Genomic DNA, 288,358 nt, shown 5'->3' with positions numbered 1-288,358 from the left:
TTGTCATCACTTGTGGTTTCCAGTCGTCTTCTGGTCCCCACTCTACCTGGAAACATGGAGACTAAAGTTGGGAGAAAACAGCAGAGTCCTGTCTGGGATTAGTTTGAATATGACGGCGAGGAAGATAAAAGATACGAAAAAACTAAAACTAACACTAAAACTAAGCATTTAGACCAAAACGAAAACTTAGAAAAACTAGTGAACCTGCTCTAAAAACTAATTAAAACTAACTGACTTAGAGAAAAAAAAGTCAAAACTAAATAAAACTAAACTATAATGAAAAATCCAAAACTATTAGAAACTCGGTGTGATATTTGTATTTCAGGCCAGTATTTCTAAGACAGAACAAGTACAGAAGTGCAAGAGTGTATTACTGTATTTTAACTCCCCAACCTCTGAAAACACCTTGGGGTAGATATTCTACAGCCCAAAAACAGAGCCCAGAGGAGGTGCAGAAGTCTGGTTTCCTCTCAGACACTGAATTACAATATGCAGGAAGGTATTTACGGAATGTTGAGCCAGAAACGATTAACCACTGAAGCTTTAATGTTTCCTAAAAGCAACAAATACTGTGTTAAAATGAAGAAAATCTAAGTTTATTTTGAAATTCAGCAGGTGCAGATACTGGGTGGACCTCATATTCATATCCACTGTTTGTCAAATTGTACTTTTTCTGTAGTATTTTGTCTCACCTGTACCTGAAGACACTCTGCTGTGTGTTGTTTCCACACACAGATGATTCCCGTCTGGATGCCCACTAATGCCCACTCGGAGCACAGTGTGTGTGCGTTCAGTTGCCTCTTTAATGAAGAGGGTTCAGTTGCGTGCTGAGGACTCTGTGATTAGCTGTAGACATTAAGGGGGGGAGGGGGGTTAATGAAGGGGGGGTGACTGTCTGGTTTGGGTTTTGCTCAAGTTTACCCTCGACCTCTGCGCTACAGCCATCTGTTGACAGAGTGTGGAGACCGACAACTTGTGTGTGTGTGAGTGTGTGCACAGCAGGGGTGGATTGGCAAGATTAGGGGGGTTGGCTACCACACCCCACACCCTCCTTGTCCATCCCCAACGCACCTCCGGCCGGCTCTTCTTTTACTTAGGGCCACGACCCTGAAGCATGCCACGCATCCACGGCTGTCACAATCACACACACACAAAGAGAGGGAGAACGAAAGAGCGAGAGAGGATCATGGTTGGGTCTAACCTGCCTAATTCTCCCTAATGGCTCTTCTATTCAGGGATTAACTCTAAATCCACACACACACACATTCAGAGGTTCATCACACACTTGCCAGTGTAACCGTCATTTGGTCTCACATACACACATTTTAACACACACACACAAAGGAAAAGGACAATAGCTGATCTCTTCGCAGTAATTTTGGCGAGGCATCAAATGGCCTGTGGGCTGCAATTAAAATGTTTAGGACCTGGGGGAGAACCGGGGGGGTCAAGTGAGGATTGAGGAGGGTCGAGGGGGAGGGGGTCACAGGAGAGGATGGAAAATAGAATGATAGGAAGCGAGGAGGAAAAGAGAAAGCAAAAGAGTTTAAGACTCAGGAACTAACCCTAACCCTGGAATTCCATCAGTAAATGGATCAGTCCTGGTCTCATCTACAGCCTGTCTGTCCATGGGAGCGGATCTGTCCTTCACTGTGGTTCTGCCCAAGGTTTCTCTGTTTCCCACTGGGGTTTTTGGAGTTTTTCCTTGCTGAGAAGGAGGACATTGATCCATTTGCTTCTCCTCCTGTTTACTAACTGATTACATAACTGTTTGTTCATTTTTATTGTGTTTTTTTTATTTTTTTTATCAATTCAACAATTTCTGTAAAGACCTGTGAGGCGACTTTGTTGTGATATTGGGATCTGTAAATAAAACTGAATTGAACTTTATCAGGATGAATTCTTGAGACATAAGTGTCAAGCACACAATCATACAGAAATTCACATCCTGGATTTTTAATAATGCTAGTAATTATCTGTTATCCCCAAAGACCTAGAGACACCAAAAGGGACCAAAAGCATCTACTAATCTACTGTTAATGACTTTTGAGCAGCTAATTCTGTCAATACATTTAAATAATTCAGATAAAATGCAGTTTCTCAGCTTTTCATTATCCCTCAGATATGACCCGTTTGGACGTTCAGAAGCTCCATAGTGAACAAGGAAACACTGTGTGGCAGTCACCCCTGCCACTAATTATACACCATACACCACACACTCACTATGTCCACATGGCAAACAATAGCCAGGTAGCATTATTACTGATAGCTTGGTGGGTGCACACACTGGGTTACATTTAAACACCTAAGTTAGTCTCCTGTGCTGGTTTTTCCATGAAATCATCCAAAAACACACACAAACACAAATAAGTTTTGAATTAGGTCTTTAATTATGTTATGTTCTAGATTGTGAAATTTTGTTCATAATTATATGTTCTTCTTTACTTACATAGTGCTTCCTGGTTCTGGGCAGTGGAAAAGGACCCGAGGGGAGCATCAGGCTGCCTTTTATAATGCCTGAGTTTAATGAGGAAACTAGGCTCAGCTTGTCACACTGCACCATACCAGGTTTTCTGAGTGTTAAAGAGTATGTAAATGCTAAACTTATAAGATGACTCTTTTGATGTGAGTTTAAAAGACATAAACTGTTCTGTGATTTAACTATGGGAAATAACGTATGTAGTTTGATGAAATGTTTAAATTGGTACCAATTACAAATGGTATGGTCCAGTGGGAGGGGCCTAGCCTTTAAATGGAGGGGGTCTGACATTGCTTGGGCAGTTAGAGAAGGGCTGTGGTGCTGTGCAGACCTGTGTTATTTTTTGTTGTTATTATCATTTTGTGCTTAATTCTTGTGATACATTTAAGGGCAATAAAGCTCTTCACCTTTTTTTTCAAATCAAATGGACTTTCTCTTGTTGTTTTTGATTTAGTTTCAGACCAAATTAGACTGTTTTCTAGATAGCCTTTTGGCAACCTACCCTCACTTCAGGTCGAAGTGTGACATTTGGTGGCAGCGGTGGGATGGCAACCCGAAAGATCCCCAGGGGGGGGCAAAGGAAAATCCAAACCAGAAGTGTGACCGCCAAACTAGAGACTGATCCTGATCCAGAAGGTCCTGAATGGGAAACTGAGGAGGAAGAGGGGGGTCCCACAGCCCAGCCTCCCTATGCAGAATCGTCATCGCAGGAGATGGTCGCTATGCTACGCCAGTTTATGGGTGCTCAGAGGGACAGAGAAGAAGCGCTCATAGGGGAAATCCGAGACCTACGGACAGCTATCCAAGCTTCCAGTCAACCACCGACACCAAGACCCCGTGGCAATTCCAGAGCAGGGAGCGCTGCCTCTCTGGTAGAACTCCCCACTCCGCAGCCACCAGTTCCAACTCCACGGAAGGACCCCAAGTTGCTTCCCTTCCAGTTTGGTGAGGACATTGAAAATTTCCTCCTCCGCTTTGAGCGGATTGGCAAGACCTGGGGGTGGCCAGAGACTGAGTGGGCCTACAGACTTGTGCCTTTACTGACGGGAAAGGCATTGGAGGCCTATTCAGCCATGGATGAAGAGCAGTCTGACTCCTACCCAGACCTTAAACAAGCCCTGCTCGCCAAGTTTGACATTTCTGCAGAGACCTATCGCCAGCGCTTCAGGGACCTAGCTGTACCCCAGGGGGAGGCGCCAACCGAGACCTACCAACGCTTGAAAGGCCTGTATCGTCGTTGGATCAAGCCAGACCAGTGCAGCGTGGAGGACATCGGGGAAACCATCGTGCTGGAGCAGCTGCTGAGAGTGTTTCCACCTGACATCCGCACATGGGTCAAGGAGCGAGAGCCCACCACCGGTTTAGAAGCAGCCAAGCTGGCCACACAGTACATCAACGCCAGAAGGCCTGGACGGACTCCATGGCGCCAGCCCAATAAAGGACAAGGGGACAATAGACAAGAAGGCCAGAAGGGTAACTATGTGACGCAGGGGATTGTGGGGGTCAGTAGAGGAGGTGGGCAGCAGGCTAGTAAGGGGGCTGGGGGCACCAGTAGATATGGGCAGCAGGCTAGCAGCAGTCGTGGGGAGATAATTTGTTTCTATTGCCAGCAGCCTGGCCATAAGGCCTCAGATTGTCCTCTTAAAAAGCCTAAACTGTCTGGTTACTGCTATGTTCCCTGTAGGGAGTTGTCTAGAGAACCAGTTACCAGGTGTTCCGAAGAGGACTCCTTTCATCCAGTTACTGTTAATGGGGTAAAGGTGTTGGCTTTGTTAGACAATGGGAGTTCCATGTCACTGATTAAGAGGTGCTATTTGACAGACAGTGGTATTGACTATGGAAACAAAGCTAATATTGAATGTGTTCATGGGGACCAGAAATCCTACCCCACTTCTGAGGTTACCATTAGTGTGGATGGACAGGCATTTTTGCTACAGGTGGGGGTTATTGACCATTTATCTGTTGATTGTATCTTGGGGAGGGATTTGCCAATTTTGCAAGATATAATTGCTGAAAAACAAAAGAAAGCTGAACTGTGTGCTATGGTAACAAGGTCCCAGGTTAAAGCTGGCCTGGAGCCCCTCCCAGGTCTTGATGCTGATCTGTGCGAGGGTGGTTCCAAAGGCCCCAGAAAACCCAGGCGCCAACGTCGCATGGAAAAAATGCAAGGCTCTCCCACCAAGATAGACACTTATCCTGAGCCCATGAGTGTGAACTGGGACATACCACATGACATAAGACATTTGCAAATGTCTGATCCTACTCTATCTTTCTTGTACAAGCAGGTAGAGGATGGGGAGGGGAATGAAGGCTCTGATCCAAGGTTTATGGTTGAAAATGACATTCTGTACGCAGTGGGTGATGTAGGTAAACGCTTAGTGGTACCAACCAGTTGTAGGCCTCTTGTCTTACACCTGGCACATACAGTACCCTGGGCAGGACACCTAGGGCTGCAGAAAACATACATGAGGTTGGGGTCACGTTTTTTTTGGCCAACAATGTTTAATGATGTTAAACAGTTCTGCACCACATGCCCAGAGTGTCAGGTCACTACACATAGTAAATCCAAGCAGGCTCCATTACACCCATTACCTATCATCAGTACCCCTTTCCGCCGCGTAGCCATGGATGTGGTTGGTCCTCTGGAGAAGAGCAGTTCTGGTTACCAATATATACTGGTGATCTGTGACTATGCCACTCGGTTTCCAGAAGCTTTTCCTCTCAGAAGCATAAAGACACCCAGGATAATTAATGCACTTGTCCAGCTTTTCTCCCGTGTAGGAGTGCCAGATGAGATCATCACTGACCAGGCTACTAACTTCACCTCTGGTACAATGAAACAACTGCAGAAGGAGCTGGGCATCAAAGGCATTCGGACGACTCCATACCATCCACAGACTGATGGCTTGGTTGAGCGATTCAACCAAACGCTAAAGCAGATGCTACGTAAGTTTGTTTCTGATACTGGCCGTGACTGGGACAAGTGGCTACCATTTGTCTTGTTTGCCTACAGGGAGGTGCCCCAAGCATCAACTGATTTCTCTCCATTCGAGCTCCTTTATGGATGGCCCGTACAGGGGCCTCTGGATCTTCTGAGGAAGGAGTGGGAGGCAAGCAAGGAACCAGCACCAGAGGGAATCGTGTCCTACGTACTCCAGATGCGGGAACGCCTTGAGAAGTACCATGAAGAGGCCCGGATTAACCTGGAGAGGGCGCAGCAGGACCAGAAGTGTTGGTATGACAAGAGGGCTCGACAGAGGGAGCTGACACCTGGTCAAAAAGTCCTCATCTTACTCCCTACCAGCAAAAACAAACTGTTGGCCAAATGGCAGGGGCCTTATAAGGTGCTGAGGAGGATGGGACCAGTGACATATGAGGTGGCCCACCCAGACAAGGGGAAGGCATCCCAGGTCTACCATATCAACCTGCTGAAAGAGTGGAAGGAACGTGAGAGTCCACCTTCCAGAGTGTTGCTAGTGCATCAGGTCAAAGCGGGGGATGGTGAGTATGACTCTAACCTGCACCAACTCCTCCAGCCAAAAAACCCACACTTGGAGCATCTACCCTCACAACACCAACAGGAGTTGCAGAAGCTGTTCCAGGGGATGCCTGGGTTATTCCGAGAGGGTCCAGGGCGGACATCAGTGATCCAACACACCATCCGTCTTCAAAAAGCAGACACCCCTCCCATTCGTCAGAGGCCGTACCGCATTCCAGAACGATTGGTAGGATCTCTGAAAGATGAGGTCCAGAAGATGCTTGAACACGGGGTGATCGAGCCATCTAAGAGTGAGTGGTCCAGTCCCATGGTGATGGTGCCTAAGAAGGATGGCTCTCAACGACCCTGTATCGATTTTAGGAAGGTTAATGCAGTATCCTGCTTTGACGCTTACCCCATGCCTCGCATAGATGACCTGGTGGAGCGTGTGGGGACTGCCAAGTACATAACCACGCTGGACCTTTGTAAAGGCTATTGGCAGATTCCACTGGAGGAGAGCTCAAAGCAGTATACCGCCTTCCGCACACCATCAGGACTGTATCAGTTTACAGTGATGCCATTTGGACTGCATGGAGCGCCTGCAACGTTTCAAAGGCTGATGGATGCTGTCCTCAGAGGCCTTGAATCCTTCAGCGCTGCTTACCTTGATGACGTCGTCATCTTCAGTCATACCTGGGAGGACCATCTCCAACACCTGAGCCAAGTCCTAACCTGCATCGAGAAGGCCGGTTTGACCCTCAATGCTCAAAAGTGTGAGTGGGCCAAGGGTGAAGTCCAATATCTGGGGTTCCAGCTTGGAGATGGTCACATCCGCCCTCTGGTGGACAAAGTCGAAGCCATCCGTAATGCCCAGCGCCCACGCACCAAGAAACAGGTGAGGTCGTTTGTAGGCCTTGTAGGGTGGTATTCTAACTTTATTCCCCACTATTCCACTCTGGCTACCCCTCTAACTAACCTGACTCGGAAAGGTGAACCCAACCCTGTAAGGTGGTCCCCAGAATGTGAGCAGTCTTTTACGGCTCTCAAGAATGCTATGTGTTCTTCACCTGTCCTCTGCAGTCCTGATTTTCAGAAACGCTTTGTGGTACAGACAGATGCTTCAGATGTTGGCATTGGAGCGGTGTTGGCACAAGGCGATGAGGGAGAGGAGAGACCAGTGTTGTATCTCAGCCGTAAGTTGGAGCCCCGAGAGACGAGGTACTCAACGGTCGAGAAGGAGGGCCTAGCCATTAAGTGGGCATTGGAAAGTCTGCGTTACTATCTTCTTGGAAGAGAATTTGACTTGGAAACTGACCACAGGGCTCTGTCTTGGATCAACACAATGAAGGATCGCAACGCCCGGATCACACGATGGTATCTTGACCTACAACCCTTCCGTTTCAGAATTAGGCACAAATCCGGCAAGACCAACTTGCTGGCGGATTACCTGTCTCGGCTGACCACCACAAAAGAGCCAGGATAGGGGGGAGGTAATGTGGCAGTCACCCCTGCCACTAATTATACACCATACACCACACACTCACTATGTCCACATGGCAAACAATAGCCAGGTAGCATTATTACTGATAGCTTGGTGGGTGCACACACTGGGTTACATTTAAACACCTAAGTTAGTCTCCTGTGCTGGTTTTTCCATGAAATCATCCAAAAACACACACAAACACAAATAAGTTTTGAATTAGGTCTTTAATTATGTTATGTTCTAGATTGTGAAATTTTGTTCATAATTATATGTTCTTCTTTACTTACATAGTGCTTCCTGGTTCTGGGCAGTGGAAAAGGACCCGAGGGGAGCATCAGGCTGCCTTTTATAATGCCTGAGTTTAATGAGGAAACTAGGCTCAGCTTGTCACACTGCACCATACCAGGTTTTCTGAGTGTTAAAGAGTATGTAAATGCTAAACTTATAAGATGACTCTTTTGATGTGAGTTTAAAAGACATAAACTGTTCTGTGATTTAACTATGGGAAATAACGTATGTAGTTTGATGAAATGTTTAAATTGGTACCAATTACAAATGGTATGGTCCAGTGGGAGGGGCCTAGCCTTTAAATGGAGGGGGTCTGACATTGCTTGGGCAGTTAGAGAAGGGCTGTGGTGCTGTGCAGACCTGTGTTATTTTTTGTTGTTATTATCATTTTGTGCTTAATTCTTGTGATACATTTAAGGGCAATAAAGCTCTTCACCTTTTTTTTCAAATCAAATGGACTTTCTCTTGTTGTTTTTGATTTAGTTTCAGACCAAATTAGACTGTTTTCTAGATAGCCTTTTGGCAACCTACCCTCACTTCAGGTCGAAGTGTGACAACTGTCATGTTCTGCAACATTAATACATCAATAAAATCTGTCTAGATTGAGAAATGTCAGTGGTTAATGCTTGTTTTATGTTCAGTTAATGAGATATTTTGTTGAGAGAGTTGCTTTTCCCTTGTTTTTTTGTGTTCTGATATAATAACCTTTGAATTTACTCTGAGTTTTAATGAACATCTACATGATCAGGAAATTAAATACAGGAAAATACCAGATTTTCACTGAAAAAATACAAAAATCAGAGGACAATATGATAATAAATGGTGCTAAATCACTTAAAGGTTAGATTCTGTTACTTTTGGATTATTTCAATTAAAAAAAAATGCAAATAAGACATATGAAATATCACTAATATTTAATTGTATTTTGTGACAGAAAAAGGGAAATATATGCTTATTTTTTTTTAGCATTAACAGTGCCCTACCCCAGTGTCTGACATGCACATCTTTAAAGTCTGCCTTCATCTGTGTCTGCATGGTTTTATGAAGTTCTAAGGAGGCTAAGGACATGATGAGGAGCTGAATGTGCAGGTGTGGATGTGAGACACCAGAGAATCACAGACACCTCTGCACAACCACATCAGCATCTGAAAACATCAGTGTGAATTTTTGGACCAAAAACATCAACATCATGCAGGTTTTCTCACCAAACATTCTTTCCTATAGGACCAGACCACATGGAGTGGTCTACAAACAAAATGACAACATCAGCAACTCTGCTCCTGTCTCCATCCTCCAGCCTGTTTGTGTTATTGTGTAACTTCGATGTTGTAACACATTAATTGTTGAGTAACAGATCCATTCTATTGGGAATTTGTTGGTTCTGAATAGAGTGATATAAGAGCTTCAGGTCAGATTCCAGCTGAAGGACAGGTCGGCCACACAGCTCAGGTTCAGGGTCTACATCAGCATCAGCATCACGCTTTTCACTTGTAAAATGCATATTTCAGTTTTTGTGTGTATTATCACTATGAAGTCGTATAATTCCATTTACAGCTGGAATATATTGAGCATTACATTGCGCATGGTTGTATGCAACACTGTACATCTCTAGTAAAGTGTGTTTTTAGTCTAATGTTTTATATTCCTTAATATTATTCCTTCCTTTGCAATGCACATGTTTGTATTAATAAGCATAATTCTATTAAACATTTGTTATCCATACTTCACGTTCTTCTTCCAGTTTAGGGCTGGTGTTTCTATTTTATTTTTTATTTCTATTTCAGCATTATAATCCTGCTAATAATCCACATTTGTATTAAATGTAATAGTAATTTTCCTCACATGTAACTTTAACTTTAACAGACTAAAGCCATCGCATGCTTTTTAAGTCTATTTGTGTTTACATGTGCTTCTGTTTTACAGTCTTCTCTAAACCATCTGTGCACATGTCGTAGTGGCCAAATCATCCTCCTGAATCCACAAAATTCTGTGCTTTCCTTCAAAATTTCTCTCTAGAAATGAAGAATGCACATTTCCATTCAAGAAGAAGAAGAACAACATTTGGAGTTGTGTCTGTCATGTTATGTTAAACTCCTGCAGACTTTTTTTTTTTTTGACCTGAAAAGTGACACAGCATAAAAGATTTCCTTCGTCCAACATTTAGCTATAACACAAGAAATAACTGTAATGAGCAGCATTGAATAATTAAATGTACTGCACTTGAAGTAATGATGACAATAACAGTAATACAAATTTTAACAAACAAACTTCACACTATTTTTCAGTGTCATAACCTGTCAGTTCTAGTAACATCATTATGTATTATATGTAGTGGCATAGTTTTATGTAATTACACCCTGATGCAACACATTGACCTACCTTCTGCAACTTCCCCTGAAAATTAGTTACCAACATAGTTCAAAGCAGCAGACCGGCTTGTATCTCTTGGCCTCTGTTCACATGAGAGCTGCAGCATCCTTAACACGGTGTCACCTGAGTGCACAAATCTTTGTGTGTGTCTTGTTTTTTTTAATATGTTATCTAAGCAGGTCGTCGCTCCAAGGTCCAGATCTGTTTCCCAGGAGAGAAGCGAGAACAAAAACAGGGCTGTGAAAAGCCTCGATGCAGGTCAGTGTTCTGTTCCAGCAGCGTACGGGGACACGAAATACATGATGTAAACAGTGATAAAAACATGCACAGCACAAGAGGTAAAGCTGGTCTTAAATCCCTGAATGACACATCAGTGGCCTTAGAAACTCAAATAACGATAGTCGCAAAATGTCATTGCTGTTTGGATTATGTTCAGTTTCAGATTGTTTTTACAGCCTGGTTCTTATGCTGCATAGAAGTCAAAAACCTCTTTACCACAAAATGTTCAATGCTCTGTTTCATATAAAAGGTACAAACACTGGATGGAGGGGGCATAATTATCCTGCCCTTGGGCTGGTAGTGGAGATAGTAGCGGAGATAGTCACCACACAGACCCAAGCTGGCATCGTGGGAGAGAGGTGTGACCTTTTGTTGACAGGCCCTGTGTGAGTTCACCATGTCTGAATGCACAGTCAGCAGTAAACCTGGATATACTGACCTGAATTTGTAAGACAGCGAGATCCGGAAGCTCGTGTGCAACTTATGCAACAGCACAGCATATGCCACAACATTTATTTTTGTTCAGGGTTCTATTCATTTTTCGCCAAGATCTTGTATTGACGATGGAGAGTCAGATCACTGTGTAAAATGTTCTCTATCACATCCCAAAGATTTTCAATGGGGTTCAGGTCTGGACTCTGCACAGTAAAAAATGCAGTGTCAATACGTCAGAGTCAAGCTATTTGAACCCAGATAGAGTATTTATAGCTCTAAGGAGAGTAAACCAATAGAGTTAAAAGTCAGTGTAAGGTTCTGCACAGATGCAGTGTAAAATTCAACTCCACAGAGTCATAATTAGTGCCAGTCTGCCGCATTGCATTGTGGGTACTAGACATTTTACTCATTGTGTTCTATTTTGTGTGCAGGGGTTCAAAGGGGGGATGTGTTAATGTTTATTTAGGTAAATATGTCTGTTTTACAATGTTTATTGGCAATTTTATGTTTATTTTTTTATTAATGTGACACCATTAGTCATACCTGCAGAACAATGCCTTACATCAGGGTGTCACACTTATTTTGATTCAGGGGCCACATTCAGCTAAATTTGATCTGAAGTGGGCAGAACCAGTAAAATAATAACAACATAGTTGTATATAAATATTGTGAACAAAACGTGAACAAACTGAAAAAAATAAGTGTAATTTTAACAATATTCTACCTCAGTTTATAATTTACACATGTACATTATAACTTACAGATCACAGTGGATCTGCAAACACACAAAACATTTAATAACAGGCTGAATATTGTTAAAATTGTACTTACTTCTCTTTAGACATTTCAGGTGGTTCATATTTGTTCAGGTTATTTACATTTTTTGTGAAATTATACTTTGTTTTAGTGTAAATACATGAAAATATTTACATTTACAAGGAGAAAAATTTGGAGTTGTCATTATTTATATGTTATTATGATAGTATTTGACTGGTCCTGCCCACTGGAGATTGAATTGTTCTGAATGTGGAACCTGAACTAAAAGGATTGCTAATATCTTAGTGTAATTTTTACATTTCACAAATTCATCCCAAGGGCCGGATTTGGCCCCCGGGCCGCATGTTTGACACCTGTGCCTTATGTGATTGTCACTGAAGAGAACTCAATGTATTTCAGGCGGGGAGCTCTTTGCTCTTTCATGGGAAACTATTGCCCTTCATGACCCCCACCTAAGAGACCCCTTCAATTCTACAATGTTTCAATATTAGCATAAAGTCCAAACTGAGGTTGAAAATAACACAGCAAAGAAATAAAAATTGAAAAATTATAGTAATTTTTAAACTAAAATTGGAGGAAAATAGCTCTTTAAAGTGTAATCATATTATTCTTAACAGTGTAAAAACACCACAGTGTTTAATATTTTTACACATTTCATTGTTAATTTTGACACTGAATTGAGTAGAATTAACTCTGACACTGGCCATAGAGTAAATTTTACTCTAATTTTGAGTGGGACCAAATGTTATCTGAAACAGAGTTAAATTCAACTCTATAAGAGTTAAACTGACACTCTGTTTTCTACTGTGTGTGGAGGCCAGTCCACATGTTAAAGTGATGTTGACACAGAGTTTGGATTTGATATTGTCCAGTTTTTATTTTCTCTTTAAAACTGATGGTTGTTTAAAGAATGAGACGCTCCTCACTGCATCAGTGAAGCTTAAAGAACTCATTGCAGCTCAAACATATTCATCACTGCAGTAATTCTCCAATGGAAGGGTCTGAACTATGTCCTTAGTTAAATCCAGGTGGGGGTTTCTTTGGCGTGCCTGTGTATATTGTAGTTACGGTGTCCTTTTAAGACTTGGTATTGTTTAAGAGTTACCTCCTCTCACCTGACCTCCCCCATACCTCATTTACCCATCCCCCCTCTTTCTCCTCCTCTCATCTTTTCATGTGTTTTTACCTCTAATCCTTCTGACTAAGGTAACCACAGGCTTCATTCTACCAGTCAAATGTGTCAGGACTTTTTATCAGTTGTTTAAAAAAAAGAAGAAAAAACGGTGTCTGTTGTTTTTTTATCACATGACTTTAATTACTTAATGAACTAGACGTGCACTGCAGGAGCTCATACCTCCACCAAACCCTCAGCATCCACAGTTTTTAACAATACAATAAGAAATACAACGGATATAGGTCCACCTCATACCTTTTCACTGAGTTCTGTTTAAATCAGTGCTGTACTTCCAATATAATCCCACTAACTGGGGGAGACAATGAGGCTTTGTGAAGAAATAAGTGAACATTTGCATGTTGTATTCTAATCTTTCATGGTAAAGACGTTGGCAGGATGAGGGAGGCTCAGACTTAAAGGCACTTGTAGCAGCACTCATGTGGCTACAACTCTCAAGTGGACTGGAAAGTTTATGCAGGAGGAAAGTGTGTGTCTGTGCTTGGTTGTGTATCTGTGTGTGATAGAGGCCCTCTGTTAAACTAACAGAGACCCAGGAGGTCTGTGGGACCTCCTTTGTCTGTCCGCTGTCTCCTGCAGGCATGCATGGAGGACCGCTGCAGAAACAAAAAGACACTTTTCAGTGTGACTTCAGAGCTGAGGGAGGGTAAAACTACATAACATATATTTTATATATACAGTATATAAATATATTTGGGTGCTTCTATGAAAGTGGTCCCTAAAAACAGGACAGAGGGGCTAAAAATTCAAACCAGATGTAGACTAATGTTATGAAGCAAGTTTGGAAGCCCTTTGGGTCTATTTTAAAAATAATATTTACTGAGATAAAATAGAAACAATTTTTCAGATAAAAACACATTTTTATATTATTATTTTATACAAAAATCCACATCTAACAGTAAAAAAAAAGACAAGAAGATTACGTGCAACTATTTTTAAAATATCTTTTAATTCTCTTGCAGGTACATTTTGGGAATCAAACTAATTATGCAAGGTAGAATGTTCACAAAAATGACAGCTGTTGCAAAATCACTCATGATTAATTGTGTTTAAATGGGCAGGTTCCGCATGTAACGACACGATAGGTGACAAACAAAACCTGGAATGAAACTGAGATTCATGAAAAACCTGTGTGTCTGGATTAGAAAAACCACTAGGATCATCAAATTTAACACAGTGTCTTTATTTAGAGCGTATATAAGACCATTTCAAGCCATGTTTTCCAGATCAAATGCACTGACACCTAGGTAGCTTTTCCTGTCCCAATTTTGGCCCTATTTTTGGTCCAAATATTTTATAAAAAATTCATTAATTTTGGGATGGCTCAGAGCGAAAGTATAATTTTTTTTGCATTTATCTGAGGTCATCTTTGGGTACATCCTGGGCAGAACTATGCCAAAATTTCTCTTTTATTATTGAGTCTGAAAAAGCTGGCCAAGTGCCAGATACAAAAATAAACCAAGTTTCATAGAAGCACCCATAGCTCTGCTTCAAAAGGCTTTTTCTGACTCAGGATGCCAAACATTTCTGGTTTGAAGTGATACTTTCTGATGTACAGATTCTTTAACATCAATGTTCTTCAGTTCATCAGGAGGAGGGAGTGTGTTTGTTTTGACTCAGTCTGTGCATCTGATGGACAATGAAGCTTATTGTCCTGTTAAAGAATTCTAGACACCGTGAACATGATGGGACGCTGATTATTACCCTCAGTATTTCCTGCATTGAAACACATGGTGTAATTTAATCTCTAAACATGCTCACTGACAACTAAACTGTTCACACTTTCAGCTTTTTCACGTTATTCACACATTTGTACATACTCTTATGAAGTTCACAGAGCAAAGCATGACTTGTCCGTCACTCCTTCTACTGCAACACATTTATTTGTCTGAAAGATGCAGATTAATTATATGAGAATGCTAAAAAATAATGTTTCATTTAAACAGTAAAATGCTGAACTTTCCCCTTGACTATCACTTGTTAAATTAGCATTTAGAGCTACAAGAGGAGAGAAAAGAGGAGGAAAAAAATGCTGTCATCAACATCAAACGACTCCTGCATTGGCATATTTTACCTCAGTCTTCGATATATATCAGATATATCAACAGTTTTACTATAAACTTTCTTGACTTGTAAAATTACCTTTTTAACCCTTTATACATCACTCATAGAAATACTCTGAAAATCTAAATTTCAACCTTAGTGTGTTATTGGAGGATGTAACAAGACTTTATTACTTTTGTGAAATTTTTAAAATTGTTTTACTGTCGTCTATTTATTTATTTATTTATTTATTTATTTATTTAGGATCCCCATTAGCTTTACTATAGCTACAGCTATTCTTCCTGGGGTCATGTAGAAAATCAAGGTCAGTGAAGTTACCATATTTAGTTCCTTGCTCATAAGTGGCAAAAAAAAAAAAAAAAAAAATCCAAGAAGCTAACATTAAAAAATACAAGAAAAACACTTGTAATGTGAAAGAAACATGTATTTTAGAACACTAAAACATCTCTTTTATAACATTAAAACATCAGTGCTGATCCAGACCCCTGTCCACATCCACATTCTCCCTTTGAACATCATTCCTTACATTAGTACCATTACTTCATGGTACCGAACAAAGCAGGTACACTCACGGTTCATGCAGAGGTGAACCTTGCAGACCCTATAGACCACATTGGACCTGAGATTGTTGACTCACTGTCCTCACTGGAACTGCTGTCACTGTCTTGTAATGTGTGTGGAAATTGCCAAAAATAGTCACTTGCCCAAAAAAGGGTTAAACTGACAAACAACTTCTGTGTAAATAAAGCATAATTCAAACCCAATCATAGAATTATTAGTTTCTAGCCATTGACAGTAATACATTTCTTTTTCCTTTTTTTCTCTCCAAAATAAGGTTCTATGGGATGTAGCTGGATGGGGTGGGTTTCAGTACTCCTTATATTAATTCTAACAGGACTTTTTCTCAAATCTTGCAGCCCTAAAGTAAATTCTCAAATTTTCCTGAATCCTGTCAGCTGTTAAATGATGTTAGCATATCTTTGCACAGTCCTCAGTGTCCTCATCATTTGATGCATGGAATCTAAAGGAACACTCCGCCTAAAATCTATCCAGATTCAGTCTTGAGGCGACACTGACTGTTTGTCATTTTCTTTGTGCCGCAGCTTGGATTCATAATCCAGGTCTGTAGATATTTAGACTGGACTTCCTCATCTCTCTGTCACTCTTCTCTCTGCTTGTTTGGCAGCAGAGGGAGGAATCGCTTGGTTGCAAACCATGGACATGTCGGACAGCTGTGGGACAGATCTGCAGCTGTGTGTGTGTATGTGTATGTGTGTGTGTGTGTGTGTGTGTGTGTCGGGGTCGTCCGTTGGCAGGAAGCAGTAGGCAGCGAGTGATGTGGTCAGACCCTCTGTCACCAGAGAGAGAGCGAGGGAGGTCCTGTGTGTCTCCTTCTTCTTCTCTCCTTCCTGTTGCTTGTTTTCTTTTCCTGATCATCGTTCTTCATTACAGAAAGAGAAAAAAAACACAAACACACTGAGGCTCATTTAGGTTTCTGGAGCCTTGTGCAGATGACTGTTGGATGGATGCTGATATCATTCCCTAACAGCAAAAATGGACAGGAAATCAGTGATCTGCAGCTTTTCTCACAGATTTTGGTTTCATTTTGTGAGTTCATAGGATGCTGGAGCACATAAAGAGATATAGATCAGGTACCTTTTGGAGGACTACATCTTTAAAGTTTTAATATATTCAGAAAACTACGAGTTGGACAGAGTTTCAACAAGAAACATCCTTAAAATACAGATGATAAATAACAGAGAGTAATTTAGGCACAAAAATCACTTGTCCCAAATTTTAGTTCTTTATTTATGGATTTATTTCTTTTTCTGCCACTTGAATTTATTCTCTTGTGTTCAGTTGTGATGTAATTTATTCAGAGAATTTTCTTTAAGATTAGAAATCATGAGGAAACTAGCAAACTTAAACAGAAAATCTTGAGATAGCAGCAGAAAATCTGCAGAAATGCTAAACTAATATTTTTTTTTACCCATTTTTCTTCCCTTTTCTTCAAATATAAGGAATAAATTAAAAAAACAAAATACATAAAGAACTAAAGGAAAAATATAAAGAATTAAAGCATAAAATGAATGAAATATTGCTTGAGAAGTAGAAAATCTGCAGAGGTGAAAAAAGATGGTAGTTTCCTCTCTTTTCCACATCTTTCTTACATTTTTTTTTCTCTTGACATGTTCAGAATCTTTTCAAACTGATGTAATTTCTTCATTCAGTATTCTTAAAAACAAAAAATGTTAAGAAAAACAAGAAAATGCTGAGAAACAAAAAGGAAAAACTACAGAAACACAAACATATTCATGATTTGTTCCCACGTTTCTGTTGCTTTCTTGGATTTATTCCATTCAGATGTTTGTTTTCTTATCAAAGCGATGCAGTTTTTTTATGTAATATTCTTTAAAATGTAAAGAAAAACGCGAAAATTATACTTTAACGAGCTGAAAGAGGGGCATAAATGAGCAGAAACCCCAAACTGATCACTTCTAAATTGATTTATCTTGTTGAAAATGCATCACAAGTGGAAAACGTGGGGGAGAAAAAGGGATGGAAAAAGTAGCGAGAAAGCGGTCAGTGTGGAAAATGATTTTTGTAAATACAGTGTGGAAATCAAAGGGAAGCAGGAGAGGGGGAGGCCAGTGAGTAGGAGGTAAATTGAGGGAGTCGGGGGGACAATTAGATGGGAATTTCCAGTGTTAGTGAGCGGGGGTAAGCTTTAGTTATGACACAGAAAACGAGACAAGAGCTGCATGATTTTATGGCCTCGGGCTGATTTAACTGATGTCTGGACATTTTATTAAAAAATTAGATTTTGACAAGAAGTCTGATGTATGACCTGATTAGACAGAGATGTTTATGCAGGAGGAAACAAGTGTAAAAGAGGGGAGACAGACATGCAGGAAGGGGAAAACAGAGAATCCCTTCATGTGTTTATGGTCATTAATATTTCAGTTATTTTCAACTCTACTTGCACTTTTTGGTAATTTACTGGGGTATTTCCATTTTTCTGCATCTTTTCATTTGGCATCTACTTCTTCCTCCACTCCATTTGTCTGATAGCTTAACTTTCTTCTCTGGTTTCAGTTTTTCATCTGTTTCCTGTCAAGTGAAAACAATTAAGCAAATGTACTGAGTTATCTGAGGTCAATGTAAGCCCAAATCTATATATTCTACATATTCTCTTTCTTTAAACTAAAAAAATACTGCAGTCTGACCCAAATGTACAAAAGTAAATCCATCTACAGTACTACAACAGGTAACTATTAGCAGTATATGAAGTAGGTTCATTACATATGAACAGAATAAGATTAAAACATTAAATTACGTCACTACTGTAAAACATGTTCAGCCATAACATGTAATATACACATTAAATCAGTGTTTTTTGGAGATATATATAGATTATACACACATGTATATACAATGTAGTGTATCTTTTCTATCTGAAGATTAGATAATAGGTTTGTTGCTTCAAATACTAATAAAAAAAATGTAAAAAGTCTCCAAATTTTAGTGATTTCAAGTAAAACCGCTCGAATTCTATTAGGTTTGTGTGTAGATGTTTTGCTTTTCATGTCGAAACTGAAACAAAACTGAAAGTTTAAGGGTTTTGACTGGAAGCTGATGAAAATAAGGTATGTAAATACACGTTTAAGGTGTGGGGGATTAGTAAAAGGAGTTTCCAATGATCATATGAACATCCCAAGCAATACAATACAATGCACTGTATTGCTAATGCAAATGCAACAGTAACATTAGTCCAAAACATGAAAAATAAGAGTCAGGCACAGACAGATACTGAATCTATATACTTTAACTACATTTGGCTGATGATACTTTTACTCATGGAAGGTTTTAAATGCATAACTGTAAAATATTTTCACATTTTAGGACAAAAACTCATATATGTCCAGAAAATATCCCAAAAAATATATATTTTCATTTTAAAAATGTAAAAATGACACAACTTTCATGACAGATTATAGTTTTTATTGTTTTTCAGGGCTCCTGTGAGTATGTTTTGAAAAATTTGGGGGGTTTTGACAAAAGCCATGTTAATACCAGATATGGAAATACATACTTCTGAGCTGTGGGGGGATTAGAGCCAGGACTTTCCACTACTTTAAGTCACCTGCTGTTCATTTGTTCATAAGTGTGAACAGTGACTGTAAAACACTGACAGACACCATTTTACTTTGATTTTTTTTTTTTTTTTTTGCTTTGACGGCATTTGGCTGATGATACTTTTACTTATGGAAGGTTTTAAATACATAATTTTGGATTATTTTCTTATTTTTTTCTCATTTTAGGACAAATAACTCCTGTAGATCTAGGCAATCTCTAGACATTAGATGATAGATTGAGTAGTTGATGTAAATCACAAAGTGCAGCAAATGTCACGACAGATCTTTCTGGTGTTTTTTCAAGCAAAACACATTCAAATGTTGCAGTCTGTCTGAGAGAAACCTGAATATGTTTCAGGTTTGGACTAAAACATTGCAAACTCCAGGTCTGTAAATACACATATTTGAAGTGTGATCTAGAAAATCTCTAGAAATACAATAAGTTGAGTAGTTGGTGTAAAAAGGCAGCAAATTTCATGACTCATCTACAGTTTTGGGAGATTTTTCAAGCAAAAACACTCAAATTTGGAGAATTCTAAATATTTTTGTTGAGTTTTGACTAAAGACATGTGAATATCAGATTTGTAAATACATATATTTGAGGTGTGGAGGGGTTAGAAATTGGAGTTTCTACTACTACTAACATGACCAGACAGCAGGGGTGTCAAACTCATTTTAGTTCAGGGGCCACATTCAGCTAAAGTTGATCTGAAGTGGGTTGAACCAGTGAAATAATAACATAATAATATAGAAATAATGTCAACTCCAAACTTTCCTCTATGTTTTAGAGTGAAAAACGTTAATTTACATTATGAACACGTTTATATGTACAAACTATCCTTTCAAAAGATGTGAATAACATGAACAAACTGAAAAAATAAGTGTAATTTTAACAATATTATGTCTCAGTTTATCATTTACACATGTACATTATAACTTACAGATCACAGTGGATCTACAAACACACAAAACATTTACTAACAGGCAGAATATTGTTAAAATTGTGCTTGCTTCTCTTAAGACATTTCAGGTTATTCTCACTTTTTGCAAAATGATACTTTGTTTTAGTGCAAATACATGAAAATATTCACATTTACAAAGAGAAACATTTGGAGTTGTCATTATTTATGTTATTTTGATAGTATTTTACTGAATCCTGCCCACTTTAGATTGAATTGGCCTGAATGTGGAACCTGAACTAAAAGGATTGTTAATATCTTAGTGTAATTTTTGCATTTCAGAAATTCATCCCAAGGGCCCACTGAAATTCATCCCAAGGGCCCACTGAACCCTTTGGTGGGCCGGATTTGGCCCCCAGGCCACATGTTTGACACCACAGCAAAAAAATGCAACATATGCATAAATGCAGCAGTAAAATGAATCCAAAACATCAGATATCAGCATAAAAACTTTAATATTTCACATTTTGCCGATAACCTTCTGAACTGCGAACTTCAGTATGAACTTTTACTTGTGTTTTACGTGCTTTTCCTGAAGTTATTTGTGATGCTTCATTATCAGATCTGTAACAAGGTTCTAATAGTTTTGGATTTTTCATTATAGTTTAGTTTTATTTAGTTTTGACTTTTTTTCTCTAATTCACTTAGTTTTAATTAGTTTTTAGAGCAAGTTTTCTAGTTTTTATTAGTTTTCCTTTTTTTTCTAAATGCTTAGTTTTAGTTTAGTTTTAGTTTCTTTATATCTTTTCTCTTCTTCTCTGTCGTGTTCAAATAAATCCCAGACAGGACTCTGCTGCTTTCTCCCAACTTTAGTCTCCATGTTTCCAGGTAGAGTGGGGACCAGAAGACGACTCTAAACCACAAGTGACAAAAAGTGACGGATCGTTAAATATCATATGGTGCCAGGAGCTAAAATTGCTTGAGGAAAATAAATCAATTTCATATCAATCTGACATTGACAAAAACAAAGGGAATTTTATCCGTAATTTTTATACGTTTTAGTTAGTTTTATAAGCACTCAATACAGATTCAGCTAGTTATCATTTTTTTCTTTTAACCCTTTCATGTATGAATTATGATTAAAATTATGATTAAATAAGATTTTTTTCTTGAATGTTTTTATTCCTCTTTAGGCATGAAAAAAACAATGTGATTGAAATTTTTTTTTATGAACCTATTTTTCATGGAGTTACAAAAATGTGCCCTCAGCTGGACACCATACATTTCATTTCTGAAGCAAAGAAACATGTATTTACTGACATACTGTGTGAAAACTATGAAATAAAATCATTTTTTTTATGCTGTGAATCTGTTTCCTCACATTTTGACATACTAAAACACAAGTAATTACTCACTCAGATAATATACAACGAAAAAAAACCTTTTTGTTTTAAAAGAAATTGAAATTACTGTCTAATAACAATTAGCAGTTGATTTAAACTCAAATATGTTACTGCAGATCAGGTTTAGCAAGAACAGGAACAGTAATGGTATGAAATGTAATGTATAGGGTGTTGCATAAGCGTCCTCTGTGTTGGTTGATATGCAAGTAAAACAATAAAACTCATGTATATACAAGAGAACCGCTGTAGAATAACTGTCCACTGTAGTGACCACTGTGCATGAAAGGGTTAATTATAGTTTTTATTTATTTTGAAAATGTTTTTACAGTTCTAGTTTTCATCATTTCGTTAGTTTTCGTTAAGGATAATAACCTTGATCTGTAATAAGGTCTTGGGAGACAGACTGGGATTAAAAAGAGAGAGGGAAAGAGTCACTTGTGAGAGCTCCTGAATGAAAGCAGCAGAAACAGAGCAGCTCTGCCCCCTACAGGCCAAAGGGGGGGTTGTTCTCCTCTGAGGACGTGAAGCTGCTCACACCAAATGCAGCCAATGCACTGGAGTGTCAATCAGTAAATTAGAGGGTGTGTGAGAGTGTGTTTTCCTGGGGAAGAGGGGGACATCCTGTGACAGAGACTCACCCCCCCCCCCTTACACACACACACATCACAAACACACACATATACACACACACACACATGTTGTTTACCATTGGAAGCTGTATACACACACACAATCATCATTATCAACATTAAAAGAAAACTTAATTCTCATGCAGAAGTTTTCAGTTTGCAGCTCATGGCCTCAGGTGAAAGCTCCTGCTGTTCAGTAGATGTGTGTGTTTTCTGATTGTGTGTGATTGTGACGAGCTGAGGTGGGGAGTGAGTGGGCGGGGTCAAAGGGAGGGGTTAGGAGTGGGCGTGGCCTGAGATCACACAGAGACGGCCCTCTTCCCAAACATAGTGGGAGATGTAGATAGTGTCGGGCATTCGATCGGCGAGTCAGGACGCGGAGTGGATCTCACACACACACACACTCACGCGCATTTACGCACACACACACACGCAGAGTGAAGTGGAGTGGAGTGGAGTATCAGCGCTCGGAGCGGGACAGACGGACGGAGGGGGGAGACCTGCACCTGTCCCACACTACACTACGACTTTTTCCACGCACACAGTTCCACAGAGGATCAGACCGGTCGTCCCTATGTGTGGATGGGACCAAAGTTACACGGTGAGGACGCACAAAAAAAAAGACGCACTAAAACTTTAACTTTTTCACAAATGTTGCACTTTCTTAATCAACTTTGCGCATTTCTTGTTGCTTTTTTTTTTTTTAACTTTCTGTGTCTAACATATCTAAATTATGCGCAATATCAACTTTTTTCTGGCTTTTTACAACTCTTTCCAACATGTAGTGACTTTTAAACTTGTTCCAAATCAAATGTTTGTTCTTTTTCTGACTGGAAATTACAAACATTTATTTTTAATCAGTTAAGACTAATTGCATTTACTTATTTAAATGCACCTTCTAGTGTTTTGTTTTGTTTTGTTTTTTTGCTGTTTGTAGGAGGTTAGTTTCTGAGTGTTTGAGTTTTTGATGATTTTCTGACATGTGAGAGGAGTTTGTAAGTGGTTTCTTGAATTTTGTGTGTTTATCTCTGAATGAGTGGTTTTTGAGTGTTTTCTTAAATTTGAAGTGCTTTTCTGGCTTTGTTGAAAACTAGTTTGCAAGAGTTTTCTTCAATCTTGAGTGCTTTTTCTGGTGTTTTTAAGTAGTTTGTAAGTGTTTTTGTTAAATTAGAGTTTTCCTGACATGGAAGAATAATTTGCAAGTGTTTTCTGGAATTCTGGCTTTTTTTCTTACCTCTCCTTATGACTTTTTAAGCCAGATTTAAAGACTTTACATGTGCTTCATTGAAAAAAATAAACACAGATTTTCCTCCTACTTGTATTAAAATAAGACACATCTTTTTTTTCTTTAACTGGTCAAGAGTTTCATGTTAAAGTCTTCATTTAAATGTGCAATCCTGCGGCCTGTGTGCAAACTCAGCGTCTTTATTTTCAGTTGAGAGCTCAATTGTGTCTTGGTTCTTGGTTTCACTATTAGTTTTCGATGCTGCAGCTGTTATGCAAAAACAGGGCTGTGAGTTCTGCGAAGAGCTGAAATATTGGGAAATATTGTCATATTTCACTAGTTTCATTGGGCTTCATTTAAATGGAGATAAATGCAGAAACTGTTGGAGAACATTCACATGAGGTCTTTAAAGAATTATAATTTCTAGATGGAAATTTCTGAGTTTTCCAAATCAAATGAGGGAGTTTTGTGGCTTTGGGTTTGAATGTGATTTTACTGATTTGATTAGAAGATGCTTGATGGGGTTTTACTTTGAGATACAGAACTTTTTATGCATAATTTTTTGGCATTTTATGATTGTAAGTGTTAATTTTTTTTTATTTTTTTTTTACCATTCTCTTATTTGTCATTGTGAGGAAACAATATCAAATGCTTCCATCATTAGACACATGGGAGGTTTTTCTATTAAACTGCCTGGTTAATTTTTTAAGAACATCTCTCAGACGTGGCTTCGTGATCCTCTTTGTGTCACATCTCGTTGCTGCTGGAGGAAAACTTATTCACTGTGACTGGAGCCAGTTAGATGTGAAATAATTTTCTTTCTTGCGGCTTCAGAAGAATCCAATGTGGTCAGTGAAGATTTGCAGCTTTCCGTTCGTCTGCGTGGGACGAGCAGCGAGTTTGTCCCTGTTTGGGATGGATATCTACCCTCTGTGTGTGTGTGTGTGTGTGTGTGTGGGATTGTCTTGGGTGGGATTGCGTTTGAAGTTTTGTTTGTGCTGCTGTGGCCCTCCAAATGGAAAAGTTTTGGCGCTCCCTTCCTCATCTACTCCCCCCTCTCTCTTCCCTTCACTTCCACCACCAACACACACTTCATTCTGGGATGATTTGCCGGTTGCACTGCTGTGCCACTCTGCTTCCAATTTTAGCTTCATTCAGACACAGACAGCATTTCCTTCCTCTATCTTCAACCCCAGGGAGAGAAAAGAGGGGGGGGGGGGACAGATCGGGAAGTTTAGATCTGTATAATGTGAGTAAATCTGCCACTTTGTAGAGTAAAGCTGAGGGAAATCCCAAAGTGCAAAGTAAAAAAAAAATAAAAATGGGTGTGATTTTGATTAAAAATGTGCAGAAAATGTGGACGTGATGGGGGATATTGAGTCAAAACCTGCCAGCTGGAACATGTTTAGCTCATAAGACATGTTCATCTGAATTATTTACATAACAGGAAGTGAGTATTGTTGCATATCATTGCTTTCAATGCAACACTATTTAATCAAAGTGTCCTTATCTCAGAATGACTAAGGCTATACTTCCCAATCAGAGGTTTCATCACTGATAAAAGATAAATGAAGGATCAATGAGTTCATTGGATTTTGGAGCTGCCTGGAAAGAAAGATGTGAGGAGGAGTCATATGATTTGAGGCTGTTTAATTTGTCTGAGCTGGAAAATAAGTGTGACATGTGGTGCTGATGGTAGTAGATGAGTGAGTGAATGGATGAATGGATGGATAGATGTAGTTGTTCTTCCCTGTTTCCCATTTTAGTCGGTGTTTTCTGTAAATAGCTGACAGAACGGCTTCCTGTCTGTTTCTGCAGTGTGTGTTTGTGTGTGACTGCAGCATTAGTCAGACCCCCTTCGTCCTGAATCACCACACATAATAACCATCGCTCCTCCTCCTCCTCTTTCACTCCATCTTCATCCTTTCATCTCTTCGTCTGCTTTAAATCCCATCTTATTCTTCCTTATCTTCTTCCTCCCCCGACTCTCCCATCGTTATTCACATACTTTTCTGTTCTCCAGCCTGAACAACACATGTTTAGTTTTTCTTGTTTTTCAATTTCAGCTTAATTTTTTTTTCTTTTTTTCGGAATTGGTTGGTTTGTTTTTTCATTTGTGAGAAAGTACTGCAAGGACAGGTGATGTGCTGCCACCTACTGGTTTAAAGGTGGTACGTAAAAAAGACGTATGACCGCTAGGCGTCACTGAACGACAAAATGTAACTATAGGTCGCAATAAGCAAGGTGTTTTTTCATTCTTTTTCTTTACCTTAACTTTATGTTTTTCCTCTTTTCTTGGATTTCCTCTGTCTTTTACTTTTTGATTTCTTCCTCATTGCCACATAACTTTTCATTGTCTTTTTTTTTTTTTTACAACTTTTTCATTTTCTGTTTTCACTCAACACTTTCCACTTTTTTACGTGTTTTTTCCTCTTGTTCCATCTTTACTTTTTACATCATACCCTCTTTCTTTTTCTCCATTTTTTTATTCTTCTGCAATCTTCCACTTCTCTCCTCTTTTTCTTTTACTTTTTACTTCATCTTCTTCTCTTTCTTTCATTTTTTTCTTGTGTTTTATGTTTCTTTTCATCCTCATTTTATGCATCCGTCTCACACCTTTCTTTCTTTATGTTTTTTTCTTGTTTTCGTTATCAAACAGTTGGTATAAACTCTTTTTTTCTGCCTGTTTCTCCTCTTGATTCCCCCCTTCCAGGCGACCTCTCATAGCTCGGCCATGTTGACCAGTGAGGGGGCGCACACAATGGACCAGGACGACACACATCATGGACCCAAGATGGCCTCCACCGCCACCACCAACGACAACGGCAGCAGCTCGAGCTCCGACCGAAGCGAGCCCGTGACGGACACCGAGGTGGACATGGAGATGGACGTAGAAGAGGCCGACATGACGCGTTGGACGGAGGCGGAGTTCGAGGAGAAGTGCACATACATCGTCAAGGATACAGCGTGGGAGGCGGGGCCAGACGGTGACATCACAACCAGAGCTGAGGCGTCGCTTCCACGAAATCTGGCGTTCAAACACCCGGCCGACAGCAAAGAGGTCCGACTCACAAACACTCACAACTTTCTCTTTAGTCATGATTTTATATACGTACACACACTCATATGAGTCAGATGCGGGTCATGTAATGAAGAGGGGGTCGTGTCTCGTCGTAAAACCTCACATACACATTACAGAGTGGAATTCGAGTGTGAGTGGGTGTGCGAACGCCTCCAGCTGAATCCTCACACACATATATAATCACACACAGAGTAAAGTCTGTGTGTTTTAACAGTGATTTCATCAGCTCTCATCCGTCCATGAAAACCCATTAATCATCAGAGAAAATGATCCAGTCTGTTTCTTTGACGATAAACCAGCTGCAGTACCTACATCTACTGACAGAGGGCGCAGTTTAGCATTCAAAGGAGCATAGCAAACTCCTGAAGTGACAATAAAATGGGTTTCATGTGAACTTTGACCCCACCGACACTTTAATGTCCCTCAGCAAACAAATCAGCAACTGTATGACCTGTTGACGAACCTGAATGGATTAAGTTTTGGACATTTTTACCCCCAGTTCAATTGTATCGAAGGTTGAAACAAAGGTCGGATAGAAGTGACATGTAGATCTGTGACACATAGAACCAAACGTACTGTTTCACTTCTGTTTTGGGTGTTAGGACTGACCAATCACTTGAAATATTAAAATTATTATATTGCAAAGAGGAAAACCCATAACAAGGGAGATGGTTTTTTTTGTTTGTTTGTTTTTTTATGAAGGCTGCAAACATCACACCATCATAATCATTAGAATTTTTACAGTGAATATTCCAATGAAAATATTATCATTACTTCTAAAACTATTTTTTTTTCCCATCATAACTGCATGTTCTTGAAACATCTTCCCATTAAATGAGATTAATACAGGACTGATAAGTGTTCCTTTGTGCTCATTAAATCATTTTAGACAATTTATCATAGATTTCATTAATATAATACATAATCATTTTGCAGATGTTTGTCTGTGTTCAAGATAAGTTTCACTCTTTGCATGGCAATTCTTGTCTTTTAGTCGTCTTTGTACGTCTTTGGTTATTAATTGACATTATTACGAGACTGATAAGTGTTAAATTACTCTTAACAAGTTAAATAATTGAACAAAACTGCAGAGAAACATTTGAAATTACATGTTATGTCAATTTAGGTGAGTTATATTGATTTACAAATTTCTGGTTCATAATTAAATTCAGTTTTGTTTTGTTTTGTTTTTTTAATGAATGATGGGTGTGTGCTTGGAGTTATTTAGAAATCAGTTTTACCCTTAGCATGAAAACTTTGTTCAGTTTTTAATGTTATTTCTGTTTTACGCACTATTATTAAACTGATAATATTTATTAATGCATGAACAAGAGTAAAAAAAAAAAGACTTTCTGTCCCTTTAGATGATTAAAATAGATCACAGATTGAATCTTGGATCTTGAGGATGTAATCAGGTTTTAAGTAAGATAATCATAGGTCAAATAAAGTCCCATTTAGCTGATTTAACTTTATCTCTACTGTCGTTTCATGAATAACCACAGATCTTTCAGTGATGGATCTATGCTCTGTGTTTCTAAGCTGCAAGGAAGTTAAAAAGTGCACGAGTATAGGTCAAAAGTTGACCGTTTTGACACTTTGAGTCGCTCAGCAAACTTCCAGCAGGGTGATTACATAGATTTTCTCATCACAGAGCTGCAGAGCTTATCAGGAGGAAACTGAGGAAAGAGCAAAAAAGGAGTGAAAAAAGGTTATGATATGCTATCAGCTAATATTTATCTGCACTGACTGAGAGAGAGAAAGAGAGAGAGGACAACTGGAAAAGGCTGAAGTTGTCGCTGTGATCAAAGAAGATTTAGGTTAAAGAGAAAGAGAGGAGCATTGTAAAATCCTGTTAATAAGTCTTCCTGTTGCACACACTCACTTGTGTCTGGCGTTAAAGAGGGGAGAGGGGATTTCCCATGTCACCAGGGAACAAGGGCTTTGGGAGAGACGTCTGTTTGCGTGGGTTTTGCATGAAGAAAATGTGTCTGTGAGCTTCCACGACCGGAGCCTGACATAATCCCACCCCTCTTCATCTTCCTCTTCTTCCATTTTTTTGGCCTTTAATCGAATCAAAAGCAAAATGTGAGAGAGAGAGAGAGAGAGAGAGAGAGAGAGAAAAAAAAGAGGAAAAACAAAAGAATCTTTTTGTCTTTTGAGGATGTTTCCCCTCCACCCGAGGCGTCTGAAGTCGCAGCGGTTTTGGTTTGATGTGGCGACAAGTGGAGGTGTGCGAACGCGAGACAAAAGGAAAGGCAGGGAGATGTTAGAGATGAGAAATTTGCTCTTTTTCTTCAGACGTACACAAACGGGCTTCTTTTAATGAACTGAGGCGTGAAGTCGGTTCATAAATCATCTCCTGCGTTGACAGCCGACTCGCACATGTGTCTGTTTGTTCATACAATAACACTTAATTACACATTATTCCACATATTGAGCATAAAAACACAGATGAGACAGTTGGTCCATTTTGCAAATAAAAATCAGACATATTTGTGAAATTCTTCTAAAATTGCTTCATAAATCATCAAACATCTTGTCTATTTGTTCATATGAGACTAAAAAACATAAAAACACACAGATGTCTCATCTGCGTCAAGACACTTTTCATAAAACATCCTGTTTTTCATGTTATTGCATAATATTTTTTTCCATTCTAGCAGGTAAAGATTGTTTTCTTAAACATTTAATCAGTCAGATCAGTGTTCTACTTACATTTCTGTGATCCGTTAGCCTGTTAAAACCTGAATAATTCAGTTTCAACCTTTTATTACACCTAATACAGTGTGTTTCAATGAAAAAGACTCATGAATATATTGTTGTACGGAGTTGAACCACTGTTAAACACAACAAAAAGGCAGAAATCCCCTCCAGACATTTGTCAAAAGTAGTTTCTTCTGGTAATAAACATGTTTGGATGTTACAAATACGCTTTTTCTGTTTTTAATGGAAGGTTTTTTTCACATTAAGTTTTTTTTACTTTAATTACTTTTTAGAGGTTTCATTATTTTATTTTCATCATTTATTTAGTTTTAATGTTAATTTATTTTTCCAGATATTATGATTAAAATCTTGACTTATAGAAGGTGAATAAATCATTTTATTGTTATATTTGGATTTTTTTTTTTTTTTTTCTTTTGCATAAAAAGCTGTATTTCTTTAAAGTTTCATTGTTCGTTGGTTTTCAGTACTGGTGGAGTACTTGGGGACTTCAAATAAACATGTAGGGACAACGATTGTTAGACTTCAAAGATAACTTCTTCCTTTTTTTTGGTCTGACCCATGTGTGTTGGTGTGTGTTGTCGTGCAGGTGGTTGGCGTGTGCAGCAGGGAGTACATCCCCAAAGGAACTCGCTTCGGGCCCCTGGTGGGTGAGATCTACACAGCTGACAGCGTGCCCAAAGATGCCAACCGGAAGTATTTCTGGAGGGTAGGCACTGAAACAAACAAAAACACACACTTGCACAGACACACACACTTCCTCAGAAGCCGGAGGGACCCCTTCCTGTGACGTCACGGTCGTCTAAAGTCAGTCAGTGGAACAGGAAACTGGGCTCACTGCTGTTTTTCAGTGTGAATGAAAAAGAGAGACGGGGATGTGATGTCAGCTTTACATAAATAACATGTCGAGAGTGTGGTTCCTGTAAGTCCACACACACACATGAACACACAGTTCGGCTGAACACACCCCATCACTACCAGTAACTGACAGTGAGACGCTCACTAACCACCTACCTGACCACCGCCTTCGCCCCGAGAAAACACTCCACCACAAGCAGAAAATCAGAAAGGTGTCCCGCTCACTTTCACACCCACTGTGAAACGAGAGATCGACTTAAAGACAAAGTGAAAAACACACACTCACACACAGAGAGAAAGAAAGAGAAAGAGAGAGATTCTCTTATTCTATATAAACCGTGTTCTCCTTGGACAGTTTCTTTTTGGGTTCAGACTTTTTAATCGTCTACAGGAGATGAAGCTGATGAGATGGTGAGGTTTTTATACCTAAAGACGCGGAATTTATTAACTTAACATTAACAAGGCACTTCTTATAAACTTATTGCTGCTTTTTGATCCATTTGTTAGTTTTTTCCCCGATGAGTAAAATAACTAAAATAATAGGTGACTTAAAGTGTCAATTATCTAATATTTTTTTCAACATTATTTTATTTATTCTTCAGTTATTTTTACTAATTAGTTAATTTCTTATTAGTAAGGGTTTTCTAATTTGGATTTAACTGCATAAAAATGTATTATATAATAAGTATGGTGAAATATTCTAATAATAACCAGCTTTAGTCAAGGTTTTTGTTCTAAAATGTCTTTATTTTCACACATATTTCTGCTTTTTGCTATTAATTGTTTTCCTACTTTTTTTTTACTTTAATGTTATACCACATTACAAATTTATTATTATATGAATATTTACTGTCTTTGTTTTTTGATTGACTTTTCTGATTTAAACCCATCTATCTATCCATCTATCCATCTATCTATCTATCTATCTATCTATCTATCTATCTATCTATCTATCTATCTATCTATCTATCTATCTATCTATCTTTTTTTTTTTTTGACAGTTTTTCCATTTAAATATAGGAGAAACCTGTTTTTAATCCTGTTAATACAGCATTACATATTTATTTCATTGCATTTGTCACAAATTAATAAGGTGTGTAAAAATAAAACATCTACATAATGCAGAAAACTGTGACCTATTATAGTCAAATTTGGTTAAACTGTTATCTTATAATTTTGATCATGTTTTTAGATGTAAAGCACTTTGGTTTTCTTTGTGTCTTTGTAAAGTGCTATATAAATAAACTTTGATTGATAGTAAAAGTTCTTAATTATTTACATGGATTTCTGATATTAATATTTCGTCCTTTTCTTTTGCTCAGATTTATGAAGACGGGGAGTTCCATCACTTTGTGGACGGTCTGGATGAGACTCGCTCTAACTGGATGCGGTACGTGAACCCGGCCCACTCGGCGGCTGACCAGAACCTGGCGGCGTGTCAGAACGGCATGGAGATTTACTTCTACACGGTGAAACCCGTCCCGGCCGGCGCCGAGCTGCTCGTGTGGTACTGCCATGACTTCGCCAGACGCCTCCACTACCCGCCATCCGGAGAACTGATGATGCAGAAGCTCAGTAAGTGTCAACGAAAACAAAAACCCATAAGAAATCTGCGAAATAATTAGAAAACAGAACAGAATATGGTGTTTTTGGATGCTTTTATTTTGAAAGGGCGTCCTGTTTTTTGTTATTAAAGCTCCATGTTGGGCTGATGTAGGCGTGTGTGCGGCAGTGTCTTGTGTCTTGAGTGTGTCCTGTCGCCGCTCTTAAAGCCTAACAATGTTTTTTAGTGTAGCTGTGTCTCCTTCCTCTCTGAACGTTACTCTGTCATTATCTCAAACACACACACATACACACACACACACATGCATACAACACACACAACCCGACAACCTTTCATCTCTGTCAGTGCCATCGCTGTATTAGTGTGTGTGTGTCAGTGACAGTGTAATTACACAGACAGGGGGATATGGCCCCTAATGCCACAGTCTTACACACTTAAAGACCCGCTTTTAACATGAAAGCGCACACACACACATATACACACACACACATAGACACACAACCCTGTTCAACCTCAATAAAAGACCAGAGACAGTGTGTGTTTCAATAGTGTGTGTCTGCAAAAACGGCAAAAAGCAGCTCCAAGGTAAACATAGTCATACTAATGAACTATAGAGGTACTTTTACACACATATCCATACTCTCCTTGACATCTATTGAAGTACATCAGTATTTCTAGACTTATATTTGATGCATAATGAAGTACAAAGGGAACATATGAAGTATACAAGAACATTTTATTAATAATTATTGCAGTCGATCAAAGCATAGAAGTACTTTTGCAAACATAATTGTGTACTTTTACACACAATTTCTTATTGAGGTCTAATGAAGTATAGACGTACTTCTGCTCACATACATTTTAACATTTACTGAAAAATATCAGTACTTTTGGGAATCTTTATCAAATGTATTTTTATGAGCCTTTGACATTTAAAGAAACAGAGTTACTTTTATATAGATATTGACATGAGATGACATAATTAAGCTTTTTTGCACACATTTTGAAGACTGATTAAATATTTATGGATTTTTCCAAGTGTCTAATGATGTACATTTGTACCTTTATTCACATATTGACATATTTTATTATATTATGACAAATACTGGTACTTTTATAAGTGTTTATTTAGTCAAATGAAGTATTGATGTATTTTTATGAACCTTTATTTAATTTAAAGAAGCACAGTTACTTTTTTATAGATATTAGTGTTTTTAGTATTGAGTATTCACTCATTTTGAAAGCCAATGAAGTATTTATGTACTTTTCCGATCATTTAGCAATGTATATGAGTACTTTTATGCATATTTTAATGTCTGACTAAGGCTATAAGGTACTTTTATGAATCTTTATTGGCATCTAATGACATATAGAGCACATATTTTAATACCTCATGCATATATATCGGTGCATTCATGATCTTCCGTTGTCACCAGATGAAATATATAGATACTTTTACACACATGTCGACGCCTAATGGTGCATTTGAGGCACTTTTGTCAACATTTATTAAGAATGGAGACAAATCCTACCAAAAATGACTGGGAATTGATGTGTGGATCCTGAAATCCTCCAGGCTTTATTTGACTTGATCAAAGACAGAGTGAGGTAAAGAAGCAAACAAAGCCTGAGAGAGTAGGAGCTCAGTGGTTTCCAGGTGTGACTGCAGGCTAATAGCAGTGTTACGGAGGCAGCGGACCCAGCAGACCCCAGCCTGGGTGACTCCACTACCCAGGGAAGAATGCGCATGACCTGGGGGACGTGGAGGCTCAACCCCCATCCCTCCTCCAAAGCCAGCGTATACAGTATTTGTGTTGTCTTTAATCAGCTTCATCTGTTATTTAACCCCGTAGGCTGCTGTTGACCTGCCTCTGACCTGAATATGTACCTGCAGCAGGAACACTCACCTGTACTTTACCACTGCCACGTTGTTCTCACCTCTTTTTTTTTTTTTTGATTTTGAGTTTCTACCATCTTTCTTTTTCTTTCCACGTGTCTGATAAGGTTCCTAAAATGACTATATCAGCGTTTGACTGTTGGAGTTTTAGCCCTACAGAAATAATCTCACCAGCTGAGTAAAACCAAGAAAACCGCAATGTTTCTGAGTAAGTAACGTTAAACTGAAACCCTGTTAAAAGGGCAAAAGGTAAACGAAGAGGAAGTAACTGTGATTAAATGTAGGGGCCACACTATCATCTGCCCATATGTGCTAACAGTCGCAAGAGTTTAGACAAAATTAATTAATATCAAAATCTTTAAATTAAAAAAAAAAAAGCCTGTTATCTTGGATTATTATCTTGGACACATGGACAGATTATAGGATGAAGCCGATTTGAATCATACTATATCTGACTTGCAGCAGATAACATGATTTCTTCCTCATGAGCTTCTATATTGTTAAAGGAAAGTATGAATCACATAAAAAAAGTAGCTGAAGAAATCACTACAATTTAGCTGATGAATGTAAAAAGTTGGATGATGTTTGAAATACTCAGATTGCTCAGACATTAAAAGAGGAAATACATTTTCTAAGTTACTTTCCTGTGTGTCTTAGGCCAAGAAAATCATAACGTGCAACTTTTAAATCATTTAAAATGTAAAAGTTATGCATAAAATGTAAATTTGTACAGTTAACATGGTATTTATCTGAAACAGGATACATTTTTTTGCAGAGTTTGTGGTCAGTATCCGGTAAGAATTTGATGTTAATGCCTGAAAATAAGCAGAATTCATCTATATATTCTGGATATTAAAACTACTGCTAGGTTCGACTCAAACAATAAGATAATACGATTATTTCTGAAAAACCTTATCTGACTCCACAGTTTTGCATTTGTTGAAGTTCGAGCAGGTTACTTTCAGGTTGATTAATTCGATGAATAACACCATATTGACACTTTTATTCAGACACTTATGAAACTTTTATTTTCTGGTTGACCTTCACATGATCCTGTGGCGCCTTAAAGAAGACACCCGTGTGTAACCGTCGTCTTCATCATTTTTCCTTGCAGTTTTTTGGTCTTAGTCGAAGCGATCGCCCGGTTTCCAGCGCAGTCATAGTAAAACCAGACGTGTGTGTTCTTGTCTCTGTGTGGGTTCAAGTGACTGTCTGACTCCCTCACTTTCTCCTCTCTTCTCCTTCTTCTTCTTCATGCGTCTCTTGTATTTGTCGCTGTCGTTTAGCATTCTTCAAGTGTTAGCACATACCAGCACCTGTCAGCCATCTGTGTGTGTGTCACGTTCAAAGACCCGCCGCTCGGCCGACAAAACACTCTCTCCTCTCACACACGCACTCATAAGCGTGACACGCCGACACGTTCACACCCACTCTTTTCATCTCAGACAAATGCTAGCTCACACACAACACACACATGCATGCATGTGTGTGTTGTGTGTGTGTGTGCTGGCTTTTCTGGGTCTGTTTTAAGTGGCAAATATATCAGTGAGCGATGCAGGGAGTTGTGGAGGTAGAGTTTTGGGACCGACTCCCTCCCCCTTTGTTGACTACTTGAACTTCCTGGCAGAAGGGCCGTGTTGACAGATTGATATCTCCAAGATGGCCGCCCTGTTTGTTTTCCAGAAGAACTAGAAGAGGAGGAGGAGGAGGAGGAGGAGGAGGAGGAAGAGGAGGAAGGCTAATTGATAACCTCTATGTTTACACTGTGCTGTTATACTACTGACGCAAGGGTCACTGCCTGTGCAATCATGTTTTTGAGGGAACCTTTAGGGGTAGATCTTATACTTCCTTGGGTATTTTATTTTATACTTCCACTGTGCAAAATCTCAGAGTCAAATTTTGGACTTTTTTTCTCCACTGCTTTAGTCTGACAGCATGAACAATTTCTAAATATGAGAGAAAATTATTTACCTTGACATTTGGTTCAGTTGTTATTTGTACTTTGCTGGAAAAAAACAACGTAATTGCGTCATTTTCTTCATAACTGAGAAGATATTTAAGAATTTTTACCAACCAAAAAACTAGTTCATAGAGAAAATAAGCAACTCCTCATTACACAGTTGCACAATACTCCAGCATATGTAAAATCTCATTTAACATTAATACACTACATTACAACACATCATAATAATGTATCTAATGATACTCCACGGGTTCTAGATGTGTTTGTTTTTAGGCTGTTGTGTATTTATTTGTGCATGTTGTACCACATTTGTCCAGCAGTCACCGCCAAAGCATTCTAGGCATAGCAACATTATTGTAAGGCTATTGTATTCCAAAATTACTAATATCTTCCAAAATATTGTTCCTATCAACTTGCCATTTTCCCTACTGTCTTCCTTGACTAAAAATACATAAGTATGCCAAACTGCAGCATCAGCTCTTTCCGGATTTTGTGTGATTCCGAGACCACACACACATGCATGCACGCACACTTGGCTTTTAATATATAATTATATAAAGCAATAACGTACTTGACGAGGAGCAACAACTTAACATACTTAAAGTCCATTTCAGTGATGGTTCTTCCATACTTTACTTGTACCGGAGTATTTTCTCAAGGATCTGAGTACTTCCTCCACCATGGATTACCTGTGACAACCTCCATCTCTCTCCGCATACTTAAGACACACACTCCCTCTATGCGAACCTCTCTGTAAAAGTCGACGCTGTGCAGTAAATGAGCTTACAGATAATAGACGGCGGTGTTTTTAGGGTCTGGCTGCAGCCATTTAACAGCCGAGATGTGCCGCTAGCTGACATCTCTGGGCTTTTAGGGAGTGTGTGTGTGAGCTCGCCTCCTAATCCACTCTTTCATCATGCGGAGGAGACAGTAGGTGTGAGTGACTGAGGAGGAAGCTCTCTCGTTTCACCTCTGACCTGGAAACAATAGCAAATGGCCAGGAAAATGAGGATCCAAAGTGTGTGTGTGTGTGTGTGCGTGTGTGTGTGTGTGTGTGTGTGTGTGTGTGGTGTGTGTGTTCGGCAAAAGTGGGAGAGTCAACAAATCAGACAGAGGTCTTTGTGTGGAGGCGCCTCACTGTGTCATATGGTGTGTGTTTGTGGAGGGCAGGTAAAGGCCGCACTTTTCTTTTCTTGTCCATTTTTTTTTTTTTATCTTTAACAGGAAACCTTCCATCAGCCCCATCTGTCTGTCCGTCTGTCGGACCACCATTTTGATTTTATCTTGATTTTTATAGACACACAAAGACACACTGTGCCCAAAGGCAGCTGTCACGCCTCACTTCCTGTCTTTCGCCCTCCCTCCTTGCGCTCGTTCGTCAAATCTGTCTCCTTAATTGGACCACTGAGTTACTTATGGTGTTCTTTAACCCTGGGACACACAGTCATGCCTCTGCAGCAGAGAGAACCTACTGACCTGCACAAGTTTGTCTCTGCAGGTTTAGTTTTACAGCACATCGATTAAAAAAAACTTGAGATCTGTACACTTAACAAAAGGCGAGGATTTTTTTTTTACGTGTTGAATAAGATTTTACTGAATAAACACAGGCCTTTTTCTGAATGTAGTAACTGCACATCATAATTGTTATAGCTTGTAATACTTGAATGTTTTTAAATCTAAAATATAGTTTGATTAATACACTAAACTCACCATTTGGAACACCGAAGCCACAAAATAAAAACTTTGACAAGCAAGAAAACAAAAGACAGTTCATTTGTATAACAGGGATAATAGTCATTAATCACTAGAGATATAAACAACTGAACCTGAAGTGGCCATTGTGATGAATTTTCTAACGTTTCCGATAAGACATCTAGTAGAGAAAATGATATAATAAAGTGGACAAAAAGAGAAACTGCATCAAATACAAATCACGTTTTTTTTTTTTTTTTTGTAGTATGAATGGTTTTGTTCCCACACTGACCTCCCTGTTCTTGTTTCCTACAGAAACAGTCTCTCTTGGAGGTAAAGCAGCAGCAGGTGAGCAGTGAGGAGCGCTTTGGTCGACGCCTCCAGACCCGTCCCCGTTGCAGTGACCCCCACCCCACCCAAGAGGGAACACAGCGTCCTCTCCATCCTCCGGGGCACCAACAGCACCTCGTCCTCCTCATCATTCACAAAAAGAGAGCCAAGCCGGCCGCTGCCCACTCGCCCGCGCTGCGCCGATAGCCCCGAGCGCCCCCTGTACCCACGCGCTCTCTACCCGGCTCTCAGGCCCCATATCCCAGAAGACTTCCTCAAACCTGGATACCCTGTGACCCACTCCCCTGGCAACCAGTCATCTGCAACACCCAGCCCATCAGCCAGGAGCAGTCCAGACAGTAGCCCACATGGGAGCCCCTCAGGTCCATCCCCGGCCTCCTTCTACCCCACTGGACTGGGTTCCTACCCAGGTTACTCCCCACCAGCTGCCCCTCTGTCCTCACCTTTCTACCCTCCAGGAACCCCATATTCACGGTACATCCTGCCTCACCACTACTCGCTGCCTGGAGGGGGTGTCCCAGCAGTCGGGGGCATCTTCCCAAGAATGTACCCCCTCTACAGCAGCCTCCTGCCCCCTCACGTCCCCATCCTGCCCTCTGATGGACCATCAAGGCGGTTCCTGATGCCCGAGCCCATCCACCCATCATCCATCTCTGCCCACAGAGACTTCCTCCTACCAGCACCCACCAGTGCCTTCTCAGCCGCCACCTCGCTTAAGGACAAAGCTGGGCCTCACCACCCATACCCAGGACACCCCCACCCCCACAGGCCGGCCCCTTCCAGCGGCTCTCCTACAGCGGGTACATCACCTCCCAGCGAACGCCTGCCCACCAAGCCTACCTCAGCGCTGCTCGGGAGTCCCACTGAGCACCTGGCTGACGAGGAGGCCATCAACCTGAGCAAAGTGAAGCGTGGCGCCGGATCAGCGGGACACAGGACGCTGCCGTACCCACTGAAGAAACAGAACGGCAAAATCAAGTACGAGTGCAACGTATGCAGCAAAACATTTGGACAGTTGTCAAACCTGAAGGTGAGGCTCGAGAAGAAGTTTTAATTTTGTCTTTACTTTGAGGTTTTTACTAGTTTTAGTTGTAGCTTGAGATGTTTAAAAAAGAGAGCAAGAAAAATACATGGCTTTCAGCACCATGTCTGCTTGATTTATGGTGTCATTACCATTCCATTCCTATGTACCTGAGAGATGACAGTGTAATTATTAGGCCGCAGAGCAGGTTGAATGTTCTCGAAAGAGGAAGATGTGTTACAAAATACTTCACGGAAAACATGACTCAGACAAAACCAAACAGTAACAGTGAAAACATGATGGAGACAAAGCTTAAGGTTTCAGCAAAACATGTAACAGAAAGCAAAAGTTAGACATTTTTCAAGATGAAATGCACATGTCTTCAGTAGTGTTTTCTTTTGTGCTGCTGCAGGTTCATCTTCGTGTTCACAGCGGAGAGAGACCCTTCAAATGTCAAACCTGCAACAAAGGCTTCACCCAGCTCGCTCACCTGCAGAAACACTACCTGGTCCACACAGGAGAAAAGCCTCATGAATGCCAGGTGAGACAACGTTAAATACACACTCATGTCTGCGCTGGGAGCTGGTCATTTGTTGACTTTAGCTATTGACTTTCTCAGTTAATGACAGCCATTAATTGCTATCTAGAGTTCACAGGTTGGATAGTGTTGTAAAGGAGTACCATATTTGCCAATGACATGTAGTGGAAGTACATTCCATCACTGAAAATGTGCACTCATGTTCTTCCTGAGTACTGATGTTTGTTTTTTCCTCGTGCAGGTTTGCCACAAGCGCTTCAGCAGCACCAGCAACCTGAAAACTCACCTGCGCCTTCACTCAGGAGAGAAGCCGTACCACTGCAAGCTCTGCCCAGCGAAGTTCACCCAGTTCGTCCACCTCAAACTGCACAAGCGCCTGCACTCCCGTGAGCGTCCACACAAATGCCCGCACTGCCACCGCCACTACATCCACTTGTGCAGCTTGCGGCTCCACCTGAAGGGCTACTGCATGGCGGCGAACTCAGGCGGCCAGGCCAGCCTGGAGGAGCTGCACCGCGCCAACGAGGAGATTGAGCGCTTCGATGTGAGCGAGCACGCCGAGCGGCTGGAGCAGCTGCAGGGAGGCGTGGAAGTGGAGACCATGCTGGAGAAGAAGGTCCTGGGGCTGCTGTGGAGGGAGAGCGATCTCAAGTTCCACCCCCACCACAAAGGGAACACTGCTGACCTCCTGTCCGCCAGTTACGGTGCATTTGAGTCGCCGAACGAGACATCGGTCATCAAGGTGCGACGAAGCAGCCCCGTCCCGCCTCTTCCTGCTAATGTCACCGTGAAGCAGGAGTCTGAGGAGCACGCTTGAGCAATCTTTGACCTCAGTGGACATTAAAACAGACTTAAGGTGGACTGAGTTGCCGGGAGCAACAGCTGTAAATAAATATCTCATCAGCAGTGACATCTTGACCATTGCCGGGTTTTCGACCCATCAGGGACTTGTATACTCAGGGCAACAAGAGACACTGTCCTATGACTACTTAGCGTTGTTTATTATACTTAGAGACAATCATTTACCCAGGATTTAACTTTATTGTAATTAATATAATGTTATTATTATTGCTGTTGTATTATTTGGTCTTTGTTTTCAAATGTTTTGATCAATTACTTGTTATATAATCCCCTTAATTTATTTTACTCTTTTTTTCCAAAGCAATAAGTGGAAGGGATGGTTACACTGACGGGATGAAACCAGCTTACAAGACTGTACATTTTACTTTTTTTTTCGGCTTTTTCTGTGGCCGTTTCTCTGTAGATAGTCACTAGCTGTGTTTCCATGCAACTGGCAAGCAAACGTGAAATGTCACGAAAGAAAGTGCGAATTAACTAATTAACTGGCTGGGGATTTCCATCAACCTTATAATGCGATACTTGGAAACATGGCTACTTTTCTATGCCTGTATCCATCCCACGACCTCTGATCTACAGCACCAGGGGCGTCCACTTCAGGGTTTTATCTATTTAAATTTGTAAAACAATACAGCAGGTTAAAAAGGGTTAAAACTTGCCAAAGTCAGGCACATAATTTGTTGAGTTGAGTTTAGCAATTTTATTTTGACATTCAACCCTGCTTGATCGCTTCCCTTATGTATGTCTGTGTCCTTTTCAGATGCCTACTTAATTTAAATGAAACGAAAAAGGGCATTTTTTGTATATTTTCACAACGGTTACCTCAGTGTGCATGTGAAGTATGATTGTGTGTGTGTTTAAAGGGACAGCTGAAGGTGGGAGCTTTCTATTTATTTGCATTTTGCTACTTGAAAAAGAAGAAGAAGGAGAAGAAGTAGAAGAAACCAAACTGAACTGGAGTGCAGCTCTTCATTTGGTCCAAACTTGTAGCACATAACGGACTGGGAGTCCCTCCTCTTGTTTTATTTGTTTTTGACAACACTGTCGCACCCAAACAGGGAAGCAAACATCCTCTGACTTAGGGATCCACACTTGACGCTAGTAACCAAAGTTCACCTGGCTTTAATTTAACCAAAAACCATGAAAAAAAAAAAAGAAAAAAGAAAATCGAAACAAGGGAAGAAGGACTTGAGGACTTGGAAGCCTCAGGCAGGAAGGGAAGATGAACTGTGTGTATATGATGAAGTGTTTGCTCTTTGGCTCTCTTGTTTTTGTAAATGTTTTGTTGTTATTCTTGTTTGTTAATATTTGGCTCCTTTCTTCAGACCCGCCGTCCGCCATTTTGTTTGTGAACTGGCATACCAAAGCACCTCGGCCTTCTTTAATGCACTGGCCCCCCCCTCGTCCCACTTTATACTTCAGTGCCGATGCTAGCACCATTTACACTGTGTACAATATCACTGAACCCGGTCCTAACAGCATTAAGACTCGACTTAATGTTACTACATCGACTGCGATTTTCTGCAGTCATGCATCACAAACCTGTAGCTTCATTTTTTTTCTCCTCTGTCTCATTATCTCTTATTCGACCAAAGCGTCTTTTCTTTTTCTCTGATTGGAGCTTTAACTTCAGAGGAGAATCTCCTAAAGGACTGTTTCTGTTTACACTCTGGTTTACATAGTTATTTATGTGCAAAAATGTCAAAGTGTAAATTATGATATAAATGTTCCCTGTTCTGATCCGACTGTGGCTCTGTGTGTTTTATTCTAAAAAAACAATACAAGTATGTGCAGATGTGGAACGGTTACACTTGTATCAATAGCATTATTAGCTTAATAATCATAACAGTAATGATTTTTATTTAGATAGTATTAGAAACATCATGAATCATCAAGCTTTATGGAAAAACAACTGATAAAACACTGAAATGACAACAAGCTAAACAAAAACTATCTACAGATCTAAAATGTGTAATAACTGTCAAACCACTAATCCCATCAATACATGTAAATAATATAGGTCAAATGCAGTTTCTCAGCTTGTCAGCATTATCAGATATGACACATTTGGATGCTAAGAGGTTCCACAGTGAATGATGAAACACCGTCATCTTCTACGAACATTGATTCATTAACAAAAGTCAATGTACTTTGATAAATGTCATTGTATGTGCTGACAGATAATGTTGATGATGACATACTTTGCTGAAAACGTCACTCAAACTTCACTTTTCTCTGTTTTTATTCATTAACCATTGGATTTACACTGAGATTTTATAGAATCATTCAATTAAATAAAGGAAGATACCTGATTTTCACTGAAAAATTCAAACTGCAAATGATTATATTACAATAAATGGGGATAAATAATTTATGAAAGGATAAATGGAGAGAAATTCTTGGTCTTTGATGGTTAAAGCCCAATGACAAGAGGTTACTATGTTAAAGAAAATTAATTCTCCAGTAAAAACTGATGTGTCAACTTTGTTAACACCGACTGGGTCATTTCATGTCTGTAAACTTGGTTTGGATGAAACTAGAAAGTCCAAAATATATGGGTACGTGTGAAAGGAGCATAAAAAGGCTGCTGTATTAGTGTAGGTGTGAATCTATATTTGCGTAAATGAAAACATACCATATTTTTGAGATGATGCACGCATGACTCTGACTGATGCAGCATCTCATTTTTCTTGACTCCATGGGTTTTAAATATTTTTAAAAAAAAAAAAGTTTTTCATTTATTTCATCAGTTGCATCATATTTTCAGTTTGCAGAATGAAACCATATGGGAAATGTTTAAAGTATAAAAACTTAGAATTATTTTGAGGAAAATTATTGTCTGCACGCCATGAATACATAGGCGTCAATGTGTCATTTCAAAAAACACAAATGACTTTTTGTCACCGCCTACATCTGCAAATCTAGCCGCATTATTAAACGAAAACTGCCAACACAATTCCACAAAGGGCTTGTCTTTCAGGCCTCAAATAAAAAAAAATCTCCCCACACTGAAAACAAAAGAAGATCCATTCAATAAACTAAAGACTACACCAGTATCTACATGAAAATTAAATAAAATAAACACAGATGTAGGATCCATGTTTTACCGTCCTGTTGAGAAATGAATTAGTATGACACAGCTCTGAGTGTTTACATGCCGTTAAAATCACACACAAATACAATAATTACCTTAAATCTGCATACCAGCTTAAAAAACTAAAAAACACAAGACAAACTGTCACAATATTTGTGGTTTTGGCGGTTAGCATTTCAATCTAAAATATTTAGCTCAAAACCCTACAAGACCCTGTAGGAAACAAGAAACTGTACAATGGGCATCTGTGAAGTTTTTAAGTGGTTTATACACGACTACCATCCTACTGACCTGAATGAGTCAAAACACTGAGCTCAGCTACAATCATAAGTAACTGACATAAAATAGTGACTAAACCCACTACTTAATTAATACCGTTTTGTTTCTATTAATACAAAAGGCCATGACAAGTAGGAAAAAACAAGTATATGGAGAATCAAGTCATAATATTAGGAGAATTAGGTTGTCAGTTTATCTGCATGAAATAAATCAAGTAAAATTAATAAATAAGTTACTAAGACACTCCATCTTCATCAGTACAGTGGTCATGGGTACCGAGAGTATATGTGATTTATAAAACTAAAGGAAAGTCACAGGGCATGGAGAGAACAGGTAAGCTCTGATCTGACTGAGAATCAAACCTACAACCTTTTAGCTGTGAGGCAGAAATGCTACTGAAGCACTAGTGGAGAAACTACCCTGGTGGTGCATGGTAGTTGTTGTTTTTCATGTAATATGACATTACTGCTTGTTTTTTATGATAATTTAGTGAATGTTTCTTTTTTGTTTTTGTTTTTTTCACCATTATTTTACCGGGAAGTCCTTTGAGATTGGATCTTTTTTTCTCATTTATTCAATATCATGATGTTTTTCGATTTTCTGTCTCTACCCAGGTTTATTAACACACACACACACATAAAATAATGTTGAATTTTAAAGGCCCAAACATCCACCATTGAACAAAATTGTCTACTGATATATGTTTGCTACCTATTGATCCACTAACACTATCAATCCATGTAAATAAAAGGTGTAAAATACAGTTTGTCATCTTTTCATGGTCATCAGATATGACCCATTTGGACACTCAGAGGCTCCATAGTTACCGTGGAAACACCGTCATCTTTTACAACACTGATTCACTGGTAAAACCTATGGCATTTGATCAATGACAGAGGATTGACACACTTGGTTTTACATTCAGGTAATGACGTATTTTGATGAAAAAGTCAGTTTTTCTCTGTTTTTGATATAATAACCCTCAACTTTACTCTAAGCTTTTATGAACATCTGATCAGTTAATTAAAAATAGGGGTAAAAAACATGATTTATCAAAAAAAAAAAAAAAGCAAAATACAAAAGATAATATTATAATAAATGATGGTAAATCACTTCAGAAAAGTAAAACAGAGAGAAAAATTCATTTGGGAACTGCCATAAAAGTAGTACTGGGTCTTTATGGGTTAATGTAAATTGAACCACACATTCATTCATGACCCACATCTCAGATGAAATAAATGAAGATGATAATGATCTCAACTTCTTCCAACTCTCAATTGCAATATTAATTCTATATCCTGTATATAAATGTATGCTCTGAAAGTTAGTTACAGCTATAATCTAAATATTCATGGCAATTTAATAAGAAATATAATGGCAGATATAACATCATTGTGTTATTTTAAATCCATAAAGGCCCAGTGCTACATTTGTGGCAGTCCCCAAATGAATTTTTCTTTATCTTAAACCATTTTTTAAGTGATTTATCACCATTTGTGATAATATTATCCTCTGTGTTTTGCATTTTTTGTGTAGATCATGTATTTTCCTATATTCCATATTCCTATATTCCACTGATCATGTACATGTTCAAAACTCAGAGTAAATTCAAAGGGTATTACATCAAAATAGAGAAAAATTGAAGAAGATGAGACTTTTTCAACAAAATATATCATTAACTGAATGTAAAAACAAAAGTCTCCATCCACTGGCATTGATCCAACCCCATGGGTTTTATTGGTGAATCAATGTTGTTGAAGATGACGGCGTTTCCACAGTAACTACAGAGCCTCTGAATGTCCAAATGGGTCATATCAGATGACCAAAAAAAAGAGGACAACCTGCATTTTACGCCAATTATTTACATGTATTAATAGGTTTACTGGTTCAGAAGTTATTAAACAGTTTAGATCGGCTGAGTGTTTGAATGTTTGGGTCTTTATGGGTTAAATTTATTCTTGCCCTTGTGATTTCCATGATTTAACTCAGGTTTTTGTATAAGTGTCTGATTGGATTATTGGTTGATAGTATTCCTGTCATTGTTTTTATTGGTTCATGACTTTTTTTTTTTGTATGACTCCCATGGCAGCTCCAACTACAACCTAAAGAGAGAACACAATCATCCAGAAAAACTAAAAAAAGGACTGCATATTTTCACTCACATCATGTGTTCAGACAAAACATCCATTTCTCTGTTTTCTGCTGTTAAATAAGGTTTGTGATAATTAATTATGACAAAGCCTTTGAGAAGAACAACAGTGGCACGAAGGAGCAAAAATATGAAAAACAAAACAATCGTTCAACACTTTTATGATAAGTAGAAATGCACAAACCAAAAGTAAACACTGACTTGCAGGATTCAAGTATAATCTCCATTTTCCACTTGAACCGCAGCTCTGTAGTAAACCCAGATCTCTGGTGGAGAGTCGTGAATCTTTATGTCTGTTTCTGTGCCATTTCCGAGCTTTAAGATGGGAGCAGGAAATGGGAACATAGCTCGTGCCCTATGGGCTGCAGTAACTGTGCTCTGTCTTTTATCTTGTTTGCAGGAGACATGCAGACAACATGAGTCATTTCAGACAGAAAGCCTACAGTCTCGGTAAAGTGTTTGGATATGTAGCATTTATATCTGTATCCCATACAGTCGCACTCCTCTAGTCTAAGATATGAAATATTAGACGGGTCTAGTATGACTATGTATGTATGGAACAAAGATTAAATGAGTAATTATAAGAAGAAAACCACTGTCTGGGGAGGAATATTTTGGTGACTAATACGCATAAAGAAAGAACAAAAATAGTAAAGGAAGCTGGAGATGAGACTGGTGAGATTTTACGTCGTCTAACAAGAAATTATTTTCCATTCTCTGCTTCAAGATCATTTGTAAGTCTTGTAGAAATAAGAAAATAAATTAATCAACAGGCCACAAGTATGTTTTCATTTTAAATCCAGCCTCAGTTATTTCCTAAAGCTGCTGTTGCTTTAGTTTGACAGTGCATTTGACAGATAATGTAAAGCAGCAGCATAGGAAAATAGCAATGTTTTGTACTTAACAGGTTTAGTATATTAATAACCCAATAATATCCAGCGGTGACACAAACCATGTACTGATAGAACTGTTGAATACCTGTTGATCCACTAATCCTATCAATACATGTCAATAATTGGTGTAAAACAGTTTGTCATCTTTTCATGGTCATCAGATTTGGCCCATTTGGACATACAGAGGCTCCGTAGTTACCATGGAAACACCGTCATCCTCTACATCATTGATTCACCAGTAAAACCCATGGAGTTAGATCAATCACAGTGGATGGAGACACTTAGTTTATGTTCAGTTAATGATAGACTGGACTGAAAAAGACAGTTTCTGTTTTGATATAATTAACTTTGAATTTACATTAAGTTTTTATGAACATCCACATAATCTGTGAATTAAATATGGGAAAATAAATGATTTACACCAAAAATGCAAAATACAGAGGATAATATCATAAAACTAAATTGGTGAGAAATCCGTTAAGTAAGGTAGAAATAGAGACAAATTCATTTGAGAACAACCACAAAAGTAGCACTGGGTCTTTATTGGGTTGATGTTATCTGTCCTTTAGATTTAAAAAATATTTTCTATGTTAAAACTGGGTATTTTGGCTCAAAATATGCAAGTTAGTGAGACTTGCTCCAGTAGAAAATATCAGTTGCTTTAGTTTCCAACAACCCAAACCCTAGACAGATACTAAACTGATATTTATCTCCTCCATTGTTTCTGATGGACTGCACATTAGACACTGTGGATAAGTGTTGATGTTTGTATGTCATGCTATTACAAAAGAATTTCCCAAGTTTGGGATGAATAAAGTACATCTAAATGTTGTTAATAAAGTTTTTTTTGTTTTGTTTTGTCTTTTGTTTTGTTGTTGTTTTGTTTTGTTTTTTTTAAAAAAGACACAAATCGGGAAAGGTCCGCAAATCGGTTTTGTCCAAACTGAATTGCTGTAGTTTTATGGCCATAATGGCTGACCGTATTGGACATGTGCAAAGCAAATCGGGTAGGTGCGTAGATCGGGTAGCCACAAGTTGGTTAGCATTTAGTTAGCATTTAGTTTAGTTAGCGCACCCATAATTCCTAGCAGATGCCTCTGATCATTCATGCTCCTGGTCTTCACCTCTTTTAAAACAATCAAATATGGTCCAAATATGGCCACTTCAAGGTACAAAACCCAACATGATGATCTATGGGCTTCAGAACAGCAGTCCAGAAACCAAAGGGTGACATCACAGTCCCTTTGTCCACTAATTATATACAGTCTATGATCTGGCCTCATTGCTTTGGTCTGAACCGGGCTGAAAATAGACCCACAACACAGAAGACATGCTCAGGACGGCACATCAGATGCACACAATGACCACGACTAGACCATGCTGTAAAGGTCTTAGATGTGCTATGGTGATCCAGAGGGAGGATGAGGATGGTGAGGGTCACTGGGTGTGCACGTCCATTCAGCACACAGATGCTTTGGACCAGGTGTTGGACCAGGGCCAGTTCCGTTAAAAAGGACCACAGTCGCCCTTGACTCCAACTGCCTGCATTCCACTGGACTTGTTAACCCTGACTCAGACTACGGGAGCATTAAAGTTCTAACTATTTCTGAAATCAGGTTGCATCACACTCCGGAGAACACACCAGACCTCGTGATTTCAAGTCATGTGACCCAATAATGAAACAGGTAGTGCAACAATTTGCTGTTGTGATGTTTTGCAGTGAAGAAAATAACAAAATCAGACAAGTATAAGTGAGAAAACAATGAAAAAACATCATTGACCCATAACCACCATAGTTTAATTGATCGTATATCTTTTTGCAATATTTTGAGGGTTTTTTTCTATTTTAATTTGGATGAAGCAAAAATAAACCAGTATGTGTTCAAGGTAATGATAGAACATGTTGAGTAGCGTTGATAATTTATATTTTTTGTTGATTTTGATACAGAAATGAAGAACCAATAAACACATACAAACAGAAATATATTTTTAAAATACTAATTACCACTGAATATATAGAAAACTTTATTGTCCATTACCATTGCATGAAAATGGAGATTTGTCTTGGCTGTCTGGCATAAATATGCAATAAATAATACAAACATATACAGTGCATAATATATATAAGCAAACATAAAAACAGCCTTTAAATGCAACATTAAAAGTCAACCGTGATCATATGCTGTGTAACTATGTTAAGATTAGTCCCTGTTTGAATTTAACCACCAGAGGCTATATTCACATCGGAAAAGTTTAGTTTCATTCTGCTTTAAAGCTGCAAAGACTAATCAAACAGTTTCAAACCAATATATGAATGATTTAAGAAAGAAAAAGGTCAGCTCTTACTTATTCCAGCTTCTTAAATTTGAGTAATTTCTGGTTTCTTTCTTTTTCTATGACAGAAAACGGAGCATTTTTGGTTTGTGATTAAACAAGACATTTTAGGACATCATCTTTTATTCTGAAACCCTCAAAGTTATCTCCAATTTATGACAATTCATCACCTGAACAAGTAACTGATTAATCTGATACTAAACTGATCAATGAAATAGCTGACAGATTAATCAACAAACAGTGAAAATAATCACACCAATCAAGTTCTATGTAAGGAGTCTAATAAACACAAAATACAACAAACTGAAGAGATGAGAAAATTGCTATTTATCTTTCTTCTTTTCACTTTAATGAAATCATTTAACCCTTTATTGGGCAAGTGACTATTTTTGGCAATTTCCACACACATTACAAGACAGTGACAGCAGTTACAGTGAGGACAGTGATTCAACATTCTCAGGTCCAATGTGGTCTACAGGGTCTGTAAGGTCCACCTCTGCATGAACAGTGAGTGTACCTGCTTTGTTTGGTACCATGATGAAATGGTACTAATGTAAGGAATGATGTTCAAAGGGAGAATGTGGATGTGGACAGAGGTCTGGATCAGCACTGATGTTGGTCTGATGTTCTGAAAGTCATGCTCAAATGTTCTAAAATACATGTTCTTTTCACCTTACATATGTTTTTCTTGTTTGTTTGTTTTTGGGGGGGGGCGGGGGGACTTACAGGTAAGGAACTAAATATGGTAGCTTCAATGACCTTGATTTTCTACATGACAGTAAAAAAATCTTTAAATTTCACAAAAGTAATAATGTTTTGTCATGTTCTTTTCACCTTACATGTGTTTTTCTTGTTTTGGTTTTTTTTGTTTTTTTGGCCACTTAAGGGTAAGGAACCAAATATGGTACCTTCATTGACCTTGATTTTCTACAAAACAATAAAAAGTTTTGAAAATTTTCACAGAAGAAATTAAGTCTTGTTATGTCCTCCAATAACACACTATGGTTGGATTTTTGACTTTCACAGTATTTCTATGAGTGAACGATAAAGGGTTTAAAATAGATTGAGCTGAAGGCCTCATTTTAATGTCACCAAATCCATTTGATCTCTTCATTTTGTTACTATTATCTTCTTGTCAGTTCTTTTACCTTACTTATACTATTGTCAAGTTGTGTAACAGCTTTATCCTGCATGTTTTATGGTGTTTTTTATACAGCTTGACTCCACTGAAAATGAGGTTTCTCCTTAAATGTTTTTAGATTTATACATATATAAATGTTGAGGAAAAAAAGACAGAACTTTAAGAACTTAAATACTCACTGTTGGTGGAACCTTAACTCAGGTTTATGGTTCTAACATAAAACATATAAGGCTAAAATTCATACAAAAGGGAGCATCAAGTTTGCATGTTTAGCATTTGATTAAAAATAGAACCGACATTAACTAGTGCTCTGATGTAAACCATAAACTCTAAAAGGTACATTTTCAGTGATTTGATGATAGACGAAAAGGTCAAAATGGAAAAAGATGTAAAAAAAAAAAAAAAAAAAAAAAAAAACTGAATGAGCTTAAAGTCCGTATTCACTTTCTTTACTGAAGCAGTTGTACAACTGACATTTGGTACAAAGGAAGTGATAAACAAAACACATTCCACCTCCTTGTTTTTAAAGATCCCACAGTGAGAAAGTAGTCGCTGTATGACAAAGCAGCATCAACCCGTTACCTCATCACCCGACTAAAAACACTTGGCGCGCCCCCACCCTTTGACTAAGCATCTTTCACTTTTGCACACTGCTTTGGCTCTTTCCTGTTTGTTCAATCTTATTATTACTATCAGGGAAACTTCTCAGTCACCCGGTGACAAAGCGGGTTCCACTACCTCAGACACCAGGGTTTCACAGCACTTTTCTGACCGGGGGAGGACGCCTCCTTCCATAGCCGGAGGAGGGGGGAGATCCCACTCAGCTCCGAAACGTCATGATCGCTGTCGAGGCCGAGCTGAACTGAGCTGAGGTTTATCTGCCATCCGATTCAAAGTTTCAAACTTTATCTCATCTAGCGCAGGCCTCCCTGTCACAGCCATGGATTGTAAGAAAAGGGACGCCCACGATTAGAAGAAACAGAGTCCTGCAGCGTGTTGAGGGGGAAGGAAAATTCTGGTAAAACTAAAAGTCTATTTGTGTTTTCGTATGAGGTGGAAACAAATAAGTGTCTGTACAGCTTTTATTCAAATGCTCACGTATACCGTCCACTGTCAACAAATACACTTTAACAGTCGATAATAGATACTAGAAGATGATGCCGATGACATGACATAGACCTCTTTAATCGAGGAGACATTTCATTATCATTAGAATAAAGGTATCTACCTAGCTTAATTTATTTATTTATTTTATTTACTTGGTTTATTTGATAGGGACAGATACAAAAGACATAGACCAGGGGTGTCAAACTCATTTTAGTTCAGGGGCCACATTCACTCCAATATGATCTCAAGCGGGCCGGATCAGTAAAATAATAAAAATTGGAATGGAAAAAAGTAAAATTATATTATGATCATGTTTACATCTACAAAGTTCCCTTACAAATCTGAAAAACATCAACAACTTGAAATGTCTGAAAAAAAAACAAGTGCAATTTTAATAATATTCTGCAGCAGTTTGTCATTTACACATGTGCGTTACAACTTACATTACACTTACAAATACGAAAAATATTTATTACGAAGAAGAATATTGGTAAAATTGCATTTACTTCTCTTAAGACATTTCAGGTTCATATTTGTTCAGGTTATTCACATTTTTTGTGAAAGGATAGTTTGTTAATGTAAACATTTTTTTGTGTAATTTTACTTCTTTTTTACACTGAAACAAAGATAAAATCTGCAGTTGTCATTATTTAAAGGTTATTATGACAGTATTTTACTGGTCTGACCTAATTGAGATCTAATTGGTCTGTATGTGGAACCTGAATTAAAAGGATTTTTTTCACCATTGATTGTTAATATCTTCAGTGTAATTTTGGCATTTCACAAAATCATCCCATGTGCCGGATTGGACCCTTTGGTGGGCCGGATTTGGCCCCCGGGCCGCATGTTTGACACCTGTGACATAGACCAACTGTAACTCAGCAGTCCCATGCATGCATTATAGTGCTTACAGCAGAAGCTAATTTGCAGCACCGGTCCCTACATGGGCTTTTATGAAAAGTTAAAATACAAAGAGGAATGGGGAGACAATGACCTTTAACATACAAAACTGTGGTATAGGAAAGAAACTAATCAGGTTAAAGCAAAAAAAAACAGATAAACATTATACAAGCAATTAAACATGAGTACACTGCTGTTTCTGGCACATCCATTTTTTGTAAGTTTTTTGAATGAACCTAAGCTTGTCAAAGATTTTATTTATTAGCTTTATTTAATCTTTTTTATGTATTAGTTTATTTAGTAGAGAAAATACACATTAGTGAACATCTGTATTGAATGACATCACGTGTAAATATGACAGATTACAGCAAAAATGCTAATTAGCATCCATAGCCCATAGGCAGGTAACATGAATGAATGAATGAATTTTGGTTTGTACATTAATCATTGCACCCAGTACATCAATCATAGCAAACATAAAAACCAAAAAAGGAGTAGGCTAGAAGCAAAAGCTTATCTTTTTTGCCTATCCTTCTCACCTGATACACCACTTACAGTACAGGCCAAAAGTTTGGACACACCTTCTCATTCTTTGCATTTTCTTTATTTTCATGACTATTTACATTGTAGATTCTCACTGAAGGCATCAAAACTATGAATGAACACATGTGGAATTATGTACTTAACAAAAAAGTGTGAAATAACTGAAAACATCTCTTATATTCTAGTTTCTTCAAAGTAGCCACCCTTAGCTCTGATGACTGCTTTGCACACTCTTGGCATTCTCTTGATGAGCTTCAAGAGGTAGTCACCTGAAATGGTTTCCTAACAGTCTTGAAGAAGTTCCCAGAGATGCTTAGCACTTGTTGGCCCTTTTGCCTTCACTCTGCGGTCCAGCTCACCCCAAACAATCTCGATTGGGTTCAGGTCCGGTGACTGTGGAGGCCAGGTCATCTGGCGCAGCACTCCATCACTCTCCTTCTTGGTCAAATATCCCTCACACAGCCTGGAGGTGTGTTTGGGGTCATTGTCCTGTTGAAACATAAATGATGGTCCAACTAAACGCAAACCGGATGGAATGGCATGTCACTTCAGGATGCTGTGGTAGCCATGCTGATTCAGGTTGCCTTCAATCTTGAATAAATCCCCAACAGCGTCACCAGCAAAGCACCCCCACACCATCACACCTCCCCCTCCATGCTTCACGGTGGGAACCAGGCATGTAGCATCCATCCGTTCACCTTTTCTTTCTGCGTCAACAAAGACACGGCGGTTGGATCCCAAAGATCTCAAATTTGGACTCATCAGACCAAAGCACAGATTTCCACTGGTCTAATGTCCATGATCCTTGGGTTTCTTGCCCAAATAAATCTCTTCTGTTTGTTGCCTCTCCTGAGCAGTGGTTTTCCTAGCAGCTATTTGACCATGAAGGCCTGATTCACGCAGTCTCCTCTTAACAGTTGTTGTAGAGATGTGTCTGCTGCTAGAGCTCTGTGTGGTATTCATCTGGTCTCTAATCTGAGCTGCTGTTAATTTTGCGATTTCTGAGGCTGGTGACTCAGATGAACTTATCTTCAGCATCAGAGGTGACTCTTGGTCTTCCTTTCCTGGGGCGGGTCCTCATGTGAGCCAGTTTCGGTTGGGCGCTTGATGGTTTTTGCGACTGCACTTGGGGACACATTCAAAGTTTTTGAAATTTTCTAGACGACTGACCTTCATTCTTAAAGTAATGATGGCCACTCGTTTGTCTTTACTTAGCTGATTGGTTCTCACCATAATATGCATTCTAACAGTTGTCCAATAGGGCTGTCAGCTGTGCATCAACCTGACTTCTGAACAACATAACTGATGGTCCCAACCCCATCAATAAGGCAAGAAATTCCACTAAGTAACCCTGACAAGGCACAGCTATGAAGTGAAAAACATTTCAGGTGACTACCTCTGGAAGCTCATCAAGAGAATGCCAAGGGTGTGCAAGGCAGTCATCAGAGCAAAGGGTGGCTACTTTGAAGAAACTAGAATATAAGAGATGTTTTCAGTTATTTCACACTTTTCTGTTAAGTACATAATTCCACATGTGTTCATTCATAGTTTTGATGCCTTCAGTGAGAATCTACAATGTAAATAGTCATGAAAATAAAGAAAATGCAAAGAATGAGAAGGTGTGTCCAAACTTTTGGCCTGTACTGTATATCAACTAAAATGTGTACAGCATCAAGCACTCACACCATTAAAAAAAAAAAAAAAATCAGCAACAACCAAAACATACCTACCATCTCAATTCAATATTCCTAAATCATTTTAAACTTAAGGTACTATTTTTTTTAAACACAATAAAACACTATTAAACACACACACACACACACACACACACACATAAAACACTATTTCAAACATACAAATAGAACAATAAAAGTACCACACATTGAAAATACAACACATTAAAAGGTTAAAAGTTAAAAAATAATCACAGGGCTGTTTTGCTTTTAGCCACTGTTTGCGTTGAGTTTTAAAGGTGGGATATGTGGAGCATGCTCTTATTGTGAGTAGTACACTGTTCCAGTATTTAGGTCCCTTCATGGAAAGTGTATTTTGTCCAAGTGTATGATGCTTAAAAGTGTCTTTTCTTATAAAGACCCAAACATCCACCATCAACCAAAACCACTGCCTGATCTAAACTGTTTAATACCTGTTGATCCATTAATTCTGTCAATCCATGTTAATAATTGGTGTAAAATACAGTTTGTCATCTTTTCATGGTCATCAGATATGACCTGTTTGGACATTCAGAGGCTCCGTAGTGAACATAGAAACACCATCATCTTCTACAACACTGATTCACCAGTAAAACCCATTGAGTTGGATCAACGACAGTGGATGGAGACTTTTGTTTTTATGTTTAGTTACTGATATTTTTGCTGAAAAATTCTCTTTTCCCTAATTTTTTTCAGATTTCATCTAATATCCTTTGAATTTACTCTGAGCTTTAATGAACATCTACACAATCAGTGAATTAAATATAGGAAAATACATGATTTATATTGAAAAAGCTTAAAATGAAAAGGATAATATTACAATAAATGTGATAAATCACTTAAGAAAGGTTAAATCATTTGGGAACTGCCACAAAAGTCATACTGGGTCTTTGTGAGTTAAAAGCCATCAGGCCAGGATGTTCTTTGCTCCTTGTATTTCTGCTAAATTCCATGGATCATTTTTCTTTCTCTCTCTTACAGAGCCTGTTCTGGCCTCTCTGGGGCCCAGACCATAATATCATATGAACCTTAGCTGCATCAGTATAACAAGGCTAAACAGAAAACTCAGTTATGTAAATATTTAGATATGTGTGTATTATTGCAAGGAAAATCAACATGTTAAAGTCTATGTTTAATCATAGTCAGTCCATCTCTTTCCATCTTCTGCCAGCCAAGACATGTGTAAGGCTCAGAAGTTAAAATAATTTATGTTGAAGAAATGCAAGGTTTAACAGTGGAATAAATTACAGGGAAATAAGTTAATTCATGTATTTGTTAAAAATATATTGACAGTGTTTACCCAAATAACTATTTACATTTACGTTTGCAGAATTATTATTTACACATCTACACATTTCATTATTTTCATTTGTAGTGTACAAGTAGCTAAAATAACCTGTTGAATGTGCCTTTCTAAATCACTTACATTTACCGATCTAAGTACTGTTAGCTCCTGATTGGTTTGTTCGGTCATGTGAGATGATGTTTCAGGAAGTGTTGTGGCAGTAGTTAAAGTATGTGAAAAGTAAAGCACTGTTTAAGAAGAAATCCGTCTCTGTCCTGCTGTCTCATTTTATAAAGAATGAACTATGAACCACCAACAAACCATACCATACCATACCATACCATACAATACCATGCCATACCATACCATACCATACCATACCTTCATGTTACACATGTAACTACACCCTGACCCAGTATATAGATAACCATCGGAACCATGATCCTCACTTAAGAAAATGCTTATCAAGATTTCCCTACATTTAGACCCTTAGACCCAAAACTGGTCACTGAGTCTTAAAAATTCATATTGATTATAAAGTTGAATTCTATATTTTCAGTTCCAGATGCCTGATACTAAATACTTTGTGCATTTGTAGATCCACTGTGATCTGAAAGTTGTAATGTACATGTGTAAATGATAAACTGAGGCATAATATTGTTGAGATTCATATTTTTCTTAAGAAATTTCAGTTGTTCACAGATGTTCGGGTTATTCATATTTTTTGTCATTATTTAAATATGGTTGATGCCCTCCAAATGTATTTCACATTAATATGGCTTAAAGCCTGTACCTGTTCGGCAAGAAGAGACAAATATGTTCATTTTCTCAAGTGGGGAACAGAGGTGTGATCAGAATGTCATGTAGGTGGGCATTTTGCTAGTTTAGGGGGCAGGAAAAAATGCATTAGTGGGGTGTGTCTGTGATAGTTGGACGGGGGGGTGGGGGGTTGCATCTTTCATTGTCAGACGATGGAGGGGGGGGTTATCAGAGAGGGAGCATCTGTGACTATCAAACGGGGTCTGTTCCGGCCTTTTGTGAAACAGGAGTCGGCGTCAGGAGCCATTTTCACCCACAAATATGGCTTTATTTCCCCCTTTAAGTATAAATGTGTCAATAGCCACTTTTACTCAGAGATCCCGGAAAAAGACAAGATGGTGATCCCACCCTTTTTTCCACATTGACCAATTCACACCGCCAAGCCAAAGGAGTAACAGAGGTGGACTTCTACCTGCGTTCAGGAATCAAAGGGGCAGTGACAGAGCGCTCATTCTTAAATCCCCCCGGCATGAGAGAGGCAGCGGGTGCATATACAGGCACTGGCGTGGAATTCTGCGGCAGTCGCCCTGTAGTCACTTTTCCATTGACCCCCAAACTGCACAAATATAACTTGCGCATAAAAATTTACCTAATGGAAAAACAAATATTTCGCCAAAAATATCATTTTTCGATGAAAAGTTTTTGTGCTGCCAAGAGGTGGTTTTTCGCGCATAGCACAAATGGAATATCATGCAAAACTGCAATGGAAAGACCTTTTTTCACAACTAGAGTCAGGTGAATTAAAAAAACGGATGTTGATGGACATTACAACAAGAAAAGAAGAAGAGGAAACATGATGCGTTATGTGTGAACACACCAGGAAGCCCAATCATTTTTTAATTTAGTACGAGATAGAGGGGTAATATATAATAATAATGAATATATCTGTAAATCAACACCAGATTTATGTTCATCGTCATGTTTATGGAATGACTTCTTGTGTCATCTTGTGATAATAAATAAAGAAATCATCACATTTGTGATTTAATGGAAAAACTGACATTATGCACTTCTGGTTTTTCGACATTTAGTAAATATCAGTAAAGTTTTGTGCAGATGTCCAGTGGAAAAGCGACTTGTGCCACCGCAGCCAGAACCGTCGGGATGACGTAGGCAAGGTAGGCAGCTGCCTAGGGCCCCCTCGCTGAAGAGGGCCCCGATGGCCGCATGGTCATTTATCTGTACAACTTATTAAAAACCATCCATTGTAAACACACCACCACAGTGAGGCAGCGCTAACCCTCTCCTGTACTGTTTTGTGACTGGGGCCCCCCAAACTAGAGGGATTCCCCCTATGCAATGACAAACACTATGAGGGTCATGTAGAAGTGACATCCGCCCTCGCGCACCCCCCATCACACCCATCACACCCCCCACTCTGTGTCAGTGGAACTAAAGGTCTGTCCACACTAAGCACGGCGGCGCGAGCATTTAAAAAGAACATCAATGATGAAGAGCTCCTACCCTTCAGGGTTTGAAAAAGACAAAAAAGAAAGAAGAAGAGGAAAAACGCCAACAACACAGTATTAAGTATTAAGTAGACTATTGTTTTCTCCAAAATAGGCTACAACTGTGTGATATGTTTGAAAGTGTGCGAACAAAAGCCCTCACATCAGTGACCAAACACACAGATAGATGTTAGCATGAGAGGGAGGATTCAGTACAAGAACTAATCATATACACACAACACAACTGTGTTCTGTTGGAAGAATTTAAGGAGAGAAGAAACACAACTTCTCCATCACCCTTTTCTACTGTTGTACAGCGTTCCAAAACTTCTTTGGAGCTAAATAATTTGGATGTGGAGGACCGAAGTACGACAGCATTAACAGTATTTTGTCCTGAAAAGCCAAAGCTAAGCCTACTGAAGTGTTTTCACTTACTCTGGACGGTTGTCTGCCTCCTGCTGCGGTCACCCACACAACTGTATTCCAAACAAAATCGTCTGCTCCTATGAATCCCATCCAGTTTGGACAAATAATCCATCCAGTTCCGTGGACATTTTCGGTTAGCTAGCAATTTCCGTTGGTGATCTGTCCATCCCATTAGAAGAAAAATGTCCCTTTTCCATTGCGTTTGTCCGTCTCATCAATACGTACGTTCCTTGTGTGTCAGCTGGTTTAGGCACAGAAGAGGACTAGAGTAGGACTGCAGCAAAAGTTTGGATTTTCAGTCCAACATTTGTTCAGTCCCTCACATCAGCTCTGTGCCCTCACTGCAGAACTGAGTTCTGTTCACGTTCAAGGAGGCACACGTCAACAATACATGAGGCGTTCAGGAACAATTAGAATAATTAGGAAATTACAACACTTTTCAAAATCGTCAAATATTCAGAATATTCAAATACAACATCAAAAAAATGAATGGCGGTGTCTGTGAATCATGTAATCACAATCCTACATTTTAAACTCTGTAATTATCTATATTTCCCACACTTGCCCATCAACACATCACAACACTTCGCACCATGTGCTCAGGTAGTTTTGCCGATGAGGTCTGACGTCACATTTTGGTGCATTATTGGAAGTGAAGTTCTTCTCCTGCAAAGTTACTATCAAATCTTCCGCACTTTAATCATATACTTCTAGAATAAGGACAAAAGTAAGCCTACTCACCAAATGCCTTTTTTTTTCTTTTTTTTAGGTGCTTTGCTTAAATTTCTGTCAGCGCCAATTGATAGTGACAATTTGTGTCATTCCCATCAACAATGCCTAATTGAAGACATTGTGTCCTTTACTACACTCTAGTGGATACTCTGTGTTGCGTAATACAGAGTAATTCATGGCTCATTAAATGCACCAGAAAACAGGAAATCGCAATGGATTTTATTTTTCTTCTTCGGTGATTTGACCACCACATCTTTGCGTATTAGGGGCCTCACTTTACTTTCTTGCCCAGGGGCCCCCAGATATCTTGAAACAGCCCTGACTGCAGCTTTATGTCACAGGTGACAATGGCATGTAGCAGTGCACCAGTGGCGGCAGAATCATGCCAGTGCTTCCATATGCACCCACTGTCTCTTCCAAACCGGGGGTCACCGCCATCAAAACGTCACACCTTGGTTGCGGAATGAGAGGTGTTCCTTTTACATAGCGTTCCACAGTCATGATTCCACCTTTATCACAGCTCTTTTTCTATCTCCAGAGGCATTACAGAGCCACTATAAAAGTGGGACCAAATGATCCCACCATTGCGTTTACACAAACATCATTCCAGAATAAAGACGAAATATTCCCGCAACAGAAGTGCTGTGTAAAAGGGGCTACTGTGTTTCATCACAGGGCAGTGTCGAACTGTTTAACCCTTTATGGGACACTCATAGAAATACTCTGAAATTCCAATTTTCAACCTGAGTGTGTTATTGCAGGACATAAGAAGACTTTATTCCTTTAGTGAAATTTGTCAAAGAAAAGTTGTATTGTTATGTAGAAAATCAAGGTCAATGAAGTTACTATATTTGGTTCCTTACCCGTACGTGGCAAAAAAAAAAAAAAAAATCCAAGTAAATATAAAAAATACATGTAATGTGAAATGAACATGTATTTTAGAACATGAGGACATGAAATGTATAACATTAGACCAACATAAGTGCTGATCCCTTTGAACACCATTCCTTACATTAGTACCATTACTTCATGGTACCTGACAAAGCAGGTACACTCACTGTTCATGCAGAGGTGGACCTTACAGACCCTGTAGACCACATTGAACCTGAGACTGTTGACTCACTGTTCTCACTGTAACTGTTGATGTCACTGTCTTGTAATGTCTGCGGAAATTACCAAAAATAATCACTTGCTCGATAAAGGGTTAACTGTGAAGTACCTCTTTAACTTGCTGAAACAAGCAGAGGCCCTGGTTCAATTTGATGTGCATGTATTAATAGTCCCTAAATCATCGTCATTTGTTGATGTTCCACTGTTTCGTCTTGCATTATTAGGTCACTGTTTCCCCTTAATGAAGACTCCATGACAGCTGTTGTCTTCAGACTGCAAGGCTGCAGAGAAACGACAGTAAACAGCAACAGCACCACTGGCGTCGTTTCAGAGAAGACGCTTATGATTTACATGCACACACGCCCACGCCCACACACATTCTCACTCACACAAACCCACACACTTATTAGGAAATTCATAAACACATGCATGAAAAGACACATGCAATTACAGTACGACTGCACACAAAAACACATGTAGAGGCACATGTTCGTCCAAACAGACGCACACCAAACATCCGGGTCCTTTCATGTTTCTATTTACAGATTAATCTTTTGCTTCTTAGGAGATCTTAACAGTTGCCTCTGAAATGTTGTGATTAGTTTCTGTCATAACGAAACCACAAACTAAACAAACCCTTCAACACACACACACGTTGACACAAATGTATCCTCCATCTCCTCCATGTTGTGTTCTTCAGTGACGCCATATATGAGGACGTTTTCGGAAACCGAGCAACGTCCCCAGCGTCTTTTTTCCCGTAAACACAGCGCAGCACATCATGAAGTCACGCCGATGCAGCTGAGGAGGGTCACTGGTCAGAAGCGGTGACTCAAACTTGTCCCCCACCCCCGTTGTCAAACGACTTCCCCGAAAATCACTTTTCCCTCCCAAAATGAGGTTACAGGAAGTTTTGGCCTTTTCTGGTGTTTGACAAAGTAGAGGGGACATGTTAAAGAACACAAAAGAGAAGTTTTCTGCAAATGAAGACCACATTTCCCATAAATCCTGATGCTGACAGCCTCCATCTTGAAGACAACATTTTTTTTTTTTTTTTTCATCTGCAGCCCCCGCAAATTTCAGATCTCAGCAGTTATCTGAGCTACGAGAGGCACACGAGACAACATTTACGATTCGGTATTGACTCATAGATCTTAAGGAATTTGCTATATAGTTTTATAATGAGGACGCTTTATGTACAGTTTATGTTTCTTTTTCCGATAGATGAACTTTTGGAGGTTCTCTTCATCTTGGATCACCATTAAACTCCAAATGTTGTAGACCAAAATATTTCATCATATTTGTCACTGTTGTTTCTTACTTGAATCACAGTTTTACACTCCCCAACTAGAACTGTAGCCAACTTTGTGCACTTAAAAGTTTATTTGGACCATTTCCATGACTCCTTGTTGTTGACAGTTGAAGTATAAGGTTGATGCCATTGTTTTGAAATGTGAAGAGATCAAAAAAATAAATTAATAACTGACACTAATTATAGGAACCGATCAGCTCAGAGGCATGTGATTCACCACTTCAGAGTAACAGCCACCTGGAAAACAAGTCTTTCTACTGCAACTGCACAGGTATTTAACCAAGTTTATTTAACTAAAATGGAAGATGGATATCAATTTTGGATTCATAAACTGACAGAGAGTCTGAGTGAAGTGACTTTCAAAACATATTATCCTTTGTATTTTGCATTTATCAGTAAAAATCTGATATTTTACTTTACAAAATTTTTTTCTTAAAATGGATTTTTAAGCAAAATATATCATTAAGTGAACATAAAAACACTTGTCACACCACATGGGTTTTACTATTGAAATGGTGTTGACAGGAAATTACATTTCACATTCAGTATGGAGCCTCTGAGCGTCCAAACAATCTGATGATGCTGAAAGCTGAGAAACTACATTTAACCAAATTATTTCAATATATTGATTGGATAATTGGTTCAAAACTTATTAAACATTAAAGATCAGTAGATGCTTTTGGTCTGTGACTGGTCTTTGAAGGTTAACCAACCAACTATTAGCAAGCTAATGTTAGCTGATCAGCTTTACCTTTAACATTGAATGTGTTTCCATAAATGTTCAAGTCATAAAAATGAAAATACATTTCCATAAACTTGTTTGGAATATATAATTTAGTCTGTGTTATGTCACCAACAGGTGGAGCTGTTGGGGATATAGGGCTCAATTAAACAGAAGAAGACACAGCATGTTCCATTATTGTTTTCCACCTAAATTCATTGTGGATGTGTTTGTTTCATGAACAAGAAAGAAGAAGAGTTTATTCCTGTCATGACATGTTTTCACACTTCATTGGAATACCTGGTAAGATGCAGCAAACAACTGAACAGTCAGCTGACCAATTGTGTGACTTCTATTTTCTATATCTGATGTTATTTGAAAAAGGTGTTTGCATTTAGTCTTCAAAATAAAATGTTAAAAAAAAAAAAAATACAAGTACAAATTTAAAAAAAAATACCTCAAGAGAGCAAAAACAGGTTTGTAACATGGGTACATTTTTTGTTTTTTGGTTTTTTTTTTCAAATTTTGCAATTTTTATGAATATTTTCCAAAGCAAAAAATCTAAATGTGAATTACACACTTTTATCAAAATGGACAAAATTAAGAATTTCTTGCCATTCACCATCAAGTAGCGCAGTCGTAACCCATCCAGATATAAATCTTCCCCACATATGTAACATAATGTAGTTATGAATGCAAAAGTGGACTATCCAATTGTATGGTATGATCCTTTTAAATGATGTATAATTTCTATATATTGTATTTTTATGCATGTTATGATCATTTTAAATTATGTATATTTTATACTTGTACTGCAATATTGTGGAGGAGCCCAACTGGGGACTGGAGTTGAGAATTAGCACTAGCTATAAACTCTATATGCATCACATCAGCTGCAAACTTGTAACTATGTTTGACTGCATTGTCCCTGTCAAATAAATAAATAAATAAATAAAATTGGGCGGCACCATAGTGCAGTGGTTGGTACCGTTGCCTCAGTAAGACAGTCCTGGGCCCCCTCTGTGTGGGGTTTGCACGTTCTACTAGTATCTGTGTGGTTTCTCCAGCTTCCTCTTGCAATCCAAAGACATATCTTAATAGGTTAACTGGTCAATGAATGTAGGGTGAATGTAGAATACATGTAGAATGTGCCAGGTTTTCTTGCTGTTTAAAGCTCAGTAATGAACCAGCACGTACCCTGCCTTCATTTGATGCATGTTGGGATAAGCTCCAGACCACATCCCCCAATGCATGTGAAGAGATTTACACAGTGATAGAAAATGAATGAATGTAAACATCCAGCTCTGACAGACTGATTTTACTAAAATACTAAATACAGTGGTGAGAGCTGTAAATGGATCAAAAGCGTCTGAAACTTGAAGCGGTCGAAGTATTTGGGACTTGAGACAGATGTTAAATTCACATATCTGCATTATATCAAATGTTGGAGGTTCCATGACGTGTGTTTTTGCTTCCAGGGCCAAAGCAACATCACATGACTTGAGAATTTTGCACTATGAGGAAAATCCCCCCAAAGAAAACGGACAGTGTGACTGAATCTAAACTGAAGTGATCCAATCAGGGAAAAGAACTTAATTCAGAAGGCTTATAAATATTCCTGTCATCTTTTCAGTTATGATAAACTAACCTGTTTTAGCAGTTAGAGACCTTGAGGAAAGACTTCTGTGCAACACAAAATCAGACATCATTCTTCATTTCCTCACATAATTTCTTAGACTTTTGAAAATCCCCAGAGAATGAACTGTTTTTGTTTTTCAGCTTTTATGTCAGAAAAGAGCAAATTATGTCTGGGATTGGTTCAAAATAGAGACAATGGGAAACAGAGAGAGAAAATGGTAAAAAAAAAAAAAAATCATCAATCTTCTGTAACATAACTATTCAAAGTTAAGGTTTTTTTTTCATCCATCAAACCATGAGTGAAAATAAATCTAGATGTAAAATGAATTCAAACCAGAGACAGTTTTATTTTCACTCTGTTATAGACATTTTGGAGTCATGAAACCTTCACTAGTGAAAACAGAGAATAGGGTGGTGTAACTGTTTTTTCTCAGTTAAAACCACATAAGCTCAGATAAATCCAGGTCTAGATCAAAACATCAGAGATTTAACCTGTCAAATCTGAACTACAGACTAAATTGAACCCTGTTTGATGTGTCAGCCTGTTATTCTGTTTGTGGAAACTGATTTCACAGATGCAAACTGCAGCTCTGTCGTCATGCTCTTCAGATTTGTCAGTCTCAGAAAACATGCCCACACTTCCTTGTTAATGATCTGTCGCACATGTGCAGAGGACGACTGAGGTGACTCAGCAGAAAACGTACGTCGGCGGCCATCTTGATGTCCCCCGCTGACCCCTCCCCCCTTCGTCGCACATGTGGAGCCCCATTCTTCTTCTCTTCATCTTCAAACCGCAGCTTGTCCTCAGATCGTCCATATGTCTTACACATCAACAACACGTCTGACCCGGTCACCGAGGAAGTGTTTTACTGGAATAGACTGTGTGTGTTTGAGGGGATCGGCACATTTTCATAATTACTGTTGATGCGACAGATACACTTTGTCATCTGCAACAGATATTTAACTGGAGCCGCAAATTCAACTGTAGTGACATGAACTATAGAGACATCTAGTGGGGACGTTCCAGATCGCAGCCAATTGAAAACCTCATCCTCCCCTACAGTCAGGGGGGGCCACCAGGGATTTAAAGGGCTCATATTTTGCTAAACCCACTCTTATTGGTCTTTGGTTCATTTATTTATGTATTTCAATCAATCAATCAATCAACCTTTATTTATAAAGCGCTTTTCATGCACAGATGCAACACAAAGTGCTTTACAGAATTAAAAACAATTACGCAATAAAAACAGAAAAACATTTACAAAGAAAACCCCTCCCTCCCACCCTCCATACTAGACACGCACACACACACACACGCCAACACACTTACACACGCACACACACGCACACAACAGGGAGACATGGCATGGCACTGAGGATCAAGGAAACGCCACCTTTGGGGCCGTCCACACTGGGAGGAGCCGCAGGCCGTGCCATTGGGGGGACCGGCACCCAGGCCCCCCGACTCCGACAGACAGGTGGACCCCCACATCGAAGGGAGGACCCCCAGCCAGCCGGGCCAAAGGGACCCAAGGACAGTACCCCCACTAGCAGATCAGACACAGCTCCCAGTGTGGAGGACCCCCCTGGATATTTGGACCCTAATAGTTCATAAAGTTTGAATTTGAACCCTCCAGGTGCTGCAAAGCTATCTTTATATTCATTCAGGCAAAAATCAAGTGGCTTTCTACAACCTGTTTTAATTCCTGCTTAATTTGTCACATCTATAACTAGTTACATCACAACATTTGCACATATAAGGTCAAGACTTCCGACGAACATTTCTCCGAGTACGCCATAATTGTTTGTCAGCAGCAGCGGTTGTAGTCCATACTGGAAATATGTCCAAACTTCGAGCTAATTACTTAAAATGTTCAGTTGTTGGTTGAATGGGTCAGAGCAGCACGGTCAATTACCTGAAGGGGGTGGGGCCTGAAGTGGCTCATTTGCATTTAAAGGGCCAACGCTCAAAACGACCTTTCTGGTGTCATTACTCAGAAATAGTGTTGAAGATGGACCTGTGGAGTTTAATCAGGGGCGCCGATTGTGGGCCCCGTGAAAGGTAAATGTTGTAGACCCTTTTATCAAATTCAGTATCTAGCCGTGGGGGGGGGGGGGGGGGGTTGCAGTCCATAGATAACATCTCTTTCGCTAGTGTGAAAATGACACTGCAACTTTACATACTTTCAACGTCCAACTCCCAACTTCTATGCTTCTATTATACAGTGGATCTTAAACACAATTTACACAGCTTCTAACCTGTATCCACTGGACCCCCTCCACTGCTCTATGGGCGCCCCACAAATGCTGGGCCCCATTAATTTGTCATGTTTACCCCCCTTATCGGCGCCCCTGAATTTAATTAATGAAGAATTCAGATCCAAGCAGAGCATTTACAGTTTATGTAGACCACAGGGAAATGTTTAAATGCATAATTCTTTTTTTTTTTTAAAGAAAAGCAAAGTAACACTCCTTTAAGGCCCCATGAAAAAATATCACTTTGGGCCCCGACACTTCAAACAAACCATACAAACCTTAAAAATATAACCGTGCAGGCATGGATCCTAGTCTCTTTACAATAGATTTGTGCCAACATTATTTTTTTAATGATAACTGTATTTTTCCCATTGGTATAAAAATACAAATGAAATATTGTTTTACTTAATGAATGGAAGTATATTTACTAGCATCAGCTGGATCAAACCATATGATGAAATAAGGGGGTGGGGGGGCAGAGGTCGACTGGATTTTATTCTTTTTTAATATGAATTGAACTGTTCATTTTGTTGTAATTTCAGGGAATTAAATTGTTTTCACTGGTAGATTTAGTCTTCATCTGCTTGTTAACCTTAGTGCTGGTAATGAACGTTGACAGTAGATGCTACTGATGGAAAAAACAAGATGAAGAGGAAGTCGACTGTGGATGATCTTTATAAATGGATCATTTAAAGGAATAAAACACAGTTGTTATTTTCAGATGATTATACATGAATGAAAACACACAGGAACATTATATTCCATTTCCATGAATTAGATTCTTCTCAATCCCACTGGAGCTGTAATGTGTTGAAAAGCTGCTGAATATGAACAATAATGGGCGCTGAAAACAATCAGCCACAGACCTCTAACTCAGCATGTGTGTGATGCACTGAAACAATGAAATATTTTACGAGACTCATTGTATTTGTGTGTAGGTGTTGTGTGTTTTTAATGAAATTCATCCTGCACGGTTATGTCGACACATGACTGATGTATTGAGTTATCAGTTTGGGTTTTTTTTCAATGAGCCACATGTTTCAGATCAGTGTAAAGTCCAATCTATTGAAGACAGAACGTATTTCCTGCGTCGTACTGTAAAGACACGCCCCTTTTCCATGTCCAGCCGCCTCCTACAGAGCACATGTTTCAGTCATCACACACATATACGACATATGTGTGGTTTGTGTGTCAGCGTTAACCCCACATATTATTGAAAACACTCACTGTTAAACCCAAACACATAGAGTCATCTATGATATTTCTCATTACGTTCACAGAAAGACATGTTTGTCCAAAGTGACAGAAGGTAAGAACATGTAAACCACATGGGGGAAAAAAATCCACGGTTACTGAAATAATCCAAGTTTTTACATTATGTGTTGTATTAAAGCAGAGATCAAAGTTCTGTTAATTCCTTTTTGTCATCATTAAATATTGTGTAGATGCTGCAGTGCTCTTCACTCATTAGAGTCTATGTAAATAAAATTTTAGAAATATACAGACATCAGTTTTGACAAATTAAATATAATGAGGTTTCTGTCAGATTAAAATGGGTCAAATCTACTTTAAAATTATAGTCTGGTGGATCAAATATTTTGTCTTTATTTTTTCATTCACTTTAATTTGCCTTTTTGTGCATCACATGTATATTTTAAGAATACTATCCAAGCTAATATACTGTAGACATTTTACAAAACATATTTTTATACATATATTTTTTTCTACATTTGGGCCTCTTGTCCAGAAGTTCAACAGTATTGTAGAATTTTTACTGGGCTTTACAAAGTGTATATTTTTACAAGTGCTGTCAAACGATTAAAAATTTTAATCAGATTAATCACAGAGTTGCTGTGGATTCATTTTGATTAATCATGATTAAATATCATTAATTAATAATCTATATTAATCGCGTTTCATTTTGCATGAGGAAACAGACTCAAGAAAGAAGGGAATATACAGTATATATGCACTTAATGTGTTTGTCTCAAGCTGGACGACAAACAGTGTTGGAGGAATCCTCAACTAACGTATGCTTCGTGTTAATGTGGTATTTTAAGCTGGAAGTGCTTCAGTGAAAAGAAAAGTCCTTCCTACAGAGTGTGCATAATACTTTATGTTGGTCATCTTGGTCTTTTTTTTTTTTTTTTTTTTTGTTCTCAAATTTCCATCCAGAGGGCAAACGTGCTGTTTAGTGTCTTCCATTTACACCAGTTGGTTCTGCTGCCTGTCACTACTGGATCAACTGCCCATTTTTTCATGTGTGACGGTCCTTCTGTGTTGCAGAAGGGTTAGCTGTGTTAAAATGTTTAATCAGATTAATCATGATGATGGATTAATTGTGTTAAAAGGATCATTTTGACAGCCCTATTTTTACACTATTGCCCATAAAACTGGAATCATTTTGTTTTCAGACACATTCGTCTTTTTTTTCTATTTATACACATCAGTAATCACCTTTGAACTGCATAAGTGTGGATGGAATCAAACTAAATTCGAAGATTGTGCAGGGAAACGGTTTGTCCTGGTGCAGGTGTGGTGGGTGGAGTCTCATCAGTCTGATTAAGGGTCTGATAACCCACTGGACCACAAGCCTCTGTTGGACAGTAGTTTGTTGCTTGTTTCCACTTTATTTTGAGCTTCATTTCCTCTCTATTCCCCTTTTGATACATTTTCACCTTATCAGGTTGCATAACTTTGGCTACACTCTATATTTGCCAACTATTATATATATATTATATACTACTTTATAGCATATTCTACACAAACCATATTATTTAAATCGGCCTTTTCCTAAATTTAGGGTCAGGGGCCAAAAAGGGACCCTTGGAACTTTTTTTTTTTTAAACTTAGTCACCCATTTGTTTATTATTTATTTTTAATTTTATCTATTTGATTAATTATTTTGTGAAACTGATAATTGATTCTCTTGATTATATAGGTACATTTTGGTCATTTTCTTTACATTTATATTGGTAATGTTTGTTCTTTTGGTTCATTTTTAGCTTATTTTCTTTATTATTTAGGTATTTCCTCAATTTACAGCCATTTCATTTCCTTGATTTTTTAGAATCTTTTTTGTTTTTTGATATTGTGACTTACTTTGTTCAATTTATGTTCAATTAGTTTTAGTTCACACAGTTAATTTTGCTGATTTAATGCTTATTTTGTCATTTTGACTGAATGTTGTGAAAGACGGCATAGTCCCAGTGAACAAAATATGTTCAGTCTCAATTTATCTTTCACATTTAAACAATTATGATGCTATTTTTTTTTTGTAGAGAAAAATGGATGCTATGGAATGGAAGAGGATTAGGGCCACTGGAAAAAAAAAAAAAGGTCCAATATTTTTTTATTATTATTATCTGACTTTTTCTCAGAATAATAATAAAAATATATATAATAATATAATATATGTAATATATACAGGGTGGGGAAGCAAAATTTACAATGAACATTTAGTTGTTTTTTCTCAGCAAGCACTACGTCAATTGTTTTGAAACCAAACATATATTGATGTCATAATCATACCTAACACTATTATCCATACCTTTTCAGAAACTTTTGCCCATATGAGTAATCAGGAAAGCAAACGTCAAAGAGTGTGTGATTTGCTGAATGCACTCATCACACCAAAGGAGATTTCAAAAATAGTTGGAGTGTCCATAAAGACTGTTTATAATGGAAAGAAGAGAATGACTATGAGCAAAACTATTACGAAAAAGTCTGGAAGTGGAGGAAGCAACAAAAAACATACCAAAGCTTTTATTAAAGCTCTCAAATCCAAAATCCTAAAGGATCCAACCAAATCCATGAGAAAAATGGCAACTGAACTTGAGGTAGACAACAAGACCGTTAGAAATGCAGTAAAATATGATTTGAAGATTTAAATTCTCATGACTTCCAATAAACTAATTGGTCATACACTGTCTTTCAATCCCTGCCTCAAAATATTGTGAATTTTGCTTCCCCACCCTGTATAATAATATATTGGACCGTTTTTTTTTTGTTGTTGTTGTTCGTTTGTTTGTTTTTCAGTGGCCCTAATCCTCTTCCATAGGCTATGGCAGGTTATGATGAATTCTTTTTTGAGTCTTTAGCTAAAAACTTTTTGGAACCAGTGATTTTCCAAATGAAAATGCTTATCATGGTTTCAGTTTGGCAGTTTCATCACATAGCTGCAGTGTCCTCTGGGGCTTTCCACTAAGAAAACCTTTTCACTATTTGAAAACCATAATTGGTTTAGTCATTGTTTTTGTGATTTAATCAACTGGGATCTGTGATGTTGATGTTCATGGGCTCAAATAATAACTTGTTTATATCTTTTCAATCCCTCTTGGACCCTTGAAAATGAACCTGTTAAATGAAATGGAATGGAATGTTTAGTGTGTTTTGTTGCTTTTAAGACAAATTTACAGCACAAGATGTCAAATGTAAGGCATTTTATTAACAGACGTAGTCGCTGGGACAGTAACGCTGTATTTACATGTGTTTACACTTCCTGTAAACAAAGCCGTCTAGACGAGGATGTGTTTAAGAGTCATCATTAACACTAAACTGTCTGGATTTACTCTTTCTCATATTAATTCTGTCTCTTTCATCTTGAGCATGAAAACCTGGTTCTGCTTGTCATTGTTTTTATTTATTTACTGCTTGTTTCCTGGTTTGTTAAACTCTGCAGAAACGCACACGAATGCTGCTACGTGGATTATTTCACTCAAATGTTCACTGTCCCTGTTTGTGCATTTGTGTGTCATGACTTCCTCTTCATCACTAATCACTCTCATCTGCTGATCTTCTTGATCTCTGATACACTGCAGCCCCCAGAGACACTTGAAAGCAGCAGGAGTGTGTGCATATGAAGTGTGTGGGTGCACGTCGGAGTGTGGTTTCGGAATCAGCTGGGACACTAGGGGACTGAGAAGGGTTGGGGGGCATAGTTTGTGGTCTGTGCTGCTGGTAAAAGTGTGTTTTTTCGCCTTTTTTTATGTGTGTGGTTTCGGGGAATCTGGTGGAAATGGTCTGTCCGGTAAAAGTTTTTTCAGCTATTATTGGAACAGACTATTGAGTGTTTGGAGTTGGTATGGAGACATAAACACACTGATGAGAACTTCTCTTGATACAAATCACTGATGCGTTAGAGTGAGATGCATAAAAGGGAAATGGAACTCTATCTTTATTTGTATAATCGCATAATGACACAAAATGTCCAATATTCACTGCATGTTTCACATCAGGATGATTAAAACGTCTCCTCACTGCTCGTCACTGTTGAAGAGCAGCCATAAAGCTGTGATTCAGAGAATGTTCAGTAAGGTCAAACACTCACAGATAAAAACTCTGGCAGTGGACTGGCTCTTCATTGTGTCAAAATGTGCAGCTCCATACTTTTGTCTAACGCCTTAAAATCCACAATAATACGGGGATTTTTCTGAACATATTTCCACCACGCACTTTACACATAAGGGTCAAAACACAGTAATGTCCCGTCAGAGGGTGAAATTTAATTGATTGCCATTCCAACGTTTATTTCAATATAAAGTAGCTCCTTGTTTTGGAGAATCCCTTATGGTCCAACTAAAGTAAAAATGGATTTAAAAGTAAAAATGTGGGTCATTTAGCAACACTAATCTGTCAAATTGTCTCTAAAATGTTCTGTCAGAGAGATTTCCAATACCATGTTTTGACCCATAAACATATTTCCCTTTTGCACATTAACATATTTCCACTACGCACTTCACGGTCCGTAGTACTGAAAATTTTCATTTTACTTTGCACTCTACAGTTTATTGTTGCACTTTACTGTTTTACTGCTGGAATTTTCAACCATTTCTGTTTTTATTATACTTCTAATTTATTACATATAATGTGTTTGCTCTTGTTATTGTTAATCTTATATTCTGTTTTTATTGTATCTATCTATCTATCTATCTATCTATCTATCTTTCTTTCTTTCTTTCTTTCTTTCTTTCTTTCTTTCTTTCTTTCTTCCTTTATTTCTTCCTTTCATTTTTCCGCTCCATCAAAACCAGTCTGTTCACACAATCTTCATTTTACAAAATATCTTCATCTACTAGAATGCAAAATAACTAGAAGCACTCGGAGAGCGCAGACCTCCACCAAGGCTGATCAGTGCCCCCCCCCCCCCCCCCCCCCCCCCCCCCCCCCCCCCCCCCCCCCCATGGGCCCCCCCACCCAGGGTTTGTTTGTCTGTCTGTCTGTTTGTTTGTTTGCCTGTCCGTTAGTGTGCAACATAACTCAAAAAGTTACTGACAGATTTGGATGAAATTTTCAGGGTTTGTTGGAAATGGGATAAGGAAGAAATGATTAAATTTTGGTGGTGATCGGGGGTGGGGGGGCCCACGGGGGGGGCCACTGATCAGCCTTGGCGGAGGTCTGCACTCTCCGAGTGCTTCGCAGACCTCCGCCAAATTTCATCCAAATCTGTCAGTAACTTTTTGAGTTATGTTGCACACTAACGGACAGACAAACAAACAAACAAACAGACAAACAAACAAACAAACCCTGGCAAAAACATAACCTCCTTGGCGGAGGTAACTATGTACCTCGATATAGAACATTATCTGAATAAATGAATATCTAGTTATAATATAGAAGAATGCATAAAAATGTGACGTTATTGTGTGTTGCCTATTTGTAATTAATTAATATAGACTATCATGATAATAAGATATAAAACAAGAAGATAACAGCCTCCAGTTGAACTCCAGCAAAACAGAGACCCTTATTATTGCCGCAGACACTGCTATCCCAGGGATTAAACAGCACCTCGGTGACCTGAGCTCTTCGGTGAAGACCAAACTGAGGAATCTGGGTCTCATCTTTGACCAGGCCATGTCTTTAGACCACCACTCCAAACACCTGGTGAAGAACTGTTTCTTCCAACTCCGCAACATCTCCAAACTCAGATCCATGGTGTCCATCAATGAGCTTGAGATGATCATCCACGCATCTTAAAAACTCACTTTTATAAACAAGCATTTCATTAAATCTCTTCTGTTTATGCCCCAGTGAATTCATGTTACTGACTTGACTTCTTCCCTGGAGTCTCTGTGCTTTATCGCCTCACAGGTTTTCCCAGGATCATCACAGGTTTTCCCAGGATCATCACAGGTTTTCCCTGGATCATCACAGGTTTTCCTAAGATCATCTCTGACCTGCTGCTGTGGTCCTGCCACTCTCCACCTTCATCGTCATCGCTTACTTAGCCATATAGTTACGATAGTGTTTATTATACTGTTCTATAGATGTTCTAGTTCAGTTACCTGTGCATGCGTCTCCCCCTACCTCCCCCCTCTCCCACTCTCCACCAGTCTCTCTATCTCTATCGCTCTCTCTCTTCTCCTCCTTTACTCTCTCTCTTTAACCCCAACTGGCCAAGGCAGACGGCCATCCTTCAGGAGTCTGGGTCTGCTCGAGGTTTCTGCCTGTTATAGGTAGTTTTTCCTCGCCACTGTCACCAGTCATAAGTGTTTGCTCCTGGAGGATTCTGTTGGGTTTCTGTAAATTGGCTTAAAATTTGATTTGATTTGATTTGATTTGATCTGTCTCTCCTTTATGTGAAGCACTTTGTCACATGTTGTTTTAAAAAGTGCTATATAAATAAAGCTTTACTTACTTACTTACATATGTGTCCACTCACTTAGACTACCCAAACAGCCTGTTCACATGCTTAAGCAAAAGAAGGAGCTGGCCCGTCTACAGTTTGTCCAGAACTCTGCTGCGAGGCTTCTGACCCGCACAAACAGGAGAGCCCACATCACTCCCATTCTTAAATCACTCCATTAGCTCCCTGTTCTATATCATTTTCATTTTAAAATGCTGGTGCTAACTTTCCGGGCTCTACATGGCCAGGCCCCTGCATACATTGCTGCCCTGTTTCAGCCCTACAGCTCGACTCGTAGCCTGAGGTCTTCAGGGCAGCACCTGCTGATGGTTCCCTGCACCTGTTTTAGCACACGTGGTGACAGGTCTTTTAAAGCTGTAGCACCACGTCTTTGGAATGATCTGCCTCTACACCTACAGCCCATGGACTCTGTAGAGAGTTTTAAAAAAACACTTCAAAACACTCCTGTTTCAAGCAGGCTTTTTAATTTCCCAACTGACTCAGGACTGGTACAGACTGATTGCACTTTATGTATTTATCATATTTTATTTGTATTTTATTTGTATTTTATTGTGTTTTAATGGCATTTTAATTGTATTTCATTTGTACTGTTTATTTGTACTTTGCACTATAAAGCACTTTGTGACTGTCTGTGAAAAGTGTTCAATAAATAAAATTTACTTACTTACGTATCACATTTATTAATGATTGTATTTGTAGTAAATATTTAAAGTGCATATAAATATTATAGTTTATATTAAAAAAAAGGTTGATTATGCAAGTCTGATTGTGTATGTGGTGACTGAAAAAGTGTATGTGAATGGTTTGTATGGATGCTTTGTGTTATTGTAAAAATATATAGAAAAAAAAGTGTGTTAGCAAAGCAGAGGAAGCAGAATTCATTTAATTATTAGTTTGTAAAAAGGGGATGGGAGTCTGTAAGTTATACTTCTTCCCACTCCTTTTCAAGTGCCAAAAAATTTTGTTTGACCATGTTGTATGGTTCTTTGTTATCTGATGATTCTGTGTGCTCAAAGTAAAACTAACTGTACAGTTGGTGTTTGACTTGTAACTGTGGCGCCTGTAGACCATCAGATAATACTGGATGCAAATTTAATCCCCAGTCTTAGTCTAACTCCACCTACTATATGATTGTGAAAATTGCTTAAAACCAGAAAAAGGATGGAGGACAGACAATCTCAATACACTTATGGGGCAATGAAAGGATTACTTCGAGTTTTTGTTACAGTTTTAGTCCTTTCACATGTGTTCTATAATGAGTTTTGCTGCTTTTTTTCCACTGTCATACTGTCCTGAAGCTCTGAAATACACTTAAACCTACCAGCACCCCCTGACATAAACAACGATTCTGCTGTTTAATTATGTGCTGTTGTATAACGGTGGTGTTTCAATGTTATTTCCAATTCCAACTGGCAAACAAATGAACCAGTTGAGGCGACTGTTCAGTGTTCAGTCCAGTGTTCCCAAATAAACAGAAAAAACGGTTTCAATCTGATCTGTTATAAGAAACTGAAGAGGTTCAGCAAAATCCAAGTGAAAGACAAGTGGACTGAAGACATCTGATAAGAGGCGGTGACACTGATTGATTTTTATTTTTATTTTTTTTTAATTTTTTTTCTGTTAGTGCCAAGTTCATGACTTAGAAACAGGTGAGAAGAGCTAGAAAAATGTTCAAAGTGATAAATTGAACTGTTTTCACCTATAATATGCAGATTATTTTTCACATTTATCCATTTTTATATGTGCATTATCACCAGCATTGATTTCAATAGAACTGACTCAGATGATTCTCTACAGTTAAAAAAAATGTGTAAATTTTGTGATAGTTTGTGATAGTGATAGTTCAGGTGCTAACCCTTTCTTGGGCATGTGACTATTTTTGGTAATTTCCGCAAACAATAAAAATGGGCCAATCCCGTGCCTCAGTAAGGTCAAGAAGCATGTTGGGTTTTTTAACACTATACAGTGATTCGGAAAGATTTCATTGAAATTTTGAAGCTGTAAACAGTGAATATGGGTGATTTTTAGTCACTTTATGACCATATAACAGTAGTTTTATTGCATGTGTTTAGTTTTTAGCAAGTGCTGCTCATATGTTTTATGGCAAGAGGAGAGAAATTGTTGTCATGCCAACCAACAAGGAGGTAGATGACGATGTCCAATTACACACTAAGGTTGAAATTCGGAATTTCAGAGTATTTCAGTGAGTGCCCTATAAAGGCTTATGGCCGAAACAAACAGACTAAAAAACAGGTTCTATCCCTGTGGATGATATCCTAATTTATTTTTTTTAAAACCCTGTAGATTCAGTTGTACACTTTACACAAATTCTGGAAAGATTTGGTCTATACTCCGGCTACAAAGTAAATATACTTAAAAACTCAGATCCTCATGTTTAATTGCTCACCAACTCAAGAATTAAGGGAATGGCAGATAAAATGGGAGGCAAAATCAATCAATATAAATCAATCAATAAATATTCTGATACCAACACAGGCTGTTCTTTTCACTTGTTTTTCTGTTCTTCTATTCTTTTTCTGCTCCTCAATTTGAGGAGGTTGTATTGTACTGATAAAAATGAGAAATAAAAATTATTAAAAAAAAAAAAAAAAAAAAACAAGTTCTGTCCCAAAGCCATCACAACTCTTAATGCAAACATGAGTTGATTTTACTCATTACATGCAGACTTCTATTTATTACTGTTTATTCACCAACATGCACTTGCACTGTCACTTTACTCAAATTGTCTATTGTTACTGTTATTGTTTTATGTGGTGGCATTTGAATTGTCCATGGTTACTTTTATTGTTTCATGTGGTTGCACTTTAAGGTTAGCTTTTAATCTCATTGTACTGCTGTGCAATGACAAATAAATAAATTCTGATTCTGATTCTCTTAACCATTATTTATGTTATATCTAGGGATGTCCGATATTGGCTTTTTTGCCAAAAACCGATATGCCGATATTGCCCAACGCTTAATTTCCGATTTCGATATCTACCGATACCGCTGCCGATATATGTGGGATATTAAACTAATTTTAGGTAACACCACATATCTCCTGTCATGGAATTAACACATCATGCCTAATTTTATTGTGATGCCCCATTGGATGCATTCTCAAATGCAACAAGGCTTTCACAATGTAAACACTGCCTGTGCAAAGAATACATACTTCAACTTAAGTTGTGGAAAAAATGCCATATTTATTTATTTTCTCTCCCTCCCTCCATGAGTCTATTACAGTGTGGCAACTCTACTGTACAATTTTGAAAACTGCACATTTCTTTCAGCTACAAACAATGCTTCATTTACGCGTCGGTAAACGCCGATGAAATCAAGGCATTATTTTATTGGTTTTAATGATAGGCAAAAAAAACGATAACAATATTCACCGATATTACATTTTTATGCCAATATCGGGCCGATAATATCGGTGGGCCGATATTATCGGACATCCCTAGTTATATCAATTTCACCACAACACTGATAGACTGATAGATCTTTAGATGCATCTGTCTTGAGTGACTGAACAGCGAAGTCAGTGTGTTGAGTTTGAAAACTATTGCTCTTTTCTTTAGGCCGTGGTCAGTTTACTGATTATTGTACGTTTACTAGATGTAATATCAGTTTTTAATTGTATTTATTTATTTTTCTATAGATTTTTCCATAGATTTCTCTTATTTTTTTAATCAAATCTCCACAGATCTATACTTTGTTGCCCCACTGATGGAAGTCTTTGCATTATATCATCAGCTCTTCAAGAAAACTGCTACCCACTTGATCTGAACGCTCAAAATATTCTGGTTTTATTCATGGTTCTGCAGATGGATGGTGATGTGAGATTTTCACAGGACAGTAACTGTTGCTTTTTATGAGGCTCAAGCATTATGTGCAGGGGTGACGGGGATAAAACTACACACATGGTTTCAATAGCAGGTGTTGATTTTTCTCCCCATCAGAGCAGCGCTTTAGCCGGTTTACTGTCTGCTTCGTCACATTTGGATCGAGCCACTCTGTCTGCTGCCAGAATAAAAAAAAAAAAAAAAAAGAAAAAGAAAAACAGCATCTGGTTTTTGTTTCATTTGAAGAATTCAGATAATGACACAGCAGGCACATTTAGTGTTATGTCTGCAGGCTGGAAGTGGGGGGTGGGGGGGGTAGAGGGGGGGCAGTGGTAGGTGTCAGGGTAGTTAAACATGTCCTGTATACAATGTCCAAGTCCAACAACAAGATGAACATCTGATCATATGTTACTGTCACATTTAATCATTTCACTGACATGAATTCAAATAAAGCTGGTTTTATTCTGTCTGAGATTATTAATACGAATAATAATTACACAGTGAGGTTTATTTATTTATCTGACTACATTGTGCTGCTGTAGGAAATACTCGTGCACCAGCGGCAAATGTGGATGAATCTGCTGCTGAAATATGTCGCCAAAGCAGTCACTATATCCTAAGTCCTCCTAAATGTTTAGCTAAAGAAAATGAATAGAATTTATTAATTAATTTATTTATTTCATTCATGGTTGTGCCTTTCATCAGTAACATTCAATAATCATCAAGTAAACAAACATGTACACACCCATGCTCGAAAAAGAGCAGGATGAAGGAAATCTTATATTTCCTGCCCCCTTCTAAATAATAATAGCCTTAATGGTTAGCCGTACACAACTAGCTATAAAATCATACTGTATAAAGTCAGACAAACCAACTAAATACATCCAAAGATAGTACAAAATGAATACAAAACCAAGTGCAAAACTACATATGCAGAAAGTACAAAACACAGGTAAATATAAACCTGATGAAATGATGCAAAAACATTTTACCAGTCCAAAGCAAGTAAATAAATATGTCACAAAATACAAAACAAATACGAAGCCGAATGTAAAACTTATAACTGTTCATATAATCTCATTGTTCTTTCTTTATACACTTTTTTCAGTTGGAATATGTTTTTACAGTCCTTCAACTCATTATAAAGAATAGAATAGAATAGAATAGAATAGAATAGAATAGAATAGAATAGAATAGAATAGAATAGAATAGAATAGAATAGAATAGAATTTTATTGTCTCTGTTATAGGAACAATGAAAATCAGTTTAGCAGTTCTGTTCTGATTTTGCAACAAAAACCCTTAGTGCAAAAAAAGACTCTATAAAAATATTACACAAACACTTAAAATGTTGTCAATATGCAAAAAGCTACAGGATAAAATATTAAATATACGTGTGCTACTAGAGTACTACTGAAAACTACTGAAATATACAAAAGCTAACTCCATACTACTAATGAGAAATATGTATGTATGAATCCATATATATAAGAATTTAAAGATTTACATTGTGGGTCATTGTTACTATTTATAGATACGACAAAAGGTGCAATAAAACAAGTTGAGTTGGAGTATAAATCAACACTATGTATAATACCTACAGACTGTATCACTCACTGAATAAAGTATAAAGCTCATTGTTTACACACATCTCTATTCTGGTATCATCAAGTTTTCATCTTCAAACTAAAACTCATAGCACCTTATTTCAGCAGTTAGTAATAATAACACTGTGCTTTATAATGTTCACGTGCTACATTAGCTGATAGTTTACATCAGGGGTCACCAATCCTGGTCCTCAAGGGCTGGTATCTTGCATGTTTTAGATATTTCCCTCTTCCTGTACGCCTGACAGTCGTTATCAGGCTTCTGCAGAGCTTGATGGTAGGGTTATGGTTTCAATCAGGTGTATTGGAAGAGGAATACATCTAAAACAAGCAGGATACCGGCCCTCGAGGACCAGGATTGGTGACCCCTGGTTTACATTATAGCACTGTTAGCTTAGCTTTGTTTTTAGACAGAAAACAGCCACACTAAAACCACAAATCACTGCTATTTTCTGTACCGTTTGTATTGTCAGTAGCTGAACTAAAGATGTGTTTGGAACAAGGTTATAATAGTTTTGGATTTTTAATTATAGTTTAGTTTTAATTAGTTTTGACTTTTTTTTCTCTTATTCAGTTAGTTTTAATTGGTTTTTAGAGCAGGTGTGTTAGTTTTTATTAGTTATCGTTTTTTTCTGAATGCTTAGTTTTAGTTTAGTTTAGTTTTAGTATTAGTTTTAGTTATTTCATATATTTTATCTTCCTCATCATCCTGTTCAAAGAAATTAGTGAGGTGCGGATATGGGTTACCCTGGACACTTTATTTGGGGGTCGGGTTAGGGCGGCTCATGGACTGAGCAGAGACACAATGTACCGTACAATGTATAAATTCCCTATAGCAGGTTGAGGTGGGGTGCAATCCATACACAACGTCACTTACGTGAAACAATGCGAAGATGTGCAAAGCATGAGAGGAGATGCACAAAGCAGCCAGCAGTTAAAGCAGATAGAAACATGTATAAACCAGCTAACCAGCAGTTAAAGCAGATAGGAACATATATAAACCAGCTAACCAGCAGTTAAAGCAGATAGGAACATATTATAAACCAGCTAACCAGCAGTTAAAGCAGATAGAAACATATATAAACCAGCTAACCAGCAGTTAAAGCAGATAGAAACATATATAAACCAGCTAACCAGCAGTTAAAGCAGATAGAAACATATATAAACCAGCTAACCAGCAGTTAAAGCAGATAGGAACATATTATAAACCAGCTAACCAGCAGTTAAAGCAGATAGAAACATATATAAACCAGCTAACCAGCAGTTAAAGCAGATAGAAACATATATAAACCAGCTAACCAGCAATTAAAGCAGATAGAAACATATATAAACCAGCTAACCAGCAGTTAAAGCAGATAGAAACATATATAAACCAGCTAACCAGCGGTTAAAGCAGATAGAAACATATATAAACCAGCTAACCAGCAGTTAAAGCAGATAGAAACATATATAAACCAGCTAACCAGCAGTTAAAGCAGACAGAAACATATATAAACCACTTATAAACATATATAACCCAGTCCATCATCAGTAAACCACACCTTAGCAGATCTCTCATCTCTTAATCATCTCCAGTTCCATTATTAGCTAACTTTGCTTCAGTTCAGTTCAGCTAGCTGTAGCTAGTAACATCAAACGTTTTTTAACATTCTAACAGGTTCCGTACCTCTGTAATTGGATTAGTTTTCATCCTCCTCTTTTCTCCTCCTCTAAACTGTGCAGTTCAGGGCTTGGAAGGCCTTTTCATGGTGATAAACTCTCCAGTTTTAACCTGGATGCTAGTCCTGTTTGACTCTGTCCTTTAGCTCTGGTCTGTCTCTGTCACTCACGCGCACACACACGGAACGCCCCCCCTCAAAAAAAAAAAAAAAACCGACCCAGGTATCACAACAGTAAACCCCAGACAGGACTGTGCTGCTTTGTCCCAGCTTTAGTCTGTATGTTCCAGGTAGAGTGGGGACCAGAAGACGACTGGAAACCACCAGTGACCACACATGACAGACCGTGAAGTGTTGTATGGTGTCACCAGCTCAAACTGCTGGAGCAGAATAAATTAATTTCATATCAATCAACAAAGACGACAAAGACGAAAACGAAGGGAATTGTATCCATAATTTTTATACGTTTTAGTTAGTTTTGTAAACTCACAATACAGTTTCAGTTAGTTATCGTTTTTTTCTTTTAATTAGAGTTTTTATTTATTTCAGTTAACGAAAATGTTATTTCAATTTTAGTTTTCGTCATTTCGTTCGTTTTCGTTAACGATAATAACCTTGGTTTGGAATCGTCCAAAAAAGGTCAGAACTGTCACAGTGTAGTCTGAACCATGGATCAACAAATGGAAACTTAGAAAAGATGATAACATCCTATAATAACTTTATACCTTCATAAGCCTCTTAATCAAACTCACCCAAATTCCATTATTTTCATTTATATCAGTGTCCAGTTGTGAAAACAACAACAGTGCTTCTAGTTTTTGTTACTTTGACACTTTCTTTGACTCTAAAGGTTGTTTCTTAATAGTTCTCATCCCATCTGGTCACTTTCTGATGCTTTGGTCAAAGGCCTGTGGTGTTAGTTTTCCTCGCCATGGGAGGGGACCAGCAGAGTGACTCACTACACTCTCTAGTGGTCGCAAATACAGAAAAAATTATATTAGAAAAAATTATTAGACCACCCTTATTTTCTTCAATTTCTTGTTCATTTTAATGCCTGGGTACATTTAGGTACATTTGTTTGGATAAATAGAATGAGAACAACAAAAATAGCTCATAAAAGTTTAATTTCAGAGCTGATATCTATCCATTTTCCATGTTTTCTTGATAATAACCAAAATCACTTCAGTTCTTACATCAGTAGCTATGGCATTGTACTGACAAAAACAGTGCTTTTAGGCATTCCATGTTTTCTTTTCTGTCTGTTTTAGTCACATGATACACACAGGAGTTAGCACTTGATTGCATAACCATTGTTTTTGACGACTTTTGATGGTCTAATAATTTTTTCCTTGACTGTACCTCTACAATCCAATACATTTACTTCAGATCTCTGTATTCTTAACACACTAATGATACTTTTACATCATCTTTTTAATATTTGAAAGTAGAAATACGACAGCACCAAAGTACATTCTCTGACATGTTGGTCCCATATGAACAATCTCGGACCCTGAGAACTTCAGGAACTGGTCTTTTGCTGGTGCCCAGAGTCAGGACTAAACACGGTGAAGCTGCATTTCAGTTCTATGCAGCTATACTCTGGAACAACCCAGTCTCATATCAAAATGTGAAATAGCTACGTTTATCCACAGTGCAAAATGTATCAGTTTCACAATTAGGGCCTGAAAATTGTAAAATGTTCACATTTTTTTAGCCCATTCTTTTCCATTGGCCTGCAGACGGCTAGGCTAGGCTTCTCAAAATGAAAACATGGCGGTCACTCCTTTCATTCTCAGTGGAAAATGTAGTATTTCAAGATAGTTTGGACATAAAAAAGCATTTTGGTGATATTTCTAGCAAGAAATATACATTGAAATTTCACAATATTTGTTCAGTTCTTGTATATGATCTTTGGTTTGTTTGTTATTCTGTCTGTTTGTCTGTTATCAAGATAACTCCAAAAGTTATGGACGGATTTGGATGAAATTTTCAGAAAATGTTGATACTGGCACAAGGAACAAATGATAGAATTTTGGGGGGAGGGGATTTTTTTTGTTTGTTTGTTTGTTAGCAAGATAACTCAAAAAGTTATGGATGGATTTTGATGAAATTTTCAGGAAATGTTGATACTGGCACAAGGAAGAAATTATTAAATTTAGGTGGTGATTGAGGGGGGGGAGGGGTTGATCTGCCTTGGTGGAAGTCTGTGCTCTCCGAGTGCTTTTCTGGTTATTTATGTTTTATTGATTATGTTTTAATTGCAATTGTGTGTTTTTAACCTGTTTCTTTTCCATTTTTGTAAAGCACTGTGAATTACCCTGTGTATAACTTGCGCTATATCAGTAAATTTGCCTTGGATACATTCAGCCCCTTTATGTAAAATGTTACTTTACAACTGCCAAAACAGTGAAAGTGTGATCAGTGTTAAGATGAACGTTGACAGGATACAGTCACCTTCTTGGCCCTCTGGTGTTTTACCTTCACTTGATCTGCCTCATGAATAACCCCTCTCTCTCTCTCTGTGTTTTACTGCTGACTCGTTCTGCCTCTCTGTCTTCATGTGTTCTGGTGAACAGTCTGTTGGCATTCCTCTGTCTGCTAATGAGACCACTAAACTGTCCTGTCAGACTGTCAGACAGGCCTCGGGCTCATCTCACTGACTGCGAACATCTCGTCTCAGTTCAACTGTATAACGTGAGTGTGTGTGTACAGTGTGTGTACAGTGTGTGCATATGTACATAATTACAGACATCATTTATAACCCCCTGCAGGTGTTTGTGTGTCTAAATACCGCTTCTTCTCACACACATACTCACACTAATCTGTTGTCACTGTGCCAGTCTACTAATTTAAAGTGTGTGTTGGTTGTATGTGAATGATGTCACACACATCATGTCATCACATCATGCTTCCTCATCGCTGCTGCCGCCGCCAAACGTGATGGGTCGGCGGGTTTATGGTGTTGAGTCAAACCAGGGGCTCGGCGTGGGGTTGATATGTGTGTGTGTGTGTTTTGTATACTCTGCAGCTCTAGACGCAGTGATGAGGAGTCGTCTCACCACGCTGACACACTCGGTTTTATGGGATTTCCCGATCTGCCATGTGACCCCCATACTGTACAGAAAGGGAGAGAGATATAGGAGATTAAAGGGGAGAGAGAGAGGAGGGGGAGAAGGATGCTCTTTGAGGTGTTTGGATGGAATGAGTCGAAAGTAAATTGTTTGCAGCGGCTCGATCTGGGTCAGAGCTGCAGTTCCCATCCATGGAAGAAGTATTTGGATTCCTACATAAACGAAACAACACAAAATACCTCTAGTCGTCATTTAACCCATAAAGACCCAGTGTTACTTTTGTGTCAATCCCAAATGAATTTTTCTCTCTATTTAATCTTTTTTAGGTGATTTATCACCATTTATTATAATACTATCCTCTGTATTTTGCATTTTTCACTGTAAATCATGTATTTTCCTACATTAACCCTTTCATGCACACTGGTCACTACAGTGGACAGCCATTCTACAGCTGTTCTCCTGTATATTCATGGATTTTTTTTTTTTTTTTTTTACACATATGTTTATCAAAGTTTTAAGACACTACATATCTTTTCTGACATGAATCAGTAACATTATGTAGATCTCTACTGACCATAAACCCCCAGAATCACAAGCCCTCCCCAAAGTTTTCTCACAATTTATCAGTAAATGCATGTTTCTGTGTGTCAAAAATTAAATGTGTGGTGTCCAGCTGAGTGGACATTTTTGCAACTTCATGAAAAATAGGTTCATAAGATTATTTTTTCATAATTTTTTTTAATGTATATTTTTTTAAATTTTTAAAAATCATTTTTACTTTTTTTTTTTTTTTTTTTTTTTTTTTTTTTCAGAAGAAAATTTTCAATCAAATTTTTTTTTTCATGCCTAAAGAGGAATAAAAACACTCAGGAAAAAAATTTGATTAAGGTTCTCATGATTCGTGCATGAAAGGGTTAAATTTCATATATTTACTTTAGATATTTATGAAAACTCACAGTTAATTAAAAGATTATTATATCAAAACAAAAAATAACTGAAGTAAAAGCGACTTTTTCAGCAAATCTATCATTAACTGAACATAAACCCAGTGTGTCCATCCACTGTCATTGATCCAACTCTATGGGTTTTACTGGTGAATCAATGTTGTAGAAGATGACGGTGTTTTCACGGCAACTATGGAGCCTCTGAATGTCCAAATGGGTTATATCTGATGACCATGAAAAGATGACAAACTGCATTTTACACCAATTATTTACATGGATTGATAGGGTTAGTGGATCAACAGGGATTAAACAGTTTAGATCCGTAGATGGTTTTGGTCGACGGTGGATGTTTGGGTCTTTATGGGTTAACAAAACACATAGGTTTTATCTTCTGTTATTTTTAGCCAATTACGCAAAAGCTTCAGGTGATGATACAGCTCTGGAAAAACCTTTAGTGAAGCCTACCCTGTTTGGTTTGGACTATTTAATTTTTGAGTTTGACTAAAACCTAATGTGCAGGTGTGAAACCTCCTTCGGACCAATATGCGGACCAGACAGTTGTTGTGGTCCAAGTTAACGCTGATCCACCAAACAAAAAGAGCATGATCAGGATCCACCATGAGTCACAATTTTCTCACCTCTTAAAAAATATATGAGTTACAACCAAACTATGAAGAACTTTCCTTTAGTTTCCTCGTTTCTGTAGATTTTTATTGTGTTTGTGATGTACGAATAACTGGTTTTGCATTATTTGAGACTGACGTATTATAAAATGCAAAAACTGCTTTTGAAATATGTTTAATTTAAGCCTGTGTCGTTGTATTTTTGCCTTGTGTGCCTGATGTGTTGATACTGTCTAAATTCTATACTGTCTTTATTTATGGGATTACCATAGGTTGTTTTAGAGCAAGGGTTAGGTTTTAGCTTAGGTCGAAACAGAGATTGTTTTCATAATCAATTGTACTGTTTGCTTAATGTTTTGGGCCCCCGTTTATAAGCTATGGATAGCTTCTGGGGTTACCCTTTTTACAAAATCATATCTTGCTGTAAATTATGAATACAAGTTGCATATGTATTTTAAATGATTTGTAAATAACGTGAACTGAAGTGAAAGTAAACACTGGTTGAAATTTTCCTACATATAGCTGCTTTGGTTTATAGACTCATTTGTCCCACTGTAGTTTTAATATTTTTTTTATTTTTACACTTGATCTTAACTGTAAAGGATCATTGCTAACAGACTCCATCTCAGACTACAGAGCCAGACCATTTCATCATTCAGTCATTCTTCACTATATGAAGTCATCATCATTTCATGTCATTTTTAAACAGAACACTTATATTGATGGCCAAAAAACAAAACCTATCTGCAATTTTTCAGATTTTGAGTTTTCACATTAAATGGTGAGAACAAGGATGACTCCACATTTTCAGTCTATCTGCAAGACAATCCCGCCCTTTCTTATGACATGAAGGTCACCTAACAACAACGACTATAATATGATAAAACTAAACTATCAATCAATCGAATTTTATTTATATAGCGCCAAATCATAACAAAAGTTATCTCATGACACTTTATATATAGAGTTGGTCAAAACCAGACTCTAAGCCAATTTACAGAAACCCAACAGAATCCTCCAGGATCCTTTTTTTTTTTTTTTTGTTTCCTGAAAAAAGTGATTTTTTCCAGATAGAAGGTTTTGTATTTGGCCATCAATATGCAAGTATTACTGTATATGGACTGAAATAAACTTACTAATCTACTGACAAGAAGTTACAAACAGAAGGTAAAAATTAGGCCAATTAACAAGTCGACATCAGGCACAAATATGCCTATAAAATGAGGCAGATTTGACGCAGATAACACCTGGATGGATAATTACTACTAAAACTGCTGTGTTAAAGACATCAAAACTAACCTCAAGACTAAAAGAATGCTGGTCCGAAGTTCCAGGTGTGAAAATACCTAATTCTTATTCAGCCTGTATCATTGAGTTAAGAATAAATTACCTCAGACTGACCTGGAACCAGTCAAACCCACTGGTAAATAAAACATGACTTGCTGCTCAGTTAAGGTTTTACATGCATATATATTTGTTAACTGGGCGGCATGGTGGTGCAGTGGATAGCACTGTCACTTCACAGCAAGAAGGTCCTGGGTTCAATTCTGATGTCAGGGACCTTTCTGTGTGGAGTTTTCATGTTCTCCCTGGGTACTCTGGCTTCCTCCCAAAGACATGCACTAATAGGTCAGTTGGTTAAGGTAAAATTGCCCGGTGTGAAAATGAGAGTGATTGGTTGTTTGTCTCCATATGTCAGTCCTGTGATGAACAGGTGACATGTCCAGGGTGTACCCCGCCTTCACTCATAGGTAGCTGGGATAGGCTCCAGTACCCCCATGACCCTCTTGAGGCTAAAGTGGTTCAGAGGATAACTGACTGATTGTTAATTATTTTAATGAATACTGGGACTGCATCAGGCTTAAGTTGTTGGATTTGGCTTCAATAAAAAAACTTAAACCTTTTTACATTTATTTTTTATTTCCTGGCAAACAGAAACCCTATTTGCATGGGCTTCAGTGATGAGTTTACCCAAATTAAATGCAACAGCAGCATAAGGACATATTCTTAATCATTTCGTATCCTAATATAGACTATATGGTGTACGTGGCCGCTGAAGTGGTCTATTCCTGACCAATTAATTAAGATCTGTAATGAGGCCTTACAATCTGGCATTCCAATATGTATGAAGAGATAAGACAGAATGTCTCAGAACATGAGGGTTAGAAGTTACATATGCGTCCTTCACATAGACATCAGTGTGTGTGTTGTTCAGTTATAGAAAAATGCTAACACTGGAGCTATAGATGAAGCTTGGAAGTTTGTGGCCGTGCACCAAGGTTCTGTGGAATGAGTTCAGGCAACAACCTCCAGCCACAGCATCTTCTCAACCTTGCAGATTAAGAAACTGAAGACAATGGACCACAAATGAAGCTAAAGAAGCTAAAATACCAAGTGAAATTTTGTTATGTTCGTAAGAAAGTTGAATTTTTATTGAGTGGAAATGAAAGAAAAATGAAAACACACTGGAGTTACATTGGTTTAATTAATAATATTTTAGTGCTAGTTTAGTAACGTACCAGACAATGACACTAAATATTTGGCTGTTTGTTAAATAAATTCTCTGATATCTCAAAGGTAAAGACAGTCAGGGACCAGACAAACCAGCCTCACCAGTTTGTTGATCAGTTTCACTGGTCTGTCCCCTTTATATTCCAACTCATTTGTTAAACGAAGCCAACGCAAAAGTAAATCAAGTTGAGTTTTTGGAGATTACAAGCGCTTGTCCGGGTTCGGAGTGATGATATAAGGATGAAAAGCATCGACGTGTAAACTAAGGCAACTTCAGCAGGACTGCCCCAAAAGGACGAAGATGGATCCATCTCCTCCCATGAACAGGTTTGTCTGTTCAGAGAGGCAGAGGTGAAAACGTGAGACAGAAGAGGGAAAAAAATGCCCCTTCACCAGTAGAAATGTCTTTTATTTTTGGGCCAAAGGAGAAACGAAAACCGATCATTTCATCGCCTCCTAAAAACAAGTCTTTGTTCGTCTCCTTGTTAAAGAGTCCGTTGCTCAGTTTCCATCTTTAGTGCTACCATGTCTGAGGAAAACCAGCCGGCTGGCACGCTCACTGGTCTGCGGGTTAGATGGCCGTCACGGTGACGGCGCAGGCGGGTGGGCGTGGCCTCAGTCGGTGGGGGTGGGGATGACGCAGATGTGCAAGAAGTTGTCTGGGTGGCTGAGGTGTTCGCTGAGCCACTGCAGAGGAGTCTCCAGCAGCGGCTCGATGCCGTGGATCACCACCTGGTAACGCTTCTGCTCACCTGGACACAGAAAGAGAAAGGAACACAATTTAACAATCAACTGACACTAACACGGAGCTATCTATCTAATAAACAGAATGTCTATCTAATAACTACTGTACTCACTTTTCACCATCCTATGCACACATCTAAGTATGTATGTGTGAATGTCTGACTTGATTGAAAATGGGGAGGGGCAGGGGTGTGTGTTTTTATACTTTTTTTTTTTCCCTATTCATTCTACCGTCACAGAAAAAATGACTAGACCAACCCTTGTTTTCTTCAATTTCTTGTTCATTTTAATACCTTGTACAACTAAAGGTACATTTGTTTGGACAAATATAATGATAATAACAAAAATAGCACATAAAAGTTAAATTTAAGAGCTGATATCTATCCATTTTTCATGGTTTTCTTGATAATAACCAAAATCACTTAAGTTCTTCCATCAATGTTTATGGCATTGTACTGACAAAAACAGTGCTTTTAGGTATTCTCTGTTTTCTTTTCTGTCTATTTTAGTCAGATAATACACACAGGAGTTAGTACTTGATTGCATAACCATTGTTTTTGGTGACTTGATGGTCTAATAATTTTTTCCACGACTGTAGCTCTTTTAAAATTAATAAAATTAAATATTTTGTATTTTATATTGTGTATTTTTTTACTCAGGAACCATCTCCGTAAGTGCACCTGAATTTCGTTGTGTATGCTCTGTGTACACAATGACAATAAAGGAATCTTGCAGACACTAATGATCAAAATCTGGATTTTTTCATTATTTTGCAACATTTTCTTTAAAATAACTATTTGACTGGTAGTTGACTTTTTTATTACTCAGAAGGGAGGAAAAAGTCTGTAATGTCTAATTGATTTGTAAAAAGATCTTGTGTAAATGATCAGCCTAAAATCAGAAACAAATTTGCCTAGGTCATAAAAATGTGATGTAAAATAAGGATAGAAGAGAAAGGTACTGATACAACACAAATAGAAGATTAGAAATCTTGAGTGAAGGACAAGAAAGGAAAGAGGAAGTGAAAGAGGCAGATTGAAAAAGAGAAAAGGAAAGGAGAAGGCAACAGTATTAAGAGAAAAAAGGAAAGGAAAAAATAGTAAAGAATGAGAAAAGACAAGAAGAGTCTTAACTGAGAAAAAAGATGTGGGAGAAAATGAAATTTAATGAAAAGATAAAGAGGTGATAATAAAAAGATGAAAATGATAAGAAAGATTAAGAAATGAGTCAAAATTAAGAAAAAGTGTAGTGAAGAAAAGGGGATAAAGAAAGGAAATAGTGGTAAAGATAAGGAGGCAAAGAAGTAACAGACAGCTTGATGTGATGAAAGAAAAGCCAAAGTAGAAAACAGGAAGAAAGTCAGTGTCGAAGACGACACCACAATATATACACAAGAAACACCACCGATGTTTAGTCAAGACACGTAAAGAGAAAGCAGAGAAAGTTTTCATGCGTAAAACAGTTGAAACCGACTGCGAATGTGACAGTTGATTGTTTATGAGATCACCAAATTTTTAACTTTCACTCTGACAGGTTGGACTTTCATTGTGTTGTGGCCTCCTGCTGCTAAACCCCGCCTTCGCTGAAACGCTGCAACCACAAACGATCTGTTCAGAGCAGTGAGTTTCTGAACGTCCTGAACTTTCCCATCTTATACAGTCATCAGGAGGAGATTTCTGAAATATACAAACTATGGTAAAGCGTGAGTGTATGAGCGACTCTGACAGATTTACTGGTCAAAACACTGCTCTGTTATTACAAATGAGCGACAAATTATAGACCCAGAGTGTAAGATTTAGGAGAACTGAAGAAATGGATTTTTTTTTTTTAACATAACAACACAACATGGAAAATGAACAGCATGGGACAGGAGGGGTCATCTATTATTTATAATTCCCACAGATTGGGTGTCAGTTTCGATATTTATTTTATGATTGGGATAAAACAGGAAATTCAGTCATCTGTAAAAAAAATCATAATAGCAATAGAGCTGTTTCTATAAATATGCGCCTTTAATATGAGAAGTAAATAATGAATAATTTTAAATGAAATGAGGAAAAAACACTTCCAGCCAAAAAAAACCCAAAACAATACTATGGTGCTTCAACTAAAACCATCTTAAAAATTAAAACACATGGGATGGGGTAGGAGTCATTCTCTTGGACTGGAATGAAATGGGACTGGATCTGAACCAAAGACCAGGAAGAAGTGGTCTTAGTCTGGATCAAACTAAACACAGTTCTGTTCATGTACGGTGTGGACAGTTACTGGACGGTTCTGCGACATCTGTGACATGTTGGTCCCATATGAACCATCTCGGACCCTGAGAACCTCAGGAACTGGTCTTCTGCTGGCGCCCAGAGTCAGGACTAAACAGGGTGAAGCTGCGTTTCAGTTCTATGCAGCTGAACTCTCAGTCTTCCTGATGATGTGAGACAGGCCTCTACTGTGACAATGTTTAAGTCCAGGCTGAAAACACCTCTGTTCAACTGTGCATAGAACAAGTGAAAGGGTTCTATCTGCACTTTCCTCTTTTACTTTGTTTTAATTGATTATTATTTATGTTTTATTGATTATGTTTTAATTGTAATTATGTGTTTTTAACCTGTCTCTTTTCCATTTTTGTAAAACACTGCGAATTGCCCTGTGTAAGAATTGTGCTATACAAATAAATCTGCCTTGCCTTCTGAGTTCAGGTCCAATCACAGGACGTTGGATGAGGGTATTGTTGCCGAAAAACAGAAGGTGGAAAAACAAATGATGTCAGAGACAACAGTCTATAAAAGGAGATGAAGCCAATGTTTGACCGGCCAATGTTAGACTAGGAAAGTAAAATGAACCAAATGTATATGATGTAAGGAAAAAGTTTTACATGTGAAAATGAGTTAGTTAATCCACTTTAACCTGCAGCACTTTGTGCAAAGTGTTCTGTCACTTCTGTAGAAACAAAATCATGATTGAAAATGGGTTCAGATCATCTTCATTATCAAATCTGCAGAATTTTTTTGTTTCATTTTATTCATTTATTATTTTTTGGATGCAGTGTTTCGGTAAAAACAAGTCATATTGTGAATTGTCATTGTGAGGTTGATGACTCCACAGCATCATTGTATAAATGTGTTGGTTTTCTTTGGCCACCGGTTAGTCGTTAGCAGCATTAGCTGCTCACCAGATCACCACGAGACCACATGCTGCATATGCTTCACAGCCTCAGACACCGATTAGTCATTTCTGTATTATATCTGTAGACAGTAAGCAGCCTGCATACACACATGCACATTCACGCACATACCTTCAGTATGTTTAGTGTTTAATGCCAGTGTTTTGTGATGCTAAGATTGTACAGACTGACAGATTTGATTCATTGCACACTTGTTATTTGTGACATCAGTTCACTTTGTTTTTTGGATCTGCTGCTAAACAAGTAGTGTTTAACTGGCTATTTAGGATATTTAAAGACATTGAAATCACAATAACGGGTCAAAAAAGGAATTTATGTCTTGTGTGCAAATGTCATCCTATAGTTTCTTCTAAGTTTTAAATGTTTTCATTTCAAGTCATTTGTTGTTTTCATCAAATGAATGTTAGATGTGTAGGTGAAGTCGGGTTCTGTTAACATTTCACTGGAAACTCACACTTGTCAGATACAAATACGACAATTAATTCACTGCCCACTGAGAATGAATCACATGAGGATCAGAGCAGGTGAGAGACTCCACTTGGTTGAAGATGAAACCTGAGAGAATTAACAGTTGATGTGGGGCTCCTTTCAGTTTTAATGTTAAATGAACAAAAAAAACCTCGTCATTTGAGTTGTACAGATTTTTTCTTTCTCTTTCTTTCACCATTCAAAGACATGCACTGATAGGTTAATCTAAATTACCCATAGGTGTGAATGTGAGAGTGATTGTTTGTCTCTGTATGTCAGCCCTGTGATGAACTGGTGACATGTCCTGGGTGTACTCCGCCTTCACCCATAAGTAGCTGGGATAGGCTCCAGCGACCCTCGTGACCCTAGTGAAAATAAAGTGGGTTCAGATAATGAATGAATGCGGTTTTTATTTTTTGTTTTTTTTTAAGACCTGGACACACTATTATTGTCATGTGGTTCTGTTAGACATTTTTTTCAGTGAATCTGCTGGTAGTCATGTAGTGATTATACACATTTTGACATCTCTCAAATATAAGTAAAGATGTTGGACGTCGACATCAGATCATAAACTACACAAAGTCGAAATTAAAGACCTGTATATGCACAGGAAAACATTCAAATGCAAGTCAGACCATCTACAAACTGACATATGCACAAAACTACATCACATTTAGAGTAAAAAAATCTGAGCTGGTGAGAATATCTGTAGCTATTTTAATAATAACTTCACTGAATTATGAAGACATTTTTTTCTTTTGAAGGACCTGAGCATACTGATACTTGTTATGTTTTCTGCAATATATTAGCATTTTTTCAGAAAATTTACTGTTAATCATGTATTGATTACATGCATTTCGACATGTCTCTGACTGTACAGGGTGAGTCAGAAAAAAACGCTCTTTTCATTTAAAGAAATTGTACCACTGAAATGGAAATGCTTATTTTTCTTTTGATCATACAGTCATATTGATGTGGTTATTGAGCATGTCTGGCGATTGAATCATTGATTTATGGCATAGCATAACAGAGGGAATGTCCATTGTTTATTGTGCACCGAAATATCTGCCAACACAGTTTATGCCACCGTGAATGAAATTGAAATTGTCAACCATTACAGCATGTTTACTCGCCATCAAAATGTTTTGTCTCAACGAAGTCGTCCGGCACGACCTTCAACCTGGCTACCATTCAGATTGATGCAAATCTGTGCTCGTTGTCGCATCTCTAACACAGTTCTTCTCGCCATTCGTGTTCGTCGTAGGGCTTGGATTTCAGCCGTGATGCGATTTCGGAGTTCCTGAAGAGTTTGTGGAACAGTCTGATACACACGGTTTTTAAGATACCCCCACAAGAAAAAATCAAGGGGGGTCAAGTCTGGGGATCTAGGTGGCCACTCTCTCTCCTGACCCAAACAGACAACTCAATGAGGAAATAATACCTGCAATCGCTGTGGTCTTGCCATGATGAAAACTCCCTGGGCACTGTCATGTAGGCCTATGTCCTGAGTGTGAAAGCAAAGCCCCGACTCCTGTAATTGTTGTCAATTTCAAGTTTGTTCACTGTGGCATACATTGTGTTGGCAGGTATTTCAGTGCCCAATAAACAATGGACCTTCTCTCTCTTATGCAATGCAATAAATCTATGACTACATCACCAGACATGTTCAATAACCACATCAATATGACTGTATGGTCAAAAGAAAAATCAGTGTTTCCGTTTTAGCAGTACAATTTCTTTAAATGGAAAGAGCGTTTTTTCTGACTCACCCTGTAGAAAAGATTTCAGGCCTTGAAACCTGCGCAAATGTGACAGAAATTAAAATTAAAGTCTTATACAGTCGCAGAAAAAAATTATTAGACCATCAAAAGTCACCAAAAACCATGGTTATGCAATCAAGTACTGACTCCTGTGTGTATCATGTGACTAAAACAGACAGAAAAGAAAACATGGAATGCCTAAAAGCACTGTTTTTGTCAGTACAATGCCATAGATATTGATGTAAGAACTGAAGTGATTTAGGTTATTATCAAGAAAACATGGAAAATGGATAGATATCAGCTCTGAAATGAAACTCTTCTGGGCTATTTTTGTTGTCATTATTATATTTGTCCAAACAAATGTACCTTTAGTTGTACCAGGCATTAAAATGAACAAGAAATTGAAGAAAACATGGGTGGTCTAATAATTTTTTCCGCGACTGTATATGCACAGGATCTTAGAAACCCACAAAACAAGTCAAGTACTAATATGGCAAATGTAATATTACATATGATCAAAACTAAATAAAATTTTAGTCTAAAATCTGAGAAGACGAAGAACTCGGCAGCTGTTTTAACATGTAATCTGAGAATATAAGCATTAAACCTGCACCTGCATGTTTCTTTAGTACTAAACAAGCTAAATCAGGATAACATTTAATTGTGCCCACTCTCACATGGTCAGGATGTCCTGTCTCTGTATGTGACAGACTTTTGCTGTTCATCACTTTTCTTCTCACACGCATCTTCATTCGCCCACCGGTTAAATGACATTTTAGTTCCACGTAATATCAGGAGGACGGTTGAGGCAGAGTGGTAACCGTCGGTCTGAAAAGCGGCTCCACCCGACACCTGCTCGTCGACTGGCAAACTAGCAAACTAATGTCAGGAACACAACGAATAATCTGCAAAGCAAACACTTCTTCAGAAATTCACAGATGTGTAAATTCCAGGCCTAAGGTGTGCAATTTAGAGACGAGACCCGCCTCTGCTGGACACTGAAAATTATGGCACTGAATAAACTGATGTGAACTCAGTCTATTTGTACAAAAACTTAATTTTTGTAGTCCATAAAGAGATAAATGCTGCACAGGAGCAGGTGCAGATTTAAGGTCAATAGGTGACGCATGGGTCGGTCTCAAAGGGATTCAGAAGGAAACCAGTTGCAGTTGTTATGCGTGTATATACTGAATGCGTGTATATACTGAACCCAAAAACAAATTTCAAAACCATTCTTGCATGCAACTCTCCTCTCCAATGATCCTTCTGTTGTCTGTAGAGGCTCCACACGATATCTGAAGCAGTGTTAAGATTAGTGAAGTCATTACTCAAGGAGTGTTTTGAGTGGGAGGTGGCTGTTCTGAAACCTAACAAACAAAAACACTTAAAATGAAACAGGAGCACATTTTGAATATTTTTGCATTGCCGTTCTAAGATCTTTTTGATTTGTAAAAAGGCCAAAGAATTGGTTTCCTTGTAAATGCTAAACTCTATACATTAAACAAAGTAGATACTAAAGTGAAGGCAATAATTTCAACAAAACTGAGTAAAAGAAACATCCTAATTTCAGGCGACAGACATAATAAGAAGCAATTTAACATATAAAATAATAATAAAATAGATAAGATCAAAATTAATCATCTAAAACTTACAGTGTTAGGGGTAAAATGTGATAAAAAAACTTTGTATTTCAATGCCTTAAAAATAAAAATGAAGTCCCTTTAAGATCTTCTTCAGGTTGCAGATGCACAACTTCCACTTTTTTTCCCAATATCGGTCAAATCATCCAACAAAGGAAACATTAAACTATAATTTGTTTGATAAGAGTTCACATTAAAAGACAAATGTGAAGTCGTATGAAACACAAAAAACAAGTAACATCTTTTAAAAGTAGAATTGGTGTCCCATGTTTGTGTGAAGATTCTTAAGGAATTTAATAAAAGACTTCAGTGTATTTTTTTCTCTTCATTTTATCCTATTACACAATTGTGTGAAATCTGTCTTTCTAGATAGCAATGTTACCATTCCAACATAATTTTGTCTTATAGCCGAGACAAAAGAGGAATTTCTGTTTTTACTTGGAACAAACAATAGTCTTATCTATAATTAAACTGTTATCAGACTTACATTACTGTGGCACCACTGAGATAAAATCAGTACACTGAGTCCAAGTGAGTGTTAAGTTGTTCCTGAGAATCAGGCGGATGTACAGGCAAACTGAAAATGTAACGCCTCCAGCCCGAAAAAAATACTATGACGATCAAACTGGCAATGTACAAGTGATAAGAAATGATCAAATATCAAAACTCAGATTAGTTTTACTGCAGGTGTTACTCAAGTTTAGTTGGGTATGGCCAAGTATGACTAAAACTAGTACCAGAAATGAATAAATAAACTTTAAAAATGAGGAGTAAAGTCTTATTCATTAGATTTTTTTCCTTTTTTTTTTCAGTTAGCATCTTTGTTTTATGATCCCACATTTACAGTATGCAGATTCAGTTGTTAATTACACCACACATAAAAAATAAAATAAAACAAAACTAATTATTTATTTATTCATTTATTTTAAATATATATCAAACTTACTACAATCTGAAATATTATTCTGGAAATTGATGTAAAGATGTAAATTGTGCTTAATACATTTCATGTTCTTCTTTTTAATATCTTCTTTTCTTTTACTTATGTGGCAACAGTTTGTACCAGTTCAGGAAATAGATGATGATGCGCAGATGATGAAGACTGGACTGCTTTCTATTCATGAATTAAATATATACAAAAAAAAAAAAAAAAGAAGAAGAAAAAACGGACAAAACACAAGCAGAGTGAGGTTCACCACCTTCACCCACTTGCAGGCTGCTGATTCACAAGAAAATAAATAATATTGTGCAATTCTGCCGCTAAACTAATGTTCTATTCATCCTTAAGGGGAAGTCCAGGACATTAAGTGCTACAGTGAGAAATTATTTTTAAATCTGTCAATAACCAACAGATACGAAATCTACTTTTTTCAACGTACCACCGCACCAGATTTTTAAGAGTTAAATACTGTGTGTTCATGTCTTTCTGCATCTAAAACCACTGAGCCACAGTATTTCCTTTCTGGGTTTTTGCAGCCACATGATGCTATCTGATGCAATACTGTTAAAAATGTCAGCTGCTTCTAAACATATTCATCTCCGTTTCAGACAGTAACACATTTTAATGTTTTAAAACACTGAATCATATTGAACGTGATGGGAAAATAAATTAAAACTAGCTATTCCCTTTTAACATCAGCTGTGAAAAATAATAAATCGGGCTGATTCATGGGTCATAAATGTTGGTAATTTCACATGAAAAAGAGCGTCTGGTTCATGGTGAGGACAGAGTGAGCAACTTGAGAAAAATGATCAGTTTAGTTGAGTGGGACAGAAAGTAAAAGGTGTCATATTTGCCTGGGGTATCAATACTGAAAACACACTTTCTCTAGTGCATATTCTCACACACACACACACACACACACACATTAACCCCCTCCTCCCCTTAGTCCTGGTGTAGCTGCCAACAGACGGGCAGATGTGGGTGGAATGGGTGTTGTTCTTACAGTCTCATTATGAGAAATGGGGGAAATTTACAACAGGCCACGCCCCCAATCACCAACACATACAGACCCACACATTGTTCTTGCATGATAATCACTGTGAGATGCAGTTTGTGTTTTTAATCACTGAAGCGATGCGATGACCTTTTGATATTTTGTCTGATCCTTATTTTCAGAGACTTTCAGCGTCGCAAATCAGCTCAAATCGGCTACACTTGTCATGGCATTTTTTTGTGTTTTGAATGAATGAATGAATGAATGTTTTTTTTTTTTTTGGTTTGCACAGTAATCACCACACACAGTACAACAACTACAATAAACACAAAAAATAAAAAAAAAGGAATAGGCCAGAAGCAGAAGCTTATTTTTTGCCTGTCCTTTTCACCTGACACACCACTTACATTAATCTAAATGTGTACATCAGTGAGCACTGTCAATACAACAAAAGTATCAGTAACAAAACAAAAACACACCTACCATCTCCACTTAATATTCCTGAATGATCTTATACTTAAAGCATTTTTTAAACTTTATTAGAGAAGTAACCAACTTAAATTCATCATCAAGTCCGTTCCATAATTTCACACCCACAACCGAAATACATCTGGACTTCGCATTTGTCCTCACTTTCATACACTCAAAAATATAAAGACCTCTTAATTTATAGTTACTCTTTCTTAATTTAAAGAACTCTTGAATGGTATTTGGAACAATATTATTTTTTACTTTATAAATCATCTCTAATATTTTAATATATACAATATCCGGCAATTTTAAGGCATTAAGCTTTATATAAAAAATAAATAAATAAATAAAATGTCCACTACAAAGGACATTTTATTAAACAAAAATTTCAAATATGCATCTGAAAAACTGTGGCATCATATGGTTTCCAATCAAGGCATTACTTAATATATTAAAAAAAAAAAAAAAAAAATTACTGGGTCTCAGGAGAAAGATATTGGCCAAACACTGGTATATCTGCTGATATTGGCCAACATCAGTATCAACATATCCTATGTCATTTCAGTGATGGCAGTGACAAATATTTATCTGCTATGTTCTGTTAAAGTTTGTTTTTATAAATATGTAAGATTAAATTCAGGCTCATTCAAAGAAAATGTACATAAAATAGACAGATTTTTAAACAGTTATGATGACCTATCATAATATATAATTCTCCTGGTACAAAAGAGGGTATAAATAACAATAAAACCTAACTATACAAAAATAAAATATAATTCATCCAACTATCAGTCAGTTTCATCAATAAGTGATGTACTTTGCTCCCTCACTTCTTCGTATTTGTTGTGTTGATGGACACCAATAATTAGAAAGCTACATCCAAGGTGTATATCTACACAGAACACACCTATAAGTGTGTTTTATATAGCTGTCAGTCAACAGTTTATTTGTCACAATGAAGGGAGTAATGCACTGCTCTATGATTTCAAACAGTAAACCCCCTCATATTAATCTATTACAAGAAAAACACTGATTACAGTAAGCCCGGAGGAATCGATTCCCCTGAAACCAAACCCGTTAGAGTTCAGGTGCAGCAGAGTTATCGCATGTGGAAAGATAGACACTACAGCAGGAATGTCGTAGAGGAATAGAAATATAAAGAGGTGTTTTCCCTCTGACTAACACTCAGATCTGTGATTCATTATGTTGTTACCGTGTTGACCATCAGCAGGAAAATGTGCAACTGAGGTCAACAAATCGCATTCATTTCTGAGACATCAGGCAAATAGATTCTGAAGAAAAAAAAATTCTATATGTTTTAAAAAATCAGCGTATTTTAGTTTTGTTTTTTATTCGTGTCATCTCAAAATATGTTCCAATTCTCTAGTTTCTGTCAAGATACTATTTCAGTACATTGCTGACTGTAATTTCAAGTTTTGTTTTTCACCTTGATATATCAAAACTGCTTGGTTTTATGTTGACTTTTTACTTTGACAAGGTCTGCCGTGTATCTTATCTTTTATTTGATTTAAATAAATTAATTTAGACCCTTTTGAACCCTGATTGGTGCTTCATTTAAGAAAGAAGTTTATAGTAAATGAACATACAGGCTCTGCTGGTAACTGACTGATGTGGACCTGGAAATGAGTTTTATGGTACTATGATGTCAAACCTGATAGGGTGTTTGAAGAAAAGGGGAGACGGAGGAGGAAGAGGAGGAGGAGAAGATGAGGGAGAAGACAAAGAAGGAGAAAAAGAAGATGAAGGAGGAGGAGGATAAGATGAGGGAAGAGGAGAAGAAGAAGAAGAAGAAGAAGAAGAAGAAGAAGGAGAAGGAGAAGAAGATTCATAATCATCTTACCTATGGGGGTTAAGTGCCTTGCTCAAGGGCACATCAACCAGCAAGGGGAATCGAACCAGCAAACCTTTGGTCACAAGCTGCTTGTCAGGACAGCAAGTGTATTGTTTTGGCTGAATTAAAGATAAATTCCATCTTTATTCTCCAAGTTACAGTCCAATTATGTCTGTCTTAAAGTAGCCTGTTTGTTTTAGTTCTGGGACATAAATCTCATTCTATTCATGGAAGGACACTTCCACCACAGTAGCAGCAGACAGAAGACTTTTAGGTGTTTAGGAAAATGCCTCATGTCAGCACAAAACACCACACTTATCAAATATACTTCCTCCCAACCCCAAAAAATTATTAAGCACTTGTGTGGACTGTGGAGTAGCAGTGGTTGCTTGGATAAAACCGGACTAACACACACACGAACACACCCTGTGGTTGAGCGGTACATGACCGTTGGCCAAAACGTCATGTTTCATCAGCCGAGCGAAGCCAACCACCATTTAAGAAGACCGCAACGGCGCTGTGTTCTCAGCCAAACACAGTGAGACTGCACGACTGGCAGTCGGTCACAGAGCACTGACTGGCTGAGTAAACGCCGATGAAATGTTTTTATACCACCAAACTGCTTCCGCAAAGTCACTATCTTTACAAACATAATCCCTGCTTGGATGACATTCACTGGAAAAGGGTTTGTGAGGCCTCCAAAACACCAGACACAGGCCTGTAAGTTCAGACCATTAATCGCCCTGTTCTTTTTAACATTCATTTTGTTGATTTAATGGGTATTATGTTCATTTCGACTTAATGTTATGAAAGACAGTGTGTAGTGCAATACGGTACAGGCTGCCTACGACCGCATCCAATATTTGCAAAATAAAAATTCAACCACAAATTACATGCCATATTTAACCCAACACAGATAAGAATAACACTGGTCAACAACAAATTTATTGTTTAAGTTTTTTGAGCTGATTTAGGATAATTTTGGTGTGCTGAATCCAAAAATCACATTAATTTTGCTCAATCAGGTCAACTTTCTGAACTATGCTACATATTGGCTTTTTAACATTTTTGCTTACATTTATGGGCATTTTCACATCATATGATACAAAATTCTTTCATATTTCTTGCAATAAACGAGTTCTGAAGATTTTACTTTCGCCAGTTTATGATTAATGTTTTTTTAATATTACAGGTGAATGAAATGGCTTCGACTAGAAGATCTTGCAAAAATAAGCCTGACGTATTCTGCTACATCTGCGGTGAATACACCATTGTACCTAACAGGAATCAAGTCACAAGTTTCATAAAGTGTGCTTACCAGTCTTATTTTGGTATTAATTATTGTATTTTGTGATCAAATTTTTCAAAATCAAATTAGCAAAAAACCCTGACCTGATTGAGAACAACAGAAGTCATTTTTGGATTTAGCGGTGCAAAATGGTCCTAATTCAGTTGAAAAAACCTAGACAACTTGCAAAAAACATTGTTTTGTCACCCAGTGTAATCTATATCATAATACTGGTGTGTGTGTGTGTGTGTGTGTGTGTGTGTGTGTGTGTGTGTGTGTGTATCTGCACAGTTCTGAGAAATTGAGACCTTTTAACTGGCCAATTTGGCACCTACAGTTGAGGAATAGCCCCATCGCCACATTAAATATCTCAGCAAGTTGATAGGACCAATATTTTGGGAGATATTCATCATTTTGGAATACAACAGTCTTACAATCACGTTGCATTGCCCATGACGGATGCTGGGAAGTGTAGTAACATAAAATGAAGCTAGAAACAGGAACGAAGCATTTACTAACTTCAGTCCTCAGATATCGGTATTAATATGACCTGTAGTTCCCCACAGGTCAACGCGCTAGTGTGATAATATTAGCCCTATATTAACTGGAATGTCACTGCTATGGAGGGATTTGCAAGGCTACGTTTATTCTTCCTCTTTTTCTGTCAAAAACAATGAAATATGATCTGTCTCAATGATAAAAAATTAAAGTTCTGATCGGAATTTGCAGGACTTGCATGTCACTATATTCACAGAAGGAGCAACCTCAAGTCCCAGATGATCTGAATCTGTATTTTTAGGGCAGGAATGTGTAAAAGTTGAAAGAAATGTCTTTTTACCAACTTGATTTCCCTGTAAAGGAGCTATATTTTATTTCTATATGTACTGCTTCATATATAATCTGTTTATTTTTCTATGTCTGCATCCCTTGCCTATTATTTAGCATATTGGTTAAATAATAGTCAAGTAAAAAACCCTTTAAAGTTAAGATACAGTTTTCCTACTTGTACTTCAAATTGATCAAACTCTGCACTAGTTTTTACCTGAAGATCCTCAGTAGTGTTTACTTTATTCATTTAGTATTGGCGATAACAGCAAATATGCATAAACATTTTAATTTCATGTTGTTTAATGTTGTCTATAACTGTATTAAATGTAGTCTAGATGCTTTTGAAGACTGAAACAGCAACAGAGATGAGACTAAGTAGTACTATTCTCCAACTCATCACAATTATATTATAATTACAGAGGAAACATTGTGAAATGTTTGCCAAAACAGCTCCAAAGCTGTGAAAAACTCACACTGGCTTTACAGTAAAACTGCGCAGTGAGGATTAGAAAGCAAAAGAAGTGTGCTGACCACAGTTTAATCAACAATAAGCCGAGTCATCGAGCAGCTTTCGAGCCATTCTGAATTCCCCTCTCATCTCACACGCCCGCGCACATGAACCATAACCCACTATCTGCTGTATCAAAACAGCCACTGAAACCTGCACCCCCCACCCCAGAGCTTCTGAGGTGAAGAGATCCGTATGACGGGCAGAGCTCATGCCAGTCTGGCTCCTGGTGCTGCCTGCATGAGGAAGCCTGCCAGCAGTGAGTGGGCGGGACCACAGATGTGACAGACAGGCGACGTGGGAAGAGGACGACTGGAGTATCACGGTGTGAATTTGTCGATCAGAAAAGAAGGAAGGGTCGGGTGGAGTTGTGTGTGGGCTTGTGTAGGGGGGTTTAAGATGGGGTGGGGGTTTTCCTCTGATTATTCACAGACAAAAATCAGTGTGGGTTTTTTTTTTTTTTTTTTTTTACCTCTGATAAAACCTGAGAAGCAAAAACAAAAATCTACAGCTTTGCTTACGAGAAGCGCCTGTCAGCACACGTGTGTCATGTGTGGGCAGTGTCACGCTACAGGCTGTGATTTAGGCTAAATTGGTGCCAAAAACACTTGCTCAACAACACACCTGGGTCCAAAAAATCTTCCACAGACGTCACCACTGACCGCTGGTTACAGTAACATGACAGTTTGTTTGTTGTTTTCCACTTTGTGGGGGAACAAGCTGGCCCACAGCTATGCCGAGTTTACTGGTTCGGAATCCCTTTTTTTCCGCTTAATTCAAGCCAAAAAACTTTTATTTGCTGCAAATGGTTTGTGGATGCCTTAGGGGAATGTAACTGAGTACTTTTACTTAAATACTAATGGGAGGTATTGTACTTACCCAAGTATTTAATATTTTTGAAGTACATCACAATAAACATTGGACTTTTTCATTAACAGCTTCATTTCCTTTTATAGTTTTTCTTCTGTGAAAAACAGTGCATCTCCCTTAAAATAATATTCAACCAGAACCATATAGACAGAGTGACTGCTGTTTGAATATTATTTTACTATTTTTTAACTGCTTTCTGCTGATCATAATAATATTTCAGTCTTTGTGATGCTAGGCAACGTTATGCCTCAGAGATGTTTGACTTGAACCAAAGGGCGACGGTCATAAACCCATAGTGCTGCGGACTACGGCTGGTTTACAATAACTCTGTTTTATTGGCAGTCAATCACGGATTATAACCAAAGTGAAAACACAAAGTGAAAGTGCATATTCATCTCCCTATGATTAAGAATATGATTTCTCAAGAATGGCCTCACAGAATGTCTTAAAATGTTAGAACTTGTTCATTTGCATTCAAATCAACTGAAAATATTGTGGTCTAGTGACACAACTCATTTAACTTATGGTTTTTGTTTCTCCTGCACGAACGTTCAGCGGGGGTGTGCACACTTTCAGAATTTCTAAAATAAATTTCCATGCTGATTTATTTTTGGACAAAATCCGTGATTGGTATGAAACTGTCTTTTAAGCCATCTAAGTACATTAGGTATTCTTTCATCACAAAGCTGAATACAAACCTGTTTATTAGCACATCAAAAGTCAATTTTTAGACACATTGTGGTTCTCACAGCCCAGTGTCATGACAAACCTATGTTGATCCTTTAGAATACAATGTGCTGCTGTAGATTTAACGACCAACAGTTTATAAAATAGTTAAAATGAGGTCAACCTCAAACATGTACAGCAGTAAAATGAATCAAAAACTTCCTATATAATAGTAAAACACTGACAGGGACCATTAGACTACACAAAGAACACTTTGGATTTTCACTTTCCCAAACTTAGGGTCAGGATCTAAAATGGTTGTGACGTTGTCTTTACTGGGTCACATTTACCAAAGGAAAATACATAGCAATAATATAATATGTGAATTTATTTTCATATTTTAAATAGAAGATGAGTTTACCAGCAAGGACATGACAGACAACACAAATGATACAATGAATTGAAAGTAATGTAAAAGGTAAAATAAAATAAAAACACCATAAAAAAAGAAAGATGGAAAATATGTGAAAGATGCAACAAAGCAAAAATTAAACAAAAGACACAGAATAAAATTAAGTAAAATGCAACTTTTGAACTTTTGAACTTTTGAAGAGTGTGTTGTTGCCTGGAAAAAACTTAGATTTACAAAAACTATGCCATAAAATTCAATATCTATATTTTTATTGAGTCCCGAGAAACATGAATTAAATCTAAAAAAGTTTTAAAACCTTTACATTTAATACATTAAGCTAATAATGCTTATATATTTATACTTTAGTAAGGTCTAGAATTGAACTTTTACATGTAGTTGAGTATTTTCTGTATGTTTTACTTAGATATATAAATACTTCTAGCTCCGTGTGTCAGACATAACAGAGAGGGAGTTTGTTTGAGAGACGTGTTATTTGATGTTGGAGAGATCACAGACAAGGGGAGCCCCCCGATTTTCCTTTTCTTATATGTTCGGGCTAAAAAGAAAAGTCCTCTGAACTCTTGAACAATACTACCAGCAACAACCTCCCCCGTTTTCCTCTAAACACCCCCAGCACCCCGCCCAGTCCCAGAACACACGACCTGGACTCTGTAATCCAAACATGCCGCCATAATCCCCCTACTATCACCAGACTCATCTACCAGCCGAGGAAGAGGTGGAAACCAAACAAACGACAAGAGACAAAAGAGCCACTTTCACCTTGATCAGCCGGGGCAGGCTGGCAGACGACTGTGGGAGGGAGGAGTGAGGAGAAAAGCAGAGGTTTAGCATCAAAGACATGAAAGACGTCTGAGGGAAGATGGAGAAGACTACACCTGAGAGAGGAGATAGAGGATCAAAGAGGGAGGAGATCAGGGAAACTAAAGAGACAGAAAAGAAACAGGAAAGGGGATCTCTCAGGCCGTCTGACTGTCAAGCACATTTCAAGCTAATTAGTTTCATTTGCAGGGTTCTGAGGAATTAACGTCAGAAAAAGCATCCATGAGAAAGTGAAAAGAGTAACAGCTTTAATAACAAGTTCGTTTAAAAAGCAGCTGTTATTGTTCAGAGATGATTTACTTCATGTTGTGTGAAGGCAAAACCAAAGAAATGTAACTGGCAGAATTTTGATGTGGCAGCTTAAACACTGACTGTCACGGTCAACCAGTCTACAATTAAACCCACAGAGAGCTTCACTTACTTTTTGGAGAAGAACAAACACTGTACCATCGTTACCTTATTTTATAGAAATAAAACCCTGGTACCTGTTTGTAACAAGTAACTCACTTTCCTTTTATGTAAGAGTTTTTATTGTGTAGTATTCTACTTTCTAAAATATGACAATGACATTTAAATGAGCATGCAAATGGGCAAGTAAATCAGTACAGGGTAAAAGACACAGCCTGGCCAGAAAAAAAAGAAGGAAAAAATACCCACGTACCATATTTCATTGGACTGACTTCAGTTTTGATTCCAGGACTCATTCACTGTGGCATAAACAATGCAGCAAAATACTTGCGCAAAGTCACATTTCTTTCCATCTACAGATGCATTAATTTGTCACCAAGATCTTGTATTGATGATGAGTGTTGGACCGCTACATAAAGTTTTCTCCATCACTTCCCAAAGATTCTCACTGATTCACTGGTTCAGGTCTGGACTCAAGGACATACTCGTGTTGTGTCATGCTTCCTGAACCACTCTTTCACAAGTCTGATGAATCCTCGGATTGATCAGTCTTTAGGGTTAAATAACTTGTTGCAGCTGCAATACATTAATGAATGCAGTAATTCTCCAATGAAAGGAATTTCTTTGTGAAATACATGCGGAGACCTTTTTTTTTTTTTTTTTGGCCAGGCTTTGTTTGTAGGATTAGTTGACTGTATGGCTTGAAACTAATCAAACCCCTGACCTTTTACATTGACTTGTTGACATCAAAATTTAAGGGTAACCAGGTGAGATGATGGTCAACATTTCTGCTGAGTTTGATTATTTTAGCTCTTTTTGAAACTGAGTTATGGTGTGAATGTAAGTACAAAAACAGACTGATTGCACTGGCAAACCCTGTCAATACTGATAATTAGTTTTGGCTTTTTAATTTATGTGAAAAGAAACACTTAAGGAAGTAATATTTAGCTTTTTTTTAAATGGAATTATCCATTTTAAACCATTTCCTTGTGGTCTACATAAACTGTAAATGCTATGCTTGGGTCTGAATTCCTCATTAACTCAACTCCACAGGTCCATCTTCAACCCTATTTCTGAGTAATGACACCAGAAATGTTGTTTTGAGCACTGGTCCTTTAAATGAGCCACTTCACAACCCACCCCCTCCAGGTTGTTGACCATGCTGCTCTGTCCCATTCAACCAACAACTGAACATTTTAGGTAACTGTCTTGAAGTTTGGACATATTTTCAGTATGGGCTACAACCACTGCTGCTCATAAACAATTTTGGCATACTTGGAGAAATGTTCATTGGAAGTCTTGACCTTATATGTGCAAATGTCATGATGTCACTAGTTATAGACATAAAAAATTCAGCAGGAATTAAAACAGGTTGTAGAAATCCACTTGATTTTTGCCAAAATTAATATAAAGATAGCTTTGCAGCACCTGGAGGGTTCAAATTCAAACTTTATGAACTATTAGGGTCCCCAAATACACAAATAAATGTACCAAAGACTAATAAAAGTGGGTTTAGCAAAATATGACCCCTTTAAATCATGGTGATCTGAGCAATATCTTCACTGTGAATATGTTTCTTATGTCATTATCTATCACCATCACTTTATTCTGTAAAAAAAATTCTCACCCTTTCGGTGGATGCTTTTCGTTGTTCCATATGGAGTTTATAGATTTAATCAAGAAAAAAAAAAAGCTTTTATAATGTGTTTTACCTTGAGCTCATACAGATGGACCATTTGTCAATACCACCCAATCCAAAATTAAACATTTATATTTGCTGCAAACATCACTCTTAAGTTTGAGTTAAATTGCACCATCTCTGAGTGTGCAGATTTTTCCTACTTTTCAGTTTTCATCAGCTGTAAAGTACCGTTCTGTACTTAGTTTATTTTCATCTTAATCATGTTAGTTTGCATTATTATAAGACTCATAAAAGCTCTTCTAAGGACAGGTGTTGCAAACCATCATAAACACTGTGATTCTTATGATTTTCAGTTGATCTGCGTCTGTCCCTATCAAAAAGACCATAAATAACCATAATCAGGAGTGGGTTCAGATATTTCCTGGGGAAGTTTTGATTACTGATGTGTGACATGGAATTAGGTGTAGAGGATAAAGAGGCCGACAGACTGAGAGTGAATGTGAGACAGGTATTCAGACAGACAGACAGACAGGTGGGGGGTGTTAATGGTTGTGTCTCCTTGGTGCAGGTGAGTCTCCTGCGGGTCCTCTGTCCTGACTCCATTGTCTCCTTATCTACTTCCTCCCTCCTCCTCCTCAGACGCTGCCTGTTTAGACTGCAGTTCGCCATCTCTCTTCTGTCATTATCACCACAGCTGCAACTGTTCGCAGTCGACTACACCACAGGTTAACGGCCTGAACTACTTATGTGTTCTACTGTCTGCATGCAGAGCTCTAATGAGATATTTACACACGGTTTATATGTGGAAATGATCAAAAATGCTGTTGGTAAGATACGAGGAAACTCATCAGTTCACCTAGAAAAACATATTGAGGAATATCTGATAAAAGGTACTGCAAAACAAAAATTCAGCCCAAGCAGCAATTTTCCTTTCAATAACAGTGTTGATGATGCACTAGCTGCAGTTATATGAAGACTGTAGGTGAAAATTAGCCTGAGGTTAATTCTGGTGCAATACATCAAATAGCAGCGTTTTTGTGTGACCGTGTAAATGGCCCCTACGAATTAAATCTGTAAAATATAACATAACGACAGCTGCACTGAATCAATGCCCAAGGCCCATCAGACACCAAAAAAGACAAAAAAAAAGGGAAACATGTAGATAATTAGTGTTTTCATGATGCATACCAGTCATTATTTCAGAGACAGAGTGCTGATGTTCCAACTGAAACAGGTGACCCTGAGTATGTTTATATGCAGATTATTATTCCTTTATCACTTCAAATCATTTCATTTAAACAGGATGCTCCATTCAGATATTAAGAAATAGGCCTTTATTCCCAATTGAGGCATGTGGCATATGTCGATATTATGAACTTATGAGGAGTTTTTTGGAAATGTTTACAGCACATTCAGGGGGCAAAACATTTAATTTGCTCATTTTAGTAGGTTACAACACACAGCCCCTGTTTTCAGTGAGAACTTCTCTGGTACAAATCAATGAATCCTATAATATCTTCACATTTTACGTCAACTGTTAAATATTGTGACAGAGGATATCAATAAGTTTTTATTATTGTAAAAATGTGGAACCTTCCTGTTTCTGGCAAGTGTCTCATCAGAGGAAAACTTTGAACAAAATCCTATTTTTTACCAGGTTATAAATGGCTGCATATAAACAGGAATATTATAGGACTATTCATTTTCATCAGTATAATATATATAGCTAGAGGAATTTGATGTTTGTCAGAATAAGGACAAGGGTTGGGATGTTACGTGCAATGAAGATACATAAGCAAAGTCACATACTTCAACAAAATTATGGAAAAACATTATTTGACTTTTCCTATTGTGCAACTACTGATTACTGATTATTATTATTATTAGTGATTATTTTTGCAGTACATAGTCATCTTTTCACATTTTTTTGTAGTGCTAAAAACACTTTTGATGTTTTCACTTGTGAGTTTCCTGTAACCATTATTTATGGTTTAAAGAACTCAAAATGCAGTGGCGTTGCATTGGAAACTCCACTTTTTTCCTTTATTCCAGCCCATTCTTATTACTTAATACAAGCGTTTGTAATGTACAAGTTCCTCTGTGCAGATTCTTGCACATTTTTACGTTTTATATTCAATAAAATAACACCATTTCTGGTCATACCATCAAGTCTCTAAAACATATATTTACTTTAAGGAGATTAATACTGTATGATGCCTATATAATCAATATTTTTTCAACCCAAACTAACTTGATATTTGTGTTGCAAATAACCCTCTTCCCTCCCACACATCTTCATTTGCGCCCAGCACTGCCACTATTTTCCCTCTACACCCCCCCCCCACTGGTCGTATTATCTGACAGAGAGGATCTCTGACATGCCTGGAGTGACTGTGTAAATAAAATAAACCTGAAAGCAGAGATGCCTCTTTTCTTCTCTCACTTCTGGAGAACAGCACGCCCCATATTTGATAAGAAATCCAAAAATAAAACACGGCTTCTAATGTTTGACTCGACAGGGCTGTGAACTTTGCAGAGATTTTCCTGCTTCTTGCGTATGTGAGTGGGTGTGTACATACCTTCGTTCGGTATGGCGGCAGGGTACATCTCTTTCAGGAGGTCGCCCAGTGTGTGTGCGCTGCCTTCAGGTGAAACGGGACGAAAGAGTTTCTGGATGAACGGCCTGTCGCTCATTGTCTGTAATCAATAAGAATACAGCCAGTTACTAACAATAAGTAACAAAATGATTATAAACATGCTGTAATGTGCACATTTTGAAGACTAATTTCTCTGAACAGATTCCTACATAATTGGCGGATTGAGACTTAAATCAGCTCTACAGTTGTTTGCCTCTCCAACTAAAACACAATTAATTTAACAGCCAATAAATAAGCCATAATCAGCCATAATCCTTAAGCCTGAACAACAAAACATAAATCTAAATCTGAGTAGGATGAGACTTCAGCATTTCCTGATTTACATGACTTCATTAACATAGCTGGTTGATCTGGTATGTGTTATTTCCTGATCTAAGCTACTGTTATTATAGCAGCTTTTGATTTGATGATCCACTATCAGTCGAATGATGGTGGAAAAGGTTCATTGCAATGTAAAAAAAAAAAAAAAAAAATACAACCAAAAACTGTTTATAAAATTCCTGGCTCCGTTAATTATGAATAAGTCGGAATACTCTCACTAAGTAGCTTCCACAGTTACTGTCTTTTCGACTCTAAACACAGCACAGATGCAAATTCCTCAAACCCTTAAACAACTTTACAGGGTTTGATTTAATTTTTCTCAAGACTCAAATCTTTCCATTGGCATCAGGCTGAGTTTAATGTGATGTAAATTAGATGAAGCTATTAGTCATCTGCCTACAGGTATCACCGTGACTTCCCTATCATAACACTGCAGGATTGCTGGTGGCAATGGCAACTGCCAGTTTGCAGACTGCCACAACCGCTATGGTTAGTTTTTCTGGTTTTCATGAGCTTTTCTCTGGAAATACTTGGCCTTGCAGGTTATTAGTGCACTTTAAGCTGCAGACATGTTTCTGCTGATGAAGTGAAAATGTTCAGCGTCAAATCTTACAACCGTGCACAAAACATGTAAGAAATCTTATGTTATTATGTTGTGAATTGGGTGCTTCTATTAAACTGGTCCCTAAAAACAGGACATGGGGGCTAAAAATTCAAACCAGTAGTAGACTAATGTTATGAAACAGGTTTGGAAGCATTTTGGTTCTATTTTAAAAATAAAAACTTACTGAGATAAAAGAGAAACTATTTTTTAGATAAAACACATTTTTATATTACTTAACATTATATTTTAAACAAAAATCTGCATGTAACGCAGTCAAAAGAACACAAAAATTAAGTGCTACTATTTTTTTTAAATATCTTTTATTCTCTCACAGGTACATTTTGGGAATTGAACTAATTATGCAAGGCAGAGTCTTTCACGAAAAAGACCGCTGTTGCAAAATCATTCACGATTTATATGCATTTAACTGGGCAGGCCCTGCATGTAATGCAAGTGGACACGATGGGTTACATACAAAACCTGGAATGAGATGCTGATTCATGAAAAATCTGCATGTCTGGATTAGAAAAACCACTAGGATCAACACATTTAACACAGTGTCTTTATTTATAGTGGTATATAAGACCATTTACAGCAATGTGGTCCAGATTAAAGGCACTGATACCTAGGTAGTTTTTCCTGTCCCAATTTTGGTCCTTTTTTTGGCCACTATATTTCATTAAAACTTAATTAATTTTGGGATGGCTCAGAGCAAGAGTATAATTTTTTTGCATTTATCTGAGGTCGCCATTAGATACATCCTGGGGGGAAACATGTCTAAATTTCTCTTTTATTATTGGGTCCAAAAAGCCGGCACAGTGCCAGGTACCAAAATGAACCCAGTTTCATAGAAGCATCCAGTTGACTATGAAGCTATTTAGAGACCATTATGACTGTGACAGGCCACCAGAGCTATATCCCTCATATTGGTGACCCACTCAAAAATCTCCAAGGGGGTAATTCATTCATTGCAAAAGCTGTGGACCTAACAAAATATCAGTATATTTGAGTAACATAATTTTCTGCTTTGTAATGGCACTGTATCAAAACACTATGACTTTGTACTTGGTAGTTTATATGCTACTTTTCAATGCAGCATGTCTTTTTTTTTGCTGATAAAGGTGTGAAATATTCATTCATTTAGTAGTGCTAAAATGATGGATGTTGATGAAGATACCACCGCTCTGACTGCCTAAAAATCTATCTTCTCTATTTGAGATAATATACAGTTCATCTAAATTTGGCGTCTCCCTAAACTTTACTGCATTAACAAACCCTTCAGCCTTAAAACTATATTCAGTCACATTTTCAGGTCCAGATTTGCCAAAACAGAGAGAGCTCTGCACATGGCGTGCGAGCTGAAAAAAGAATGAGAAAAATACATTCAAGTCATAGCTTAGTAATGGATTTTACTCTGAACGCACTGACGACCCAATAAAAACATCTGGGCCTGATTTTGGCTGATGACATTGGAAATTTTAGGTGGGATTTTAGACTAAAAATTAGCATAACTTCAATAATGGTGCTGAAAGTTACTTAACAGTTGCGGACAAAATGATTAGACCACCCTTGTTTTCTTCAATTTCTTGTTCATTTTAATGCCTGGTATAACTAAAGGTACATTTGTTTGGACAAATATAATGATAACAAAACTAGCTCATAATAGTTTAATTTAAGAGCTGATATCTATTCATTGTCCATGGTTTTCTTGATAATAACCAAAATCACTGAAGTTCATCAATAGCTATGGCATTGTACTGCCAAAAACTGCTTTTAGGCATTCCATGTTTTCTATTCTGTCTGTTTTAGTCAAATGATACACAAAAGAGTTAGTACTTGATTGTATAACCATTATTTTTGATGGTCTAATAATTTTTTCTGTGACTGTATCTCCAACCATATGTAAATCTAAACTGTGAATAAAGAAAAGATTCACTATATTGAACAATCTATGTCTATGGTTTACTGCTGATATATAATTAAAATATATCACCAAAATAGTGATTTTAACAGTTATTTAGTGAAGTTCACCTGTATCTGTATCAAAAGAAATTTCTGAGAGTTTCACTATAGAAATCAAATCTAAATTGCTGACGTCCCCACTTTACAAGGTTTAGCTCCAAGTTTAGGTCACACAAACCTGTCTTCTTCAATGTATTAACGTCTTAAGTTCCCTTTAACATAATAACAAAATGTTGGATTTGTTTTTTTTCCTCAAAAGGAGAGTCAATTTCTGGGGAAAAAAAAAAAAAAAAACAGGCGTGGTGTTTACTGCAAATGGGACAGTATCATGTGAACCATCCAGGTGATAAACAGCCCCAGAGGTTAAGATCCCCTTTTCTAGACACGCAAGTATTGTGAATGAACTGAAATCAGCTGGGAAACAGCAGCTTTGATGAACCCGACAGCTAAGAATGTGATATTTAGCAATCGGTAACATTTCACCAGATGATACAAGTGATGCTGACATGTTTTACTGATCAGAATCAGTCTGGAAGTCATTAACTTATGCTTGAGAGTGTACTTGGCAGAAACATCTGCTTCCACACAGACTTGGATTCTTCTGCCTCTCAGACTAATTTATAGATAGAGAAAATAGAGGAATAAATCATACTAATTCTGCCTTTTATATTTCAACACTCAACACAAAAGGTCAGAGTTCTAGGAGTTATTGACGTTTTACTATGTGCTTCAAAAAGTAGCACATAGTAAAGCTAACAATTATGACCCTTATTCACTTCACTCAACATTCTTGACAGTTAAAAGAAAATGGGATTATAAACCAAATAATAAAAGGGTCTAGAGCCAGACAAACATGTTATTTTGGAAGAATCGCTATGTCAAATACCAACTCAAACTGTCAAACTAAACAAACTCCATGTATTGTTGCAACTATCACCATTTTACTTTTTTTTCCCCCAATAGGAAATATCTGCATAATACATCTCCTTTTGCAATAGTTTTACAGTCTGAAAAACAACTTTATAAGTATTGACTCATCGACTGTGAAAGTGTTACGGGATGAAGAGATTTCATATTTTCTGCGAAACGTACAGAAAACAAAAAGCAGATCTGCACAATGTTTACATGTGATACAGACATAGCAAATACTGTATTAGAACTTCATCAAATGACACAGAGAGAATTATTGGTTTCTATTTTACATGTTTAATGCTTTAATTGACCTTTCTCTGTTATGTCATTGAGTCAGGGGTTGGAAATTCAAAAAAAACAAAAAGTCCAAATAATGTGTTATTGTCCTTATTTAGATATATAATATTATAATACAAAATGTAACAATATGAAAATAATATAATAATGTAAGACTAAACAAGATGGAAAGAATGTAATAAGAAATAGAGTAAAAGAAGTAACAAGATGAAAACTATGAAAACTACAGCTAGAGGTGCAAAAAGATAAAAAAAAAAAAAGTAAAACAGCAATACATGACAGTGAAAATGATGGAACAAGACAGAGTAAGATGAAAACAACATTAAAGATCTAACCAGATAAAAAAAAAGGATAAAACAAGGTAAAATGTACGAAAAGACAACAAAAAAAGGATGTTAAAGATGTAATAAGATGAAAATTAAGTGAAACGAGGGAATAAAAAATATAGTAAACTAGACACAATAAGCTGAAACAAAAGGCATACGCAGAAGAAAACTATGTAAATAAAAAATGAAACAAAATCAAAATGTAAAAGATGTTAGAAGATGACAACATAAAAAGTAACAAGAGAAAAATGACAAAAAGATGCAAAAGGATGAAAACTATGTAAAAGATGCAACAAGATGAAAATAAAGTAAAACATATAAATACCAAAAAATACAAAAAAAGACCCAATGATATGAAACAACACAAAAGATCTAATCAGACAAAAACAGTATAAAAGACATAACAATATGAAAACGCAGTACAAGATGCGACAAAATAAAAATAAAAAAGTGTAAAAAATGTAGAAAGACGAAAATGAACATGCAGCCACACAAAAGTGAGTGAACTTTAAGACACAATAAGATGAAAGCAATATAAAAGATGTCACAAGACCATAACTACGTAAAAAGTAGTACGCTAAAACAAAAATAATGTAAAATATGCAATAAGACAAAACAGTGTTACAAGTAAAAAGATGAAAACTATGTAAAAGTTACAACTTTAAAACATGGAGACAAAAGACCTCTGCTGATGATGAACACTTTAATTAGTTCATGTTTAAGTCTACAGTTTTTTGTTTTTTTGTTTTTTAAGTCAGAGCAGTTTAATAGTCTTCACATAATGTCAATATGACATGAGGTTCATTTCATTTTGCAGACAAACAACCGCTAAACATTTACCTCAAAAGCCAACTTTACACACTGAAGACTTTTCAGATCCTGTACTTTTTCACTCTTCCTGCAGTAAAGAAGTTGAATCATTTCTTATACTTGGACTTTTTTTTTTTGTAACTAAAGTATTTCTGTTGGATTAAGGAATGTGTGAACTTATGCCACCTTTGCATGTATGGGCATTATCTCCTGTAAAGACAACTTTTACAACTCAAATAGCAAAGTTATAAAGTCAGGAATACATACTGATGACCAGTGTTCTCTATAGTTCATTAGAAACTCCTACTGCTTACCACGGTACAAATGACTGCGGGTAAAAGAAACCGCTGAAGGTCTCTAATGTGACCTTATTGAGTCATGACACAGCAGATAAATAAATGTGACATATACAGCAAATATCCACATGACGGGAAGACGGTGGGAATTTACCAGCAAACATCTGACAAAAATCTGCTCGACTACGACCAGTGTGTGGACGACTAAAGTGCAGACACTTAATCACTAATTTGGACGTCCAGCTGTGTCCAAAAACAGGAAGAACTGAACCAAAAATAGGCCTTACTCCTGAAACACCACCAAAACATGCTCAGACAATGCTGATTGTTTTTCTGCCTGCCCTAAACTCAGGGTCATGGGAGTTTTTTTTTTTTTTTATTAGATCATTATGTGACAGTAAAATACTTACAAATGTTTATATGTGAATTAGTCTTTTTATTTCCAGTGATAAGTACGACAAAGGCCTGTTCACCTGTAAAGTTATTCACCTGTGAAGTCACTGGCTGTTGTTGTTTTATGTGGTTTATGTTCTGTACTAACATCTTGTGAATCCGGTTTCTACCCGATTGTGGCATGTCAGCAGGTATTCTGTCTGTAAATGTCAGCAGTCTCCCTATCACTTCGGGCTGCGGTTAAAAATTTATTGGTTCTGGTTACCGGCTGACCCATGTCCTCAGAGCAGGACAGAAGGCTCCAGGTGCTGGACGACATCCAGGACCGCCTGTCAGGACTGGACTTATAGACGTTTAATCCGGCTAGATGAGTGGAAAAGGGCCACAGTCACTCGGGGACTAAGCTTTGCATCATGAAGTGAGCCAATTCCACTAATTAGATGTGTATGTTTTTCCACAGATGTACAACTAGTCACAGCGTGCAGAAATAACATCACTATTTTCTACTGAATGTAAAAAGAACTAGTATAGTACAATAGTAAAGACAGTTGTTTCCTTTTTTGCCGCAAACCATCACATTCTATTTGGAAACTGAATGAAATATTATCCTCATGACCCCCCCCCCAAGATCTGCTACAGGGAGCACATGGAGGGGCATTTTCGCCCATTGCCGAGCCTACATAGCTTATTTTCTATTTTTTAACTTTATTTAATAGGGACCATGCATATTTATGAACATAGCTGTATAAAGAATACACCCATGTAAATATGCCAGAATTAGTAAAAAAAAATTACTACTTCCATCTGCAGTCCCTTGGCAGGTGACGGAACAAGACATAAAACAGCCAACATTAATACATCACTCATTCGCTATAAATTAAAAATTTAAGAAATACACATAATGATGACATAGATATCATCAAAACAAACAAACAAATAAACAAAAAACTAGAAGCACTCGGAGAGCGCAGACCTCCGCCAAGGCTGATCAGTGGCCCCCCCCACGCCAAGGAGGTTATGTTTTTGCCAGGGTTTGTTTGTTTGTCTGTCTGTCTGTCTGTTTGTCTGTCCGTTAGTGTGCAACATAACTCAAAAAGTTATGGACAGATTTGGATAAAATTTTGTGGTCTGCGCCCCCCCCCGTGGGCCCCCCCACCCCCGATCACCACCAAAATTTAATCATTTCTTCCTTATCCCATTTCCAACAAACCCTGAAAATTTCATCCAAATCTGTCCATAACTTTTTGAGTTATGTTGCACACTAACGGACAGACAGACAGACAGACAGACAAACAAACAAACAAACAAACCCTGGCAAAAACATAACCTCCTTGGCGGAGGTAACAAATAGACAAAAGATGATCACAGGTGCAGCAGCCTATACATTCACCTCTATACTTACATACAATTTAACAGAAAAAGTGTATGGGTGATGAAATGTACTTACACACATTTAAAACTGTACTTGTAAAAACAAACCACCACTATGCCCACAAATTTCTCCAAGCATTGAAACAATAAATTGACCAAGTATTTTTTTCTTTTAATAAATTATTATAATTCTTTGTCAAAGCAAAACTTTTACTTGGAAGTAGAATATTTTCATTTTGGTATCGACACTTTTGCTTTTTGAGAGTTATAAAGAAAAAAAAAATACATTTTGACATACACTGCATATCCATGTGACAGTCTTTATCTGCTCTGCAATTTTTTTGACATTCCAAATTTAAAACAATCTTTGCCATCAAAAACTAGACTTTGCCTCCCAATTAAAAAACATAACGTGCCCACACTTGAAAACCCCCAGCCTTCAGTCCACACCAAAGTATTTTCACATACATACGGACAGAAGGATGGACGGACGGACAACAAACTGATGACAATACCCTGTGGTGAGGGCCGAGGGTAAAAACACTTTTTCTTTTATGTTGAGTTGGACAAAAGGTCAGGTAATGGCATACAACGTAATATTTTTCCCTGATTTACTGTTATTTTTTAACATAATTAAGTGGAAAGTAAACTGACACAGAAGTAAGCCATTGATTAAATGAATAATTAACAAAGAGAGACTAAAAAATATATAACCATTCAGAATCCATCGCTCCATTTTCTGAACCACCGACATATAAAAATTAACAAACCTTTAGTGTCCTGTAAACTCCACAGAGAAAAGCCACCACTGGTCAGTGCTGGACTCAAGACCATCTTACTGTGAGGCAATAGTGCCAACCACTGCACCATCGTATCGCCATAATCATTAGTGATAAACATAGAATTGCCTAATGAAATACCAAGGTGGTGTTATGAAAAGAAATGCTATGATAACTTGATAAATCCACTGATTTGATTTCAGGAACATGAAATTATCCCGCAATTCTTTGAGAGCAGCAGGTTGGTTAAAAACATCACCTGATATAGATTGTTTAAGTTTGATCAATCATGGCCAACATCACAACCTACCAGAACCTAATCCCCCCTATTTTATATTTTAACAACCTGTATCCTTCAGCTGGAGCCCAATATAAACCTCAGGTAAACATAGACAGAATGTCCATGTTTGAAAACTGAAAATGCATCAGAAACGGATCTTATGAAGGTCAGTAAACTCAACGGGAATGATTATAATGGATGAAACCAGTTTAAATCATTATGTGAGCCCCTTACTAGTCTTAAAAAACTGTAAAGCCCACCTTGAAAAAAAAAGTCTGTTCGGATTTTTCATACTTGCTGTCAATAAAACATGAATTTACCCTAGAAATAGTACGATTTGCGCATCCATTACCTGATTTATTAATCCTTTTGTTTTGTGTATAGAGCACCTTAGGAAACAGAACGAAAGGCTAGTTTTTACTGAAACAGATGTGACTTTTTACCAATGGAGGAGGCTGCTAGTTGATGTTTTTTGGTAGTTTTAACAGTTTGCAGACTTCTAACTAAGGCTGCACCAATCCGATATTAGGATCAGATATTGTCCCTGATATCAACATTTTAGCAGGATCTGGGATCTGTAAAAGCAACCAATCCAAAACACTGATCCTTCTTAGAGCTGGGTAAAAAAATCAATTTAATCGATCTTAGATCAATCTCATTTTAATTTTGCGTAATCGATTAATAGTGGATGAGATCGATTTTTCAGAGCAGGACCGGGAGTACACGGAACCGCGGGCGGCTCCATCTTCCAAACCCCTGGGAAAGATTTGGTCTCACTCGTGGAAGATGCGGTGGGGAAACCCCCTCCGCTGGAGGTCCTCCAGCTTCAAACTCGAACCCGCAGTGTGAAGGAACTGGCCGCCCAGCGAGTCGCGGAAGCCGGTCGTTCTTGGAATGATAACTTGGATCCATACTATCACCTATGGCTGAGCATGGAGTTAGAGGAATAGTAAAGCGACAATGTCCGACCGCTACCCCCCCGCTCCCCAACCAACATTCACAGAACACCCCCCCCACCCCCAGTGAGTAGAAGCCTCCAGCCATGAAACAGAATAAAGATGACGAAGTCCTTTCTTAGCCACTGTAAAAACATGGCAATGTTTCTGTCCCGTTCATTATTTAAGAGCACATTCAGCAATTTACTGCTGAAATGTCATATTTATTTCCTTTCTAATATCAATACTGATACCAGTATTGATGTGTTGCATGACTGCGGTACTCAAATAATCAGGTTACAATTCAAAATTGTACTTTGGTATCACTAAATTACTCTGAATCAGTCAATTAATACTGAATCGAATCGATATCGAATCAAATCGTGATTAATCGATCCAGAACCTTACGAATCGAAATCGAATCGATTATGGAAATTGGCCATGATACCCAGCCCTAATCTTTCTATTTTAAATTTTAGCAACATGGGTGACGTCATGCATGCCGAGAGTTGAGTGGAGTTGTTGCAAACCCAGACAGGCAACATGGAGTGAACTAAGGGGTCTGTGCTTTGGAGGTATTTCAGCCTTACCACACCAACTAGCTTGACAACAGTTTGTAATGCTTATAATGTGAATGTTGCCAGGGGTGGTGGTAGCACTGCCAAATACACCAAAAAAAATTGAATTAAGCACCTGCAGAAGCATCACACAAAGGAGCGCGAGGAATTCCAGCAGTTCAACAGATCAAAAGGAACCACCGCTGCTGGAGGTAGTACACAGCTAACACTGGGAGATGCTCTAGAGAGACGGGAAAAATTTCAATGATATCAGATTGTTATTGAGTATCGACCAATACACAAGGCCTCAGCATCAATATCGGTGTCGGAACTGAAAAAGTCAGGTTGGTGCATCCCTACTTGTAACATTTAAAAAAATATTTGAAAAGTTACTGTTCACTTCTGTTTACTAAAACAGAATCTTGTGACACAGTGCAACTGCAACACTCATCCCCTAACCTTAAACGGAACAGAAATGGACATTTTTGGAAACAATAATGTGCATTTCCTTCCTGATTGGGTTTTACCCGTAATAAAGTATTCTTGCTTGATTAATTGCACCTGATTCATTGTGACAATTTCCAGAAAAAAATACTGTTCCTTTCTGCAAATGAATTATGTGCATTTGTTTATATGTTGACCTCAACTGTAACAATTCCAAAACCCAGAAACCCTATCAGTCCCCCTGGTCATGTATTATCGATTTCTGTCATGTTAGAATGGAACAGAGTTTAAGTTTAAACGCACTCAAAAACCATTAACAAAAACAAACATCTAGTTGCTGTTTTAACAACTGGTCACTATGTAAGATTTACAGTATTCACAAAATCTTCTAGTCTGTCTAAAAAGTCAGTGATTTCGGACAAATGTGAGAGGATTCACAGAGGTGGTGTGGTGGTGTAGTGGTTAACACTTCTGCCTTTCTGTTTTGAGTTTACCTATTCTCCTCACACTCTACAGGTTTCCTTGGGTGTTCCCTACCATTAAAAACAGGGACATACAGGTTAATTCTCTTATCAGTGCTAGTGACCACAGTGCTGATGAACATCTGGATTTGGTCCTCCTCACTGCTCCTAATGTGCTAATGCTAATGCTAGGTACTGTGTGTGAGTGTGTGTGTGTGTGTTGGGATGGGAAAAATGCAGAGACTGAACTTCCCTTTGATGTCGTCTTTTCAAACTCTTTTATAAGTCTTCTTAAAGTTGTCCAGTGTACAGCAGTAGCCTATAGAGCTGCAAAATATATCGTTTGAGCATTGTCATCGCAATGTATGTGTGTGCAATAATCACATCGCAGGTCCTGCGATGTAGGAGGCAAATAAACTTGACATGTTCTCATCTAATTTCAAGGGTATGTGAGACACACCGCGTGCACAGCAATCCATCAATCACAATCGTTCTTAATCACTTTGGAGTCAGTCGCTGGTAACAACACTGAAAAATGTGCAAGAAACAAGAGAAAATCACCGTAAACGAAGACTTGATGCCAAAAAAAAAAAAAAAAAGCAACGTCAGTTATCTTGAATTAGTTCAGCTGCAAGAAGGATGATACTGAAACACGTGTTCTGTTCTCAATAGTGTCTTGAAACTGTTGCCACAAAGAGAGGTAACACAACTAATTTGTTTGACCATTTACGTCGGCACCAAAGAGCTATTATATCCTCCTGTGTTTTTTCATATCGCAATATATATTGCAGGGTTAGAAAAAATCAGAATGGCAGTTTTTTCCAATATTGTGCGGCCCTAGTAGGCTAAACCACTTGTGCTGACACTGATTGCTGTCAGTTGTAAAATGAAAATGTGTTAGTGTGGGTGTAGTTTTATCATTTTCAGACAAAACTGACACTTAAAGCCAAGATGCATGAGGCACCCAGACAATACTGTTTGTAGGAAGAATTAATGGCTGGCATTAGTCTTTCTGGTCTCAAAAGAAAAGAAAATCAGTGGACTTATCATTTAATACCATACACACAGAGCAGCTCAGGACAAGAGAAACAGTGGCCTCGGAGAGAGAAATGTGCCCCATGTAGACACCTAACCTGTGCGGTGTCAAACGGAGAGTCTGACACACAATACGGACTAATCATGGAGCTGTGAAAAGGAAACCAGCGAGGACTGGGATCAAGTAACGGGGAGGTAACTACACACCGCAGAGCTGGGCGCGAACCAGCAAGAGGAAGGTGGCGATGGAGGTGCGAAGCCGGCGCTCGGGTTACACAGAAAGACTGAGTCACTGACAGGAAGCACGCCGTTTCGTGCGGGATCATCGCCAGGAGCCAGAGCAGAGAGAGTGCGCTAAGTGACAGCTACTTCATTGCATTTTTAAATAGCCTGCCATGAATAATTGAGCTGGGCGCCATACAATGAAGGGGCTATTGATCCCTAGGGAGAGAAGCGTGATACTGTTTGGATGAGGACACTTTCTTTTCAGCTGCTGTGACACCTTAGCTGGCAGAGCGGCACATGGTGACACAAAGACAGCGAGGTGTCATTAGGAATCAGGTGAAAAGAGCTGGCTCGCTCTCGCTGAGTGAAAAGAGCAGCGGAACTCAAGACGTCGCCTAATCGATGGAGGCGATTCAATCCGCCTAATTGATGGTAAAACAATGGACGAGGCCAACGCCATCAGTCAAAATGAGCTCCCAGGAATCAAGGGGTGGAGAGAAAGCGTTTCCACTGAGCTCCGAGACCTTCCATTCGTAAATTAAAAATCCAACCTCAATTTTAGCGGCCTTCATTTTCACAGAATGTGAAATGCACACCCGAAGAGGAGAAACTCCATCAAGGGATGCTGAATTGATTTCTTAATTATTTATCACTCAGGTGTTGCATGCAGGTGGATCTGCTGCACTGCACTGTTTAGACATTTCCATATTTAAAGTCAAGTCCACATAACTTTTTCGTTCTCTATTTTCGTGAAAAATCCCATCATTTTCCACCATTGAAGAGCCTCAAAAACTTACACACACTTAAAACTGTACTTAAAAACAAATTGATACCATGCCCATAAGCTTCTCCAAGTATTGAAACACATACATTAACACTTTAACTTTACCTTTTACAAGTTGCACAGACAAAAAATACATTTATGCATGCACTTCATATCCATGTTTCAGTCTTTTATTTGCCCTATACATTTTTTTTTCTGGCTTTCCATAATGTAGAGGAGGTTAGAGTTGAAAGCAATCTTTGCCATCTAAACTGGAGTTTTTCTCCCAATTCCACAAAAACAACTTGTTCAGTCAGAAAATGATTGTGGTCTGGTATAAATATTACCAAACACATTAATAACTTTATTATTGCTCCTTTTTTGCAGACTTTTTCAGTGTTAACCTTTTAACATCACTTAAGGTTGAAGTTAGAACTAGGCTTATAAAAGGCCAAAATGCATGTACTAAACTTCATTTGTTCTAGTTTTTGTGTTTACCACGTGGCTAGGACATAACCTAAATTACATCAGTTCAAATAAGGCTCGAATGTAACCCTAACCCCAACTTTAAATGGGTCGCGTTGACCTGGTAGGTGTTAAGGTTAAACCACACCTTGATATATCTTCTCAACTCTAATCACCTGCTGTCAGTGCCTAAACATCTCCATAAAAATCATTAAATTACATATAAACACAATATGTGGCATGGCTGAAGAGCACCGTGACTGGTTTGAACGCTAACATTGACGTCTAAGTCTGTTGATAAATCTATGTTTGGTTCAGAAATTTATACTGTATGTGTCTGTGACTTGCAGATGTCTGTAATGGGATAAAAAAAATTACTGTTGTGCTCCAGACATAGGAACGATTTTGCATCTGAAGTAGGACAGGGTCATCTAGACTGGATTCTGGCTATTGTGGTTCTTATACCTGTGACCTTGCAGCTCCAATAAAGTTGAATCTTGTCAGGACGTGGGGCTATCTGACACTCCAGAGACCTGATTGACCATGGTTTCACGTCCTTCAGCATTGATGTTTATTTTTCATGATCTTCTTCAAACCTTCAGTTACTCAGAGTATGCGATATATTGTAAAAGGTCAGCAGGGTTTATATCAGCTTTGCAGACTCTACAAATTAACTCTGCCTTATTCTCCTCTTCTTGACAACATTCACTGGTTTTTCAATGTCAGACCTAGATGGCATCCAAAAATGTTAAATACAGTGAAATAAAATGTGCTTGATCTCCCTGTAAATCCAACAGTAAATGAATATCGTGGCAGGCTGAAGTATGTTTTAACTATACAGTAGATTAAATTTATACCTATGGACTATATGCTGATGTAAGAGAAAACTGACAACTCTGACCATTCTGTTTATTGTAACAGGGCTTTCCCTAAATTTTCAGAGCTTTTGAAATTGGATGAAGTAACTTTAAACATTTTTACACTTTTTTCAATGTTGTTGACAGAGAAATCTCACAGCATCAACTGGTTGACTTTTGACTATTACTACAATAGTCAAAGTGAACCAGTAGAGCTGAGAATACTGACTTTTATTTGTTAATTTTGATGCTCTAGAAGTAGATTTTACAGCAATTTCACTTAGGTGCTACCCAAATGACTTGGGCACTGCACCTAAGCCTTATAACAGGAAAAATCCTGTATTACTCTATTCATGGCATATGTTTCAATACTACTTTAATAGTCAAGCACTTTAAACATGCTAGTGAAGGTATAGTACATTTTGTAAACTGCAGACGTACTATTTTGTCACATAGAAAAAAAACAAGGCAGAGCGTCACTCTACTGTGCCCAGGTAGGATTGCTCATATGCAGGGTTTTCCCAGGGTTTTTAGTGGGCTTAGGTACTGTCTCGGTTCCAGGGTTTTCCCAACATTTGCGGGAGAATTAGGTGTACAGGTGAGGATAGGAGGTTGTTGTTCCACTAAAAAACTGCATATGTTGGATCATAATTAATTCTATATCAAAGTGCTAAATGCTGGAATAGCAAGAGACAGTAGGACAGCAACAATTAAAATGAAATTAAGTCAACAATTAGATATAGGAAATGTAATTTAGTTCTTTAATGATGAGGAAAATCTTGATATTTAGCACTCGTGATGTCTCTGTGGGCTTGTGATTGGATCTCAGCATCTTGCATTTCAATTTCTGTGTTCGCACACATCAATAGCGATATCCAGAAGTGACTCCATTGTGGCTTTCAGGATACTGACATTAGTTGACGGGGGGGCATATCAACCGGCACATCACCCCGCCCCCCAGTTATAAATTCGTTTTTGGGGGACAGCAGGTAGTCGATGATAAGGTGAGGGAAACTCCCTTTGACTTTCTCACAGCTTTATCTAGAGAACTATACAACCCCCTGCTCACGGATTGAGGTTTGTTGGGGGGAGGGGGCAGTAGGCTCATGATGCTGTTAGTGGTCTATTCAAATAAGTTTATGCCACCACTTTATAGGTCTAAAACAAAAGGATGCGACACAACTAAAAGGTGTCAGACAGATGATAGTAAAACAACAAGGAAATACTGATAAAATATGTTATTTCTCTTTCACTGTTTGTATGTTTTCGACAACACAGAAAAAAAGTAAAATCCTCCCAATTACCTCAAATAATTACAACATGATGATTATGTAATTATAGTGACAGGAAGAGACCCGCTCAGGGAAAACATGTTAACACCAGGTCTGATGAACATGATTTATTATTTATTACACTAACTTTAATCCCAACACTTGTAGCTGATTTTGTACAGATGACTATGTACTGAGTCAGTGATGTTTGCCAACTCTTTAACATAAAATCCAAAGCCTGCAGGCTTTTTTGCTGCCGTCAGTTTTCCATTGGCAGTCATGGTTCTACTAGAAAGCATTACTGTAAAAAGAGGCGGCACATTCTTCCTCAGTACAACAGGCATATCACCTGCTGCCTTTGGCATGATTACGCACAACTGTTTCCAGCATTCCCATGTTTTGTAACTGTCTGTGTAGTCACCACCTCCTCTTTGTCTCAGTCAACCATAACTAGATATCTGAGAGGCAATAAAACTGCATTCTTAAGCACATGCAGCTTCCACAGCGCACCAACACACCGTGAATAAACACTGAGTCACGCAGCAGGAACAAAAAGCTCTACCTGTAACAGCAACAACGTAGGCACTCTTTAAGGAGGATAGTAATTTTCACTTTCCGTGCAGCAAGACGCTCAGCCTCCTACAGCTCTTTGAAGCAGACAGAAGGAAGATGCCAAACAAGACCTGCAGCCGGTCGGAGCCAAGGGCACGACGGGGCCGAAGCACACACAACACACACCTTAATGTACACACCTTAGCACATAACACAAATAACCACAAGTAATCATCTGATTCCTTCAACTTTCTCTATTGACATTATTATTATTATTATTATTATCATTATTATCATAATTATTATTATTATTATTATTATTATTAACTGAAATTTAATTCTTATATTTTTCATGATAACATGTCGCTGGCCCCTATGTGTATTTATAGATCTTATGTTGGGGAATAACTTAATAAAAACATTTCTTGTTAAAATATATATTGTATATATCAAACTACAAGTCTTACAGAGACATGAAGTGTTTCAGAAAAATTCACACACAGTTTAATGAGAATGATGTTAAAAAAAAAAAAAATATCTGCAATGTGTTTGAGCAGGAACACGGTTTATATTATATCTAACTTTCAGGACATCCGGTAAATACACACACATTGAGAAACGTGTCGTCCATGCCCATGAGGTGTCCTCGTCTCCATGAGGAGTGCAGGCCAGACGGAAATGAGCCCTCTGTTATTTGGACTGAGTGTTGTCATTAATTCTGTCTGCATCAAACACAGCACATGTTATTTACACTTAAGACCACAATCCAGCTTTGAAGGTCTCTGTGTGTGTGTGGGAGGGGTAGATCTTTCGTCTGTAAGGCTGTAAAGTCATCAGCGGTGACTTCTGAGAGCATTTTCTCAGTGTTTCTGCAACCTTTTTCCATTCTTTCTGCCTACTTTTCTCTCCCTTGAGCTCACGTCTTCATGCTTTTTTTCCTCCAGACTTTCTAACATAGGTCTGGCACCCTCCACGATCATTCTAGAACATTGGTAAAAGATATCTGGGTTATACTTTTCTTTTATTTTTTGTTCAGCCAAGGTCTAGTTGTATACATTAACAGGAGACAAAATGAATGTCATTAGCAATATCTGGGTTGTTTGTCTAATTCTGCGGCAGCATTGAGTGCAAGATGCTTTGACTGCATTTGCAAAAAAGTGTCAGGAAACAAGTGGATGTGGTAGAAGATGTGCAAATGCCTTGTGATATAAAAATGACTAAATACTCAGAAAAGAAAACACATAAAAAGAAGTGTGTCTTTGTCAAATGTTGACATTTTCAGGTTGTATTTACAGCTCAAACTTAGTCATTTTGTTTTTGTAAGGGGACAGAGCAAAGAAGGATGGTGATAATCCTGCCACTGTGTGATTGGAAATATTCACCCTTATTCTGAGTACTTCCAGACTAATGCAATACTTCAGAATACCTACAATTACTTTATTATTTTTCACTAACCTTTATTTAATCAGGAAAAATATCCCATTGAGATCTGTTGCAAGAGAGTCCTGGCCAAGATATGCAGCAGCAAATACACCACAGTAACAAGATTACACAATTAAAACACAAATAACAGGCATATTTAATCATAAATAGTTAATAAAAATAGTTGGCCTCAAGAACTCTCAGTTTGGACTCATAGAGCACAATGAAATTAAGTAAGTTAGTTTCCAGTCGTCCTGTGGCTGATTCCATGCATAAGGTGTTGAGTATACAAAAGCCCTTTGACCCAGCTCTTCATTACTAATGTGCAAATGTAGACATGCAAGAGGCTAAGTACTACCTTATATACAGTCGCGGAAAAAATTATTAGACCATCAAAAGTCACCAAAAACAATGGTTATGCAATCAAGTACTAACTCCTGTGTGTATCATGTAACTAAAACAGACAGAAAAGAAAACACGGAATGCCTAAAAGCACTGTTTTGACAGTACAATGCCATAGCTATTGATATAAGAGCTTAAGTGATTTTGATCATTAACAAGAAAACAATGGAAAATGGCTAGATATCAGCTCTTAAATTAAACTCTTATGAGCTACTTTTATTGTCATCATTATATTTGTCCAAACAAATGTACCTTTAGTTGTACCAGGCATTAAAATGAACAAGAAATTAAAGAAAACAAGGGTGGTCTAATAATATATTCCTGTGTAAACATATTAAAAATACTATATGAAAACACATTTATTGACTTCACCCTGGGTGTTCACCTCAGTATGACAAGATGCTATGATATTATTATTCTGCTCATGTGGGTCAGTGAAGGACCACGAACTGTCACATAAATCAGATCTCAACAAAAAAAGTCAAACTGAGTGCTAATGTTTGCCATGTGAATGTAGCCTAATATAGTTATTTTCCATACGACCCAGGCCACCTATGGTCACACACACTGTCATTTTTTTTGTCTGCTTAAAAACCAGAACATCCCCAAAACAATCCAGACTTTTTAGGAATGCAGCTTATTTTCTCCCTGACAGTGTATTTACAAATCACACAGTGAGGTTTCAACAGGCTTTGATGCTCTGACTTTCATGAAACCAACTCCGCTAATAAATGATGGTGGAAACTTTCAATTCAGGCACGAAAAAAAAAAAAAACAGCCTGAACTGGAGTAGTCTGGGTTCGTTCTTCCCGCCTGCAGTAACGTGGTTTTACAGCTGTGACAAGTGCATGTCTGCGTGGGCGAGTCGTGTTGGAAAAGCTGCATGTTTCAGTCTGCCACTTTAAAGAGGCATCTTTTATGACCGAACACAAGAATGTCCTTTGTTGAAGTGTAAAACGGTTTATTTATGCGTCAAAGATGTGAAAGTAAAAACAGAAACTTTTATGAGCATTTGTGATCCGCTTTATTCTGACAGTGATCGACAGCCACTCCTCCACCCTTGCTCTTACGCAAAAATGTAAATGTGAAGTCCAGCAGGTCTCATTAAAACTCAAAAACATTTCTTAATAAATCATGGCGGTGGAAAATCACTAGCAAACGCAGCGCAGATGATGATAGAAACATCTTCACTGAGCTTGGAAGACAATTCACTTCTGCACCTAACATCAGTTTTATTCTTTAGGACACCAAGTGTCTGTCAAAGATGACTCAGGATCATTTTCTGCTCTGTTCACTGCTCTGTTTTTCTATTTTTTTTCCCGAACTTGTCTCAACAGGACTGAAGTTTTAATTGCTTCAGAAGAGTCAGTGACAGTGAGAGGCCTTTCTGTTTGCTGTGATTTGAGATCAAGGCTACATACGCACAAATTCAGCCTCGAAGCAGACTGTCAACATGTTTGTGTAGAAAATACCCAGATGTTTTCAAAATCTTTTTCCCTGCTCTGATCTAAGGACGCGTTTTAATGTGTCCCAGCAAGTTAAAGTTACTAGCATGGGCTGAAAATAGAGACAATAAGATTCTGAGCTTGTAAAGTATATGCAGAAGGGTTTAGCTGTAAATAAAACCTGCATCTTACCTCTTCGTTGACGGTTTGATTCTGCTTTGGATTAGATTATATGGATGTAAAGACAACGACCAAAAGTCATGCTTGCAAAATCAGTGTCACACACAGTGTAGGAAATCTGACTGCTGAGATTTACATGCAGTTTTCTGCTTTGTATTTGGACACAGATGTTCAAAAAAGTACTTCCATGAAGCAAATTTCCTGCTGAAACAAACAAATACACTTCACAAATGCCCTGTTATTCACTAACAAATTATGTGTGGTTTATAAATGCGTAATATGATAAACAATACATCACGCATAAGATATTTTTAAAGTATCTTAGATTTATGTTTAGGTTTTATAAAAGGTTTGAATTTATAACAAAACAATATTACGCTGCACATGGACATTGTTATTTTCCTGCCAAAAACTAGTAAAACATGCCTAGAAAATGTAACGTGGCTAACACCATTTGAATCTTATAATGTTTGAAAATAAACTTCAAACTCAACAGAATACCAACACCAGCACTGTGTGTTATTGTGAAGGTGAATTATTCTGGACATTTGTCAGAAAATCTTCAGCCACAAACCAGGTACAAAGAGGGTAAAGTGACAAAGTGATCAAATCTAGAAGAACTGTTTTATTTTCTCCGCTGGACACAGCTCTAAATGAAAAGAATGGAGTTTGATACCGAAATCAGTGTTTCTTCTACACAAGTGAGATTTATTATGAGGCATATGAAGGTATAAAGTTATTATATTAAATTATAATCTTTGCTAAGTTGTCATTTGTTTATCAATGGTTCAAACTAAACTGTGACAGATCTGATCTTGTTTGGACGATTCCAAACAGATCTTCAGTGCAGCTACTGATAACACAAACTGTACAGAAAACAGAGGTGATTTGTGGTTTTACTGTGGCTGTATTAAAATCAAAGCTAAGCTAACAGAGCTATAATGTAAACCATCAGCTGATACAGGATAAGAAGATTATAATTTTAACCAAAATGACCAGCTATGAGTTTTATTTTGAGGAACAAAACTTGATGATATCATAATAAAGATGTGTGGAAACAATAAGCTTCATAAGTTATTGCGTGAGTGATACAGTCTGTGGACACATAGTTCTGATTCGTTGGTGGTTTTGATAGACCTAAGTGTGTTATGGTACATGACTGCCCCTTGCTGGTGAGAGTTTGAAATATCAATTCTACATAGAAGACCTTTAAAACAAAATATTTGGATTTGTTTACTCATTCTGGGGAGTTCCTGAACTGCTGCTAACCCTAATCATGTCAAACCCATCCCGAACATTTCCCGAGCCTCTCCTGTTCTGTGCAGAAACCCCCAAAACCTTGACTCAAAGCGTGCGTCCTTTTTCCCCCGCCTGCTAATGTTTTCCAGGCGAGGATCAGTCGCTTATTCATCCCCACTTCTTTCTTTTTTTTTCTTTTCTCCTCCAAAAGGGAATTTTCACCTGAGTCAGGACTGGGCTGCAGGGCTTTGGCAGAAGCAGCCAACCTGAGGCCGCTCCCCTGCCTACGCCTCCTGATCCCAGACTGAACCCGGAGGCTCGCCCACCATCATCCTGGTTCAACTGAATTGTACATCAACAAGCAGAGTCACAGGTATCACATGTACAGGAACGCATGATTAACTACGTGAAAAAAACAAAACACTAGAGAGGCAAGTCCCACATGTCTCGGGCAGGAATTAGTTTGGTTCTGTCTGTTTCATTTTCAGACTTATGGGTTTTTGTATTAAAAGGTCACAGGGACGAGAAAGTAGCAGGAAAACAATCCAATAAATGTAGAGCTTTTCTTAATGTTGTAACAAAGTGTTAAATGAAATAATAAGAGTAGACTATAGAGTTTAAGGCTTAACCTTATTCCAAAAAAATGTAATTTTATTTTTTGTCAATATTGTGGATGATTCACAAATATAATCATTGCTCATCTGTCTGCATGAACTTAATACAAGACGATGGATTTAATAAGTTGAGTCTGTATGCTGTAAATGTGCAAACAAAATAATTTATTAAAAACAAAAAAGGAGCACATCATTGTTGTTGCAATCTATTTAAAAATAATGTTACATCAAACAAACAAGGTGTACATTCATATATATTTTCATATATTTTTGTTGCACACAGTGTTCGATGAAGCAGTAATCTACTCTTTTTTCTTTTTTTTAGCTCACATCCATTTAAAAGCAAAAATTCAATTAAGAGAATTGATTTGACATTCATTATTGTCCAGCTGTAGTAAAACTGCAAAGATAGAATAGAGAAAAATCATTTGTAACTTTTTAATGATTAAATTATTTTATATGTTTTAAGCATAAATACAATTAGCAGCTTCTACAATGTGAGGAATGAGGCTTTTCTGTATTTTCTGATTGTACTATGAATATGTTTGGGTTTTGGTTCAGTGGTTGAATAACAAAAAATACTTGGGCATGTTGTGTTTTTTAACTGCAAAAATCTACATATTAATAACCTACCTATGTAGTTTCATATCAGGTATGAACACACTGTTGCTTGTTTTTACCATTGCTTACAAGACTTTAAAATTTTAATGTTTCATCTAATGCTTTTTTTAATGTTTTAAAAGTTGCAGTGATTAAATTGAAAAAAAAAACAGCTTCAGGTTTTCATTTTTATTTTTCAGTTTTGATCTTGTGGTTTAATAATTATCATTATCATATCAACTGTTACAGTCAAAATCTACTACGTATTTATTAAATTATATATTACAGCTGATATATTCAAGCAGCTGAAGGAAAATCTGTAGAATCAAAGAAAGAAATGTCTCAAATTTCCTATTTTCTGATCTTACCTTGGACATTTTATTACACACCAAATGACAGAGGATGAAAACATTTATAAGAAGTGCTGTATGTTGTACACAAGCAAACATCGTCTTAACACAAGTTTAATGCATATACAGATGTGAACATCTCTATTCACCTCTATATTGCTTATTTGTGATCAAACTATAGTAGAGCTATTGTTCAGAGATGTAAAACAGTTTATAGTGATGCTATGAGACCATTACTAAATATGGAGCTGTGAGTATGGGACTGCAAGAGCCAATATTTTTTCAAATTGTGATTTATAGATTTATTTGCCCACTTAAAAATAAAACTATTTTGTGCTTGAGAATAATGAGGTTTAATTCTACATACTACTAGTCATACCCGTGGACATATTAGTACAGATGTTTTTTGTAAGAAGAATGATTTAACATTGTATTACTGTGCTTCTGTATTTATTATAGTAGGTTTTATATATTTTGTCCCTTTCTGGAACCCTGGTCTTTAATAAAAGTGTGAATGATTTAAGACATTCATCTCTGACAGTTACTGATGTTGCTTTACATCAGATGTGGACACACTGCTGCTTATTTTGATTATGAACTTCATAAAACAAGAGACTTTTTGTTGTTTACCAGAGTGATGACGGTGCCAGCAGACGGCCCAAATTGCACAATTAGAATGACTGACAGGTGAAGAATGGGGATTTACATTACAGGTGTATTTACAGGTAGTGGCAAGAAGTCACGCGTGGGTGTATTTTTTTCCTGTCTTTTTGACATCCATTAATGCCAGAGTGGATCTTTCACCCCATTCTCATCTGGTGTCATTGTGCATCTCTGGTGATCTGGTAACGAGTAGCCAGCTCTAAGTACATCCACATCTGCAGACGTGAAAATAGCTTGAGATTTTATGTCAAGTTTGACAGAGTGCCTTTGCAAATGTTATTCATCAAGTGGCTCAAACCAACAAGCAGCTTATTTTCTTTCCTGTTATTCACATGTGATTCCAGGGTTTTTCTACCATTACAAGTATAGCTGCATAATGTAGTGAAAAAGTCATATTGCGATTATAAAGAGTAATGCTGCAATTTATGATTTCGTTCAGAGTCAAAATGCTTGGTTATCCAGGAAAATACACAAGTAACTCATTTTGAAACTTAGAATTTTTTTTTCATGTCTAACAGAAACCTTTAAAAAACACAAAGATGTTCCAAGACTATCAATACCACCCCTGAAAGTGGTCTGGGAAGCATACACCAATCAGCAATAACATTCTGACCACTGACAGGTGAACTGGTATAAATTTCGATTATCTTCTTACAATGGGACCTGTCAGTGGATTGGATATATTAGGCAGCAAGTTAACATTTAGACCTCAACGTTGATGTGATAGAAACAGTGAAATGGACAAGAGTAGTAATCTGAGCAGCTTCAACAAGGGAAAATTATGATGGTCCCATCACTGGGTCAGAGCATCTTCAGATCTTGTTGTTCGTTCCCAGTGTAAAGTGGTCAGTACGTACCAAAAGTATCAAAAGAACAATAACCAGATTTAAACAAATCCAGCATCTACTGGAGCAGAACATTATTACTACCTGTCTAATATTGTGTACGTTCCCCTTTTTCTATAAAAACAGTTCTGACCCGAGGCCTAGACTCCACCAGACCTCTGAAGGTGTGCTGTGGTATCTGGATGTTTAGCAGCAGATCTCTGAAGATCTGGAAGTACAGAGGTGGGCCTCCATGGATCAGATTTATTTGTCCAACACCTCCCACACATGCTCAGTTGGCCTAAGATTGGGATGTCCTTCGTTAGTCCATTTTTGGTCGGTACTAACCACTGTAGGCCAGGAACACTCAACAAGACCTGCAGTTGTGGAGATGCTCTGACTCAGTCATCCCTGTTACCATATGGATCTTGGTAAAGTCACTCAGATCCTTATGTTGATCATTTTTCTGCTTCCAACACATGAGCTTCAAGCACCTGTTCTATCCAACCCAGTGAAAGGTTCCATTGTAATGAAATAATCAATATTATTACCACTTCTCTTGTCAGAGTGGTAAATAGATTGCACTTACATAGCACATTTTCTACACCTTCATGGTGCCCAAAGCTTTACAAGGCCTCACATTCTCACACCAGTGGGTGGCTGTTCAGTGTCTTTGTGCATGTGGACAGTCAGAGCCAGGATTTGAACCACTGACCTGGACAACCTGCTCTACCAACTGAGCCACAGCCATCTCAATGATCCAACAATGATGCACATCAATGCCCTAACCATATAAATGTCCAAAGAATCCTCCTAAAGTACTGGCATGTCTTAATCAGAAAATCTGCATCCGCTAAAGAACTTTTTGCTATTTTATGTCTGACATGAATGGACAACAGCTTGTGAGGATTAAAACTTGATAAAACATGAGACTTGCTCATAAGAGTGACGACTCTGTCAAACCCAAATTGCACAATAGGAAAGACTGACAGGTGAAAAACAGGGGATTTACATCACTGGTGGATTTAGAAATGTTGGCTTTTCTTTTGGTCATTGAGGTCTACCAGCGTACAAATTTGTCTCCCCTCCAACTAACTGAGACTGGGGGCAGTTTGTCAGAAATACAGGTGGATTTCCAGGCATTGACAAGACAGTGCTTGAGTTGGATTAATGAGGCTTTCCCAATGCGGATGACAATGCAGATGATTTAGTCATTTCCATCTGCACAAGTCAAAAAGCATAACAAACATCACCCTTTCATCATTTTACTACAGCACTTTTCTTTTGAGCGATCCTTTTCTGTTTATGAACCATGTGAAAAATAATAATCAAACAAATCAAGATCAGTTTGTTTTGCTTTCACCCAAACGCAAGGGACTGTAGATCTGTTTACTACTTCCTGTTATAAAGATATAGACCCTGGTACAGCGTCATTATAAACCAAAATACTGAGGGAAGAAGTGACTTTGTCTTTGCAGAGACAATTAGACAACCTAATCTCTTTCACACAGAGCTCTGGACACCACTATGACAGCACCCTACATACACTAACACCTGGCTCGTCTTTGGTCCATTATATAAAGGTAAATAACCCATAACACCATAAATCAGTTTAGTTAATGTCCTTAATTTTTTGAAACAGAAACTTTGATTTCCAACAACCAGACTCGGATGCTACAACACTTTTTACACTTGTCTTAATAATATAAATATATCTCTAAAAGTTGCATTTTTGCAGCTGTTTTGCCAAAGTATCAATGTAAAATCATATTCACTGCACTGCAAAACAAGTGGAGCCCAGAGAAAATCTGAGAGCAGCTAAACGGGATCTAAACTCTATTAAGATCTGTCCAATATCATGGCTAGGGATGCACCGATGTGATACCAGTATCGGGCATCGGCTCTGATACTCAGTGTGTGTACTCGTACTTGTACTCGTAAAAGTAATCCGATACAAATCCACCAATACCACTTATGGCCGTGTGACATTCACATTTCAGTGCAGCAGGTACGCAGTGGTGGAATAATGTTTTGGGAGTGTGAAGAGTGTGGAGATTTTTCAAAATAAATGACGGTGATAAACGTAACACTGACTGCAAGTAATGTTAAAGACAGACAGATACAGACGAAGCTTTCTGTCCATCCTCTGTGTACATTCTATCCGTTTTCCAGGTGCTCGTGGATGCATACCCAGACAGAGAATACCACCGGGAACCATGGAGGTAGAGGATCTGTTCAAAGAGTGACTGTGTGAGTTAGTGAAAAACTACTGACAGATTTATGATAACTACCCTGGGCTGGGCCGGGGGTACGGAGCGGTGCAGACCGCCGCCATCAGAAGTGAAAACGAAACTTATCACTCATTTATCTTTTCCCTACCTGCTGAAACTTCGTTTTTAAACCTTACTAGTGAAAACGCTGCAATATTAGTATCACATCACTTTCTTCTTCTTCTCAAAAAACTTTACTCTTCTTTGTGGTATTTGTCCAGTATGGTTAATTAAGAGTGGTGCCCCCTGGTGGATTAATTGACAAATGCTCATTCCAACACATTAAATGTCAGTAGCAGCACCTTGTTACAGTCAGACTAATGACAACAACAACAAAGCACATTTACAAAAGGAACTAAGAACTGGAATGGGATTATTAAGTACTTGTATTGGTACTCGGTATCGGCAAGTACTCAAATGTAAGTACTCATACTCGTATTCGGTCTGGAAAAAAGTGGTTTCAGTGCATCCCTAATCGTGGCTTTACAGCGCCAGTAAAACATATTACACAAACCCCTGCAGGTTAAAGCAGATAAACCAAACAGACTGGAATATACTCACAGAACTCACAACATCAATTATTAACAACTACCCAGGATGCAACACTCTACATAAAATACTTCAAAAGGGAGGTTAGTAAAAGATTAAAATAATGTATACTTTAAACAAACAATGCACCTTGACATCCTTGCAAGTGCAGGTTTTTTTTTATTGCTGCCGTTTCTTGCCATTGCACATATGTTGTGCATGGTCATAATAAACAAATAAAATAAAGAAATCAGTCAGTTAAAATTGTGAATTATCCATGATACTAAAAACATAAGACAATGATTTAATTTTACCCTTAAAACAACAGCTTGTTGGAAAACACTTTTGAGACAAACAGAGGAAATATGTAATAAAACACCACATCTCCATATTAACAACCCTTAACAGCCCAGCAGCTCATGGTTGTCATGTGAATGCATCACACTTTGCACTTTGTGAGCTTTCATCACATGCACAATTTAAAATTAGGAACTATATTAAAAATAAAAAGGTTTTTCACAGTGAAAAACATTTAAAGTAAAAAACAACAGGTGGTGAAAAATGACCATAACCATATATCAGTACAAGAAAGTAAAATATGAAGCAAGTAAAAGTTTAGGAAAAAATTTGTAAATTTTGTTCATTCATGAACAGTTCCCCTTCATACCTTCTTCTCAGATGTGTAATCTCATGGACTTGAATATTTATTAATGTACTTAATTATGTATTGATGATTTGCTTAATATGCATCATATATCTATATTTTGTTTTGCTGCTTATTTGTTACATGTTTGAAATAAATCTATTGTGAATTTAACTATGAACCTAAGACCAAGTATTGATAAAATACCGCTACACCAAATGCAGAGCTGGGGATCTGGTTGGAATTTCAGCGAGTGAGTAGTGACTTAGACACAGATGTTTGGCTCCATCTGCTGGGTGCTCAGGTAAACTGCAGCAAATTAAAACTGCAAACCAAATGCTTCTGCTAAATGTTAAGACACGTAAGACCAGAAAAAGGTTGGTTTGTTGTTTTGTGTGTGTGTGTGTGTGTGTGTGTGTCTGTGTGTATGACCTGGTATATCCTGAATGGGATGTATCTGAAGCCCCCCTCCTCAGTGGGATACTCCATCAGCTTCCTGTTCATGGCCCAGAACTGGTCAAACTTATCTGGAGCAAAACAAAAAACACACACAATAGCACACAAAGGTCAGCACAACAAAGCAGCACAAATCTCCTCTCACCATTTATGAAGCAAAGATATAAATACAGCATTTGAAGAAATTTGGTCTGACTGAAATCTGGGTGCATTTTCACACCAGATTCAGGTCAGTTCTTACAGAAACCTGAAGTGAGAAGTGATACTCAGTTTATCTTTTATGCAAACAGTCAGGCCTTTGAATCACTTTATTACACTTTCTTTATATTTTAGCTTCTCCTGATTAACCATCTGAACACAGAGACTTGTGAGCATGAAAGCAGCGAGGAAAACATGTAGAAAAGTCTTACTCAAGCTGGTTTGTGTCTCTTAATGAGCAGTAATTAGGATTTTCATATCCAACAACCATGTCAGAAAATATTTTAATAACATTTTCATAGTACTGTGGTATATGGTATTATACAGTTGTTATAATCAGCAGCACACAGGTGAAATTCTCCATACACTTAAATTTTCTTTCACTATCTGGTATTAAACAAACTTACAGGGTTTTTTGTGACATTTAAAGGCTTAAGTGCAGCATGTGAGCTACTCTGGGAAACTTCTGCACCACATTACAGTAAAGTCAATGAGAAAAGCAGCAACTAACACAATTAATTTCCCAGATTTACTTGTTGGGGGTTCCAAGTTGACTTTTTTTCAACCTTTTTGTTGATTTTACACACAGATGTGGAAGTTATGATACTAATAATTGTCTTCAATGTCAAATTACAAACCATCCAGTTGTGTGCCTAAGTCTTCCACAAACTTCGGTAGCAATAGTTTGAAAATATATGGAAAAGAACAAAGTTTTTAGTCAAAAAAACATACAAATTTTCTTTGGGATAAACCCAAAAATCCATGATTCACCCGCATCCACAGCACTTAAGTCCTCCAGACACTGAGGGAAAACCCAAATGTAGACAGCAGATTTATTCATGTTTCCGATAGGACGTTTTACAGTAATAGTAGTGGCAACCGATTAATGTTAAGCTTCTTAACTGGAAATACTGACTCTGTGGGAAAATAAGCTCAGAAAATGAAGTTCACACCTCAAATCACTACTTATATGTTGCCATCTACTCAGCTTCTATTAAAAGCAGAATTTTTTATATTTTCATATCACTTAAGTTTACACATAAATGAAGCATGGCATCACACGTGTTTGAGCGACCGCTTTTTTTGATTATTTTAATTAAAGAAAAGACCAAGTTAGCTGCAGATTTCGATGATTCAGAAGCGGATACCAGCCACGGTCACTGATTTTTTTATTTATCTACTACTCATTGATGAACCCGTTATCCATTAATCACTTGAGCTTTTCACAGGGTTGTCGTGTGATATGCTCCAGAGGATTCTCAGGCCCACTTGACTGTTTGTTCATTACACTTTGAAAATTCAAAACTAATTCCTCTACTGGTTTCTAAACTCCCCCCGTCTGTGACTTTCACATGAAATGAAAAATGTTTGTTTAGTTTGAGTTGTCTCTGTTTCTCTCTCTGTTTCTGATCTGTTTTGGATGTGAAAGTTCTGGTTTAGACAAAGTTTCATCTCTCGCTTTCAGATGATCAGATCAGGCAGGGAAAACTGAACCAATCGGTTTGATTTGTTGATATGTCTTGTTTATCGCATTTACTTCAAACACAGGAAGGAAGCATCATGAAGTACATCCTGAACTTACAGAACATCTCTCTGCTTTTATAAAAGTGTCTTCTAAATCAAAGTTTGCTTCATGTTTCCTTAATACAGGTCAGAAATTTCTCTTTCTCCCTCTGATTCCACTCCTGATTTAGTTTCAGGGCTCATAACCTGCCTGAACCAAAATCTGTCATACGTTTATCATTAAATCACCAAATTCTGGTTACATGTATTCTAGACAGTATTATTTTTAAGGCTTAATTATTTTTTATCAACAACAAATCTTAATTCTATTGCTTATTGGACAGGAAAAAACACAACATATTTATAGTACCTGATGCTTTTAACCACCATAAAGGAAGCACAAAGACTTTTATTTAACCATTGAATCTGTTGTTTGTTTCTGGTTTCTTAAAAAAAAAAGCTGCTTTTCTTCACTATGGGTCAACCCAAATACATACAGACTCATATATGCAAATTATTTGCTGATTAATAGGTGAATATATGTAGTTCATCAATAAATGGGACATGTACAAGAATTAATATAAGCAAGTTTTTCACAAGGAGCACTATAAATATAGAGCAGCTACATTTTTTTGACTTTGTGGGTCAAAGTGTTTATTGTTGCCATGTTTCATCATCGCTCCCTGCACTAAGTCCAGGAATCTCACACCACCACACAAGTTCACACAAACTCCAAACGCCCCACAAAGTTCTCCTGCTTCGAATCACACAGCAAACCACCCCACTGAAAAAACTCTAGAGTCAACAGGAAATCAACCTGTCTGGGAAAACTGTCTAAAAACGGAAAAGAGGAGCTGGTGGGTGTTTGGGTGGAAGTGGAGGCTTCAAAGCCTGTTATCAAACCAGCAGAGATTTGTGTCTGAATGTGTATGTGTGTGTGTGTGTGTGTGTGTGTGTGTGTGTATTCTGGGAAAAACAAAAAAAACAAAAAGTAATTTAATACACATATTTTAAACATGTAAGTCTGTGAATTAATTTGAGCAAATCACATCAACTTATCAATGTACTGATTTGTGAATGTGTGATTATCTATTTGTGTATCACTTCCACACCAGCTGTTTGTGGTGTTTCTTCTCTGAAATGTGTGTGAGTGCCCTCTTCACCTTTAGGCGAGCTCACTGACAGCTGCTTACAGACTGGGGGTGTGTGTTTGCATTGTACCGTTCTGCAGGCCCATCCACAGCTGCTTGTGGTCTTTCTTCTGCATGTCGTTGACGACCTGACTCTTATGCTTGAGAGCGTCGGCCTCTTTGATGCTCGACATGAAGTGGGCCTCAATCACAGAGTTGGACGGGCAGTGGAGGAGGTCGCGATCTGGGAAATTCTGACAAATGCCACAAACATTTTATTTAAAGCTGCCTGGATTTTTATCTACCTGGGGCAAGAAATAATATCACTACACAAAATTGCAGTTTTCCACAGAATAAAATATACAGATTAGGATGGAAATTATAAGACTTCACAGACACCGATGTAATTATCAGCTCTGTGTTTATCAGTTCTTTTATTGTACTGATCATCAGCTCTTAATGAAATATGGTGCCATTGATAAAAGTCAATAAGCTCAAAGGCATTCAGTCCTGTTGGATCAGACAATCCCATCCCTACTGTACAAGATGAGCTTTGCAGCATTTCATCCTTTTATTTAGAACATGTATCCATGACACAAAGGCACAAAAAAGACGTGGATCTCCAGTTACCTTAAAGTGCACAGTGATGCTCCAGGGCAGGATAGTGTTGGAGGCGTGGAGGTCAAACAGAACTCCAATTGGATAATGCCTGGAGCCAGAAATAAGCACAAAAACACTAATGTTAGAAGTCAGGAATCAGAACCAAAATCAGTCTTATTCAGAAGACTTCTCAAAAACAGAAACATTTAAGAGATTGCCAAATATTCACTAAATATAAAAAATGTAAAAATCAAAACAAGAAATGTATATTTGGATAAAATCTGCAATCAACTATTTTACTCCCTCTGTTGCTTCTCCTGTGATTTCTTGCAAATATTTTTTTTTTTTGGGGGGGGGGGGGGGGGGGGGGGTGTTCATGATACAAACTAAGGGTCAAAGACAGAAGGAAATGTTTACTGCTGAGACTAAAAAATAAAAAAGGCATATTTGTTCTTCTGGGGTAAATACATAAAAACTGACTTTGAGACTGATTATTACTACAACTTTATTATTTATATCCTGAGTACGAGGAAGAGTACACTGTAATTTTTAAAATCCAAGTGAACTTGATACACTCTTTTGTAAAGGTGTAGATGTAGCCACTGCAGCATTTTTAGATGAATAAGTGATTTGTTTAGTATACAAAAAGCCTGAAGTAATAACAAAAGATACAAAAGTCATACTGTTGCACACATTACACTCAACCATCCTTGTTTTCAAAGGGAGACTGTTGTGTTGAGTGCAACACTGACACCTTGTGGCTGAACTCTGTCACTGTCACTGAAACTATGTGTTAGAGCATGTTTGCCCACACTTCAAAACCCTTGGCCTTCAGTCCACGCCAAAGTTTTTACACATACGGACGGACAGACAGATGACGAACTGATGACAATACCATGCGGCAAGGGCCGAGGATAAAAATGAAAAAAATGTGTACGTTTTAAAGTTGGAGTAGAAAAACTTCTTTTAATTTTTGAATCAAAAAAATAAATTACATCAATATAAATAGATTATTCTGGCAGAAAATCATTATGACCAATGCAGACTTAAAAATGGTCCATGAGAATAAAACCCTAGCAGAAAACGCTTTCCTTTGTTTTTCTTCGTCAAAACAAGTAGTTTCTTGATACAAAAATCCTTTTCTCACCATTTGAGTGGCGTGCCCTCATATTCGAACCACATCTCCTCCACATCCTCAGCCTTCATCACTTTGAGGAAGTGTTTCTTCACCTTGTCTGTGACCAGAGTCAGGTAGCTCACCCTGGGTAACAGCAGCTGCACAAGACACCACAATCAGGAGAGGAATACAACTAATCATTATTTGCAGATTATATTCTAAATAAAGGAAAGCATTGGTTTAGAAATTAATCTACAAATTAATAGATAATGAAAATAAGGATAACTTGGGCTCTCCATAACTCTCTCTGCTCTGTCAGCACAGTTGAGTTTGCATTTTGCATGACAACATTCACCAAAATATACTTTTAACATAAATGTTTCTGCACATTTCAGTAAGTTAAATGTCCTACTTTCTAAAACTATAATGAATGTAACTTTATACCAACTGTATTTCACACCATCTCATACTGGGACTGGAGTGATGCACCTTTTGCGAATTTAAATATTGTGTGATGGCATCCATTTGGTGGTGGCTTTTCACAGCAGCTTTGTGTTATTTAATGTTTCAATGTAAATCTGAATTACTAACAGTTTTAACAGGTGCAAAATCTGGTGGAAACCCTTCAAGTACACTACACAAATTTACTGAAAAAAGCAAAGGTTAAAATTTGGACTTTTGTGTGCTGGAGACTAATGTTCCCTTATGCTTCCTATAGAAATAAATCAGGTTAGTGATATACAGTACTATTTGGAGTATGAATTCATTGCTGTCACTATTCTGTATGAAGGTTTTGTTGTTAGTAAGTAGAAAATCAGGTTCTTTTAGGGCACAGTTGTTTCTAATGTCTGGCGGATTCAGCCAGAAGTAGGGTTATGTCTCTAAGGCAAGGATCAGGTGAAACTGGATGTAACTGCACTTACATAATAGGGCTCGGCCTCTCTCTCAGTGACCTCATCCTGGTTCAGGGTGAAGCAGGTGGGGATCCGGCCATACCAAACATCTCTCAACACATCCTTGTCATCTGCCATATTGCTGCTGCTCCCAGTGGCACATAAAGAGTGAATTCTAGAGATGCAGATCTGAAGGCAGGTTGTTTCCTAATCAGCAGAGTAGATTAGCAAGTTAGTAATGGTGCAAGTTACATTTACTCAGCTACTAAGGTATACAGTAATTTATTTCATGCTACTCTATGTATCAACTAGATAACATCAAACTGGTCTTTTTTACTTCTCAGTTGTTGATAGCTGTAGTTGAAATAACATTCATGATTTATTAATTCATAATAAATTAAACAAAACCTAGTAAATCAAACATAATATGGATTGTTTGATCTATTCTTCCATGTGCTGTGAGGTTAATTGTGGCATAATTAACCACACATCAGGGTCACAAAAAGTAAATAATAATAATAATAATAATGATGATGATGATGATGATGATGACGATGATGATGATGATAATAATAATAATAATAATAATAATAATAATAATAATAATAATAATAATAATAATACAGAGATTTGCATACACATCCATTCATCCAAACATAAAAAAACAGTATCGTCTTTAAACAAACATGTTACTATCATTATTTGTTGCACGGTACTCCGTGTACATCCCGACAAAAGCAAAAAAAATAAAATTCACTTTACTTTTTGCCAGTACGTTTGCTTTGAAGAACAGTTTTGGAAGCCAGAGCTGACTTTAGTTAGAGAACAGAGTAAGTACTGCCTGAATATTTCCTCCAAAACAGCGAGTTGTGCAGGTATGTTAGCACCGAAACAACCCCTAAACTTAAGTGAAGCAGCAAAGCTACATGCTGATTATTTGGCTAGCAGTAAGTTAAATATGTTCAAATCACAGTGCGTATTTATGGGTTATTGTTAAATAAATGTCGAAGAGTTAGAGGCGACAGCTAATACTGTCTCCAGACCTGTCAAACTGCGCAGCTGTAATGCAGAACTGACATTAGCTCAAAAGCTAAGTAAGCTAACTTAGCCAGTGGAACAAACCACAGAATGACCAAGAATCGATAAATAAGCTTGTCTACAGGGAGATTTTGTGAACTGCTACAAGTCTGATGAGTGTAACTGAGGAAGACGACAGGGAAACCTTACTTTTGTCGATCTTTTTCAGTTAGCTTGTATGGAAGGAGGGCCAATCCGTGTTTCCTTGCTGTCACCGGAAAAACAGATACAAACCTAAACAGAGCCAAAACAGCGCCGCCTATCGCTCACTCAAAACACTTTGAAATTAAATGCATTTTAATTCAAACACTGCCCTAAATATTGGTGTTAAAGTAGATAGTTCAAACAGCATCTAAATGTCTTTACGGCCATTGAATATTGGTTTCGTTGAAAACGTATGACGCTGTCGTCATCGGTGTGCGACGTCACTTTGTGAGTTGTCTTGTATCACTACTGTTTTGGTTGTGTCAGGATCACCGGTAGCCTCGATAAAATGGAGAAAACTGCAGAAATGGATAACTTAGAAATGCGTCTCCATGCGCTAGAGGGTCGTATATACGGCGAGAGAAGAAATAAGAGTGGAAAAAATGTCAAGGTTCGTAAATAATCGTGTCTACTCTCGTATGAAGAGGCTAACAGGGAGCTAGCAAAGTAGCCTCCTGAAGCTAACATTGTAGCTGTCACTGTTTGGGAGTCAACGCCCTTATTGACATTAACATGAGGCATACATTTATTTTTAGTAATCAGTTATTCCAAATTCTGACAGGTGTAAGTCAATCATAATTACAGTTTATATACTTACAATTTGAACCACCTTGAGGTTCTCACTTTAGCTGTTTAGTTAGCTGTTTAGCTGTTATTGCTAAGTTTAGCTGTTATTGCTAAGTTTAGCTGTTATTGCTAAGCTAACTTGAACTCTTATTTTTTCATGTGTTTTTTAGGTTGAATGAATGAAATATCAGGTCATAACAGTGCAACAATGTTGTATTTTTGGAAAATAAGTAATTAAGACCTAAAGAATATAATGTAAAGATAGTTTTACAATTAGCAATGTCCGTGACACTTCTTTGTCAAAAGTGTGTTCTTTAATTAATTTAAGATATAAGCGGTCGTGTAAAAGTGACTTAGATACATTGGTGGATACCTGCATTTGAATTGTTTTTAGTCTTAATTTTATTTGTAGTTACCCGAAATTGCTTTTTTACTTATTACTGCTGCAAGACACTTGTATTAGTGTTTATGTTGTGCGTTCTAAGAGGTTGTTCGTTTTAGTCGTCAAATATTGCATATATCCACAGTATACATTGTGGGTATCCCGAGTACAGCTGTGGATATGCAGATTTGAAAGACGGATTGAGTTGAATGGTAAAAGTGACGTTATTTGTCCTATAAGAGTAATGTCACTGAATTCTGAACTGTTCATTTGGAATTGTCAGAAATAAGTTATGTTTATCTGGAATATATTCAGTCTAGCAACTCATCATTACAACAGCTTTCCATAAATAATATCTGGTAGCACAGTGAATTTCACATCTTTAAAAAAAATTCCCCCTGTGTTTTGAGAAGATATTGTATATTGTATATATTTATGAGACATTTTAGAAACGTGTAATTCACCAATTCTTTTTTGTAGAATGCTATGAAGTGTGTATGGTGGGCCTATTTCATAGCGCTTAATGCTTTGATTGTCCTTTAAAGTAACTGACTACTGTGTTTCATCCAAGCATCATATGACAGTTTTAACCAACAAAGGCACATTTGTTTCCTGGTAAACAGAGTATTTTCTCAGGCTTAATAAAAATGGCAGAAGAAACAAAAATGCCTTTGGGATGCTGATACCAGACTATAGAAACTAATTAGCCTAATCACACAGCAAAAGAAGATCATCAAATGTGTCTTGCTGATGCTTCTATAACTTAGATTTTCTTTTTTTTTTTTAGAAATGGCACAAACATTCTTCTCTTTACACCATTTTTTTTTCTTCACACCATTTTTTTAATTGACATGATACTGAAAAATAAAATTAAAAATACAGACTTTGAGCAGAATTTTGCGCAAATCCTGCTCAGTTAGGTACCATAATGAAGGCTATTTTTCTGCTTTTTCCATGGTTATTCATCACTAAAATTGATCTAACTTGGGGTCTTCTGTCCTGCAGTGTGCGGAGTCTCTGGCCAGGATCCAAGCAGCTCTAACAAACACAGCCAACAAGAGAGAACGAGTGAAGATCCTGCACAAGAAAAGTGAGTATTTGCATCAGAACTGTATCTCTGGTACAAACTACATTCAGGTCAAAAATGTAAAGTCATTGTAGTTCCCACAAGAATTAGACTTTGTAGCTTCTTTGGTGTTTTGTGAGTCTGGTCCTGAGTGTTGGTGCTGTGTTACAGTTGAGGATCTGCTGAAATATCTGGACTCTCAGTTCACCGACCACATCACCGTACCTGATGCCATGAAGCTGGAGTTTATCCTTGCTGGTATGAAAGAATGGAACTCCTTTGTATTCAAAATTAAAATTGTATTAAATAAAATGTTTTGTGTGTTTTATTGTTTCCTTTCCCTGTGTTTAAAGCAGGGTCAGTTTTAGTAAAATAGACCTTAACTAATAACCAGACTTCAGATAGAAGTAGGACTAATATGCTTTTAACTCTGGATAAAATGACTGTTTTTCAGCAAAGATAGCTGATGACTTCAAAATCACTCACCACAGTTCCCCACAGTGGAAAACGTATTTCCAGGAACAATATTAATAGTTACAAGATGTTGTTTTTAGGTGTTAAAAGTGAGATACAAAAAAATAATAATGTGAATGGGCTCTGTACACATCCCCACTACTTCCTGAACATAAGACAGCTCATTTATTTCCTCTCTTTCATTAGTGGACACACTGATTAATTCAGGTGTGCCTGATCACAGTAGTCACCTCAAGAAGTAGCAGACTTAAGAGTCTGGTTTAGACCAGCTCTAAATGTAAAGTGTCATTAGATAACCTTTGTTTTGATGTGGCACTATATAAATAAAATTTGATTGATTGTTGTGTGTTTGTCTCCAGAGGAGGATTTCTTGCTTTCCCAGGCTGCCTTGCTGGAGCAGGTGAGCAGTCTGCAGCCACTGCTAGACAGCAACTACATTAGAGGTGGGTTCACTTTGTTTGCATGTCTGGTGGTTTAATGTTTGAGGAAAAACACACTGAAAATGTGTTTATGTATTAATTTATGTGTTTTTTTTTTTTTTCTAAATTCACTATATTAAAGGGTATGTCCGATGATTCCTACTCTAATCTTTATTTTTGAAATGGATGACATGTTTCTGTATTTTTAACAGAGCTGCTTCAAATTCTAATTGCAACGTTTTACTGGGACTGTTAAAAGTGAGGTTGCAGAACTCACTGTATTTAATTCAGTCACAGATGTTGATCTCATTATGTCTGTGTTGTTCACAGATGTTCCTGAACATGCCACCAAGCTCCAGCGCCTGTCGCAGATTCACATCAAAGAGCAGGTACCCACCTCACCCTAACACTCTCCATCCATCCATCACACATCCTAATGTGTTTACTAGGGCCGGATAATACCCCCCTTTTTCCCCAAGTTGATTCAGCTCCAGTTCACAAGGTCCCAAATCATTTCAATATTTATCAACATTTCGATTACAGTTACTTCATGGTTACTAAATTAATCAGCAACTATTTTGATAGTGGGTTAGAGTTGAAATGTGAATTTTTTTTCTGGTTCTTCTTTTTACTAGGTTGAAAAACATCCACTTAATGCTGATTGATTGGCCAAACCAATTAATCAGTCTACCTCCAGTGCTGGTTTGACTTCATCACTTCATTTGGCCATATTTCTGCTAAAATGTAGTCTTTTTTTCCCCCCTCCCTATCTGTTGCCATAGCTTGTTTTGCACATTACAGTTCAAAAAATGTGTTTTCATTCTGTAAACAAACTGAACCATAGCTGAGTTTGATCCAAACCACAACCGGGCCTCCCTAATCTGAATGACAAATGGCATGGAATAACGAATGACCTAACCCTAACCCTAGTGGTCATTCGTTATTCCATGCCATTTGTCATTCAGATTAGGGAAGCCCACCACAACCACCTCTTTCGATTGGACCATGGTTCAGCTGGTAGGTTTCACACCTCCAGTTTTGGTTTGTCTCAAACAGTAAAGTCCAACATCCAGATCTGTAGTGTTATGTTTGAAAGGAAAACTCTGCCTTTGGTGTCTTCTCTTATTACCTTTTACCTGTTTAACATGTGTCTGTCATTCACAGGACCAAACAGAGGCTCAGTCCCTGGAGGTGAAGAAACTGTTTGAGGAATACAACAAAATGGTACATTCTGTTTTTACAGGAGATTTTGGGGTTTTTTTTTTAGGTTTTGGATAAAATAAACTCTATATATTGTTTATTTACAAAGTTTATTTTGGATTCATCTGCTAATCTGTGAGGTTTCTACTTGGATGCTGCTTTGTTTTATCAACCAGCTCTTTTCAACACCTTTTTGACCTTGACCTCTGATCTGATTGGCAGATGTTCCTGCTGTCCAAGCAGTTCACCCATTGGGATGAGACACTGAGGAAGCTAGAGGAGGCCAAAGGCATCCGGCCGGTGGAGTAACTCCTCTCAGACAGTGGTGATGATGAAGACGGTTCTGCAGCAGGAGCTTTAGACCAGACAGATGTTCACGTGAAGCTTTGTCACCGTGTAAGTCCATTTACGAAACAGGGCATCGACTGACTGCTTAATTTTCCCCAACGGTTTGTGGCTTCAGAACATTTGTTGATGTAATTTCAATTGTAACAGCCAATTTCACCTCGATATCTTAACTGCCATTATTCACTGTTCTTCTTTTAAAACACCAGGAACCCAGATAACAAACACTACAGCACCTGTTTTAAAGGAATGTTTGAAGTTTAAAGTGACTCACATATCCTGTAAAACTGATTTTTTTGCATCATTGAAGGGAAATATCCAACAAGATATTTCTTTATCTAGTTATCTGACCCATTAACATAAGAACTGAGAAAATTGTCTCTTATTTGATGCCGTGTTTGTAGGTATAACTGAGTCTCTTGGCAGTAAAACAGAAAATAAAGAGCAGAGGAGGTGTGAAATGTAAAGGCTCTCCTCTACTGTCTGCAGATTCTCCCATCATGTGACATGTGGTTCAAACATCTGAGAGAAACTACTCTATTTATTTCCAGACAGTGCTTTTTATGTTGCAGATTTACTTGACCATAAACTGGTCTGTTGTCCTGCCCTATCTACACCCAGCTTCAAAACCCTGGCAAGATTAATTTTACAAACATTCTCTTAATATTGTTTTGTAATGTGTTATCACATGTGTTAAAAAGCTTGACTGTTGTTCATGTAATAAATATTATTGCATCTTGGACCATCCAATGTGTGATGACTGTTAATGCATAATGAATGAAATGTTAATGAAATGTTTTAACTGGATGTCTGTGGGTCCCTAAAGTCTTAAATATTCAATAATGTGTTTTTCTATCCTTTAATAAGTACAATTTTGATGGGTCTTAAAAATGGTCAGTATTATAAATTAAACACTACAATTTCGTCTCAGTGTTGAATGTATTTTAGGGAAAAACAAAACTATTTATCAAAGCACATTCAGCTTATATACTATTGATTTGCATATATTGAATTACCTTGCAAAGAAACTGGAGCTCAAATTTTCTTTCCTATTCATTGTATTTATGTCAGGGGGTGAAATACAGTGGTGATGTTTACTCATTAATTTGGGAATATAGTCCTCTGAACTTTTTGTCTTTCAGATGTTAGCTTTGGGTAAGAATGTTTTTATTTAACTTCATTAATCTCTAAAATGACTAATATTTGATGTCTGAGTCACAGTAGTTACTACATACACTGAACAAAATTATAAACAACACTTGCATTTGCTCCCATTTTTCATGAGCTGAACTCAAATATCTAAGACTTTTTCTACGTACAAAAAAGGTCTATTTCTCTCAAATATTGTTCACAGATCTGTCTAAATCTGTGTTAGTGAGCGCTTCTCCTTTGCTGAAATCATCCATCCAGCTCACAGGTGTGGCGTATCAAGATGCTGATTAGACAGAATGATTATTGCACATGTGGCTTCGGCTGGCCACACTTTTGTTTTTGCAAGAGTTGTGTTTATATTTACCTCCACCAAGGAGGTTATGTTTTTGCCGATGTTGGTTTGTCTGTCTGTCTGTCTGACCATGTGCAAGATAACCCAAAAAGTTATGGACAGATTTGGATGAAAATTTCAGGAAATGTTTATACTGGCACAAGGAACAAATGATTAAATTTTGGTGGTGATCAGGGGGGGAGGGGGCACTGATCTGCCTTGGTGGAGGTCTGCATTCCCCAAGTGCTTTTCTAGTTTTGTTCAGTGACTGAAATTTAGTTTTTGCTCCCATTTTTTAGGAGCTGAAAGAGAGATTTAGATGTAGATGTTTTTGGTCAATGGGGGATGTTTGGGTCTTTATGGGTTAAAGAGAACATGTGAGTTGCAGGGTTTTTGCTTTGCTGAAAAATGAAAAATCACAAGGACGCTCCTTTGAATTCTAATACATGTTGTGTGAATGAATACATTTCTGAGCCCAGTGAGTAAATGACTGGCAAACATTAAAAGGAAAACTGAAAGACACAGGGTTTGTCCTCATTTTTCTTTACTTCCAATGAGAACTGATCTGGAACATGAAGGAGTAGAAAGCTACGCAGGCTATCTGTACTCTCTTTGGACCACTTCTTGTGGAGCATATGGGTGCTTCTATGAAAATGGGTTTATTTTGGTACCTGGCACTTTGCCATATTTTTAGGCCCAATAATAAAAGAGAAATTTAGACATATTTTCCCCAAGGATGTACCTAATGATGAGCTTAGATAAATTCAGAAAAATTATACTCTTGCTCTGAGCCATCCCAAAATTAATGAATTTTTAATCAAATTTTGGGGCCAAAAATAGGATCAAAACTGGGACAGGAAAAGCTACCTAGGTGTCAGTGCATTTGATCTGGAACACATGGCTGTAAATGGCCTTATATAGACTATAAATAAAGACACTGTGTTAAATGTGACAGTCCTAGTGATTTTTTCAATCCAGGTGTGGGTTTTTCACAAATCCTCAGTCTCATTCCAGGTTTTGTATGTAACACATCATGTCCACTCATGTTACACACGGAACCTGCCCATTTAAACACATAAATCATGAGTGATTTTGCAACGGTGGTCATTTTTGTAAAACACTCTGCCTTGTATAATTAGTTCAATTCCCAAAATGTACCTGTGAGAGAATAAAAAGATATTCAAAAAAATTGTAGCACGTAATTTTTGTGTCCTTTTTATTGTGTTACACGAGGATTTTTGTATTAAAAATATTACGAAAATAATATTAAAATGTGTTCTATCTGAAAAATTGTTTCCCTTTTATCTCTAATATTTATTTTTTAAAATAGATCCAAAGTTCTTCCAAACTTGCTTCATAACATTAGTCTACATCTGGTTTGAATTTTTAGCCCCATGTTCTGTTTTTAGGGACCAGTTTCATAGAAGCACCCACATACATTCCCTCTCTCTAGCTACCACCTTTCTTTGAATTACCTGAACATGCTGTAGCTACTGCTTCTGAAAACAGTATCTCTAACTTTTTCCGAGTCTCCTCAGAAAATTTTGTTTTGTTTTTGGGGATAAACTTCAGATCCTGGCAAATCTGAGGAAAAAAAAAAAGAATGTTAGACTTACAAATATGATTTAAAAACAAAACAGTAAATACAACATTGGTTTTAAAAGTGTTGCTATAGTGGAATACACTGTATGAATGACTCACTCACCTGCAGTGAAACCTTCTCTCCATAGCGCACATAGGTAGCAAGGTGTTCACAGTTATTTTTAGCTGGATTCCACCTCTCACAGTTTTCTTGGTTAAGGTTGTTGATGATTCGATCTCTTATTTCTTGTTTTGTTCCTGGTGTGTAACCCTCACTGTCCAGAAAGTTGAAGACTATAGCTGGCTCCCCTGCTTCCATTTCTGACATTTTACCAAAAGTGCAGATGGAAAGTTTCAAGTTTCGGGCAGGACCTGTTGGGATGAAAACAAACAGAGGACAACAGTAGTATTACACTAGTATTTATGAGGCACTTGAACTCATCCTTCAACAGGGTGGAAATCACATTAGAACTTCTGTATGTTTTATTTACTTATGATAAATGAATAAAATATTTCATTTTTACAATCAGTGACGGATAAAATATTCAAATACTTGAAATGAAACCTAATAGCGTTTATATGCAGTGGAGTATCTCATTATTTAGTTGTATTCCAGTGCAGTTGTGAAAGGGGAACTTTAAGTGTTCTTCGCAAAATGCAGTTCAAGTGTGGACAGGTCAGAGTTGAATGGCCACTGTCAGTGTTTATCTGATATTTTGGATTCATTTTATTGCTGTTTTTATGTGTATGTCATCTTTTACTGCTGTGCTGCTATAAGGTTCACTTCATTTAAACTACTTAATAACTAACTTTATAGTTTAAGCAACAAAAAAATTTCAAAATCCCTTCATTTGGAAATGGAAGATTTTCAATGAATGGGAATGGGATGATTCCATATGTATTTGTATGTGTATTAGCCTTTGAAATGTAGTGGAGTAGAAGGATAAAGGATAGACAGAAAATGACAAAACTAGAGTATGAACTTGTAAAATAAACTAACATGCTTAAGTTTAGATTTTAAATCTGCAGACTTTATAGTAATATCTGCTTCTACTGTACATGGAAATTACCTTTCTGCACAAAACATATGTGGTCAACAGCAGTTATGCTACAGAAACTCTATAAAACTACAGTGTGTATTATACAATGCGCTTGTACTTTTACAGTTTGACTCTTACCTGTGATATGAAAGACATCCTCTCCGTTATTTTTACCATCAAATGGCTCGTTACCCACATAAATCCCAAAGTGCATAAATGAACGACGGTTTCCACAGAATCGCTGGAATCCAACTATATCTCCAAACGCCTATTTTGTGGTAGAGAAGAATGTAATCAGAATACATCATTTACAGCAGAACTCTAATACAAACAACCTGAAACCCAGTTGAGGTATAGAGCCTTCATAACGCACAGTACTGTATTAGAGACATGCATCACAGAGCCCCTCTGCACATATTGTCTTTTTGTCACTAAAAGTAAACAATGCATTTGCTCAGTTTCTAAAATTCTATAATCACATGTAAAGTGGAACGCTACAATGACGACAGCGGGGTGTTAATACCTGCACACCAAGAAAAAATCATAACCTTCATGTAATAATTAAAGTGTTAATGTGTTATTGTCAGGTTTCAGTTTAGTTTACCTTTACTTTGGCTCAACCACAACAAGAGAAGTCTAAATAATTTGGTTGAAATTATAAATAAAGGAAAATTACTTACATAGCCATTAACTTCTATTACAGTGATCACCAGTTGCAGGATCAAGGCAGCCAAAATCAGGTTCTTCATTTTTCCAGCAGTGCAGAGCTGACAAAATAAACAGAGGATGCATGCAACAATTAGCACAGATTTATGTTGTATTTAGAGACTAAAACTACAACCCATCAACTAATGTGTCTTCATTTGCGGTTACCTTCTTACAAGATGATTAAACATAAAGATATTGAAATTAAATTGTGCTATGAGGTGGACAATTATGTGTTGCAAAATGTCAAAATGAGTCATTGAAGAAAAATGTGTTCCTGGAAATTTGTGCCCACTTAGAGGAAGGAGAACAAGACAGGAGGAGATTGGATTTAATAAATGAAACTGTGCAGGTTGCACATCAGTGATAATGTCACACTTTTACCTGTACTTCTGAGATGAGATGAGATGAGATGAGATAAGATGAGATGAGATGAGATGAAATAGAAAACACCTCTTCATACACTAAAACAGATGAAAATGTAAGAGATTAAGTTATTCACAAACTGAATTTGTCATTTAAAAAATGAAAATAACTTTTGAATGTGAAAAGGAAAGCATTTTATACTCTTAGGCTCTTTAATTAAATAAACATATGTGTACATTAATGCATTCACCCAAAAATATGAAGGTATTTTTCAAGCCATATGTGCAATATTCATCATCCTAGTGCAGAGTCTGTATTAACATCGTGTCTTTAGGTTCATTACCTTCTAAACTGCACCTGTACAGTATATTTCATTAGACACATCAACAGGAGAAATTCTTAGAGAGAGGTCTTACCTTCTGCAGAGAGACTGTGAAAGCCTGGGCCAGAGGAAGGTGTGATGACAATTTATTGTGTCTATGTTCCTGTTTTCTCCAAAGCCAACTCACACCTGTGCAGCACCCAGATAAGCATGACATCCCCAATTTTTACATGAGGAACTGAAATGAGGAACTTGAAATTATCATTTTCAAGAACTTATTTTGTTTACATTTTTTTTTCATTCATTTATACATTTATTAAAAAGAACTGGAAAGTGACACTTCAATTAAACACTTTAAAATATACACAAAGAACTTTTATCGCACACTGCACTTATTTAGTGAACGGCTAATTTGCCGTTACAGATACGAGACAATATGATAGAAAAATTCTGAGACACGAGACAGAGTCACTGGATTCTAGAATCAAAAGATTTTACTTAAAGTAAGAAGTCAAATACATACAGCAGGGTACAGACTGCACAAGGAAGTGTTACGAATACACAAGGCTTGCACCCAAATGCACGAGACTGACACAGAGCAACTTTGTTTGAGTATTTATTTACTCAAAATATTGAAACAACAAAAAACAGCTTCACAACAGTTGAATCAAAAATTTAACACAAAAAATCTTCTCAATCGAGATATCAAAAATTCTAACAAAAAGATCTTCACAAACATGGTATCAAAAAATTAACAAAAAAGTCCTTCATAATGGATTAGATTTATATAGTGCTTTTCTATGAACACATACTCAAAGCACGTACAGTGGATCCATTATTCATTTGCTCTCACATTCTCACTCTGGTGGTGGTAAACTACATCTGTAGCCACAGACTGATGGAAGCGTGGCTGCCAATCTGTGTCTACAGCCCCTCCGACCACCACCAGTGACATACACCAGTGTGAGTAGCAGCACTGGAGGCAAGGAGGGTGAAGTGTCTTGCCCAAGGACACAACAGCACATGGACAGAGCGGGATTCAAACCGCCAACCCTTCGATTATTAGACAACCCACTCTACCATCTGAGCCATGGCCACCCATAACAAAACCAACAAACATGAAATACTAGCATCGCTGAGGGCGGTGCGTCACAGGAAGTATAGATCCTTAAAGAGAATAAAGAATGTTGCACTCATTGGTTCACATTTCTAAACATTATGATGTATACTGTATGTCTGGTGACAAAGTTAATGCCCTCCTCCTTTGGCACAGACAGTCTCTAAGTGGCATCGAGGTGTCTTGTTGTTGTACATTTTGTCCAGTTGTCCCAGGCCGTGCTCCCATGGCAAAGACTAAATACTGAAACAGAGGGAGCTTTTACAGACCAGACACCTTCAGGGTCAGGAGGAAACATTAGTGCAAGAAGAAAGACGAGACATTGTGATAGAGCATCACTTTGGTGGTGGCAGTGTCAATCCAACGGAGGATGAGTCCCCTAATGCAGGGAATACGACAGCAATCACATACAGCAGTTAAAACCAGTGGCGATTTCTCATAGACTGCAAGGGAGGCCCGGCTTCCCCTAAAATTATGAAAATTAAATGGTTAAATATGTACAGTTGTGTTGACATTTTATTGACTACAAATGCGTTAGAACACGTTCATCTCAAAGATGAGTTCATTCAGAATCAGCTTTATCACAAACCAGTGGATGCGATGTTGTTCACTTCTCATACATTCCCGTTGCACTGTTTTCTCATTCGATCTCTGCTCAGTGCATTTGCCCGTAGACGCTCAGCGTCTCTGGGCTTCAATAGGACTGAGTGGAACAGTTTTTTTCATTGCCTCAAAACTGGACGGTAATTGGATAAATGCCACAATGTTGTCCCGCCCCCGGACGCTGGGCGTCTCTGGGGGTGAATGTAGTTGTGGGCGGAGCTCGGCCGGGCTGGACGCCAGAATCCCACGTGCTGATTGGAGGATCAGTTGAAAGGCTGAATCCTGTTTGATTGGCAGCTGTTTTCAGATCTACTCCTTCACTGACACAGTTCAGTTTAATACTGTCGCACATTCTTCTGTGAAAGAGAGAGAAACCACTACAAAATTACTCATTCATTTCTTGCACTGTAAATAAAACACACTCATTGGACTTCCTTGTTTCAATTTAACATAATTTCAGCGTTTTCTTGTTTCAGTTACATAATTTAATCATTTCTTGTTCGAGTTCAATATCGTTTTGTAGATAGTTAAATCAATCAAACTGTCGGCTAGGTCAGAGTGAAAGGAGCATCTCTTGTTTAAAAAGGCCGAAGTCTTACACTCGCAACACAATGGGCCAAGGCAATCTGAGCAGCCTAGCTCTGCTGGACATTCAGAGGACACTGGTCCAGTCCCTGGAAAAGACGCCTACTTGGTACAATAAGGTCACTGACCATTTTCTTAAAAAGGAACGGAGGGCCGAATGTATGTTTAAATTACTTGACAATTTTTATTTTATTTATTTATTTATTTTTAATGTAAGCCGACAATGAGCTTCCTCTGTCTGAAAGACGAGCAGCCGTCACTGGTTAAAACAATCCCCACCCCTACAGAAAGTATCAAGGATTGTATCAGTCCAGTCCATTTACCAAACCATCCCTCAAACATCCTGGAAAAGAGCTCATTTATGCCAGAGTTTTCAGCCAGTTCATCACTCTATGGCACAGGTGTCAAATATGCGGCCCAGGGGCCAAATTCAGCCCTCCAAAGGGTCCAATTCGGCCCTTGGGATGAATTTATGAAATGTAAAAATTACACTGATATGAACAATCCATTTAGTTCAGGTTCCACATTCAGAACAATTCAATCTCAAGTGGGCAGTATTCAGTGAAATACCATCATAATAACATAAATAATGACAACTCCAAATTTTTCTCTTTGTAAATGTAAATATTTTCATGCATTTACACTAAAACAAAATATAATTTCGAAAAAAATGTGAATAAACTGAACAAATATGAACAACCTGAAATGTCTTAAGAGAAGTAAATACAATTTTAACAAGATTCTGCCTGTTACTAAATCTTTTGTGTATTTGTAGATCCACTGTGATCTGTAAGTCATAATGTACATGTGTAAATAACAAAAACTGAGGCATAATATTGTTAAAATGACACTTATTTTTTCAATTTGTTCATGTTATTCACATCTTTTGAGCGGATAATTTGTAGATATAAGCCTTTTCATAATGTAAATTTTCTGTTTTTCGCTCTAAAATATAGAGAAAAGTTTGGAGTTGACATTATTTTTATATTATTATGTTATTTTTTTTTTACTGGTTTGGCCCACTTCAGATCAAATTCAGCTGAATGTGGCCCCTGAACTTAAATGAGTTTGACACCCCTGCTCTATGGGTTCTCAGCCTGGTCTGTCCCGTGACAACTCCTATACCTTTAAGCAGTTTGAAAGGTAAATCCAGTTTGTCCTTTCTGCAATTTTCAGTGCCGTCAGTGTGGTCAGCAGGACCTGGTATGGACCTTTCCACTTTTGACTGGCCCAATTTTTCTTCTTTATTATCTTTATAAGGACCCAATCACCTGGTTCAACAGCTGGGTCATCTGGTTTCACCGGGTCACCTGGAACAGAGTTAGCAGAAGAGACCTCTCTATTGATTAGCATGTTTCTCATGTACTCTGATAAGGTCAGTTCACTCTCTTCCTCCACTCTGGAAAATAGTGTTAACTGTGGGCTTCTATAGGATCTCCCATACATCATCATAAAAGGAGTTAATCCATCTGAGGTAGGGGTCATGCATGTTCAGTATCACCAATGAAAGACAAAAAAGCCAAGATTTGCCTGTTTCCTCCATAGTCTTTCTCAGTTTACTTTTTATCAAGCTATTATATCATTCCACCAATCCTGCTGATTGTCGATGATAAACACGATGATTTTTCAAGTCTATTTTAAGTGTCTGTGCCATCAGGGAGATTACGTTGTTCACAACATCATTATCACCATTATCACTGTATGTCTTCTCAGGAATCCCATATTTTAGTATTATCTCAGTCACTATTGTTTTTGCCACTGATATTGCATCTGAAGCAGCACAAAGAAAGGCTTGAATCCATTTTGGGAAGGGGTCAATTATTTCCAGCCAGTAATTCTTTTCCTCACTCTTATTCAGTTCAATAAAATCCATGCAAATGTGCTGAAATGGAAATTTTCCTCTTTTTGGCCTCAAATTCCCCTGAGGATTGTGTCTTGCACGTCAGACATGATAAACAAAAATGTTTGCATAACTGGAAAAACCATAGGCCGTAAACAGCTTTTCTTTTGTAATCAGAATCAGAATCTCTTTGTCATTGTACGAGTACAACGAAATTGCTGTTGAGACATGACAGAGCCCATTGCTCAAAACTGCTGTATGTCTAAATAGGATGTGTGGCAAGATAGTCTTATCTTGTGGTCTCGTGTAAAGGCCTGTTTTCTCATTTAAATGAGCTCATCTGCTCTTCCATCTGCTTTGTCACTAGCAGAGGAAGTGTGTTGCATATCTCTTAGAACCTGATGTTCAGTATGAGATGGCTGATCAGCACAGATTAAAACTTCAAATACTAAGTTGTGCTTCTTAATCAGCTATGTGATTTCATAAGGAAACAGGGTCAGTTCTATGAGTGTGGGCTGCACATTTACAAATTTCCACACGTTTGGGAAGCTGAATAGCATCTAACAAAGTCAAGATCAAATCCTTATGTGTAATAGGTCTACCAGTAGATGTAACCATGCCTCTGTTTTTTCCACTACTGAGCAAACACATGTACTGTGGAGGAAGCATATTAGTGGTCAGTGTATATATTCACTATCTTATCAGCCCCCAACCTGCATGCTTCAGTCAAAGCAACAAGTTCAGTAACCTGTGCAGAGTAATGTTTAGGCAGGGATTTAGCCATAAGTACTTCGTCCTGTGTCACTACTGCAAAACCAGTAGCATTAGTGCCCTCCGGGTTCATTTTAGTATAACCACCAACAAACATGGTTAGGTCAGCTTGTGGATGAGGGATGTTAAACAGGTCAGATCTTGGCACAGAATATGCTGGATCTCAGTCAAACAATCATGTGGGTCATCATCAATCTATGGTAGTAACGTAGAGGGGTTGAGGATCGCACGCCTTTCAATCTTTAGATTAGGTTGTGATAACAACTCTGCCATGCATAATAAATATTGTGATGGGGAGAGATAAGCTATTTTTTTTGTAACAAAATAATAGCTACTGCGTGTGGATCTTTTAAAGTGAGGTCATGAAAAAGAACCACTGAGGCTGAGGCCGAGGCCTGCACTGCCATAGGGACTGCTATAACGGAGTGAACACAAGGTGACAGTGATCTAGTAACAGAATCCAGTTTAGTAGAATCATAGGCCACCGGTCTTTGCTTATCACCATGTGCAGTCTTCCTGATGGTGTGAGACAGGCCTCTACTGTGACAATGTTTAAGTCCAGGCTGAAAACATCTCTATTCAACTGTGCATAGAACAACTGAAAGGCTTCTATCTGCACTCTTGTCTTTTACTTTGTTTTAATTGATTATTATTTATGTTTTATTGATTATGTTTTAATTGTGTGTTTTTAACCTGTCTCTTTTCCATTTTGTAAAGCACTGTGAACTGCCCTGTGTATGAATGGTGCTATACAAATAAATCTGCCTTGCCTTGCCTTCCTTTCAGCAGCCTGGCAGAGGAGTTCAAGGTCACCCGAGTCAGAGAAGTCCTGCTCTACAGAGATCCTGCTGGCTCCAAGGTCTCCTCTGCAGGTGTAGAGGTCAGAACAGGATGGAAGAGGCATGCCCAGGATGCAGTGGAATGGGTGGGGGCAAGGTTGTGACACAGCATCCTGGTGGGCACAGTGGCTACTGGGCGGGCCAGGCTGGGTAGCAACTCAAAGCCTAGCTACAGTAAAGCCAGCGGAAGAGAGAAGTGGAAGCTGATCCAGGAGGAGGTATGTGCCGAGGTGGAGAAAGCTCACTTCATTAGAATGGTAGGCATGTCCAAGCAGGGGGCTTGGACCAAGTGGGAGTATGCAGATCACGTGGGCAGAAGTCTGGAAGACAAGAGTCACACCACTTTAAGTTCTTAGTCCAGTCAGTGTATGACATCTGAAACAGAAAAAGGCCATGTATACTGACCTGGTGGCTGAGTGTCAGAGGAAAGGGTGGAAGGCCTACCGCGAGCCCACTGAAGTGGGTTGCAGGGGCTTCACAAGTGGTTTAGCTCTGATTGTCAGATCAAACTCTCGACCCACTGCATGTGTTTCTGCTCCGTCTCTGGAGCCCAGAGCAGCTGAAGACCGGTACACTACGAGCTAACATGATAACAGCCGTGTATATAGTCAGACTGAAATGTAAACCCCACCACTACTATTTTTTCTTCCACCATTAGGCCATGTTAGTTTTAGTATGTTTCTCTAAAAAAAATATACACTTAGCATATTATGTATCTTCTATACTCTTTTTGGCATTGTTTATGGATTAATATTTTTTATTTGTTTGTTTTTTCTTCAATAAAACTAATTGTTTTTCCTTTAATTTCTTTTTTTGTTTTCAGTGCAAAATGGCCTACAGTGATGTGAGTAACATTCACAAGAGGGCCCTGAAAGACAGACAGACACACACACAGACACACACACACACACACACACAGATAGACACAGACAGACACACACACAGACACACACACATAGGCAGACAGAGACAGACAGACACACACTCACACAGACAGATCGACACAAACACACACACACACGCACGCACACACACACACACACACACACACACACACACACACACAGGCAGACCCAACCAGGATCCAGCCAGGAGCACAATTAATATTGCACATGTTCTATAATATGTTCTATAATACAACAGTTCCTAACTTTGACACACTTTGGAAACTAATTTGTCTGTGCAAACCAAACCTATGATTGTGTGTATGATAATGTTAGTGTGTGATGTCATGTCTTATTTGTAGACTGCTTTTTGTATGTTTTTTTTTTTTGCCTATATTCTGCTTTTAAGTGGTCTTTGTGTGCCTGTTGAGAGTCTGTCAAAAGATTAACAAGGTCCATCAGACAGTTCCAGGAGCCATGAATAAAAATATGAAATGATTTAAATCTTGCTTTTTTTCTCCCAAATACATGTTTTTGTTTTTGTTTTTTTCAAATAGAGCAGTTAGCATAGCAATAGACATTTGGGGGGGGGGGGGGGGGGGGGGGGGGTTAATGTAGGAGCAATCATTTGGCATAGCCTCTCTTTGGGTCAGTTTTAGGAACTTTTTGGCTGGATTGTGGGGCTCTTCTGGGACAATTATGACTATATTTTGGAAGTCCACAATTAGTTTTGGGTGAATTTTGGCCTCCATTTGGGTCAGTTTTGGCTGCTTTTTGGCTGGATTGTGGGGATCTGGGACTTTTCTGGGACCATTATGGCTATACTTTGGAAGTCCACAATTAGTTTTGGGTGAATTTTGGCTACCTTTTGGTTTGATTTTGGCTTGCCTAATTTGGGCCATTTAGGGCCCATACATCCACCCAGAACCTTGCCAAAATGGCATGCCAGTTTTGGGCCAGATTTAAGCCATAATGATTTTGCTATTTGGGAGTGCTTTACTTTGAAAAGGGAAACCAGAGGCAAAGTAAAACTGAGGCAGAGATGGAGAAAATTGTAAATACATGTGCGTATTCAGCCTTAAATAGACAGTTCCTCCATACATGATATATAACAAGATGTGTATAAATTCATATGCCTTTGGAAATAGTGTTAATCTGACTCTTTCATGATTATTAGCATTATCTTACATGCCACAGATTTTCAACAAGTTAATAACTTTGTCTAGCTTATCATTTTAATTAATTTAAAGGTAAAATTAGATTTATATATCTGTTATAAGCCAGAAACCCAATTATTAAATAAGTATCAGTCATATTATAGCATATAGTATAGATATGCTTAGACTAGGAAGATTATTACTGTTATTAATTATTTAAGGAGAAGGGGTGGGAGTTTATAAGTTATGCTTCTTCTCACTCCTTTTCTAATTGGTAATATATGCTTTATGTTTAAGTGTTTTGTTTATTTATTTCCCTCTGTTTTGACATTCATATTCGAAATAAATACATCAACTAATCAATCAATAATTATATTTCTGTAAATGTGTAGTGTTGGTTTGAGTTTGACGGATGGCGTATGTGCCCAACGTTACGTTTCATTTAAAACCAGAGATCGTTAATGGCGACATAACATGTTTATTTTTTTATCTGAGAAGTAAACCTGAGCTAAATTTAGAACACTAAATAATAAAACAAATAGCATAATTACATTAAAAGTCACATAAGTCCCAGCTAATATAATTGTGTGTGACAGTATTTTTATGTGCGCTAACTAACAGCTAACTGCAGAGTAGTAGGTCTCGTCCCGCACACAGGATCTTTGGCTGCCAGTTTGCACCAGTAGGAAGCCGACCGTTGACGGAGGGCACGACGGGAAGGCAGTGCGCGAGCGGCGGGCTGAGTGAGCGGAGAAGGGAACAGCCGACCGACCGTCATGGACAGGACGGCCGTGGTGAAGGTCGGAGCTGCGGCCAGTGCCAGCGTGTGCGCGTTGTTCGGCGGTGTGGTTCTGGCCCAGTATATCGTAGCTAAGAAGAAGCGAGCGGGCAAGAAAACACGGATAATAGAGATGGTGAGTAAGGCAGACACACTCTAAATACACCCACAGAAAACACATACATACGGCCACACACCGGAAATGACCTTCAAAATAAAACCAGAGTAGACACTGAACACAACAAAATAAAACCACAGTGATTCACTTAAACCAGAGGTGTCAGACTTCATTTTAGTTCAGCTTCCACATGTAGCTCAATTTGGTGGACCAGTGTAATAATAACAATAATAATAATTATAATAATAACTTGTAAAGAAAATTACATTTTGAAAATGTTTACAAACTACCCTATAGAGCTGCAACCAATTAATCGACTCAAAGTGATCCAAAAAAATCTTTCAACCACAATTCTCCTGAATCAAAGCTTTGTTTCCTTCATTTCTCTGCTGTTAAGCATTGGTTCCACTGTTGTGTTTCACACGGACGCTTATTGTGACGCGCAAAGAAGCTCCAATTCAGGAAAACTGCAATAGAATATCTCCCTTCAATCAATTCGAGTCGATTAATCGAATCGGGAATTTTTGCATTGGCTTCAAGCACCTAATCGATTAATCGGTTGCAGTTCTGCTACCCTATAAAAAATGTGAACAACATGAACAACCTGAAAAGATATATATATATATATATATTTATTTATTTATTTATTTTTTAACAATTTTAATATATTTCTCAGCTTATCATTTACACATGGGTATTACAAGTTACAGTTCACAGTGGATCTACAAAAACAAAAAACACTTAGTAACAAACATTATATTGTCAAAACTGCACGTTTGCGTATTTATAAGACTTGATAGGTTGTAAATGCACATAATTTCCTGTAATTTTACTGCTTTTACACTCGCACAAATAGAACATTTTGGAGTTGTCATTATCTATAGGTTGAGATTGAAGTGGGCTGTACGTCACACCTGAAATACAATGATTTTGACACCCTTGACTGTTAATATCTTAAGTGTAATTATTTCCAGATTGGACCCTTTTGGTGGGCCACATGTCAGACACCCCTGACTTAAATTTAAATTTATAATACTGCGTATTCGAAGTACTAGGGATATTTTTGTTGTGTTACTGGTTTTATATCTCATGAGTATTGTATGTTATTTAGTTATAAATGTTTAACTTTCAAATTCCTTTTTATTTTTAAGGAAAGGGTGACAATATTTGAATGTGACACACTTTTGACGCGACTTACCAAGTCAAACAAACCCACAGAAAAATCTGGGCTATTTTGTGATTATTTTTGTTTATTACAGTGTTGTTGTATGTTGGGGGAACGTTCAGTGGTGGAAAAATTTTCCAGACAACCTTAAAATTTTATACCATCTCAAATATTATGAAATAATTGCAGAAAAATTGTCTTTGTGTTTCAAACAGTATGGCTGCATCAGACAGACACAACCACATGCAAATGATTTCAAAAGAAGCTATTGTGGCTTCAGCATATTTGTGTGTTTGGTGAATAAGCAAGTAGAATATCTGCAGATCAGCCTTGTTGTCCATTATTAGATTTAACTTAAACTGTTCATGTCATTCTAGACAAACTCACCTGGGCTTTTCAGTTCATAGTTCAGTTGATAAATAGATATTCCAGAGAAAAAATATCTGTGAAAACATCTCATAAGGTCATGGAATCAGGCAAAATACATGTTAAAATATTTCTTGTTGCAGTAACTTCTTAGATAATCGATGGATATCACTTCACATATGGAGCATAGAGTCAGAAGTTTTAGAAAACACTCAGATTTTACTTTTTTAATGCAGGACTAAATAAATTATAGATTTAATAGAACTACATTAATAAAAATTCAGCAACAGATATTTCCATGAATACATATTGCAAATGATCCTTAGTTTTTCCTGGATGTTCAGTCCAATCCAGTCGAAAATGAGGAGCTGGCAAGGTTTAAATCTCTCATAATAGTGGTGAAATTTATATCAGAGGGACAAACATAAAACATTTAGAACAGAAAAAGTAACATTAAAATGAGTAAAGGTGCAGGATTTTTCAAAGCCCAGTAAAAATTCAATGACATCAGCTAGAAAAGTTCAGAATTCCAGGTGAGTTGGCACTTCTGGTTTTATTACTGCTGCAGGCTCAAGTCTAAAGGTGTGTACTTTTATTATGAAAGCCTTGACAGGAAGTGAGACACTGTGTTTTTAAGATGTTAACTGTAGTCAGACTGCTTGGGGCTCTACGCAGGCGTGGATGCTCCTAAAACAGCAGCTGTTTTTTAGAGGTCATCACAAGCTCCAACAGAAAAGAGCAGCAGCTTTCTGTTTGAGAGCAGAAAGCTTTGACAGCTGACTGTCTGCGTCAGCGAGCCTCTTTTCTGTCCACTACATAGCTTATTGCTGTTGCCGTTGTCTGTTGTTAATCTGCAGCATGCAGGTTACACAAGATAACACAGCACGTCCACAAGGTCCAGCTCTGTAACCCATCCAACAGGACTGTCAAGGTGCTCCATCAGTGCTGGAAAAAACAAGAGCTGCAAAATGACAAGAAAAATGTGAAAAATTGGCCTCACTAAAGAAAGAACTTGTATGATTATGCTACTGAAAGCTGTTTATATTTGTATTAATTTAATGTTGAGATCCATCTATTGTACAGGCAGTTCTTATATTTTATAATGGCTGTAGATTTGGGTGAAAGTTGAGGAAACATAAGGCGTTGCTGTTTACCCTTTACAGTCTGTCTGATTCATGTGTGAGGTATTTGGCTCCGCCTTTATGTGCACCTGCATACTGTACATAGAACACACGCCCACACAGTTTAACACTCACATAAGGTCTGATAAGGTCCATTATCAAAAGGGATTCCCCCAGTTTTAGTCGTCACTTTCACATTCATCTGCTGCCAAAGTGTTCAGTGCACCTGCAGACAGACTTTCACTGTTAGATTCACTGTGAATTTCCTGGCAGGTGACCGTTTTAGGCAGTAGGGGTGTAAGAAAATATCGGTTCTACAATATATTGCGATATTTCATTTCACAATACTGTATTGATATTAAAAAGTACTGTATCGATATTTTTAGGTATTTATTTAAATGCAGATATTGTGGAGGTTCATTTTTGGTTTTTTGCTTCTCTTTTTTGTTTATATTTTATTCATTGTTATTTAACACTCTTATGACATAATGTTAGTTCCTTTGTTGGGATTGCACAAAACTAATGTTATGATGTTAGTTCTGAACTAATAGAATATGAACATTTAAACAGGATCTTAAACTGTAATGTCTGTAAAACATAATTTCAGTTTTAACACAGGAACATTTGTGATATAGCATTAGATCCTATTCTGATCAAATAAAAATGTGTTTAGTATTTGTGCCAATTTCTGGTGTAATTCAATTCTTCAAGGAAATATTCCTTTTCTAAAAAAAAAACAAAAAATTGCCATTTTAACAGTATCATGATATATCGTGATATATTGTATCATGATCCTAGTATTGTGATTTGTATCGTATTGGCAGATTCTTGCCAATACACACTCCTATTAGGCAGTCGTTGTCTTATATCAGTCCAAAGTGTACAGCCAGCAAACCTGGCATGTGTGTTATGTGTTATGGAGCTGAGTAGAAAAGGCATAAAGGTCATATTGGAGCACAGTTTCAGACTTTAATAGCCTTCACCCTGACCGTACTGACTGTTAACTACTATACAAAGAATCACAACGATTGTTTTCATTTTCTTCTATTATCTGTTCATTATGCAAATGACAGAAAATAACAATTGATGTATCCCTATACAGTACTAGTAGATACAACCATTTGTACAGCAGCAAGTTGTGCACTGTGGGCAAGGTGCAAATATTGATCCTGACTACAGGTAGACCGATATATTGATTTTTTTTCAATATCGATCATCGGCCTTAATTTTTTTTTTTGAAAGTTGATATTTGATCAGGCACCTGTGTGGGCAGCACTTGAAGTTCAGTAAATGTTAAAAGAGTACTATGTGTATGTGTATTAATAATTTTATTTATATTGCTGCATACAAATCGTAATTATCTGAGTGTTTCAGTTGTGTTTTACGGTCAATGTGCTTTTTAAAAAAAAAAAAAACAGACTTGAATATCGGCTAAAAAATCGGTTATAGATATCGGCCATCAGCTGACCAAATTGTTAAAAATCGGCATCGGCCTTAGGAAAAACCCATATTGCTCGACCTCTAATCCTGACCCCTGAAAACTACAACTGCACAATATTTTTGTTGTTGTTGTTAATTTAAGTTTGTGTCCTTTGTATCCAAGCAAGTACACTCCGATTGAAATTGCATTACAGCCCACAATAATCCAAATCTATTTTCACTGAATTATGCAGCCCTCCTCTAAACCTAACAGTAGTGTGTTTGTGTTTATGTTTAATGCAGTACACCCAATAAACAACCAGAAACTTGCATTTCTGCACAAAAGAGATTTAATAGAAACATAGATATCACATCTATTATTAAAATGGGAAAGTTATCATAATCATAGGTACTAATAGACATTCTGGACATGACGAGCCAGTGTAAAGGCTGGTCAACTGATGGAAAACTGTGAAAATAGTGATGAAAATACAGCATTTGTGCAGATTTTGTGTCAGTGAATTGAAACTGTTAGAGCTGCCCATGATCATTTTGCATAATCTCAAACGGGTGATTACACCATGTATGTGACACGGTTATTTATGTCATAGCATTTTTTTTCCTTTGAGTGTTGACAGCCTTTCTGTTATCATTACCATTGGAGGAAGTGTAATGTTTTCATCCAGTACAGGTGATGAAATAAAGTGGACTGTTGTAAAGGAGAGGCCAAGGACTAAAGAAAGGAAGGACTGTGTTATTCTAAAGTGTGTGACAGTTGATGCATTTATCCTTGTTAGAAATGGTCAGTGTGATTTCTGTCTCGTGATGGATGTGATTGAGCTTTTTTCAGCACAGAGGAGGTTGATGTTTGTCACTGTAAGAGTTTAAATGTTAATGGAGCTTATTTTCTTTATTTTCTTTATTCTTTATTATTTACTAAATTTGCTTAGAGGTCTTATTTATGTCTTTGTGCATAAGAAATCAATATAAGTGAATCTCCAAAGGAACTTTGTGTTGATAAATGCAAGTTATGCAAATTTACAGGATTTCAGTTCTGTTCAACATGTTGATGGTCATATGAACTATGTTTTCAGGTCAAAAATGTCCAGTTTCATCACAATTAATGCTACATTTTCATGTCACAAATGGCCAAGTTATATTTTAACTGAATTTTACCTGAAAAACAAATATTCTATTCTTTTAGATTCCCCAATTTTTCTTACAAGATTATATACTACATATCACATGTTTTATTCTTACAGGTTGCAATATGGAGTATGGTGCTGATCCATCCTGCTTATGTTACACCAATACATACATTAAGAATGTCACATGTCACTTTTTAAATCAACAGTTTTCTAATAATAAGCATTTTTATAAAGAAATAACAATTCTATATTGTTATTTACTCTTTAGTATGATGATAAATTATACAATAAATAATTATAATTCTAGGTTTTGCACAGGGATCATTTGTGGAAACGGTGACATGGCTGCTGAGCATCAGTATGATGGGATCTGTAACAACCATGTCACATCCGTCCACTGCCACAGTTTGTGTTTTTGTGTCAGCTGTTATTGTTTTAGATCCACAATACTAACATTTATGAATAAGAGGAGAATTAGCAATAGTAAATATATAAGTTTATTACTAATAAAGTACTGGTACTGACCAGAGCATCATGGGTAATGTCACGTCTGTCCACCAGCAGAAGTTTTCACATACACGCGCTATTCAAAATCCAATATTTCTGAAAATAGAGCTTCCACTGTCAAATAATATCAGTAGTCTGTGCACAAATGGATTAGCATTATTTCAACACAGTTCTATGCATTTCTTACAACTTTTTTTTTTGGACAAAAATGGCCACTCATTTGACCCCCTAAGTAAATTTTAGCCGTTATAAAACTTAACCATTTAGACAAATAAAACCACATGCACACTATGATGCACTTATCTTAAACAGCAGACCTTTACATTTACTGCATGATTGAGAAGGTTTGAGATTTGTTGTATTTTACGTTGTGGAATGTCACAGCCACTGAGGCTCATGTGACCTTCACATGGAAAATGTTGACCATCTGCTTCTGATCACTGGTGCCTCACACAGCACAAGACTCACAAACATCCGCTCTGAACCTCAGGAGTCTGAAACTGTTAGTCTGCAGCTCGCTCAGGCTTTCATGTTGTGTCTTTTGTAGGAATCACACATCCACATTCCTCAGCTAAAATCTGATCATGTCAGAAAAACAGGAGCATTCTTCCCTTCATTCCTGAAAACCGCTGTGTTTGTTAATGAGAGGTTTTTGTGTGGACCAGGCTTGTCTGCGCCTCTAAAGCTGCTGCTGCTACATGTTTATTACTCTGAACATCATTAGAGGAGTCACTCCTGGGGTCAGGGGTCATAGCCATTCTGGTATTTATTGAATATACAGTATATATCGTGTACACTTTCTGTCTTTCTTTCTTACTTTTTTCTTTATTTTGAACATGCAAAGAAACAAAATAAAAGGAAGCAGATTAAGACAAAAACAAAATAACATTTGAATGAACAGAATCTATCTTCAAGTATGTGCAAGTCTGAATTTTGCATGGCTGAAAAGGAGTAGGAAGAAGTTTAAACTTATTTAATCCTACCCCTCAAGTGATTTTACACCTGTATCACTAACTTAATACAACAATCAACAATACATTTTTTTCCTAATTTTAGCATTCAACCACAACAAATACATAATGCAGCAAATGAATTATACACAACAATATAATAATGGCAGTACAGTCATACAAACAGACTCAGCAATTCAATGATTTTCTTCAATAATTACAGCATATTTATCAATTCAACATTATCCATAAACAAACAGCCCTCATTGTCATTATTAAATACTGTACCTCTCAAGAATAAATTTTTTATATCTTGTTTTTTGTTTTGTTTTTTTAATCTTCATTTCATTTGAAACCTTGACAGTGTTGAATCAGTGTAAAACTGAGTGTCGTCTGGTCTGAAAGCTGTCATTGTAGTAATATGGAAGAATTTCTGAACAGCTCAGTGTTTGTGTTGGCCTTCTTTTTGTGATTTTTATTCACAGATCTCCACAAATCCTGTTTTGCTGTAGTTTAGGTTTATTTAGTAATTTTATCCTTTGTTGTTGTTATTATGGATGCATGGATACTGATGTTATTTCTTGTTCATTTGTTTTTACTATTAGCCTATTTTTTCCCACTTATGTGACAGGAAATTAAAGAAATTCTCACTTTCAGCCCTTATTAAAAACCTTGTCTTTGAATGAATTTGTACATTATTATATTAAGTTATTAAAGCTAATCTCCTAATTATTAAAGCTCTTTTTAGTTTGATACTGCTCTTCATGGTACTGAAAAGGTGGAACCTGGACAGAAATAGACTCATGTCAAATTTATTAAGAATATTTGGAACATAATGTTAAATGTATAAGTCTGCTAATTCATTTATCAGACAGGGGGATAAATGGATTACTTACACAGTTATACTTGGAAGACAGTATGAACCTTTATCATAATTTTAAGGGATTTTAATCTAGATCTTATTATTGTGCTCTGTGAGGTTGGTGTAACTACAAATATGTTCTAGGGAAAAAAATAAACGTTGGTCACTTATTTTGTTTTATTTATTTATTTCAAACATGCAAAGAAACAAAATAAAACAAAACACAGCAAAATAAGACAAAACCAAAATAACATTTAAATGAACAGAATCTATCTTCAAGTACATGTCTGAATATGCATGAACGAATTGGAGTAGGAAGAAGTATAAGCTTTTTTAATCCTACCCCTTAAGTGCTTTTACACCTTTATCAATAACTTAATACATGAATCAAACAATATTTTTTTTCTAATTTAGCATTCAACCCACAACAAATACATAATGCAGTAACTGAATTATGCACAACAATATTATCATTATGAGTGTGTATTGGCAAGAATCTGGTGATACGATACAAATTACAATGCTAGGATCATGATATGATATATCACAATATATCATGATACTGTTAAAAAGGCAATTTTTTGTTTGTTTCTTTTTTTTTTTTAATGATTATTTCCTTGAAGAATTGAATTACACCAGAAGTATGCACAAATACTAAACACATTTTTATTTGATCAGAACAGGATCTAATGCCATATCACAAAATGTTCCTGTGTTAAAACTGAAATTATGTTTTACAGACATTACAGTTTAAGATCCTGTTCAAATGCTCATATTCTATTAGTTCAGAACTAACATCATAACATAATTTTTGTGCAATCCCAACAAAGGAACTAACATTATTTCATAAAAGAATGTTAAATAATGATAAATAAAATATAAAAAAAAAAAAAAAAAAATGAACCTCCACAATATCTGCATTTATATAAATGCCTAAAAATATTGATGCAGTACTTTTTAATATTGATACAGTATTGTGAAATGAAATATCATGATATATTGCAGAACCAATATGTTCTTACACCCCTAATTATCATGGCACTACAGTCCTACAAACAGACATCAACAATTTTCTCCAGTAATTACTGCATAGATGTGAATGTGGTCAGAACAGTGCCATCCTACATCACACACACTCATTTTACTCATGACAGTTCTGGAGGTTCTTTGCTCTGATTATTGTCACTCTGGCTTTGGATGATCTTAACTGTTGTCAGTCACTTAGAGGTTTTTCTGTTCTTTGAAGCATCGTCTGCCGGAACAAACCTGTGACTTTCAGGCTTCAGTTTAGTCCCATGTACTGCCTGGGATTCGTGATGGGATGTATTGTTGAAATGTGTTTCATTTGTTGACCTCTGGAGGGCAGGAGAGGGCAAATTTTCCCTTTGTACTGTTCAGAATCATATTTTAGGCTTTTAATTCAGCAGCATCATGGAGAGAAATGCTGAGTTTATCTGAGGTTAAAAACAGTGGTTTTTGCTCTAATCCTCTGGTTTTGTTGTTTTTAACCGATAGAGACACTAAGCCCAAAGCAAAAATGAGCTTTTGGGAATTTAGAATTATTTTAAGGTTTCATGAATTTCATTTAAAATATTAAGGAAAGCACTACGGAAGTGGGAAAAGTAGCAGCATATGAAAAAATGTCATCTAGGATGCAGGATAAGACAGAAAACTATATTTTGAAATGGAGCATATACCTGGAAACTTTAGATTTCAAATACTGAAGACCAAGAGGATACACGCTGAAAAGACAATAATCATATGCCTGATGTATGTATGTGTGTATATTATGATTAGGGGTGTAAGAAAATATCAGTTCTGCAGTATATCGCGGTATTTCATGACACAATACTGTATTGATATTAAAAAGTACCGTATCGATATTTTTAGGTATTTATTTAAATGCAGATATTTTGGAGGTTCATTTTTGGTTTTTTGTTTTTTCTTTTTTGTTTATATTTTATTTATTATTATTTAACACTCTTTTGTTAAATAATATTAGTTCCTTTGTTGGGATTGCACAAAAATTGTTATGAACTAATAGAATATGAACATTTGAACAGGATCTTAAACTGTAATGTCTGTAAAACATAATTTCAGTTTTAACACAGGAACATTTTGTGACATAGCATTAGATCCTGTTGTGATCAAATAAAAATGTGTTCAGTATTTGTGCATATTTCCAGTGTAATTCAATTCTCAAGGAAATAATTATTTAAAAAAAGAAACTAACAAAAAAATTGTCTTTTTAACACAATCATGATGTATCACGATATATCGTATCGTGACCCTAGTATTTTGATTTGTATTGTGTCGCCAGATTCTTGCCAATACACACCCCTAATTATGATTAGACACCTCTGTGTAGATATTTATGGTGAATGTGTATATTATATACATGGATACTCAAAGTCAATGTGCGTTAGATAAAAAGCCACTATATTGATTTGAAGACCCCTTCTTGTTATGGGTGGGTGGGGTAATTTACCAATGCAATGCTCTAATGTTAATATTAGATGTGTGATGATGTGATGTTTGGAAAAAAAAAAAATTTAAATATGCAAGTCATAAAAAATATTAAGTAAAGGGATTCATTTAGGGATTCAGATTCATCAAGTTGAGTGTAGATTAAGTAGTAGTAGGACAGTGATTTTTCGTATCTGTTTATGAAGTTCGTACTATGAGCCTGCAATGGGCCTTACATTATACAACACACTCTGATGCTCACTGTTTATTAGTTGCCCTGCTCATCTGCTCAAATTCTTGGAAACATGTCATATCTTTTTTTTATTTGATAGCAGACGTGAAATCTACATAATAAAGTCAAGAAACAAGATTTAAATCTTGCATTAATTAGGAAATAAATCCGTTTGAAGACATAGTTCACAGGACAGGTCTGTGTTTAGACCAGAATGTAAAGCCTGAACCTTAACAGGAGTGACCAGCACTTCCTGCATAGCCGTGCTGTGTTATCAGCTTTGACATATGGCTGTCACATGACAACTGAAGCAACTCCCCCTGTGGGTGTGTCTTCTGTTGCTCTGGTAGGCCCTGTATGAAAGTCATACAGATTAACAATAAACTGCACTGACGCTAGGTCACTGTCACAGCAATTAAACAAAAAAATAGGAGCTTTGGATTTATGCATCACTGCTAATTATAAAAGTTCAGCTCTTCAATGTCCTTTTACTGAAACAGTGGCCAAGTGGTACTGTCTTTGTGAGATGTTGGATGGCTTTGAGATGGTCTTCTAACATTCACAGATCAGTCGGGTTCATTTTATTCATAACATTTTGTTGTAATCATAAAACTAATCCAAGTTTTTTGGAAATATAAGGGTCAGGTGATTAATCAAATTTTATTTCCAGTTATAATATTGAGTGCCAGTAACTATGAAAACAATAAAAACAAGTGGTGCCAGGCACAACAAACTCAGCCCCTCGCACGTATTTCCCCCATTATAAGTAAATGTGAAGATTTTTTTTAAAAAGTCATCAAAAATTTGAACTTTAATCTACCTTTCCCAAAATGTAATGAAATCTATTTTGAGTCACTGGCAATCTATAAACTCAATTTGGTATGAATTGAACCAATAGTTTTGCTGCTGAAGTGTTAACAAACAAACAAAGAAAGAAACAAACTGAATGATAAAAGATTAAAGATAAAATAATACCAGTTCCCTTTTTTATTTTGCAGTGAGTTTGACAGACACTATTCCCAGTTGATCATAATCGGTGTCATGTCAACACTATCTTCCATCTGGATATTCTGAATGAGACGTTTTTCCAAAATGAGCGTTCAACGACCAAGGCATGTGGGAAATGCTAATGTTATCCCATTTTTACGAGGATTCTTTGCACGCATACGCTGCTATGCATTCGTATTATGTGTCTCATACCGCAGACCGCTGTCAGCTGGAGTTAAGACAAAGATCCTCTCTAGTAAAGATGCTCAAAGGAAAAGTCCAGATTTCTGCCTAAGAGGAGAAACAAACCTACTATTAAACATGATGAAAGGCGACATGAACAAGCCTCTGAATATGAGAAAATGTGAAGAAAGCCAACCTGTGTTTGATGAAATGAAAGAGGGAGGCTGAATTCATTGTATTTTGGAATAAGGGCATAAACTGGAATACTTTGAGCGTGTAAATGTAGTTTGTGATGCTTTTGATTTGTCTTGTTTTATAAATCTAGCTTACCCTTCCATTTCTAACAGTGTGTTTTTACTTATACCACTGTAAAAGTCCAGACTTGCATCACTCCAGGCTCTGAAATGTTTATTTCAGCTTGATCCAATTATTTATTTGTTTATTTTTTTACACTTATTACTCTGGGGGGTTTTTTAGCTAGAAAAAAAAGAAAATAGTAGTTAAAGATCAAAGACATCTGTTCTCTGTTAAACTATTTTTTTTTTTACTGAACTGAATTATTGATTGAAAAATACTAAGTTGGCCAAAAATATCCACGATTTAATACAATTCTCCCAAGTTATATGATAACCTCTGACCATCAGTTTTATAGAAAACTGGACTTAAAAAATAGGAAACACATCTTGGCATATGTTTACCATCTGACGGAGAGATGTTTTTGTAGCTGTAAATCTCTCCAGCATACAGGACTGTGCAAAAGTCCTAGTCCAACACTAGGTTTGTTGGTTTTGTAAAGTTCTAAAGACCACGCGTGCATTTCTCTGTCTCTGTATTAAGCTTCAATCTGGAGATACGGGAAATATGTACGGCATTAGAAACAACAGCTTCAGGGGATAAATAGCTTCTGTGAACTAACATGGTTTTATTTAGTGTGACCTCCTGTTGGACTCATTTCATTCAGACAATTTGAGATTTATTGCATTCATTCTTTGATGTTTTATACTAGGTTTCATTCAACACATGTCAGATGTTTGTAATGGTTTGTTCTGCTTCTTGTCATGGGGTCAGGGGTCACACTAAATAGTCACTTTAACCTTTAGACCCCTTTTAGATCAGTTTTTTGTGTGTCTTTTGAAGCTGTGCACATTCCTGTATTTTCTTGTATCTGAAGAAAAGACAAAGAGTAATATGCATGTTCATTTCAACCCTGCAAAAACAACAAAGGTAAAGGTGAACTATGACGTTTGCACAGTAATGTATGCAGTTAGCAAATAAAAATCGTGAATATGGCTGTTTTACTCAAAGAACCCATTTCCCATCAAACAGTGCCAGTGAACTTTTAGCAAACATACTGTATGTTGTGTGTCGTTGTCAGCAGCACCAGGCATTGCAGGAGTATCAATAGTAGTCGACATATTAGTAGCAGTCAATACTATTAGCAGAGGAACTGTGGATTTATCTTATAATTTCCTGTTATTTTGTGTAAAAACGGTTTTTACCCTCAGCCACACTAGTCCCTGTTCCATTGACCCTCAAATTGCGCAAATATAACTTGCGCATAGAATTTTACCGAATTGAAAAACGACAATTTTGCCAGAAGTCTCATTTTTCGATTAAAAGTTTTTGTGCTGGCAAGAGTTGTTTTTTTGGGCGTAGCTCAAATGGTATATCATGCAAAACTGCAATGGACAGACCTTTTTTTGCAACTAGAGTCAGGTGAATTAAAAAAACGGATGTTGACGGACGTTACAACAAGCGGAGAAGAAGAAGAAACATGTCGCAGTATGTGTTGACACACCAGGAAACCCAATCATTTTTTAATTTAGTACGAGATAGAGGGGTAATATATAATAATTATGAATATATCTGTAAATCAACACTATATTTATGTTCGTTGCCATGTTTACGGAATGATTTCTCATGACAAATCATCGCATTTGTGATTTAATGGAAAAACCGACATTACGCACTTCTGTTTTTTTGACATTTATTAAATATCGGTAAAGTTTTGTACAGAGACCCATTGGAAAACCAACTACTGCCAGCAGGGTATTGTCATTAGTTGGTTGTCCGTCCATCTGTCCAAAAACTTTGTCATGCACTGATACATCAGGCCACTGGGGGCAGTAGTAGTGAACCTGATAAGTCAGGCCGAGGGTTTTCAACTGCGTGCATGTTATGTTTATTGACTGTGTTTCTGGTTCAAACACGACTCCTTCACACATGGAAAACAGAAACTCTTGACTCATCACATTTTTTGAGGCGGTGAAAGGATACGATGCAGGGTCAAGGTACTTACTAGGATTCTGGACTTTATCTTTGATGACCTTTGGCCTTAACAGGTCAAGGCCTGGCCACAGCAGCTCAGTTATCTGTGGTCTTTGTTCAGACTTGTGTAGGGAGGAGAGAACATGGAATGGACTGTGTGACAGCTGGTATATTCTTGGATCAATGATGGTTATTTTCCATGAGCTCTGCAGCAACATGCTAAGATACACCCCCCCAAGGAATTTAACTTAAACTCTGTGACAGATGTTTGCTCTTACTTGTTTTTTGTTTTTTTTATGTCATTTTAGAACTTTTGGAATCTAATCAGAATTCCCTTTGACCTCCACAGTCCTTGCATCATCACAGACTATAATCTGGAGCATTTTTTTTAACTAGAAAAATAAATATGTGACAAGAGATAGGTGTTTTGACCGTCAGATGCGTGTGACAAACCATTGTGTTGTAAGAGGACCCCAGGAAGACTAGCCTGTCGTTTGTGCATCAGCTAATGGGGATAAAGAATTTAACAGAATAAACCCTCTACTAAAGAGCAGACAGGTCTGCAGGGGAAGGCTTGGTGAACCTCTGCAGAACCAGTTTTCTTAATAACATGTTCACGTTTCGGTGTTTTTATGAAGCCTCTGTTTGGCAGTTTCAAGCAGGCTGCCAAGTTTTGGGTGGAGACACGATTGGAGTTCTGACCTACATCTTTGTTCAGCCGAGGGGCAAAAACAGTGCCTTTTGAAAGTGAACACAACAGTAATGGCTGCTAGATGTTGATTCCAGTACGTGTCCTGTAGAAATACTAAATGAATGCCTGTTTTTCCTGGAGTCATTCTGGTCTTATTTGCTTTATTTGGATCCTCTATCAAATGCACTTAGTCTTTTTGTAAATTATTTCTCTGATTAGATTTCAGAGTGAACAGAAGACCTTAATGTTTGCTTTGTCAGCCGATAACTTATCTGTGTTTTGACTAAAGCATATTTTTATTCTGATAGACGCTTCTGCTTGAGATGTGGTTTGGAAGTGACACTAACAAGATCGCCAAATTATTTTGTTACACCAGTGTTTAGAGCCAGTAAGTTAGCTATAGCATTAGCCTGGCAAGTTTCACCTTCCTCATCTTCACCCTTTTGTTTAACTATAGTCACATCTGGCATGACGAAGCCGACCTGAGGCTTTAAAACAGCAGACCAAAAACCAATGGGTTACACCAGTGGTTCCCAACCTTTTTTGGCTCATGAGCCCATTTTAACATCACAAATTTCTGGCGACCCCAGACATTCAAAACTGAGACATTTTGTTTGTAAAAAATCAATTTGTTTTTGATCATGTAATAGTTTGCTATACTATGTTGCAAATAAATGTTAATTTTAGATGACATTTAAGCTATCAAGGTTCAAGGTAACTTTATTTATACCCGTGGGTAGATTTGTTTTGCAGCAAGCTCTTGCTCACTGCCGGTCGCTGCATGCACATACGCCCAACACAAATCCTTTGAAAGAATTACAGTGAAGATAATGCAAGCACATATGTGACATACATAAGACATAAGACATTATAAACACAGTACACATGGTCATGTGATGGAACTTTTCAATGGATTTGGTTGTGGGAGGGGGACAGGAAGAGAAGAAGAATGTTGTGAGGCAGACGGAGATGGGGGGGGGGGGGGTTAAATGCTTGTATGTGGTGAGTCCTTGAAAGTCTATATAATGTATATTATTATGGACGGAGGCAGAAACGCCAGGTGTAGTTTAATGCACAAAGTGAGAATTTTATTTTCCTTGGTCAGGATATGTACAGTCAGTCCAGCTTGGATTTACAAGGCTGACAATTAATACTGAACAAACAAGAACTCAGACTTTGAATTATGAAAGAGCTGCAGCATCTTAAACTGACCACAATGAACATTTGACAGATAAACAGTACCACAGTGCTTCGGTTTCAGCTTCAGAGTTTGTCATGTCTTTTATGTATTGGGATTGTCTCTCAACTCACCATATATTTTTTATTAGTATTTTTTATCAATTCCTAGAAATTCCAGGCGACCCCATGTGAGGTCCCAACCCCAAGGGTGAAAAACTCTGGGTTACACCTCTCTGGCTGCATCTACTTCTTTTATCCAGTCCATGACATGATCTCAGCTCAGGAGGATCCAGAGTTCAGTGTGTTTGTCTTTGCACTGTGCTGATAACAAAAGAAAGAGACAAAAACAAGACAAAATACAACATTTATTGATTATAGTTGTTTTGTATATTGTTGTGTTGGACTTGCTCTCGTGGCACTGAGAGGTTGTAAATATCTGTAAGTGTAATACCACTGACAGCCACTAGATGCTGGCTCAAAAAAAAAAAAAAAAAAAGGACTGGTCTCACGTTCCAAATATTAAAACAAAACTGACAATGCAATCAGGCTTAAAATGTTAGTCAGTCATAGTTTCATTTTTAGTCTGGGTGACTCAAGAAAAAGTGTTACATTTATGCACATATATCATCTCAACTTTAAAGGTGAAAACTTGCATGTTTGGAAATATAACATTCCTCAGAATTTGGAGATGTGCGTCTAAAACTGGTCAGCAGTTGGTGGATGTGTCTCTGCGAGGCCGCCCTACAGCAGGAACATGTTATGATGGTGAAGTGTAACAGGAGAGCGTCGGCCTAGTTTCTGACAGACGAGGTATGTGAAGCATCTGAGTTGAGCAGAGGAAAGAAGGTCGTCTCGTCTTCCGTTCCACTCAGAACTGTACAGCAACATCACGTACAGAGGGCAAAGCCAAGGAGGACAGCCAAGAATAATTCAGGACTTCAGTGAGGATTTAATGTTGAGTGTAGTTTTTAAAACAATTTCTCAGCCCAAATTCATGAATATGGAGAGGAAACGTTTGAGCCAGTTCATCTCAAAGTTTGTGGAGGAGGTTGAGACAAGGGTATTATTGTAGAGTGAAATAAAAAAAAAAAAGACAAAACACTCTTATTTGGGCAACATTTTAGAAAACAGCAATGAAATAATAACCAAAGGAAAATGGAAAACAAAAAAAGCAAAAGAAATGAGAAACCCCAACACACTGGAGCAAGGAGTTTGTGTGTCACTGAGATAAGTCAAATATTCAGTTATGTTTTTACATTTTCTGTGCTCTTAAAACATTAAAGGTTAAACTTTATTTTCCGCTTTGGGAAATTGTGTGTCCATATTTCACGCATTCCAATACACTTGGCACCAAGAATTAGCATTAGCAGTTAGCATTAGTACACAGCACACCTTAAGAGCAGTGAGCTGCCATTGAAGGCACTCATGGACCAACTCCAGATCATCATCAGCGCTGTGGTCAAGAGCACTGACTAGAGAATTAACCTGTATTTACTGGTTTTTAACAGTTCTTTAACCGGCTTTGTCAGTCTGAAACTAATCTATTCGTAATGTAGTTTAGTCCTCAGATTTTGACTCTGCAGTGAACCTTAAAATACTTTTCAGACCAGTTTTCAGCAATATTTATACTGATTTAGAATAGAACACAGGTGTGAAACATGCGGCCCGGGGGCCAAATCTGGTACGTCAAAGGGTCCAGTGTGGCCCGTAGGATGAATTTGTGAAATGCAAAAATTACACTGAAGATATTAACAATCAATGGCGTAAGTCATTTTAATTCAGGTTCCACATATAGACTAATAAGATGTCAGTTGGATCAGACCAGTATTATATTATAATAATAGCCTTTAAATAATGACACCTGCAGATTTATCTTTGTTTTAGTGTAAAAAAGTAAAATCACGTGAAAATGTTTATATTAACAAACTATCCTTTTCCAAAAGAATGTGAATAACCTAAATATGAACATCCTGAAAGGTCTTAAGTGAAGTACATGCAATTTTACCAATATTCTGCCTGTTACTAAATGTTTTGTGTATTTGTAATTGTAATGTAAGTTGTAATGCACATGTGTAAAGGATAAACTGATAAACCGAGGCAGAATATTGTTAAAATTGCACTGTTTTTTTAAGACATTTCAAGTTGTTCATGTTATTCAGATTTTTAAGGAAACGTTGTAGATGTAAACCTTGTCATAATGTAATTTTACTAATTTCATTGTTCTTATTTTACTGGTCCGGCCCACTTGAGATCATATTGGGGTGAATGTGGCCCCTGAACTAAAATGAGTTTGACACCCCTGGAATAGAACATAAATCTAACAAGCACTAATAAACGAGATGAAGTACAAACAAGAGAAGCTAAAGGTGGAACCTAAGGAAAACTAAACAAAAGCCAGACTAAAAGACCATAAGTACATAAACAGTCCATGCAGATTATAATAAACTTTGCAGATTATTTATTTTTTTCATATTTCTGTTTGTTTAGTCAGTGGACATTCCTATATGTATGTGAAGGATTTGGACATGTCACAATATTCCTGTTTTCAGACATATAACAATGGAAATACACACTGTAAAGAGTCAGTACCTGCTGCTGTTATGTCGTGGATACAGTGTGTTGTGTTGCGCAGAAGCTTTCATACAAGAACCCGTTTAACCTGAATACTGTTGTTCCATAGGAAAGGCCCACATACACATCTGTAAATGAGCCCAGATGCTGCAACTAGCCTGTTTTTACTTAAAGTTACCACAGCAGCATGAAGAGATAAGATTAGGACAATGTTTTAGGCCTGCGTGCCGATATACAAGGTATGTTCATTAGTCACATGTGTGTTGGATTGGGTCATATCTGTGTAACTGACTATTGTGAGACCTGACGCTCACACTGAACCTTGACCTTTGTGACCCTTTCATGCAGTGTTGGGCTATTTACAGCTGAGGGGGAGGGGTGTGTGTTGTGTGTTAAAATGTGTGTGGTCAGCAGTAGCACTGTAGCGCATCTGTCCACTCTGATTGATTTTTAAGAATTCCTTTTTTCCCCCCCTAACGTCAAAGGTCACATAACTGGAACAAGGTAGATTTCAAATATCACCTTTTCTCCACTGGATTCATTCCACGTCTATGTATACCATGTGTGGTTTTATTGTTTTGTTTTTTGTTTTTGTTTTTTTTGTTTTTTTTTTGTTTTTTTTTAGTGTGTGTTGACATTGGTCAGCTGACGTTGTCACTGTGTATGTATGTGTGTGTTTGTATTTGTGTAGATGTGTGTAAAGGGGGTGGATTATGTTGTCTAATCTATTTTAAGCAACGCCCCCCTCCCTCCCTCTTGCTCGCTGCAGATATAAAAACCCTCGACAGACACACAATCTTTTCTTCATTCCCGTTTTAGCTAAGACAACAGACTGAGGTAAGAGTGTGTGTTTGTGTGTGTATAGTTTGATATTTGACCACACTGGAAATGTAAAGCTAAATGTTGCACAGAGGAATCTAATAGTATCGCGTAGTTACCAAAAATATTGAAAAGTTTGTACTATTGTGTTAAACTAAACTATATAATCCTACTGTTACTGCTTAATTTATCATTATCACTTTTAAGATATAAGGTATGAATGAAGACATTGTAAAAAAGAAGATAGCATCTGAAGAACATTGCGTACATTAAACTGTACAGTAATATCCATTTACACATAGTGGGTATGTGCCTCTACATGTGGAGTGTGTTTGGTTTTTCACTGTGTCTTAAGTATTTCTGCCTTAAAATGACATACTCTCCTACTTTATGTGTTTTTTCTCCTAAACTGAAGGCAGAGCACGTTACAGCTCATTCATTGAAAACATTTTAAAAACAAGCGCATAGTTGTCAGTCCAACAATGAGACTGTCTTTCTTTGTTTCCGTGTTTTTACAGAATAGATATGCAATAGTGGAAGCTGTATGTTCTCACTTAGATAAGTACAGATGTGTATTAAATGTGTGAGAATGTTGGGGTTAACCAGAGCTGTTAACATAGGCGTCACCTGATGAGTTTTGGCCGATTCTGATTATTTATAGATCAGGGTAGCTGTCATAATATCATGTTGTTGTTGTTGTTGTTGTTATATTTTAGTTTCACAAAGTAAAAGAATTTAACACTAATAAGAAATGAGACACAACTTGAAATAACCTTGATTTTACATTATTATTATGTGCTTAAGTACATCTCTTCTATACTCTGTGGTACGTTTCTATTAATTAAAAGAAGTATAAACAAAATAAACATCCACAGGTTATCAAACAACAAAATAAGGGATGAAAAAATAAAGTTTTAGGGTACACTTTGTCCCTGTGTCTGAGAGGAAGCAAAATGACATGGAACTGTCTAGAAGCAAAAATGATCCATAAGGTTAAAGCTGATGAGGAGATTTACTTTTAGTTTGTGTTCTGGGTGTCATGTTCCTGCAGATGTCAAGAGACTGGATGACACTGAGGAGGGGCTGGGTGTCACTTTGGTTTGGTTTGTGGGATGGGTTGACAACATTGGCACCATAAGCATATGACATACTATACCAACACTTATGTGTTATAGTTAATACTGTGCGAGGTGATGGAATGTGTTTGTCTTTTAACAGAAGTTTTTCTACCAAGACCACCATGTATCAAGGTTTACTGCAGGATTGAAAGAAATCCTACTAGAAAAAGACTGCAAAGCACTGTCAGAAATGGCCTTTTATCATAAATATTGTAGCTTTTTTTTTTTTTTTTTTTAAACATCTAGAAATTAGGTCTAAACGTTTATGCTGGGGTAAGTTAACAAATATATGTAACTCAACTCAAACAGCTTAACATATTTCACATTCTTGGTCAGTAATTAACTGGCATGGTGTAACATGATCTACGCTGTTACTTAACAGGCTAATTTTGCATCTTAACACACACACTCCAGCATTAACTCACTTAACACTTTTTACAACAGTCAGAGCCTGCAGGCATCTGGAGGTTTTATGTCAAACTGGTTCAGGTCTTAAACTGTTCAGACTGTTCATTCAGGAGGGGAAATCAGATGCACACTCAGCAGTGGCTGTATTTTTTTTTTTTTTTTTTTGTCACTCAAGTTTTTATTGAAATTCACACATTTTTGACAAAACAACAAAAAATGAACAAACCAACATTGCTTGGTCGCATCACACATTCCTCAGCACAGCCCTATCCATTCTTTCCATCATTCCCAGCTCTATAAACAGTCCATTTATTCGACTTTTTGTCCATTTGTGCTTCCTGTTGTCGCAGTCTCTGAGTCACCCTTTCCATTGCATATATTCCATCAATAATTTCAATCCATTGGTCCTGTGTTGGTGCTTCTGTCCTTCCCCTGTTCCTTGTCATAGCTTTTTTGCAAGCCACCAAAAGTATCTTAACCATGTATATGTCGTTTCCTGCTACATTTCCATCAGATAAGTTACACAAATACAGAACATCACAACACAATGGAATCTCATACCCCATTATTTGTTTTAGTATTCCACATACCATTTCCCAAAACACAGTTATTTTATCACATTTCCAAAAAACGTGTGTGATTACATCTAGCAATGGCTGTATTTTAGTGTATTTAGTCTTCAGAAAATCTTGAGCTACAACTGTCAGAATGGGGGAAAAAAAGGCTGAACCAAATGATGAAATCTGCTCACCTTTATCTACCACTTTAACCACTAATACTATCAGACCCAAACACTGCTGAGCAAAACAAAACACAGTGATTTTAGGAATGTGGACTCTTCTCTTTAAGACTATCTGTTGTGTACAGATACATGGGACAATAAAGTTTGATAGAGTTTCTAATGAACACATACTTTTCCCAGTGTAAATTAAAATACGCTGCATAGACATGGCTTTCTTACCTTCATCTAAATATGTGTGATTAAATACCAGGCAGTCCTTATCTATAGGGTGGGGTATATCTGCTGTGATTACCTCAGATTCAGAAGAATTTGTGGCAGTAAAAGGCATAATATCTGGGTCTTGACATCATGTACTCTGGTCCAGATCAGATAAGATGGTATCACATTTATGATGATTTCCTGCAGAATTCTCTGAATCAAGCTTCACTTAATATCCAATTTTGTAACATGATGAAATACACAGGTATTAATGCAGAAATGATTCCCGATCAGTCAGTCTGTGGTCTGCATGACTTTACATCATGTTTAGTATGATGGTGGCTCACCTGGAATCTCAGCAAAGGTATACGAGAAATAGTTTCTGATAATATTTTGTATTCCCTGCTCTCATGCAATAGAAAAAGCCATTCCGAATCGAGGCAAGTTGAGCTTATAACTTTAGAAAAGCATCACTGGTTCAATACAGGATTGGCATATTAATGCAGTTGCACCTTAAATATCTCTGGTTTATGTCAGAACAGAAAATGGTAGAAGTTCAAATGTAGCTTATATTTTTAAAAAAACAGTGACATCAAATACATTCCTGTCTACAAACCTTTCTATAACCTATAAAACTACCAAAATGACAATGTGAATGCAAAACTAATCGGACCAAAAATTTGAGCCTCCTTTGGGACCTTGATTCAGACGTATAGTTTATCCAATACAAACAATGCCACAATAGGATTTTCAACAATATGAACTTAAAGATGACTGAGGCTTGAAGCATCTCACAAACTAGTTTTAGAAAAATAAGAATTAGACAAACTGGCATGCAGTTATCACACAAAACTGCAGAGGACTGACCGGCTGAAGTTCCCTCCTTCTCTGCACCCTGCAGTGTTTCCCTATGTGTGTGTGGGTGTGTTTTGGTTCAGCCTGTTATTCAACACCCACAGATTCATAACATCAGCTGTTTCATGACCCTGAACACCCCTCCACCAGTGGAGTGTGTGTCTCAGAGTAGGATCGGTATGATTCAATCTGGAGCCTTGTGTGTAATGTATTTGCAGTGTGAAAGTCTATATATGTGTTGTGTTTGTGGGTATGTGCAGGTATATTAAAACCAGGACATGTTTACCCTCCAGTGAGACCTCAACATGCGAACTTTGATCTGTTTTCCTTCTTCCTTTGTCACTCAAACCTTTCTGAAGCACTTTTTACACAGGTGACTGACAAGCTTTTTGTACATTGCAAACATCCACTCTATAGTCATGGTCAAAAGTTTTGACAATGATTAAACTGGCTTTTTGCATAAATATAATTTATTTGCCGATAAATGTCTCTTAAAATGCTTATAATTCTTCATCAACAGACCACAAGGACCGCGTGGGGGAAAATACTGAAGAATTACTGCCAACATTTCTGACCATGACTACATCCAAGACAAATACACATAAGAAAACCGAAGTAGTAAAAGCAGGATAAGACCAGTGGACGTTCATACAGCTCTGTTCACATAAACCTTCAGGCCAAAGCACTTTAAACAAACCTGAGGTCTTCCCGGGAAGCAGCTGCTCAGGAGTCATGACCTCGGTATGATTTCCTGTTTTGCCCAGTGTACGTTTGAACAATAACTTAACTCTGTGTTTCTGTCTCTTCAGATGCCTCAGTTTGAGAAGACGACGGTCCATATGAAGGACCCTGAGAGAGTGGAGCACATCATCTGTGGCCTCATCAAAGGAGGAGCTTCTAAACTACAGGTGAGCACTCAAATAAATATCAGTGGAGGTTGTTTTAGACAAACAGCTCCACCCCATGGTGGTGTAGTTCATGCAAAATAGCTCTTCACCATCACACGCTGCTGAGATGATTTAGTTTTGACTTTTCTCTTTTCTTTGACTGTCTGAGCTGGAAGAACTGAGCATTGTGACTTAAATATACTACCTAACCCCAAAAAAAGCAAAACACAGCAAAGAGGTCATGTATATACTGATGATCAGTCCAGTTACACATAAAGGGGGTACAATTAAATACAAACACACTAACTATACAAAAATTTGTTCGTTGTGTGTTAAGATGAAACTATATTTTGAAGGAATGAAATCTAAAGTATTATTCCTGGCTTGTACTGACAGTGAGTGTCTGTCATAGTATTTGTGTCAAATAGTTATGTCTTTAGTCCTGAAAATGCCCTGTTTAAGTTCTCTGTATGTAATCTGTGTCTGACATGTCTGATGTTGCGTGTTCTTGCAGGTCATCACTGACTTCGACATGACGTTAAGCAAGTTCGCTGTCAACGGCAAACGCTGCCCAACCTGCCACAGTAAGTGCAGCTCAAAAAATCCACACATTTAGCATCATCGTGTTTCCGTTTTTTTGTAACGTACTGTTAAGCAGATGACGATACTGTCCTTCCTCTGTGCAGATATCATCGATAATTGTACGTTGGTGACAGACGACTGCCGACAGAAGCTTCTGCAGCTGAAGAATAAATATTATCCCATTGAAATCGACCCTCATCTCACCATGGAAGAGAAATACCCATTTATGGTGGAGTGGTATGTTTATGTTTTATGTAATAAAGCAACATATTCATTAGTTTACCCTTAATATAAAACATGTGCAGAAAGTTAAATGTATGGCCAGATATGTAATATGATTTACAAAACCACAGTTAACTTAAAGTCCTGTATAGTGCAACATTTTATTCTTATAAACCTTTAACACGTTCATGTGGTTTTATTAAGTTTTTGTGTTTTTGAAAGCTGATGTTTTTATTTTTATTTAAGAGATAGAACTGATTCTTTCTACTGTTAGTTTTGATTCCAGTCTTGGTCCCCTACATTACTCCTGGCTGTGTTTATGATTTCAGGTATTTCAAGTCCCACACACTTCTCGTTGAACAGCGGATACAGAAAGACAAGCTGCCCGAGGTGGTGAGAGAGTCAGACGCAGCGCTCAGGTATCTGTCTCTGAGTTTTACCCTCGGCCTTTGCCACAGGGTATTGTCATCAGTTTGTCATCTATCCGTCTGTCCATCCTTATGTGCAAAAACTTTGGTGTGAACTGAAGGCCGGGGGTTTTCAAGTGCAGGCACGATATATTAGACTGTGATCCGGTGTGAACTAATGCTGATTCCTCTTACATATCTGCATCTCATCGGTTTCAGGGAAGGCTATGAGCAGTTCTTTGACCGCCTGCAGCAGTACAATGTCCCGGTCTTCATCTTCTCTGCCGGCCTGGGTGACGTCCTGGAAGAAATCATCCGCCAGGCTGGAGTCTACCACCCCAACGTCAAGGTCGTCTCCAACTTCATGGACTTTGACGACAACGTGAGTCCTGCATGTGAAACAGCCATGCGTGCCTTCTTCTCCTCTTGTCTACGTCATCACAGAACGTCTTTTCTCGTTTTTTGTCCTCACAGGGAGTCCTGAAGGGTTTCAAAGGGGAGCTGATCCACGTATACAACAAACACGACGGGGCCCTGAGGAATACGGAGTACTTCAAGCAGCTGAAGGAGTACTGCAACATCATTCTGATGGGTGACTCGCTGGGGGACCTCAGCATGGCTGATGGAGTGCCCAACGTGGAGAACATCCTCAAGATCGGCTTCCTTAATGACAAGGTGCAGCCACAACACGCCAACACTTTAAATCAGCTGTATTTGTATGGCCTTAAATAACAAATCATCTAACAGTATAATTCCATATTTCACTACCACCTTGTCCTAAGGGTTTTAGTCCTGCTAGAAGTATTTTTTTTGTGTTTTTGGCCATAAATCTTTACTCTACCCCCAATAACTGTTATCTAAACCCTAACTGAGCCTCATATTCTGAACTTGACCAATATCAACACATCACAGAAAAGTACTAGCAGTGTGCATGTGCAGGTGTGTGAACTATATAATAATATGTAATGCACTATTGTTTTCTTTTTCTTTATACTTGCATTATTGTTCTGTCTACTGTTTAATGTTACAATATTTGCACAGTTTTATAAAAATTCTTATTCTTTATACTTCTATATTTTTTTTATACATATACTTACCTAAAACATGACAAAGCTAAGGTCAAGCTGGAGTCAAATTTCCTGTTTGCGTGTACGAACTTGGCCAAATAAAGCAGATTCCGATTCTGATTCTGATCTTCCCTCAGTTCTGACTCCTTGTCTTTGGTTTGACCCTTCAGGTGGAGGAGCGGCTCGACAAATACCTGGACTCTTACGACATCGTCCTGGTCAGGGACGAGACTCTGGAAGTGCCCAACGCCATCCTCCAGAAAGTTCTATAACTCCACCCCTCTGAAAAACTCTGTCCTCACCCTTACAGACTCCTAACACCAACCAGACAGGATCTCACCTGGACGTCCTCTCTGGCTCTGGCTCTCACCCCCTCATCCCCCTCACCCTCCCCCACCACCCTCTTAAAGCCTTTTTAAAGACATTTTTCATCTCGTGAATGAACAGTTTTAAAGTCCAAGAAGCAGCAGCAGCCTGTCTCTGGTGTGTTTTGTCCATCGTCAGAGTTATTTTATGATCGAAGTCCAACCAAATGGGGGAAAAGTTCCCACTACATCTCTATAATTTGCACATTATTGTTACTATTTTTATTGATAAGATTATTTTTTTGATATGGTAATATTGACATACCATAAAGTAGGCACCCACAGAGACTGTTTTCTGTGGAGCTTTCCCTCCATGTTCATCCTCTTATCTTATTTTTCCCTAATGACATGGCCAAAAGATATTGTTGCACCAGCTATATCACTGAAGTTTAAGAATTCGCACCTGATGATTGTAGTTTAACATAAAAGTTGTGTTAATATGTGTTTGCACCACTGAGATGTAAAGTTCATCTTAATACATCTCGTGTAAAAAGTCCAAACTAACAAAAATATCGCCACAGAAAATGGCGTTTTCACTTCCTGTGCCCAGTCAGTCATGAGTACCATCAAACAGCTTATCTCTGTTTCTATATAATTATACTTTTCTTTTTTCAGACAAGGTATAGTTGTAGATGTTACCTGCCTGAACAAAAGAAAAAAGAAAAGTATAATTACATTAACAGAAGACAAAATGAACTTCATTAGTCTGTATATTTGACGGAGTTGTCTCTATGAGGGGTGAAGAAGGTAATGACTGGAAATAAGTAATGCTAATCACCAAACGGCAACAAAAAGGGACCTGATCTTGGACAAATGGGCAGGATGAATAACTTTCCCTTAATCTAAGCAACTGCAAGGAAACAGAAGTGACATTGAGCTAAATTGGGGGTAATGTAGCGGTAACCCATAAATGGGCAGATGAACTTGTAACATTATCATACACACATGATAATAGAAACTCTCATTCTTTGTTCAGACCAAACGTGAAACCAACTTCCACATCTCATAACCTGCGTGAATGTGGTCACTAGCGCATTTTGCAAAATTCATTTTTCTGAATGTATCAGGTAGCTCTGCTGGTTCACTCACTTCCCTTCAGTCCTGTCCTTTTCTTGCTCTGTTTCTGCATGTTACAGAGGTTGAATTTCACAGTTCCAAATGTCTAAAGATGGATACAATAATGCAGCAGATTAAGGATGTGACCTAAAATGCCCTGTGTAACCTTTCACATTGAGTCATATCCTATGAAGTTTATCGTTCACTTTCACATGTTATGGTTTATTTGCTGTTATAAAGTGTCTGTAAAACTCTGAGTGCAGTCAATTGCTGGATTGATTATGATCTCTGTTGAAAGTAAGAGACAAGGAGAATGGAACTGAAATAGTCTCATCTTCTCTGTCTAGATTGAACCACTACTTGAGCGATTAATCTCTCCTTTTGTGGTTGTCGATGCTGGTGAGTTAGGGTTACGTCAGTGCTGACTGGCCTTAGCAACACTACATAATGCAGAACTGTCAACTAGCTGGTTGTAAGTTCACGCATATTTGTGTCTGTGCATCAGGTAGACACATTTGTTTTGCTTTTGGTCTGAACTCTGTTACAGATTAGTAGCTCTGACTAAAGATGATGTCTCCTATTGGTTTGGCAACACAATAATACAGCATCATATAACACAGTATTAGTGTTAAATGTCAAATGTAAAGCTACCATTGCTTTGTCAACACATTCATTCTAGCTGAAATAAATTCCAGTTGATGCAATAGACCATGGCAACTGCTACGTAGGTGTAAGATTACCATAACTAAAAAACGACCCGTGCGTCCAGTTTTCAATGAGACAAAATCATCTCAGTTTATCTCAAATTGGCAGATAGTATATAATGTTTTTCTCAGTATTTATAGGCTGTAGTTCACCTGTTACCACAAAACACAGAATTGCTATCGCCTCTTTTCCCAGTAAAGCCTTTGGGTTTTTTTTCTCATTAGAGGTAAATCCAACCCTAAACAGTCCAGTCAAGTCCTGAGCAGATGTAAATAACTCACTACCACTGTCATTATTTAAGATGCTACAAAAAAAGCCTGAAAAGCAGCAGTTAGAACAGATGTACGCAGTGGACAAAGTTTTGCTGATATTAGAACGTATCACCGCTTTGACTCGAATCTGAATCGACAGTTATTAGGATATTGCAGACTGGAATGTGGCAAATTTCAGCTTGTCTCATTGCAAATCGTTGTGAACTGGGCTCTTAATGTGAGTATTGCGTGAACTCTAAGTTAGAACGTCATTAGTCAAAATTAAGAAGTCCAAATTTGAACATAGACATAGCTGGTGCAACCCAGTGCTGGTTAAGTCCAGAAATAGGACATTTTGAAGGGTTAAACATCGCAAAAATAAAGTTGTGTTCTTCAGTCACGGTGGCAGCAGAAGGACTACCGGCTGCAGTATTTAAGTCCAGATTCATCTCTTCAACAGCTCATGTGTTAAAACCTCAGCTTCTCAAAAGGAAAGCACCTTAAAGCTTGTACAAAGAAAATCAGGTTGTTTTGTACTGGAGCACACGTGGTTGTAATAGTCAATCATGGACGTACACAGCCTTGCACAGAAAAGCCATGTTTACATAAGTTTCTTTAAATCCGTGTAGTATTTGGCGTCATATCAGCTCACAGTCGAATCATTCAGTACACATCATTTAACGTGTTTGCTTCTTTGCATACATTTTTCCATTTTACCAGTGTTTTGATCATATAGGGTTATTATATATTGGCCTCTTGTGGTCACCAGCAGGCATTATATGGCTCAAATTCTCTTCCAAACGTGCAGATGCCCTTAGTTACTCAGTTATAAACAACTGTGAATCTGTAATGAACTTACAGTAAACAGAAGGACAGAAGCTGACATTTCTGGCTCAGTAAACAACCCATTTAATGTCTTTGCTCGTCACTTTTTTGGTGTGTGGTTCAAACTGAGCACTACCTCTAAAATCTTCACCTCCTGGTCACCATGTTCTGTGTCAGATGTTCCGTTTGACTTTTCTGTTCTGTATTTTAAATGTGCTGCTATCACCTGCATGTTGCCTTTTAGTAATGTTAAGTTTATTTCAAAAGAAATGAGAGAAAAATATATACAGTAAATATATATATATAAAAAAATATCAGTAAAATGGGTAATAATATTAAAGTGTATGTGTGCGTTATGGAAATGCATAATGTTCCACTGCCTTGGATGGTATTCATAAAGTATACGCGGATGTGTTGTATTTTTATAAACACATGCCTTCGTCTTTCTGTGTTTGTGGGAAATAAAAATGCAATAAAGTTTCATTTTTGTGAAGCTGTGGCAGGTATTTTAAGATGCGGAATGTATGGACTTAACTTGTACCGGAGGCATACTTTTTAGATTTTCAAGTATCTGTAATTTTTGCTTTTACTCCCTTGATTTTAACTGTTCAAAACCTGACGTGTCATCACTGACACACCTTGCACATATGCATTTTGGATGGCTGTAACTCTTTCACTGTTTGTGCAACTGGAAAAATTCCAACGGTTCCTGAAATCTGAGACGTTGCGCTTTATTGGGTCATTATGGTAACTAAACTCACGCCTGTACTAGAAGCTGGAGATGAAGCCATTTTAGCAGTACTATAACATGCAGTAAATTGTAAATGACAGCTAGATATTGAAAGTTCTAAGTGTTTTAGAAAAATGGGCAAAAGGACTCACTCACAGAATATTTCTAACCTTTTTATAGTCAAAATAAGAAAAAAGTCCAGACGGACCATTTTAAGTTTAGGGTTTAAAGGGCTAACACAGTTTTGCATTTTCAAAACAGACTCATTTCTTCACATCCACAGTGGATGGAACAAAAATATATGACAGAACAATACAAAAACAACAGAAATAATCAGCAGCTCTAGGACCCAATTCAGGACCTTGTTACATATGTCATATTTTGTCTGTTGACTGCAGTTCCTTTGTAAATATATACCCATTCATCACATTCTATCTGAAACACATCCACACACATTGTAATATTTTCATTACTTTCGTCAACACTTACAGACATTTAGGAGCTGAAGACACTGAGTGATGAAGTGTCTCAGGTGTTATTTTATATTTTCCCGGCAAACTAGCCAATCCAATCTAACTTTATTTATAAAGCACTTTAAAACAACTGCAGTGGACTAAAGTGCTGTACAGAAGAATAATTGAAACCAAAAAAGAAGAATAAAATACAGAATAGATTTAAAGACATAGAAACTGTACAAAAAGGAAAAAGTGCTGTACAGAAGAATAAATAAAACCCAAATAAAAGAATAAAATACAAGATAGATTAAAAAGCCATACAATTAAAACCAACAAAATAAATAAATAAATAAAACAGATAAATAAGAACAATAAACCACTACCAAATAAAAACAATAGAATAAAGATAGTACTGTTAAACATCACATGGTTTCAAAAGCCAAGGAGAAAAGATGAGTTTTAAGAAGTGATTTAAAAAGAGACAGAGAGGAGGCCTGTCTGATATGGAGAGGCAGATCATTCCATAGTTTAGGAGCCGCTGCAGCAAAGGAAACTGGTCTTAACATATAACGTTACGGAGTTAAGATGCATCACATGTTCTCCAGAAGCCCCCCAAAAGCAAAAGAAACTCATTTTTAAACACTAAATGATATCTATCCTTGCAATGACTTTATGAGACAAAGATTTAATATTGAGAAAAATAATTGTGTTTTTTGTGAATTTGAAATCGAATCTTTAGAACACTTATTTTTTGACTGCCCATACACCAGGACATTTTGGACAACATTTCAAGAATGGACATCTGAGAAGGACACTCAATTGCCCAAACTGGAATACAAAGACATAAAATTTGGAGTTATAATGGAAAAGAGAAAAAGAGAAATTATGTATAACACTTTGATTATTATGGCCAAACAATTTATACACAAATGTAGATTTGTAAAGACCCCCACCCCCACCACTGTTCTTAATTTAAAAAAATGAAATGACAAATTTCAAAAAGACACTAAGACATATAAAAACCAAACAAACCTTGATTGTCTATGAAAAATTTAATTTGTTGATTCCTAATTAGACCTCTGACTTTATTTTGATAACACTGGGTTACAAAAAAATGTCTTTTGCAAGTTGTCTAGGTTTTTCCAACTGAATTAGGACCATTTTGCACCGCTAAATCCAAAAATGACATCTCTTTTTCTCAATCAGGTCAGGTTTTTTTGCTAATTTGATTTTGAAAAATTTGATCTTCTCACAAAATTGATTCAATTTTTGTGACTTTATCAGTTGATTTTTTTTATACAGGGTGGGGAAGCAAAATTTACAATGAATATTTAGTTGTTTTTTCTCAGCGGGCACTACGTCAATTGTTTTGAAACCAAACATATATTGATGTCATAATCATACCTAACACTATTATCCATACCTTTTCAGAAACTTTTGCCCATATGAGTAATCAGGAAAGCAAACGTCAAAGAGTGTGTGATTTGCAGAATGCACTCGTCACACCAAAGGAGATTTCAAAAATAGTTGGAGTGTCCATAAAGACGGTTTATAATGTAAAGAAGAGAATGACTATGAGCAAAACTATTACGAGAAAGTCTGGAAGATACTATTAAAGAAGAATGGGAGAAGTTGTCACCTGAATATTTGAGGAACACTTGCGCAAGTTTCAGGAAGCGTGTGAAGGCAGTTATTGAGAAAGAAGGAGGACACATAGAATTAAAACATTTTCTATTATGTCAATTTTCTTGTGGCAAATAAATTCTCATGACTTTCAATAAACTAATTGGTCATACACTGTCTTTCAATCCCTGCCTCAAAATATTGTAAATTTTGCTTCCCCACCCTGTAGTTCTCACCCAAAATAGGTTTTAAGAGAAAAAAAATCATTTTCTAACAGGATTCCTGTTAGGTACAATAGTGTATTCACCGCAGATGTAGCAGAATACGTCAGGCTTATTTTTGCAAGATCTTCTAGTCGAAGCCATTTCATTCACCTGTAATATTAAGAAAACCATTAATCATAAATTGGCAAAAGTAAAATCTTCAGAACTTGTTTATTGCAAGAAATATGAAAGAATTTTGTATCATATGATGTGAAAATGCCCATAAATGTAAGCAAAAATGTTAAACAGCCAATATGTAGCATAGTTCAGAAAGTTGACCTGATTGAGCAAAATTAATGTGATTTTTGGATTCAGCACACCAAAAGTATCCTAAATCAGCTCAAAAAACTTAAACAATAAATTTGTGGTTGACCAGTGTAATTATTTTATTATTATTTTTTTTTATGATGTTCTTTATTAATATTGTTCTCTTAAGTTTGAAAATGTAGCTCAGTCTGGAAAAAATAAGTATTTTGTATGAAAGCGATTGAAATGTATAACCAGATTTTGATTAATAAAGTTGGAAAAAAAAGAAAGAGAAAAGAAAAAAAAAAGTTCTCCATAAGCCCCGCCCACCTAGGAGCCTCCTGTTAACACGTGACTTCTGAGCTGCTAAATGCGGAAGTTCGAGTCAGGAAATACTGACACGCTGTACAACTGACGGCTGAAAAATGGCCCTCAAATCTATAAAGACCGAGATAGTAGAGACACTGGAGGATCTGAGTAAAGAAAATGTGGAGAGGTTTCGAGAGCAGCTGATTGACCGCAGAGAGGAGCCGCGGGTCCGTCGGTCTAAGGTGGAAGGAAAAACCCGAGCTGGGATCGCCAACGTCCTGGTGTCCACCTTTACGGACGAGGGAGCCTTAAGGGTGACTCTGGAAATACTGAGAAAGATCTACTGCTACCAAGAAGCCAAGGAGCTCGGTAAATACCTTGACATGAGTGAATATTTAATTAAAGTGAATTTGTTTTAAATGTTCTAAATAATCTGAGACTGTTTTCACACGGCGGCCATTTTCCTCTGACGTCACACTCAGGTTGAAACGAGAATATAACAAGATATTTTTTACAATATGTGATATTTACATGTTATATCAAGGTACAATTCCCTATCACAAGGTATTTTCGTGTTATAACAACATAATTTAACATAAGATAATTTCACGGTACATGAATATCTTCACATCATAACACTATTTTTACATTAAAACAAGGATTTTCCACATAATTTCACATTTATGAACGTATTTTCACACAATAGGCTAGTAAGATATTTGCCTTTTAGAAACAAATTGTCACATTATAATAAAGAATTATTTCGTTAAAACTAAGATTAAGATTTCAACAAAAATACAGAACAGGTTATTTACACATCATATTTAGATATTTTCATATTATAACAAGATATTTTCACACAATCACAAGATATGTTCATGTCATGATGGTATTTTCAGATTAAAGCAAGATATTTATTATTTGAATTTAATATTATGACACAATATTGTAATATTAATGTTTTTCCCATGATAACAAAGTGTTTTTTACATTATAATAATGTACAAATGTATTGCATTGTAACAGGAATCTTTCTTTGTTACAGAATTGAGAACCCGGACCCGTGTAAATGTAAGTCTGACAAATGCTTAACTCAGACGTTCTTAAACCTGTTTGCTTAAATCATATTTTCTAATTGTTTTTCTGTCTGTTGCTCACCCCAGAAGGGTGATCCTATCTTCCGTAGAACTTCAGATGGACATTTGGACCTCAGTCCGTCACAGGAGGCTCTGAACGTGCAAAGAAATCCTCCCAACATATGTGACTTTGAAAGGCTCAATGAAAATACCTCACCAGAAAAGGTTGAGGCTATGGCAAGGGCTTCTGCTATCGCCAAGGGTTTGGACCCTTATGATCACCGTGTGGTTCTGAGTCAGACTGTAATTATTTATGGAGCATACAAATCCCGAACCATAAAATGGCTTTTAGAAAATGATCTTAAGTATGTTGTTAAGACTGTGTCCTACCTCCTGATGGAGAAAGAAGACCTGTTAAAGGATCAGACATCATTAATGGCAAATAAGGTATTGCTAAAACAGAATATGCCCAACAAAATAATTTTAAATGCACTTTATTAACACAGACTTGTTTTCATTTTAAGGATGCTTTGGCTCAGTATGCAATGGCTTACCCAGAGGTCGCTGAACTCATCAGACTTTACCGTCAGAAAATCAAACAAGAGAACAGACCGTCACATACAGGAAATCACCGGCTTCACCTGCAGTACATACAGCAAGAAACCAACGAGAAGGGACTCTAAAGACACCTCCAGGTTGGTGTCATGGCTCTAGTCTGTTCAGCAAATGTGTCGACCTCTCATATGGACCACATGAGGACTTCTGCTGATTAAATGTTGAACCATCTTCAAACTGAATCTGATTCAGAGACTGACTGAGGACGGAGCCACTGTGACATCACCTGTTGGTTTATGGACTTCTGTTTTGGAACTTTTTGTTTTTGGATGTTTTTGGAGCCAGAATGAACCATATTTGGACAAAAGGGGAAACCTAGGGAAGCAAAAGGGATTGGAGTGATCAAGATTTCCGTTGTTATATGGATGACTGATCATCGTTGCTGACTGAAGAAGATGCAAGTCATCCAAAATTCAGCTGCCAGGGTGTTAAATATATGCAGGAAAACGTGTCTTTATTTTTGTATCATTCTGCTGGATGTTCCAAACCATCCCTCAGGTCTTCTAGGTTCCAAAAATGAACTACAGCATTATTCTTTTCTGGAATTAATTGCCACCATAAACTATGCAAGAAACATCAGTTATTTCAGAAACTGATTAAGACACTGAAGATCTGTTTTCATGGCCTTGCTTGTATTATATTTTTCTTTACAAGTGCTTTTGTTTTTACATTGTTTTATGAACATTTATATGCACTTATTGAGCCATTGTCTTTTATGTGTTGTGGCAGTAGTTTTTCTGTGCTAATACCATTTTTTTGTCTTACTTTATTATTTTATCTTATTCTATTGAGCAGTGTGTGCCTAATTTTGTGTATGGAAAGTTATGTATAAATACAGTTTATTACCATTGTAATTAATATTGTCTACATATTTATTTTTTTATATTATTATATTTATTATTAAGAATAGGTAGTGAGTCTTGGACAGTTGGAATGGTTCCAATAGCTGATTTGTGTTGAAGAAACTACACCAGGAACAATTGGGCTGGTGTTACAATATGACAAGGCATCAAAACACCACATTAATAAGCAGGATGCAGGACGTTGAGCTGGTCTGGTCATGCAGATCTTGTTTTTTAATGAATATTTATAGTGAGCAGAATTAATGTAACTATATCATTCTAACTAGCGTATTTGACTACTAAGTTCACCAACACAGAAAACAATCTCATGTATAAAACACACTAAATACATTAAAGCAACATAGGAAAGATAGTGAAAGAAAAATAAGAGGTAAATGGAGAAATAAAGAGGCCCATATGCTGGAGATGTCCATAACTCACATTCCTCTGCAGGGGTTCATGTAAAGCAGCTGTATGTTTCTCACATAACATCTTACCACAAAAACTAAATGTAGAAACTAAATATTTCAAGGGTAATTCAGTTTGTAGCCTAGAACTAACACTGGTCTACAACTAAAGTGCCTCCACTCACTAATAAAGAAAAATGAAGTAAATGATGGTGGTTGGCTGTAGTTTTCAAGACACATTCGTCTCATTCAAGTTCCAGACTCCAACATTTTAACAATAGTACCCCTCTTACTAAATGTTTTGTACCTTTGTAGATCCACTGCAATCTGTAATGCACATGTGTAAATTAATTGAGGCATAGTAAAATTGCAGGATGCTCAGGTTATTCCCTTTGTCTAAGGTTTGTAAGTGTAAACATTTTCAGAATTTAATTTAGCTTTTTTTTGCCATAAAATAAAGATAATAGTTTGGAGTTGTGATTATTTATAGGCTACTATGTTATTATTTTACTTGTCTGGCCCATTTGAGACTTGATTGGGGTGTATGTGACCCTTGAACTACAATAAGTTTGACAACCCTATATAATAAATACAATAATATAATAAATACATATGAACCAAGGTCAAGGAAAGCTTTATTACCCCCAAGGGGCAATTAGTTTTGCAGCCAGCTGTTAATCACAACATATACAAAGAAAAATGGAGCATAAATGCAAAAGTTGTTCAAAGTTGTATAAAAGGCCAATAGCAACAGGAATAAAAGAATTCTTAAATTGGTTGGTTCTGCTTCTCGGATAACCAATATATATGTGTGTAAGAGCATTTTATCATTCATACTGAAAACATCAGCTTACCAGCACTTTTGTAATTTGTTTTCCATTTCATCTTATTAACTGTTTATATATATTTATCAAATTTCAAAAATACAGAATACACACAGGTATTCAAACACATAAAAAAAAGGAAAAAAAATCAAGCAAAACCCACTTAACCCTCCCAAACCCCTTGCTGTCACCAGATCTATATGCATATACAGTATGGCACTGGAAATATAAATGAAATCACATATCAGAGTGTCACATACACATACATCTGAACTTGTTAAGGGCCTTGTACATGCGTCATAGGATTGTCAAAAAAGATTTCCACACTTTATGAAACTTCTGTTCCGATCCAAGTAATGTATATTGGATTTTTCAAGTTTAAGACTGGAGATCACTTCTCTGACCCAGTGTCCAACAGGAGGTGGGGCAGGTTCCTTCCACCCTGTAAGAATAAGGCGGTGTGCCAAAAGAGTAGTGAGTACAACCACCTTGTGTCCACCTGCAGGTAGCTGTGGCCCTCCAGGAACGATGCCGAACAATGCGGTTAAAGTAGGGGTCTCAAACATGCGGCCCAGGGGCCAAATGCGGTCCGCCAAAGGTTCCAATCCAGCCCGTGGGATGAATTTGCAAAGTGCAAAAATTCCACGGTCAAAGCTATCGAACTCATTTTGGTTCAGGTTCCACATACAGACTAATATGATCTCAAGTAAACAAACAGCATAATAACCTACAAAAAATAATCACTCCATATTTTCTTTTTGGTTTGATGTGAAAATAATATTACACTATGCCTATAAATAGTAACAACTTCAATTTTTTGTCTTTGTTTTAGTGCAAACAATAGCATTAAATTATGAAAATATTTACATTTACAAACTATCCTTTAACAATAAAATATGAATAACCTGAAATATCCAAAGAAAATTAATTTCAAAACAATTTTAACAATTTTCTACCTGTTACTAAGTGTTTAGTGTCTTTGTAGATCTGATCCATAACACACGTAGAAATGATAAATTGGGGCCGAATATTGTTAAAATTGCACTTATTTTTCTTAAGAAATTGCAGTTTTTTTCAGGTTATTCACATCTTTTTTGTTTTGGATTGTTTATAAAAGTAAGTAATTTCATAATTTAATGTTTTGTTTTGTTTCACTAAAACAAAGACAAAAATTTGGAGTTGTCATTTATTTATAGGTTATTATGCTATTATTTTACTGGTCCAGCCCACTGGAGATGAAATTGGGCTGAATGTGGCCCCTGAAAGAAAATGAGTGCGAGACCCCTGGGTTAAAGGGTCAAGGGTGATCCTTAGTCCTGGTACAGTAGTGAGCGCCTCCAAAATACTCCCCTAGCAATGTTCAAGACTGGAGCAGGACCACAACAAATTATTTAAGTGTATAGACCATAGTACATGTAGTCTTTGAGGCAAATAACTTCTCAAAAACCAACAATGTGTCCTCCTGTGAGACCCAGGAAAGTAAAGTTTTGGCCTTTTTTCCCCCTTTTTTTTATTAAATGATAATTTTTAAAGTAAAACTGTGAAACGTTCTCTCCCACAGTTGACAAATATATATTTCTGAGTCTCAGCAGGATAGTTACATTTATTAAAAGTGTGTGGTAACGCAGCCTGTTTGCCATCCAGCTGTTGCGCAACTGGCACTGTGTGTGTGTGTGTGTGTGTGTGTGTGTGTGTAAAAGGAAATGATGGAATGAACCACAGTGGACTGAAAAGGGGGTTAAGAATAGGGTTGATTCGTTTTAAAAGGCGAGAATAATAGCATATTATGAAAAAAAGTAATACAGTAAAATTGGATAAAGTGGATCAAAGCTGTGATCCTTAAAGTACGCAGCTCCACTGGTGGTTTCCAGAATCTGCTTTTACCGGAAGAACACACAGCAGACGCGTGGCGCGCAGTCCATGCTTAGTTGGAACCGGTCACATCTTGGCAAAAATGGCCCCAAAAACCATAAAAATGGCGATATTGGCCGCGTTAGAAGATCTGGAGGATGCAGACTTGGAGAAGTTCTGTTCCCAGCTGTTGGATCACAAAGGAAAGCGCGTCCGGACGAGTTGGGTGATGGGAAAGAGCCGCGTCCACATTTCATCGGTCCTGGTTCAAACTTACGCCGAGAAAGGCGCGGTAAAGGTGGTTCTGGAGACTCTGAGAGACGCCGGGTTCGAGCAGAGAGCAAAAAAATTTGGTACATTTTTATTTTTACCTTGATTTTTATTTCAGTTTAATACATTTGTATTAAACGCAGCAGACAGATTCACAGAAGAGAAAATATGACTGATAATGGCAGAGATTCTGTGTGCAGGTTTTTAGTGTTCAAACTGTAAATAGAATTAATCAGTCAAATGTTATTTGTACAGTGCCACACCATAACAACAGTTTTCATTCAGTAGATGCACCGTGTTTGATGTCTAGTTTTTTACTTTCACTTTCGTGGTGCCTCTTAAAATGTCTGACGGATAACCCCTCAAAACACGGGTGTCAAATATGAGGCCCGTGGGCCAAAACCGGCCACCAAAGGGTCTGATGCGGAACTAATGGGGTGAATTTGTGAAATGAAAACATTACACTGAAATATTAATAATTAAGGGTGTCAAAATATGTTTTAGTTAAGGGGCACATACAGACCAATTTTATCATAAGTAGGTCAAATAGGTAAAATCATATCATAATCACCTGTAAATAATGTCAAGTCTAAATTTTTCTATTTGTTTTAGTGTAAAAATATGAAATTACTTGGAAATGTTTATACTTACAAACTGTTGTTTTACAATAAAATGAATAAACTGAACAAATATGAACAACATGAAGTGTCTTAAGAGAAATAAGCACAATTTTAACAATATTACACCTGTTACTGAATGTTTTGTGTTTTTATAGATCCACTATGATCTGTTTGTCTGTTGTAATGGCACATGTAAATGATAAACTAAGAATATAAGATAAGATATTCCTTTATTGATCCCACAATGGGGAAATTCACAGTGTTGTCAGCAGCAAACATACACATAAACATACACATACACGAAAAACAAACAGTCATAAATTTGAATAAAAAAGTGTTTAAAAGGAGAGTGCAAATACAGTTTGATATGAATGTGGTGCAAATGGTTATAAATATTTAAAAATACATAAATACGGGTTTGAATATATACAGATTTGGACAGGTGCGGTTTTAGATATATAAATATGGTGCCTATAGACAGTGATGCATATAGACAGTGATGGACAACATAAATGGAATGGAGGGAGGGTTGTTATTACACCACATATGTAGACCACATATGTGGTGATCTACTGGGAGCAGGACTGATTGTGGAGTCTGACAGCAGAGGGAAGGAAGGACCTGCGGTATCTCTCCTTTGTACAGCGTTTGTGAAGAAGCCGGTCACTGATGGAGCTTTCCAGGGCTCTTACAGTCTCATGTAGGGGGTGGGAGACAATATAGTTAATATTGCACATATTTTTCTCGAAACATTTCGAGTTTGTGGTTTTTCATGTTATTCACTTTTTTAATCACATCTTTGTAGATGTGAGCAATTGTACTTTTTTCACTGTTATTACTTTACTGGTCCAAACCACTTAAGGTACTGGGGTGTATGTGGCCCCTGAACTAAAATGAGTTTGACACCCCTGCCTTAAAAAACCATTAAGTAATATTAGACAGTTCATTACTGTGTATAGTATGAGTTTTACCTGAAGTGGCATTTCAGTATATTTTTATTTCCATGAGATTTTTTCCCCTCATTTTTCTCTGCTGCTACTGTAGGCAAACAATACTTAGGTACTATTACTACTATTGCAAATAATGATAATAATAATAATAATAAGAAGAAGACTACAAGTTATTGGTTGAGGAGAAACAATACTTAAGAGTTTATGATTTATTGCCTGATATCATGTCTATAAAGTCTCTAATGATATCTTTGCAGGGAAATTTAACACATTCTTCTTGTTTTTACAGAAAAAGCCACAAGAAATTTCACCAAAACCAAAAGGAAAACCAAAGGTAAGGTGTTGACCTCTTATTGTACAAATACTACAGATGAGTGACTTTAGAAGAAACGTATAATGTCTTTTACATTAACTGTGCTTTTCTTATTGTCAATAAATGAGTATCATCAGCAATGAAATCATCCTATTGGCCACATGGAAACTGAGAAAAATTGTGCATTAAAACCATCATCTTTTTGTAACAAAGCTTGTTTCTTGGTGAGTCGCAGAAAACAGTAAGACAACAGTTTTTGTCTGCTGTTCGTAGGATGGGTTTACTGCCACTGTCAGTCTTTACATATAATTTAACAACAATAACAAAAATCGCTGAACTCGTGCTTTCAGTCAAAAACAGTTTCACATATCACATATGGAAATGAATGAACACCACAGATTAAAGACTAACATTTGTCTGTGTTTCTTCCAGCTAGAGGAGCCTCAGGTGCAGCAGCCAGTGGACATGTCCTGATATCAGGTAGGGGAACGAGGGTTTGGTTTTGTCCATTTGATTTATGTTTAACCATCAAAGACTTAAGCAATGGTGACCAGGAGCATCTACTGATCCAAAATGTTTAATAACTGTTGAACCATTAATACTACAGTCATGGAAAAAATTATTAGACCATCAAAAGTCATCAAAAACAATGGTTATGCAATCCAGTACTAACTCCTGTGTGTATCATGTGACTAAAACAGACAGAAAAGAAAACATGGAATGTCTAAAAGCACCGTGTTTGTCAGTACAATGCCATAGATACTGATGTAAGAACTGAAGTGATTTTGGTTATTATCAAGAAAACATGGAAAGAGGATTGATATCAGATCTGAAATTAAACTCTTATGAGCTGTTTTTGTTGTTATCATTATATGTGTCCAAACAAATGTACCTTTAGTTGTACCAGGCATTAAAATGAACAAGAAATTGAAGAAAACATGGGTGGTCTAATAATTTTTTCCACGACTGTATCAGTGTATGTAAGTATATGTTATATGTGCAATTCCATCTTTTTTTACATTCATAAGCTGCATAGTGAATGTGGAAAAACTGTCATCTTCTGTAATGTCGATTCATGAGTAAAACCCACATAGTTTAACAAATGACAGTAGTTGTGGACATGTATTTTTATGTTCAGTTAATGATATTTTTTCTTTTTTTTTTCAGTTCTCTCTACTTTGATATTGTAATCTTTGATTTTACTCTGAGCTTTTATGAACATTTATAGTAAATGAAATATAAATACCTGATTTTCACTGAAAAATACAAATTGCTGATGATAATGTTTTAACAAATGATGATAAATCACTTTATCATCAGAGAAAAAAATCATTTGGAAGTTGCCACAAAAATACTTAAGGGTCTTTAAGGGTTAAAACCCTTTTATGAATGATTAATTAAATCCATTTTGAGTTAATTTATTACGTTCAAGTTCTCCAAACTATTGAATTGTTACTTTAACCCTAAGATACTGTTCATTCTCTTACAGATCTGAACCACAGTTGTATAAATTTATTAATGTTCTCTGGAGCATCAACAAATAGTTTACAAATCCTACTAATCCTGAAGATGTGCTCATTTATGGAAAAAATATCTACTATCACATGGCATCATGTCTTATTTGACCTCAGACATAAACTAAAATAACGTTGAATCTTATTGATGCTGGAAGTTTTATAACATACAACCATAAAGCACAGTATTTTTTTAATGGCATTCAGCATTTAATGTGCTTAAATGATTAAATAAATAAATAATATATTTTCAGTTTTACACACATCTGTATCATCATTTTCTTTTAGCTGCAGTTAAAACATGAAAAACATGAATATTTTACACATATTTGCTTTTGTTGTCTGTTAAATATTGAATCAGTGGAATCAACATGAGTGGAGTGAATGTGACTTTCTCTGTGGAAATTTCCCCTGAATCTAACCTCACTGTGTTCTTCCTCAGATCCAGAAGATGAGATGGACTCCTCTGAGGTACAGTAGATGTTTATAATCCTTTAATGCATGATATTATTGCAGTTTTTCAGTGTTTAATTAAAGCAGGGGTGTCCAACTCCAGTCCTCGAGGGCCGGTATCCTACATGTTTTAGATATGTTCCTGTTCCATCACACCTGGAAACCATTACATCATTATCAGGCTTCTGCAGAGCTGGATGATGAGCTGATCATTAATTGAACCAGGTGTGATGGACAGAAGGAAACACAGCCTTATGATCCTCCTTGGTCCTTGCAATCATTACCACAACCTTTTTGGCATTGAACTTAATGACAGAATCTAATCACTGACTTATGACATTCACCACTGCGGACAGTTACATTTTACTCTGAAATGATATGTTTTCTTAAATCAGAGGTAGATTCTCTTTGTGGAAACAGCTTTATGGATGTGTTTATGCTTAAAAAATTAATACCATAACATGTTAAACTGTTATTGCATTGAATACACTAGAGCTGCAACCGATTAATCGACTAGTTGCTTGAAGTCAGTGCAAAAAGTCCCGATTCGATTAATCGACTTCGAATTGATTGAAGGGAGATATTCTATTGCAGTTTTCCTGAATTGAAGCTTCTTTGTGCATCACAATAAGCATCCGTGTGAAACTCAACAGTGGAACCAATGTTTAACAGCAGAGAAATGGAGGAAACAAAGCTTTGATTCAGGAGAATTGTGGTTGAAAGATTTTTTTGGATCACTTTGAGTCGATTAATCGGTTGCAGCTCTAGAATACACTACAATAAATAGCTGGTTATTATGCTAAAGAAATAAGATATTGAATAAATGCAATTGGATTTGTTTTATGTGAAAAATTCAGATTCAGAACACTTTGCAATTCAGTTTGCAGACATGGGTCGCAGTAAAAGGACAGGACATTAGACACATTCCACAATTCACATAGTCTTACAGGACAGCACGTCAGGATCCAGACATAGGGCCAGATCTACCGAAGGTTTGTGTGTATAAAAAAATGTACAAAGTGATTTACTAACAGTGCGCACTAAAGGTTGCATCTGTCAAAGGTGCAAAATAGCGTGTCTGCATCCAGTTAGTACATTTGCCACAATGAATATGCAATTTGGGGCGTTTACATGCAATTGTGCGTGTGCGGGGAGGAGAAAATGTAAATATATTACTTTAGCACACGCAAAGGGATTTATCAAACCCGAAAGCAATTTTGCTCATAGAAACTGTGTCTATATTTAACACGTCTCAAAGGGAGGTGCAGACGGTTTGGATGCGTGATTGCGCACACATGGCTGCGGTTGAAACAATGAAAAGAGATGCAAAGAACGAAATTTTCACCCTTGTGTGAACGTTTTTGGAATGATGGAAGAAAAACTAAGATGTATGCCCCACACACACACACTTAACGGAACTCTTTTCCACTTGATCTGATGATTGTGATTAAAAACACGCACCGGCATTAGGCTACAATGTGACAGTCATTCAATCCAACAACCCCCACAGCCCTCCACCTCTAAAATGAAAAATAAATGAATGAATGAGTCATGCAATACCTTCTATGACAAAACTCCTCCCCCATTACATTTCCTTGCATCTGGATCATTTCAGTCACTGTTCCCATCAGTGCTGATGTATCCCACAGCAGTTTTTCCAGTGTATTGTCTCCAGTAGCGCATGCAAAATCCTCATTTAAATAGGACGGTCTCCAAGACTTTGCACCTGCTGACATTTGCGCAAGCAGTCTTAGTAAATCACCTGCAAACTGTGGTTCAACCCCAAATGCAAAATTCTAGATTTCGCACGCAAATTAGTACATGCAAATTTGGACCTTAGTAGATCTGGCCCTTAAAGTGCAGCAGTTTCACCATCAGTGACAAGTGGAACAGTAACAATAAATAATTAAAAAAGATTTTAGAACCTAAAAAAAAAAACAACACATGTAAATGAACAGTAATAACACTAGATTATTAACAATTCCCGCATGGAAGGATTAATCGAGGACCAAATGTTCATGTAGTATTGGATGATCCAGATTAGAACAAGCTCAGTGGTGTGCTTTTTGTTTCTGCATTTAGATGTTAAGCTGATCAGTGAATCTGTGAGAAAATAAAATAAATCTGAAAATAAATCTTTTAAGTTGACCATAGTTCGGATTGAAAAAAGCAGACGTGGATGCATTTCCGTAAGAATACCTTCTGTCCAAAGCTCAAACCTGCTGCTGTCGGTTTCAGGATTCTTCAGTGAGCTTCATCCGGGACCACAAGATGGATCTCATCACTTGCCTGGGGGCGGATCTCTTCATTCTGCAACTCGCCCAACAGAACAAAGTAATCACAGACACAGAATACAGAAAGATCAAGTCCATCACCTCAAAGGATGACGCTGTGACGGAACTGATCGACGTGGTGATGCATAAAGGACCGGTTCGCTGCCGTCCCTTCCTGCAGATTCTCAAAGAGCCAAAGGTTGTCGAGACATACCCGCTACTCAAAGAAATTATGAAAGACTGGAAATGAAGCAAGACGTAACTGAAAAGACTTTTAAGAGTTTTTTTTCTTTACATAGGCATTAATTGATTAAGGAAATGAACAATGTGATGAATAAAAATCCCCACAGTGCAGGAACTGAAGAGTTTGAAGCTCAAAGTTTCTCCAAATGTTTAAATAAAGGCTGACTCTTTAATTATTTAGAGAGGTTATTTCACAGCCTGGACTTTTATGTTTCTACTGCAGTAAAGACGTCAGTATCTGTTTGGAGCAACTCAAGACTTAACGCATAAAACAGGGTGTCAAACATAAGGCTCATGGACCAAAACTAGCCCACTAATGACTGGCTCTAATCCATCTCATGGGATAAATTGAAGGGAAATGAAATGTCAAACACATTTTAGTTCAGGGTCATATAGAGCCCATTGTGATCTCAAGTAAAATAATAATATAACTAGAAAAGCACTCGGAGAGCGCAGACCTCCACCAAGACAGATCAGTGGTCCCTCCACCCCCAGTCACCACCATAATTTAATCATTTGTTCCTTGTGCCAGTATCAACATTTCCTGAAATTTTCATCCAAATCCGTCCATAACTTTTTGAGTTATCTTGCACAAGGACAGACAGACAGACAAACCAACGCTGGCAAAAAAAATAATCTCCTTGGTGGAGGTAAAAAGCTGTAAGTAGTGACCTCTCCAAATTTTCCTCTTGGTTTATTATTTTAAAAAAAGTAAATTGATATTATGAAAATATTTATAATTACAAAATATCCTATTCTTAATAAAATGTGAATATCCTGAAAAAATATGAACCTGAAATGTCTTTAAAAAATGAAGTGCATTATTAACAATTTAATGCCTGTTACTAAATGTTTTGTGCATTTGTAGATCCACTGTGATCTTTACATTGTGTTATTGATAAGCTGAGACATTGCTGAATTGCACTTGTGTATGGTTGTTTAGGTTATTCACATTTTCATAATATAATTTAGCTTTTTTTATTCTAAAATGGACAAAACTGTACTTCAACAGCAAACTGGTTCATTGTAATATTAAGTTGGTCCCATGAGCCTCGTTGGTCTAGGGGTATGATTCTCGTTAAGGGTGCGAGAGGTCCTGGGTCCAAATCCTTAATAAGCCCATATTTTCCCCTAAAAATATGAGTAAAAAATAAAGTTTACTTAGAAATTTACAAGCTGTCCATATATATATATATAGAAAAGCTATATATTTGTGTACCCTTTCCTACACATTTATGGGTTTTTTCTTAGCTGACATTTTCAGCTTATGTTTTTATTAATATTTTTAAGAGAAATGTGTTTGAGCAGTTACATGCAGTGGTAGCATACTTAAGGTTTGAAAAAAGTATCCCCAAAAACTAGTGTGAAAATGTTAATTACTTCTTTAAATAAAGTACCCTCATTTCTCAAATAAATACTTTAAATAGTATGACACCTCTCTAATGCAGCCTATGCATTTTTATTGATCACAATGAAAATGTTCATCTTCTTGTACTTACTGAAATGTGTTGTTTTGTACTATTTATGCAAACACTTTGTAATCACTAATATTTCGATTAATAAATATAACAGTAACTAAACCATATTATTACCTTGAAGTTGAATTAATATACTATATTAACATTTTATATTCATATTTCAAGGTCAAAATCAGGGACATGCACAGGTAGACCTGAGGTGTCCCTCAAGACCTGCCCCTCTGGCCTCGGTGCCCTTCTGGCGATCTTTTTTTTTTTTTTTTAAACGTAATTATTTATTTTTTTCCTTATTCAAAGAAGACAATACAGTCCACATCAACATTACATTATGAGTCATATTTTAATATTCAGTTAAATCCAAATAATTCCCAGTGCCTCCTGTCCTTCCCCCAGTCCTCCTCCTCTAATCAAATCACATTAATAAGAAGGATTATTGAGCTGGTCTGGTCATGCAGATCTTGTCATTAAATGAATAAATGAATATATATAGTGACCAGAATGAATGTAACTATATCATTCTAAATAGCATACTTGACTACCAAGTTCACCAACACAGAAAACAATCCCATGTATAAAACACATTAAAGCAACATGGGAAACATAGTGAACGAAAAATAAGAGGTAAATGGAGAAAGAGAGGCCCATATGCTGGAGATGTCCATAACTCTCATTCCTCTGCAGGGGTTCATGTAAAGCAGCTGTATGTTTCTCACATAACATCTTGCCACAAAATCTAAACGCAGAAACTAAATATTTCAAGGGTAATTCAGTTTGTAGCCTAGAACTAACACTGGTCTACAACTAAAGTGCCTCCACTCACTAATAAAGAAACTGATGGTTGACTGTAGTTTTCAAGATAGTCATCTCATTTAAGTTCCAGACTCCAACATTTTAACAATATTACCCCTCTTACTCAATTCTGTACTGTCGAAGAAAAATCACAAAACGTGGTTCAAAGTTTGCGGCGATGAGTGTAGCTTTATTTAGTGTTCCGGAGCACGGTGAGAGTACCGATGCAGACAGTCTGTTTCAGTAGTCTGACCCCGAATCTATGTTTTCAGATGGTATTTATACAGTTACTTCAAAGCAGTCAATAGAAAACAAAAGACAAACAAAGTAATAAAGAAAAAGGGGGTTGTACTTTAGGAAAGAGACAAGAGAATTTACATTCAGGGGAAAGGGGAGGGGGGGGGGGTTCACACCAAAGGAAGGGAGGGTAGGTCTCAGACCTGGTGGAGGCATCTTAACATATCAAAAATATCACTGGTTAATGCTAAAGAGGTTAGCTCGGCAGGGAACATGAAACAGAAGGTTGCCTTCTGTGCTCTCAAACAAAAAAGGTGCCATCTGCATTCTCAAATCACAAATTTTCTTCCTCAGTACCTTTGTAGATCCACTGCAATCTGTAATGCACATGTGTAAATTAATTGAGGCATAGTAAAATTGCTGGGTGCTCAGATTATTCCCTTTGTCTAAGGTTTGTAAGTGTAAACATTCAGAATTTAATTTTGCTTTTTTGCAATAAAATAAAGACAATAGTTTGGAGTTGTCATTTATAGGCTACTATGTTATCATTTTACATGTCTGGCCCATTTGAGACTTGATTGGGGTGTATGTGACCCCTGAACAAATATAAGTTTAACAGGTACAACCGGAACCCAGAAGCAGACCGACACGAAGGTAAGAGTTTGAAAGTCTTTACTGAAGCTTTGTAGAAGCAACAGGAGTTCAATATTACAGTTTTAAACAGTCAAACTCAGTCTCAGTAATCCGACAGGGGTAAGGCAAAGGGGGGCGTCGGGGACAGGCAGATAATCCAGTAACCGGGGAGTCTGTAGAATCCAGAGGGGCTGAGACAGAAGACAGGGTCTGAGGCGGAAACAGGTCGATACCAGGCGGCAGGCAGAGAGACGTGGTCTGGGACGAAGGGCAGGTACAGCACCAGGGAAACGTGTAACAGACTTAGTACCGAGGCTGAACCCAATTGCAAGACCAGTAGACAGATGAAAAGTTGAGTGTGTTTATTAAACACAATCACAGGGGGAAACAACACAGAATAGTTAATACATCTGTGAAGGCGTGGGAATCTGGACTCGACGTCCAGGCTGTGAGCGGGGTCAGCGGGCGATCCGCACGGCCGAGCCGGAGAAATCCCGACAGCAACCCGACCAGGGCAGAACAGAGGGATGTCAAAAAACAGGCCAGGTCATACACGGGAGAGCACAACAGAAAGCAACGGTACATGAGGGACAGGCTTGCAGTCAAAATCCAGGCGAGGGTCAAAACACAGGTAATCGTTGGAGGCTGAGGTATCCAGGGGAAAGGCAGACTCGGAAGTCGGATGAACGAACCAGGTCACAAACAGACAAGCAGGCAGATCAGGAACAGGCAGAATCGGTGGTCGGTAGACAAAAACAGGTCACAACGGGCAGATGGACAGGATCCAAAAACGCTGGTGAGTAAGCACAACGAGTGTAGCAAACAAACTGGCAGAGAAACAGGGGAAGACACAGGGTTTAAATACACAAGAGGGCGGGAAGACAATTAGACACAGGTGGAACACATCAGGGTGGAGTCAGGTAATCAGGAGCAGGTGAAACAATCAAGGAGGGGAAGTAAAGACACCAGACATGACACATGAGGGAAACTGAACAAAATAAAACAGGAAGTGACAGACAACATAAAAGACAGACAAAATCCAGACATGACAAAACGGACGAAAAGGCAGAAACAGGCAGACGGGTCAGGCAGGGATCAGACGACGGGTAGCAGAGCAGGTCAGGGACGAACGAGATCAGACACGAGGAATCCGGTATGTACAACACCTGAAAGTTTCTCACAGGTAGAAAACAATCTGGCAGAAAACAAAGGAGAGAGAGGTGAATATAAACCCTCTACCTAATGAGCCCAGGTGTGCTCACAGGTGAGGGGAATCAACTGATGAGGAGGTGTGACAGACAGAGCAAAGAGGAGGTGTGGCTGAGAGTGAGACAGAGGAAAAAAGAGAGAAAGAAAGAGAAACAGCAGACAAAAAAGACAGAGATGTTACAATAAGTTTGACAACTGTATACTGTATAATAAATACAATAATATAATAAATACATATGAACCAAGGTCAAGGAAAACTTTATTACCCCCAAGGGGCAATTAGTTTTGCAGCCAGCTGTTGATCACAACATATACAAAGAAAAATGGAGCATTAATGCATAAGTTGTTCAAAGTTGTATAAAAGGCCAATAGTAACAGGAATAAAAGAATTCTTAAATTGGTTGGTTCTGCTTCTCAGATAACCAATATATATGTGTGTAATAGCATTTTACCATTCATACTGAAAACATCAGCTTATTGAGCCCCTGCCGCTTTGATCCTCTGCCTACAAATGCCCTTTTTACTCGTTTTTTTTTTTTTTTTTTTTTTCGCAAAAAACTGCATGACTAAAATTTTCGTGACTAAAATTTTGATCAATGATAATAAATGTTCAGAGTGGTTTAATTTGGCTGTCACTGGACCTGGTCATGGTGCCCTTTCATCTCTGTCACGCCCCGCCCCTTCCTCCTGTCCAACCTTGCTTGCAACACACGCACGCGCATGTCCTGGTCTGGAGAATGAGCGAGGAGGAGGGAAGAGCCGCGATTCCAGGTACGTGAGAGTCCACCCCACTATCTGCCCAAAACATTCACTTGCTGCTCTGGTCCTATTCTTCAACAACTATAGTTTTGGGGCCAAAAACCGATCGTAAGTGAGTAAATAATTCAATATCGTCCTCACGTCATGAAATGAGCTCCCAGAATAGCCCACTGTAACAGCTGGGTGCCCACCTGAGTCTGAGTCCTGCTGAAGCACTCACACAGATTTGTTTATGTTTTATTTCCATAATCTGTTAAGTTTTAGCTGCAAAATTTTAACACATGGTAATAGTCCTCACTTTTGAGACTGAGAGATATATATTTTACATTGTAGAAAAAGCACATCTTTCACAGTAGCCTACTATACACAGAATAGGTGCAGTCTGAGTCTAGTTTAATCAGTCATAGAAATTTATTGAATGAAAATAAGCAACAGCCAGCCCACAGTTTTCAAATAATTTTAACAAGGTATTTCCAAGGACTTGCTTGGAATGTGTAGTCTGGAAAATAATGATAATACTGAATGATAATAATACTGATAATGATACTAATGATGATAATACTGAATGATAATAATACTGATAATGGTACTAATGATGATAATACTGAATGACAATAATACTGATAATGATACTAATGATGATAATACTGAATGATAATAATACTGATAATGGTACTAATGATGATAATACTGAATGATAATAATACTGATAATGATACTGATGATAATACTGAATAATAATAATACTGATAATGGTACTAATGATGATAATACTGAATGATAATAATACTGATAATGATACTAATGATGATAATACTGAATGATAATAATACTGATAATGATACTAATGATGATAATACTGAATGATAATAATAAATATAGTAATAATAATGATGATGATGATGATGATGATGAAGAAGATGTAGCATTAGTATTATGTATCTTTTTTTGGAAACTCAGTGACACTTTTCATTGGATTTTGTATTCATTCCATACACATTGGTGGCAAACTACTGTTGTAGCCACATCTGCCCACCACCAACCACTCACTCACCCCTTACATTCACTCATGAATAATAAAATAACTTGACATGCATGGTGTGTATTTGTTGTATTTCTTAGATATTTTATTGTTTTGTTATTTAGTTTGAAGATGCTTCTCAAACAAAGACACATTAAACAAAAAAGAAAGGAGCTACTTGAACCTGCTAAAAGTAGCAGATCCCTTACCAACTGGGTGAAAAAAAGAACTACAGGTAAGCACAATATAAGGAATAACATTACATACTATTCATGGGCATTAGGCCACACACATTAATTATCTTCCTGAAAATGTCTGCAGTTCCAGAATTTGCCACATTTGGGATGGGGATTATTCAAGACCAGTGAAACCATCCTTTTCAGAGTGATCTTCACCTGGCCTGCAAGGAGGCTAACAAGAAAAAATTTCAAACCTAATTTTTATCACTTTATTCAACTTCGTACGTTATTACATATTGTTATTGTAGCTGTCTGCCAAACTAATGTAAAAATGTATACTTTGTGTAATGATTTATTAAGCATTTCAAATCATATGTAATTGGTGGTTATTCGTTTTCATGTGCCCTTTTGGAAGTTTGAGCCCCTGCCCCTTTATAGCTCTCTGCACGGCCCTGGTAGTGAGCGCCTCCAAAATACTCGCCTAGCAATGTTCAGGACTGGAGCAGGACCAGAACATCTTATTAAAGTATGTAGGACATAGCACATGTAATCTTTGAGGCAGATAACTTCTACAAAAAACAAACAAACAAAAAAAAACCTGTGTCCTCCTGTGAGACCCAGGAAAGTAAAGTTTTGGCTTTTTCCCCCCTTTTTTTTTTTTAATTAAATGATAATTTTTAAAGTAAAACTGTGAAACGTTTTCCCCCACAGATGACAAATATATATTTCTGAGTCTCAGCAGGATAATTACATTTATTAAAAGTGTGTGGTAACGCAGCCTGTTTGACATCCAGCTGCTGCGCAACTGGCACTGTGTGTGTGTGTGTGTGTATATATATGTGTGTTTGTGCGTAAAAAGGAAATGATGGAACAAACCACAGTGGACTGAAAAGGGGGTTAAGAATACGGTTGATTCGTATTAAAAGGCGAGAATAATCGCATATTATGAAAAAAAGTAATACAGTAACATTGGATAAAGTGGATCAAAGCTGTGATCCTTAAAGGACGCAGCTCCACTGGTGGTTTCCAGAATCTGCTTTTACCGGAAGAACACACAGCAGACGCGTGGCGCGCAGTCCATGCTTAGTTGGAACCGGTCACATCTTGGCAAAAAAATGGCCCCAAAAAACATAAGAATGGCGATATTGGCCGCGTTAGAAGATCTGGCGGAGGCAGACTTGGAGAAGTTCTGTTCCCAGCTGTTGGATCACAAAGGAAAGCGCGTCCGGACGAGTTGGGTGATGGGAAAGAGCCGCGTCCACATTTCAGAGATCCTGGTTCAAACTTACACCGAGAAAGGCGCCTTAAAGGTGGTTCTGGAGACTCTGAGAGACACCGGGTTCAAGCAGAGAGCAAAAGAATTTGGTACATTTTTATTTTTACCTTGATTTTTATTTCAGTTTAATACATTTGTATTAAACGCAGCAGACAGATTCACAGAACAGAAAATATGACTGATAATGGCAGAGATTCTGTGTGCAGGTTTTTAGTGTTCAAACTGTAAATAGAATTAATCAGTCAAATGTTATTTGTACAGTGCCACACCATAACAACAGTTTTCATTCAGTAGATGCACCGTGTTTGATGTCTAGTTTTTTACTTTCACTTTCGTGGTGCCTCTTAAAATGTCTGACGGATAACCCCTTAAAACACGGGTGTCAAATATGAGGACCGTGGGCCAAAACCGGCCACCAAAGGGTCTGATGCGGTCCGTGGGATGAATTTGTGAAATGAAAACAATACACTGAAATATTAATAATTAAGGGTGTCAAAATATGTTTTAGTTAAGGGGCACATACAGACCAATTTTATCATAAGTAGGTCAAATAGGTAAAATCATATCATAATCACCTGTAAATAATGACAAGTCTAAATTTTTCTATTTGTTTAGTGATAGGAATTCCGGCTCTTTTTAGAGAACTGGCTCTTTTGGCTTGGCTCGCTTAAAAGAGCTTTCGGCTCCCAAGTGGCTCTTCAGATTTTTTGGTGCTTAAATTAATTTATTACCAACAACAATGTAAACTTATGTGCAATATGAATTACTAATGTTAAAAAAAGAAACGTGCTATATCAAATGTTTATTATATAAATACACCTGTATTTATACACTATGCAGTGATGAAAAAATAAATTAGAAAGTGCAAAAAGAAACGCTTAACTATTTATAAATTTGGCTCAAAATTGGCTCATAGAGCTCTGGGTTGTACTTTTAGGTGGTTGTGGTGGTGTACTGGACAATGCTGTACTATGATCTGTTTTGTCTGTCTGTTGTAATGGCACATGTAAATGATAAACTGAGGCATAATATAGTTAATATTGCACTTATTTTTCTCGAAACATTTCGGGTTGTTTGTGGTTTTTCATGTTATTCACATTTTTGATCACATCTTTGTAGATGTAAACAATTTTACTTTACCTTAATTTCACTCTTATTATTTTACTGGTCCAAACCACTTAAGGTATTGGGGTGGATGTGGCCCCTGAACTAAAATGAGTTTGACATCCCTGCCTTAATAAACCATTAAGTAATGATAGACAGTTCATTACTACGTATATTTTGAGTTTTACCTGAAGTGGCATTTCAGTATATTTTTATTTCCATGAAATTTTTCCCCCTCATTTTTCCCTGCTGCTACTGTAGGCAAACAGTACTTAGGTACTATTACTACCATTGCAAATAATGATTAAAAATGAATGAATAAATAAATAAACAAATAAATAATACTAATAATAATAATAATAGAAATAATAATAACAATAAGAAGTAGAAGACTTGAAGTTATTGGTTGAGGAGAAACAATACTTAAGAGTTTATAATTTGTTGCCTGATATGTCTATGAAGTCTCTAATGATATCTTTGCAGGGAAATTTAACACAGTCTCCTTGTTTTTACAGAAAGAGCCATAAGAACTTTCACCAAAAGGAAAAGCAAAGGTAAGGTGTTGACCTCTTATTGTACAAATACTACAGATGAGTGACTTTAGAAGAAAAGTATAATGTCTTTTACATTAACTGTGCTTTTCTTATTGTCAATAAATGAGTATCATCAGCAATGAAATCATCCTATTGGCCACATGGAAACTGAGAAAAACTGTGCATTAAAGCCATCATCTTTCTGTAACAAAGCTTGTTTCTTGTTGAGTTGCAGAGAACAGTAAGACAACTGTTTTTGTCTGCTGTTCTGGGATGGGTTTACTGCCACTGTCAGTCTTTACATATAATTTAACAACAATAACAAAAATCGCTGAACTCATCCTTTCAGTCAAAAGTGGTTTCACATATCACATATGGAAATGAATGAACACCACAGATTAAAGACTAACATTTGTCCGTGTTTCTTCCAGCTAGAGGAGCCTCAGGTGCAGCAGCCAGTGGACCTGTCCTGAAATCAGGTAGGGGAACGAGGGTTTGGTTTTGTCCATTTGATTTATGTTTAACCATCAAAGACTTAAGCAACGGTGACCAGGAGCAGCTACTGATCCAAAATGTTTAATAACTGTTGAACCATTAATACTACAGTCATGGAAAAAATTATTAGACCATCAAAAGTCATCAAAAACAATGGTTATGCAATCAAGTACTAATGCCTGTGTGTATCATGTGACTAAAACAGACAGAAAAGAAAACATGGAATGGCTAAAAGCACTGTTTTTGTCAGTACAATGCCGTAGATACTGATGTAAGAACTGAAGTGATTTTGCATTTGGCAAAAATATTTATTAAAGTATAAAGCAAGATAGCCAAAATATACAAATAACTATGAGGTGTGTATGTCAGTAATATCAGAAGTGTGCATGTGGATGTGTGGACTGTATAAGTGTAAGGTTGTATGACTGAAAGAAACAAAAAGGTAAAGCAACAGAAGGTGCCGGTAGAGGGGAGAGAGGGAAGCGAAGAGAGAAGGCACCACGCCGGATCTGGCACTTGGCCATTGGCCTTCATTTTTTTTTTGGAAAGCCGATATTTGATCAGTAGTAAAAATGATATTTGATCAGGCACCTGTGTGGGCAGCACTTGAAGTGCAGTCAATGTTAAAAGAGTACTATGTGTACTTGTATTAATAATTTCATTTATATTGCTGCATAAAAATCTTAATTATCTGAGTGTTTCAATTGTGTTTTACGGTCAGTGTGCTTTAAAAAAAAAAGAAGGACCTTAAATATCGGCCTCAAAAATTGGCTGTAGATATCAGCCATTGGCAGACCAAATTTTAAAAAGCAGCATTAGAAAAACCCATATCGGTCGACCTCTACCTTTTTACTCCATTATTGTATGCCGTCCACATACATGGACACTTATGGATTCCAGTTTTTGCTCAACTTGAACACGATGTGTGACTTTGACCTTTTTTTTTTTCATGTAACTCCTGCATAACAGGTTTAAGTCATGTAAGTGTGAGCTTGTTGTATGTCCACTGCTCATTGTTTTTCACAGAGTTGTTTCCTTTTTCCACTTTTTCCTCAGATGAACACTTCATTGATAAGCACCGATATGAACTGATCGATCGAGTGAGCAATATTGATGGAATTCTGGATGATCTCCTGCAGGCGGGAGTCATCAAACAGGAAATGTATGACAAAATCAGAGCCAGATCGACTACTCAGGACATGATGAGGGACCTGTACAGTGGTCCACTGAAAGCTGATGTAGCCTGCAAAGACATCTTCTACAACAGCCTCAAGAAAAATGAGAAATACCTTATGAATGAGATCAAAAGCAAAAGCAAAGGTAATATGGTTTTTATTTCTTTGACACAGCATTACAAATAAGCTACTGTTCAGAAAGAGTTTAATGTATTGCACATGCACTGTACTTATGTTACTGTCAACAAATCAGAGATACTGATACTAGCAAAAAAATCTTCCTTGGAAAATGGAAAATGAAAACTGGAATGTAAAATTGAAGTTACCTCAAGACGACATCATTATTATTCGATATTCATTATTATTCAAATTCTACATTATTGCACTGTTTCCTAAAGAAAAAAAAACATGTTTCCCCAAGCAAACAATGAGGTTCAATAATGTGTTTATAATGGTTTTCAGACAACAGTGTTTCTGGACAACACAGACCAATCAGATAAATCAGGTTACACATACTTACATACCGTTTATAGGATGTTTTAACTGCTGCTGTCAGTCTAGGATCTGCTGACAATAACAAAACCTCACTGGAGGTATCCTTTAAGTCAACATCAGTCTCATGCATGACCTCACATGTTTCTTCCAGCCAGAGGAGCCTCAGGTGCAGCGTCCAGTGAACCTGACAGGGCAGGAGGTCAGTGAATTATGGTTTTATGTTTCAAACCCTGCACATGGGCTGATTTATCATAATGAAGTTCTGTCACTGAAGGCAGAATCTCACCATGATAGATAACGATCGATCTTAATTTGTCATTTCCTCCTGAGACCCAGAAAAATAAGTGTGGGATTTTTCTTTTTCTTTCTTTCTTTCTTTCTTTCTTTCTTTCTTTCTTTCTTTCTTTCTTTCTTTCTTTCTAAGGAATGTCCTCTGCAACATCACATTGGACAATTTCATGGACATGTGTTCAACCATTTTACTGACAGGAACAATGAAAATGCAGATACTTTTTCCTCTGTTGTTTATATTTTGTTTTTAAAGTTATTTATCTTATATAAATGGCAAAACACACCATAACGATATATCAGCTGGCCAATATATTCTTTTTTTTTTCAATATTGGCCATTGGCCTTAATTTTTTTTTGGAAAGCCGATATTTGATCAGTAGTAAAAAGTATATTTGATCAGGCACCTGTGTGGACAGCACTTGAAGTGCAATCAATGTTAAAAGAGTACTATGTGTACATGTATTAATAATTTCATTTATATTGCTGCTTAAAAATCTGAATTATCTGAGTGTTTCAATTGTGTTTTACGGTCAGTGTGCTTTTAAAAAAAAAATCGACTTTAAATATCTGCCTCAAAAATTGGCTGTAGATATCAGCCATTAGCTGACCAAATTTTAAAAATCAGCATTATAAAAAACCATATCGGTCGACCTTTACCTTTTTACTCCATTATTGTATGCCGTCCACATACATGGACACTTACGGATTCCAGTTTTTGCTCAACTTGAACACAATGTGTGACTTAGACCTTTTTTTTCATGTAACTCCTGCATAACAGGTTTAAGTCATGTAAGTGTGAGCTTGTTTTATGTCCACTGCTCATTGTTTTTCACGGAGTTGTTTTCTTTTTCCATTTTTTCCTCAGTTAAACACTTCATCGATAAGCACCGACATGAACTGATCGATCGAGTGAGCAATATTGATGGAATTCTGGATGATCTCCTGCAGGCGGGAGTCACTGAACAGGAAATGTGTGTCAAAATCAGAGCCAGATCGACTACTCAAGACATGATGAGGGACCTGTACAGTGGTCCGCTGAAAGCTGGTAAAGCCTGCAAAGACATCTTCTACAACAGCCTCAAGAAAAATGAGAAATACCTTATGAATGAGATCAAAAGCAAAAGCAAAGGTAATATGGTTTTTATTTCTTTGACACAGCATTACAACTAAGCTACTGTTCAGAAAGAGTTTAATGTATTGCACATGCACTGTACTTATGTTACTGTCAACAAAATCAGAGATACTGATACTAGCAAAGAAATCTTCCTTGGAAAATGGAAAATGAAAACTGGAATGTAAAATTGAAGTTACCTCAAGACGACATCATTCTTATTCGATATTCATTATTATTCAAATTCTACATTATTGCACTTTTTCCTAATGAAAAAAAAACATGTTGCCCAGAGCAAACAATGAGGTTCAGTAATGTGTTTATAATGGTTTTCAGACAACAGTGTTTCTGGACAACACAGACCAATCAGATAAATCAGGTTACACATACTTACATACTGTTTATAGGATGTTTTAACTGCTGCTGTCAGTCTAGGATCTGCTGACAATAACAAAACCTCACTGGAGGTGAGGTCCTGTCTTATTTGACCTCAGACATAAACTAAAATAATGTTGAATCTTATTGATGCTGGAAGTTTTATAACATACAACCATAAAGCACAGTACTTTTTTAATGGAATTCAGCATTTAATGTGTAAATGATTAAATAAATAATATATTTTCAGTTTTACACACATCTGTATCATCATTTTCTTTTAGCTACAGTTAAACATGTGAGAAACATGAATATTTTACACATATTTGCTTTTGTTGTCTGTCAAATGTTGAATCAGTGGAATCAACAATATATATGAGTGGAGTGAATGTGACTTTCTCTGTGGAAATTTCCCCTGAATCTAACTTCACTGTGTTCTTCCTCAGATGCAGAAGATGAGATGGACTCCTCTGAGGTACAGTAGATGTTTATAATCCTTTAATGCATGATATTATTGCAGTTTTTCAGTGTTTAATTAAAGCAGGGGTGTCCAACTCCGGTCCTCGAGGGCCGGTATCCTACATGTTTTAGATATGTTCCTGTTCCATCACACCTGGAAGCCATTACATCATTATCAGGCTTCTGCAGAGCTGGATGATGAGCTGATCATTAATTGGACCAGGTGTGATGGACAGAAGGAAACACAGCCTTATGATCCTCTTTGGTCCTTGCAATCATTACCACAACCTTTTTGGCATTGAACTTAATGACAGAATCTAATCACTGACTTATGACATTCACCACTGCGGACAGTTCCATTTTACTCTGAAATGATATGTTTTCTTAAATCAGAGGTAGATTCTCTTTGTGGAAACAGCTTTATGGATGTGTTTATGCTTAAAAAATTAATACCATAACATGTTAAACTGTTATTGCATTGAATACACTAGAGCTGCAACCGATTAATCGACTAGTTGCTTGAAGTCAGTGCAAAAAGTCCCGATTCGATTAATTGACTCGAATTGATTGAAGGGAGATATTCTATTGCAGTTTTCCTGAACTGAAGCTTCTTTGTGCATCACAATAAGCATCCGTGTGAAACTCAACAGTGGAACCAATGTTTAACAGCAGAGAAATGACGGAAACAAAGCTTTGATTCAGGAGAATTGTGGTTGAAAGATTTTTTTGGATCACTTTGAGTCGATTAATCAGTTGCAGCTCTAGAATACACTACAATAAATAGCTGATTATTATGCTAAAGAAATAAGATATTGAATAAATGCAATTGGATTTGTTTTATGTGAAAAATTCAGATTCAGAACACTTTGCAATTCAGTTTGCAGACATGGGTCGCAGTAAAAGGACAGGACATTAGACACACATTCCACAATTCACATAGTCTTACAGGACAGCACACCAGGATCCAGACATAGGGCCAGATCAACTGAAGGTTTGTGTGTATAAAAAAATGTACAAAGTGATTTACTAACAGTGCGCACTAAAGGTTGCATCTGTCAAAGGTGCAAAATAGCGCGTCTGCATCCAGTTAGTACATTTGCCACAATGAATATGAAATTTGGGGTGTTTACACGCAATTGTGTGTGTGCGGGGAGGAGAAAATGTAAATATATTAATTTAGCACACGCAAAGGGATTTATCAAACCCGAAAGCAATTTTGCTCATAGAAATTGTGTCTATATTTAACACGTCTCAAAGGGAGGTACAAATGGTTTGGATGAGTAATTGCGCACACATGGCTGCGGTTGAAACAATGAAAAGAGATGCAGAGAACGAAATTTTCACCCTTGTGTGAACGTCTTATGACATTCACCACTGCTGACAGTTACATTTTACTCTGAAATTATATGTTTTCTTAAATCAGAGGTAGATTCTCTTTGTGGAAACAGCTTTATGGATGTGTTTATGCTTAAAAAATTAATACCATAACATGTTAAACTGTTATTGCATAGAATACACAACAATAAATACCTGGTTATTATGCTAAAGAAATAAGATATTGAACAAATGCAACTGGATTTGTTTTATGTCAAAAATTCAGATTCAGAACACTTTATTTATCCCCAAGGGGCAATTCAGTTTGCAGACATGGGTCGCAGCAAAAGGACAGGACATTACACACACATTCCACAACTCACATAGTCAACTTACTGGACAGCACATCAGGATCCACATGTAGGGCCAGATCTACTAAAGGTTTGCGTGTATAAAAATGTGTGCAAACTTTGCACATGCAAAAAAATGTACAAAGTGATTTACTAACAGTGCGCACTAAGGGTTGCATCTTTCAAAGGTGCAAAATAGCGCGTCTGTGTCCAGTTAGTACATTTGCCACAATGAATATGTAATATGGGGCGTTTACACGCAATTGTGCGTGTGCTCGGAGGAGAAAAGTCAAGGAGGACACACCCCTATTTACAGTCATGTTGCCATGACACCATCAAAACTGTGCCATAGAAATGAAAGGGTTTTTGGCTGAATCCCACCTCTCATACTTTCATCATCTCCTCCTAGGGTTTACATCCAATTTGGACCAAACTTGGTGAAAATCACCTACACACATGTGTGATCAAAAGTTACCAATTACATTTTTGATCAAATGTTGGGTGTGGCTGTGACGAGCCTGTGATGAAACGTTCATTTTCAGAAGTATAAAACTTTGTGTATCTCGCAAAATGTCGGATCAAACCCACGATACGGTGTTGTCTCACTGTCAGTGGCCTCAGCGGTTGCGTTGGGAGGGCGAGGGCCTTAACACCACTTGCGGTTATAATTATTATTATTATTTTTATTATTAACTGCTGTATATTGTGACGTATACTGTCATTTTTAACATATTAGTGTTGATACCAGCACGTTGATAATGTGGAACGACTTCCTACGAACATAGTCCTTGGTTTTGTGCAGGGGCAGTAATGGGAATGTGTGTTCCATCTACACACACTAAGCACTGCACAATGACGATTATCACTGATCTCAGTCTGAGTTCGCAGCATAATGTTTCTAGCATTATTTAAAATATAATTTAGGATTTAATATACAGTGTAAGATTGAAATGATAATAATAAACTTTATGTCCAACATAAGTAGGAATGACATATGAAGGTGAACAAAAGGAAAAAAGAAATGACAAATTTAAACAAATCATTCCAGAATATTGAAGGTAATAACCCAAAAAAATGATAATAATAAACTTAATGTCGAACATAATTAGGAATAAAATATAAAGGTGAACAAAATGGGGGAAAATGACAAATTTAAACAGAACACTCCAAAATATTGAAGGTAATAACAAAAAAACAATTAAAGGTCTTGCGCTGTTCATTGTGGCTCTTTAGGTAGAAGCCAAGTTTGTCCCACCCCAAATGGTTAGAAATAGATACATAGATATTTATCAGGAAATGATAGCACACAAAGCACTGACTTACATTAATTACAGCTTCTAAATATATGGGGATCATGTTGGTCTGGACAAACATGTTTAACAGTGCGTTTCATGTGGGAGGAGACAGGGTTTCTTGTGTTCATGGAGTAAGTTACCGTAGTAACAGGCTCAGGGTTAGTCTCTGTCTGGACCGGAAAACCCAGAGTTTGTCATCTTCACATACTCAGAGTTTTCTCATAACCTGCTTTCTGAACAGGACCTGGGTTAAATGCCAGGCCAAAGCTACGAACAGAGAGGTGTTACATTTTGAAAAACAAAACATTATGTGAGAAAAGAAAATGAGCAGGTGTTTTCAGGTAAAGGAGCAGGTTAACAGAAACTCGACTCCACCCACACATTTCTGACATCACTGTGGGCGTGGCCACGTCACTGAGCAGGTAGAAGGAAAGGTCCTGTAAGATGACATTTATCATCTTACCGATAAAAGTGTGTGAAAAACTATCAAACCCCAGGTATGAACAGACCAGTCGTTTATTTCAGTTTAGTTTTAAACCTTTTCATGACTGCATTAACAGTTTTAGTTCCATTTTCACCCTAATGAACCAACTGGTTTTAGTAATTTTATCGTTTTTTTCATCTTCGTCATTTAGAGAAAACAGTTCTGTTTTGGGTTTGTTTTTATTTAGTTTTCCTCTTTTTTATCGTTCAGCGGGTTGTTTTGACCCTGAAGTTTTACTATTTTAACTTCTTATAAGTTTTTTTTAAGCCTTATGTTATCGGCAGTTATTTTTGCAGTTCTTTCCATGTTGTGTTTCCTGGTTTTACTCCATTATGTGCCATGTTTTGCATTTATTTTATTTTATATTATTACCCTAACCCCCCGACAGCGAGGCAAGGGGTATTGGTTTGGATTTGTTTGTTTGTTAACACTCTAGCAGCAAAACTATTGGTTGAATTTATACCAAATTATGTTTATAGATTGCCAATGGTACAGAATAGATGTGGTTACATTTGGGGAAAAGTGGGTCAAAGTTTCCATTTTTATGAAGTCCTTAAAATCTTTTTTTCCCCATTTACTTATAATGGGCAAAATGTCACATGTCTGTAGCAGCAAAACTATTGGTTGAATTCATACCAAATTGACTTTATAGATTTCCAGTGACCAAGCATAGATCTCATTACATTTTGGGAACAGTAGGTCACAGTTTAAAATCTTCCCATTTACTTTAATGGGCAAAATATGTGCGAGGGCTGGGGTTTGTTGTACCTGGCACCACTTGTTTTATTGTGTTTTATTTACTTGGACGTCATGGAAAATAACAGTTTCTATCAGCATATTTTGAATGAATGAATGTTTGTGAAAGCTGTTTTTTTTTTTTTTTTTAATCATTTTCTCACTGTTGGATGTAGTGTTAGTCTTCATTAACTATAATAATTCTGCTGTGTTTAAGGTGCAAGTTTATTTGTACATATTGACTAATGAAATAATGAAACCTGTGACTCGGGTCCAGCAGTGTAACATATAGAAAAATGTCTTATACACTGAATAAGTTAGTTTTTTATGTTTATTTTCAGACATTATATCTCCCTGATGACAGATGAGGGCCATGGAGGCCATGGTCCCGCCCTTCCAAAGGGCAAAGGATTAGAAAGAACTTAAAACCTGAGATTTATGTCTCATAATCTAAAGATATAATCTATAAAACCTGATAAAGAAGGTTCACCTAAACAAAGGAGACACCTGATAAATAAGAAAAGGCCCAGAGCAGAATGTTAAAAACACAGCGTCCATCCTGACACTGTTTGTGTTACTTCCTGTTTTGTGGGTCATGTGACTACTAGACTCTGAGTTCTATGTGCTTTGGCTGATTCTTCTTCCAGGCTGAAGTTTACACGGTGAATGTGGATGAAGAGGACACAGCTCCTTCTACAGAGTCTGGTCTTCTAAGGCGGGGTTTGGTACATCCAGGAGGCATTGGTAAACCAGGACCTTCTGATCCACAGTGAGTCAATCACAGAGTTTTGAATAGTTTTAATCTCAGACTTTATTTCAAGCAGTGTGTGACTTTCAACACAATTTTTTTTCAAATTTGTAAAACCCCAGTTATCAATAATCCATTAGTCATTTTGTTCTTACACACCTGAATCACTTCCCTCACGGTGAACAACTTTGAAGTTAACTCCATCACAAACAGTCTGTTTACATCCCAAACCCAAACTAAACCTTCACTTGGGTCTTTTCAGAAATGTTGTTGCAAAGTGCATTGTGGGAATGGGAATTCCACGCAGCAGCAATTTCTCTGTCTCCTTCTGAGTGCTGAACCCAAATTTCACCTTTACCTCCATCCACCGACTAGACTTTCTTTAAAACAACCCTGGTGGACTGTAGAATTTTACGTTGTAGTGATCTGGCTCGTTTTCTTGCTGAATCTGTGAGAAACTGCTTTCACTTCCCACAGTGCACTTCATGACAAAATTTCTGAAAAGCCCCAAGTAACATTTGGGTTTGTTCTGAAAACAAGTGGACTGTGTTTATGATGGAGTCATTTTCAAAGTTGTGTCAGATGTCAGCTGTTCTTCTCTGGCCTCAGCTCTGAAGTCCAATCCATTCCATCTGACGGAACTTGATCTGAGTTTGAGCGACCTGAAGGGTCATTCCATCCCATATCAACCAGATTTCAGAAAGTGCCCCGCATGACCCCCTCAGAAAATTCTGAAAAAATTCCCACTTGTTCACCTACCAGATAAATGAACACATCCAAAATTTTAATGTCATATCTGTAATAGTTTAGGAGATACAGCCCTTTGAAAATTAATGTTTGTTTTTTTTTAATTTTGCAAATTTGCTTTTCGGCCAACTTTGAGGAGCTATATGTCCTTAGGTATTCAAGCCACACTGCTGAAACTTACTGTCTGGGGTGAAATCCCCCTGAAAAGACCATATTTTGCATCAAAATAATTGTAGGTGCCTTTGTGTTTGGTCCATGAGGCCTTGAAATCAGGCGAAAAGGCTAATTCTTCAAAATGTCCTCTCTCTTCAGGCTTGCACTGTGCGATAATGGATGAATGTAGAGACCTAATTGTTTTTGCATGGATTCTTATGGTCAAGATGCAACAATATACTGCAAAAAGACCACATTTCAATGAAAAGTGTTGCTATGAGGCACTGAATAAAATGTGTCGATTTCAATTTTTCACAAAAATACTCTTTATTTGAGCACCCAAATTACCATGTGGCCAGTTGAAAAAAATTTAGAAATTTTTACCATGTCTTCATATATGTTTCAAGATGTTGTGCACAAAATTTTAGCTTTGGGATAGAACTGGTTCTATTTTTAATATTTTTTATACTGCATGACTATATTTTCTTCAAATTGTATACAAACGTAGGTGTAAATGGCATTTTTAACAGTATAATGGCATTGATTATTGTACAAGTTATGGTAATACTTGAGATATTTGAACTAGGGTGTAGAACTGCATGATGGTTCAGATAGAATAATTATAGATTTCCCAGAACTGGCTCAGGTTGATGCCTGTAGTAGAGACTTCTCGGAAATTGGATGGAGCTGGTTAGTTGACCCAATTTCATCAGGGTCTATGACATAAACGGAGCTAAGATTTCCCAGAATTTTTTTTATGCTGGCCAGCCTAATTTTGGGAATTCTGTTCATAATCCTGAACAAACTTATTCATCATGGAGGAAAAATGTGCTGTTGGATTGATCTTAAAGGATGAATGTCACAGAAAGACATTATCAAGACAAACAGGCTTTCTGAAAATTGGTGATTCTGAAAAATTTTAGTTACATTTATGTCATGGACCCTGGTGAAACTGGCTCAACTGACCAGCTCCATCAAATTTCCGAGAAGTCTCTACTACAGGCATCAACCTGAGCCAGTTCTGATAAATCTATCATTGTTCTATCTGAACCATCATGCAGTTCCACACCCTAGTTCAAATATCTCAAGTATTATCATAACTTGTGCAATAATCAATGCCATTATACTGTTAAAAGTGCCATTTACACCTACGTTTGTATACAATTTGAAGAAAATATAGTCATGCAGTAAAAAAAAAATTTAAAAATAGAACCAGTTCTATCCCAAAGCTAAAATTTTGTGCACAAGATCTTGAAACATATATGAAGACATGGTAAAAATTTCTAAATTTTTTTAACTGGCCACATGGTAATTTGGGTGCTCAAATAAAGAGTATTTTTGTGAAAAATTGAAATCGACCCATTTTATTCATTGCCTCACAGCAATTCGTTTATCTGGTAGGTGAACAAGTGTGAATTTTTCAGAATTTTCTGAGGGGGTCATGTGGGGACCATTGGTTGAATTGCCATGGAATGACCCTGAAGGATTCAGGAGTGAAACTGTTGGATGATTTACTGCAGAGTCCAGGCTATAAACTAAAGACAGTACGGTCAGTTCACTGTCTGCTACTGTTATAGAGTTAACATGTTCCATTTAGACCTGAATCCAGTTAAATTCAAATATACTTTGAGAGTATTTATTGTATTCACAGGCATAAGGTGATCTGATCATAACCACTGAAATCATTCTTTGTTTAATGTTGGGAGATGGAGAAAGGGCTCAGTCCATGTGAAATCACCAGCCTTCCAACTCACCATCTCCCATTTACTTCATACATTCATAAAATAATGTTCGTATTCCACAAAACAGCAGACAAAATCTGATCCTGATTTCTTTAGTTTTTAGTTTTTGTGATGTGAGTGAAGATACTAACTCCAGGACTTCATTACTTTTTAGATGTTCATGACAGATGGATGGTTTCACAGTGATTTTGTCTTGGTGGATTTCCACACTGAATCACATCAAATTTCTACAGCAAATAAAAATGTCTGATTGATGAGGCATTAAAAAGGAGAAGAAAGAAAAAACTACACCTATGTTCAGCTGCATAATGCTCATGTATGACAAGGTCTAGTATGTACAATTACATCAGTGGAAATAGCAGGTTTGTATTAATGTATGCAGAAAATATTAAATTGGTGTCTTTAAACAAACCTTATTTTCAGTGCATCAATGACACCATGTTTTCTGTAAAATATAGAGGTACGCAGCTGAAGATCCATCACAATTCTGTATCATGCATCTGTCATATCCATCTATTATCAATAGTTCAACAGTTTGACTGAATTTAGCATCTTTTTCTGTAGCATGTTTTTACATTTACTGTCATTTTCAAAGTCCCACTGTCTCAAAAACTCATGATGATATGAGGCTGAAATGTTTGCATTTTGCTGACATCATTTATTGAAAGTATGAAGTATTGGAGATGGTCAGTTGGGAACATTTTGTGAATCTGATTATTTAAGGTGGAAGAAACAGACTAATGACAGAATGGAGCCACTTGGAAATCGATAATGAATTCAGGAATCAGGTCATATTTTAGTGGATCTGATGTGGATGAAGAGATGGAACCTTTGTTAAAGGGCAGTGAGAGCAGACAGAGATAACAGACGAACCCACATGTGATAAAACATGACAGTCTGTATGTTTTAGGCCTATGATCCGTGATTGGGAAGTCCCTCAGACATTCACTGAAATCCCAATGCATCATCAAGTGGAGACAGAGGAGGACACATCAGAGTCTTGTGAGTAGAACATCCACATTTAAAGACAACTGTTCTAAACTGTGCCTGTGGATCATCTTCATACCTACAGTCCAGGACTAGTCTGGCTCACAGGGTGGACTGATCTGAAGAATCCCACCAATGGGCCTGTAGTTTTGTTTCACTAGTTCAAGTTTTTATGAGTTGGAAAAATACACAATTCCTGAACATTTGTTGAAAATTCAGTAAGAAGATTCTGAACTAAAAGAAAACACACATTTAGAAGAATGAAAATCAAAATGCCTTAATCCTCAGTGGAGCGCAGACATACATTGTAGAATTACCCACTACTGTGGACACTGTCTCTGAATCCTGCAGCTGTACTTACAGGATGTTTGATTCTTCTAAATCTTGTCATACAGACAGTTAAACCAACGTCATCTTCCCACACTTCAGCTTCAGCTGTTGCATGTTTTGTATGTGGTTTCACCCACTGGGATGAAACCGCAACCACCAGTGAGTTTGCTGACTCTCTTCACCCACCAGGTCCGTCCACTTCAGACTCAGACCTGAAGGAGTCTGAGGACAGCGTAGAGGACTGTGCGGAACGAGACCCTCACACCAATCCTGAAGATCCAGAGAAGCAGCAGCTCGTCTGCGCAGAGGCTCAGGCTGGAACGTCCAACTGGGAGGTACACAAACACAAACGTCAACCATTTGGACAAACGATGGTAAAGTCATGAACCAGGACATGGACAGAACTAAAACTGGACCTTTGTCAATTACAGGAGTTCATACCTAAAGTATCAGCTGAGTCTGGACTCACTTCATACAGGTAACAAAATCTTACGAAACAGAATAGAGTGTGTGCATTGACATGACTTTACAACCAGAACACAGAACTCAGTGGCAAAACGTGCAACAGTGTGGCTTCATTTAGGAGGAAATTTAGGAAATTATGAATAAAACTACACTTTGCTTCAGGTAACAGACTCAACAGTTACTGTTTCAGTTTAACCAGAGTGATCCACAGGCACTGACATGTGACAGGAGATAGATTTACTCACTATTCAGTTTTGGGTTTTTTTGTTTTCTTTTCAGTTCAGTTGTGTTTATTCAGACATTTCAAGCATTCTACATTTGTGCAGGTACAATGTTTGAAAAACTAAAGAGTCTGTAAAGGAATTGGCTGAAGCCTGAGCTTATTAATTCAAACCCCCATTCATATCACCAAACAAAATGAAATAAAATAGATATAAATACCTTTAGCTTAGTAAAAATAACAACAACAAAAAACAATTCAACAGTTTGAGTAGTGGAAAAAAATGAACATTCACATTCTTCATATATTTTCATAACATTTCTTTTAAACACAGTTTTAAACATAAATAACATTGTATAGTCTTTGAACTCAGGAATTAAGTTACTTCAACACAAAGACAAAACTTTCTTCGTATTTGTTCCAACATAAGGTTTTTTGAACACATGACTTCCTCTGAAAATATAAACACTTTCCCGCATTTTAAACAAGCACTGAATATGAACAGGCAACTAATTATTTATTTTTTTTAAACATATATTGTGCTGTTTTAACCCATAAAGACTAATAGCCACCAGCGACACAAACCATCTCCAGATTTAAACTGTTTAATACCTGCTGGTCTACTATTCGTATCAATCCATATAAATAACTGATGTAAAATGCAGTTGTCATCTTTTCATGGTCATTAGATATGAACCATTTGGACGTTCAGAGGCTCTGTAGTGAATGTGAAAACACTGTCAACTTCTACAACATTGATTCACCAGTAAAACCCATGGAGTAGGATCAATGGCAGTGGATGGAAACACTTCTTTTTTTACATTCAGCTAGCAATATTTACTGAAAAAGTCACTTTTTCTTGTTTTATCTCTGTTTTGATACAATAAACTTTGAATTTACTCTGAGTTTTCATGAACATCTACATGATCTGTGAATTAAGTATCGGAAAATACATAATTTACACCAAAAAATGCTAAATACAGAGGATAATATTTTTACAAAAATGGTGATAAATCAGTTAAGAAAGGTAAAAATAGAGAAAAAATTATTTGGGAACTGCCACAGAAGTAGCACTGGGTCTTTATCAGTTAAAGTTGACTAAGTCACTAAACTTTAAAGCTTTTAACTTGACTGATGGATGTGTTCCCTATAGGACACTTTATTGATCATTGGTATTAGCCTTTTCTAAAAAAAAAAAAAAAAATGGTGATTGGATTTGTATTAGTTTAGTAAATATTCCCCCACACCTCCATGCAGTATGTCATATAGGGCAGAACTAGAGAACTGTACAACAGATAGAAGGGAGATGAATTCAAGAATTCTTTGACTTTAGAAATAATTCCTAATGATTTTAATATTTTAACTTTAATGTGGTTTATATGTGCCTTCCACCTTAACTTCTTGTGTATAGTTATTCCAAGGAATTTGATTTCATTTACCCTTTCAATCTCTATTTTTTAATTCATACGTAGATATCTGTCCATATTCACAGCATGATTTGTAAAAATTATAAATTTGTTGGGTTTTTTTTAATTTATAGTTAATTTGTTTGAATCAACCCATGTTTTTAGTGCTTTTAATTTATTTGCCATTTGATCCATTAATGTTTCTAAATTATTACCAACAGCAACTTTAAGGAGTTCACACCTGTGACTGTGGGTGAAATGGATGAAGCCTACAGGTTCCAGTCCTTGTGTCCAGGTCTGTACCAGTGCAGTGTGACGGGCCTGGTGTTTGGCATGGAGACAGACGGGGTCGTGGTCTACAGGACTGTCCCCTGGGACCGCAGGATGCTGGACCAGTATCACAAGAAGCCTGCAGGACCCCTGTTTGACATCACATGTGTGGATAAGTCAGTGGTTCAGCTTCATCTCCCACACTGTGAGCTCCGCTCCACAGGTGGATGGGACTTCCTGTCGGTCGCTCATGTGGAAGACGACGGGAGCGTCCAGTTTATCCGTCCTCAGAAGATAACAGAAACCCATGTGGTCATCAGCATCACAGGGTTCTCTCCTGTGGGTAACGTCAAAGATAAGGCCTCCCCTCCTGATCCGGTCCGAGCCTTGGTGTTGCTCTTCTTCAGGCCTTCACCTGATCCTGATCTTAAATCTGTGCTAAATGTGTTGCTGCTTCCAAAGAATGTTTCCCTTCCTGAAGTTAAGCGAAGCAGGAGGGAGATGGTAGGAGATGAGATCTACATAGAGATGTCCTCTCACTGTAAACTCAAACCAGAGCAGTTTTACACTCTGACCACCAGTCCTGAAGACTCAGGCAAAGTTCAACCAGACGACGCTGAGTTTTGTGAGGATTCATACGACAATTACATCCCAACGTTTCAGGTGTTTTTGAACACAGGCGTGAAACATTTGAACCTGGTTTTAAAGGACAAACAAAGCTCCCACAGTGTCTGGGAAAGAGGAGTTTTTCTTTCACCCACTGGAGTAAACGTATCTTCCAGATCCAGATCTGGGATGGATGCAGTGAATGTGATGCAGATCCAAGCAGACAAAGCTCATTTTGTCATCGACACAGTGAGGAGGAAAGGTAAAAAGGCAAGTTCAAGCTATACCTACCGATGTGGCATTTTTCACAGCACTTAGTAAAAGTTTGAACATGAACAACCCGCCTCCCTCCAAAGCCCCACCTGCTTCCCCCTGCCTGAGCAACACAGTCTCATCCCAAGTCAGAAATCGATGCATGGTCAGAGTCCCGTAGCGGCACTATTTGACGCAGGGGGTACCCCTTCTGCATCGAAATCCAATGTGGAGGGCGGCCTGATAGAACTGCATGTAAATCCCTCAGTACCGTTGCGCTCTGACGCTCTCCTCCTCTTACCTGATGCGCGTGGTGGGAGCAGAGGTGGAGGTCCGGACCGCTTTGGCGTGTCTGGACCCTTCCCTCAGTAATCAGATACATCATCCACCTGCCGCGGCTCCTGTTTCATCAGTAGACCCTGTATTTAAGGGTCTGATCTGTGCAGTGCTGGGTCAGTGTCTTCAGCTGATGAGGTGCCCAGGTGCATTGTGAACGCGCAGCCTCCACAAATTGTCCGTGGCCATTTGAAGTTTCATAGTCCATACATTTATCATCTTACATAATCCTACATTATGTATGAGTCCCACGGTCATAAAAGCTGAGCTTTGTGCAGACCTGTCTGTTTAGTCCAGTACATCTGACTTCTGGACTGTTATCTCCATCCTTCATACATCGGACTCCTGTTTGTTCCCCTTAGTTGTTGTTTCTGTTAATAAATCTGTTTTTTCCCTTCCACATATGCATTTAATTTCTATCCAAACACATCCTTAGACAGTAGACTGTGGTCAGTGACAGGAGAAGCAGCGCGAATGAAGCGTCAGATTCAGAGGTAGACGGTGGTAATGGATCGGATGCTGGATGGCCGTAATGCATGATTGACAGGAGGCTCAGTCAGGTTCGGCCAATAATTTCATTCGGACCGAATAAAATGATTGGTCAGACTTTTATCAGAAATATGAGCAATATATGAGAATTAAACATTTTTGAGTTTCAATACCTGGTGGATTTCTTTTACATTTTAGTTTGACGCACGCCTATTTGGAGCATTTTAAGATGACAAAAGAAAAGTGTGAAAATGCCACATCATACAGTATAGCTTTAACCCTAAGATACTGTTCATTCTCTTACAGATCTGAACCACAGTTGCATTTAGAATTATTAATGTTCTCTGGAGCATCAGTAAATAGTTTACTAATCCTACTAATCCTGAGGATGTGCTCATTTATGGAAAAAAATACCTACTATCACATAGTAACGTGAACATTTTACACATATTTGCTTTTGTTGTCTGTCAAATGTTGAATCAGTGGAATCAACAGTATATGAGTGGAGTGAATGTGACTTTCTCTGTGGAAATTTCCCCTGAATCTAACCTCACTGTGTTCTTCCTCAGATGCAAAAGATGAGATGGACTCCTCTGAGGTACAGTAGATGTTTATAATCCTTTTACGCATGACATCATTGCAGTTTTTCAGTGTTTAATTAAAGCAGGGGTGTCCAACTCCGGTCCTCGAGGGCCGGTATCCTACATGTTTTAGATATGTTCCTGTTCCATCACACCTGGAAACCATTACATCATTATTAGGCTTCTGCAGAGCTTGATGATGAGCTGATCATTAATTGAACCAGGGGCTCGTTTCTGCACTAGTTCGTTAAATCGTTAAGCCCAGCGCAACGCAAAATGCGTCTATTTAACGCATTTTGCGCTATCCCATTTCTGGGTTCGCTCTTTGTTCGTAAAAAACTAGTGCAACGCAAAATGCATTCGTTCGTTATTTCGTTAACCCCAACGCAACGCAAAATGCACTATCCCGTTTCTGGGCTAGTTGGTTAAAAGTGTGTGCTCACCCAGTTCCTCGTTAAAGAGCTGATTTTAACGTGGACCTCAGAGGTCCGCGTTAGAGGGAGGATGTACTCTTGTAGATTCATTTCACTTCGTTTCTGTCATGTATTTCCTTTGAAATATTTTTTACATTTGTAGAGGAAGATTTTAACACAAGTCTGACAATATCTTTAATGATATCAGATTTTTCCCATGGACATTTTGCACTGATAAAAACGAATTTACTGAGTGAGGACTGATCCACTCCATTTTATTTTCTATGGATTTATGGATAAATAGAAAAGCACTCAGAGAGCGCAGACCTCCGTCAAGGCAGATCAGTTTATCAATTAACAATAGATTTTAGAACCTAAAAAAAGAAACAACACATGTAAATGAACAGTAATAACACTAGATTATTAACATTTCATGCATGGAAGGATTAATCGAGGACCAAACGTTCATGTAGTATTGGATGATCCAGATTAGAACAAACTCAATGGTGTGCTTTTTGTTTCTGCATTTAGATGTTAACCTGATCAGTGAACCTATGAGAAAATAAAATGAATAAGAAAATAAATCTTTTAAGTTGACCATAGTTCTGATCGAAAAAAGCAGACGTGGACACATCTCTGTAAGAATACCTTCTGTCCAAAGCTCAAACCTGCTGCTGTCGGTTTCAGGATTCTTCAGTGAGCTTCATCCGGGACCACAAGATGGATCTCATCACTTGCCTGGGGGCGGATCGCCTCATTCTGCAACTCGCCCAACAGAACAAAGTAATCACAGACACAGAATACAGAAAGATCAAGTCCATCCCCTCAAAGGATGACGCTGTGACGGAACTGATCGACGTGGTGATGCATAAAGGACCAGATCGCTGCCGTTCCTTCCTGCAGATTCTCAAAGAGCCAAAGGTTGTCGAGACATACCCGCTACTCGAAGAAATTATGAAAGACTGGAAATGAAGCAAGACATAATTAAAAAGACTTTTAAGAGTTGTTTTCTTTACATAGGCATTAATTGATAAAGGAAATGAACAATGTGATGAATAAAAATCCCCACAGTGCAGGAACTGAAGAGTTTGAAGCTCAAAGTTTCTCCAAATGTTTAAATAAAGGCTGACTCTTTAATTATATAGAGAGGTTATTTCACAGCCTGGACTTTTATGTTTCTACTGCAGTAAAGACGTCAGTATCTGTTTGGAGCAACTCAAGACTTAACGCATAAAACAGGGTGTCAAACATAAGGCTCATGGACCAAAACTAGCCCACTAATGACTGGCTCTAATCCATCTCATGGGATAAATTGAAGGGAAATGAAATGTCAAACACATTTTAGTTCAGGGTCATATAGAGCCCATTGTGATCTCAAGTAAAATAATGTAATAACCTATAAGTAGTGACAACTCTAAATTTTCCTCTTGGTTTAATATAAAAAAGTAAAATGACATGAAAATATTTACAATTATAAAATGTCCTTTTCTAAATAAAATGTGAATAACCTGAAAAAATATGAATAACCTGAAATGTCTTTAAAAAATTAAGTGCATTAACAATATAATGCCTGTTACTAAATGTTTTGTGCATTTGTAGATCCACTGTGATCTTTACATTGTGTTATTAATAAGCTGAGACATTGCTGAATTGCACTTGTGTATGGTTGTTTAGGTTATTCACATTTTCACTTTTTTTATTGTAAAACAGACAAAACTGTACTTCAACAGCAAACTGGTTCATTGTAATATTAATTTGGTCCTGTGAGGCTTGTTGGTCTAGGGGTAAGATTCTCGCTTAGGGTGCGAGAGGTCCCGGGTCCAAATCCCGGATGAGCCCATGTTTTCCCCTAAAAATATGAGTTAAAAAAAAAGTTTACTTAGAAATTTACAAGCTGTCTCTCTCCCTCTCTCTATATATATATATAAATAGAAAAGCTATGTATTTGTGTACCCTTTCCTACACATTTATGGATTTTATCTTAGCTGACATTTTAAGCTTATGTTTTTATTAATATTTTGAAGAGAAATGTGTTTGAGCAGTTACATGCAGTGGTAGCACACTTAAGGTTTGGAAAAAGTATCCCCAAAAACTAGAGTGAAAATGATAATTACTTCTTTAAATAAAGTACCCTCATTTCTCAAATAAATACTTTAAATAGTATGACACCTCTCTAATGCAGCCTATGCATTATTATTGATCACAATGAAAATGTTCATCTTCCTGTACTTACTGAAATGTATTATTTTGTACTATTTATGCAAACACTTTGTAATCACTAATATTTTGATTAATAAATATAAGAAACAGTAACTAAACCATATTATTACCTTGAAGTTGAATTAATATACTATATTAACACTTTATATTCATATTTCAAAGTATAAATAACAACAGAAATGTGTCTAAATGGTTTATGCTGGGTTTGTTTGTGCGTAAACAAAGACTGAAGTAAATTCCTCTGACCTCAGTAGTCAGATGGGGCCCAGGTCAGTTCAGTGAAGTGTCAGTAGGTGGTGCTGTTTGACTAGAAAAGTAAGCAAAAGTACAGTTTGAATGGACAGACTGGAACACGTACAACGTGGCAGAGAATACACTTTCCTCCAGTTCCCCACAACTGTCCATTATGAGCAAGGCTCGTTGGTCTAGGGGTATGATTCTCGCTTAGGGTGCGAGAGGTCCCGGGTTCAAATCCCGGACGAGCCCTAGTTTTTCCCCATATGTGTTTGAATCTTTTGCAGCCTTTATTTTTTTTTTTTTTTTTTTTTTTTTTTTTGTTTGTTTTTTTGTTTTGCAGGGTTTTAGTGGGAATGTATCTTTATTTCTAACAAGAAATATGCAGCAAATATAAGCACATTATAGAAACACACACACAAGAAAAAAGAATAAATAAATAACAACTAGAACTGGGGGTGTTTAACTCATTTTAGTTCAGGGGCCACATACCACCCAATCTGATCTCACATGGGCCAGACTAGTAAACTAATAGAAAAATAATCTATAAATATCAAAAACTCTAATTTGTTTTGCTTTGATTTAATGCAAAAAGTCACATTATATAATGGAAATGTTTCCATTCATTAACTATCCCACCCCCCCCAAAAAAATGCAAATAAGGTGTTAAGGAGCAGACATTTACGAGGGGCTCATGAACACCGCATAAACTCAGTGATAGATGGCCTGCAGTTTTTTGGTGTTTTTATTGTTCTCTGTTTTTTTACATGATCGCAATCCATGTTTGTAATTCTATGTATAAGTGGTGGGGAAGTGGAGTTCCCCTCCCGGTGATATCAGAGATGTCAGAGAATCTGAGAGCTTTGCACTGTTAAAAAAAAATGACTTAAACTTTGGCTAAAATCAACACAGAACTGTAACCATAATTAGGTACCTTAGCTCATTTATTTAGCATTAATGAATTGCACTTAGAGCTTGATCTTTTTAAAGACACTGCTATAACTACAGTAGGACCTTTTAATACTATTTATGTTCACTATTTATGCTTTGTACAGATTATATTTTTTAGACTACATTGTTACTATTGTATTTAAAGCTTTATATTATATTGTCATATTTGTATCTATACTTCATTTTTAAATTACCTGTCAACTGTTTTACATAATGTTTTGTCTTTATATTCTGAATTAATGGTTGTCTGTTTACCTGCCCAGGGACTGCAGATGTAAATTAGCTCTTAGCTAACTGGTGCAATTGTGTGACTGCACAATGTCCCTGTGAAAAAAAAAGTAAAATAAAATAAATGTTTTTTAACAGAGGCTTCAGCTGTTAGAAACATCTGTATTTCCACTGATACAACCTATGATCCAGGGGTGATTCTAGGATCAGAGGTTTAGGGGTGCTGAGCACCCAGAGTGCTGGCTGTCCAGGCAAGAGAAATTTCACAGTTTTGTACATTTTAACGCAATTTTGGACCATCATTCCCACATTTGTGACAGAAAAGCATAACATTTTTTGGGTATGAGAAACTCTGTGACTAAACCATCAAATCTGATAAAAGTTATTTAAATGCTGAGCCACAGTAAAAGAGGAATGGATTGGAATCATAAAAGAAAAAAACCCTAACCCTAATATGTGGTGGAAGATAAGCCTCCATTTTGATACACCTCAACATATACATATACAAAAGAATGGGTTTAACTCCAGAGGAATACTAGTGTCAGATCTACTTCAAAACACTGTCTGCACGTGACAATACATTCACTGTACAGGTTCTATCAGTGGAACATTTATGAATCTTTTCTATAAATGTACATAAACAAATATATATGTGGAATAACAGTTTATCATATATCATCAAAGCATCAGCAAACCAGCACTTTTGTCATTTGATTTCTAATTAATCTGATTAAAATACATAACATTTAATCTCTGAGGGAGATCATTTCTAAAAAACTATAGACCAGTGTATATGTTCAGTGTCTCTCTGCTCTTTTCTCTCTTTGTGCTTTAACCAAAAGGCAAATAACCAAACAATGTGTTTTATATCTAACTAGAAAAGCACTTGGAGAGTACAGACCTCCACCAAGGCAGATCAGTCATGTGTGTCCCCCCATCACCACCGAAACTTTATCTTTTGTTCCTTGTGCCAGTATCAACATTTCCTGAAATTTTCATCCAACTCCATCCATAACTTTTTGAGTTATCTTGCACACAGACAGACAGACAGACAGACAGACAGACAAACCAACGCCAGCAAAAACATAACCTCCTTGGCGGAAGTAATAAGAGATACTGTATAAACTGATACATTTATTCAACCTACAACATCATTGCAATAGAAGATTTGGTTGCTGTGGAAAAGGAGGTTACACCAGTTGATCTTACACTCTTACCTGAATTATTTTATTTTTTTTAGAAAAAAAAAAAATAAATAGAAAAGCACTTGGAGAGCCTCCAAGTGCTCCAAGACCTCCACCAAGGCAGATCAGTGCCCCCCCCCATCACCACCAAAATTTTTATGATTCAGGATGCTTTTATTCATAGTAATCCTTTTAAATTTTGTTATATTGATCAGTTTTTTTCATCACTGAAATGTCAATAAAATGGAGAGAGTTTACTCGTGTTGATGAGTCTTTTTTAATCACAGGCTACGTAATGTTTTTGATGAGACCACTTATATAAATCCTCTGAGTGTGCTTTTACCTTGATCATCTTTGCTTTTAACAACCCTTAAATCGTGGTTTTCATGTTAACATGTCATCCCTTGTATGTTCTTTTGATATTCTGGCTCTTAAATAAAAAAAAAAAAATTGAGGAATACTCTATTCTTGTATGTGTGTTTTGAGTAATATTGAAAATACCAGTTTCAACACGTTGTGTGTAAAGTATGAAGACTACAGTACTTGATAAAATAATGTGAACATGTCCAAAAAAACAACCAAATAAAACTATATATATATATATATGTGTGTGTGTGTATATGTATGTATGTATATATACAGTATATATACATATATATGTGTGTGTGTGTGTATAAATATACATATATATATATATATATATATATATATATATATATACATATATATATATATATATATATATATATATATATATATATATATATATATATATATATATATATATATATATATATATATGTACACAGGGTGGAGAAGCAAAATTTACAATATTTTGAGGCAGGGATTGAAAGACAGTGTATGACCAATTAGTTTATTGAAAGTCATGAGAATTTATTTGCCACAAGAAAATAGACATAATAGAAAATGTTTTTATTCTATGTGTCCTCCTTTCTCAGTAACTGCCCTCACACGCTTCCTGAAACTTGTGCAAGTGTTCCTCAAATATTCGGGTGACAACTTCTCCCATTCTTCTTTAATAGTATCTTCCAGACTTTCTCCTAATAGTTTTGCTCATAGTCATTCTCTTCTTTACATTATAAACAGTCTTTATGGACACTCCAACTATTTTTGAAATCTCCTTTGGTGTGACGAGTGCATTCAGCAAATCAAACAGTCTTTGACGTTTGCTTTCCTGATTACTCATATGGGCAAAAGTTTCTGAAAAGGTATGGATAATAGTGTTAGGTATGATTATGACATCAATATATGTTTGGTTTCAAAACAATTGACGTAGTGCCTGCTGAGAAAAAACAACTAAATGTTCATTGTAAATTTTGCTTCCCCACCCTGTATACATATATATATATATATATATATATATATATATATACATGTATGTGTATGTGTGTGTGTGTGTATATATATATGTGTGTGTGTGTGTATGTGTGTGTGTGTATATATATATATATTTATACACACTATATTGCCAAAAGTATTGGCTCACCCATCCAAATAATCAGAATCAGGTGTTCCAATCACTTCTATGGCCACAGGTGTATAAAAATCCAGCACCTAGGCATGCAGACTGTTTTTACAAACATTTGTGAAAGAATGGGTCGCTCTCAGGAGCTCAGTGAATTCCACCGTGGAACTGTGATAGGATGCCACCTGTGCAACAAATCCAGTTGTGAAATTTCCTCATTCCTAAATATTCCACAGTCAACTGTCAGCTGTATTATAAGAAAGTGGAAGTGTTTGGGAACGACAGCAACTCAGCCACGAAGTGGTAGGCCACGTAAACTGATGGAGCGGGGTCAGCGGATACTGAGGCGCAGAGGTCGCCAACTTTCTGCAGAGTCAATCGCTACAGACCTCCAAACTTCATATGGCCTTCAGATTACCTCAAGAACAATGCGCAGAGAGCTTCATGGAATGGGTTTCCGTGGCCGAGCAGCTGCATCCAAGCCATACATCACCAAGTGCAATGCAAAGCGCCGGATGCAGTGGTGTAAAGCACGCCGCCACTGGACTCTAGAGCAGTGGAGGCGCCTTCTCTGGAGTGACCAATCGCACTTCTCCATCTGGCAATCTGATGGACGGGTCTGGGTTTGGCGGTCGCCAGGAGAACGATACTTGTCGGACCGCATTGTGCCAAGTGTAAAGTTTGGTGAAGGGGGGATTATGGTGTGGGGTTGTTTTTCAGGAGCTGGGCTTGGCCCCTTAGTTCCAGTGAAAGGAACTGTGAATGCTTCAGCATACCAAGACATTTTGGACAATTCCATGCTCCCAACTTTGTGGGAACAGTTTGGAGCTGGCCCCTTCCTCTTCCAACATGACTGTGCACCAGTGCACAAAGCAAGGTCCATAAAGACATGGATGACAGAGTCTGGAGTGGATGAACTGGACTGGCCTGCACAGAGTCCTGACCTCAACCCCATAGAACACCTTTGGGATGAATTAGAGCGGAGACCGAGAGCCAGGCCTTCTCGTCCAACATATATCATATTGTTGCACATAAAGTTGAATTCTTTTTTTCAGACATATACCTCTTTTTATTCCTTTTTATACATGATATAAAGTGGATAGATTACATTGATTACATACTGAGCAGTACATTTTATCTATTAAGAATAATAGATAGGCTTTAATAAATCCCACTGTGTCACAATCATTTCATGAGAAGAATAAAAAGTATTTTATTCCATCTTATATATATATATATATATATATATATATATATATATATATATATATATATATATATATATATATATATATATGTAGAGAGAGAGAGAGAGAGAGAGAGAGAGAGAGAGAGAGAGATAGGGTGGGGAAGCAAAATTTACAATGAACATTTAGTTGTTTTTTCTCAGCAGGCACTACGTCAGTTGTTTTGAAACCAAACATATATTGATGTCATAATCATACCTAACACTATTATCCATACCTTTTCAGAAACTTTTGCCCATATGAGTAATCAGGAAAGCAAACGTCAAAGAGTGTGTGATTTGCTGAATGCACTCGTCACACCAAAGGAGATTTCAAAAATAGTTGGAGTGTCCATAAAGACTGTTTATAATGTAAAGAAGAGAATGACTATGAGCAAAACTATTAGGAGAAAGTCTGGAAGTGGAGGAAGCAACAAAAAATGCACCAAAGCTTTTATTAAAGCTCTCAAATCCTAAATCCTAAAGGATCCAACCAAATCCATGAGAAAAATGGCAATTGAACTTGAGGTAGACAACAAGACTGTTAGAAATGCAGTAAAATATGATTTGAAGATTTCAATTCTCATGACTTTCAATAAACTAATTGGTCATACACTGTCTTTCAATACCTGCCTCAAAATATTGTAAATTTTGCTTCCCCACCCTGTATATATATAATTTTACATCTTATTATACCATAAGTATGACTGACAGTCAGCATGATAATACCTATATGACAGCTAAACTACTTCCCTCTTGTATTTATTTATTTATTTATTTAGCTATTTATTTATCTTTTCTATTTTATTTTTTTCTTCTTGACAGCTTCCATGCTTTGTAGCATTTTTGATACTTTTCATGTATATACAGAAACCCTCATTGTTAACATTAAGCAACATTGTATGATTGTTGTGTACCAAGTGAAAACTCTAATAAAAACTTGAATTACAAAAAAAAACATCTTATTGTACAAAACAACAAAATAATGAGTAAATTCTTAATCATCAAATATTACCAAATTATAAAATACTTAATAAAATAACTCCCACATAGCAGACAGGTGTGGGCCAGATCTGGCTTTAAGCTGGCACTGCTGGCTGACCTCTGGCAATGGCAAGTGGTATGTCAACCAGATTCGGGCCAGCTCTGGCACTTATGGCACTGTTTGTATGACGGCATGCCACATGTGGGCCGATTCTGGTTTGATGTATGTGGCCCAGATGAGTCCATGCCACATGTGGGCCAGATCTGGTTTTAAACAGGCACTCCTGGCTGACTGCTGACATGGCAAGTGGTATGTCAACCAGATCTGGGCCAGCTCTGGCACTTATGGCACCGTTTGAGTGATGGCATGCCACATGTGGGCCGATTGTGGTTTTGATGTATGTGGCCCAGATATGTCTGTGCCACATCTGAGTCAATTACAGTTGAAATAATGTTGCCCATATTTGAACAGGCATGGATGGGTGAACCACAATTATTAAGTCTTACTTTTAAACTGTTTTTCTTCCTTCACTGGTGTTTCATGTACTACTATGCCACATAAAATATCCATATCACATGCTCCAACACTGACAGAAAACCTTTATTTCTCCGAACTGAATGAGAAATAAATCAGCATTAGCCTCACCTTAATTATGTTGTGTTTATGCACAAAATGCAATGTGCAGTGTTATCAACTCCTCAGTAAGTAAAGTAGCTATTGTGTCCTAAAAGTGTCTAGACGTGGTTGACTGACGTCATCACCTAATTTGTATATTTGACAATGTTCACGTTTGGCAATACATTCAGCTAGCTGTTGCTAGTAACATCAAATGTTTTTTAACATTATAAAAGGTTACATACCTCTGTAATTGGGTTACTTTTCTGCCTCCTCTTTTCTCCTCTTCTAAATTGTGCAGCTAAGGGCTTGGAAAGCCTTTTCATGGTGATAAACTCTCCAACCTTTACCTGGATGCTTAGTTCTACTCTTGTCTGACTGTCATTGAACTCCGTTGTCTCTGTCATTCAAGTACATAGGCAGTGTGCAGTGGGTCAGGGAGAGTTCATCTGAGAAATTACGGGGGCTGTTTTGTTTTTCTCCCATTTCTTTACTTTTAAGACAGTTAATAAGAAATTATCATGTTTTCAGTACTATTATTTCTTTATTTACTATGATTATTATTACTATAATTATTGTGATTATTGTTATTATTTTTGCCTACCAGTAGCGCCCCCTCCAGTGGTTGGCCCCCAAGGCAATCACCTATGTGGCTTATGTCTCGAACTGGCCCTGAACAGAGCACAAAGGCAGCGTTGTGCATGTAGCCAGTGTAAACACTGCTTCTAAGTCCTTCAAGCCCCACAATGCAGTGGGTCCTACGCCACAACTACATCATCCCTTTCCAACCCTATGAGACTACAGAATGTTTATCCACCACATATGATTCGCCAGACAACCAACCAATCCTCATTGGCCGTTCAAAACGTGACCCGTTTCCTACGCTCTGATTGGCTCGAGTCACTTCCTTTTGTAAAGAGCGGGAAGCAGCAAAAGATAAAACAAAACAAAAGAAAAGCCGCTGCGGACGAACGGAGAACCAAGTCGAGGTGAGTGTATGGTTTTATTTATTTTATTCTGTATTTTGATGAATGTATGACCTAGTAGCTTAAGATGTATGTCATTTCGTCGGGAAAGCAAGGGTTTCGGAGCTTCCCGTGTGTGTCCAAGACAAACATAACTCACCTCACTCAATTGCTAACGGGCAAGTTGCACTGGATGTCGAGTGACAGGGCTAAGTAGCTAGCGTTACGTTTTTTAAATTCGAGCTTTATCAAAGCGTGAATTAAAAATAATAATAATAAAAACCACACTCTCTGTAGTTAGTTGGTTCCTAAATCACCCGGTACAATGATTCAAATCTTCGGACGAAGTAAAGAATCGCTAGTCTGAAGTCTTCATCAACACGGTACGTTCGCTAGCTAGGAAACCATAGGTTCTGTTGTATGAACAGACAGGTGAAGGTGAGGCGATAGATGTAGTACTGACTTCTACTCCCTGCCGAAAGCTGCTCCCCCTTCCTAAGTCAGCCATGAAGAGGACAATGTGCACCAAATTCACCCTGTCACAACTTTTTCTCCTGTAGGGTATGAAATGAATTGTGAATTGTTCAACCTCTTAACACCATCATAGCTGTGTAGCAATTTAGTAATTAGTGTTATTGTAAGATATTGCAGTTGTTTTTAAATCTGTTTAATATTAAAGAATGTACAATCTATAAGGCATATAAAACTTTCTAAAGTTAAAAGTTGTCAGTTGTCTCAGAATGTTCTATTTCATTTACTTATCACAGTGCTGTACTTGGTGGTGTGGATGAGAAAAAGAAGTAAAAAAAAAAAAAAGTGGTACAGTATAATCAATGATCATGATGGTAAATCATTAAAAGTGGGACAGACATCTGTGGTTGGATGCAGTGGTACTTGAAGTGGGGTCTGGGTTTCAACAGTAAAGACTGTAGCATTAAAAATCAGTTGAGGTCATCACATTGGATGCTTTGTGCAGGGCTCTCCCCAAAGATTGGAATAAGGGTGCTGCTCCATTGTACTATAGTCTTTGCGCCATCATACTGATTGTCAGATTTTAGGGTGTTACACAGCGCATAAATGCCACATGTACATTGTGTGGGTGTTGTCATGAAATGGTGTAAGAACTACATCAAATTTGTTAAAATTAAGTATGCCAGCTGTAAGATGAATAAATGTCACAAATGCATACATATGGTAACTAAGCACAGTGAATATTGATCACAGTATTCATCAGTTTTTTTATACAATTAATATTTATTTGTGTTTATCTTTCTTTTTTTTTTCAGGGCTGTGTTTCGGCATATTGCTTAAAGGAGAACTGGACTGTAAGTGTTATGGAAGGGAACTGGGCTTACAATGAGCGGAGCAACATGAGAAGATGTGCACTGAAAAGGGTACAAAAATTTGTGGAATCACTAGAAAATGAGCATGAGATTGAAAGAAATGTGCAGGTCAGCTTAGAGAATGAGTTATCTGGTGCTTGTGAAGACATGGACACTGATGGTGAAGAGGAGAGTGAGTTTGGTGCAACTATGGAGGAAGATCATAGGTTTGATGATTCTGATGAGATGGACAGGGATCCCACAAATGAATTGTTGAATTCACACTACAGGTCTGATACCAATTTAGAATCTTTGTCTATATTTTTTTGTGTTTTAAGCGGCTGTGCGACGTAATCGTCCTACCTCTGGCGCAACGGACCAAGAGATAGAGGCAAGAATAACTAAATGGCGTCAGAATACACCTGACCGCAATGGGGGACGGAGTGAGTGCATGAAGAGAACAAATGAGAGACAATACAGTGATTAATGTTTTTAGGGCCTGTTGAGCCGCATTATGTAATAAATTCCCATTATGTAATAAAAGTTCAAAATGTAACAAGAATGTCACGTCATCTTGTAATAAAGCCACATTATGTAATAAACTGACGCATTTTGTAATAAATTATGTCAACGCATTATATTGTAAATTTTTTCACATGTAGTAAGTTATTACAATTTGAGAAATTTATTACAAAATGCACTTGACACATTTTTATTAAAAAAAATTTAATAAGATGGTTCATTATGTAATAACAATCCAAATTAATATAATTTCAGAGCAATTTAGAAGAAAGTAGTCATAGGAGCTACAGGTAATGTAATCAGAACTTTAACCACACAGTTTAAAGATTAATTTAGTACATTACGTTTTCCTGAAAATAAAAATGTGTCAAGTGCATTCTGTAATAAATTTCTCAAATTGTAATAACTTACTACATAACGTGAAAAAATTTACTACATAATGCGTTGAGGTAGTTTGTTACAAAATGCGTCCGTTTATTACATAATGCGGCTTTATTACAAGATGACGTGACATACTTATTACATTTTGAACTTTTATTACATAATGGGAATTTATTACATAATGTGGCTCAACAGGGCCAAACTATTGTGTTAATATTGCTACTGCCATTGAAGATGGTTACAATGTATTTCCACTATTTAAATGCAGTGTTGGTGTTTCTTCCCCCCACTAAATGTTTTATTGATTATAAATTGTATTGTAATTGCTTAGTAATAGTTTGACTAAAGTGACTGAAATATTTCACTTTGCAATTTAACTTTTCTAATAGTGTGCTATCAAAAATATGAATTGTTTTTATGCATAGCACATGTTATTTAAAATGATTTTCAATTCAAAATAAATATATATATATATATATATTTTGAATCACATCATTATTGATGTTTTTTGAATATGCATGGGCTGAGTGCAACACATGATGTTTACCTCCGCCAAGGAGGTTATGTTTTTGCCAGGGTTTGTTTGTTTGTCTGTCTGTCTGTCTGTTTGTCTGTCCGTTAGTGTGCAACATAACTCAAAAAGTTATGGACAGATTTTGATGAAATTTTCAGGGTTTGTTGGAAATGGGATAAGGAAGAAATGGTTAAATTTTGGTGGGGGTGGGGGGGGGGCCACGGGGGGGGCGCAGACCAGAAAATTTCATCAAAATCTGTCCATAACTTTTTGAGTTATGTTGCACACTAACGGACAGACAGACAGACAGACAAACAAACCCTGGCAAAAACATAACCTCCTTGGCGTGGGGGGTGCCACTGATCAGCCTTGGCGGAGGTCTGCGCTCTCCGAGTGCTTCTAGTTCATGCCTAGATTAGGGCAACATCTGATGCCAGTACCAAAACTGTTCTGGGCCAGCTCAGGGCTGCCAGTGCACCAGCAGCTGGCCCATGTGTGGGCCACCTCCGCAAACCAGACCTGGGCCAGTTCAGGGCCACTGGTTTGTTTGCAGCTGGCTTTGTGCTGGCCCATGTGTGGGCCACCTTCGTAAACCAGACCTGGGCCACTTAGGAGCCGTCATTCTTTGCGGTATGTGGGCCGAGTGTACGTGCATCATGTGGGCCAGAATTGGCCCAGACCAAGTTTGCTATGTGGGCATGTTATGCATGTAATAAAAAAAACGTCTTTGAAACTTATAAAATCCATATCATTGTTATGAAAAGAAATTTAAGTTTTACAATAAAATGCGACTTTTCTGACTTGTAAAATTATAGCTGTAACGGATAAATGTATGGGTAAAGGATGAAATCATTTAAACAGTACCAAAAACATTGACTGTAATTTTTTTTTTTTTTTTAAGTGAGGGTCCATGGAGGCAGGACCTGGGTTCTCTGTAAAGGACAACAGGAAAACAGGAAAATGCTTATCTCTCAGAAATACTAAATGACTGGGTGTTCCTGACCTCTTCACAAACACTGTCAAATGAAACATTATCCCTGGTCTCCATTAGTGTCTGTGAAACATTAACTGTAGCACACCTTTAGGCCTGACGCGCCAAAACAGGTCGAAATTCAGTGACGTATGGAGTGACGTTTGAGTCACGTTTATGCAGATGTGACAAAGTCTTGTGCGTCTCTGTCTAATTCATCTGCAGGCAAAAAATGGCTCCAAAATCCATCAGAAAGGCAATATGTGACACGCTGGATGGTCTGGTGGATGAGGACCTGGAGAGGTTCTGTTTCCAGCTGCTGGATCGCAAAGGAAAGCGCGTCCCCGAGAGCTGGGTGATGGGAAAGAGCCGCGTCCGGATCACAGCGGTCCTGGTGCGAACTTACACCGACAAAGGCGCGTTAAAGGTGGTTCTGGAGACTCTGAGAGAGCTGGGGTTCAAGCAGAACACAAAGGAACTGGGTAAGGAACTTCTACCAGTGCGGAAACTGAGGGTTCTTCTCACATCAGGGACAGAAGATCCGCTTTCACTTTTACAGTTTGGTTAGTTGAAAGTTGAAACAACAACAACAGTAACAACAACAATATAATAATAATAATAGCTTTATTTATATTGCACCTTTAAAAACAAAGTTTACAAAGTGCTTTGACAGACAAAGCAGAGGGCACAACAGCAGGATACAAGATGCAAGTAAAAACACTAAAACAGAAGCAACACAGTAAGAGAGATGTGTACAGCAAATGCAAAAACATGACACTTCGAATAAATTAAGTGAATCGGAGTAAACAGGGCAGGGATAATGTAACATGATGCTGTCAAATCAATGCAAAAATGAAGAAATGAGATAAAAGATGTATGAGAATATAAATTAATAATCAAACAGGATAAAAATCTAATTTTAAAAAATTTAAATTAAAAAGGGGCAGACCACATAAAAGCAAGTCTATAAAATTGTGTTTTAAGAAGTGATTTAAAAGATGTCACTGATTCTGTAAGCCTTATCTCCTCAGGCAGGCCGTTCCACAGTCGAGGGGTCCTGATGGAAAAGGCCTGGTGTCCACAGAACACCGGCCACCTTTAGATTTAAGCCTCGACTTTGGAACAGCCAGGAGCCCTGTGCCGCCTTTCCACTACGTGATATCGGCTGAACTCTACTCAATTCGGCCTTTTTGCGTTTCCATTACGAAAAAGGGCCTGGAATCTGATACCTGGTACTAGTTTTTTTTTTATATCACCTCCACCAAGGTTCCAGAGCTGGGGACCAGATACTAAAATGTGACGTATAAACACTGCAGACCACTGATTGGTCAGAGAGTGACCCGCCATTTTACAAAAAACAGATGCGGAAGTTTATAGTACATGTAGCAGTAGGTTAATACACATAACAGCCCGCAAAACTACACCATGGTTTGTCGAGGAGGTTCAGACGTAAAAATTCAGCATGAGCTTGATGAGACAACACGAAACAAGCGAGTTTATCAGGAACTCTCTGAGCAGATAACACAGAAGTAACGCGCCAAATCACTATGACGTCCAGGTACTGTAAAGTCAGTATCTGGAATGGAAACGGTCTCCAGGAATAGGACCTGGTACCTGAGTTGTGCCGAGTCGAGTCAAGCTGGTTCCACGTAGTGGCACACACGGGCGCAGATAGCACCGGGGACGGGGGGGAACGTGTCCCCCCCAGATTTATAGTGACCCGATCTGCCCCTGCCGCCGCACCCCCACAAACTGATCAGTTTACAATACACCGATTCAAGAAGGAGGAAGGCTGTAGCAGATCCTTGCTGAGTTGGGAAAACAAGGTTTCATTTTCCACCTAATCCTGGGTTCATAGCAGTGCACATCTGATCCGTTAACATCCCAGTGTTTGCGCTGCCTTACATACCTACGACTAATGGTGCATTCAGTTGTACTCGTAAACCAAAGTTTTAAAGTCGTGAACGCATTGAAATCTAGCATCTACAAGCATAAACGTTGGGGTTTTCGTTTTATTTCATTAACTTCCTTTTTTTCGAATTCCATATTCCCTGATGTCCCAGTTTTTAAACTGGGAAGGGCTAAATTCGGACGTTACGTTTAAGGAGCTCCATGTTCCGACTTCAAATGTAACACCAACGCACCATCTGGACTCCAGCAGTGGTGCCTATACCTGCGGAGGCAGAGCGCAGCCTCAGTGCGTTATGCAGATTGAAAACATGGTTGCAATCAAGCATGACTGAAAAAAGGCTCAATGGCATTGATGTATTCACCAACACAGGCTTGACAAACTAAACAGACAACGTATCGCCCAGCAATATGTTCAGGGAAATGATAAGAGGAGAGATGTTTTTGGACCTGTTGAGTCTGTTGAAGAGGGTACATGTGTTTGGCTTTTATCAATTATGTTTATTATTGAAAAAAAAATGTACAGATGTGCATACTTACAGAGGGAATTCCTGATATTTCATTCAAAGTGTGAATTTCATTTCACATTTCATGCCATGTAGGCTATACTTATTTCATTTTTACGCTGGGCCACAGTAGCCACAGGGTATTGTTCCACATGATGGTTTACAGAGGCATTTTCATTTATCCTTTTTTCCTAACCATGCTGTGCACTGTCACGTCCAATTTGGGTCCGCATTGAGTGTGGTCCGAATACGTTTGTTCAAGCCTGTGAAAATGACCCTAATGTTAACACAAATGCTAATAATGTAATGTTAATGTTCAGTTGTTTAAGTCAGTGTATACTTCTGTTATCAAACACATTATGTTTTTAATCGTTTACATGAAGGCACGATTGCGAATCACTTCAATTTTATTTTATTACTAATTTTTGCACATAGGTTCTTTAAAGTAAAGTAAAGTAAATTTTATTTATAGAGCACTTTTCACAGACAGAGTCACAAAGTACTTTATCAGTTCAAATCAGAATCAAATTAAGTTTACAGAGACCCAACAGAATCCTTCAGGAGCAAACACTTGTGATTGGTGACAGTGGCGAGGAAAAACTTCCCTTTAACGGGCAGAAACCTCGAGCAGACCCAGACTCCTGAAGGATGGCTGTCTGCCTTGACCAGTTGGGGTTAAAGAGAGAGAGAGAGAGAGTAAAGGAGGAGAAAAGAGAGAGCGATAGAGATATAGAGAGACTGGGGTGGGGGGGATGACACATGGAGTACGTTATGATGAATACATAGAGTGTAATCAGTTTGTGGTGGCCCTGGGTCAGGTGGGAGACTAAACAGCCTTTTTGAACAGGAGGGTTTTGAGGTGTTTCTTAAAGCTCTCTACAGAGTCCATGGACCGTAGGTGTAGAGGCAGGTCATTCCATAGACGTGGTGCCACAGCTTTAAAAGACCTGTCACCGCGCGTGCTAAAACAGGTGTGTGGAACCATCAGCAGGTGCTGTCCTGAAGACCTCAAGCTACGAGTCGAGCTGTAGGGCTGTATCAGGGAAGCAATGTATGCAGGGGCCTGGCCATGTAGGGCCCGGAAAGTTAGCACAAGAATTTTGAAATGAAGACGATATAGAACAGGGAGCCAGTGGAGAGATTTAAGGATGGGAGTGATGTGGGTTCTCCTGTTTGTGCGGGTCAGGAGCCTGGCAGCAGAGTTCTGGACAAACTGTAGACGGGCCAGCTCCTTCTTGTTTAAGCATGTAAACAGGCTGTTGCAGTAGTCTAAGCGAGAAGATACAAAAGCGTGAACGATCATCTCGAGCTCATTTGTGGACACCATAGATCTGAGTTTGGAGATGTTGCGTAGGTGGAAGAAACAGTTTTTGACTAGGTGTTTGGAGTAGAATTCTAAAGACATGTCCTGGTCAAAGATGACACCCAGATTCCTCAGTTTGGTCTTTACCGAGGAACTCAGGTCTCCAAGGTGATGTTTGATCCCTGGGATTGCACTATCCGGGGCAATGATGAGGGTCTTTGCTTTTTTTGTCAGAATTCAGTTCACGTTTTTGTGCTGAAAATGAGATTCTTCATCCTGTTGAAATCAGCAAATGTTTAAATAAAACATGTGCAGAAGGCATGCAGCTTTGTGACTGACAAACCAGACAAATAACGGTTTGATCATGTATGGCTAGTGTTGATCAGGTAGTACATCAGACAAGTCAAGATTCTGATGTTGGTTTAACTCTTTAAGTGCCAGACAGTTAAGGGGCTAATAAGCCTTAAAAGTGCCACAGAATTTGGCTGTTTTTCAGTATTTAGCGTCGTTTTTATAATATTTGAAGAATCCTGCAGAAAACCGCTCGGTAACATCCGACCGATTGCTGATTAGATTCAAAACGCACCGGACGCAGCCGATTCATTATTGATCGTAATTTGCATAATTTATAATAATAATAATAATCATCTTTATTTATATAGCACTTTTCATACATTAAAAACTGTAGCACAAAGTGCTTTACATATCAGTTTAAAAATCAGTACCGCCCCCCACCCACACCCACCCACTCACCCGCACACACACACACACACATATACATGCAAACCCACAAGCTCACACATACTTAAGAAGACTGACTGAGCACGGGTAGACCAGAACAAAAATGTACAAGTAAAAGTAAAACATCAATTTAGGAGGCGCTGTCTCAGGGAGCCATCCGCACCAGGATGCAGCTGCCGACCCCGGCGACCAGGCACCAGCAACACAGCCCCGCATCCCAACTAGTGGGAGACGGCCAACTGGGACCCCCACCCACCAGAAAGGAGCGGACCCCAGTGAGAGAAGGCGCCACAGCCCCCGGAGTCCACAGCCGCCCCCCGGCATGGAGGGCTCCCTCTGATGAAACACCGGAGAATAAGAAACATTAAAAAGATATAAAAATATTATTCGGTCGCGTGACCTCAAATTCCCGTCTGCTTGGTCTCAAAAGGGGGACACAGAAAGAACGTCATCGAAATGTGAGAAAGAAATGGGGGTGGATGGTTTGTTTGTACACAAATGTGGCGTGTTCTCCAAAGCCGATCTGATCGGCCCGTGGCACTTTACAGGTTGTTTTCGTAAAGCCGATTTAATCGGCCCATGGTACTGAAAGTGTTAATATATATATACACACATACACACACACATATATATATTTACAGCTTCGTCCCCCTCAGTTTTAAAATCCTATCTGCGCCCCTGTGCATACTGGTTCATAGTCAACTAGCATCTCATCTATATAGCTAAGGGCCAGGCCCATTTGGGCTTTAAAAGTGATCAGTAAAATCTTAAAATCAATTCTAAAACCCACAGGAAGCCAGTGGAGGGAAGCCAGGATAGGGGTGATGTGATGTCGCCTGTTAAAACCAGTGAGAGGCCTAGCTGCTGTGTTCTGTACCAGTTGGAGGCAGGACAATGATTTTTGGCTGATGCTGGACAGAAGTGAGTTACAGTAATAGAGTCTGGTGAATATAAATGAGTAGATGACTGTTTCCAGGTCAGAGTGTGGGACAGTTGGTTGGATTTTTGAAATGGTTCGCAGATGGAAAAAACAGGACTGGATAACTTTATAGATGTGTGGTTGGAAGGTGAGGTTTGAAACAACAGTTCAGTGTATTTAATTTAACTTTATTTACTTTTATTTTTATTTATTTTCATTTTAGGGACAGAAGATCCAATTTCACTTTTACAGCTTGATTAGTTGAAACTTGAAACAACAGTTCAGCATATTTTATTTTATTTTGTTTTATTTGACTTTTAGGGACAGAAAATCCAATTTCACTTTTACAGCTTGAGTTGAAACTTGTAACAATTAATTTATTTTATTTCATTTCATTTCAGTTTATTTTATTTTTCAGGACACAAGATCCACTTTTACAGTTTGTTGAGTTGAAACTGGAAATGCTTCAATGTGTTTTCATTTTATTTTATTTTATTTTATTTTATTTTAGGAGTTTGGTAAAGAACTTCAACCAGACCAGAAACAGAGGGTTCTCACATCAGGGACAGATGATTCAAATTTCACTTTTTCAGTTTATTGAGTTGAAACTTGAGACAGTCCAGTGTGTTTTATTTTATTTTATTTTGGTTATTTTATTCAATTTTATTTTTAGGGACATAATATCCACTTTCACTTGTACAGCTTGATGAGTTGAAATTTGTAACATTTTATTTTATTTTATTTTTAGGGATACAAGATCCACTTTCACTTTTACAGTTTGTTGAATTGAAACTTGAAATGCTTCAATGGGTTTTCATTTAATTTGATTTAATTTGATTTTATGTTTAACTGACAGAAGAAGTATGCCAAAGTGTATCTACTTGAACTTTTATGGTGAAAACGATAGACTTTAGCACGCCTAAAATTGACCTCTTTCTAGTGAATTTGAGACACTGTCATCTTATTTTTGTAGTTGAAGCCACGAAACACCTAACGTCATCCACACCCAACACCAAACGCAAAAACAAAGGTAATATGGTTTTTATTTCTTTGACACAGCATTACAAATAAGCTACTGTTCAGAAAGAGTTTAATGTATTGCACATGCACTGTACTTATGTTATTGTCAACAAATCAGAGATACTGATACTAGCAAAGAAATCTTCCTTGGTCGCATGAAAACGAAAACATGAATGTGAAATTGAAGTTACCTCAAGATAACATCATTATTATTCGATATTCATTATTATTCAATTTCAACATTATTGCACTGTTTCCTAATGGAAAAAATAACATGTTGCTCAGAGCAAACAATGAGGTTCAGTAATGTGTTTATAATGGTTTTCAGACAACAATGTTTCTGGGCAACACAGACCAATCAGATAAATCAGGTTACACATACTTACATACCGTTTATAGGATGTTTTAACTGCTGCTGTCAGTCTAGGATCTGCTGACAATAACAAAACCTCACTGGAGGTATCCTTTAAGTCAACATCAGTCTCATGCATGACCTCACATGTTTCTTTCAGCCAGAGGAGCCTCAGGTGCAGCGTCCAGTGAACCTGACAGGGCAGGAGGTCAGTGAATCATGGTTTTATGTTTCAAACCCTGTACATGAGCTGATTTATCATAATGAAGTTCTGTCATTGAAGGCAGAATCTCACCATGATAGATAATGATAGATCTTAATTTGTCATTTCCTCCTGAGACCCAGAAAAATAAGTGTGGGATTTTTCTTTCTCTTTCTTTCTTTCTTTCTTTCTTTCTTTCTTTCTTTCTTTTTTTCTTTCTTTCTTTCTTTCTTTCTTTCTAAGGAATGTCCTCTGCAACATTACATTGGACAATTTCATGGACATGTGTTCAACCATTTTACTGACAGGAAGAAGGAAAATGCAGATACTTTTTCCTCTGTTGATTATATTATTTTGTTTTTAAAGTTATTTATCTTATATAAATGACAAAACACACCATAATGATATATCAGCTGGCCAAAATATATATATATATTTTTTTTTTCCCAATATCGGCTGCGTTTCCACTACGTGGTATCAGCTCGGCTTGACTCGACTCGACTCTGCCTTTTTGCGTTTCCATTATGAAAAAGGACCTGGAATCTGGTACCTGGTACTAGTTTTTTGGTATCACCTCCACTGAGATTCCAGGACTGGGGAACACAATCTAAAACACTGCAGACCCCTGATTGGTCAGAGAGTCGTCTCTGTGACCCTCTGTTTTACAAAAAACAGATGCCGAAGTTTCCAGTAAAAATAGCAGTAGGTTAATCCACATGATGACAGCCCGCAAAACTACACCATGGTTTGTCGAGGATGTTCAGATGTAAAAATTCAGCATGAGCTTGACGAGACAACATGCAACGAGCAAGTTTATCAGCAGCTGTCTGAGCGGACGACACGGAAGTAACGCGCCGCATCGCTATGACGTCCAGGTACTGAAAAGTCAGTAGTATCCTGGAATGGAAGCGGTCTCCAGGAATAGGACCTGGTACCTGAGTCGAGCTGGTTCCATGTAGTGGAAACGCGGATTGCACTGTTTCTTTTAAGCTTAAAGTTTTTATCTGTTTTTTTTTTCTTTTCATGCCTATATTGCTCCCCCCTTTAATGCTTTTAATGTTTTATGTAAAGCACTTTGAATTGTCTTGTACATGAAATGTGCTATATAAATAAACCTGCCTTGCCTTGCCTCACCATTGACTCTAAAGTTTCTTCTGACACAAGGTCTTATAAGACACAACTGGAAAAATCAGGAATTCAGTTCTCCGCACTGGAAACTGGAGGAGTTTGTGTTGCATTGCATGGTGTTGATGTCACAATCAGTTACTTTTTCCAGTGCTTTTCTAACCTCAGTCTTTTCATCTATGTTCCTATGCTATAGGATCAAGAACCAAAGTGCCTCTAGATGTAAGTCTGACAAATAATTCACAAATTGAAATGATTGTCATGAATCATATTTTCTGATTTTGTTCATATCTGTTGCTGCTTCCAGAAGGGCGACCCTACTTTCCGTAGAATACCAAATGGGAATTTAGAGATCAGTCGTTCACAGGAGGCTCGGGATGTCTCATCTCAGCAGCAGCCACTACGAAATTCTAAACCTCCGGCAAAGAAACCAGAGGAGGTGGAGGCAGAGGCAAAGGAGATGGTGAAATCTGAAGGTGGAGATCCTTTTGATAAAAGACTGGTCCTGAGCCGATTCACAATTCAGTTTGGCCAGTACCGAGATCAAACCTTTAAATGGCTGTTGGAAAATGATGTGGATTATGTTGCAATGATTTTGGCCCTACACCGAAGGGAGAGAGAGGACGGATCCAAGAATCAGCATCCACTAATGGCAAATAAGGTACTGACAAGAAAAGAAAATGAACACCTTCCACATGATCTAAATCTGAATCCAAAAAGCCATTGCCCTGCTCTTTAATTGAAGGTTTGCTTTGTTAAGATTCTGTTAACACTTACTGGAGCACATATTTTTAGCCTCAACAATTTTAACCCTAACATGTAACCTCTTTATTTATTTATTAATTTATTTTTTTTAACTTTATTTTTCTTATGTTACTACAAACAAGGTAAAACATGCATAACACAAACAGCAGGATCAGGACGTCACAACTTACATAGGAAAAATAACAAATGACCACATAAATAAATATGTATTCTGACACAGTGTAAATGTGTATATAAATATATTTAACCTCTTAGTTTTTACCATTTTGGAATAAGAACGGTACATAAGCAGATCAGAATTAGAAATCATTAAATCCTATTTACAAGTGAATCCTCTTATTTTTTTCAAGGCTATTTTAACATGATCTGTGTCCACACATAATGATACTTTTCTTCACTTAAAGGATTCCTTGGCTAGATACGCGGCCTGTTATCCTGACTTTGTGGAGCTCATCAACCTGCACTATGAAGGAAAGGCTCTCATTGGCATTGGAAAATTCAAGAATATCGCTCTGCAGGATCTGTACGACTCAGCTGATAAGGAAAAAGTCAGGTAAGAGACACTGAGGCTCAATATCCCAGACATGTATTAAGGCTTAGTTTTTGTAAAGCTTCGTCATTAAATGTTTCTATTTGTCAGCTTGGCTTAATCCGTGTCTGAAACTGGCTGTAAATCAGTCTTTTTGTGAGTTTCCTTGCCTATAGACATGTGAAGTGATCACTTTGCCTTTCTGCACAAATTGTAGCTATGTCAACTTCCTCCGAGGAAAGAAGGATTCCTGCATGCCAGGCTCCAAAATGGACGTCGCTATTAGGTATATTTTACGGCGTGACCAAGAGAGGCCTGCTGTTATGTACAGACTACCCACCAGTGGCACTCAACCTTCAGGCCCAAAGAGATCGACCAAAAGGAAGAGAGGAGGGAACTCCAGGTATGTGTTGTACTGTAAATCGTCATTACAAGCAAAATGAAGACTTTACATTTGTACTAAAAAGACTAAATACTAGTTTAGATTAGGGCAGCACGATTAATCGATTTCAAATCAAAACCGGATTATTTAATTAGAACGATGTTTAAAAAAGGATAATTATCAAAGTTTATCTCTCCCATGTCTCCGGGCTGTGTGCCTGGATCCCTCTGGGCTACCGTAGGCTCCTCCTCCTAAACTGTGAGAGCAGTCTCCACACACCAGTACAAAAATGCTGTTTACTAAGGAGAGTGAGAAGTTTGTGGCTAAAAATAGGAAGAGCAAGTTAGTTGCGTGGAATTTGTACGGCTTCGAAATTTCCAATGAAAACCAAACCATTCCTCACTGCAAACTCAGCCTGAAGGCGGGATCAGTCAAAGACAGCAGCACAAGAAACTTATTTCAGCTCCTCAAACTTCATCAAATGCCAAGGTGGGAGTGGTGCATTGCATTGAGGAAAAATCGGGATTTTATTTTTGGCCTAAATCATGCAGCCCTAGTTTAGATCACAGACTCTATATGATGGAAGTTGCAATGTCGTTTCCTCCTGTTGCATGAAAATTAAGTCAAAATCCAGCAGTCACAGCAGCTGAGATCTTAATGACAAATCATGGTCTGTAATAAGTCAAATGGTTCTAAAATGTGTCACAGATTCAACACAGCAGTTTTTATTTGGGAAAGTAGCCACTAAATACAAAGTGATCAGGCAGATGATATGATAGGACTAGGTGATCTTACAATCTTGGATCTTTTGATCACTAGATTAGATTTGCTATATGATCTACATCAATCACCCATAACATTATAAAAGGGGAATCTACACAATATTAGACAGAAGGTAATGATGTTCAGCTCACTTAGATGCTGGATTAGTTGAGATATCGTTGTTCTTTCGATACTTTTGGTGGGTACTAACCACTTTACACTGGAAATGAACAGTTTTTCTCTTGTCAAAGTCACTCAGATCCCTAGTCTTGACTATTTTGTTGTTTCTAACACATCCACTTCAAAGTCTAAATCTTCACGTATTGCCTAATATTTCCCACCCACTGACAGGTCTCATTGTAATGAAATAATCAAAATTAACACCACTTTGTCTGTTAGTGGTCTTAATGTTATGGCTGAATGGTGTATGTATCGGATGGATTGTGCAGACTATCATTTAAAAATTAGAAGTGACTTTTTTCACTGTAATCATGGTATTTTACAGAGAGTGGGGTTAGTAACATTAACACTCCTATCTTAAATTGAGATTATTTTAGATTGTTTAGCATCTGTCTGTACTAAAGGTTTTGGTTGTAGTCCTCTTTTGCAGAGTATGTTTAGAAATAATGACATGAAAGGACAACTTCAGACAGTGAAGAATTACTCTGAGTCCATGGTTCAACATCTGAAGTCCAATGAGATGTGATTCTGATGCTTTGAGTTACATCAGAGTGTAATAATATTTTTGATTTATTGTTATACTACAATGGGGCAAATCAAACATTGGAGTATCACAGATATATGTACGGTTAGGATGTGAACTAGTGTGTAGTTCATGTAGATATTGTCTAGGTGTTGTAAACAAAATCAAATAATTATCATCATACATATTTTTAGAGGCAACAAATAATATCCAGCTGCAAAAGGCAAACAGAGACATGGTCTGAACTGGCAGGTTTTCAATATGTTGCAGACCTGAGCTTTGCAAATATATTGAACGTTTTCAGCTTGTGCTGACATACATTTTTCGTCTGATGTGGGCTTTCCTCTTCTTCTTCTCCATTTTCAGGAATGCGTCGCTGAAAAGGGGCACACAGAGGAACTGGTGAAGGCCAACCTGCAGCCTCGCTCTAGGAGAAGAAGAAACATCATGCATTTCTAGGGTACACATTTATCAGGCGCAGTGTCGCAAACCTGGTTGGTTTCTCAAATACATTTTCTTTAGTGTTCAGTCAGACTTCTTACAGTGTTACGTCTTTTTAGTCCAAAGGTCCAAAGGGTCCGATGGACTATTGGTATCAGTTGTCGTCTGTCCATTGTCCATCAATAAACAATTTTTTTAGAATCTTCTCTGAAATAGTTAGTCAGAATGACTTTATATCTGTCGTGGAACATCGTTAGGGTAAGGCCTATCAAGTTTGTTCAGAGAATTGGGAAATACGGATTTTTGAATGTTTTATGAATTTTGAAAATTTTAAAAATCCCCATTGTTTTATAATGGGACAGATTTCAAAGTGCTGTAACTTGAAAACAGTTGAAGATATTGATATAATTACTATTGGTAATAGATAGGAAGTCACGTATGGGCTTTCATTTGGTGCCATGACCTGTGACCTTGAAAAGTCAAATGGATGTAAATGAATGTCAGTTAATGTCTTTAAATTTGTTTTTGTTCTCCAGGACAGTGTCAGGATCTGTGCCTGAGTGACTCTTTGCTCCTCCCTTTTGGTCATGGACCTGTGCCTGTGTGACCCTCAGCTCCTCCTTTTCATTATCATCATCAGATTCACCTGCTGGTGCTGCGTGGCTGCAGCCAATTACCTTCAGCCTATTTAAGGCTTTGGTTTGCAGCCATGCAGCGCTGGTCCATTTCTCCTTACTCCTTTCCATAGCCCGGACATTTGTTCATATTCATCCACGGACTCTGATACAGGTTTTGTATGTTTTCTTTTTCTGGACTCTGCCTTAGTTTTTCATGTTAGGTTTTTTCGTTGTCTGGTTTTTTTTCATATTTTTTGTTTTCCCTTCAGTACCGAGCATTTGAGTCCTCTCTTTTCCCCCGTTGTGACACACTGGTCCTATTTTTTTTTAATAAAGAAGTTAAAGCTCTTTTTTCCTCATCTCTCTTTTTGCCTGTTTATTCAGTGGTCTGTTTAATCTGGTGTCTTTACTTATGAAACAGAGCTGTTGTGTATATTATGTTTGGAAAAATAATGTTAAAAAAAAAACAAAAAACATGACATCACATTCAGAAACAGAAAATACAAATTAAGAGTGTAATAGAAGGTTATTTACATGGAGCACTTTGGATGTTTTATTAAATTCAGCTGAAAGCTGATCTTGAATTTCACTTATAGTATAAGAAGAGTTCCCAGAGTCATAGAATTTTAAAATTCTTTTTACCAGGCCTGAAAAAAGTAATTAAATCAAGCAAAACTGTCACTTTGTTTGAAAAGTGATTGAATTTAATTTAGTGATGAAAATTTAAAAATTTTAAGATCAAAATAGATCAAGTTTTTCTTTATCTTGATGCAAATTTACAGCCTATATTTTAAAGTTCCTACTTTAGAGTATTCTCCAGGAATTAGCAGGGGTTCTGCAGAACTATAAGTGGTTTCATTTTTGTCAGTTTATCAAATCTGTCTGATTTGAATCCACACAGTGATGGAAAAGTATAAAACTGGAGTCGACCTGAGGGTTTTCCTTCGGTTTGTGGAGATTTAGGTGCTTCCATGGCTTTTTGTTCTCATAATTTCACTAAGAATGTTTATTTTACAAAATTTAATAGAAAGTTGTTTTAGTTGCAGAGTTTTTGTATGTGTGGTGAATAGGAAAATACCTGACAATCACACATTAAGATCACTGCTTAGTTTTCATACATTATTGAGTGAACTTCAGTTGTGTTTTAGGTTGCACAATTCAGTGAATCACTGTTACAGTAATATCAGCTTGAGCAGTAATGAAATCACAAAAGTTTGGATTTTAAAGGTCTTTATTTAAGTTCTGTTTAAAAATGGGTGGCAGAATAGATAGATCCTTTGCAGGAAATTGTTTGGTTACAACAGCAGTACAAAAAACACACTGACCCAGCCCAACAGACATCCCCACATACAACCAACAATGGAAGGAAGAAGTGATCAAAACAGAATAAAAGACATATAAGTATATAATAAGTACAATAAAGTAATGTAAAATAATACAATAAAACAAAACACCTATAGTATGCACAGCATACAATAATTTATCGCACAGCAATATTAAAAAGTTTAATAGCAGCCAGCAGGAAGGACCTCCTACTATGTCCAGTCCTGGACTGAGGGGGAATCAGTCTGTGGCTGAAGGCGCTCTCCCTGAACACCTCAACATGGTGAAGTGGGTGAGATGCATTACTTAAAGTAGAGTTCAGCTTCCTGAGCATTCTCAGCCCAGCCACCTGCTGAACTGTGTCCAGTCCCATCCCAATGATGGAGCTCGCTTTCTTAATGAGTTTGTTCAGTCTGTTTCTATCTGAAATGTGAGCTCTGAAATTAAACTCTTATGAGCTATTTTTGTTATCATTATATTTGTCCAAACAAATGTACCTTTAGTTGTACCAGGCATTAAAATGAACAAGAATATGAAGAAAACAAGGGTGGTCTAATAATTTTTTCCACAACTGTATGTATGTGTGATATCATATTGTTGTGGTGGAGATTGTTCACCTCACTGCCAGCAGTCTCGATACAGAGCCAAGAGTTGCTGAACTCAATCTCTTTCTGCAGGACATTGTGAGCTTCGATTTGCTTCTCCAGGTCTGCCAAGGTGGGACCGTACCCTGCCATGTTCAGCTGTTTCTGAGGGAACAGACACCAGACTAACACTGTCACTCAGAGAAACACAAGTTACACATTTGGAGTTGACATAGTCTGGTACAATGACATCAAAGAAAAACCTAAAACAATAAACACTTGCATTTGTTAGCAACTTGGTAATTGTGGAGTGATAACTTATGTCATCATGTAAATGGATGGATGGATGGATGGATGGAAAAGCACAGGAAATAGAGTATAAGGAGTGTTAAAAAAAGGCAGTAATGAGGAAATTAATTTAAAATGGTTATTTAGTAGTAATTTAATAACAACACAATAAATTTGCAACAATATATATATCAGTGAAATATCGTTTAATGCTGTGACTTCTTTCATGTTCAGTCACCATGCATCGAACTGCAAATGGGTGAATGTCCATTTAATTTTATGATAATATTAAAGGGGTTCTGTGCAGTATTGATGTTTCTCAACAGCAGGGGGAGTCACATACCAGAACACGCTTAGGACCAAAACCACCAACAAATCAACACCTATGTATCCACAGACTGTATCACTCACTGAATAATATATAAAGCTCATTGTTTACACACATTATAAACTGTATTATGGTATTATCAAGTTTTCTTCTACAAACTAAAATTCATAGAGTCTTATTTTGACAGATGCTCAAAATAATCGTATAATCTTCACGTGCTGCCTCAGCTGATACTTTACATTATAGGGCATGGGGAAAACAAGGGTCCTAGGGGGAGCTGCAGGGGGTGGTAGGGAGACGTCCCTACCGTTGGCTCCACCACCGTGAGATGTTCCGGGATAAATGGAAACATCAATGAAGGGTGGCTCCCAGCTGATGACCCTGCTGTTACCCCACAGGCACCATTGGTGGTGCATCAGGTGGAAAGACCCTGCACCCATGGTGGTCACAGGCAGGACAAATATATTCAGTTCACATCTCCACAATCCAATACACTGGCATTTACAGAGTTTTTTACTCTTAACACTCCAATGATAATTTTAGGTTTTGTTTTTTTTTTTTTTTAAACCTTGATATGGAAAAAGGAGCCTGTGAGCATTTACAGACTTGACTGGCTCTTAGCTCTGATGTTTGGTTTAGTCTAATTTACATGAAATTTTCCTGAAATCAAATAGATACTTGTAGTTTTGCATTTTTCAGCCCTGATTCATTGTCAGACCACAACTTCACCCAAATTCACAGCCTCAATCACACCTTTTCTATTGTTTAACATGAAACAAATGGGAACATCTGGTACATAAAAAATGATGAATTTCACCAGTATAATACGTGTTATAAATACTATTTTGACTCTGTAGCCTATTTGGTTGTTAATGGACATGGTAATTTAATGATGTTACTACATTATTACCTATTTACCAAATTATTACCAAGTTATTAATGACGTGTAATGTAAAGTGCAGCCAAGGGATTTTTGTTTTGTTTTGTTTTTTTAACCCATAAAGACACAAACATACACTGGCAACCAAAATCATTTAGTGAGATATAAAGTTAAATAACTGTTGATCCATTAATCCTCTCAGTACATGCAGATAATTGTTGTAAAATGCAGTTTGTCATCTTTTCATGGTCATCAGATATGACTCATTTGGACGTTCAGAGGCTCCACAGTTACCATGGAAACACTGTCATCTTCTACAACATTGATTCACCAGTAAAACCCATGGTGTTGGATCAATGACAGTGGATGAAGATGCTTGTTTTTCTGTTCGGTTAATGATATATTTTACTGAAAAAGTCACATTTTCTACATTTTCTCCGTTTTTGATATAATAACTCTTAACTTTAATTTGAGCTTTGATGGACATCAATCATAATCAGTAAATTAAATATAGGAAAATATCTGATTTTCACTTAAGAATACAAAAAGACTGAACATAATATTAGAATAAATGGTGATAAATCATTTAAGAAAAGTTAAAATAAAAAAAAAAAAGATTTTGGAACTGCCACAAAAGTAGCACTGGGTCTTTATGGGTTAATATTCTCCACTAATCCAGTGTAATGACTTCCAGTTAGAACATTACCTTTCTTCGCCATGTCTTCCTGTCTGTTCTTGACTCTATTTAATAACAGCTTTACATACAAGACTTAGATATTATCTATTTTCAAACATGAACTTGTGCACTTTTGGAGGTTTTTCCAGAGAAATAGAAAAAAGTTTTGACTTGGAGGAATTCTTATTTTTTTGTAAAAAAAAAAAAAAAAAAAATCTTGACAAACATTGTTAGTCTAATACTTCAAACACCACACATGGATGTTAAGACAGTGTTATTGTACTTACTTGCTTCCAGTTAAAAACACGTGCCCAATCGATGATGGGTGGTCGTGACACATTGTTGATTTCAGGATAAATTCTTCTGTGACAATCAAAATGTACCATCCAGTGGTGATGGAGGATGTGGATGCTGCGGTTATACAACAAACGAGAGGTTTGACTCATACAGATTTACATAAATAACATTAATATATATGTATATATATGTATGTATGTATATATATATGTATGTGTGTGTGTATATATGTATATATATATATATATATATATATATACATATATATATATGTATATATATATATATATATATATATATATATACACACACACATATATATATACATATATATATATGCAGATACATACACACACACACATATATATGTATGTGTGTATGTATATATATATATATAGAGAGAGAGAGAGATAGATAGATAGATAGATAGATAGATTTATATATATATATATATATATATATATATATATATATATATATATATATATATATATATATATATATATATATATATATATATATGTACACACTGTAAAAAACAATAGGTTGAATTACTACTTCAGGCACAAAAAAGTGTTTATCGTACCGTTAGGGTAATTTTGGTGATTACTTTGAAAAAACATCTTACCGTCTTATTCAGTGTAGATTTTAATAATAGAAAATAAGGATATTGGTTTATTGTGCGTATACTTATTTAATAGTCACTGTCAATCCTTTAAAATTAGCATTTTTTATTTCCACTTTTTGAAATAATATTATAAAGGATCATTATTAAAAACTACCTTACACATGGTTCTAACATATTTTAAGTCATCAGTACCAATGTTAAGCTAACATTGTCATTAATGACAAGTAAGTGGAAAATAGATGACTAAATTACACTTAATATATTAAATAGATTGAATTTTCTGGCAAAATTTAATCAGTGCATGAAAAATCTATAACTTAAATATCCTGGAACTAATGTAGATTTTTTTTTTTTGCAAAACAGTCAGTAGATATGACTGTTATGATCAAATATTTAAGAATTTGTCTAATTTGAACATATTTTTCTTGTTAAATAAAGGAGGTTATATTAAATATTCATGTTGTGTCTGGTACGTTGATTTAAAGTTTTAAAATACCTAATATCTGCATTAAACGTAAAACCTACTCATCAGTATTACGTGTTTTGAAAGTAACTTATGACTAGTTTTCCCACTAACTGCCACACAGTTATTTTAGTTTTTACTGTTTTAAAGTTTCCCATGTTTCAGGAATGGTAAGTGAAGTTGTACAGTAATAATGACAGATGAGTGGAAAGTTAATGGTGGCAACAAAGTGACACAATTACTGAGTACTTTAAAATGTACAGTATGATTATATGATATGGTGCATAATTAAATTTTATCTTGTGCTTGAAAAAAATCTCTAACATAAATATCCTTGAACTAATCTTAATTGATTTTTGTGAAATATTTAGTCGATCTAACTATTTGATTGAAAAGTATATGCATTTATATATGTTTATAAGATATTTGAATATGCATGTCTTTTGAAATTAAGGTGGTTAAATTAAATACTGCATGAACTACTCTGCATTAGCTTTATGAAATACATTTTATTCAATATTTTAAGCTTTGATCTACTCAACAATATTCTTAAAGTAACTTATAGCTGTAATTTTTCCTGAACATAGCTAAATGCACACATAAATTCAGACAGTCCCTCCTACGGTAAATGTTTGATGGTTCAGTTATGATGCGCTCCATTCCTCACCCTTTTTCTATCATTTCAGTCTCCTCGTGTTGGAGCTCCTTGACTTTGTCGACATCCAGGAAGAGGTCTTTCAGCAGACCCTCTGCTCCATCCAGCTTGTCCTTGACCTCATCTCTGTGTTGTAAGAGGATCTGTGGGTTGTCAATTTCAGCAACCTGTTTGAAAGCAGTCACGCTGAGTCAAGTTGTTGTGGAAACACAGTACATCAGTAGTAAATGTATGTATTTTTGTGTGTTTGTACCACATTCATCAGCTCCACACGTCGAGTCATATCGGCCTCCACGTGGTCGGCATTCTTCTGTATTTTGGTAACCAGCTTGGCCAAGGTGGAGTTCCTTGTACTGGAAGGTGGAGGAGGAAGAGGAGTCACTATTCAAATAAATGAACATTACATTCAGATTCAGTTTCACAAGAGTAGGCAGTTTCTTTTATTCTGTATCAGCAGCTCTCTGTGATTTAATGAGTCACAGTTTTCACACTGACTTAGAGATTCTTTAAGTCACACTAAATACATTTTCCATCATCTTTACTCCAACACCTTAACTGCATGTGTTTCTTGACTGATGGTGAATAAACAAACCAATGTTAGCTGGGAAAAGAGATAGAAAAGTTCCAAATGACTGGTGGAATATTAAAATAGAGGAAAGTAAAAATGTATATTGATTGCTGTTGTGTTACCCAAACGAAGAGTCACTCAGTCTAGATGACATTCCACAATGCAACTTTATTTATTTATATTTTGGCAGTGTTAGAAATTTTAGAAAAAAGAACATTTCTTAAATCCTTATAAAATAAACATTAAGATGAAGGAACCCAAATATACTACAAGACTTCCAGGTGCACACACAAAAATTCTCAAAAAGTTTTAATTTTGTTACTGAAAATGTGTAATAACAGTCAGAATGTACAATATTACCAGGATATTTATCTGTTTATTAGGTAATTTGAATAAAAATAGAAATATAAAAAATAAAGACACAATTGTGGCATGTGCCAATCATTTTGTTCCTTATATCTGGAAAGACCTTTAGTTCTGCTGCGTTCTTAGTGAAACTGACTCAGGGCCGCTACAAACCAATTGCACTTGATGTATTTATTACATTTTAACTGTATTTTAACTACATTTTAAATTGTATTTTATTTGTCTTGCATTGTAAAGTACTTTGTGACTCCCTGCCTGTGAAAAGTACTCTATAAAAAATGTACTTGCTCCCAAAACACATCAGGCTTCACCAGATGTTCCATTGTGTTCTTCTGATGGTGGACTTTATGAATCAGATTCAGAAATGTTTGTGTAAGTATTGCTGCACATTGGAATCGTGCATTACCGCTCCTGAGTTTGCTGAAACTTGCAGATTTTTACAGAAAAATGAGGGTTCTGATTTACCATTCTAACCATCTTATGAGCAGATTTCTTGATCTTCCAGATGTCATCTAGACCTCCACAGTACCTCTCAACTGCCATAATGCAATGTTAGTCAATTTGCACCTGTTTTTGCACAGTTTTAACATTCATTCCTACTATTTTGGCCACTTTAGATCACCATGCCCACGTTTGCTTGTGTAGTCGAAGTCAGGTCTACAAGTAAAAAGATCATTTTTCCCCACTGGAGCCAAACCTGACTCACTCCTAAAATGTTCACCGTTCCTCATTCCTCAGAAGCTGACTGTACGTGTCATTTCTTGTTTGGTTGTTTATACTGCATTCTATCAAAATTACCCTAACAAATTAAAACATACTGAGACAGAATGAGTCGAGTTATGCATCTTGGGAAATCTGAAGTACTTTGGGGTGAGACAGAAAGTTCTTGGTGGTGGATAAGAATCTGATAGAAAGCATTGCATCTTTTCATGTTGCAGCTGTTAGAACTGTCCAGAATGGTAAACGCAGCAAATAAAGTCATCAGGAAACAACAGATCCAGCGACAAGAAAGCTGTTAACTTAAGAAGTGATTTGAACTGTGTCCCCCAGAAAAGCATTTGAGACTCTAAAGATCCACAAAAAATGTCCTCAACAAATGTTAAGTGCAACATACGTAGGTGTTAAATTGTGGAACTGGATTCGTTAGCTGTAACTGGACCCTACATCTTTAGTTGTTTAGTGTCTCTTTTTATTGCTGTGATTTTTCTGTCTCTTTTATGTATATCCTGTCTGTCTATATGGAACCAAACACAATTCTGCACTTTTTGGATAATAAAGCCCAACCAAACCTAAAGAGCAACACAAACTAACAAAACAAATTAGTCGTATCAAATTGACTAACAAATCATGGAACGTTACAATTAGGGAAAACATCTGTTAAAAATCCAAAAAAATACAGGGTGGGGAAGCAAAATTTACAATGAACATTTAGTTGTTTTTTCACAGCAGGCACTACATCAGATGTTTTGAAACCAAACATATATTGATGTCATAATCATACCTAACACTATTATCCATACCTTTTCAGAAACTTTTGCCCATATGAGTAATCAGGAAAGCAAACGTCAAAGAGTGTGTGATTTGCTGAATGCACTCGTCACACCAAAGGAGATTTCAAAAATAGCTGGAGTGTCCATAAAGACTGTTTATAATGGAAAGAAGAGAATGACTATGAGCAAAACTATTACGAGAAAGTCTGGAAGATACTATTAAAGAAGAATGGGAGAAGTTGTCACCCGAATATTTGAGGAACACTTGCGCAAGTTTTAGGAAGCGTGTGAAGGCAGTTATTGAGAAAGAAGGAGGACACATAGAATAAAAACATTTTCTATTATGTCAATTTTCTTGTGGCAAATAAAATCTCATGACTTACAATAAACTAATTGGTCATACACTGTCTTTCAATCCCTGCCTCAAAATATTGTAAATTTTGCTTCCCCACCCTGTAAATACTGTATATCAGCCAGCAGGTTAATAATTTTATTCCTTCATAAATTACTGGTGGGGAAGAGGTACAGAGCTGTCAGCTGCTTTGATAGTATGAAGAAGAGAAACTGGATAAACCTGCATTGTTAGTTAAAACTTGCAGGCATTTTTCTAGATTAGAACCTGGACTCAGAGCACTCCCTGTGATAATTACAGATATTACATTCCTCCAGTTCAGTTTTGAGACCCAACTCATAAAGACCCAAACAGCCACCAGCAACACAAACCATCCACAGATCTAAACTGTTTAACACCTGTTGATCCACTAATACTATCAGTCCATGTAAATAATTGGTGTAAAATACAGTTTGTCATCTTTTCATGGTCATCAGATATGACCCATTTGGACATTCAGAGGCTCAGTAGTGAACGTGGGAACACCGCTGTCTTCCACAACATTGATTCACCTGTAAAACTGTTCAGTTAATAATAGATTTGACCAAATAAAGACACTTTTTCTACATTTTTCTATGTTTTGATATAATTAACTTTGAATTTACTCTGAGTTTTCATGAACATCTACATGATCTGTGAATTAAATAAAGGAAAATATGTGATTTACACCAAAAAAGGCAAAATACAGAGGATAATATTACAGTCATGAAAAAAAATTATTAGACCACCCTGCTTTCTTCAGTTTCTTGTTCATTTTAATGCCAGGTACAACTAAAGGTGCATTTGTTTAAACAAATATAATGACAACAACAAAAATAGCTCATAAGAGTTTAGCTTAAATATAAATATAAATATGAGCTGATATCTTGCCATTTTCCATGGTTTTCTTGATAATAACCAAAATCACTTCAGTTCTTGCATCAATATCTACGGCATTGTACTGACAAAAACAATGCTTTTAGGCATTCCATGTTTTTTTTTCTGTCTGTTTTGGTCACATGATACACACAGGAGTTAGTACTTAATTATATAAACATTGTGTTTGATGACTTTTGATGGTCTAATAATTTTTTCCGCGAGTATTACAAAATGGTTATCAATCAGTTAAGAATGGTGGAAATAGAGAAAATTTGATTTGTGTACTGTCACAAAAATAGCACTGGGTCTTTACGGGTTAAAGAAACCTTGTGCTGTGCCTGGTTTTCCTCAGCAACTTTAATGTTGAGAGAATATTATTAAATATAAATGACAAAAAAAAAATCACTAAATGTAAAACTCAGACTTAATAATTTTATGTAGCAAAACAAAAATCTTGAATGCTGACAGTTCGTTGTAAAACCATGACTTACTGACATGATTCATACTAAAACACATATGACCACAAACTGTCACACTCATCCACTAACAGTCTGAACAAACACCCACATGACAGAAAGACAGAAACCAGGAAATACACACCTCAGCAGAGACAAAACATATCCACAGTAATTCTACAGAAGCTCAGCAACATTCAACAGGGACAAAAAAAGAACAAAAACTGAACAGTGTTAGGAAGCATATTCAATAAATGCAGTTTTGTTGATAAAATGTCTTTAACAGGCACATCAGTAAAACATAAACCGTTAAGCTTTCTACACCTGCAACAAATGCTTATTTTTATTCTCGGTAAATCTGTTGATTAGTTTGAAAATTAAGCTGTTAATCGATGAGGTATAAAACAGAAAATATCTGAGAATAATCTCAGTCAAATTCCAAGATGGCATCAGTTCACTTCAATTTACTGTCATGATGTGATAAATGTAACAGAAAATATACATATGCAAGAGGATGGAATCAGAAAATTTAGAGTTTTTTCTTAGAAAAATGCTTCAACTGAGTAAATGATTATGAAGTGCAGATCCAAAACTGTAAAAATAAATAAATAAATAAACTTAAAAAATAAATACGTAAAAACTCCAAGGATTTCACTTTTACTAGATATTGATAAGCAGGTACTATTTAAAAAGCAAAAACAATAGCCTCTTGGGTTTTACTGCAGTACAAAAAAAACAAAAAACCTTCTTGTTGTGAAATCACTTCTGTCACATACTTAGTCACACAAGTGATGATTATAAAACCTGTGTGTCAGGTCAGTGTCTGACAGTGGGACAGCTGTAGATTTACTTTTGGTTTCTATTACACGTAAATGTAAAGTGATTCAGTGACTTACAGGACAAACTTCCCCTTGCTTAAATGTGAAATACATTTCCTGTTAACCCATAAAGACCTAAATCTTTTTTGGTGGTGACTTCTAAATGATATTTTTCTCTACATCTAACCTTCCCTGTACTTTTCAGTGAAAGCAGGTGCTTTCTTATGTTTAATACTGACCGCATGGATATCAGTAAAAGTTCACAGTAAATTCAAAGGTTATAACAAAATATATCATTAACTAAATGTAAACACAAGCAACTGCAACCACTGGTTTTACTGATGAATCAACATTACAGAAGGTGACGGTGTCTCCACTTTCACTACACTGCAAAATTCCAAATCTTACCAAGTGTATTTTTTCTCATTTCTAGTCAAAATATGTCATCACACTTAAAATAAGACATAACCACCTAAAGAGTAACTTTTTAGTGAGATATAAAGAACTTATTTTTAGACAATAGATCTTGAAAATCTTATTTCAACAAATCTTACCAAGATAATTTTCCCTTGTTCCATTGGCAGATTTTTTTTTTTTTTTTTGCTCGAATTAAGCAAAAAAAAAAAAAAAATCTGCCAATGGAACAAGTATCTTTAGTAAGATTTTCAAGATCTATTGTCTAAAAATAAGTTCTTGTATCTCACTGAAAAGTTACTCTTTAGGTGATTATGTCTTATTTTAACTGAGATGACATATTTTGATTAGAAATGAGAAAATTACACTTGGTAAGATTTGGATTTTTTCCAGTATACTGGGCCTCCAAATATCCAAATGGGTGAAATCTCATCTGGGTGAAAACTAAAAAAAAAAAGCATTTTACCTGAATTATTTACACATATTTAAAGGATCAATGGTTCAAAAGTTATTAAACCATTTAGATCAGTACATGCTTTTGGCCACTGATGATGTTTAGGTCTTTGAGGGTTAACACTGACATAACTCAACAGCTCCATTCAGTGAACTTTGTAACTGAATCTGCACGACACACAAACACAAAGAGAAAGACACGTACACAGGACAAGGAAGAACAGAAAAAAGGGAATCATGACTGAGACACAGTATAATTACACACCTACATTGACACAAGTGCATTTCTATAAGAACTCGGGGCAAAACTCACTTGGTCATTTTGAATTTGTTCGATAGGTCTGTGCTGTTACTCATTCTGGAGGCCATGGTGGGTGAAGAAGCAGAGATTCCAACAAAAATCTATCTTTCTTCTTCTGCAACACTGTTTTCTTCACCCTGAGGCTCCTGTTCTGACTCAGAACTCTGAACATCTACTCACATGTACAGACATGCACAAACACACACAGACAGAAGGGAGTGTTTGATGCTGGCAGCTCCTTCCACACAGGTGGACAGGTGTGTCAAAGACAGTCAAAAGCATGAGTTTACAGTTTGTGCCCCTCTTTAACACTGTACAGGGGTGTACATATTCAGCCTATATGGTTGCAGCATTTAGTATCCAGTGTATGTGTGTGCAGTAGCATGTAGTATCTAATGTATATGTGCAGTATGTAGTATTGGTGTATATGTGCAGTATGTAGTATACAGTGTGTATATGTGCAGTATGTAGTATACAGTGTGTATATGTGCAGTATGTAGTATACAGTGTGTACATGTGCAGAATGTAGTTTACAGTGTGTATAGGTGCAGTATGTAGTATACAGTGTGTATATGTGCAGAATTGGTAGTAGAATGTAGTATACAGTGTGTATATGTGCAGTATGTAGTATACAGTGTGTATATGTGCAGTATGTAGTATACAGTGTGTATATGTGCAGAATGTAGTATACAGTGTGTATATGTGCAGTATGTACTATACAGTGTGTATATGTGCAGAATGTAGTATACAGTGTGTATATGTGCAGTATGTAGATACAGTGTGTACTATGTGCAGTATGTAGTATACAGTGTGTATATGTGCAGATGAGTATAGTATACAGTGTGAATATGTGCAGTATGTATACAGTGTATATGTGCAGAATGTAGTTTACAGTGTGTATATGTGCAGTATGTAGTATACAGTGTGTATATGTGCAGAATGTAGTATACAGTGTGTATATGTGCAGAATGTAGTATACAGTGTGTATATGTGCAGTGTAGTATACAGTGTGTATATGTGCAGAATGTAGTATACAGTGTGTATATGTGCAGTATGTAGTATACAGTGTGTATATGTGCAGAATGTAGTATACAGTGTGTATATGTGCAGTATGTAGTATACAGTGTGTATATGTGCAGAATGTAGTATACAGTGTGTATATGTGCAGTATGTAGTATACAGTGTGTATATGTGCAGAATGTATATACAGTGTGCATATGTGCATATGTGCAGTATGTATACAGTGGCAGATGTGCAGTATGTAGTATACAGTGTGAATATATGCAGTATGTAGTATACAGTGTGTATACAGTGTGAATATGTGCAGTATGTAGTATACAGTGTGAATATGTGCAGTATGTAGTATACAGTGTGAATATGTGCAGTATGTAGTATACAGTGTGTATATGTGCAGAATGTAGTATACAGTGTGTATATGTGCAGTATGTAGTATACAGTGTGAAATGTGCAGATGTAGTATACAGTGTGTATATGTGCAGTATGTAGTATACAGTGTGATATGTGCATATGTAGTATACAGTGTGTATATGTGCAGAATGTAGTATACAGTGTGAATATGTGCAGTATGTAGTATACAGTGTGTATATGTGCAGAATGTAGTATACAGTGTGTATATGTGCAGAATGTAGTATACAGTGTGTATATGTGCAGAATGTAGTTTACAGTGTGTATATGTGCAGTATGTAGTATACAGTGTGAATATGTGCAGTATGTAGTATACAGTGTGTATATGTGCAGAATGTATACAGTGTGTATATGTGCAGAATGTAGTTTACAGTGTGTAATGTGCAGATGTAGTATACAGTGTGTATATGTGCAGTATGTAGTATACAGTGTGTATATGTGGCAGAATGAGTATACAGTGTGTATATGTGCAGTGTGTAGTATACAGTGTGTATATGTGCAGAATGGAGTATACAGTGTGTATATTTGAGATGTATATACAGTGTGTATATGTGCAGAATGTAGTATACAGTGTGATATGTGCAGTAGTAGTATACAGTGTGTATATGTGCAGAATGTAGTATACAGTGTGTATTATGTGCAGTATGTAGTATACAGTGTGTATATGTGCAGAATGTAGATACAGTGTGTATATGTGCAGTATGTAGTATACAGTGTGTATATGTGCAGAATGTAGTGGTATACCGGTATATGTGCAGTATGTAGTATACAGTGTGTATATGTGCAGAATGTAGTATACAGTGTGTATATGTGCAGAATGTAGTATACAGTGTGTATATGTGCAGTATGTAGTATACAGTGTGTATATGTGCAGAATGTAGTATACAGTGTGTATATGTGCAGTGTGTAGTATACAGTGTGTATATGTGCAGAATGTAGTTACAGTGTGTATATGCAGTATGTAGTATACAGTGTGTATATGTGCAGAATGTAGTATACAGTGTGTATATGTGCAGTATGTAGTATACAGTTGTATATGTGCAAATGTAGTATACAGTGTGTATATGTGCAGTATGTAGTATACAGTGTGTATATGTGCAGAATGTAGTATACAGTGTGCATATGTGCAGTATGTATACAGTGTGCAGATGTGCAGTATGTAGTATACAGTGTGTATACAGTGTGAATATGGGCAGTATGTAGTATACAGTGTGTATAGTGCAGAATGTAGTATACAGTGTGTATATGCAGTATGTAGTATACATGTGCATATGTGCAGAATGTAGTATACAGTGTGTATATGTGCATATGTAGTATACAGTGTGCATATGTGCAGTATGTAGTATACAGTGTGTATATGTGCAGAATGTAGTATACAGTGTGTATATGTGCAGTAAGTATGTAGTATACAGTGTGTATATGTGCAGTATGTAGTATACAGTGTGTATATGTGCAGTAATGTAGTCTACAGTGTGTATATGTGCAGAATGTAGTTACAGTGTGTATATGTGCAGAATGTAGTATACAGTGTGTATATGGCAGTATGTAGTATACAGTGTGTATATGTGGCAGATGTAGTATACAGTGTGTATATGTGCAGTCTTGTAGTATACAGTGTGTATATGTGCAGTATGTAGTATACAGTGTGTATATGCAGAATGTAGTTTACAGTGTGTATATGTGCAGAATGTAGTATACAGTGCGTATATGTGCAGTATGTAGTATACAGTGTGTATATGTGCAGAATGTATATACAGTGTATATGTGCAGTATGTAGTATACAGTGTGTATATGTGCAGTATGTAGTATACAGTGTGTATATGTGCAGAATGTAGTATACAGTGTGAATATGTGCAGTATGTAGTATACAGTGTGTATATGTGCAGTATGTAGTATACAGTGTGTATATGTGCAGAATGTAGTATACAGTGTGAATATGTGCAGTATGTAGTATACAGTGTGTATATGTGCAGAATGTAGTATACAGTGTGTATATGTGCAGTATGTAGTATACAGTGTGAATATGTGCAGTATGTTATACAGTGTGTATATGTGCAGAATGTAGTATACAGTGTGATATGTGCAGAATGTAGTTTACAGTGTGTATATGTGCAGAATGTAGTTTACAGTGTGTATATGTGCAGTATGTAGTAGTGTATATTGCAGAATGTAGTATACAGTGTGTATATGTGCAGAATGTAGTATACAGTGTGTATATGTGCAGTATGTAGTATACAGTGTGTATATGTGCAGAATGTATACAGTGTGTATATGTGCAGTATGTAGTATACAGTGTGTATATGTGCAGAATGTAGTATACAGTGTGTATATGCAGTATGTAGTATACAGTGTGTATATGTGCAGAATGTAGTATACATGTGAATATGCAGTAGTGTAGTATACAGTGTGTATATATGTGCAGAATGTAGTTTACAGTGTGTATATGTGCAGTATGTAGTATACTGTGTGTATATGTGCAGAATGTAGTATACAGTGTGTATATGTGCAGAATGTAGTTTACAGTGTGTATATGTGCAGAATGTAGTATACAGTGTGTATATGTGCAGAATGTAGTATACAGTGTGTATATGTGCAGTATGTAGTATACAGTGTGTATATGTGCAGTATGTAGTATACAGTGTGTATATATGCAGAATGTAGTATACAGTGTGTATATGTGCAGAATGTAGTATACAGTGTGTATATGTGCAGTATGTAGTATACAGTGTGTATATGTGCAGTATGTAGTATACAGTGTGTATATTGTGCAGAATGTAGTACAGTGTGTATATGCAGAATGTAGTATACAGTGTGCATATGTGCATATGTAGTATACAGTGTGTATATGTGCAGAATGTAGTATACATTGTGCATATGTGCAGTATGTAGTATACAGTGTGAATATGTGCAGTATGTAGTATACAGTGTGTATACAGTGTGATATGTGCAGTATGTATACAGTGTGCATATGTGCAGAATGTAGTATACAGTGTGTATATGTGCAGTATGTAGTATACAGTGTGCTATGTGCATATGTAGTATACAGTGTGTATATGGGCAATGTAGTATACAGTGTGTATATGTGCAGTATGTAGTATACAGTGTGCATATGTGCAGTGTAGTATACAGTGTGTATATGTCAGTAGTAGTATACAGTGTGCATATGTGCAGTATGTAGTATACCGTGTATATGTGCAGTATGTAGTATACAGTGTGTATATGTGCAGTATGTACTATACAGTGTGTATGTGCAGAATGTAGTATACAGTGTGTATATGTGCAGTATGTACTATACAGTGTGTATATGTATACAGTTTGTAGTGTAGTGTACATATGTGCAGTATGTACTATACAGTGTGTATATGTATACAGTTTGTAGTTTCCAGTGTCTATATGTATATAGTTTGTAGTATACAGTGTGTATATGTATAGTTTGTAGTATACAGTGTGTATATGTATACAGTTTGTAGTATACAGTGTGTATATGTATACAGTTTGTAGTGTACAGTGTGCATATATATGCAGCTCTTAATTTCTACAGTATTTTATGTAACTCCTTCAGTATTATGAAGTGATTGCTGCGATATGAAACTATTAATTCTAAAAACTTGACACTCACTCTGCAATGTTTTAGCAATTAAACATACTACACTTATTGAGTTTTTCAAAGAAAGACAAGATTATTTGTTAAAATACATTGTTTATTTATAGGCCTGAACATCATAAGAAAATAAAATACTTTACACATAGAAAAACGAGGTCCGAGGATGTTAACATGATCTATTAAGACAAACTAGAGGCACTCACTTTTCTTAGACACGTATTTCATTTATTGCTTTAATCCTTGGTGGATCTTTTTCATATGGCTTACACAGTAAAAGATATAAAACTTATGCATTTTAAATAGTTTCACTGATCAGAACATCAGACAAATAGCACCTCATCTCATATAAAATTCATTTAAAAAATATTTTTAAAAAAACATCTGAAGTTGAAACACTAATAATAAGGGAACCTCCCATGATGTTTTCCTCCAGGGTCAGTGACACTGATTATTTTTCAGCCACTAAAATCTTCATCAGTAGACTCATCTGCAGTCATTTTCGACCTCTTTGAACCACAGGCCTTACTTTTTCTTGAGATCATTCATAAGGTATTTCTCATTTTTCTTGAGGCTGTTGTAAAGGATGTCTTTGGAGGCTTCACCAGCTTTCAGCGGACCACTGTACAGGTCCCTCATCATGTCCTGAGTAGTCGATCTGGCTCTGATTTTGTCATACATTTCCTGTTTGATGACTCCCGCCTGCAGGAGATCATCCAGAATTCCATCAATATTGCTCACTCGATCGATCAGTTCATTTCGGTGCTTATCGATGAAGTGTTCATCTGAGGAAAAAGTGGAAAAAGAAAACAACTCTGTGAAAAACAATGAGCTGTGGACATAAAACAAGCTCACACTTGCATGACTTAAACCTGTTATGCAGGAGTTACATGAAAAAAAAAAAGGTCAAAGTCACACATTGTGTTCAAGTTGAGCAAAAACTGGAATCCATAATTTTCCATGTATGTGGACGTCATACAATAATGGAGTAAGCGTCTTTGGGTACTTAGAAAAGCGCTATATAAAACCGATGTATTATTATTATTATTATTATTATTATTATTATTATTAAAAAGATAGGTCGACCAGTATGGGTTTTTCTAATGCTGATTTTTTAAAATTTGGTCAGCCAATGGCCGATATCTACAGCCAATTTTTTAAAGTCGAATTTTTTTTTTTTAAAGCACACTGACCGTAAAACACAATTGAAACACTCAGACAATTAAGATTTTTATGCAGCAATATAAATGGAATTATTAATACATGTACACATAGTACTCTTTTAACATTGATTGCACTTCAAGTGCTGTCCACACAGGTGCCTGATCAAATAGCATTTTTACTACTGATCAAATATTGGCTTTCAAAAAAAAAAAAAAAAAAAAGGCAGATATTAAAAAATAAATAAATAAATATATTGGCTGGCTGATATATTGTTATGGTGTGTTTTGCCATGTATATAAGAAAAATAATTTTTAAAAACAAAATATTATAAGCAGAGGAAGAAGTATCTGCATTTTCATTGTTCCTGTCAGCAAAATGGTTGAATACATGTCCATGAAATGAAAGAAAGAAAGAAAGAAAGAAAGAAAGAAAGAGAAAGAAAAATCCCACACTTATTTTTCTGGGTCTCAACAGGAAATGACAAATTAAGATCGATCATTATCTATCATGGTGAGATTCTGCCTTCAATGACAGAACTTCATTATGATAAATCAGCTCATGTACAGGGTTTGAAACATAAAACCATAATTCACTGACCTCCTGCCCTGTCAGGTTCACTGGACGCTGCACCTGAGGCTCCTCTGGCTGGAAGAAACATGTGAGGTCATGCATGAGACTGATGCTGACTTAAAGGATACCTGCAGTGAGGTTTTGTTATTGTCAGCAGATCCTAGACTGACAGCAGCAGTTAAAACATCCTATAAACGGTATGTAAGTATGTGTAACCTGATTTATCTGATTGGTCTGTGTTGTCCAGAAACACTGTTGTCTGAAAACCATTATAAACACATTATTGAACCTCATTGTTTGCTCTGGGCAGCGTGTTATTTTAGAGTGCGATAATGTTGAATTAGAATAATAATGAATACTGAATAATGATGATGCCGTCTTGAGGGAAGTTCAATTTCACATTCCAGTTTTCATTTTCATGCAACCAAGGAAGATTTCTTTGCTAATATCAGTATCTCTGATTTGTTGACAATAACATAAGTACAGTGCATGTGCAATACATTAAACTCTTTCTGAACAGTAGCTTATTTGTAATGCTGTATCAAAAAATAAAAACCAAATTACCTTTGTTTTTGCGTTTGGCGTTGGGTGTGGATGACGTCAGGTGTTTCGTGGCTTCAACTACAAAAATAAGATGACAGTGTCTCAAATTCACTAGAAAGAGGTCAATTTTAAGCGTGCTAAAGTGTATTGTTTTCATCATAAAAGTGCAAGTAGATACACTTTGGCACACTTCTTCTGCCAGTTAAACATAAAATCAAATTAAATCAAAACACATTGAAGCATTTCAAGTTTCAATTCAACAAACTGTAAAAGTGAAAGTGGATCCTGTATCCCTAAGAATAAAATAAAATAAAATAAAATGTTACAAATTTCAACTCATCAAGCTGTAAAAGTGAAAGTGGATATTATGTCCCTAAAAATAAAATAAAATAAAATAACCAAAATAAAATAAAACAAAACATGCTGCACTCTCAAAAATAGAGGTATGAGATCAGAACATTTATGTACCTATAAGTACATTTTTTAAGAATGTTCTCTCAAAAGTACAATATTGGTCTTTAGGAGGCCAGAATTGCACCTTTAGACTATGAAAAAGGGTCCAAAGTTATGTAAAGTACAAATGTGTACTATAAGGTACCCTGCAGCATTAAAAAATGTGTGTAGACCATGAGAATAGGCTATAGGCTAGGAGAACTGAACAGTAGGCCTAATTATAGTTCAAACATTAGGCTTAGCGCATTATTTATTATATATCATACTGTAATTACTCCCTATTATATTTAATATTAATTTGTGTTTTAATTTAATAGCCCAATTAGCTCAATGATACTAGCCTAATAATTTATTTAGCTTATTAGAACCTCTGATTATTGCCATAATCTGTTTTATCAAGTTTTCATTCACACCTCCATGTCTTGATGTCGTAGCTTGCCTATGCTGTTTTTTTTTTTTTTTCTCAATTAGGCCACTGGTTCAAACCTTAAACATCATGGCATTATCAACTATATGAGAGTTTTCTTTCTATGTAAAGTACTTAAGGTACAAAAATGGACCATTTCGAAAGGGTACAGAAATGTCTCTCAAAAAAGTACACCACCAGCGACAAGCATTTGTACCCTTTTAAGTACAAACTGGTACCTCTATTTTTGAGAGTGTGGAATGTTTTAACTTTCAACTCAACAAACTGAAAAAGTGAAATTGGAATCTTCTGTCCCTGATGTGAGAACTCTCTGTTTCCAGTCTGGCTGAAGTTCTTTACTGAGCTCTTAAAAAAAATAAATAAAAAATAATAAAATAAAATAAAATAAAATAAACTAAAATTACAACATGTTGAAGCATTTCCAGTTTCAACTCAACAAACTGTAAAAGTGGATCTTATGTCCCAAAAAATAATATAAAATAAACTGAAATAAAATAAATTGTTACAAGTTTCAACTCAACAAACTGAAAAAGTGAAATTTGAATCTTCAGTCCCTGATGTGAGAACTCCCTGTTTCCAGTCTGGTTGAAGTTCTTTACTGAGCTCCTAAAAAAAAAAAAAAAAAATCATAATAATAATAATAATAAAATAAAATAAAAATAAATTAAAATAAAATAAAAACATGTTGAAGCATTTCCAGTTTCAACTCAACAAACTGTAAAAGTGGATCTTATGTCCCAAAAAATAAAATAAAATAAACTGAAATAAAATAAAATAAATTGTTACAAGTTTCAACTCATCAAGCTGTAAAAGTGAAATTGGATCTTCTGTTCCTCAAAAATTAAAATAGATAAAAATAAAATAAAAGTAAATACAGTTAAATTAAATGAAATACGCTGAACTGTTGTTTCAAGTTTCAATTCATTAAGCTGTAAAAGTGAAAGCGGATCTTCTGTCCCTGATGTGAGAAGAATAATTATTAACCCTCAGTTTCCGCACTAGTAGAAGTTCCTTACCGAGCTCCTTTGCGTTCTGGTTGAACCCCAGCTCTCTCAGACTCTCCAGAACCACCTTTAACGCGCCTTTCTCGGTGTAAGTTCGTACCAGGACCGCTGTGATCCGGGCGCGGCTCTTTCCCATCACCCAGCTCTCGGGGACGCGCTTTCCTTTGCGATCCAGCAGCTGAAAACAGAACCTCTCCAGGTCCTCATCCACCAGACCATCAAACGCATCACTTATCGCCTTTCTGATGGATTTTGGAGCCATTTTTTGACCGCAGATGAATTAGACGGAGACGCACAAGACTTTGCCACATCTGCATACACGTGACTCAAACGTCACTCCATACGTCACTGAATTTCGACCTGTTTTGGCACGTGAGGCCTAAAGGTGTGCTACAGTAAATAATGTTTCACAGACACTAATGGAGACCAGGGGTAATGTTTCCTTTGACAGTGTTTGTGAAGAGGTCAGGAACACCCAGTCATTTAGTGTTTCTGAGAGATAAGCATTTTCCTGTTTTCCTTTACAGAGAACCCAAGTCCTGCCTCCATGGACCCTCACTTAAAAAAAAAAAAAAAAAAAAAAAAAAAAAAAATTAGTCAATGTTTTTGGTACTGTTTAAATGATTTCATCCTTTACCCATATATTTATCCATTACAGATATAATTTTACAAGCCAGAAAAGTCACATTTTACTGTAAAACTTCAATTTCTTTCCATAACAATGATATGGATTTTATAAGTTTCAAAGATGTTTTTTCATTAAATGCATAACATTTATTTTATAAAGTATTTTTATAATTTGGTAATATTTGATGATTAAGAATTTACTTATTTTTTGTTGTTTTGTATAAAAAGATGTTTAATTATATGTAAAATTATATATATATGTGTGTGTGTGTGTGTGTGTGTGTGTGTGTGTGTGTGTGTATAAAGATGGAATAAAATACTTTTTATTCTTATAAATCATTGTGACAGTGGGATTTATTCTTAATAGATCAACTGTAACTGGGGCTCAGTATGTAATCAATGCATTCAATCCACTTTATATCATGTATAAATAGAAATAAAAAGAGGAATGTGTCTGAAAATTTTTTTATTTCAACTTTATGTGCAACAGTGTACATTTACACTTTTTTTAACCAGGGCCAGACATGCAGTAAACACTCTATCTATCTATCTATCTATCTATCTATCTATCTATCTATCTATCTATCTATCTATCTATCTATCTATCTATCTATCTATCTATCTATCTATCTATCTATCTATCTATCTATCTATCTGTCTGTCTGTCTGTCTGTCTGTCTGTCTGTCTGTCTGTCTGCCTGCCTGCCTGCCTGCCTGTCTGCCTGCCTGCCTGCCTGCCTGCCTGTCTGTCTGTCTCATTGCAACACAACACACAAATGACCAGTCTATATTAATATAATATGTATCACATATATATTTCTACATCATATTCCACTGCTTTTTGTGCTAAACATGAACCTATAAAAATTTAATATACAATCTCCTGTAATATATAAATACATACAACCATCCTTATATTTTATATCATATATAACAAACTCAATTGTGTTTTTATGGTAAACTAATTCTGTCTACAGTGCGATTTTTAATAATTAATATTAATAATTAACACATAATACAAAAAGCTTACAATCAATAATTACAAACAATCATTTGTGCAAGTTTAAAAACAGTTACACTGACCAAGTTCATTGATTTCACGCTCCTTTAAAATAGCTTTAAATTCGCATATAGTCATAAGTTCAGATAGATTTAGGTTGTTTTGCAGGACATTCCATGCAGAGGGGGCAGCATATTGAAATGCAGTGTAACCCAACTGTGTTCTGGCTCTAGGAACCACCATCACTATGTTTTTCTGTGAACGCAGAGCATACTATTGTTGGTTTTTCCGCATATAAGTACAGAGTTAAGATGGGAGGAGCCCCAGAATACATTTGTAAATGAAAATCAACTGATGAGACCACCTGTGAACATACAGAGTAGGAAATTAAAAATATAAAATACAATGGTGAATGCGATTTCCACAGCCAGTCATAAAAAGGAGACCACCATAATCCATCAGAGGTAAAAAAAAAAAAAAAATTAAAAAAAGTAGCAGAAATTAATGGTTTCCATGTATGAACAGAGAAAAAGGATATCTTTCTGAAGAGAAACCTAAGTTTTAGCAATAGTTGATGGTCCCTTTATTATATATTTACTTGCATTTTTGTAAATTAAACCATACAAAACATTTTTTACCTGGAAAATAAACTTTGCTCTCCTAATCACTCTTTGTCTCAGTGTCTGATTTTGAGTAAATTGTTTTATTTGGTTGTGTTTTTGAACAAGTACACATTTTATCAAGTACTGTAGTCGTCATACTTTACACACAACGTGCTGAAACTGGTATCTTCAATATTACTCAAAACACACATACAAGAATAGAGTATTCCTCAATTTTTTTTATTTAAGAGCCAGAATATCATAAGAACAGACAAGGGATGACACGTTAACATGAAAACCACGATTTGAGGATAGTTAAAAGCAAAGATGATCAAGATAAAAGCACACTCAGAGAATTTATATAAGCGGTCTCATCAAAAACATTACGTAGCCTGTGATTAAAAAAGAATCATCATCAATACGAGTAAACTCTCTCCATTGTACTGACATTACAGTGATTAAAATAACTGACCAATATAACAAAATTTAAAAGGATTACTATGAATGAAAGCATCCTGAATCAAAATAGCTGAAAACTCCATCATATCCTTAACTTTGCAATTCACTAAACAGTTCATTTATCAAAGAATAATCATCTATCAAAAAAGAACTCACATTTGTTTGGACCGGTAATGACTTTTTTTTTTCATTATTCCCTGGTAAACATTTAATTCCTATGACTTACACAACATACATTATTCAATCAGCAAATTCCTCATATTATATATAGTTTAACTGTGAAAGTGCGAGGTGATGTAAAATAAGGATGCATCGTATTTCTGGGCTGATGCTGTTTCATGTAAACAGAGAAATCATAATCATATGAACATATTGAAAGACTTCCTGCCATTCAAATTCATGAAACAAACTCCAATACAACACAGCAGATAAATATCCACCACTGCAATCACTGAAATGTTATCTGAGTTACTGATAATGATGTTTAGCTACGACATCAGCGCACCACTTTACAAATTAGCACCTGAGAATATAGCAATATGAAGAAAAAACCCACATAAAGACTGAGTTAACATAATATCCCTGTGGTAAATGTTAAAAAGCATTCTGGCAGAAGGTATGCTGGTTTATTTTTGGTCTATAAAACGTTAAAGAGCAACTTGCAGGTCGATAACCACAGATAATGTGTATGAAAATAACCTAGATTCTGATACATTTATATAACGTATGTACATAAACATTTAAGTGAGGTCTGGAGTTGTTCTTGGAATAACGGAGTCAGCTAGATTGTGGAAAGCAGTGTTGTAATGTCAGATCACACTTAACAAGAAGAAATCTACGAATAACGATGATCGGTTATACAAAAGGGAGGGAAAAGATATAAATTCATACAATAATGACAGAAAAATTACAACAAAAAGACCCAGCAGAAATGAGAATAAGCAGAAAAAAAATAGTAATAGTATAGGTACATTGTTCGTGTACTTAGAGTTGGCAGGTATCTAAACTTTACATGAGGATTTTGTTTCACATTTTTTACTTTTACTCTCTACATTTTAACATTTAAACATCTCTGCTTAATCCTCCTGGCATATTTAATTGAGCTGATTAGTTTTTCTGTCACAGTTTTTATCACAGTACAGATGGAACACTAATGTAGAAAACCACAACCCCTTGTTATATAAAAAGAAATTCAACCTACAAATTGGTCTTTAACAGTGAAATTGTGCGGTCACATTGCTGATGAACCCTATGCGTTGTTGAGTTCTTCCAGAAGATACTTCTCATGACGCTCAAGGATTTCATAGAGGATGTCTTTGCACTTTGTACCCCCTTTCATTGCTACATCTAAGATTTCCCTCATCTTTTCCTCATTGGTTGGTTTGGCTCTGACTTTGCTATAACCTGCAGAATCGATGAATTGGCCCAGGAGCTCATCCAAGATTGCGTCGAGATTGGTCACTCGATTGATCAGTGCGACCCGGTGTTTATCAATGAAGTGTAGGCCTGTTGGAAAAGAGAGAGATAAACAACTCAGCTGTGACTGATCAGCTGTGGACATAAAACAAGCACACACTTAAGTGCAGTACTGTGTCCCTGTGTTCATCAAACACATCCAGTTGTTATTCTACCACTTTCGTTTTCTTAATAAAGAACAGGGGAAGTGGAGAAAGTTCATAAGAAAATTACAATTCTAAAATGAATGAGAAAAAGTTGGCGTTAGCGAACATTAGCGTAATAGCTAGCTGATGCTGCAAATGACAGTCGAATGCTGACTGTGGAGATTAATCACTGTATTTCTGTTAAATCCCTTCAGTTCAATTTAGCCTGCTACCAAAATAGTCAGAGACCAGAGTCTGTCAAAATTGGGACAAGACCAAGACACAATCAAGACCACGACCAAGGCAGTGTAAGACTAAGAGGCTGTCCACACGAAGACAAGTTTAGGAGTATCTGCAAAAGTTTATTATCGTATGGACATTGATCCACATGGAACCAACATATTGGGAGCTCAATAACAGTCATTTTTGAAACCAGTTACCAGAGTAAACACATCCCAAAATGGCACCCTAGCATTTCCCTGTTGATGACTGTGACTCCTGTTTTTTGGGGCATTTCGCCATATGTGCTTCACCCGGGAGTGTGGTCTAGGGTTAGGGATAACCAGATTATGACACCGTGCAGACACATGAACCCGCATCAAACACATCAGTGATGCAGGATGTAGCCCCGCCCCTGGTGAGAAATGCTGCAAAAAGTAGAAGTCCCATTGATGACCCATTCACTTCTTTTCTGAAATGATGACACTTTAGCCCTACCTCTCCCTCAGAAAGAGCAACAATGATGTATTACACTGTTGGATTCGTGCTCGCACAAGTTTTATGTACATGTTCCATGTCTTCTTTTCTGTTTTTGGTGGATATCTGTGGCGGCGTTACAGCACAATCACAGGCCTGGCATATGTACTACAGCGATTTAAGTGGTTTTGAGTGGACACAAAAATTTCTTGTTTGAGAAAAAAAACATTTTTGAAAAAAGAAAAATAGCCGGTTCCTGTCTCCATGTGGTCAAGGCCCAAATCATGGCTGAAACCAGACTACATACATAATGTGGGAGTTGTCTGATACATGTTTATCAAAAATCATAAATTGAAATGGGAGCAGGTCTTTTCAGACCCTGGACATTAGGAGCATGAGACGGTTTGCACCCAGCCTGGACGTTTCAAACCCTAGGATAAAGACTTTTCAGGCCAGACTTAGCACACTGATACACACGTAAATACACAAAATATGTAAATGTGTACAACATAGAAGACGTTTCAGACTACACTTAGTGCACCGATATACACGTAAATTTAGAAATATGTAGATGTGTACAACAAAGAAATCGTCTGTCATTGATATATATATATATATATGTATATATATATATATATATATATATATATAATTTTATTCATTTATTTATTTTTTTTTACAAACCACTGTGATGATGTTAACCAATAAGTCAGGAAATTCCTCAGAATGTAGTGATATCCCCACAGCCGTGGACTGGCCTTGAAATATGTCTCTTGTCCAAAACAGAGATAAGGCTAAATAAAACTGCACTGAAGAATGACGCAAGACCAACACCTGCAAAAAGTGGTCTTGAGACTGGTGCAAACACCCATCTCCTGTAGTACTACTCTACAAAAACATGAATTTTGGTTCAAAGTTTTTGAAATGAAAAGATGCCCAGTCTCACTGAATGTTGTCTTGACAACCACATGTGGACACAACTACACTATGACACACCCACTGGTTGCATTGGCAGGTCGACTGGCTGCTCTGCCTGAGGCCTCTGCAGTGGTAAGAAATAGGACAGATGTTACTTAATCTGTGCATGTTTATGTGATTCCATGTATGAGGTGAACGTGTGGTCAATTTAAAAGACAAATCCAGTGTTTTCTATTATTTTTGTTATTGTCAACATTGGAAAGCATTATCCTGATGTTTCAAAATGCTTTTTAATTGCTTCTTTAAATGCTATTGAATGTCAAACTTTTATTTTGACAA

The 288,358-nt window shown here is 37.2% G+C and overlaps 10 protein-coding genes, 1 long non-coding RNA gene and 2 other non-coding genes across 20 annotated transcripts in view; 8 read left to right on the top strand and 5 right to left on the bottom strand.

Moving 5' to 3' along the window:
- Positions 1-22,280: 22,280 nt before the first annotated feature.
- Positions 22,281-41,427, top strand: prdm1a (PR domain containing 1a, with ZNF domain). The gene is given in 8 exon segments (XM_030157465.1): positions 22,281-22,513; positions 25,851-26,198; positions 29,530-29,649; positions 31,121-31,372; positions 37,230-37,298; positions 37,300-38,295; positions 38,699-38,827; positions 39,066-41,427. Coding segments are annotated over 8 exon segments (2,517 nt in total). The 5' UTR covers positions 22,281-22,486; the 3' UTR covers positions 39,642-41,427.
- Positions 41,428-87,385: 45,958 nt separating this feature from the next.
- Positions 87,386-144,127, bottom strand: atg5 (ATG5 autophagy related 5 homolog (S. cerevisiae)). The gene is made up of 8 exons (XM_030157477.1): positions 143,880-144,127; positions 142,683-142,859; positions 141,790-141,917; positions 140,673-140,751; positions 140,134-140,296; positions 137,188-137,282; positions 109,582-109,699; positions 87,386-88,239 (listed from the first exon to the last, which is right to left on the bottom strand). The coding sequence occupies exons 2-8, from the start codon at positions 142,788-142,790 to the stop codon at positions 88,103-88,105; spliced, it is 828 nt and encodes a 275-aa protein (XP_030013337.1). The 5' UTR covers positions 142,791-142,859; positions 143,880-144,127; the 3' UTR covers positions 87,386-88,102.
- Positions 144,128-144,148: 21 nt separating this feature from the next.
- On the top strand, positions 144,149-149,131 carry dctn3 (dynactin 3 (p22)). The gene is made up of 7 exons (XM_030157481.1): positions 144,149-144,324; positions 145,888-145,972; positions 146,120-146,206; positions 146,782-146,865; positions 147,172-147,230; positions 148,006-148,065; positions 148,264-149,131. The coding sequence occupies exons 1-7, from the start codon at positions 144,223-144,225 to the stop codon at positions 148,348-148,350; spliced, it is 564 nt and encodes a 187-aa protein (XP_030013341.1). The 5' UTR covers positions 144,149-144,222; the 3' UTR covers positions 148,351-149,131.
- A 13,248-nt stretch (positions 149,132-162,379) lies between these two features.
- Positions 162,380-191,690, top strand: nt5c3a (5'-nucleotidase, cytosolic IIIA). 3 transcript variants are annotated; one of them, XM_030157475.1, is made up of 8 exons: positions 162,380-162,593; positions 185,640-185,738; positions 186,232-186,301; positions 186,404-186,540; positions 186,855-186,940; positions 187,148-187,310; positions 187,403-187,603; positions 188,166-191,690. In XM_030157475.1, the coding sequence occupies exons 1-8, from the start codon at positions 162,456-162,458 to the stop codon at positions 188,265-188,267; spliced, it is 996 nt and encodes a 331-aa protein (XP_030013335.1). In that variant the 5' UTR covers positions 162,380-162,455; the 3' UTR covers positions 188,268-191,690. The 3 variants fall into 3 exon arrangements, with proteins under 3 accessions (XP_030013335.1, XP_030013334.1, XP_030013336.1); XM_030157474.1 differs by having other exon boundaries at positions 162,381-162,593; positions 186,404-186,536; positions 186,851-186,940; XM_030157476.1 differs by lacking the exon at positions 162,380-162,593 and adding an exon at positions 181,499-181,527 and having other exon boundaries at positions 186,404-186,536; positions 186,851-186,940.
- Positions 191,691-192,043: 353 nt separating this feature from the next.
- On the bottom strand, positions 192,044-209,125 carry LOC115435214 (uncharacterized). The gene is made up of 3 exons (XR_003937670.1): positions 209,114-209,125; positions 208,455-208,456; positions 192,044-192,160 (listed from the first exon to the last, which is right to left on the bottom strand). It is a non-coding gene; the product is annotated as an uncharacterized LOC115435214 (long non-coding RNA).
- LOC115435209 (uncharacterized) lies at positions 194,878-198,236 on the top strand. Its single transcript, XM_030157478.1, has 4 exons — positions 194,878-195,192; positions 195,869-195,894; positions 195,987-196,346; positions 196,424-198,236. Exons 1-4 carry the CDS (start codon positions 194,940-194,942, stop codon positions 196,580-196,582), a joined length of 798 nt encoding a protein of 265 aa, XP_030013338.1. The 5' UTR covers positions 194,878-194,939; the 3' UTR covers positions 196,583-198,236.
- Positions 200,300-235,754, top strand: LOC115435198 (uncharacterized). Of its 2 annotated transcripts, none has more exons than XM_030157464.1 (14): positions 200,300-200,791; positions 202,568-202,612; positions 216,724-216,771; positions 217,844-218,107; positions 218,609-218,656; positions 219,614-219,877; positions 220,681-220,709; positions 225,519-225,640; positions 229,172-229,263; positions 229,768-229,913; positions 230,010-230,056; positions 231,891-232,807; positions 234,192-234,220; positions 235,304-235,754. In XM_030157464.1, exons 1-14 carry the CDS (start codon positions 200,542-200,544, stop codon positions 235,586-235,588), a joined length of 2,586 nt encoding a protein of 861 aa, XP_030013324.1. In that variant the 5' UTR covers positions 200,300-200,541; the 3' UTR covers positions 235,589-235,754. The 2 variants fall into 2 exon arrangements, with proteins under 2 accessions (XP_030013324.1, XP_030013323.1); XM_030157463.1 differs by lacking the exons at positions 200,300-200,791; positions 202,568-202,612 and adding exons at positions 214,451-214,744; positions 216,275-216,313.
- A 629-nt stretch (positions 235,755-236,383) lies between these two features.
- trnap-agg (transfer RNA proline (anticodon AGG)) lies at positions 236,384-236,455 on the top strand. Its single transcript has one exon. It is a non-coding gene; the product is annotated as a tRNA-Pro (tRNA).
- A 795-nt stretch (positions 236,456-237,250) lies between these two features.
- trnap-agg (transfer RNA proline (anticodon AGG)) lies at positions 237,251-237,322 on the top strand. Its single transcript has one exon. It is a non-coding gene; the product is annotated as a tRNA-Pro (tRNA).
- Positions 237,323-244,694: 7,372 nt separating this feature from the next.
- Positions 244,695-260,657, top strand: LOC115435204 (uncharacterized). 4 transcript variants are annotated; one of them, XM_030157471.1, is made up of 11 exons: positions 244,695-244,733; positions 245,996-246,034; positions 246,370-246,474; positions 248,644-248,900; positions 254,769-254,825; positions 255,328-255,375; positions 256,691-256,716; positions 256,802-257,155; positions 257,664-257,812; positions 258,006-258,191; positions 260,002-260,651. In XM_030157471.1, exons 4-11 carry the CDS (start codon positions 248,651-248,653, stop codon positions 260,039-260,041), a joined length of 1,110 nt encoding a protein of 369 aa, XP_030013331.1. In that variant the 5' UTR covers positions 244,695-244,733; positions 245,996-246,034; positions 246,370-246,474; positions 248,644-248,650; the 3' UTR covers positions 260,042-260,651. The 4 variants fall into 4 exon arrangements, 2 of the variants coding, with proteins under 2 accessions (XP_030013331.1, XP_030013332.1); XM_030157472.1 differs by lacking the exon at positions 246,370-246,474 and having other exon boundaries at positions 244,706-244,733; XR_003937669.1 differs by lacking the exons at positions 244,695-244,733; positions 245,996-246,034; positions 246,370-246,474 and having other exon boundaries at positions 248,614-248,900; positions 260,002-260,095; positions 260,613-260,657.
- Positions 260,658-262,173: 1,516 nt separating this feature from the next.
- Positions 262,174-273,050, bottom strand: LOC115435335 (envoplakin-like). Its single transcript, XM_030157662.1, has 6 exons — positions 272,942-273,050; positions 267,069-267,168; positions 266,828-266,982; positions 265,060-265,183; positions 262,634-262,765; positions 262,174-262,290 (listed from the first exon to the last, which is right to left on the bottom strand). The coding sequence occupies exons 1-6, from the start codon at positions 272,995-272,997 to the stop codon at positions 262,174-262,176; spliced, it is 684 nt and encodes a 227-aa protein (XP_030013522.1). The 5' UTR covers positions 272,998-273,050.
- Positions 273,051-278,166: 5,116 nt separating this feature from the next.
- pycard (PYD and CARD domain containing) lies at positions 278,167-282,432 on the bottom strand. The gene is made up of 4 exons (XM_030159252.1): positions 282,129-282,432; positions 280,254-280,310; positions 279,717-279,764; positions 278,167-278,740 (listed from the first exon to the last, which is right to left on the bottom strand). The coding sequence occupies exons 1-4, from the start codon at positions 282,376-282,378 to the stop codon at positions 278,481-278,483; spliced, it is 615 nt and encodes a 204-aa protein (XP_030015112.1). The 5' UTR covers positions 282,379-282,432; the 3' UTR covers positions 278,167-278,480.
- A 2,137-nt stretch (positions 282,433-284,569) lies between these two features.
- LOC115436394 (apoptosis-associated speck-like protein containing a CARD) overlaps positions 284,570-288,358 on the bottom strand; it is a 6,141-nt gene continuing 2,352 nt past the window's right edge. Inside the window, exons 3-4 of one of the 2 annotated variants that reach the window (XM_030159253.1) lie at positions 288,102-288,143; positions 284,570-286,310 (exon numbers count right to left, since the gene is read on the bottom strand). In XM_030159253.1, coding sequence (XP_030015113.1) covers positions 286,054-286,310; positions 288,102-288,143 — 299 coding nt within the window. In that variant the 3' untranslated portion in view covers positions 284,570-286,053. The remainder of the gene's footprint in view (positions 286,311-288,101; positions 288,144-288,358) is intronic. The other variant, XM_030159255.1, reaches the window with a different exon arrangement.

The sequence above is a fragment of the Sphaeramia orbicularis genome, chromosome 16 (genome assembly GCF_902148855.1).
Source record: "Sphaeramia orbicularis chromosome 16, fSphaOr1.1, whole genome shotgun sequence".
In the NCBI taxonomy this organism is placed as follows: Eukaryota; Metazoa; Chordata; class Actinopteri; order Kurtiformes; family Apogonidae; genus Sphaeramia; species Sphaeramia orbicularis.
This window is presented reverse-complemented; position numbering and strand designations above follow the sequence as displayed.

Excerpts from the sequence above, each read along its gene's own strand:
- pycard (XM_030159252.1), bottom strand. The coding sequence starts at position 282,378 with ATGGCTCCAAAATCCATCAGAAAGGCGATAAGTGATGCGTTTGATGGT. Across the intron at positions 279,765-280,253 it reads CGCCAAACGCAAAAACAAAG|CCAGAGGAGCCTCAGGTGCA; the intron begins GTAATTTGGTTT and ends TGTTTCTTCCAG. Across the intron at positions 278,741-279,716 it reads TGAACCTGACAGGGCAGGAG|ATGAACACTTCATCGATAAG; the intron begins GTCAGTGAATTA and ends CTTTTTCCTCAG.
- LOC115435204 (XM_030157471.1), top strand. The coding sequence starts at position 248,651 with ATGGCTCCAAAATCCATCAGAAAGGCAATATGTGACACGCTGGATGGT. Across the intron at positions 254,826-255,327 it reads CACCAAACGCAAAAACAAAG|CCAGAGGAGCCTCAGGTGCA; the intron begins GTAATATGGTTT and ends TGTTTCTTTCAG. Across the intron at positions 256,717-256,801 it reads GAACCAAAGTGCCTCTAGAT|AAGGGCGACCCTACTTTCCG; the intron begins GTAAGTCTGACA and ends TGCTGCTTCCAG.
- nt5c3a (XM_030157475.1), top strand. The coding sequence starts at position 162,456 with ATGGACAGGACGGCCGTGGTGAAGGTCGGAGCTGCGGCCAGTGCCAGC. Across the intron at positions 185,739-186,231 it reads GAGGAGCTTCTAAACTACAG|GTCATCACTGACTTCGACAT; the intron begins GTGAGCACTCAA and ends GTGTTCTTGCAG. Across the intron at positions 187,311-187,402 it reads TCATGGACTTTGACGACAAC|GGAGTCCTGAAGGGTTTCAA; the intron begins GTGAGTCCTGCA and ends TTGTCCTCACAG.
- atg5 (XM_030157477.1), bottom strand. The coding sequence starts at position 142,790 with ATGGCAGATGACAAGGATGTGTTGAGAGATGTTTGGTATGGCCGGATC. Across the intron at positions 141,918-142,682 it reads GAGAGGCCGAGCCCTATTAT|CTGCTGTTACCCAGGGTGAG; the intron begins GTAAGTGCAGTT and ends TGTCTTGTGCAG. Across the intron at positions 88,240-109,581 it reads TGCCGCCATACCGAACGAAG|GTGAGCAGAAGCGTTACCAG; the intron begins GTATGTACACAC and ends TTCTGTGTCCAG.
- LOC115435198 (XM_030157463.1), top strand. The coding sequence starts at position 214,459 with ATGCTTAGTTGGAACCGGTCACATCTTGGCAAAAAAATGGCCCCAAAA. Across the intron at positions 214,745-216,274 it reads GCAGAGAGCAAAAGAATTTG|AAAGAGCCATAAGAACTTTC; the intron begins GTACATTTTTAT and ends TTGTTTTTACAG. Across the intron at positions 216,772-217,843 it reads TGGACCTGTCCTGAAATCAG|ATGAACACTTCATTGATAAG; the intron begins GTAGGGGAACGA and ends CTTTTTCCTCAG.
- LOC115435335 (XM_030157662.1), bottom strand. The coding sequence starts at position 272,997 with ATGGCCTCCAGAATGAGTAACAGCACAGACCTATCGAACAAATTCAAA. Across the intron at positions 267,169-272,941 it reads AACAAATTCAAAATGACCAA|TACAAGGAACTCCACCTTGG; the intron begins GTGAGTTTTGCC and ends TCCACCTTCCAG. Across the intron at positions 266,983-267,068 it reads GTGTGGAGCTGATGAATGTG|GTTGCTGAAATTGACAACCC; the intron begins GTACAAACACAC and ends GCTTTCAAACAG.
- LOC115435209 (XM_030157478.1), top strand. The coding sequence starts at position 194,940 with ATGGCCCTCAAATCTATAAAGACCGAGATAGTAGAGACACTGGAGGAT. Across the intron at positions 195,895-195,986 it reads GAACCCGGACCCGTGTAAAT|AAGGGTGATCCTATCTTCCG; the intron begins GTAAGTCTGACA and ends TGCTCACCCCAG. Across the intron at positions 196,347-196,423 it reads CATCATTAATGGCAAATAAG|GATGCTTTGGCTCAGTATGC; the intron begins GTATTGCTAAAA and ends TTTCATTTTAAG.
- dctn3 (XM_030157481.1), top strand. The coding sequence starts at position 144,223 with ATGGAGAAAACTGCAGAAATGGATAACTTAGAAATGCGTCTCCATGCG. Across the intron at positions 145,973-146,119 it reads GAAGATCCTGCACAAGAAAA|TTGAGGATCTGCTGAAATAT; the intron begins GTGAGTATTTGC and ends GCTGTGTTACAG. Across the intron at positions 148,066-148,263 it reads TTGAGGAATACAACAAAATG|ATGTTCCTGCTGTCCAAGCA; the intron begins GTACATTCTGTT and ends TCTGATTGGCAG.